This window comes from Phocoena sinus, chromosome 14 (genome assembly GCF_008692025.1).
Source record: "Phocoena sinus isolate mPhoSin1 chromosome 14, mPhoSin1.pri, whole genome shotgun sequence".
In the NCBI taxonomy this organism is placed as follows: Eukaryota; Metazoa; Chordata; class Mammalia; order Artiodactyla; family Phocoenidae; genus Phocoena; species Phocoena sinus.
In genome coordinates this window covers 64,405,273-64,688,241 of record NC_045776.1, presented here as the reverse complement: position 1 = coordinate 64,688,241, position 282,969 = coordinate 64,405,273, and the positions used below count along the sequence as shown (strand labels likewise).

At 50.7% G+C, this 282,969-nt stretch overlaps 3 protein-coding genes and 1 non-coding gene across 15 annotated transcripts in view; 3 read left to right on the top strand and 1 right to left on the bottom strand.

The window, feature by feature from the left end:
• BCR (BCR activator of RhoGEF and GTPase) overlaps positions 1-96,138 on the top strand; it is a 100,663-nt gene extending 4,525 nt beyond the window's left edge. Inside the window, exons 2-25 of one of the 4 annotated variants that reach the window (XM_032602392.1) lie at positions 46,626-46,792; positions 52,297-52,401; positions 52,739-52,924; positions 58,245-58,352; positions 61,224-61,284; positions 62,491-62,543; positions 64,796-64,936; positions 69,011-69,132; positions 70,190-70,358; positions 71,520-71,639; positions 72,230-72,305; positions 73,580-73,684; positions 74,290-74,400; positions 75,780-75,877; positions 77,422-77,553; positions 83,006-83,156; positions 86,111-86,436; positions 88,428-88,487; positions 89,465-89,574; positions 90,879-91,018; positions 91,545-91,679; positions 92,443-92,548; positions 92,992-93,154; positions 93,493-96,138. In XM_032602392.1, coding sequence (XP_032458283.1) covers positions 46,626-46,792; positions 52,297-52,401; positions 52,739-52,924; positions 58,245-58,352; positions 61,224-61,284; positions 62,491-62,543; positions 64,796-64,936; positions 69,011-69,132; positions 70,190-70,358; positions 71,520-71,639; positions 72,230-72,305; positions 73,580-73,684; positions 74,290-74,400; positions 75,780-75,877; positions 77,422-77,553; positions 83,006-83,156; positions 86,111-86,436; positions 88,428-88,487; positions 89,465-89,574; positions 90,879-91,018; positions 91,545-91,679; positions 92,443-92,548; positions 92,992-93,154; positions 93,493-93,582 — 3,035 coding nt within the window. In that variant the 3' untranslated portion in view covers positions 93,583-96,138. The remainder of the gene's footprint in view (positions 1-46,625; positions 46,793-52,296; positions 52,402-52,738; positions 52,925-58,244; positions 58,353-61,223; positions 61,285-62,490; positions 62,544-64,795; positions 64,937-69,010; positions 69,133-70,189; positions 70,359-71,519; positions 71,640-72,229; positions 72,306-73,579; positions 73,685-74,289; positions 74,401-75,779; positions 75,878-77,421; positions 77,554-83,005; positions 83,157-86,110; positions 86,437-88,427; positions 88,488-89,464; positions 89,575-90,878; positions 91,019-91,544; positions 91,680-92,442; positions 92,549-92,991; positions 93,155-93,492) is intronic. The other 3 variants (XM_032602393.1, XM_032602394.1, XM_032602395.1) reach the window with 3 other exon arrangements.
• Positions 96,139-104,978: 8,840 nt separating this feature from the next.
• SPECC1L (sperm antigen with calponin homology and coiled-coil domains 1 like) lies at positions 104,979-228,442 on the top strand. 6 transcript variants are annotated; one of them, XM_032602649.1, is made up of 18 exons: positions 105,005-105,133; positions 108,789-108,900; positions 134,179-134,368; positions 145,353-145,506; positions 149,656-149,691; positions 149,773-151,286; positions 152,882-153,089; positions 163,672-163,745; positions 164,838-165,013; positions 169,670-169,833; positions 171,097-171,188; positions 175,772-175,862; positions 186,044-186,127; positions 188,576-188,732; positions 190,878-190,980; positions 224,347-224,463; positions 225,003-225,062; positions 226,454-228,442. In XM_032602649.1, exons 3-18 carry the CDS (start codon positions 134,216-134,218, stop codon positions 226,541-226,543), a joined length of 3,273 nt encoding a protein of 1,090 aa, XP_032458540.1. In that variant the 5' UTR covers positions 105,005-105,133; positions 108,789-108,900; positions 134,179-134,215; the 3' UTR covers positions 226,544-228,442. The 6 variants fall into 6 exon arrangements, with proteins under 6 accessions (XP_032458536.1, XP_032458539.1, XP_032458541.1 ...); XM_032602648.1 differs by having other exon boundaries at positions 104,986-105,133; positions 108,789-108,877; positions 149,656-151,286; XM_032602650.1 differs by lacking the exon at positions 108,789-108,900 and having other exon boundaries at positions 104,994-105,133.
• TRNAE-UUC lies at positions 170,474-170,545 on the bottom strand. Its single transcript has one exon. It is a non-coding gene; the product is annotated as a tRNA-Glu (tRNA).
• Positions 228,443-233,503: 5,061 nt separating the features above from the next.
• Positions 233,504-251,314, top strand: ADORA2A (adenosine A2a receptor). 4 transcript variants are annotated; one of them, XM_032603349.1, is made up of 4 exons: positions 233,554-233,576; positions 241,360-241,457; positions 242,520-243,089; positions 249,600-251,314. In XM_032603349.1, the coding sequence occupies exons 3-4, from the start codon at positions 242,767-242,769 to the stop codon at positions 250,501-250,503; spliced, it is 1,227 nt and encodes a 408-aa protein (XP_032459240.1). In that variant the 5' UTR covers positions 233,554-233,576; positions 241,360-241,457; positions 242,520-242,766; the 3' UTR covers positions 250,504-251,314. The 4 variants fall into 4 exon arrangements, with proteins under 4 accessions (XP_032459239.1, XP_032459240.1, XP_032459238.1 ...); XM_032603348.1 differs by lacking the exon at positions 241,360-241,457 and having other exon boundaries at positions 233,504-233,576; XM_032603347.1 differs by lacking the exons at positions 233,554-233,576; positions 241,360-241,457 and adding an exon at positions 233,938-234,115.
• Positions 251,315-282,969: the final 31,655 nt, after the last annotated feature.

Genomic DNA, 282,969 nt, shown 5'->3' with positions numbered 1-282,969 from the left:
GTCACTGGGAAGCGTCTTAGCTGTGTCCACCCCTGTCCCTTAAACTCCTTTCGAGGACTTTGGCCACCCTTTCCTGAGAGAGGCCACACAACCAAGGACCTTTCCTCTTTTAGGTCTGAGGCACCCCCAGCCCTGAGTGTCCCTTGTGAGATGGGACCCTAGATCTTGTGTTTCTTCCTGGGCGCTCCTGCAAGTGGCTGCCCTGTTGTTTCACATTTCTGTTAAGCAGCTTAATTTGCTCTTTGGATTCTGGTGACATGTTATCAGAATGATCGCAGCTTTGTTTTTCCCTTGGGTGGCTGAATGGACCGGCCGGCGACGAGCGTGAGTAACTGTGGGGCAGGAAAAGGTCACCCAGGCCTGGCCTGGGCTCCACCGGCATCTTTAGACCAGAGCCTGCCTCCACCTCCAAGTTGAGTGCAGGCTCCTCCCGGGGGACAGAGGCAGAGTCCGAGACCATTTAAATCATCACCAGGGTGGAAACGGAATGTAGATCCAATTTTACAAGGATTCTCCAGCTCGGGAAGGATGACCTTCGTGTTTTGGGAACAGAAGGAAGCATTCTGGACCTTTCACTGAAGAAGGAGCTGGGAGTGTAGATCCGTGTGGGTCCGGGGGTAGGTGACCCCCCATTCCTCCCTGTTGCTTCTGGCTTCAATAGCCGCCTCCCCTCCCTGGCTGGGAATCCCGTGGTCCAGCCTGCCCTGTGGTTTCAGAGGGCTCCACATTCACAGTGAACGGATGGGCATCTTCTCCAGTTGCCAGACAACAGGCCTGAATTTTGACTGAGGCTGCTTTTCAGATCAAGGCTCAGGAGAAGGTGGTGGTGGATTTAATTAACTCTGAACCCCACAGGGGTCTTGACCCCGACTAGAATTATAATCCCTGTGGCTCATGTAGGATTTTTTCCTTATTTTTGAAAAAATGTAATAACTTTAATTAAAATAACTTATTTATGTAACATGTGATAGGTTTTTCTTTATTGTGGTAAAATAAATGTAGCAAAACATGGCATTTTCACCTTTTTTCCGTGTTCAGTGGCGTTCTGTATATTCATGCTGTTGTGTAACCATAACTGTCTCTAGAACTTTCCATCATTCCTACCAGAAACTCTGTATCCATTATGCAATAACTCACCTTTCCTCCACCCCCAGCCCCTGGCAACCACTGCTGTACTTTCGGTCTGTTTTCTGTGAATTTACTTGTTTCCCGTACCTCACGTGAGTGGAATCATGTAATATTTGTCCTTCTGCGTCTGGCCTGTTTCACTCAGTTAGGGTTTTGAAGTTGCCGGGTAGCATTCATCCTTGACGCCCCATCTCTGGTCCTTCATAGGTGTCTTCTCTTCAGGAAAACACCTGTTAGCCATGGCGATGTTTCCTTGGCTTTCACACCCAGGTGTTTGAAGCAGCCCAGTATGTTAGTGATCTGGGGCAAAATGCCACAGACTGGGGGCTTCAACAACAGAAATCTGTTTTCCCTGCAATTCTGGAGGCTGGGAGTCCAAGGTCAAGCTGCTGGCAGGACTGGTTTCCTCGGAGGCCTCTCCTTGGCTTGTAGACGGTCCTCCCCTTCACATGGTGTTCCCTCTGTGCCCGTGGACCCCTGGTGGCTCTGTGTGTGTCTAAAATCTCCTCTTCTTATAAGGACATGATTCAGATTGGATAGAGCCCACCCTGATGACCCCATTGTAACTGAATCACCTCTTGAGAAACTCATCTCCAAATACAGTCACGTTCTGAGGTGCTGGAGGCTAGGACCTCGGCGGGTGAATTTTGGGGGGACACAGTTTGGCCCCCAGGACTCAGTGAGTCCCTGATTGGGCAGCAGAGAGATGGTGTGTGTGTTGTGCTCACCAGCCGGGTTTCAGGAGGAGTTCAGGTGGAGCATCTTGCAGTGCTGGGCAGCCTGGTGGGCCAAGACCACCCGGCCGGGTGTCAGGAGAGCTGCGTCCCAACACTTCACGTGGCCACATCTCTCTCCTCATCTGAAACGTCAGGGGTTGGACCCTGTTGTTGCTAAGATCCTGTCCTTCCATTCTTTATTTTTTCTTTTCTTTTCGTTTCTTTCTTTCTTTCTTTTTTTTTTTTTTTTTTTTTTTTTGGCCTCGCAGCTTGTGGGACCTTAATTCCTGGACCAGGGATTGAACCTGGGGCCACGGTAGTGAAAGTGCTGAGTCCTAACCACTGGACCGCCAAGGAAGTCCCTTTAACGTTTTTTCTTTAAAATTTATTAACACAATTTTTCCACGTCTTTCTTCTTTACTCTGGTTTGTACCTACATTTCCTTTACTAAGGTAACCACTTGTCCCCCGTTCAGGCACTCAGAGGTATTTATTGAGCATCTACTAAGTGCCAGGCACTGTCTCCTGGAAATTCTCTCTTGCCTTTATTCACGGGTTTGTGGAAAGGCTTCTTTCCGTGCGCCTTGCCTTTAAAAAACCAGCGCAGACAAACAAAACCTTCGTAATGTCCTTGCGTCTTCCCTGACTGTGTATCTTTCTTTAGCTGTATGTTTGCAGCTATTTCCTGTGAATCCTGTGTCTGTCCGGCTTCCTTCTTCAGGGTGGTGAGATCCTCTAGACAGAGACCTACCTTGGTGTCTGTGTCTTGGGTGCTGTGGTGTTTGTGGGTCACGGATGGAATGAGACCCCCATCTCTGAGGTTTCTGTTTGGTCCGGCCCCTCCTTGTTCGAGCCCCACTCTGCTTTCCCCCATCTAATAATCGGCATTGATTTTGGGGGGCCTGACGACACAGGTGCCCCAGAAAGGAAGCTTGTTAGCTTTGGAGGTGTCCTGGAGGTTATTTTTCCTTCTTTGCTGAGGTTTGGACTCCTCTCAGTCAATCCCAAGAGCTTCCTGAATCCCTGGCCTGGGGCCTGCTAATCATCTGTCTTGGATTCTGGTGCCCCCTGGCCACTGCCACCTTGCAAAACGGGGACGTGGCGGTGGCAGTGCCCCGGGGAGACGCGCCTGCCAAGATGGGGCGGGCGGGGACTGCGATGCCTGACTTGGGAAGTAAACACGACTTTGGTGGAGGCTGTTTCTCGTGCCCTCGGAACATTCTTGTGAAGTGGCTGGAGTCAGGTTGGGTCTGAGGGGGTGTGAGACACACATACCCGCCCAAGGTCAGGCCGTTGGTGGAGGGGCTGGTGCTGTCCTCTCTCCTAGGCTGGGGGGTGATGCCTGTTGCATGAGAGTGGGCACCGAGTGACCTCCCAGAGGTGGAGGGGACCTGATCAGTTGTTTGGCAAACAAAAAAAACCTCCCGGAAAGTGTTGTAACCCTGTACATCCACCTGGGGCACCTGGCTCAGATTCCTTCAGCAGGTCAGGTGGCAAAGCGCCCAAGAGGACAGACGTGTTGGAAGGATGCTGCCTGTCCATCTGCCTTTTCCCTTCAGCAGTCAGGGCACTGGGGCAGGGTCATGGTGCTGACAGGCTCTGCTGTGGGCAGTCCTGGGAGGTGCGGAGAGGCAGGGGCTGTCTGGGAAAAGGTGACAGAGGTGGCCGGCCGTGTGCACAGAGGGGTCAGCGCATGGCCCAGGGAGCACTAGGAAGGAGCTGTCAGTGGCTGGGAGACCGTGTGGAGACACTGGAGGGAGCAGGAGGGCCCTGCTGCCCCAGCTGCCTGGGGAGCCGGGCCGGCAGAGCCGGGGGCGAGCAGTCCCAGGGCATCCTCCCAGGTGACTCTGTTGGCATAAGAAGGGCTTTGAAGATTTGCTTCCTTTTACAGGCCTGACCTGCTCCCTTTAAAAAATGCTGCCGGGAGGCTTCCCTGGTGGAGCAGTGGTTAAGAATCCACCTGCCAGTGCAGGGGACACGGGTTCGATCCCTGGTCCAGGAAGATCCCACATGCCACGGAGCAGCTAAGCCCGTGTGCCACAACTACTGAGCCTGCGCTCTAGAGCCTGCGTGCCACAACTACTGAAGCCCGCATGCCTAGAGCCCGTGCTCCGCAACAAGAGAAGCCACCACAATGAGAAGCCCGCGCACCGCAACGAAGAGCAGCCCCCACTCGCTGCAACTAGAGAAAGCCCGCGTGCAGCAATAGAGACCCAACACACACACACACACACACACACACAGAATGCTGCCGGGGTTAGTCGGTCTGCCAGGGGAGCAGGAAGAGATCGTCTGCGGGTAACACATGTACACATACCAAGGGTAGCCTTCTGGAACAGATGTCCACATAGTCTGGGGAAAGAATGCAGACCTTGAAGGTAGGAGAGCTGGACATGCCTGAGATCCAGCATGTGGCTTTTGTGCAGGGACTTGGTTCTGTCAGCTGGAGAGGACGCCCCCTCCTTGGGGGCTTGGTGGGCGCCTGAGTGCCCAGGATGGTGGCCCCTGGGATCTGGCCCCCTCTCTGTTCTCACAGAGTCACCCCCTCAGGCATCTAATGTCAGTTGATTGAACACCACTTAGCAAGCGATTTTAAAGGAGAAATGCATAATTCAGTAGGTGCAGGCCTTTTCACCCACTGGGCTCAGCTCCAGGAGGACCTCGGGGTCTGCTGGGCCCTTCATCCCCCTCTGTTCCCTCTCCTAATGTGTCCTCCTGGGCTGAGTGGTCTTAAAGGTACAGTATGTGTGTATTTTTCTGCATCGTGGCCCCAAAGGAGAGCCAGCTGCTTCACCTAGTGGGCTGTTCTGTCGTCCCAGGGCACCTGGGGCCGCGCACGCCCCTGTGGGGTGGAATGGGGTCTCTTGCAGTGTTCCTGGGGGCCTGGGAAGCTAGGAGCTGCAGGGAGAGAGAGACGGCTTGATCTTTCTCATAGGGCCCCCCCACCCCCAAGTTTATAGAGGGAAAGCTTAGAACCACTTGGTCCTCGTTTCTAGTGATTGTGAGGCCGAAAGAGAGAAAGTAAGAACCACAGACTTTCTTCAGTGAGAAACAGAGGAGGAAGACAGGAAACCACGAGAGTGGCTCATGCTCGGTGCACTCAGGCCGCTGTGCGGGCTGCCCAGGGCTCTGCCAAGCAGAGGGTGCTGCCCTGGGTCGTGTGGAGGGGACACAGGACAGCTGGGCCCCACGTGGCATCTGAACCGTGTTCAGTGTCCAGCTCAGCTACATCAAGTATTGGGTTGGCCAGAAAGTTCATTCGGGTTTTCCATACCATCGTAAGGAGAAACCCAAACGAACTTATCGGCCAACCCAATACATTCACATTGTCGTGCCACCGTCACCACCACCGTCTCCAGAACCTTTTCCCAAAACGAGACTCTGTCCCCATCAAGCAGTAACTCGCCCCTCCCCCTCCCTAGCCCCTGGCACCCCCAGTGACCCGCCGTCTGTGGATCTGCTGTGGGGCGTCTCGGAAGTGGACTCACATGGCCCTTGTCCTCTTGCGTCTGGCTTGTCTCACTCAGCGTGATGTCTTCACCGTTCCTCCCTCAGACCTCGGTGGTGGTTGGACAAGCAGGACCACGACCAGGCCAAGCTGACCGAGGCCTCTGCTCAGTGGGGAGGCACATGGTGCTTGCGGAGCGGGCTGCGTCTCGCACAGCACCGTCCCTCACAGGGGTCCCTGAGGAGGAGCAGCAGGGATCCCCATAGCTGAGCTGTCTGAGGCTTTAGGTGAGGAGCTGGGGGAACCTGCAGACTCGTGGTTGGATAGATGGGGCAGTCTTCATCCCTGGCCCTCCCCAATCTCGTGGAGTGGCTATGCTGTGAGTGGGGACGTGCAGGCTGGGCCAGCCACGCCGGTGCCCCCCTCTCCTGTCCTCTCCGAGGCGCGGGGGTCCCCGTGCTGGGCTCAGAGCCGTTGTCCAATTGACTGGAAGGCCCTGCGATGTGACCTGTGAACTCTTAGGTGATGCTCGGCATGGCGGCTCAGCCTCTGGGTGTGTGTGCAAGCCGGCATGTGCAAAAGCAGGATTCGTATCTGCTCAAATCTTAGACCAAAAAATGTAACTCACTTATGAATGTTGACTTCTGAAAGCTTTCCACTTTCTCCCCTAGGAACATGGGTGGAAGTGTCTGCTTTGGGGCCCCGTGGGGTGACGGGGATGGTCTGGATCCGAGACCGCCATGCCTGTGGGCGCCCGCTGGGAGGCCCTGTGGGATAGCATCTTGCTGGGGGCAGTCGGACGGGCCCCCTTGCCTCCCCCTCCCAGGCACCTGGGCAGCCGCTGTCAGAATTCGGCTCTGAAACTCCGTGTGATGATAAACATCAGGCTGGGTGCCCCTCCCGTGGTATTTTGTCAGCACCCAGATGGTGCAAGTCGCTCTAGAGCAGACTTTTCTCTGCGGAGGGGCCAGCAAGACTCCAGAAGGCGGGGTGGGGAAGTATTGGAGACCCGGTCCCCACACTGCTTGTCACCTCCCAGCTTCCCCTGCCCCGTGGGCCCTGTGCTGTTAATCCCTGCTATGTCTGCAGTCTTGGGGTGCAGAAACCCCGGCAGGGTAGCAGGGAAAGTCAGAGGGCTGACACCCGGCTGCTGGCTGCCTGGGAGAGGCCCTTAATTCTAACCGCTCGGCTGGGACACTGATTCCGTAGGTGGCAGGTGGGAAACCATCCCAGTCGGCTCATGCGGTGCGGCAGGCAGGGGCATGGCTGCCAGAGCCTGAGTGCCCTGCTGGGCGCCCCAAGAGTAGGGGCGACGTCTGGGAGGAGAACAGAACGTGTCCGTCTCTCTCTGTCTCTCCCTCCTTCTCTCTCTCTCTCCCTCTCCCCACTTTCTCTCTGGCCCCAAAGCACTGGGCCCCTCAAGTATGTGGGTGGATCAGAGCCGTTCCTAAGGGAGGAGAGTCACTTTATGTTTATTGAATTCCAAGGCAGGCATGATGGGGCATGACAGTAAATAAGACCTTGGACATCAAAGGCCAAGGCGAGGCTTTCTTGGGGGAGCTCCCTCTGTCATCAGGGTCACGCATGCCGGCCCCATAGGGCTCGGGGGCGTGCAGACCAGGCAGGAGAAGCGGGTCAGGACCCTTGTACTGTCCCTTGGCTTTTCACTTTCACAGCTATTTTCAGGGGGCTTTCTAAAGGCTGGGCTGGGCTGTGGTTCACTTGGGAAGGGTTCATTTGACTGGGGCCTCCTATGGGTCAGCGGGACAGCACGTGACATCTAGGGGCCCAGGTCCTTCCTGGTGTCCTTGGACGTGTCCAGGCTGTAGCTTTACTCTGCTCGGTGCCACTGAGCCCAAAGACTCAGCAGGAACTGGGGGGGCATTTGACCTGGTGGAGATTGAAGGCAGTGTCTCTGTCCTGGTTGCCCACATGGACCGCCTCTGCTGTAGTTAGAAAAATCACACACATCCCCACAGCTGGTCACTCCTGGCAAGTCTGATTTGTGAGGTTCTTCTTGTTTTTGTTTATCAGTGTCAGTTTCCCTGGGTCAGCAGTCCAGCATGGCTTAGCTGGGTCTTCTGCTCAGGGTCTCCAAAGTCTGCAAAGTGTCGGCAGGGGCCGCATTCCCATCTGGAGCTCCACATCCCCTCACCAGCCCAGGTTGTTGGCAGAATCAGTTCCTGGTGGTTGTAGGACTGAGGTCCCTGTTTTCTTGCTGCCTGTTGGTGGCTCCCAGCTCCCAGAGGCCTCCACTCTTCATCAACACTTTCTACACGGATATCTGATTTCCTCTTCCGAGCCAACCTGGATTTCTGGGAATCTCCCTGGGTGATCTCCTCTGCAGCCAGGCTTGAGAATTTGTCTACCTCCAGAGTCCATGAGCACTAGCTATGTGTCTTGAACAGTCATCATGTGGAAGAGGGAGTAGATTTCTTTAGGGTCATACCTGGGAGGCTGGTCTGTTACTAATGGTTAGAAGCTTCAGGGAAACACATTTCTGCTCAGTGTTAAGGGAGGTTTTCTTTTCTTCCCGACTTTACATAAAATCATATCTCTGATTATTTTATGTAGCTGAGATCTAGCTGCACTTGGGGTCCTGCTTTTGTCAATTAGCGTGAGCATTTTCTTGTTTTACTCAATATTTTGTAAACGTTATTTTTAAAGTCTACATTATTACTTTGTAATAGAGTTATAGCTTAATTGATCTAATTTTAATGAATTTTGTTGACACAACGTTTATTAAATGTAGCTCGTTATTATAATGTTTCAGCGAGCATTTTTTTTAAATGAAGCTTTATTGAGATATAATTCACGTACCATACAATTTGCCCATTTAGAATGTACAATTTGATGGGTTTTGGTATATTGCATTATTAACTTTTTAAAATTATGTTTTTGTGTGTGTATGTATATATAAGAATAAAACTTACCATTTTAAGCATTTTTTAGTCCATAGATCAGTGATAGTAAGCACATTACATTGTGTTTAGCCATCACCACCATCATCTCCAGAATTCTTTTCATCTTGCAAAACTGAAATCTGCGTCCTTTAAGCAATAACGCCCCCTCCCTCCCCCGGCCCCTGGCACCACCATCCACTTTCTGTCTCTGAATTTGACTGCTACAGGGACCTCACAGAAGTGGACTCAAACAGTATTACTGTAAACGTCTTATTTCATTGAGCATAATGTCTTCGAGGTTCATCCACGTTGTAGCATGTGTCAGAGTTTCCTCCTTTTTTAAGGCTAGATACTTATCCCATTGTTTTGTACTTAAACCACGTTTTGTTTTAAGTACAGTTCAGTGACATTCATTAGTCAGTGAGCATCTCGTCTTTTTACATGTGCTTCCATTTGCATTTCCGCTCCCTCGTTGAGGGTGAGCATCTGTCAGTGGATTTAGTCGGGGTGTGGGTGGTTTTAAGACACTTGATATCTGCCACCAAATTACCTTCCAGAAACGCTGTTCCAGTTTGCCCGTGGTTCTGCAGTGCATCCTCTGCTGTCCTCTGGCCTCTTTCTTGCCAAGCTGGGTCTCACCATAACTCCTGATTCCCGGGTGCTCCCTAAGCACTCTGGATCAAGAGAGGCTCAGAGCTGGGGCCACGCCAGTCCCGTCTCTCATTTGGGAAGATCTCTGAGGCTACCAGCTATGTGACAGTCCTTTGTCAGCTCCGTAGTCCTTGGCAGGGAAGGAACTCACTGTCTCCTTGTTTAGCATAGAAGCTGCTATCTTATTGCTGCTCTGGGCTGCTTGTAATTGAAACCGAAAAGCACTTCAGCCTCCCTTGCATGCATCCAGGCCGTGGATTGAGTCAGCTAGACAGCATTGTCCAGTTAGTTCTGGCCCTTGGAGTTCCTACCTGCCTTAAGGGAAGCTCCAAGGAAGCCAAACACTGTGATGAAAAGGGATTTTACAGAAGGTAGTACGTGGTTGCAGTCAGGCTGCAGAAGCTGGGCCAGGGCAGCAGGACGCTATTGGGCTTGTCAGGTCAAATACCTCCCTGTGCCTGAGGACTTGGAGCCTGTAGGCTGTGTGGTTGTGTAGGCTGTGTGGTTATGTAGGCTGTGTGGCTGTGTAGGTTGTGTGGTTGTGTCGGCTGTGTGGTTGTGTAGGCTGTGTGGCTGTGTAGGCTGTGTGGTTGTGTAGGCTGTGTGGCTGTGTGGTTGTGTAGGCTGTGTGGTTGTGTGGTTGTGTAGGCTGTGTGGCTGTGTAGGCTGTGTGGCTGTGTAGGCTGTGTGGTTGTGTAGGCTGTGGTTGTGTAGGTTGTGTGGTTGTGTAGGCTGTGTGGTTGTGTAGGCTGTGTGGTTGTGTAGGCTGTGATTGTGTAGGCTGTGTGGTTGTGTGGTTGTGTAGGCTGTGTGGTTGTGTGGTTGTGTAGGCTGTGTGGTGGTGTAGGCTGTGTGGTTATGTAGGCTGTGTGGCTGTGTAGGTTGTGTGGTTGTGTCGGCTGTGTGGTTGTGTAGGCTGTGTGGCTGTGTAGGCTGTGTGGTTGTGTAGGCTGTGTGGTTGTGTGGTTGTGTAGGCTGTGTGGTTGTGTAGGCTGTGGTTGTGTAGGCTGTGTGGTTGTGTAGGCTGTGTGGTTGTGTAGGCTGTGTGGTTGTGTAGGTTGTGTGGTTGTGTAGGCTGTGTGGCTGTGTGGCTGTGTAGGCTGTGTGGTTGTGTAGGCTGTGTGGTTGTGTAGGTTGTGTGGTTGTGTAGGCTGTGTGGTTGTGTCGGCTGTGTGGTTGTGTAGGCTGTGATTGTGTAGGCTGTGTGGTTGTGTGATTGCGTAGGCTGTGTGGTTGTGTAGGCTGTGTGGTTGTATAGGCTGTGGTTGTGTAGGTTGTGTGGTTGTGTAGGCTGCGTGGCTGTGTAGGCTGTGTGGTTGTGTAGTTTGTGGTTGTGTAGGCTGTGGTTGTGTAGGCTGTGTGGTTGTGTAGGCTGTGTGGTTGTGTAGGTTGTGTGGTTGTGTAGGCTGTGTGGCTGTGTAGGCTGTGTGGTGTAGGCTGTGTGGTTGTGTAGGTTGTGTGGTTGTGTAGGCTGTGTGGTTGTGTAGGTTGTGTAGGCTGTGGTTGTGTAGGCTGTGTGGTTGTGTAGGTTGTGTGGTTGTGTAGGCTGTGTGGTTGTGTAGGCTGTGTGGCTGTGCAGGCTGTGTGGCTGTGCAGGCTGTGTGGTTGTGCAGGCTGTGGTTGTGTAGGCTGTGTGGTTGTGTAGGCTCTGGTTGTGTAGGCTGTGTGGTTGTGTAGGCTGTGTGGTTGTGTAGGCTGTGTGGTTGTGTAGGCTGTGTGGCTGTGTAGGCTGTGTGGTTGTGTAGGCTGTGTGGTTGTGTGGTTGTGTAGGCTGTGTGGTTGTGTAGGCTGTGGTTGTGTAGGCTGTGTGGTTGTGTAGGCTGTGTAGGTTGTGTGGTTGTGTAGGCTGTGTGGTTGTGTAGGCTGTGTGGTTGTGTAGGCTGTGTGGTTGTGTAGGCTGTGTAAGTTGTGTGGTTGTGTAGGCTGTGTGGTTGTGTGGTTGTGTAGGCTGTGTGGCTGTGTAGGCTGTGTGGTTGTGTAGGCTGTGTGGTTGTGTAGGCTGTGTAGGTTGTGTGGTTGTGTAGGCTGTGGTTGTGTAGGCTGTGTGGTTGTGTGGTTGTGTAGGCTGTGGTTGTGTAGGCTGTGTGGTTGTGTGGTTGTGTAGGCTGTGTGGTTGTGTAGGCTGTGTGGTTCTGTAGGCTGTGTGGTTGTGTAGGCTGTGTGGTTGTGTAGGCTGTAGGCGGGGCAGGTACATACGGGAAGGTCATATATGGAGGGTGGGCAACGTGGTATAATGGCCTTGGGGAGGAAAGGGGAGGGATGGACTCTTTTCCATGCTGGTGAGTTGTCTTACACCGCAGATGATCTGTCTTATATTTAAGTGCTCACTGCAGCTGGGAGCCAGCGCTTCTGGAGTTTTAACCATCATAGCTTGTGAGCTGTAGAGCTGGGGCTCTCACTTGCTCCCTCTTCTCTCTGTTGCCTGTCTTGGCTGTGCCGTCAGCGGCTGTTCTGATTCTGAATAAATCACTTAAACCCTGTGGGCCCCTGACTTCCCCCCACCCCCCACCCCATAAATGAGGAAGCTGCACGGTAGCATCTTCAAGATCTCTTTAGTTTTGTGACTCCAAATAAAATGAAGTCATGTTGCTCTGAGCTGCCAGCAAGTCACTTGGGAAACCTTACTGGCGGGTGTCCCGAAGCAGTCTTCCCGTAAGACCCCAGTTGGGCCTGGCTGCCTGCAGTGATGGGTCCAGGGAGCCCGCGGTGGGCCAGGGGGTGGATTTGGCTCTGCATGTACACTTAATGGGAACCAGGATGCTCCTTTGCTGGTTGATTTATCTCCCTTACTGCCCACTGGCCAGCCCTAGGGCCGGCCCCCAGGGCGGGCACAGATGCTCAGGCTGTGCAGGTGTCACCCGCGTGGCATGCTGAAAGGCATAGCGTGGACAGCTGGGGGGGCCCAGCCTCAACGTGAGAGAGGGTGAGGGCAGCGTGGAGGGCGTCTGCCGGGGCAGAGGTGGTAGTATCCAGGCAGGTGGTTGGCAGCGGGAAGCCTGGAGGTGCCAACTGGTGTCTTGCCAGCCAGAGCACAACCCTGCATGGTCAGGAACGCTTGTGCTGAGGCCAGCCCTGAGACAGCGGGGCTTGCATGCAAGGCTCTACCTGCCACATCTCTGTGCCCTGGAGTTGGGGGACTTTTGGTACCTTGGGGCCATTGTTTTCATGCATCACAGATGGCCAGTCCTCAAGCAGCCTGCTGCCTCCCGGGCCCCACCCGGGATCAGAGTCTGAGGGGAAGCTCTCTGTCTAGTCCCTGTTACTTTCTGAGCATCCTCAGTGTCTGCCAGAGCAAGGACTGTCTTGTGCCCGGGCTGGCCAGCCCCGGGGATGGGTTGGTCAGTCTGGAGGACACGAGCAGGAGAAGGAGACTGCGCTGACCGTCTGCACTGCCGTGGGGCTCAGATGCCTCAGCAGGAGTCCGTGCTTTCCTTCAGGACTTCTTGTTTGGTGAGCTCGACTGGGACTCCCAGGGACCCCCAGAGTGGCTGGCATTCCCTCTCTGGCGGTCTTGCAGGAGAGAGGACCCCTCCTTTTACTGGAACTTTGCACTTGGGTTTGGCTTTACGCTTTGTAATAGAATCCCGTGTGCCTTCTGGGATCTGAGCCCCACTCCACCCTGCAGAGAGCTGGGTGGTACCCGCCATTGGCAGAAGCTTAGACCGGTCAGAAGGTTCCATGGCAGAGCCTGGATTTGAACCAAGCGTGGTTACGTGAGCCTCTGCTCTTCACTGCGATATTGGGGTGGCCAACCTTTCCTTAAAGGGCCAGATAAGAGCTAATTTAGGCTTTGTGGCTGAGAGGCAAAATTGAGACTATTAGGAAGGTACTTATATAACCACTTAAAATGTAATTGCTTAAAAATCGTTATAAGATCCATTCTCAGGTCCTGGGTCACACAAACGGGTAGTGACAGGCTGGGTTTGGCCCGTGGGCCGGAGCTTGCTGACCGCTGTCCTGCAGTGCGCTGTCTCCTGATTCCTGGTGATTGTGAAATGAGATGACGGAGCCGCGGGTGGGTGTCTCTCCTCTGTGCTCGGGAGCCCTTGTGAGGCAGGTTGGGTCAGTCCTCCTGTCCCTGTGAGGCCTCCTTCCTGCAGGAAGTTGCGGGGGTGGGAAGCAGGGGTGGGGAGCGGTCACCAACAGCTCCCTGTCTCTCCCCTGCATCCTGCTGCTTCCGAATGTTTATCCCCCGAAACCAGGCTGCCCGTGGGTTCGTGAGGGTTGAAGCTGGGTGATGGGAATGGTATTCGTGATACTGTGCTCTCGATTTTGTATGTGCTGGAAATTTCCTGTAATAAAAAGTTAAGAAAATAGTCATTTATTGATCAAAGTTACAGAAGAGAACCCTCCACCTTGAGAGAACAGGGTGTTGGAATCCTGAATCTTTCTCAAGCTCCAAATATGTGTGAGTCGAATCTAACTCATCTGCTCCCTAGTAGCAGATGTTCCGGGAAAGCCAAGCTGTACTTGAGCCACTCCATCTATCATCCATCCCTCCATCCATCCATCCCTCCATCCATCATCCATCCCTCCATCCATCATCCGTCCCTCCATCCATCATCCGTCCCTCCATCCACCATCCGTCCCTCCATCCATCATCCATCTCTCCATCCATCCAACCATCTGCCTTAGTCCATTCGGGCTGCTATACCAGAGTACCATAGACTGGGTGGTTTATAAACAACAGAAATGTATTTCTTGGAGGCTGAAAGTCCAAGACGAGGGTGCCAGGAGATTCAGCGTCTGGTGAAGGTCCACTACTTCCCAGTTCATAGATGGCTGTCTTCTCACTGTGTCCTCACATGGCAGAAAAAGTGGTGGATTTCTCTGGGGTCTCTTTTATAAGGACACTAATCCCATTCATGAAGGTTCCACCCTCATGACTGAATCACCTCCAAAGGCACCCTCTCCTAACACCATCACACGGGGGATTAGGTTCTGACATACAGATTTTAGGGGGACGCAAACATTTATTCCATAGCTCCATCCATCATCCATCCATCATCCTTCTACCATCCAAATATCCATCCATCCATTTACTCATCATCCATCCATCTGTCATCCAACCATCCACCTATTTGTTCATCTGAAGTTTGTGTAGCGCCTGCTGGGGTCCAGACTCCATGCTTAGGCCTCGACACGGTCCATGACCCCAGGGAGCTCATAGACATTGATAAATGGGGGCTGCAATGGAGGTCAGTACCAGGTGGGCACCAAGAAGGGGTATCTCTGCTGGGTTAGCTCACAGAGGGCATCACGGAGGGAGCGGCCAATTGTTTGGATCTTGAACGGACCCCACTGAAAAGGAGAGTGTTAGGCCATTGTGGGGGATGGGGAGAGGGGGCATTTCAGACGGAGGCAGCCTGTGCACAGAGGCCTGGAGGAGTGGGACAGCAGGGTTCTGCAAGGCTTGGAACAGCTGGAGCATGGCTTTGGGATGAGGGACTGGCTGGCGATGAGGTGGGGAGATCTGGTGTGCCTCCCACCCTGGGCCAGAGAAACCCCCCAGTGACGCCTGCATGAAAGATGGGGTGAGTATGGGGTGGGAGAGCCACCCTGCAGCCACGGGCCTTGCTCGGTGCCCCGCCCGGGCCACTGTGGGTTCCGGGGCCCCTTCTGGACAGAACTCCTCCTCAGCTGGGCGGCTGCCAGCCTCGCTTGGGCCGAGCAGGTGTGACTTACCTGCACTCACCTTTGCTTTGACTTCTTGGCTCACGGACTCCTGTTGGGGAGCAGCGGTCCAGACAGTGTGGAGTTTTGTGTCTGCCTGCAGAGCAGACGCGCTGGAACCTCAGCGTTGGTGGACCTTTGCGCTTCACTTGGCTCCTCCGGGCCGGGGTGGGGCGGCTGTCTGCACTGCACACCTGCGGCTGGAAGGGCAGAGACAAGCAGCCCTTTCTCCTCCAGGGCCCCCCCCTCCCCGCCTGGCGTGTGTCTGCGTGGCGTGGCGGGTCTGTGGCTGCATGAAGGCCATGGCTGGGGCTGCGATGCCAGGACCTCGCGGTCACTTAGGACAGTGGGAAAGAGTCGTTGGGGTTTGTTTGTTTGTTTAATTGTGGTAGAATACACATAACATAAAATTGACTGTGTTAACCATTTCTAAGCGCACAGCTCAGTGGCATTAAGTATATTCATGCTTAATTCGTGCAACCGTCTCCACCATCCGCCTCCAGAACTTTTCATCTTCCCGAACGGAAGCTCTGTCCCCATTAACACTAATGCCTCCTGCCCCCCAAACTCCCTCCCCCGGCCCCTTTCAGTTTCCATGCATCTGACTCCCCTAGAGACCTCATGTGAGTGGAATCCTACAGTATTTGTCATTTTGTCCTGAGTATAATGTCCTTGAGGCTCATCCATGTTGTTGCATGTGTCAGAATTTCCTTCCTTTTGAAGGCTGAATTTTATATATTCCATTGTATGGATGGAGCACATTTTGTTTATCCATTCATCTGTGGATGGATACTTGGGTTGCCTCCACTTTTTGGCTGTTGTGAAATCATGCTGCCGTGAACATGAGTCTCCAAATTCAGTAGTCTTTTTTTTTTTTTTTTTTTTTTTTTAGCATCAGAATTGTACATTTGTTTGCCTCCCCCTTCAGCTGTTTGGTTTGTTTATTCATTTTTATTGAGATATATTTGGCATTTCACATTGTATTTGTTTTAGCTGTACGGCGTAACGACTTGAACATACGTATATGTTGCAAAATGATCATTGCAGTAAGTTTAGTTAACACCTGTCACCACACATAGTTACAAATTTTTCTTTTCACCTATTTTTCAATCAATTTCCTTTTCTCTTTTGACAGATTTCCAATTACAGAAAATTTTGTCCATGTTAGGAAAATGAAATTTTGAGCTGAGGGTTAAAAAAAAAAAATACATATAAGTTACCTGTTCTTTTTTTAAAATGTCAAAGATTCAAAAGATACTATGATGTCGGTAGAGGTGTATGTGCCTTGAAACGTAATTCACAGACAGTAAAAGTCACTCTTTTAGGTGTACTGTTCTGTGAGTGATGGCAGTGGTATAACCACAACCAAGATACATAAGAGGTCCGTCACCGCAGAAATTGCTATCACCCCCAAAAGCTCCATCACCGCGTCTCTTGTATACACACCTCTCCCACCCCACCTGCAGCCCCTGGCAACCACTGATGTACTTTCTCTCCCTCTGGTTTTGCCATTTCCCGAATGTGGAATAAATGGAATCCTACAGTGCGGAGCCTTTTGGATCCAGCTCCTTTCACTTCGGGAGGGCACTTGGGACTCCTCCAGGTGGTTGTGTATGATACCTTGTTTCCTCTTGTTACTGAGATGGTTTTTCATCAACTGATGTGTGGACTGTTCCTTTTCCTTTCTGTTCTGTTCTGACAGCTTTACTGAGATGTAACTTACATCCCGTCTAGTGCCCCTGCTGCCCGTGTACCGTTCAGTGGCCTTTATAGATCCACAGATTGAGTGATGTAGCCACCATCACTCTCTAGTCCCAGAACCTTGTCATCACCCCCAAAGTAACCCCACACCCATCAGTGGTCTCCCCCCACCCCTCCCCTTAGCCCTGACACTGCTTTCTCTCTGTGTGGATTTTCCTTTTCTGGACATTTCATACAAATGAGCTGTACGATATGTGGCTTTTGGTGGGCACCGCCCTTTTTTATGGTTTCTTTTGGAAGACCTGTCTTCCAGGTCACCCCGCATCCTGGGAGGGCAGATGGAGGATGAGGAGCTGCTCCTCAGAATATGTCCCCAGCTCCTCCCCAAGCACAGGCCTTTCTCTCTGGGTTTGGGGCTGCTCCCCGCAGGGCACCAGGGAACAATCCCCTTCTTCTCCTGGCTCCCCTTCCCCATAACCAGGGTCCCTGCTCTCCTGTCCTTGGCCTCCCGCAAGGGTTTGGATCCCAGAATGCGCAGGTGGATGGGAGGTCTGACCCTTCAGCCTCTGAGAGGGGCCTGCAGCTTCCTGGGTGCCTCTCTCTTCCCCGTGAATCCAGCTGCTGAGTCCCCTTTGTTGTTTTTGCTGCCGGATTGTCCCGACCCCTGGGAGGGGGCTGAGGAGGGAGGAAAGCCGCCGGGCAGTAGCTGGAGGACCGCTGCTGGGTTTGGCAGACACGCCAGCTCTGCAGGAGAAAGACCTGCAGGGTGGGCTGTGATCACAGTTGGATCCCTTTGCTGCCCATTGTCCTTGCCTGGGACTGCTGACACGTGTCCCTGGGAACCGCTGTGGTATTTGGTACCTACAGGGACGCCCATTGTCCAGGGCCCCCGGGCCTCAGCAGGGAGCACGCGGGCTTCTGGAAACTTCTCAGAGCTGTTGCTGCAGGTGCACCAGCCTAGGATAAGCCCCTGGGGGCTGGGCTCTCCCACAGGAGCACAGTTTTTACTCTGGGAATGCAGCGGCTTCTGGCACCGGGCGGCGGCGTAGACATGTGTCCGTGGACCGGGCCCTCCCGTGAGCATCCCCCCACCCCCACCCCACGACCTCCACGGGCTCTGATTCTGACCGACACAGGCGTCTATGACTGTGCTTTGGTTTATCCCCTTGTTTGAAGAGCAAGCTGGATGCACCTGCTCTCGGGCCAAGAGCAGTGGCAGCTGCAAGCTGCACGCCTAGCGCCGAGTCTTAACTCAGACCGAGGGATGAATTATTTGCTCATAAATCAGTGTCTCGTCTGCAGAGGACTCAGAGATGTGAGGGCCGGAGGGCTTTCTCTCCATCGCTGGGAGGGTGGGGGCTACAGAAGGCACGAGAAAGGACAGTGCTCTCTCTGGAGACTTCCAGGCTCCCCCACCCCCGGAGCAGCATCCTGGGGAGGCCCTGCGAGAGCCTCCCACGTGTGGGCTCATCTGCCCGCGGTCCCCTTGCTAGTCTGGGTGGGGCCTGGCTGTAGCAGGGCAGCCATCCCGGAGGAGATGCACTGACCCCTGCAGCCCTCAGGACCCTCACAGCCCTGGGCTCAGTGGGAAGGTCCCAGGCCCAGGTGGGCACTGGCCAGGCCGTAGGTGGCAGGCAGCATTGCTGACCCAGCTCCCAAGCCCTGGGGTCTGGGTGAGGCAGGGGCTGGGCTGAGGGGTGTGGAGAGCCCCTCCCTCAAGGGACACAGAGCTGGGGACATCACTGGTCATTGCATTCACCTGACACTCCGTCGGTGGCCGCTGAGAAGGAAGACCACACCGCCAGTTAGCATCGTGAGAGGCAGGGAGGAGCAAGAGATCCCGCTTTGTCACGTCGAAATCTTCGGGGGACTTCCCTGGCGGTCCAGTGGTTAGGGCTCCACGCTTCCACTACAGGGGGCACGGGTTTGATCCCTGGCCGCGTGGTGTGGCCAAAAATAATATTTATTTTCGGAAAATCCGTAGCTGAGAATCCAAGAAGGATGGTTACGTTTCCTCATCTGTAAACTAGAAGTCAGAGCAGTCATGTGCTCGGGGGCTTGTGTGAAGGTCCAGTGAGATGGTGCACGCGAGAAAAGCACTTAGCCCGGCTGCCGGCGCGCCTCGGTGCTTCATAACACTTGTTATTCTCGTGTTATTGTTGTTATGACAGAGAGCGGGGAGGATGTTGGCTGGTTCATCAGCTGGCTGGATGTGTGGGTTTTTTTTTTTCTTTAAGAGACCGCCGTGGAAGATGAGAAGCTGCCTTTTTCCATCAGAGTTGGAAACGCCCAGAGTCCATTTCCAAGCAGTGATTTTTCAAATGCTTCGGTTTCATTCTAGGAGCACAGCCCTTCTTTTCAAATGACATTTTAGATGACACCTCAGTACATGAAACAGATGAAAAGGGTCCCCGCTAGCTGAGCCCAGCCCCGCTCGGCCTCCCACCCGTCCTGGCCTGGCGGTCTCCACGTGGCTCCGAGGACCCGTGTGTGTGCTGTCCCAGGGGTGGCAGCCGAGGGTCTGGGGGCAGGTTCTTCCTGGAGGTCGGTGTCCTGTGTCTTCTCCAAGGTGGAGTCGGCTGGGCAGGGAGCCTGGCACAACTTCCTTCTTGGAGCAGAGACACAGACTCGGTCCCCGGAATGACCAGCTTGTTTCGTCAGCAGATGCGGGGTGAGGTGAGGGGGCACTCTGGCTCAGAGCCTGGGTGTGAGCCTGTGTTGTCCAAACCTGCATTTGGAGGGGGTTAAAGACAAGACTTCTGTCTGTCACAGAACTTTGCTTTTGTTCTTCTTCATTTAAAATTGTGATAAAAAATTTAAGCGATGGGGCTTCCCTGGTGGCGCAGTGGTTGAGAGTCCGCCTGCCGATGCAGGGGACACGGGTTCGTGCCCCGGTCCGGGAAGATCCCACATGCCGCGGAGTGGCTGGGCCCGTGAGCCGTGGCCGCTGAGCCTGCGCGTCCGGAGCCTGTGCTCCGCAACGGGAGAGGCCACAGCAGTGAGAGGCCCGTGTACCGCAAAGAAAAAAAAAAAAAATTTAAGTGACACCTTAGTGGCATGAAGTACGTTCGCATTGTCGTGCAACCATCACCACTGTCCAACTCCAGAACTTTTCACCTTCCTCCTGAAACTCTGTCCCCATTAAACACTAACTCCTCCCACCCCTGGCACCCCCCTTCTACTTTCTGTCTCTATGGATTTGACTGCTCCATGCACCTCACAGAAGTAGAATCCTACAGTACTTGTCCTTTTGTGTCTGGCTTATTTCACTCAGCATGAGGTCTTCAGCGGTCGTCCACATTGTAGCAGGTGTCAGAATGTCCTTCCTTTTTAAGGCTGAATAATGTTCCTTTGTGTGGAGGGACCACGTTATGCTTATCTATTCATCCATCGGTGGACCCTTGGGTTGTGTCTTCCTTTGGCTGCTGTGAACGTGGCTGTAATGCTTTTACTCTTGATTCCTTGCAACCAGGACCCGCCTGCAGGAGCACCCAGGGCACCACTCAGCTGCTGTTGATGGGGGATGGGAGAGGGCACCGTTTTCCTGAGCACAGCCCCTCTGGGATGTGGCAGGTGGCTGATGGACAGGGCAGGAGTTCTTGGAAAGGGGTGTTTCTGGTGGCGAGTCCCACCGCCGTTTCCAGCCACTTTCTCTGCCAAGGAAACTTGAGCCAGCCGCTCCTGGGATGTGGCAAACCTCCGATCAGGTTCCAGGGAGATGGTAGAGTGGTTTTCTGGGTGATCCGGCTCCCCCAAGCCAGTCAGTGACAAAGCCAGTGTAGTGGTGGGACAGGGACACCTGTCCCTGTTTGGTTTTGACACTTTGCTTCCTGAGTGGAATGGGGTGGGCAGGTGCCTTCCTCCCAGCAGCACCAACAGTGTGGGCTCAGCCCTGAGGTGGTCTGTGGTCCTGCCCTGCAGTCAGCAGTTCAGGAATTGGAGGCGGGGAGCCTGCCTTCAGGTGATGGGGATGTGTAAGGAAGCTATGGGACCAGGGAGTCAAGGAATCAGGCAGTGACTGAGATTCCAGGCATTGGCCCTTTCCTGGAAACCTGGGTCATTTTCTAGAATAACCAGATTCCCTTGAATTTAGCCAGGTTCAGGAAATCTGGCTGAGCTGGCCTAGCTTCAGAATACAGATGCCTGGTTTCTGCAAAGCCAAGTTTATTCGCAGCCCCTTTCTCTGAATTCTCAGTGTCTACATTGTTTAGGAGTCATTAACATGTTTATAAGCAGAGACCCAGGAATCCCACCCTAGATTTTCCTAAGGAAATAGGACTTTTTTTTCCCTTTTCCTTTTGGTATTATTATACGAGCTGATTCATTGTATTCATAACAGTGGAAAGCTGGAAATAAACTAAAACTAGTCCCGCAATAGGAAAGGGGTTACATTAGCTGGGTGGACTATGATGTAATCGGCACATGGTAACAGTGAAGATCATGTAGCCACGTGGTTCAAGCTCCTAAGTAGAAAGAGTGACACACAGAGCTGTACATGTTAGGATTTGTATCTGTCATCTCTTGCTGTGTAACAAACCATCCCCACACTGAGTGGCTTAAAAGAGCATGATTTAATCTCTTGTGACTCTGTGTGTGTATCGGTGGGTGGTCACCTGGTGGGGACAGTGGAATGCTGGGACCTCTCTCTCCCTGTGATCAGCCCTCATTCCAGCCTGAGCGCCTTCACATGGAGCCTGTGTTCCAAAGACAAAGGCAGAAGCTGCAAGGCCTCTTGAGGTCTGGGCTGTGGAACTCAAACCCCATCACCTCTGTCATGTGGGTCAAAGCAGGTCCCAGGGCCAGCCCTGGTCCAGGGCGGTGGAGAGCTAGGACTCGACTCTGCCTCTTGACAGGAGGGGTAGCGGCATCCCATGGCCACAGTGCGTGGACACAGTGGGTGTGATTCCTGGTGCCCTGGTTATGCTGCCTTCTGCCATGTTTATGTAATAGGCTTAAAATAAAATTCTCTGCACGCCAGCCATTGGGTGCCTAGCTTGAGAATGATGGCGTGGGGGGCCCAACTGTTAGGTCCCCTAGACGTGCAGTCTTGGCTGGTGCAGGACACTGGGGCCTGAACTCTGGGAAGAAGATAGTAAGTGGGCGCCTTCCAGCTCCATTGTGCCTTGTCACCTGGACAGAGGGTGGCTGGGCCTTGGGCGGCATGAAGGGACCCAGGCCATTGGAGGTGTTGGTTGACCATCTCCGAGAGGCAGGCGTGGCCCCAGCCAGCACCAGCTGAGCATCCTTATAGGATGAGGGGGCATCGTGGGGCCCCTGTTGTCTGAGGACAGTGCGGGCAGGAGGTGTATTTGTCTATCGTCCCGGCTTCCCTTTTTAGGTCATTGCTGTCCTAAACAAATGGTTCTTTGTACTCTGCTTTCAAGTTTTGTGTGAGTTTGAAAGTGTTTCAAAATAATAAGTTAATCAGATAAATACACGGGAAACCGCACTCCGCCTACACGTGGGACGGTCGCGAGGACTGGAGGGAGGAAGGGCGTTCCCACGCAGCCTGGGCTCCGGGCCGTGGCCGGTCAGTGGGTGGGAGATCCTGCTGGAGGGAGAGCCGCGGCCCAGGTTCCTGTATCTCCGCCTCATGGAGAAAAGTTGGATCTTGCACAACTGTGCCCCGGGAGCAGGGAAGCAGTCTGGACCTGCCCGGAGCTCGTGGGCTTCGCTCCAGGGGAGACTCGGGCTGTTGACTAACCCTCCTCTGATCAGAGAAATTCCCCCCTGCTGCGTGGGACCTGCCCCCTTCTTGGCTTTCCTGTGCTCACTGTTCCCTTCCTCCTGGGCACCCAGGCCCTCAGGACCCCATTGGCCACCCCCTCTGGCCTGATCTGCAGGCCCTGCCGGCGCCCTGGCTCCCCAGGCGGGTCGGGGGCAGGGGGGGTCCTCAGAGCTGGGTGAGCGTTCAGGTCTGCTCCTGCTGCTGCAGGTGGCCAGCCCTGGAGCTTCTGTCTCCTCACCACCCCACCCCGTCCCCCAGGAACCCTGTAAGGATTCCGGGAGGTAATCCAGAACACTGCCTGGTGCCCAGCTGGGAGGAATCGCCCAGAAACTGAGTTCTTCTCCCTGACCCAGTGTTTTTCAACTTTTTCTTGAACAGCTGCAGAATCCTTAGCCAGAATTTGTGAGACCCCCAGGATATAAGGCAGATGAACCTGGTTGGCACTCCCCCCTCCCCTCCATCGTCCCAGCTTGGCTCCCACCTTGGGGGCCGCCATAGGGTCCGGACAGCTGGGAAGGCACTGCCTCAGGCCCTCCTGGTCTCAGGGGTGACTACAAGCAGGGGTCTGGTCCTCTCTGCAGCACAGTGGACCTGGTTGTGAGCCCTGAAACTTGTCTGGGGCAGTGGTGGCTGAGGACCAGCCTGACGGCAATTCAAGCCACAAGGGACTGGACAGGCGTGGTGGACCCTGGTTCTCATAGTGGGGATCCTTTGCTTTCAGCCCAGGACATCCAGGTGGTGGCCCAGGCCCCAGCGCTGGGGGAGGGGAGGGGACGGGAAGGGAGGGGAAGGGAGAAGAGGTGGAGAGGGCTGTTTTATCCACGCTGGAGTGAGCCAGCTCCGAGGGTGAGTGGCCGTCAGCAGCTAGGATGAATCACCTATTTACTTGTTCCATTAAGAGGCCCCTGGCCCGTGGGAGAGATCGCCGCCGGCCCTGCTTGGGAGGGCATGGTGTTTACAGGGCCCAGAGGGTGCAGGGCGAGGAGCTGGCTCTTGGGAAGGGCCTGCAGCATGCCCGCTCCTGCCCTGCCCCTGCCCCGCCGGTAGTGACGGCCATGGATGGACAGAGGGCCAGGCCAGCTCCACAGTGAAAACAGGAAATCTAATCTTTTAAAAATAATCTGGGGGGAGGGGAGAAAGTAGAGGAGCAGAGAGTGTAAACCAGCAGCAGGCGGGGCGGAGGGGAGCATCTTCCAGCGGCCAGGGTTTTCTCAAGGCTGGAGATCCAGCGAGTCAGCAAAAAGTCGAAGATGCTCAGTGGGCGGAGGGCGTCTTCCAGGTCTGTCCCCGACGTTAGATGCTATCTTAGCAGCAAGGCTCCTACCCGGCTGCTCCCCACTGTGCTCCAAACCAGCCCCACACAGAGCCCAGCGGGCAGGCCTGACCCCCACCGTGCCTGTGACCTGTCCTTCCAGCCTGTGTACACACCAGATTGTCTTCCCAGAGAGCCTCAGCCTCTGCGCTTCCCAGGCAGGCAGGCAGGCCTGCAGGACACCTGCACTCCGCTTCCCCAGCCTCGTGGGAGCTGCCCTCAGAGCAGAACTCCCTCCTCCCCACCAGCGCTGAGATCCTACTCCCTTGGATGCCTCCCAAACCCCATCTCTTCGCCTGGAATTCCATGCTCCGCCATGTCTCCACCTGCCCAAATCCATCTGTCCTCTGGGGCCCAGCTCTGATGCTACCTTCTTCACAAGCCTCCTTTGTCCCACCCCACATCCCTCTCTGCCCCTGGACCCCACTCCCTCCTCTGCCCTGTCCTGGCCCCTCGTTCATGCCTCCTCATGCCTGTCCAGGCTCTCCAGTGCTTATTTGTGCACCGCCTTGCCACCTGGAGCGTGGAGGCCTCCTGTTACCACCGTCACTGCCCATTGACGGTGGGGCCTATCCATTGGCGGTGGGGCAGGGTCTGCACAGACCAGGCCTCCTTGGGTTGAGCATCTCACTCTAATGGGCTCACGTCACCTTATTGTCTCCTGGTACCAGCTGCCTTGACAGTGAACCAGAATTGCTTTGGCTGCAATATTTCATTCTTCCCAGGGTACGAGGATTTCATATCCGTAATTTACTCCCTTTCTTAAAAATTGGAGAATCAAGACGTGGATGTAAAATGACCTGCTCACATCCCAGGTGGAGATGGCAGGTTTCTGATGCTCTTCCCTAAGGCTCACCCTCCCCAGGGAGAGCGGAGTTACCTTTGCTTCACAGAGGAGCCCTGGGTGGGCCATTTCCAGCTCCCCCTGCCCGGTCCTCACGCTGCTTCCCACCTTCTCATCTTCACCCCAGTTCCTTCTGGCAGTGATGTACATGGTGGGTCTCCTGCTTCTGTACACACACCTCACCCTAGGGTGGATGGGAGATGTCTTCACAGAAGGGATCCCAGATGATGGGTTCAGAGCAAGGGGCTGGGGGATCCTGTAGGACCTGGTGGGAGGGGAACAGGTAGCCCCCTTTTACCCACGTGCCTGCCAAAGGCAGAGGCCAGATAAGGGCATCCATGTTGCTCAGTGCCTCTTAAGGAAGGTCCCAGCTCCCTCAGGTCTTTAGGGATCTCACTTCCAGGGTGAAGGAAACTATTTCTTAAGACTCAGGACAGATCCCCCACTATTGCCGAATGTAGCTTTTGTTTTCCCGGTTGGGTTCACTGGTTTCTCTGCCTTCGACGGGCAGCTTTGGGGATGGGGGAGTCATCTTTATTATGAAAAGTGACACTTGTCCAGGGTTCCCACACCCGTCCCTCCTGTCGGTCTCCCTCCAGAGCAAGCTCCCGGAGTCCTGCGGTCACAGCCTGCTGTGTTCACTCCCGCATCCCCATTGCCCGGGGCAACGCGGAGCACGTAGTAGGGGCTCAGTTAACATTTGCAGAGGGAAGGGAGACCTGCCTGTCTCGTCTTGGGCCCCCTCCAAGGCACAGTGAGGCACAGACAAGTCTGACACGGGCAGTTTCCAGCCTAAGTGGGAGGTGGAACACAAATATTTGAGAATTAAAATGAGAAGTCAAGTCATAGTTCACAGCAGATGGTGGGGAGGTTCTGTGACCGTCAGTAAGTTGCACAGATGCTAAGTGAAAGTCCAGGGCAGGGGGATTGTTCCAGCATGAGCTGAAGGGTGGAGATCTCGTGGAGCAGGGTAAGGGTGGGTGGGATTTGGCAAAGGGCAAAGGGCGCAGGAAGACGTGCCTGGGTGGAAGGGGGCAGCTACAGGCCCCGAGCAGAACTGAGAGGCCGAAGCCGGGTCATCGGTGCCTGGGGCGCTGGTTTCAAGAGCCTGAGCCTCCCACTTGGGCAGAGGTGGGGTGGGTACCTGGGCGGAACTCCTGCCCTCACCTTAGTCCCTCTGAGTCTCTGGACCGCATCTCCGAATAGAGCAGAGGAAGGGGCATCATCTAGCAGTGGGACGAGGGATCAACCAAGGGAGTCTGAATGTGTGCACGAGGGTGTGGGTGTGCACACGTCTGTGAGCGCATGTGCGTGAGTAAGCGTGTGTGTGCGTACATGTATCTGTGCCCATGCAGCCCATGGGGGAGAGGAGCAGTGGCTCGGGGCTGGGCTCTGGCCCGTCCACACAGGCGTCTCTGAGCCTCATGTCATAGACGAGGACGCCCACTCCCTCACATGTCTCTGAGAGCATGTGCACAGTCCTGCACGTGGCGGTGCGTCCGCAAGGGCTCTGAGACCCGTGGAAGGCAACACACAGCAGTGGCAACAGGTACTGGCCAGGTGCACTGCCTCAAACCAGTGAGCATCCTAGCATCTTCGCAAGAGAGCCATTGGCACTTTGTTTTCAGAGAAAAGCTGAAGGTTTACAAATGGAAGCCATGGGTCCTGAGCCCCAGACCTGGCATGTTGAGTTGCAAAGCGGGGTCCACGCAGGCAGGTCTCCCCGGCCAAGGCTACCTCCTGGAGGCTCATGGGTCCAGCCACACCCTGAGCTGGATCCCCAATTTCAGACACCCTGGGACTGAACCCAGAGTGGGCTGGGACAAGGCAGTGCTAATCTGGTATTTTACACCAGAATTTGAGATGTATCGGATGTGAGCAGATGTCAGAGGCTAAGGAACAGACCCGGAGGTGCAGGGTCTCAAAGTCTCATTTTCCCTCTGGTAAACCTTCTCTGCCCAGGAATCCTGGGAGTGCCAGGACCTCGCGCATCCTGGACTCACACATTTGGAAAAGGGAACATAACGCCATCTGTTCCCAGCCTCCCCCCACCTGACCTCTAATCATCCCTTCGGAAAAGAGAGACAACAGACAAGCCGGGCTCACTGCAGGCCAGAGGACTTGTTTCATCTCTTCACGTTCCCACCAGTGAAGTGGAGATAATGACAGCCCACCCACGCACCCCTGGGGTGACAAGCAGGGCCCTGCCAGAGGGGGACGCGTCGAGAAGCACAAACATTGTAATTATTGGAAGCCTCGGCTGTTCACGTGGTCCAGCCTGCGACGGCTGCTGGCACTGTGTCCCAGAAAACTACACCACGCTCTCCTGCCCGACTGCACCCTCGGTGCTGCCCTCTACGTCCACGCCAGGCTGAGGGCTCCACTCTGGGAAATGGGACGGGGCCCACTCTCATGGGGCTGCTGGGAAGGTTCTTCCCGGGGCTGGGAGTCATGTGTCAGCAGGGCCCGTGGCACCTGTCGGGCCGCCGTGGGTCGGGGTGATCCTGGCACGGTGATCCTGTCCCTCTGGTCCACTCTGAAAGCCACCATCTCAGAGCCACCCACCAGGAAGGTGCGGCCCCCCCCAGTGTCCTGGACGCGAGGTGCTTCCCCACCCCTTGGGGCTCAGGGTCTCAGAAACAGCTGAGGAACCAGCAGGGGAGTCAGCTGGCGAGGATCTCTGCCCAGATGTGAGAGGAGACGGAGGACTAGCCTCAGCTCTTGAAACTGTCATGTGGGAATTACCACCTCCGGTGATAATCCCAGTTGTCATTGCGGTGTGACAGCCTGCTCAAGCCCCATGGCTCAGTCCGCAGTCAGCCAGGCTCCTGTCCTCCTGCCCTGGCCCGTGGGAGGAAATGAGACTGGTCATGCTCCCCCAGTGGGCACAGCTGCCAGACCCCCACTTAGGGCTCCAGCTGGCCACCCGCAGGCCGCCAGGAGAGCCCGTTCCCATGGGGCCTGGGGTATTGGTTCTGAACACCTCCTGGGGAAGATGAGTCCTCCAGAGAGACTCAATCCACAGACAGGGCAGCATGGACCACCACGCAGCAGGAGGCCCTGGGCCCATCGGGTGTAGATCCACTAGGAAGAGGCCCTTCCCTCAAGAATTGTGTGATCCAGGGAGGACAAGGCATCCAGAAGGGCTCCCAGGGCTACCTGACACCAGCTCTGAGCCTGGCGCTTCTCCCAGAAATACCCGTGTGGTAGAACACCAGCTCGGCTCAGCCAGATCACCCCGCCCAGCACGCACACCACAGGCTAGCAATTCCTGCGGGTACTGTTAAAGGCACCGAATCTGAGCTCGGGCTTCCCGAGCAGGCCTGAAGAAAACAAGCCCGACTCCTGGGCCCCAGTCAACTGCCTCAGGTCACTGACCTGATGTCTCTGTCCTTCCAGACTGGGCACCGCCATCACCCTGCACAGGAGAACAGCGGAGACCAGTCAGGTCACACGCCCACGCAGCACATGACACACGGCAGGCACCCAACAGGTGTCAGTCCCCTTTCCGTCACCATGAAGGAGCCCGACCGCTTATTCCCAGGGCTCTGCCCACAAGGACCCTCCCCACATGACATGCTTTCTAAAGCGTTTCTGAGACTCAGAATTAGTCCCAGCCATGCAGGTGTATGTCTCCAGGTCTCGCCTTACTCCAGCATGAGACGCTCTGCTCTTGGCTGGGGGCTGGGGAATGTCACCCAGGGCAGTCAGACGGTGGAGCTGGTCTATCTGGACAGCTGGACTCGAGCCAGCAGCTCCCTCCCACCCCTTCCAGAGAGGCCGCTTGCATTAGCACTGCAGCGGCAGTGCTGACAAGCATCCCCTGGCCTCCTAGCTACTCAGCCACGGTGCATCCTGGGGAGGAGACAGCCATGCCCCGAGCCACGTGGAACCGGATGGCAGAGCCCAAGGAACCTGTGTGGTGGGACCAGCCTTTCTCTGGGGGGCATTAAAACCTGGCAAGCACCTGGGCTGGCCAGTGCCCAGCGAAGTGTCACACGAGAGGCCTCAGAGCGGGGGTGACAAGCCAGCCTCTAGCCACTATGCCCTTCAGCCCTGGGGCGTCAGCCCCCACGGGTGCAGCCCCTTGGCCTTCAGGGGGGAAGGCACTCTGAGATGCCCCCCTGAAAAATCTGACCCCCTCACCCACCAAGGGTCACTCCCCCAGGTTCTTTCTCCCACCCACCGTGCATGAGCCCCTTCGACTTTCTACCTGCTTCACAACCTGCGTCCAGATACTAGAACCCTCCTTACACACTCGTCCGAGTCCTGTCCCTCCTCAGACCACTGACCATCGGGACACAGGGGCTATTTGTGGAGGCGCTGTCCCCCACCCCACTCACTCACCAGCCCAGGACCAGATCAAAAGAAACAAACCACACCCACGCGTAACCACCAGCCCACGGGGGTGCTGGACCCACAAGGCAACAGGCTGATAAGACAACGGGGTACAAGTGCCATCCACCTTCTCCAAGAGCCTGGCTGTGTGCTAGTCTCTGCAGAAGTGCTCGCACAGATCCCCAACCACCACCACCACCCCTCCCCAGTTGATGGCCACCGGAGGACCCGGCTGGGTTTCATGACATCTGAGGGGTGAGGGGCTGGGCTCACTTCTGAATCACAAAAACTGGAAGTGATTTTTTGGGTTAGTGACAAAGGGAGAGCCTCCAGCATCTGCCCGGGGACCCCACGTGTCCAGGGTCCAGGCTGGCACACCTTGCACGGCAGGCGAGGTCACCGTGCTTCCTGGGGACCCAGAGGGGAAGCGCTGATGGGGAGGGGGCGCGCCGCCCACCACTTGCACACGCAGAGCCAGCACCTGACACGCAGCACCCAACGCAGCCTCATGGGTTGGGAAAGGGGAAGAAAAGCAGCGGTGGTGTCTTCTCTGTTTCCAAACAAGAACAGCCTGTCAGCGCCGGGCAGGGAACTGCCAGCGCCAGGAGGGGGCCGGTGGGGGCGGCGTGGAAACACCTGCACGGGCTGCTCCGTGCGCATTTCAAGAATCAAGCATCCAAGCGGGAGCCGGGGTGCACGCGGGCCCTCGGGATGCTCCAGTGCAGACACTCTGCTTGAGGACGTCAGGAGCCTGGGAGACCACGACAGGTGCAGGGGAGCCCCATGGGAGATTTCCCACCAGATCCTGAGAGTCCGGAAGGATTCTTCTCTCTGAGACTCTGGACCAAGTCCAGGCTGAAACCCTCTGAGCGGATCTCTGTCCCTCCACGTTCTCCCCTTCCTTGCAAAGAAGTGTCTGTGTGCCTGAGTGTGTGCGTTCATATGTGTGCACATGTGTGAGGCACGGGCACCCACCAAAGGGAGCCCAACCCAGCTTCTCAGACCGGCAGCTCCCACTGTGGTCACCAAACTGACGCAGGACGGAAGCCCCTTGGTCTGGCCGCCGACGTGGGACCTCGTTAAGGAAGCCTCCCCACGTCCTTACAGCATAGCAGCAATTGTGTCCCCCTCCTTGGCCACCTCCCCTCCAGGCTGAGGGGCCACATGTGCCCACAGGCACATCATGTGGGCTCGCTGACGAGCCACAGGGACACAGCTGATGAGCGACCTCCAACCTGGTCAGGCCCCGTTTGCCCCAATGCACCAACCTTTCCAGGTGGCAGGGTGGCCACCTCCATGCTGGTTGGCTCCGGGCAGAGCTCAACATGCAGAGGAGAGCAGGGCTTGGCTCCAGCCCAGCCCCACTACTGCCCAGCTGGGTGACCTTGGCAATTTACTGTGTCTCTCTGGGCCCCTGGCTTCTCATCAATAAAAAGAGGATTCAGCTGGTCCGCCGGCCTCCCGTCCTGAGGGAGAGGTGCTGGGCAGTGCTCTTGGCAAGGCAGCATCCTGGAAGGGGCCTGCCCAGGGGCCTTTGGGGCCTGGGTGCTCAGCCCAGCTGGGCCAGGACTCAAGATCAGCACAGTGTCCTTGCCTGAGCACTGGGTCTCAAGGCTTCCAAGTGCTGGAGAGCAACATAAAATTTAGGGGCTCACGCCGAGGTCTGAGTTAATAGATGGAGAGCGAGTCCCTGGGAGGGGAGGCTGGAGAAGATGGACAGGGTGGCGTGCAGGGGATGAACGGCCTTCGGACCGGCTGAGGGCGCCCCAGGGAGCAGGCGGGCAAGGCAGGGCCACAGGGGGAACCGGAAAGGGCTGAGGGAGAGGGTGGCAGACCCCAAAGACTTACTCCTCTGGGACTTCCCTCCCCCACCTGCCGTTCTAGCCTGGTGTCCGATCCTCCTTCTAAAAACGGGGCAAAAATGTGGGAATGGGCATGGGTGGGGGCATAGCTCAAGGGCCCACGTGCTGCACGGGCCCGGCCAGATGGGGCAGGTGGCTAGAGTATCCGGGGAAGAACGCATGGCGCGTTCCTACTGGATTCCAGGCCTGCTCTTTACGGCAGGGGGCGGTGGCAGGGAGAGCACAGCCAGCTCAGCCTCCCTGCAAGTGCACTGCCCGGCCCTCTAGGGAAATCGTGTCGGATGCAAAACCCCTCTTTCCCAAGGCACCTACCACGTGCCAGGCTGTTACAGACCTTACTGCAAATCCCGGCATAGCCCTACAGATTCCTCAAATCACTCCCATCTGACGATGGGAAAACAGACACAGAGAGGAACGATCACCACCTGACACCCTCTGCCCCTCCAGATGGTCCCAGACACTGTGCTCCCTGCTCCACCCATGGCCCCCACCACAGAGAAGCAGGAACCCCATACCACGGGGGGCACATGCCACAGAGGACCGCTATGCGTCCGGGACAACTGCAGGGGTGGGTGACAGCTGGCCGTGGGGCTGCTGGGAAGGCAGGGCTGGCTCGTAGGACAACTTCTGGCATCCCCCGGCCCCAGGAATCCCCATGCTGGCGAAGGTCTCCATGCACAGGTGGCCTGAAGCCTTTCTCCCCCTGGAATTGTGGGCAGGAACTTCTAACGTGCAGCTGTGGCCACCCTGTGAGGACCTCTGAGTCAGGCCTCGGAAATGCACAGAGGGTCCTGCGGCAGGGCAGGGACGGGCCCAACCAGGGCATGCGGCCGAGGAAACCAGGGAGGCAGAGAGGGGCTCCCAGCATCACAAGCTGGACACCATCCTGGTTGTTAGGGACACGGGGCTCCCCCGGGGGCCGGCCTGAATCTGCAGTGCAGGTGTCAGCTAGGCCAGCCTCAGGGGTTTCAGGAGGGGCTGCAGGAGAGCTCCCGGGAGCTCAATCCAGGGAGTACCTCCACACACAAAGGAGGAGAGTCAAAGGCAGAAGTGTGAACTCCCAGTTCCAGGGGAGGTGGAGAAAGCGCACCAACCTTCCCACTCGCCCCAGCTAAAATGTCTGGACAAATCACGTGAAATAGCCGTCCAGGGGCTCTGAAAGGCAGATAGGGACAGGAGGATGGGGTAGGAATCTCAGGACTTGAGGGACGTCCTGGCAGTGACTTCTTTGTAGTTGTTGTTTGCTTTTTTTAAAACTTTATTTCTTTTTTTCTTTAATTTTATTTATTTATTTATGGCTGTGTTGGGTCCTCGTTTCTGTGCGAGGGCTTTCTCTAGTTGCGGCAAGTGGGGGCCATTCTTCATCGCGGTGCGTGGGCCTCTCACTATCGCGGCCTCTCTTGTTGCGGAGCACAGGCTCCAGACGCGCAGGCTCAGTAGTTGTGGCTCACGGGCCTAGCTGCTCCGCGGCATGTGGGATCCTCCCAGACCAGGGCTCGAACCCGTGTCCCCTGCATTGGCAGGCAGATTCTCAACCACTGCGCCACCAGGGAAGCCCAAAACTTTATTTCTTTTAGAGCAGTTTTAGGTTCACTGCACTTTGAAAGGAAGGTCCAGAGATTTCCCATATGCCCCCTGCCCCCACTCAGGCACAGCTGCCACCATATCAGCGCCCCCTCCCCCCACCAGAGTGGGACATTTGTTACCATTGATGACCAGAGTCTGGGTTCCTCTCAGTGGAACCTGCTGGGACCCCCACCCCCACGCCCATGCCCATAACCACTCCAGGGCTGACAAGGCCACCCTGGGGCTGGCCTGACAGAGGCTCAGCACAGCAGGCACCAGGACCTCGTGAGATGGTCCTGCCTCCCGGGAGATTTCTTCAGTTCAAGAACCATCCCAGAAAAGAAACCTCCAGTAACTCAGGGCCTTGGACGTTCTCAGGGGCTCTGTGCTGCTGGGATCTGATCAGCCAACGATTTGTGGGGGGTGGATCTGGCGGGGAGAGAGCTGCTGAATCAGAGAGGGGGAAAGGTTTTCTTCCGGGGGCCAGTGAGGCCAATGCCGGTCACCAGGCATATGGTTCATCCTCCCCAGAGCCCTCCCCAGATGGGACTTTCTCACACTCCCCTGACAGCTTTTCCGTGTTTAACCATGCTTGCAGTCAAGATGTTCTTCCTTCTGTCCCCCAGCAGCTCAAACGCCGGCTCTTCCCCTTTCTCTCCGGGAGGCTGGACCACAGGGCAACACGCCCCGGCGGCTCCCTCCTCACCTCTGTGGTCAGGGGAGCTACACGGCGGGGCCTTGCTGAGGCTGAGCACAGTGACAGCGCCTACTGCCACCAGGCACACGGTGCAGAGTGGAGAATGCCAACAGCAAGCGGCACCTTTAGTCCAAGGCTGCAGGCCGTCCAAAGCCACATCTTCACCTGCTTTCTTCAAGGCTCTACTTTATGCTCTTGCAACTACTCAGTGTGTTCGGGCGGCTCAGGGTTTGCGTGGTTTTGGCTTTGAGGGAACTTTTTCAAGCTCAAGGTGAAGCTGTGTTCACAGCAGGCAGCTCCCTGTCACGCACATACACAGCCGCCTCCAGATTACCACCGGCGGCCGATCCTGGGCCTGGTCCCCAAGCCAAGTTTAACATCAGTTCCACCCAGACCTAGATCTCATGACCCAGTTTTTCTGGCCCCTTTCAGGTGGAAATGAGGGGGCTGGCATTTCCATATTCAACCTATTTTAAAAGATAAAACTGCTGAGAAGAGACTCCCTTTACACAGAGCCATTATTCTGGGGCCTCTCCACCTCTGCTTTTTATCCTAAACCAGGGGTCAGCTACCTTGTTTCTGCAAAGAGCCAGCTAGTAAACATTTTCAGCTTTGCAAGCCATGTGGTATCTGTCACAACTACTCAACCTCGTCATCACGGCGCGAACGCAGCTGTATGTCTTGCAGAGACCAATGAGCATGCTGTGTTCCAGTGAAACTTTATTTACGAAAGCGAGCCGTGGGCCGGATTGAGCCATAGTTTGCTGACCCCGGCCCTAGTAACCGGGATAAGTCCCCACCACCTTCCTCTCCTCAGTTTCATAACCTGGCTGTTTCTTGCCATCACCATAGACCTAGAAATTTGTTATGCAGCTTGAGAGACTCTTCCTTCAACTCTGCCGAGAACCCATCAGCACAGGTGACACCCCGTAAGACAAAAAGAATGTATTAGCTCCCTTCACATACAGCAGAGGTAAAACACACACACACACACCACTCACACTCACTTTTATAGAAGAATGACTGGGCCCTGTGGAAAGAATATTTCTAAAGGGAAAACACATCAGTCATGGCAGAAAGTGTGAGCCAGAATCTTGATTCATATAGAACAGAGATTGTGCTGGAAAACAGCACGGGACACTTGTAGGAAATGAATCACTTAATGGAGCCTAAGGAGGAGGTTTGTAGGGTTTCTCGGGAGACGCCCCACCCTGCCCCTCCCAGAGGAGGGGCTCCCACTGCACCAGGGCCTCCAGGTCCCAAGGAAGGAGAGCAGGATGTGGGCCAGGGAGCTTGCCAGGCTGGGTGGACCGTGTGTTTTTGTAGGTTTTATTTGCCTGTTTTCAGAAGGACTGAGGCAGCTCTCAGAAATTAAACTGTGAAATAAGACCATGGGAAGAAAACAAAAATGAAGGTCCAAAGAGTGTTTGAGGTCCCTGGGGTGCATGAACTGTGCCAACTGGCCCCCAAGCTTCCTGATGGCAGAGGCCAGAAAGGTAGATGAGCCTTGGGTAATGGCTGCCCTCAGAGGGGGGAGCTGGAGCTCAGGAAGACTGGGGGCCAGCGGTCACTCACTGTGGACTCCTTAGGCCTACAGTTCTCCCCCACCCCCTTATCTGCTGGAGCCCGTGATGCCAGAGGTTGAAAATGAGGGCCAAGCCCTGGGTCACCCTGGCCTCCTCCAGACCCACAGGGATTTCCCCCAAATCAAAGCCCTGATTAGCCTCCAGCACAGACTGGGCAGGAGGGCGCTCAGCCCACACCCTCCGAGTCCCCGGGTGTGAGAGCCCCAAGCAGGGGCCCCGCAGTCTGGTCTCCGGCCGGCCATCTTTGCTTTGGCAGAGCCCATGCCCCGCACCTGGCCAGCCTGCCATCGGTGGGGTCAGAGAAGCAGGGTGGGGTCCACCGAGTGAGTGGTCCTGGAGCTGCACAGAGAGGAAGCCCCCCAATAATCACCACCTGAGCTGCTCTGGGCTCCGGTGATGCCTTTGGTCCAGGTCCCCCATGGCCGGAGTTCCCTGTATGTACGTGGAAGGGGGCAGCCAAGGCACAACCCCAAACTGCTTCTTTCACTGCTTCACACACGTCTCGGGGGAGCTGACCTCAGTTCCACTCCAGACACACTCGGGCACATCCTCCCCGCAGCAGCTGGGCCAGCTGCCCCAGTGCCGGCTCTGCAGTGAGGTCTCCGAGACTGTTGCCGCACCATGGTGCCAAGAGGACCGGAGAGCACTCGGCTCCAGGCTCCTCCCCACCTCCCCCCCACACTCCAGCTCTGGGCTCATTGGGGGCTGCTCTGCCCAGGTCCGGGAGGGAGTCCCTCCTGCCCTGATGAGCGAAGGGGCTCCGGGCACACACGGCACCACAGCAGACGGCAGGTGGGGAGTGGGCTCCCCTCTCGGCCTCTGCCCTCCCCTGCTCACAGGTGCCTCAGAGTTCGGAACCTCTGACCCTCCCGGAGGCAGAGCTGGAAACTGAGCTCTGTAAGAAACGGTGTCTACCCCGGGCACTGCCAGCAGCCGGCCCCACCTGGACCCTGGTGCTGCAGGCAGGTCACCCTGAATGTCCCCTTGTCCAGTCTACTGAGAGCTCTAAGAACAGTTAATCAAGTCAACAGTACAAATGCCACCTCTGAGGCAGCCCTCCGGACAGGAGAGCCCTGGGGCCAGAGGTGTGTCCCTGGGCAGCAAGAGTGACCACGTGGGGCGGCTGGTGCCGAGGGACCCGCGCCCACGCCACCTTCCTGTTGTGGAGTCAGTGCCTGCATGCGCCACTTCAGCACCAGCTTCCTTTGAACCGCGTGGAAAGGAGAGATAAACGGGCCCTCCGGGCCGGTGGCCGAGATAAGGGTACTCTGGTCACTCCCCCTGAGCCCCTGAGCTGCTCGTGGAGCTGGGTGCCAGGGCCTCTGCCTGTGGGAAAGGCAGGGCCAGGCCTCGCTTGGCGGACAGGGGAGGAAGAGAGGGGGAGCCCAGGGCTCGTGCTGCAGGAGGAGAGGGCCAGAGTGCCCGGTCCTCTCTGTGTGGGGAGGTGGGTGGAACAGGTGCAGAGTCAGGGCCTAGAAACAAAATGCGGAATCTCAAGGCCAGGGCCGCAGCCCCCTGTGCGCTGGGAGGGTGGAGGTGTGCCGAGCCCTGCTTGGTTTGTAGACAGCTGGCCTCCTGCTCACGGGGCGTTCTCTCTGTGTGCCAGTCTGTCTCCAAATTTCCCCTTTTTGCAAGGACACGATTATGTTGTGATTGTGCCCACCCTTAATGACCTCATTTCAACTTGGTAAAGGCCCTGTCTCCAGAGAAGGTCACACTCTGATGTAATGGGGTTAGGACTTAAGCATATGAATCCGGGGGACACAGTGCAACCCGTAACACTGCCGTTCTTTTGTTTGTTTGTTTCTTAAATCTCCAAACCTGGCAGATCATTTGTTGTGTGTGTGTGTGTGTGTGTGTGTGTGTGTGTGTGTGTGTGTGCGCGCGCGTTAAAATATACACGACGTAAAATTTACCACCTTAACCATCTTTTAGTGTATAGCTCAATGGGTTAAGTACATTCACGTTGTTGTACAACCATCACCACCATCCATCTCCAGAACTTTTTCACCTTCCCAAACAGAAATTCTGTCCTTATTAAATAGTCACTCCCCACTCCCCCTTCCCCCAGCCCCCCGGCACCACCATTCTACTTTGTGGCTCTGTGAATTTACCTGACCTGGGCATCTCACAGGTCATGGACTGATGTCCCCCTAAAGTTCGTCTGTTGAAGCCCTAACCCCCAATGGTAGTAGTGAGCTACACCCACTGTGTCCATGAACATGCAACCAGACAGGGCCGGATGAGGACTCAGCCAGAGCCCACCCATCTGCACACCAGGAAGAGAGCTCGCCCTAGAACCAACCCAGCTGGCACACTTCAGCTCCCAGAACTGGGAGAAAATAAGTTTTTGTTGTTTAAGCCACTCAGTCTGTGGGATCTTGTTATGGTAGCCTGAGAAAACCAATGTCTCCAGACCAGTGGACCCTGTAGCATCTGTCCTTTGTGACTGGCTTATTTCACTACATAGTGTCCTCAAGGCTCATCCATGCCCATCAGGCAGAGCAGAACTTCCTGCCTTTTTAAGGCTGAGTGATGTTCCATTTTGTCGCTGGACCGCATTTGGCTCATCCATTCCACTGCCAGTGGACTCGTGGGTTGACCCCACCTTTCAGCCGTTGCGAATGATGCTGCTGTGAACACGGTGTACACGTACCTCCTTTCTGGACCCTCCCCAGGCTTCCTGCAGGAGGGGCAGTGCCGAGGCGGAAGTGGGGAAGGTGGGTCCTCCTGCCGGTGGCTGGGCCCTGGGCTGGGCTCCATGTGGTGTCCACCAGGTAGGGAGCCCTTCCCTCCTGCCATCTTTTCTTTCCTACCCTCCGTGTTTCTTCTTTGGAGTGGGAATGGGCTGGGGGAGGGGGGCATAGCCGTGCAGTGACCGTGACCTGCCTCCTGGCCGGGCACCTGGGCCAGCAAGGAGGGACCACGCTGATGGCTTCCCCTCCACTCTTAGACCACGGTCCTGTGCCTGGCGCTGCCCTCTTGCGGGTGCCATCCTGCTGCCTTCACCGCTGCGCTCCTCCCACCTCCTTCCCTGAGGTCTGTTCCTCCCCTCCGTCCAAGCCCCTCGTTCTGGCCCTGTCTGTTGTGTGTCCATGTCTTGCTGTCTGTTCCCACTGAAGCTGGGCCCTCTACCGGTTCACCTGGAGTGACCGTCACAGAAGCCTCCGGCTGGTCCCTCCTCCAGCGCCACACCCAGACATCCTGCCAGTGTCGCCGGCCCCCGGGCCCCACTCTTGCTGCAGACCTTCGAGGCCCCTGATTCCTCCTAAATGAAGCCCGAGTCCTCGGCCCGCAGCTCACAGCTTCCCCAGGAGGACTGCTGCTGCCTCTCCTCTAGTTCCCGCACGTCACCTTCCCAGCCTCCCGCATGCGGGACCCTGGAGGCCCCGACCCCCTCCAGCGTCTCTGCTGGCTGAAGGCCCAGTCATTCTGTCTCATACGGACCTCACCTCTGTAAAGCCCTTCTGGATCCCTCGGGCCGGCCGTCTCTTTTCTGACTCCGTGGCACCACTTCCAGGCCATGGGCTATATCTTTATATCTGTGTCAGTGTCCTGTGGCTGCCATAACAAATTATCACACTGGCTTAAACAACAAATGTGTGTGCTCTCCGGTTCTGGAGGCAGAAGTAAGTCCAACTTACTTGGTGAAGTAAGCTTCACTTTACTAAGTGAAGCTGGGGCCGGGCCGTGTACAACTCTGGTGGCCCCGCGGACTCCTTGGCTTGTGGCCGCATCATTCCAGCCTCTGCCCCCATCCTCACACGGCCTCCTCTTCTGTCCTTCCTGCCTCGCGTTCTGGGGGAACTAGCGTCTGCCCCCTCACTCCATGGTCACTTCCCCGGGGAGACGGTCTCTGCTGCCCGCCTGAGGGTCCAGCTGCCCCTCATCGGTGGCCTTGCCATGATGCATGTGTCACGTGACTCCTGGGGTTCTGCAGCCCCCGGGGGCAGGGGCTGGGTCTGTGGTGCCAGCATGAGTCAGGGGTGCCCTACGTCTTGGTTGAGTATTGGGTGCTCAGTACATACATTAGTTTGATTGTCTGAGGGCAAACTGCCGCCGTGGTCACAGAGCCAGGCTGTGCAGAGTAACAGTCTCATCATCCTGGCCTGAGGGCTGCAGCTCCCCGCAGCTGGTGCTGCAGCCTCCGCCCGCCCCTCCCAGCACCAGCTGGCTCCGGCCCAGGCCCAGAGCATAAGTGATCTTTCCCTTCCCGAGGATCTGGGAGCAAAAGGCTCAGGTGGGTCCTTGGAGACAGAAGAGAGTCCTTTGATAATGTTCTAGATGCTGACTGGGGAGGGTCCTCGTCTGCCCACACTGGGGGCACTCGGGCTTTAGTGCTGAAAGTCCTGGGCAGAGTTGACCTTCAGGCAATTCAAGCTCCACCCAGCTGGAACCCAAACCCTGGGTGGGAGGGGCCGTGGGAGCTGTCGGCCCATCACCCCAAGAGCTCAGCCTGGGCACCTGGGGCTGCCTGGAGAGGAGCTCAGGCCCCTCCCGACTGCATTTTCCGGCCTGTTGTGGGGACTTAACCAGCCTCAGGGCCTTCTGTGTGGCACACGCTAGTCTGAGTTGTGAGCTCCCCCTGCCCGGGCAGCTGGGACTTGCCACGCTGGCCTGGTGATGTCATTGTTGGGGTGGCAGCATGAAGGCTGAGAGGTCCTGGTTCCTGGGGTGCCCTCTCTGCCCCTCCTTCTCCCACAGAACCACGGGCTCTGACGGCGGGCTCTCGCCAGGATGCAGCGGCTGACTGGATGGGGGATGTCTCGATGGAAAGGATTTTGACCCACGTGGTGTAGTTGCAGGAAGGGACAGCTGCCAGCCTGACGGTGGAGGAGAAAACAGAAGAACCACCCAGATATCTCAGAAAGCGCGGCAGCCTCTCACTGCCCGTGGGTGGCCTGGGGCTACAGTGCCAGGCCGTACTGACCTCTGTCCGGAACGATGCTCCGGGTCTTCAGGAAATGGCTGGATTATGTTCTGAGGTCCCTGTTTAAGAGAGAAAATCAGGTCCGTTTTGTTCTGTTTTATGTTGTTGAGATGAAATTATACAACAGAAAACTAAACATTTTCAAGTGAACCGCTCACTGGTACTTAGTTTATTCATAATGTACAACCACCGCCTCTATCTAGTTCGCAAACGTTTTCTTTTTTTTTTTAATATTTATTTTTTGGCTGCGCCAGGTCTTAGTTGCGGCATGCGGACTCTTAGTTGCGGCATGCGGACTCTTAGTTGCGGCATGCAGGATCTAGTTCCCCAACCAGGGATCAAACCTGGGCCCCCTGCATTGGGAGTGCAGAGTCTTACCCACTGGACCAGCAGGGAAGTCCCCCCAAACATCTTCAGCATCCCGAAAGGAAGCCCCATACTCATTAGGTACCTGCTTTCTGTCTCTATGGATGTGCCTCCTCTGGGCATTTCATATAAATGGGATCAGGCAGTAAGTGGGGTCTTTGGGGGCTGCCTTCTTGGCATAATGTTTGGGAGATTCATCCATGCTGTAGCCTGTGTAAATACTTCCTTCCTTTCTAAGGCTGAATAATATTCCCTTGTATGGATAGACCACTTTGGTGTATCAATGTGCTTATCCATTCATCAGTTTTTTTTGCTTTATTTTATTGCAGTATAGTTGACTTACAGTGTTGTGTTAGCTTCAGGTGTAGAGCAAAATGGTTCAGTTATATACATGTATTCTTTTTAAAATTATTTTCTCATATAGATTATCACAGAATATTGAGCAGAGTTCCCTGTGTTATACAGTCGGTCCTTGTCGGTTATCTGTCTTATATATAGTGGTGTGTGTGTTCACCCTTAGGCTTCTGATTTATCCCTCCCGATCCATTCATCAGTTGAGGGATAGTTGCGTTGTTTTACCTTTTGACTGTTTTGAAATATTGCAAAAGAGAGTGCCCTTTGAACGTTCTGGTACAAGTTTTGGTTTGAATACCTGTTTTCATCTCTTTGAGTTACATACCTCAGGAGGGTAATTGCTGAGTCATACGGTTATCAGTTCAGCTTTTTAAAAATGTCTTCGCTTTGAAACGTGTTTGGAAGGTGACCGAACTGGGCAGGTCACACGGCGGACCTGGGTGTAGTTTTTCTCTCGGAGACTCAGTTTTCCTGTCTGAAAAATGGGCATCTGGAAGTTCCTGCCCCCTAAGGGGATGGGGGCGGGGATTCAAGGAGATGATGTGGGCGGGTGGCCAGCCCTGTGCCTGGCCCAGAGGCTGTGCCGGGCAAAGGTCAGCAGGTATTTGGCAAAAATACCTACTTGCTACATCAAAGATTTGAGGGTTTTTCACTGGGGAGCTTACTTCCCTGTAGCACCACAGACATCCTCTGACTGTACCCAAGTTCTGCTACAAATAAAGGAGCCAGCCTTGGACACGGAGCCCCAGGACCAGTGGCCCGTCCCACAGATGGAATCTGCTCTCAGCACACAGGGCAGCAGGAGGAGGAGGGCTCAAAGCTCAGGATGAGTGTGGGGTCCAGAGTCAGCTGTGTCCCGTGGAGCCTGTGGGCCCTTTGGTGAGACCTGGACCTCCCTCCCCGCCCAGTTTTCTGAGCCTCTCCCAGAGGGGCGATGCCTACCTGGCAGGACCCCCCGCAAGGATGTGAGCTGCTATCTGTGAAAGTACCCAGCACTGTACCACCAGCACCACTGTGCTGCTGCCCTGGGACCAGGAAGGGGTGTGGGACCAGGAGAGGAGGGCAGGAGCCGGGAAGGGGGCTTCTGCAGACACCATGCGATGTGGTGAGGGCTCCAGGGCTGCCTCACGCTGCAGCTGACCGAGACGCAGGAAGGAAGCCAGTATTTGATCTGCTTTTAACTTCGTAAATAAATACAGCCCAGCCCTCTGCTGGCGGTGTCAATGGGGATGGAGACCACCCGCTGCCAGGGTCTTCCTGTCGCCCCACCCGAGTTCCCGGTGCCCCTTTTCCTGTTCTATCTTCTATTTTTTTCTTTGGCCGCGCCACGCCGCTTGTAGGATTTTAGTTCCCAGATGGAACCCGTGCCCCCTGCAGTGGAAGCACGGAGTCTTAAGCGCTGGACCGACAGGGAAGTCGCCTGTTGTGTCCTCTTGACCCCATGTGTATTTATCAGCGAGCCACTCCCTGCTCCCCAGGCCTCTCTCCTTCGTCCCTTGTCTGTTTTGGGCAGGGAGGGCTGAGAGCTGTAACCTTTGCTCCTCCTGAGGGCCTGCTCCAGACTCATGGGGTGGGGAGGGCACGTTGACCTGAGGGGTGGGACGGGGCCCGGGATCTCGCAGCAGCAAGGTAGCCGAGGTGGGAACCGGGGACCCTCCAGGCACCTCCGGTCCGGGAGGGCCCCCCTGCTCGGCTGCCCCCAGGAGGTGAGCAGCCAGCGGTCTGGGTACACGTTTCATGGGAGTCCTGCAGCGGGGGTCCCGCAGGGCCCGGCAGAGGCCTCGGAGGGGGTCTCGCTCCCTGAGGTGCAAAAGCAGAAATGAGGAGGGGCGTGTCGAGGCTCCTGGGGGCCCTGTGAGGGGCTGAGGGACTGAGGCTGGTCCGGGGGCAGGTGGCGCTTTCCGGGCTGGTGTGGCGTGGCTCTGCCAGGGCAGGGAGGACAGCATCGGGGGGCTGCAGGCACGGGTCTGCGATGGGCCAGGTCCTCCTCTGACCTCAGGAGCCCGACTGGCAGGGATCTCATCCATCCTGGCTGGGGAGAATGCAGGTGGACAGGGAAGAGGCCCGGGAAGGGGTGTGTAAACTCAGAGGAGAAGGGTGGCTCGGACCCGGCGTGGCGTGCGGCTCTGCCAAGTTGACGGGTGGGCAGCGTGATGGCAGGGGCTGCCCTTGAGGCTACATTTACAGAGAAAGCCCAGGCTTCCCTATTGTCTTTATTGCTCAACAGTACAGAGGTGGGAGGGTGTCCTGGAGCCTAGGTGGCCATCACCCAGACCTCTCTCAGGGAGCACACCCTCGGAAGTTTCAATTCTATGCTTATTTTGTGCTTATTTTACGTGTGATTGCCAAGGGGCTGCTAGAGATTAAGGGAAGCCGCCCTCATTTGCTCCCCCCGGTACCACCACCTCACCGTTGCCAATGGCGGGAGGGGCTTAGGAATGTGTCATGTGCGCAGCATAAAGTGGACCACTTTAATGATTGTCAGTGTGCCGTTCAGCGGCATTAAGTACATTCACGTTGTTGAGCAGCCATCCCCACCATCGTCTCCAGGACTCCTTTCATCTTCCTGAACCAAACTCTGTCCCCATTAAAAGGTAACTCCAGTCTCTTCTACCCCCAGCCCCCGGTAACCACCATTCCACGTTCTGTGTCTATGAATTTGACTGTAAATGCAGTCATAGAGTAAATTTGTCTTTCTGTGACCGGCCCATTTCACTTAACACGGCATCCTCAGGGTTCATCCACCTTGCGAGCAGATATTGGAATGTCCTTCCTTTCTAAGGTCGAGTGATACTCTCCATCGTATGGATATATGGATAGACCACATTTTGTTTATCCCATCGATGGCTCTCGTGAATAGTGCTGCCGTGAACTTGGGTGTGCAAATATCTGTTCGTGTCCCTGCTTTCAATTCCTTTGAGTACGTACCCAGACGTGGGATTGCTAGATCATATAGGAATTCTATGTTTAATTTTTTCAAGGAGTTTTTTAAACCAGTGTCGTCCTTGAGGTGTAAGAAGGGGATGGGACCTGGGCACCAACTGGGACCCCCCCCCCCCAACCGAACCGACCCTTTTCCTTCTGCTTTTTTTGAGGGGGGGGGCTGCCTTTTTTCCTTGCATTGGAGGATGGATTTTAGATTTGCAGAGTGCTTGGCTGGAGGCTGCTGAGCCAACTTGCCTGGAGAGGAGGTTTCAGATTTCACTGTGCAAACCTTTTTCCACACTAAGCCGGGAGCTGTGACTCAGCCTCGCTGCCCCCTCCCCTCCCTCCCCTCCCTTCCCCCTCCCCCTCCCTCCCCTCCCTCCTCCCTCCCTTCCCCCTCCCTCCCTTTCCCCCTTCCCCTCTGGCTCTGAGTTGGGTTGAGCCTCCTTCATCTCACTGAGCCTCTAGAAGCCATGGGATCCCAGGCCCATGCCCGCTTCTTTCCTGTGTTTGGCTTCAGCCTTGGGTAGAGCTTTGCAGGAAGTGCCTGGCCTCAGCGGCCACCGTGTCACCAAGTGGCCAGGCCCAGAGAGGTTTTCCTGCTGGGTGTTGCTGGCAGAGGAGGGGAGAACAAGGCCTCTCTCTCACTTTGCTCTGGTTCTGGGGAGACAGTGGCTTTCCAAATCCCCAAAGAATGCACCTTGTGCTCAAGAGGAGGGGGACCCCTGTGGTGTGGGGACCTCAGGTATGAAAACCCTCCCACAGGGTGAGAGGAAGGCAGGTCCCTGTGTGCTGGTTAGAAGCGGGAAGAGGCAACTGAGGGCTTTCTTCCCGCCCATCACACTTGCATCGGAGCAGTCTTGGGGGGGTCATTGAAATGAGGGGTGCTGAGTCCAGATGAGCTGGACAGTAGACTGAGCCCTCAGGTGGGATGCAGAAGGGGTGGCCAGCCATCCAGAACTCAGGCTTAAAAGCATCAGTTCCTCAGACGTCGGTTTGGGGAGGTGTGTGCAGAGGGAAGATGGCTGGGTTTTTAGTTGCCAGGGAGCCTCCTCACTACGCCATGGCATCTGGCTGCAAATCTGGCCCCTCAGTCTCACCTGGTGGGGGTGAAGCATCCACGTCGGAGCCTATGGTCCCCCTGGACACGGGCCAGCAGACCCTCACGGGGTGGGGCAATGACTTGGTTTTGCACCAGGTTGTAGCCGGGATATCGTGGAACCAGCACGTGGTTTCACAAACATGAATTCCTGCAGTTCTTGGGGTGAGCCTTGGGGCCCTGAGCCTGACCCTGAAGTTCTTACTGGAGACTCAGTGTCGATTTGACCTTGGTCACGAGCTCAGCGCAGTCACGGGCCTGGGAATCAGGTGGCGTGCTCAGTGTTCTTCCAGGCGATAAAGAATATGTTGACTTTTTAAGATTGTTATTTTTTATTTTATTTTATTTATTTATTTTTTTTGCGGTGCGCGGACCTCTCACTGTTGTGGCCTCTCCCGTTGCGGAGCACAGGCTCTGGACGCGCAGGCTCAGTGGCCATGACTCACGGGCCCAGCCGCTCCGCGGCATGTGGGATCTTCCCAGACCGGGGCACGAACCCGTGTCCCCTGCATCGGCAGGTGGACTCTCAACCACTGCGCCACCAGGGAAGCCCAAGATTGTTATTTTTTAAAAAACAGTTCAAAGGTTCTTAGGATATGTGGACGCTGGTAATTCTGAGCTAATGGAAAAGCTGGGCCCAGAGGAGGAGTTGGGGGCAGAGGATGGGACCTGTTGAAGGAGGTGGGGAGGGCATGGCTGGCCGCCCTAAAGAGTGACAGTGATGTTTTAGAGCTGAGGGGGCCTCTATCCATTGTCGAGTTCACAGGCCCAATTTTAAGTCAGCAAAACTGAGACATGGACGGCTTACGTGAACCGCACCATCTCAGGTGTGCAGCCCCCTGGACAAGACCAGAGCCTCTCGCTTCTGAGACATTCCTACCACGGCTTAGAGCTGCCCACCTGCCCCACCTGGAGGGTGAGTCCCAGGTTGCAGGGCCAGAGCAGAGAGCCCTGTGGCCCGGGGGGACCATTCAGGTTCGAGGGGAATGAGGCCTCGGCAGCTGAAGCCTTCCGCCCGTGCCCAGCTGCTGTCGGAAGCAGCTCCCGTGGTTGGCAAGTTTCGAGTAGGGGTTGCTGTAATTTAGGAAAAGAAGGCCTCGTGTTTATTTTATTTAAACAAGCAAACAAACCTGTGATTCCCAGAAGGAAGTGGGAGCTGGAGTCAGACCTGTCTTGGAGGGTGGGGTATGGAATTAGGGTTCTGCATTAACAGGGTTTTGTGGGTTTTAAGACAGTTGACCCCTCCCCAGCTGTCCTTGGGGATCCTGAGTGAAAGCTAGTGAAGTGCCATTGCAGATACTCAGGAGGAGGAGGTAGAACTTGACCATGGCCTCGGACTGTCCTGCAAGGACAATACAAAACCCAAAGTCCAGGGGGTCTGTGGGTGATAACACAACGATCTTGGTAACTAAAGCCCCTATGATGGTCCGTGGATTAAGGGTCCATGGGATTAAGAGGTACCGGGGTGCCTCTGTGCAGCTCTTGGGGTCCTCCTGCTACACTCACCCCAGAACTAGCCTCTGCTGGGACCCTCCTGTGGACACACACACAGGCAGAACCCAGCCTGGCCTTTGCGGCTGGCACCTGAGTGCAGACACCAGGGACATGGGCGGATCGGCATGGCAACCAGCACAGTGCCAGGCCGGGTGGGGGTAGTGCAGGATCTCTGCCCTGGCTGTCTGCTGGGGTCCGATGGGAATCCTTTACAGCCACCAGGGCCCAGGCCACCCTGGGTATCTGACTCGGTCTGTTTTCAAAGCTCCCCAGGTGACGCTGCCCTGTAGCCAGGGCTAAGGACACCTGTTAGAAGGCATGTGACCAGCTGGGACTGGAGGTGGAGGAATGGGGTGAGGCAGAGGCGTGGGAGGGAGCTGGGACTTTGGCCGTGTGGGCGCCCGCAGCCGGTCTTAGCCTGCAGTGAGCTCCTCCAGGCTGCCCACACGGAAGGAAGTGAGAACAGTCCCGCTTCAGGCTCTGGAAGCCCGAGAGTGGCCCTGTGCTGGGCCCTGTGCCCGCCTGGCCTAGGCAGTGTTTGGTGGTGGCAGTTGTTGTAAACTGGTGACTGACCGCCCCGGAGGCCACCTGCGCTGTAGCCTTGGGCTGCTTGCAGGTGAGTCATGGTGACGTGACTTAACCCAGTTAGGATGACCTCTTGGAAATCCCAGGTGCCCTTTGGAAGGGGTCGAGAAGTGACCCTCATGTGAGATTTGGAACAGGCTGGGCCATTGTAAGTTGATGTCCCAGTGAGGGGCTCCCCTGAATTAGAACGGTTCTGGGAACAGAGCTACCAAAGGGCCAAGGGCTTGGAAGCATGTGTGGGCTTTGTGGTTTGGCCTGGGATGGGGCTGACTGCCGTCAGGTGCCTGTAGGAAGGTGTTAGCTCTATAACTAGGTACCCCCAAATAGGGAGCCTGCTGTAGCATAAGCCACTCTCTGTGCTCTCAGGGACACTCGGCTGGGAGAGGCCTGCATCCTGTTTCCTGGCCCTGCACCTAGGTCAGCAGGATCAGGTCGGACCCCACAAAGGGAAAAGAATGTCCCTGACAGCAAGACACTAGCACTTGGGGTCCACCTTTCAGGGCCCCCTCCCGCTGCCCCACAGCTGTCGAAAGCCCAGCCTTGTGTCGCCTGACCAGGGGGCTGCTGCTTCGTCCCCTCCTCGCGCTGCCGTCTTTGGGTGCCGTCAGTTGTGAAGGTGAGGTCAGCCTACCTGAGGCCTCTGTTCCACGCCTGTAGGTGACTGGTGGGGCGTGGAGCCCCTCTCCTGGCTCTAACGCAGGCTGCTTCTCTGCAACGTAGATGCACCATTCGGGACGCCGCCGGGGTACGGCTGTGCCACGGACCGGGCCGAGGAGCAGCGCCGGCACCAGGACGGGCTGCCCTACATGGATGACTCACCCTCCTCCTCGCCCCACCTCGGCAGCAAGGGCAGGGGCAGCCGGGATGCACCGGAGTCCACCAAAGTGGTGAGTCCTGGGGTGGGAGGGCGGGTGCCAGCAGTAGCAAGTAGGTGATGGGACAGCCAACAGTCGGAAGTCAGTCACTAAAGCCCTTATTCCCCCATCTGGTGCATGGGGACCGCCTGCCGGGAGCATGAGCTGGGGGGTCGTGGGGCTCTGTCGGCGGGGCATGGACGAGGCAGGCAACCGTGCTGAGGCCCAGAACTCGCTGGCTGCCGTCTAAAGCAGCGGAAACTGGGGTGGTGGCCCCAGCAGGGTGCCGAGCAGGGCGGTGTGACATGACTCATCCACTTTCCAGGGTCCCTCTCCTGAGGTCTCATTGTCATTAATGATCCCGCCATCACCTCCACTCTACAGATGGAGAACTGAGGCCCCGAGGTCCATGGCGAGTGCAGGCTGGCACATCCTGCAGGTGCCTCTCTCGTGGGCACAGGGCTGGGGTGGTGGCGGAGCTGGTGTGCCAGCCCAGCCTGGCTCAGTGTCCTCACGCTCCCAGCGGTCCCAGGGCTCAAGCGGGCACTTCTGAAGTGCATTAGGGCCCAGCCGGGCACCCCTTTGACCTGTCGGGGTCTTTCCTTTTGGTCTGAGAGGGTGCTGTCCTTGGGGCACCTCTGTCTTTCTGGTCCCACTGTCCCTGAGGACACATACCTTCCCCCTTCTGCTTAGCTTGTTTCTGGGTAATCTCCACTCTGAGTTTAAAACTGAGAGAGAGGGACTTGCCTGGTGGTCCAGTGGTTGAGACTCTGTGCTTCCACTGCAGGGGGCCCGGGTTTGATCCCCGGTTGGGAAACTAAGATCCTGCATGCCACATAGCGCAGCAAAAAAAAAAAAAGAGAGAGAGTGAGAGGACTCTGCTTTTCCATGTGGCTGGAAGCATATCTTTTCACTGCAGTGGCCTCTCCGCTGGGCTGGCGCCTTAGCTGCAGAACTACTTCTTTCTTTAGCTTTTGTGATTTCTGAAGACCACCGTGCTGGGCAGGCTTCTCGTCCTGAAACGGGAGTGGGAGGGGAGCCCATGTGTAATGCATACCTCCCTCGTGCAGCTTCTTACCAAACAGCCAGTTGCACCATTTTACAGACGAGGGGACTGAGGTTCAGAGAGGCAAAGTGACTTGCTTGAGACCATACAGCTACCAGATCTGAAGCCTTCCCAACCCCTCAGCTGACAGTCTTTCCCTCAACTGCCTTGCCTTTTTTATTTTGCGGTACGCAGGCCTCTCACCGCTGTGGCCTCTCCCATTGCGGAGCACAGGCTCCGGACACGCAGGCCCAGAGGTCACGGCTCATGGGCCCAGCTGCTTCGCGGCATGTGGGATCTTCCCGGAGCGGGGCACGAACCCGTGTCCCCTGCATCGGCAGGCGGACTCTCAACCACTGCGCCACCAGGGGAGCCCAGCCTTGCCTTTTTATGATGCATCCCCTTTCTTCCTGCATTGTGGGTGTCACTTGGTACAGAGAAGCATCCTTACGGCTGAGCCCTGAACTTGGACAGTCTTCCCTGTCCGTCTGTGGTCCCTGAGGGTTGTCTTCCCCCCGCACCACCTTGCTCTACTTCAGGCCCCTTGAGGAGGCTGCTCTGCCCTCCCTGTGCCCCAGGCCCTGTGCGGCTGGATGCCCACCTACCTCTCCCTGGGCTCCTGCCCTCAGACCCCTGCCACACTGACTTGGGGTTCTGCCCCCACATTTTAGCCCCCAGTTGAGGGGCTTATCTGCTGTGGAGCCTGTCCAGATCCAGTTGCTCACCCCCTCCTGCCTCGCAGAGCCCACAGGCATTTCTCACGTTACACACGAGGCTAGAGGCTGCACCTGCTTGCCAGGCCTGGGGGCTGCAGTCCCCAGCAGGCCACCTGGCTCAGAGAGGTGTCAGGAAGCACCTGAGTGAGATGGGGACTTGATCAGAGGAGGGCTGCACTGTTTTGTTCCAGAAGCCCCGTGGTTAGGTGCTTGGAGCCCCAGGGTGGGCACCCTTCACTCCCCTGGAGACAGGCACAGCCCTGACTTTCTGGGTCCCCCATCAGCTCTGCAGTGAGACTTCCTTCTTTCATCTTTGATTATGGGTTTGAAGACGATGCAGCTGTCACTTTCTAGCACCCACAGAAAGCACGGTGGTCTCGAGGTCAAAGCTGCGTCATCCCCATCAGCCAGGGGAGGGGTCCCTGCTCATCCCTCTCCGTCCCTGCCTTCCCGGGTGGGGCTCATCCCCGGCTGCCGAGCTTGGGCCCTTTGAGCGGTGAGCTGTCAGGAGGACCTTCCTGGGGACTCCATGGCGACTTGGGGGCTCGGTGGCCTCCTGGGGTGCAGGTCAGCTCTGTGCATACCCGTCCCCAGGGGTGGGTAAGGGGTCAGCAGAGGCCAGGCCCCCCCCCCCTTGCCTGGGGCACTGTGGAAAGGATGCAGGTGGCCATGTAGGGTAGATCCTGGTGACCGAGGCCGTCCCAGCGCTGAGTGTCAGTGACATTCTCCATCCCTGGTCGTTCTCAGAGGTGCCTGCCAGTCTTGCCTGTGTTTCCCCTGGACCCATGACTATGCAGTGCCAGCCAGCGATAAAGATGAGGGTCTGGGCATCACCCCCGGCTGCTATCCTGTGGGGAGGTGGTGTCCTTTGTTCTGCAGCTGTGCTGACCACCACATCCCAGCCGGGAGCAGCCAGCCCTCACGGCCCAGGTTCTGCGCCCCAATCACCCCAGGCCCCGGGTGGGGGTGGGCCTGGCAGCTGGCTGGCGGGTGGCAGTTCTGTTCCCCTGGGTCCCTCCCTCAGCTTCCCTACCTTGTTTTGCCACACCCAGTTCATTTTTTATTTTTTATTTGTTCTTTTAGCCTCAGGGTTGTGTTGCCTTGCCCTCTCCCCTCCCGGGCAGCAGTGAGAGGAGGCCTCCTTCATTCCTTCTTCCACTCGCCCTTTTCCTCCAGCCTCCTCCTGCGGTCTCGCGTCTGGACTGGGTGCATTCACCAGCCCTCCCCCCGCGCTGGCACGTGCCGAGGTGGGGTTGTAAACATCGCGGGTCCCCGCCCTGGCCTTTGCTCTCTCTTCTGCACTTCCCCTCCACCCTCTCTCCTCCGGGTGGGGTGGGCCAGTGTCCAAGCCGAGACGAGCCGTCCCTGTCTGCTGCCACTGGCCCGTTTGAGGCTCAGGAGAAGGTTGTAGTCTGAGGAGAGGTGCCCTCGCCCCCGCCCAGACGTTCCCTTGAGCTGGCTGCGCCCTCTGGAACGGAGAGCTGGACGGGGCGCTGCCCTGCCTACGTGCCTTTTCCGCCCGGCTCTGCAGGCCGCGCGGCGGTGGGAGCAGCCCCACTGGCCGTGCTCACAGTAGTGGGGTTGTTCCCGGGCGCACGAGCCTTCACCCTGGACCCGCTGGGAGGCACGTGCAGGGTCCGCACAGCGTCCGCTGGGAGCTTGCTTCCCCGAGGCGCCTCCGCTCGCGACGTGGCCTCTGTGATCTGAGGTGAGAGGAGATGATGGGATCCCTTCACCCTGCACATCTGTGCTGATAGTGGTGGCACTGGGGGCCTAGAGCAGCCTGCATGGATGGTCCTAGACCCCAGGACCCGCTTGTCTCACGGACAGGGGTTCCCTGGAGGGGCCCTTGGAGCTTTGTAAAGATGCGGCCAAGCCAGGGCCCAGCCAGTGGTTCTGGATCCTCTCATTGGTTGGTTTATTCTGTGAGTCTTCGTGGAGCACCTGTGTGTTCCGGGCACTGTGCCCCAGAGGCTCCCACCCTTGGAGCCGCTGCCCAGCGTGGTCTGGACGGGGCCTCTGGTGTGGGACGTGGGGGTCCTTTCCCCGGAGTGGCTCTAAGCCAAAACTCTGATGGCTGTCCCCCATGTGTGCACACACAGCTGTCTCCCATTCACCCACAGGCTGGGAAACCAATGACGGAAAGCGCAGGGCTGTTACGTCCCCTTCTCTGGACACAGGGCCCCAGACGTCTGGCGCCTCGCTCAGACTACAGTGAGGCCGGTCAGCACAGGCCGGGCAGAGGGAGGGCAGCCTCAGCCTGGTGGAGCACAGGCCATGGGCACGGCCAACCTGACACCAGATTGCCTTGTTGGTGGTCCAGGAGCAAGTGAGGGGTGTGGCCAGGAAGTCGATGAAAACAGCAGTTTCATTGCCTTTGGAATCGTCATCTGTATGAGTTTCCTGGGCATCTGTAATAAAGTGCCACAGACCATGTGGCTTAAACAACAGAGGTTGATTTATCCCAGTTCTGGAGGCTGGAAGTCAGCAGGGTTGGTTTTTCCCGGGGCCTCTCTCCTTGGCTTAGAGATGCCCGTCTTCTCCCCGTGTCTTCCCACTCTGTGTGTCTGTGTCCTAATCTCCTTCTCTTGTTCTTGTTTATATTGAGGCACTGACATATAACATATCCGTTGTAGGTGTACAACGTAACGATTTGATATATATATATATTGTAGAATGATCGCTAACCGTAAGTCAACATCCATCACCACACGATTACAAACTTTTTTTCTTGTGATGAGAACTCTTAAGATCTATTCTTTCAGCAACTTTCACGTATACGATACAGTCTCATTAACTATAGTCACCGTGCTGTTCATTACATCCCCAGGGCTTATTTATTTTCTAACTGGAAGTTTGTACCTTTTGATCGCCTAGTCTCTTGTTAGAAGGATACCAGTCATTTTGGACTAGGGCCCACCCTGATGACCTCCTTTTAACTTGATTACTTCTCTAAAGGCCCTTTCTCTGAACACAGTCACGTTCTCGGGCACCAGGGACACATCGCCCCCATGATACCATCACAACTAGGGATGGAGTGTGGTCTCCCAGCCATCTTGGACCCTCCCCCCCGCCTCCGAGGGCGCGTGAGCTCTGTGCTGACGCGAAGGCAGCGGAGTACCACCCCACATACAGTAGCGGTGTTTAGTAGTAGGGAAGGGGGGACCTTGCCGTAGCCCACATGTATGCGGGTCCAGAGTCTAGAAAGCAGGCTCAGAAGAGCAGGTTCAAGGGACAAAGGCCCTGAACCCAGAGGATGGGCTTTCCCTTGGGCAGGTGGCCACGGCCCCCAGCCCCACCACTGTGGCTGGGAGGGAGGCGGCGCTGCCCGGGCCTGATCGGTCCAAGGGTCTGGTGGCAGTGGCACAGAGGCCGGCGAGGCAGGTACTGGGAGAGGAGAGGGGAACTGCAGAAGGAGTCGGGGTGGCCGTGTGGGGGGCCCGACGCCCCCTGGGCTCAGCCTCTTCCAGGACAGCCAGTCCTCGGTCACGGGTAGAAGGTGTGGAGAGAGGCCTTGCCCGCCCTGCTCAGCTCCAAACTGCCCGTTTCCTGGTGTCAAGACCAAGGGTGGCCTTTGGCTTAGCTGGATGACCATCCAGAATTTGCAGCGACCACAGTCGAGCTGCCATGCCGGGACCCCCATGCCTTCCTAATTTAATCCCACCTGGAACCTTCTCGGGAAGCTTGTCCTCAGGTTGACAAGCTGGCTTCCTCTCTGAGAGAGGCCGCCTCAAGCACCCTCCCCCAGGTCTGACTTTTGTCCGTTTCTCCTGCAGAGTGAGCTGGACTTGGAAAAGGGCTCAGAGATGAGGAAATGGGTCCTGTCTGGAATCCTGGCTAGCGAGGAGACTTACCTGAGCCACCTGGAGGCGCTGCTGCTGGTGAGGAGGTGCAGGGGCCGAGCGGGCAGGATGGGCCCTGGCGAGCTCTGCTCACGCATCCCAGGTCCCAGCTCAGCCTGGGAGCAGCCCACCCTCCCACGATCCTTGACACACCTGTGGGCAGGCAGGACATGCTACCTCTGTGGAGGTTGGGCCTCCCCAAGGGGCAGTGGATGCCAGTGAAAGACTCGGGTACCAAACCAAGCTGGCTTTAAATTTTTATTGTTAATGGAATTTAAAAAATAAAAGCATGTGTGTCACGTGGCCACAATGTACTTGACGAGTGGCGAGCCCTGACACCTGTGCTGCCCCGCCAGTCACCTGTGCCCTCTTCCAGCCCATGAAACCTTTGAAGGCTGCTGCCACCACCTCTCAGCCGGTGCTGACGAGCCAGCAGATCGAGACCATCTTCTTCAAAGTGCCTGAGCTCTATGAGATCCACAAGGAGTTCTACGACGGGCTCCTCCCCCGCCTGCAGCAGTGGAGCCACCAGCAGCGCGTGGGCGACCTCTTCCAGAAGCTGGTGAGTGACCCGGAGCAGAGACCCGGCAGCCTCCTGGGGGTGACGGGGTGACGGGCGGAGGCCAGGCCTCTCCCTGAGCCTGGTGCCACCTGCGGGCGAGGCTGCTGAGGGCATGATGGGGAGGGAGAGTCCTAGACACATCTTACTGCCTGGGATGCCGAAGGGGGGCTGTGGGGAGGGAGTGCCGCCACAGCACCACTGCTGGACCGCGTGAAAGCGAGGCTTCCCTCCCTCTGCTGGCCCCAGTGACATCTCTGGTCCTTTCCGGGTCTGCTCAGTTTTACTCAAGGTTCCCAGTCTCCAGACTGGTCCCCTCTGGACCACAAAGATGCCGCTGCCCTGGGAACAGGACTCAGACTCTGGGCAGGGGTACTGGGGCAGGCAGAGCCTGGAGGGACAAGCACAGGTGGGGACAGTGGGGGTTTGTTGTACTTTATATCATTTTTGCAGTTCTGTGAATTAAAGGCTCTTGAATTAATCAAGAATTAAAAAAAAAAAAAGTAGTTTGGGGAGGGAAGGCTGTTCAATAAAAGGGTCATACGAGAGGAGCCCTTGGGTCCCCAGGGGGTCCCTAGCTGAGGAAGTGGTGAGAACAGGCCTTGCGTGTGGCCCCAGCTCCCGCCGCAGCCATTTTGGGGACCTGGATGCACGTTTAATGCTAGCGACTGTGACAGCAGCTCCCTGGATCCTTGCAGGAATCAGGATGTGTCCTGTGGACAGGCTGGAGGAAGGCAGGAGGGCTGGTTTGTACCTGGGGACGGCCATGCCGGGCTGTGAACCGAGGGACCGTGAGGCCGTCTGGTCCCCGGGTAGTGGGTTCAGCTCTGATCAGGGGGCTCAAGGGGGCCTGCGGGTGCCCTGTCTCAGCTGAGTAGAGGCAGCCCCACCGGGCAGGTCCCAGCCCCACCCCGTGCGAGTGAGGAGGCCGAGGGGCAGGAGGTCACCTGCCCAGACAGTACCCCTGGTCTGTCTGCCTCCAGGAAGAGTGCTTTGCCCCTGCCTTCAGGGGCATAATACTGGAGAGTGGGTGGTGCTGGATGACAGAACAAGGGTTTCTGCAAGGGCTCAGTGGGCCCAAACTGGCTGGGAGTCCGTTCGGCAGACGTAGCTCTGGATCCCTGGTTACAGGGAGGGAGAGGCGGCCATGGGGGCAGGTCAGGGACCTTCTCTGGCCATTTGCTGACCTCGGGGCCCATGAGGAGCGAAGGATTCGGCTTTTAAAAAGTCAATGGGATTGGGAAAACCTAGTAATCAGATGAAGCGGGTTGGTGGACCCCTTGGCACTGGCCAGGCCACCCCCGGAAGGGACCAGGCTCGGGTGAACACTGAACTGAGACGTGGGTAATGAGGATGATGGAGAAAACTCTCAGATGGAGCTGCCGGATAGATGTTTGTCTTCCAAGGTGTGAGGTTCATGTGTGTGGAGGCCCCCACCTCTGGGTCTAAAGGGGGAGCCAGTCTCTTTAGGTGGAGCCTGGTGGGGCATGTCTCTATATAAGGGGCAGCAAAGAGGCCACCTCCCAGCACCGCGAGCCCCCATCCTGGGATGCCCTTGAAGGCGGGTGCTGGGTAGGCCTGGGTGACCGAGATTCCACCTCTGAGGACCCTTAATCCTGATTAAAGGGTTGCCCGGGCCTCCTGTGCTCTTTCCCTGGAGTGTTCTCCCTCCCGCGGGAAGCCGGTCCTCTGGGGGTGGGGTGGCCAAGGTCACCGGGCCCTCTCTAAGTGCCCAGAGCACGCGGTGAAAGAACGCCAGCCCCCAGCCCTCCTGGGCCGCCCAGACGCCCAGCTGGCCCACCGCCACGCCAGCCCCCAGCCCTCCTGGGCCGCCCAGACACCCAGCTGGCCCACCGCCACGCCAGCCCCCAGCCCTCCAGGGCCGCCCAGACGCCCAGCTGGCCCACCGCCACGCCAGCCCCCAGCCCTCCAGGGCCGCCCAGACGCCCAGCTGGCCCACCGCCACGCCAGCCCCCAGCCCTCCTGGGCCGCCCAGACGCCCAGCTGGCCCACTGCCGGCCTGTCTTGGCTCATGCTGGGCTCCGGCGTTCCGCCCGGGTGTGGCTTTCCTGTTGGCCACCGCCCCGGGCTGCAGACTCTCCCGCCCGGGACCCCTTTCCCGTGGCCAGAGAGCGGAAGGCTGTGTTTTGACGCAAGTGCTCCCCATCGTTGAAGCCCACATCTTTGAAGAATTGTGTTGTGGGCAGAAACTGCAACCACGCTCTTCCCCAAATAACACTCTGAAGTCACTCGGAAACTGAAAAAAAAAAAATTAATAGTCTGATGAACACCAGAATTTGGAAAGTTTCCTCTGGTTTCCCTGGTGTCCTTGAACTACCTTCACGTATCAGACGTTGCAGCGCAAAGACGTGGGGAGAGAGGTGGGGCCGCGGTGGGAAGTGGAGCCCCAGGAGCCACGTGCTGCATATGCACGTGTGTGCCGCCAGGGCCGGGCGCTGGGTCTCCCCAAGGACAGACAGACACCGTCCCCGTCCCTTTCAGATCAGCACAGCGGGGTCAGGCTCCCCAGCTAGGCGAGTCTTAGAACCCGAGGAGCCTGTGATGCCCCAGCCCTGGTACCTCTGCTACCCGGGAATTCATGAGCCACACCTGGTAGCTCTGGGGGTGGGGCATCTGACGGCGCCTTAACTCCCCTTCCTGTGGGGCTGTGGGTTATTGCTACCCATCGGGGCTTTGTTTCTGGCTGAATTTTTATCAGCTCGGGTTGTTTGTTTCTAATCATTTCCAACTTCCTGTATTGTTGCAAGAATAGCACAAAGAACTGGGTGTGCGCCGGATATACCAATTGTAACATTTTGCACTGATTGTAACACTTTGTCACATTTGCTTAATCTTTAATCTTTATCTCTTTCTCTCTCCTTTGTATACACACCCCCCACCCCCCACCCCACCCCCACACACGCACGCATGCTGAATAGTTTGAGAATAAAATGCAGATCCCTCTGCCCTTTTACCCCTAAATACTTCATCGTGTATTTGCTAAGGACGTGCTCTTCCACAACCCACAGGACAGTCCTCCATCGGAGGACGGACGGTTCACAGTTGAGTGATACTATTATTTAATATGCAGTGCTTCTACAGATCTCTCCCAAGTTAGCCATCGTGTTCTTTGTAGCCATTTTCCTTCTGAGTCGGGATGCAGTCCAGGTCACGAGACGTACGTGGTTGTCGGGTCTCCTTAGTTTCTTTCCATCTGTACCAGTTTCTCAACCTCTGCTGGTCTTCCACAACCTTGACATTTTTCTGAAGCCTGCATTCTAGTTTGGGTCTGAGGTTTCTTCGGGAATAGATTCAGCTTCTGCGCTTCTGGCAGGGAAAAAAAACAACAAAACACTGCAGTGATGCTGTGTCCTGTCGGTGCCTCACATCGCGGGGCACGTGATCTCCACTGGTTAATTGGTGCAGCTCGGGTTCTGATTAGTGCATGAATTGCTTGGAACTTCTCAAAAATCGCGTGGAAGATGTGAGCTCCTGGAAGAGGGGGCAGGAGAGGTAATGAAAGGGGTTCTCCTCCCAAAGACCCTGTGTTAGTTTACTAAGGCTGCTACAGTCCAGGTGGCTCAAACAACAGAGATCTATCTCCTCCCATTTCTGGAGGCTGGAGGTCTGAGATCCAGGTGTGAGCAGGGCTGGTTTCTCCCGAGACCTCTCTCCTGGGCGCGTAGAGGCCGTTATCTCTGTGTCCTCACGTGGTCGTCCCTCTGTGTCTGTGTCCTAATCTTTACTTCTCATAAAGCCCCTATAGTCAGATTGGATCAGGGCCCACTTGAATGGCTTCATTTTTGCCCAATCACCTCTTTAGGTCCATCTCCAAATACAGTCACATTCTGAGGTGCTCAGGGTTAGGGCTTCAACATACGCATTTTGAGGGGACACAGTTCAACAGTGATATCCCCTCAGGACTCGGCTGAGACGTTGCCTCTTTAGAGAGACCGCCCTGACCACAGTATCTAAAGCAGCCCCGCTGTTCTCCTCACCTGCTCTGCCTTCAGCCATCTGCCATATTACTTGTTGCTTTACTTATTCATCGTGTGTCTCCTGCTAGCCGGCTGCGCTGTGTCTGAATGATTCGAGGTGACAGTGCCTCAAGCAGGGCCTTTGTTTCTGTGGGAGACGCTCAGTGAGTGAGGGGGAGGGGGAGAAGGCAGGGCTGTGGGTCCGACCGGATGGCAGGGAACCTGGCATCTGGAATGCAGCGACTCGTCCAGGTAATCAGTGGGGCCAAGCAGGGCCCCCTCCAGCTGCTGCTTTTTCTCTCGCGCCCCCAGGCCCACACGCAGCCCCCTCAAGGAGCGAGTTCAGAAGACCAGACAGTGCCAAGGGCATCTGGGATTGCCATCTGAAGAAACATAAAATTCAGTATAAATGCAAATGCATGTAGAAATAAAATTGAGGTTCGATGCAGACCAAACACCAGGATCAGCAAAAGCCTCAGTCCTCCTGCTCCTGGTCGGCTGCAGTGGGAGGCCCGGCCAGCAGGTCACGGCGTCTGCCCTTACACCCCAGGCCGGGGTTTCCCTGCTGCCTCTGGAGGTGACCTGGGGCCCAGCAATGGTGGTGGCTGCACACAGGACACCTCCCCCCAACCATGGAAGGCTTTACTCAGTTGAGTGTCGGAGCAGGAGGCCGAGTGAGGAGACACTCTATTAATGCCTTTGGTTGAGAACAGGACAAACAAACACCTCTCGCCTTGCACCCGGCAGCAGAGGTCTCCCACCTGCCAGGTGTGTAGTGTGACACCTGGGCCCCGTTGCCAGGTCTGGGCTGGGCTCATGTCTGGGCAGCGCGAGCCCCTCTTCTCCAAGGGCAGCTCAACTGAGTGTTTCTTGCGTGTCTGAAGAGATCAGATAGGAGCAGAGCAGTGGCCCCTCAGGCCAGGGATGGGTCCACTGAGGTCTCCCGCTGCCAGGATGCGAGGGGGCTGCTGCATCCCACCTGCTGGAGACGCTCATCCACATTCACTGATCTCCTGGAACTTCAGCTGCTGCTGGTGGCCTCATTTAAATGAGTGGGGTGGGAGGATGAAGAGAACTGCTACCCGCCCGGGGCTGTGAGTCACTTCTCAACGTGTCGCTTTGGAAGAAGGAAGTGTGCTTAGCGCGTGGGGAGGGGAAGCAGGTGGGAGGCGGTGACAGCGTGGAGGAGCTGAGTTTCCTGCAGCCCTGCGTTGTCTGCTGCACCTGGGCTTCCTCCAGAGCTGTGCATAGAAGCCCGTTACCCAGAGGGATGGAGACCGCCTGTCCCGCACCTGCCCCACACCTGCCCTACACCTGTCCCACACTCTCTTCCTTCCTCCCTGCAGGCCAGCCAGCTGGGTGTGTACCGGGCCTTTGTGGACAACTATGGAGTTGCCATGGAAACGGCTGAGAAGTGCTGTCAGGCCAACGCTCAGTTTGCAGAAATCTCTGAGGTACGTGTGACGCTGTTCAGACAGGTGCGCCCCTCCACCTCCTGAGGGTGGGCTGTGGGCTGGTCGTTGGCACACCGTGACCCGGGAGAACAAGACACAGCAAACTAAGGTCTGGTTGTGAACCTCACCTCTGTTTCCAGATGCCTGTGGGTTGTCCTGAGCAGACAGAGCAGCCCGAGGAGCACCCTGCCTCCCCAGCAGCCAGGGCCCAGCTCTGGGGTACCCCGGACAGACTTGCACTGTCTGTGTGTAGTTCGGGGTGTCCATAGTTCTGCCCCATTAACAGAGGTCTCTACACTTGAGTCCTGAGGCCAACTTTGCACCTTGCGGATGGAGAGCAGGTGGGGAGGTGTCATGCTCTGCTCCTCTGGGGTCTGCAGCCGGCCCGGGGGATGGGACTGGTGTGCATTCTGTCGACCCGCGTGGGAGGAAGCTGCAGGCTGGGCACCGCACCGGCCCGGGGGCTCTGAAACCTCAAGCCCTGGAGTGTTAGCACGAGGGGCCTCGGAAGAGCCCCCTGGATGCAGAAGACGGGCGGCCATCAGGGGCTGGTGGCCATGCCAGGTCCTCCCTGCCCCGCTCCATCCTGCTTCTGCCCGTGGCAGTTGAATGATACTTTCTTCTTCCCAGGCCTGTAGTCCTCAGAGCCCTGACCTGCCTTCCCCGCCAAACAAGGATTCTGGGTGGGAAGACCTCCAAGTGAAACCCCAGCTTTAGGAAGAGAAACGGCAACTAGAAATAGTCAGGGGAGGGTCTCTTGCTGGGATACGATCGTACCCCGACTGTCACACCTGGGCTTTGTTCCAGGGGATTTGTGCTGTTTTATAATTTATCACGGGGGCTGGGCCCTGTGGGTCCCAGCACTGGCGTCTCCCATGGTGATAACGTGCCACACCGTTCCCCAGAGCCCGTGGGTGCCCTGCTCCCCACCTGGTGCCTCTGGTAACGGGCTACATGCACCCAGGGCTGCAGGCTGGCTCCACACTTCCCTCTGAAGCTGCCCTCGTTTGCCTGCAGCATTGGGTCTGTTCCTCTCTTTAGTTCATTAAACTAGCAGCCCGCATACTCCTAACAGCTGGAATGCTGGCGCCAAGTCCCAGGCGACTTTGACAAATTAGAGTCATAATCTTTTAAGAGCAGGCTATGGTTAAATGGAGCCAAGTTCACGTCCACCAGGACAGGTGTCTACAGAGGAGGGAGGAAGCGATGGTGGGATACCACCCGGGAGTCACGTGGTCCCACCAACCAGGCACAGGCACAGGCACAGGCAGCAGGATGGGGTTCGGGGCGGCCAAATGCCGGTTCTGTGAAACTTTTACCATCAGGTGGTATCCACTTTGGTTTTCCATCCATGTTTCAAAAAAGACCCAGAGAGAAAAAAAAAAAAAAAAAAAAAAAGACCCAGAGAAATTAGAGCCACACAGACAGTGAAATGAACCAAAAGGACGCAGAAGAAGCAGGCCATTTAGAGGTGTGGGGAGTTGCATTCTGGGGGGTCAGAGCTCGGCCATGGGGACTGGATGTCCATCTCCAAGGACAGGCAGGGTGGAGCAGTGGTCCTTCATGTCTCCCAGGACTGGCCTGAGAAATGGGTGTGCTGCAGTGTCCAGTCAGACTGGAGTTGCCTGAGATGGGTTCTGCAAGCTCGAGCTCCCCAGATATAAAGTAGGTAACAGGAATCATGTGAAAAGGGCTTCCAGAGTCTAGTCAGTTTGGGAAATGTGGGGTTAAACCAAACTTGTAAGTTTTCTCAAGGCAGGCCTCCCAGAGCCCCGAGATGCTCAAGGTGCCCACGTTCATCACACCTTCCAGGGGCCCTTGGCGCGTGGGCTGCTGCCCTGGCTCGTGTGAGCGGCACCTAATTTTTGCAGACTTGAGCTCTCACGCCCCCTCATCCCCCCGCCCACCCTCTGGGAGCTGCCGAGGCAGATGGATGGAGGAGTTATTGAGGGGAGCTAGATTCTCAGGAGAGGCACCAAGGTGCATTGTGAGTTTGGCCTTCGTGAGCTTAAAATACACTATGTTTTCTAGTCCCAAGAGGTTTCCCACAGCCTGAGAGGTTGGGACGGTCATCTCCAGGCCCCTTCCCATTCCTGTGCTGTGTTTTCTGTTCACTCAGAAGTCTCGTACTGGGATTAACCACAGCTTCTTTCCAGAGACTATTTCAGGCACACAGGGACCTTTTATCCACATTTCTCTTGGTACCTTGGACCAAATCAGCAGTGCCTTTGACACGGTTGTGTTGAAAAACGACCCACCCACTAAAAAGCGCTGCTTACTTCCTGGGCAAGGGTGTTTGCAAAGTCAGGGGAGGGGAGGCTGGGGTGGAGGCAGAGTGCATGCCAGCGGCCTGCCCTGGCCTCCCCGAAGCTGAGTGCTCTTCTTTCTGACCCACCAGCCCCTTGCACGTTGTTTAACTGCTCCAAGAAAGCTGCTCCGTGCACCCAGGAGGGGCATTGCCAGTTGCCTTGGTTTGCAGGATCCTCTGCGTCAGAGGTTCTCAACCAGCGCTGATTTTGTCCCCTGGAGACACTTAGCAATGCCGGGGGACGTTTTAGATTGTCACAGCAGGAGGAGAGGGTGCTGCTGCACCCATAGGATGCTATTCAACATCCCAGGGTGCATAGGACAGCCCCTTAGAATAGAGAATTTCTGATCCTAATGTCAGCAGCGTCATCCAGGGCGAGCGTGTGCTCAGTTGGCCCCGTTCTGCAGGCTGTGGCCCGGACACAGCCCTGAGGTTTGCCACATCTGGACTTCTCAGCGGTGAGAGGAGAGTGGGAGTTCTGCTGAAGGTTCCTGACCGTGAACTCGCTGACACATCAGAGCTGCTTCATCTGCCCTGTGGAAAACTTGCTTTTCTCTTTGCAGAACCTGAGAGCCAGAAGCAACAAGGATGCCAAGGACCAAACGACCAAGAACTCTCTGGAAAGTGAGTTCTCCGTGCCGAAGCCCCTGCATGCCCCTGTGGTGGCGGCCGCTGCCAGCAGACAGGAGCAGCCAGGGCGCCCAGCTGGGTCACACTCCGGCCCCTCCGCTGCTCCAGATTTCCAGTAGTGGGGGGTGGGGGGATGGGGAGGGAGCAGCGCTGGCCGTGGTGGGTGCGGAGGGACACGGTCAGGACCTGTTGCCACCAATGGGGGGTGGGGGTGGGGCAGGGAACCAGGAAGAGGTGGGAGTTATCGGAAGCCCACAAAGCAGGCACTGCTGGGCATTTACAGTGTCATCTTGTTGTCCCAACGGCCCTGCAGGAGGCTCTTGTCTTCCCTTGTTTCAGATGATAAAACAGGTTTAGGGTGGAAAGGACCGTGTAGAACGCAGATTCAGAGTGGCTGGGCAGGAGTCAGGGCCAAGTAGTCGGGCTCCCGGGCCTGTGTTTGCCCTCATCCCTCTGGGCAGAGTGAGCTCAGGAGCAACAAGGTACTTCTCGTTTCTGGCTGTTAGGGTCTTGGGAGGAGTTACGCTCACAGAGAACAGCAGACGTGGGCTGGGGCCACAGCTACACCGCCCTCTGAGCCGGTTTCCCCCATTTCTGTAAAATGGGGGTAACAGTGCATGCCCTGCACTAGTCGTGGGGGTTATGGGCGGAGCTGCACCCTACATGTGAGAACACGTGAAGCGCCTGTGCCCGTGATGGGCTGTGCCCACCATGGAAAAGCGGGGATGGCCCTGGCCGCTTGGGGCTCCATGCTGCTGGCGTCCAGGGGTCCAAAAACGCTTATAAAACCAAGAGCCGCATCTCAGCATCAGGCTTGGATACACATGGAGAGTAGCGTGCTGGTCCGCACGCCCCGGCCTGGGATCTGCGCTGGCGCTTCCTCCCCAGAGTGCTGGCCAGCTCCCTGACCCCAGGCCGGAGGGCCGTCAACACGGAGGCCTTCGAATGCTTGCTGCTGACTCAGCCACGTGGGCTCGGGTTCTGATCAGCCCTGGACCTGGCACTGATGTCACAGACTGAAGGCTCACAGCCATGTTCCCGACCTTCCAATGCATCGGGTTCAACCTTGTCACTGAGCGGAGGGGAGGTGGGGTTCCCAGGGAATGTGGAGGCTGAGGCTGCCCCCACCTCCACCCTTGCAGTGAGGGTGGGTGGGCAAGGCGGGCGGTCAGCCTTCTCTCACCCTTCGTCTCTCCGCAGCCCTGCTCTACAAGCCTGTGGACCGGGTCACGAGGAGCACACTGGTCCTGCATGTGAGTCCCTCGGGCCCGGGGCCTCCTCGCCCTGGGGTTCTTGGCTTCTGTCCTGGGGCTGACACTTATATCTGTCAATTTTGCCCACCTGCCCCCTTTTCTGTCACACACCTGTACTGAGGATGCGGAAGTGAGGCACCTCTGCCATCCCTGGGCTCCTGGGGGTGGGAGCGGGGAACGCAGCAGGCTCGTCAGGTGTTCCAGATGCCTCATCAGAGTGGGTACAGGTAGGGAGCATCCCTTCCCCCGTGGACAGAGGCTTGCGGGTGGAGAAGCTTCCCCGGGGGAGAGGGCGGGACACATAGCACAGGTTGGGGCACCAATGGCAGGTGCATCCCGGGGCTGTGGTCAGACCACATTCTCCAGCCGGGAGAACGTGTGCGGAGAGGGTGTGCAGGGAGGCCCACCTGGTGGGGCTGTTGCTGAAGGCAGTGGGGAGTCACTTGCACGTTACTAAGTGGTCGTCTTAATACTGAGAAACAAAAGCAGGGAAAAAGGCCACCAGTCCTGCCAGGTGATCCTATTTGTCTGTGTTTAGAGTAAGTCTTACGTGCACATCTTTTTAAAAAATAAATTTGTTTATTTATTTTGGCTGCGTTGGGTCTTCGTTGTTGCGCGGGCTCGCTCTAGTTGCGGCGAGCAGGGGCTACTCTTCGTTGCAGTGCGCGGGCTTCTCATTGCGGTGGCTTCTCTTGTTGCGGAGCACGGGCTCTAGGCACGTGGGCTTCAGTAGTTGTGGCACGTGGGTTCAGTAGTTGTGGCTTGCGGACTCTAGAGCACAGGCTCAGCAGTTGTGGCACACGGGCTTAGTTGCTCTGCGACATGTGGGATCTTCCCGGACTAGAGCTCGAACCTGGGTCCCCTGCACTGGCAGGCGGATTCTTAAACCACTGCGCCACCAGGGAAGCCCGACATGCACATTTTTAAAAAAATGTACAACCAAGTCACAGAAGTGTTTGAAGTGTCCGTTTCCTGTCTTGCTTCCTCCGCACAAAGGAGCCACCACCACAAGGATCTTTATGCCGACACACGTGGCATCTTTCTAAATCACTCAGACGGTGTTGTGCTGTGCATACCATTCCACATGTGGCTTTTTACCCCTTAATGTTATATTGTGGCAGTTGTCCCACTTTGGCCCAAACAGCTCTGCCTTGTTCATTTTTAAGCTGCATGGTTTTCCATCCAGTGCACGTTTCAGAACTTCTTACCATCCTCTGACTAAGAGTTCCCGGATGGAGGGAGATAAGCTGAGATTTGCGGTTTGGGAGGCTCAGGCCGGTGGCCCATCAGAGTCCTGGAGATCCTTTATTTGGTTCCCTCACCACGATGAGCCCAGGCCTGGCAGGGGGAAGCCAGAGCCACCAGGAGTGGTGGCGGGGGGGACTGGGATCCCCAACACCAGAGCCTCCCCTGAGCTTACTTCATCTCCCCAGGTTCTCTTTGCTGTAGGATTTGGGAGCTAAGAGGGTTTTGTTTCTCTGAACCAGGAAGCCGTAGACTTTGAGCACAAATTATGTGCATTCGCAGTAGAGAAGGATTCTCAGGCTCTGATCTAAAAGAGGAGGAGCCGGGGGCTTCCCTGGTGGCCCAGTGGTTGAGAGTCCGCCTGCCGATGCAGGGGACACGGGTTCGTGCCTTGGTCCGGGAAGATCCCACATGCCGCGGAGTGGCTGGGCCCGTGAGCCATGGCCGCTAAGCCTGCGCGTCCGGAGCCTGTGCTCTGCAACAGGAGAGGCCACAACAGTGAGAGGCCCGCGTACCGCAAAAAAAAAATAAAATAAATAAAAGAGGAGGAGCTGGGAAGGTCAGGGGCTTTCTCCTGACCTCACGTGGACCGGCAGACCAGGATGGGTTCTGCCCCAGGGAACCTGTGACAATGTCCAGGGAGATTTTTGCTTGTCACAGCCACACGTGAGGGGGCGCCACTGCCATCGAATGGGCAGAGGCCAGGGATGGTGCCAGCATCCTCTAGTGCCCGGACAGCCCCCACCAAAACCAGCCCTGCAAGTCACCAGGGCCCGGGTAGAGAAACCTGCCCCAGACCTGTAGCGTGGAGCCCCTCTCTGCAACGTGCAAACAGCATAGGCTTGTGGGGCGCCGTTAGGGGCCTGCTCCCGGCACAGTGCTCGTACGAGTGCCGCCGCGCGGCCCAAGCCATGGTGAGAGGCAGCCCCAGGTCACACCCAGCGCGTCTGCGGCTCTCACAGCAGAGATGCCGGGGCTGCTCTGACTCCATCCTTCGTCCAATGCAGGACTTGCTGAAACACACCCCCTCTGGCCACCCCGACCACCTGCTTCTGCAAGACGCCCTCCGCATCTCGCAGAACTTCCTGTCCAGCATTAACGAGGAGATCACGCCCCGCCGGCAGTCCATGACCGTGAAGAAGGGAGAGGTGAGCATGGCAGCCGAGCAGAGGTGGGCGTGGGGCCCGCTGTATCCGCGCAGCTCAGCCCAACACAGAAACGCCTGGACTTGGGGGCCCTTGACCCTGGCAGGGTGAACCCAGGCCGTTGTGCAGGGCATCGGGGTGTGGTTTCAGGGGTGCGGGCCTCACTTCGGGGGGTATGTCCCGGGCACCGCACACCCTGCCGGATCAGGGTCCCCAGCTAAGGAGAGCGGTGAGAAGGAGGATGGCATTTGTGTGCCTGGGGACCACTCGGTTCCTCTTGAGTGTTCTTTCATTAACATACAGTTAACAGTGGGTTTAAGGACTTCAAAGCGGATGAAGGGGAGGGGCGTGTGGTTTGTGTTTGCGGCCAGAGAAGGCTGGAGAACGAACGTGGTTGACTTCTTCGGCCAGGAGGCCTCTCCTTCCCCTCCTCCCTCCGTCTCTGACAGCCCCTCCCAGTCTCCATCTCTCTGCACATCGTAGATGACAGGGTGTGGAACAGAGGGGCTCAGACGCCACCCCTGCCACCTCCGCTCCTAACCGGGAGGGGCCCAGGCCAGTGCCAGGCAGCTTGCAGCGAGATGGCAGAGGTGTGCCAGTCAGGGGCGGTGTCTAGTGTGAGCATCTTTCGTTGGAAGCGGCACCGCGGCGCGGGGCAGCGGGGCAGACCCGCGGCCTCTGGGGTCTCGTGCAGGGACAGGAGCCGTATGGCCCAGCAACACGTGGGCTGGCAGCAAACCTTACTGTAGCTGCCGCTCGGAGCCACTCCTCTTCCCGTTAGTGTGCCAGGTGCTCGGCGGCGCCGAGGCTGACCCTCCAGGACTCAGGGCTGGCGGGCAGGCTGCTCTCAGCCCTGTGCTTCCACACCTGTGTGGGAAGTGGTACCTGAGCGCTCGGCCTCCCTTGTCTGCAGTTCACACGGTCTCACCAGACTCGGGATTTGCTTCCGCCAAGACTCCTGTCCCTATCGGGTTCGTGCTGCTTGGTCTCCCCTCCTGGGACACCATGCTCTCTCGCAGGCAGTTCCTCTATAAGAGCACCGCCCTCCTGGGAAGCAGCTGTGCGAGTCCTTCTGTGGGTGCTGAACCTGCGCCTGTGTCTCCCGCTGCACTTAGGTTCCCCGGGGAGAAGTGCCTCCTTGCTCTTCGGATCATTGGAAGCAGCTGCCTTCAGGAATTGAGGAAAATCAGATGTCGCCTGGCAGTTGTCAGCCAGGCCCTTGAGCCCGCATCTGTGGACCCATGGTCGGGGTCCCGGGGCGCCTGAGTGGGAAGTGTGTAGGGGCCGGTGCTTCATGGGGGCAGGGCTTCTACCTGCGCCCACCCCATCCCCACCAGCATCTGGTCCTGTTGACCTGTGGTGTCTGCTCCTTGAGGGGAATTGCTTGGGTGCCTCAGCCACGAATGGGGGAGAAAGGCCGGTGACCCTGAAAGGTTGGGAGTCTGAGTCGCACGTGCCTTCATTCAGGGTTCTCCGTTAGGAGCACAGTAAGGGAGATAGATGGCGGCTAGACCAGGATTCAGGCAGATCCACACCCACACCACTGCCTGGGGCGTTCTCGAGAGCTGGCGGCTGGGGTCCACAGATAGAGACAGAATGAGGCCTGACCCCTGGGCCAGGGTCCAGGCTCCGTTCGTGGATTTGCCAGTATCGTGGTTGGGGGCCCTGCTTTCCTGGAGCTGGGAGACCCTTCCTGCCCATCTGCGCATTTTCTGTTTGAGCCACTGCAGGACCCCAGGGTGGGCTGGGGTTCAGAAGTGAGGCCTGGGGCCTCCTTGGGAGGGAGGACATCTGCCACGATGGGGAAGCTCGTGGTGAGAAAATCCTACTGCGCTCAGAGGACAGCCACACCGTCCGCTCCCCGCACTGTGCACCTCGTGTGGCCCTCGGAGACGGGGTGCAGCACAGAGCAAGGCTCAGGCCAGGACGTCATGGGGTGGGGGGCTTCTCCTGGAAAGATGAGGATTTGCACAGGCAGGGGTGCATGGGGAGTCCACCCATCAGAGCCCCCCAGGGCTGCCGTCTGAGCCCGTGTCTACTACCACGGATAGGTGGATGTACGGGGCTGCCACAAGTACCAGGGTGATGCTGGTGGCCTCTGGAGGATGAAGTTGGTGGCTGGGGTGGGACTTTGGATGAACCTGTGAGCGGCAGGACCCGGCGGGGAGGAGGGGAAGGGCCTGCAGGGGGCTCCATCAGGGCTGGGACCCTGGACGATTCTGACCTGCTGACAGAGGGGACGAATCCACCTCTGAGCTGGACGTCGGGGGCCCTCTGCTGGCAGTGGCGAGAAGCTCAGCTCCTTTGTGTGGAGAAAGGACTGCAGTTCCCCCCCCCCCACCCCGCCTCACAGAAGGTCCCTTGGTCCTGCCTCCTGGGCTGGAAGACCATCTACGTGTCCCTGCCGAGGGGGCATTCCTCGAGGACCTCAGTGTCCCAGGACCTGCCCCCCGGCACAGACCCCGCAGTCAGGCTGCCCAGGTCTCCAGTGCTGCATGGCCGTGTCCCCAGGTGCACATGCTTCTGTGCTTCCCATGGGTGCGGACGTGGGGCTTGCCTATGCCCACAGCAGGCGGGGGAGGGCAGTGACGATGGGTCACGGCCTGGGCACCTGGGCAGCCCTCCTGCCCTCCCACTTATGACCTGGTTGGCACTGGCAGCTCCCATGTAAATCATCCAGTCTCCGTGCCAGGGCCTGGCCCGCTGCTGTGAGCCGAGCTGCGCATGGCGGTGATGTGGGAGTGTTGGGGGGCCTGGCCCAGGCTGCATTTGCTTCTCGGGGGCTCCTGCTGAGAGTGTGGGGGGGAGTTCAGGGAGGCACAGTTTCCCTGAGAAGAACCTCAGGCGGCAGGTGGCAGTGGAGCCAGGTGCCCAGACCTGCTGCGGGGGCGGGGGGGGGGGTGTTGGGGGGGCTGTTGGGCGGGGTGACAGGGGTAGGCAGACGCTGTGGGTCTTTGCCCCCTGTGGTGTGTGTGCCTGACCCTCCGGACCCTTCCCAGGCCATCACAGAGAGGGGTGGGAAGTTGCCCTTTCTGGGGGGCCTTCTCTGAGGCCAGGCGGGCAGGGTCCCCATTGAGCACCTGGTCTCTTTCCTCCTGAGCACAGACCCCCAAGTGTCCCCGCTCGCTCCCTGTGCTGCCTGGGGTGGATGGTGGAGCTCCCTGAGGCTCACGCTTCTCATCTTCGAAGTGGGTACGAGGACTCACCCACAGCAGGAGGGTCACATCCAATGACAGGCCACGTGCTGGCACAGCATATCCGGGGCGTGCGTGGGGCAGCCTCTCATCCTGTCTCCGTGTCCTCGGCACAGCACAGCGCCAGCCCGGATGAGGTGGCAGGCACTGTTTGTCCACTGAATTACCGACTTGCCTCCATGTGCCCTGGAAACTTGTGAGCCATGGGACCATCCCTTGTCTTTCAGATGAAGCCCCCAGGGGCAGAGAGGCACAGGGCTTGCTGGGGACTGGTGCCTCTAGTCTCCCTGCTCCTTCGAGGATGCCTCAGGGTCAGGGGTGGGCATCAGAGGTGTAAAACCCCTATGTGGGCCCCAGCCATCAGTGGGCACTGACCTCAGAAGGACTAGAATGTGGGGTCCCAGCCGGGGGACCCCTGCCCAGCCTCCTGATGCCCTCAGATCCAGGCCCAGCCCTTAGCGTGACTGCCCCCTCTCGGAGTTCTCCCGGCCCGTCTCCTCCCCCCTTACCAGGCAGTCCCCTCTAGGCCGAGCCCCAAGCTCTTGTTACCTGAGCCTTGACGGTCCCCGTACGAGAACGTCCCCTCTTCACGTGGCCGGCCTCTTGCCTGGGTCTCCAGGCCTGTCCTGGGGATGTGTGGGCCTCCCTGCTCAGAGGGGCTCTCCCGTCGCCTTGGCTGCAACGTCTCCTCCGGCCTCCAGACCAGTGGCTGTGACTCTGTCTGGGGCTTGGGAACTTCGATGAACAAAGAGCAAGGCGTTTGGCGTGTGTGCTTGCGGGCGGATGAGGTGGAAGGAGCGCTGGGAAGTGGGTGTGAGGGTTGGAGGTCGGGGGCGTGGAGCCCAGGCCGCCCCCGCCCTGACCAGCCCCCCACCCCCTGCAGCACCGGCAGCTGCTGAAGGACAGCTTCATGGTGGAGCTGGTGGAGGGGGCCCGCAAGCTGCGGCACGTCTTCCTCTTCACTGACCTACTCCTGTGCACCAAGCTCAAGAAGCAGAGCGGAGGGTGAGTGGCGGTGCGGCCCCGGCCGAGAGGGGCGGCCCCGGGGTATGGGGTGGTTTCTGCAGGAGGGGAGTCCCCGGGGTATGGGGTGGTTTCTGCAGGAGGAGACCTGGTGTTCTTTCCAGTGAGCCTCGAGAGGTCGTAACCTGTTGCCAGGCTGCTCTCGTTAAGCTACATTCTGTTTCCAACTGGACGTGATGCCAGGCTCAAGGTCAAAGTTCATCATTAGGAATCTGGAGACATTCAGGGTCTGGGGGGGGTGACCAGGCTGTTGACTGTGACTTCAGGTGCAGTTGAGGGGCTGTCATGTCGTGACCCAGACAGGTCAGGGGGCTGCAGGGTCTGGTGCACGTGGGGGATGGACACTGGCTGCCCCTCCTCTGTCCTTGGAGGGCATCACTAGGTGATCCCTACATTTTGTCTTCCCGAGATCATGGTGGCTTCTAAGTGATTCTCAGCATTGGCCTGCAGACCCCACCCAAACCCCCAGGGATCAGACCACACAGGTTGCAGCAGTGGGGGGCCGAGGGGTGGGAGGCAGTGGCTGGAATGGAGGAAAGAAGGTCACGTTGGGAAGAACCAGAACTGGGCTCTTCACCCCATTCTGCCATCGCCACGCTGAGTGGATTTAATCAGAAGAGAGCCTTGGTTTCCCCATCTGTCGAGGGAGGGATTACACCAGGTAGATTTGCAGCCCCTCAAACTCTGCAGCTCTGGACGTGTGTGCAGTCCTCTCCTGACTGTCATTGGCGGCCTAGGTGGTCTCCCGCGTCAGGGAGCCTATGAGCCACCACCGTCAGCACAGAGAAGGGCGGATGAGGGCTTGTCAGACCCGTGGGGCCTGGGTCACACGTGCACGATGACCCTCCCCAGGGGTCACCGAGGCTGGGTCGCCAGTGTCTGCCTGTGGCCTTATCCCAGCCTCTCTCAGGGACCATGAGCAGAGTTTGAAGGTCAGGTAAACTTCGTGGCCATGAGCTTAGGGTTCTCCAGAGTCGAAAGCAGTGACTTAAGCAAAGGAAGGTGGTCAGCCTGTTAACCTGCCCCTCCCCCCACCCAGCAAAACCCAGCAATACGACTGCAAATGGTACATCCCGCTCACGGATCTCAGCTTCCAGACAGTAGACGACTCGGAGGCCACACCCAACATCCCCCTGGTGCTGGATGAGGAGCTGGATGCCATGAAGATCAAGATCTCCCAGATCAAGAGTGACATCCAGAGAGAGAAGGTGGGGCTGGGGGGTGGTGCCAGGCTGGGCTCTGCAGCTCGAGTGGGCAGCATCCCCTCACGCTGGCAGGCGGGCGAGTTCTGCAGGGCATCTGATCCCACTTCTGGTCTCTGGGACCTGCTGGGACCCCTGTGAGCCCTTGCAGTGCCAGGCCTCCCGTCAGGCATGGAGCCATCCAGGATGGGGTAGGGGGCGGTGCCCCTCTGTCCCTCTTATAACTGCCCTGATCCGGAGCGAATCCCAGGCTGGGGGGAAACACGGCCCCTCCACGGGGTCTGGACTGCACCCAGCAGGCCCCTGGTTGTTTCTGGAGAGGAACAGTGTTCTGGAGGAACAGTGAGGATGAACCCCTCGCCTGTAGGGTCAGCCCAGGCCAGAGCTGGTGCCTCACAGTGGCCAAAGACAAGGTGGGTCCCCAGAAGGCTGATGTCCAGGGACACCCTGCTGAGGTGGGTGCAGCAGGACAGGGGTCCTTCTCAGCCCTCACCCTACCCAACCTTCTGTACTGCAAACCCCGCAGGATGGGGAAAGCACAGGAGCCCCAGGACCAGCATGAACTCTGGGTTGTTTATTCGTCCCGACGGACCCGTGGCCCCCATGGCAGAGTGTCCCGAGGCAGAGGGGAGCCAGGGCTGCATCCGCGGGGCTGTCAAGCTCTCTGCCACCACTCACCCATCCGAGCCATACCCTCTGCCTAGTGGCAGGTAGCACAGCCTCCCCCGGGGACAGAGGGCTTCAGGAGGGAGGAACATGACACGCGGCAGGGAGAGTTTTCCTAGCCAGGTCCTGGGGGTGCATGTCACCCTCCATCAGGACCCTCGCAGTCACTCCCGGGGGACCTGATGCTGAAATGTGGCAGATCCGGGAGCAGGGAGGGGCCTTTGGGGTCACGACAGGCCCCTTCACATTGTCTAAGTTTGGAGCAAGTGAAAAAAGGGAGGTTTGTGAGAGGAAGAACTTAATCCCTTAAGAAGGATGGGCTGAGCACGTCCGTCAGTCTATACCGGTCCTGGACGCTGTGGCCAAGACCCTGTCCATGCTGGGCCACCAGACGGTCTCCCATCCTCCACGGACCGAGCATCAGGGGTGGTGGGGCAGGCAGAGTGGGAGCGGGCTGCGCTGGGCCAGGGCTGGAAACGTGACCGTGCCCTCTGCCCACAGAGAGCGAACAAGGGCAGCAAGGCCATCGAGAGGCTGCGGAAGAAGCTCTCGGAGCAGGAGTCGCTCCTCTTGCTCATGTCCCCCAGCATGGCCTTCCGCGTGCACAGCCGCAACGGCAAGGTGAGCGCCCAGCGCGGCACACAGGCCGCTCTCTGGGGCTTTGGGCCGGAGCCCCCGTGGCTGGGAGGTGGTGGGGTCTCCAGGGCGTCTCAATAGGGCAGGGGGCTTGCAGGGCTGTGCAGACCCAGCCCTCGGTGCAGAAATGCTGTCCGGGACCTCTTGGGCCAGAGAGACAGCTCTCCTGAGTGGCTCTGCTGCCTCTGTAGCCGGGGCCTTTCCCTCCACGGGCATCATGCACTTGTCAGGGGGCAGCCGGTGGGCTTTGCGGGAGTCTTGCCTCTGCGTCGTGGGCCCAGCTTGTGGGCATCAGCCCTCCCCTCTGCAGGTCCCACCTGGTGACCCCGGTGGCCCTACACTCTGATCCGTCACGCCCTGACCCAGGCGCAGCAGGAGGGGCGGAGGGTACAGGGAGGGACGCGCAGTGCTGTGAGCACAGCCGCCCCAGCTCCGCCGGCCTGCAGCGCGGAGACGCTCGTGCCTCCTGTGGGCGTGCTGCAGGCTCCACGCGGTGACCAGGACGGAGCCCTGGATCCACTGGGTGCCCGCTCAGCTGGGGTGGAAATAACGGGTGTGCTCTCCCCCACCCCCAGAGTTACACGTTCCTGATCTCATCCGACTATGAGCGGGCCGAGTGGAGGGAGAACATCCGGGAGCAGCAGAAGAAATGTGAGTGGGCTGCGCGCCCAGGCTGTGGGCTCGGGAGCGTCAGGGCTGGATGGTCGCCTCCCATGGTCTCAAACCTTGTTTTCCCCAAGGGACGGTGGAACTCTTACCCAAGTGAAGTGTGCCGTGGAGCCCTAATACGGGAGATAATGGGGGAGGGGCTGCCTGCCCTCTGTGCCCCCCCGCCTGCCCTCTGACCTCCTCCATGAACCCCCTTCCCCTCCTCTGGCCTTCTCTGAATTCCCTGCCTGCCCCCGGGGGCCCGCCTGCACCCCTGCTGCCTTTCCGAGGCTGCCACGCACGTGGCCCACCCGCCTTGCCTCCCCCCAGGCCTGCCACACAACCCAGCAGGTGCGGATGCCACACGGCCCTCGACTGGGCCCACCTGGGCAGCCACGCTGTGCTGGCCCTGCCCCCCTGTGCTTGACCGCTGTCAGGACAGGGCGCCCACTCCCCTCTGGGTGGCCCCTTCTCTGGGCGCTTCCCTCCGTTAGCGGTTCTTTCCTTCTGCTCAGCTCAGAGCTGCCCCGTCCTGCCTGGCAGCCTTCAGGGTGGCACGGCAGACCCTGCCCCAGGTCCTGGGGCTGCAGCTGCCTGGTTCCCTCCTCTGCCCCCAGCCATACGGTTTGGGATTCCCGAGCCATCCTTGCTAAAAGGTTTCTGCGTGTGCCCTGTGTGCCCCCCAAGGTAGGTTGGGGGCTCCACCCACCTCTGCCCTGTCCTGAGCGCCTGTCCCCCCAGGGTTGTCATTCGTGCCTGTGCTGAGACCCCAGTGCCACTGTCTCCGGGGACAGGCGGACACTCCTGGTGACTCTGACGGCCAGTGCCTGGGCCGCTGCCAGAGTTCCTGTCCCAGGTGTCCTGTTGTAACCAGGGGGCCAAACCATTTACAGCATGTGTTGTCTGCTCAGAAATAATCCCCTTTCCCCACCTGGTGGAGAGAAGGGGGAGCAGGGGACAGAGCCCCACAGGAAGGTGCCCCAGACCACCCCCTCGCAACCGGTTGCCTTGAGGCCGTGCCTGCCGTGGGTGGCCCTGTGTTTGTGAGCGTTGCGCAAAGATTCCTGCAGCCCTCTGAGCCCAGCCCGGGCCCCCCGGGGCCATGCCTCACCTGCCCCTTACCGGCTTCTCCGGGGGAGCAGGTGGCCCCTGCGGTCCTCCTAACCAGGGTGTGCTGAGGACCCAATGGGGGTACGTCTGAGAACACCCATGGGGGTCCTGGCGAGTCCGAGAGCTGGGCAGACTCACCAGTTGGTGCGCCTGTGCCCCCATCTCAGGTTTCAAGAGTTTCTCCCTCACGTCCGTGGAGCTGCAGATGCTGACCAACTCGTGCGTCAAACTTCAGACCGTCCACAGCATCCCACTGACCATCAACAAAGAAGGTGGGCTGTGCCCCCCAGGCCGCCATCCCTTTCTGCTGTTAGTGCCATCCTGGGACCAGAGACGTCCATTTCAAGGCTGGGTGTGCTGCTGAGGGCCTGTCGGCCTCTCCGGGATGTGGACGGGACGGGTTAGGGGTGGTCGCTCCCAGGCGGCGGCGGCGGCCACCGGGTGGTTGAGAAGACCGATGACTTGGCCCCAAGTCCCAAGCCGCTCCTCAGACCCTCTGTGCTCTGGGCCCCGCTCCCCATCCCCCCGCCCGCCCCCACCTGTGGTGGTGCTGCATCTTGCGTTCACTGTTACACACACTCGTGCACATGCAGCCACACACAGGGGTATGCTTTGCACACTCAGGCACACACACCCCATCCACGTGGCATGCTCCCCGACCCTCTCCTGTCCCGAGAACCTGTCACGTCTCTTCTCGGTCCCTGGTTTGCCCATGTTGTGAACCCAACTAGATCCTAAGGTCCCCGAGACAGAGGCCACGATGGGTGTGTTTCTGCTTCTGACATTGCCTTGTCCCCTGCTAAGCAAGTGACAGTCACGTGGGGCCCCCACGAGGGTCACCTTGAAGCAGAACCTGTCACCTGCCTGCTTCTCCCAGGAGGACGGACGCTCACCTCTCTGGTCTCTCGCACAGATGATGAATCTCCCGGGCTCTACGGGTTCCTGAATGTCATCGTGCACTCCGCCACTGGCTTTAAGCAGAGTTCTAGTAAGCGGCTGGGTTGGGGAGGAAGGCGGCCGGACACTGAGCCGAAGGGTGCGGGGACCAGAGAAGCAGCTGACCGCCGGGAGGTGCGGTGCTGGCTGACGCCCACTGGGTGTGGAGTTGCTTTCCCTGGGGTGGACCCTGCTGTTGCCAGCGCCTGGCTCAGACCCTGCGAGCTGGGGAGCTGCTCCCTGCAGGCGAGTCATGCAATTGCTATAGACCAAAAAACGCTGCCTAGGTTGCCAAGGAAGCCAGGAGGCTGTGGGCCGGCACCCTGACCCTGGTCAGCAGAGGAGATTCTGCCGCTCTGATGAGCCAGAGGGATACCCTTTTAATACTTCCCGCTGGGGGCACCTCTCCCAGCCACTTGAGCTGTCAGAGTGGTGAGGGCTGGTCGCATTTCAGCCCAGGTACAGCAGACGCTCACCTGTCAGCAGGGCACCACGTTCTCAGGGTCCCTCGGAGGAGGACCCAGGGCAGGCACCGTTCTGCTGACCTTCCCACTGTTGCTACAAAACCAAACAAATTCCTGACGAGCCACAGGATAGAAGATATTTACAAACTGTGTATATATGATCGGGGCCTTGTATCCAGAACATATAGAGAACTCTTATAACGCAATGCTCGAGACAACCCAGTTTTTAAAAATTGAGCAAGAGATTCAGATAGACATAAACAAATTTACAGATTTGTGGTTGAATGGGAGAAATGGGCATAAGAGGTCTTTTAGGGGTGATGGAAATGTGCTATAATTGGATAGTGGTAGTGATTACACCCCTCTGTAAACTTACCAAAAGCATTGAATCGGTCACTTAAAGTGGGTAAACTTTAAGGTATACAATTCATACCTCAGTAAAGAGATTTTTTAATAAAAAAGAATGGAACACAATATCTGTTGAATAAATTGTCTCACTAACTAGAGGTGAATAAGTCTGAATACAAACGCTTTTTCATTTTACCCTGTACTAACTTTATTAGTACACTGATGGACGCCGCGCCCCTGCACCCACTTTTCTCCCAGCACCGAGCTGCTGTCAGTGAGCAGGGGAGCGAATGTTCTGAGAGGTGCCGGTTCTCTGCGCACTGTTGTGAGGTGCTGCTAACCTTGCCGGCCACTGGTTTGGTGTCTTGTTTTGAAAAGAAAACCAAGGACTTCCCTGGCAGTCCAGTGGGTGAGAGTCCGCACTTCCACTGCGGGGGCACAGGTTCGATCCCTGGTCGGGGAACTAAGATCCCACATGCTGTGCGGTGTGGCCAAAAACAACAAGGCAGAGATAAAACCAAGACTGTGTTTTATGATTTAGAAAATAGCACCTGCTTTTATAAAAAACATTGGTAATAAGGGAAAGCATGGTCATCCTCTCTGTGTCGCTCTCCTGCAGGTCTGTACTGCACCCTGGAGGTGGATTCCTTTGGCTACTTTGTAAATAAAGCCAAGACACGTGTCTACAGGGACACGGCTGAGCCCAACTGGAATGAGGTGAGGCCCGACTTCTGGGTGATCGGGAGGAACGTCTTCCAGGAAAAGAGTGTGACCCCAAGGGCTTCCCCGCAGGCAACGGTGCCAGCATTCCCGGAATCTCCTGGAGGACCGGGCATGCCAAGAGATAGAGATTTTATCTCCATGTTCCTGAGAATTCTCCACTCCCATCCCCCCAGTTACAAAGAAACTTTTTTTGCTGACAAAGCATCTGGAAAAAGAACTTAGAAGGGCTTCTTGTTACTAAGGCCTTTGTTAATTGTTCAGTGTTTCCTTGGGAGGTTTCCATGGCATTTTTCCTCAGAAATTGGAATGAGCGTTCGGCTCTGTGACCCTCTCAGTGTCCGGAAGCTGGGGCTCTGCTTGTGTGTGGGGCCTCGCTGGGCTGGAGGGAACCCCAGTCTCTTTTCTCAGCATCACTCCTGTGATTATTAGTTGTGCCTCCTCCATAGGACTGGGGCACAGGGAGCCAACGGACTACCTGGTCCTTACAGCTCTATAGCTCTGGGTGCCCGTACGGAAAGGGCTGGTGTCTGCTGTGACAAGGGGGGATCACAGCCAGGTGGATCCATCGAAGAAGGCTTTGAGGAGAGCGAGAGGGCCGTGACCCAGCAGAGGTGACAAGGGCAGGGCTCTGGATACTATGCAGAGGGTTCTGGTGTGAGGCAGCCCTGGGGGCTTGAGGGACCGAGCATGGGGTCGGGGGAGCTTCAGAGCATCAGGCCACCCGGCGGCCACCCTGGCTGTATGTGTATGGATTATCCAGGGCCGCACAGATTCTGGGCATACACACCCTCCCTACCCCCATTCAGGCTCAGAAATATTTGCTCTCCCCTCCCCGCTGCTTCCCCAGCAAGAACCCATGCCTGCAAAAGCACTGGTGTGAAATGCAGCATTTACTGAAGGTTTCATAGGGGTGATGGAGGAGAAAGTAGACACCTTGGAGTGTTTACGGGAGAATTCTTTCCTCCCAGGTCCCTCTCTCGCCTAGGTCACCTCCCTGGATCGATTTTTTTTTTCCCCCTTTCAAATAGACTTTATTTGTAGAGCAGTTTTAGGTCCACAGCAAAAGTGAGCAGAAAGGACAGAGATTTTCCATGTTCCCCTGTCCCTGTCCCCCCTGCCACTATTGACACAGCAGAGTGGGGCACTTGTAATTGGTGAACCTCCGAGGACACATGCCCCAAAGCCCACAGAGCGTCTGCGTTTGTAACCAGCACCCCAGAGCTTCTGGTGTAGGTGGTGCGGGAACCACGCTGTGAGATGCTGGCTTAAGGAGCTTGGCTTAGGTTTGAGAGGCGCTCAGAGCTTCCACAAGCATCCAGACTGGGCCGCGGTGTGATGCTCACAGGGAAGTGGCTTCCGAGGGTCTGCATCATGGGACGAAAGTGAGGAGAGTCTCGACGCGGGGCTTCCCGGGGCAGCTCGGGAGCTATCTGTGCAGGAGCCGCGGTTCAGAGGCCCCTTCAGCTGGCAGCACTGACCCCCACTCGCCGGGGCCCCCCCAACTAACTCGGGGCTTTCCTTCTCTCTCGGGGCCACAGGAGTTTGAGATCGAGCTGGAAGGCTCACAGACCTTGAGGATACTGTGCTACGAGAAGTGTTACAACAAAAGCAGGATCACCAAGGACGATGGCGAGAGTGCAGACAGGATCGTGGGGAAGGGCCAGGTGCAGGTGAGGCTGCTGCCCTCCGCTCCCTGCAGGGTCCTGTCTGCCCCCACCACCACCATGTAGTCGTCCCCCGGCCCCGGACACACTCACCCCAGCTCCAGATGCTCTGCGTTCTTCCCCACTTGACACTCAGGGACACTGAGATGGGGGTGAGGCAGGCCTGGCTCTGAATCATCCGCCGTGGGAGACCTGGGCTGGCACCTTCGCGGGTCCTTTTCTGCCCCTCTGTCTGTCTGTCTGTCATGCCCCGTCTTGTCCCCAAAGGAATTTCAGATCCACCTGTTTTTCCAGTGGGGCTGCCGTGCCTCCACGGCCTCCGGAAGACCCCAAGGCAGGCCGCTGAGTTGGTACCCTGGGTTGCAATTGGCAGTTAGGAGCTTCCTCTTCTTGGAAAAGCATGAGAGCCTGAGTCTACCTGCCTGACATCCCCTCTCTGGCTTCTAGACTCAGATTCCAGGGGGTGCAGCTGCATCCCTCCTGGGGCACAGGTCCCCCCACTGGAGCTGTCATAGGAGCCCCTGGTGGGCCAGGAGTGTCAGTACAGGACCAGAGAGGGGTCCCAGGTCCAAGCCATTCGGGCCCTCAGTCCTTCCAGTTTACCCAGGCCCTGGAAGCACCCCACCCCGCCCCCAGCACTCTCACCGCTTGGCAGACAGGAGCTGCATCACCTGCCTGGCGCTTCTTGCCGCCTCACCTGCACGCTCCTGCCCCCTGTGGAGAAAGCCCCGGTACCCTCTTTCTTTACGGGACATCTTACTGGACCCAGCTAAGCGGGTTCCTCCCTGCTCTGCCCTGGAGGTGGGCCCTGACTGTTCCCCACTCCCCCTGGTGCCCCGGGACCCCTGGATGAGGCCTCCTGGCAGGGGAGTGGTTGGACATTCCAGGTGCCAGTCAGAGGACAGGAAGCCCCGCCTCCCTTCCCTGGGGCAGGAAGTGAAGATCCTCACAGCAGGAATGACAGGAGAAAGGGTGACTCATCCCTGGGTAGTTTGTCATCTCTGTTGGCAAGTCTGGGAGTCACCACTCCAGCTGGCTGGCTTCCCCACCTTGGAAGCTTATTAGGGAATTAGATGGCTCAGGGTCTCCAGGGACCCCTGTACGTTGAGAGCAGGTCTGAAAGCAAAAACGCCCCTCTGATCACCCTGTTCTGCTCCCCTCACCCACCCACCAGTTGGCGCCACAGCGGCAAGACAAAGACGCAGGGAGAGGAAGCCAGTGACAGCTGGGGCTGGGCTCTCCTAAGGTGGAGATGGCCCAGGGTGTGAGGGCACACCAGTCCGGGACGACACTCTAGTGAGCCCACTGAGGTTGGGGTGTGTGTTGGGGAGCAGGGCTGCAGCCTCGCCTGCACAGGGAAGGCAGGACTCGTGGCCCCTCTTGGGCGGGGATGGTCCACGAAGGCCGGCTCCTGGTCCAGGGTCGCTTGGCGGCTGTCCTGGACCTGAGACCTGCCTGTGGCTTCGATCCTGGGTGAGAAGGGGATGGTCCCTCCTTGCTACCTGTCAACCCAGGGTTCAGTTGGGCCAGTTTTAGGGTCTTGGTTTAGAGCTGGGCTTCTGGGTGGAAAAGCAGAAAGGCAGGCCAGGATTTATCAGTCGTCCCACCTCTGGCGTCCCAACCAGGGACCCGTGGCCAGCCAGGTCCCTCCCTCCACCGGGGCCACCCTGCGTGAGCTTGGCAGACAGGGTGCTGCGTGGGTGGCTCCTGTGGGTGCTGCCTGATACTTACTGCCTTGCGGCTCATGTGCATTGACTCCCCACAGTGATCTTGAGACCCAGCCTTGTGTCTCCACGTAGATCTTGTCCACCCTCCTGGCTTTACGTGGGATCCCATGCTCACTGCTGGGCCGTTTTGTTCTCGATGGATCCTAGGGCAGTCCCCAAACGGTGCTGTTCCGTGAGTGTCCTGAGCTGGATGCCTTTGAGTGCCGCCGCGTTTAGGCACCTGCCTCATGCCAGTCGTCACTCTGGTCCTTAGTTGTCACCTCTGCTGCCCGAGGATGACTGGCTCCCTTTGCTCCCTCCCGCTCCCCTCTGTGTCTGTACCTGCCCCCAGCCCCGGCGTCCCTCACCCACACGCACCTTGCAGAGCCTACTATGAGCTGACAGGCTGGTGCCCAGCTCCTTTTCTTGGCTCCGGTTCCTCCAACCTTTGACGCCAGTCACCTGCACCCTCCACGGCTGGGGTCCCAGGGGTGGTGGACTTTGAACTGTGGCCTCTAAGCACTGCCGCTGGGTAACCGAGGGTCTCAGGAAGGGAAAGAGGAAAGAACTGACACTCATTTTCCTCCTTTACTGAGTCAAGCCGTCTTTGGAAACCCTCTGCCTTGATACATCTTGATGTAAACCGAACATTTCCTTACGCTCACACTTGTGTTCTCCGACAGTCAGGGGGTACCAGGTGAGTGCCTGCCCCATCTGGGGAAGATGTGAGCGGTGAGGTTAGGGGGCTGGTGAGGGGCGTCTCCCCGAGTCCCTACTGCTCCCAATGTCTGATCCCAGCCTGCGCTTCCCCATCCATGGTGCTTTGAGCTCCTCAGACAGTCCCCCTTCCAGTAGGACCCAGACGTGAGATGGGAGGTGGGGAGGGGTGGACTCTGTTAAAAAATACATTCATGGCCTTGTTAAACCAGCAATGCGGACTTCATTCCAGGGGGCTGTCGAAATAGGAGAGAGATGGGGCTCAGCTCTGAAAACAAGGAAAGGTGGGAATTTACCACCCGGGGGACAGGGAGCAGATGGAAAATGACTGAGAACATCAATAATGATGGTAGTAAGATAACACCAGGGCCAAGGGGGGTTCTGGCTAAGCCGACCTAATGGGATTCTTGCTAAAGACAGACCCAGGTGATCAGACATCACCAGGGGACGGTGGGGAATGAGTAGCTTGGTCAGATGTCGAGGTTGCTTAGATATCGAGCGAGGATGGGGGATTCTTGCTAAACTGACCTAGCAGGATTCTTGCTAAAATTGACCTCTTGAGGACATGCCCCAGGGACAAGACCTACAGGCATACCTCAGATATACTGCAGTAAAGCGAGTCATGGGAATTTTCTGGTCTCCCAGTGTGTATAAAGGTTATGTTTACACTGTACTGAAGTCTAAGTGTGCAGTCGCGTTGTGTCTGAAAAAACAACGTAAGTACCCTAATGAAAAAATACTTTATTGCTGAAATATGCCAGGCAGCATCTAACAATGCAGGGTTGCCACAAACCTTCAGTTTGTAAAAACACGGTATCTGCAGAGCACAGAAAAATGAGGGGTGCTTGTAGTTGGAAAGCAGCTCTGAGAAGCCTGTAGATTTGAGTCAAGGAGAGACTGTCAAGTCCCCCACCCCCACTGCACCTCCTGGGACCTGGGGTGAGTCATAGCTGTGTCCGCCCAAACTCGTTTCCTCACCTGTAAATGGGTGGGGGGGCATGGAGCTGTGCGTGGGGGCCTTCAGTGTCAGCTGCTGCTATTACTATTATTATTTGTCGTCACTGTTGTTAGTGGACAAGGCTGGCTTTGGCTCCGCCCCCTCATCTCTGCTTCCCTGGGAGACACGGTGGGAAACCCCACTTTTGAGCCATCATCACCCCGGGGGGGATCCCAGAGGGGCAGGAGGGGCGTTGGTGACTCAGGCTGTAGGCGGCCGGGGGGGACCTTGTTTATGAATCGGGATCCTCAGGAGGAAGAAGGAAGGAAGTCAGGGGAGGGTGGTCATGCCAGCGACACCCTGGGACCCCAGCCAGGCCTCTTTCTCCCTCCCCCTCCCCCACGGATGCCTTTTTTCTGTGGAGGGTCCACCTCGGGGAGGGCGTCCATGACTCCCGGGGCCCAGTCTTCCTGAGTTGGGGCTTTTCCCAGTAAATCCAGGTGCCTTCCGAGCCGGGCCATGTGCGAGGGGTGTGTGGCCCTGCGTGTCCTGCTGCGGGGTTGGGGGAGCGACGCATGCCTACATCCCCCAGGTGCTCCCTGCCCCAGGTACACACCTTAACTCGGAAGGTCAGTGGAGAGCCCTGCCCGTTTGGGGGGGGGGAGGTGCACACCCCAGAGTGTCCGAGGGGCGCCATGGAGAAGTGGGAGCCAGCCAGGGGTCAGCGGGCCCCAAGGGGCCAGGGATGGAAATCGGACACACCTGCCTGGGCCAGAGGTGTCAGTACCATCTGGGGAACTCGGTCCCAGTCCCCCAGGTTAGGGTTCCGGATCCATGTGTTTTTACCCCCCGTTGGTGTCGGTGAGTGGTAGGTTCAGGAACCGCTGGCTGGACTCTCAGGTTTCGGCCCCTGCTCTTCAGGTGACTGTCCTGGGTGAGTTGCCAGGTCCCGCTTCCCTCCCCGAGAGATGGAGCCCCCGCAAGAGGAGGGTGGGGGACTCTCCCTCCAGAACCCAGGGGGGGTGAGCTGGTTAGCTCAGAGCACCAGCCAGGGACCAGGAAGGAAGAGGGACAGGCTGTCCAGTGGGGATGTGGCCCCAGGATCGTTGCGGGCAGGTGTAGAGGGTCCAGTGAGCTCCCTCTTCAAGCCAGATCTGAGGCTCAGCGAGCTGTCCGTCCTCAGACCCCAGGAGCCCGCTGTGCCACCCTAGTGATCGATGGCCTCCGTGCGCCAGGCCCCGGGGAGCCTGAGGACAAGAAGACAGCTGCCCCCAGGCTTCACGGTCCAGAGCTCAGAAAGGAGGATGCTGCAGATGGGCCTCGAGGCGGAGCAGGCCCTGCCTGGGGCAGCCAGTGGCCTCGATGGTGCAGTTATGTCAGAGCGAGAGAGGAGTCAGGACAGACGCCTTCACTGAGGGTCATTGCGTCTGGGGCTTCAAGGGCTGGTTCCCTGGGTGGAGATGAGCACATCCTAAGCTCCAAGAGCAGCCGGATTCATGGGGATGTACGGGGCGCCGTGGTCTGAGGAGTTGCTGGGCCAGGACAGGGGCCCCAGTGCCCCAGCATGTCCTGGGTAGGGAGCGGGGGGCATCACCAGGGTCAGCAAAGCCCAGGGAAAGTGGAGCCTCACGCTATCGTGAATTTCTTCCTTCAGTTTTCCTTCCCTCACTTCCCTGTGCAGTGTCCTGTCTCTTCTGCTCAGAGGGTAACTTTCTGTCACATCCTAGAATTTTTTCTGCTCCCATTTGCATTGCTCTTGTGTGTGTCTTGCTCAACTCACAACTCAGGTTCTGATGGGAGCATCAGAAGTGATTTTTTTTTTTTTAATGTTTTATGTCTCATGTGAGCCTCACGGGTGAGACTGGGGCCTCGGGTGTCTGGTTTGACCCTCACTTTATTTGAGACTACAGCTCTGGGCCGGCTCAGGGTGGGACACGGTTTCCCAGACTTCTCCCTCAGCCGGGAAGCTTGTACCCAGACTGGGTATGGGCCAGGGGGTCCAAATGTGCCCCTTTTGGGGCGTCCTGGCACCCACACTCCAGCCATCACCAAGCTGTGAAGTATACCCACTCAGTCAGTCTCCCCATTCGACCACCAGTTCTGGGCCATTGTGCCCCGGGAGCCCAGGGGAGTGCCTGGCAACATCACCAGATGTGGAGGTGCCACCAAGACTTGTACACACATGTTCTCAGCAGCACAGACCATGACAGCCTCAAACTGGAAAGAACCCAAGCATCTACCAGCTGCTGGTGAGTAGATAAACAAACTGTGGCGTGACCATACTGTGGAATAGTATGCAGCCGTAAAAAGGGGAGGATGTTCTGACACACTACAACGTGGATGAACCTTGAGGACCTTCTGCTCAGTGAAACAAGCCAGTCACAAAAGGACAAATACTGTCTGATTCCACTTGAATGAGGTACCCAGGGTAGTCAAATTCATGGAGGCAGAAAGTAGAATAGAGGCCACTGTGGGGGTGGGGGTGGACAGAGAGTTATTGCTTAATGAGGCGGTTTCTGTTTGGGAAGATGAGCAGGTTCTGGAGATGGACATTGGGGATGGTTGCACAACACTGTGTATGTACACGTTTACATTACGTATTATATGCATGTATGTGTGAGCACAGAGATACCACAGTGAATGAAACAGAGAAGGCCCTGTCCTCGGGCCGCTTGCATTCTAGCAGGAGAGATACACACCAGCCAAAGTGTGGATAAGAGCCCTGGAGACCCGTCAGGCAGGAGGGAGATGGGGAGGGGGCAGCTGATCCTGTCACAAAGTCCCCGAGTCGCACCTGCCATCAGGATCATCTCAGGACCATCCACGTTCCGTCCACATGGCCGTTCACCGTGCCAGGGCCACGTGTGCGCATGGGGATGGAGGTGCAGTGGCGGGGGGGGTCAGAGATGAATGGGGTGAGACGGTTTTGTAAAATGGGTGGTGATTGTTTTTTACAAACATTTGAGGAGGATTTTAGATGTTCAACTGTAAAAGTTGTGAACATGTAAAGCCACAAGAGCACATCCTTGTACGGATTCCCTGGGGTTTGTCCTGAAGAAGCATATCTCTGCCACCGTGGGGAGAGTGGTGCTGGGACCCAGTCCCTCCTTGGCTCTCTTGTGGTCCAGTTTGGGGCCCAGTATCTTTTCTTCGTTAACTGACATACCATGCAGTGCATCCCTTTAAAGTATGTAAGTCAGTGATCTTCAGTAACTTACAGCATTGTACAACCGTCACCAACAATCCTGTTTGAGAATGTTTCCATCCACCCAAAACCCTTGCCCCGTTCCCACCCCCGGGCCCGGGCTGACCCGCTTTTTGTCTATAGATTTGCTCATTCTGCGTGCTTCCTATAAACAGAACCATACTCCATGACGTGGTCTTCCTGACCGGCTTCCTCCACTTAGCAAAATGTTTTTGAGGGTCACCCGCCTCATAGAGCGTTTACTTTATTCCTTTTTTGCCTGGACCACATCTCATCCGTGTATCCGCTCACCACGTTTTGTTTATCCATCTGGTCGCCAGTTGATGGATACTTGGGTTGTCTCCAGCTTGGGCTTGTGATGGTTAATGCTCCATGAATGTGTGCACGGTCTGTGTGTTAACAGATGTTTTCCTCCTTCCTGTGTGGAGACCCATGAGGGGAATTGCCAGGTCAGGCAGCCAAGGTTAACTTTGTGAGGAGCTGCCCTGCTTTTCCAGAAAGGCCACAGCAGCTCACGTCCCCGTGGTGGTGTCCGAGGGCTCCTGTTTCTCCACATCCTCCCTGACCCTTGTTACCATCTGTCTTTTTGATTGGCGCTGTCCTTTGTCTTTTTGGGTGTTGCTGTGGCCTGGTTGGGGTTAGGGAAGGGCAGGAAGGAGTTAAAGATGGAGAGGATAGAGCTCCCGAGAATAGACTGGTGAGAGAAGCAGGAGAGCAGATTCCCCTCCTGGGGGGAGTCTCTGGTCCCCTCTTAGGGACCCCACTCCAGGGAGTGGGTTACAGTGCAGACACGTGGGTCTCAGTCGGGAGGGCTGGGGAGGCCCCGCTGGACCGTCCTGGATGTTGACGGTTTCCCGGCGGAAACTACAGTCTCCAATGAGGCTGGTGAGGAGGGAACAGCATTTCCATTTTGGACAGTTCGGTCCTGCCACCGCCCAAGCTGGGGTGGGTGAGAAGATGCCCCGGGGTTGTCCGTCGGTGACCCGTTTGGCCGTGTCTGCTACAGAGCAGGCAGGGCAGTGCCTGGTCCTCGAGCGCCTGCCCCATCCTCGCCCCCTCCCTGGCTGGTCGCACAGGACCGTCTTCCAGGCAGACCTTGGGGCAACCGTCCACCAGGCTTACCGCCCACATTTGTTTCTCGGAGGCCCCCCTTGCCCAGCCCTAGGAGAGAGAAACGGGGACCTGGACCTTCCTCCTGGGAAGACAGGTGTGAGCAGGCCCTGTGCCCACCCGGGCCCTGTCTCTGAGCAGTTGGCGCATTCCGTGCTGAGATCCCGACAGCGGCCCTGGGTTTTCCCTCGTCTGCCATTTTCCGGCCCTCTCCCCTCCATGGTCCCCACTTGTTTACTTCCCTGTGCTTTCAATAGCCCAGGACAGGGCGCGCCAGCCTTGAGTGTTGTTTGGGGCTGGACGGAACCGAGGCACGGCCTCACCGTTGTGTTATGCTGCTTCCACTCTGCTCAGCACGCTCTGTTTGTTGGAGCCGAGCCAGCCTCGGGACCGTCTTCCCACTGGAGCCGCCCGGGCAGCGCCGTGGCCCAGGTCTGCACTCTGGGGGCTAGTGCGCGCCCCGGCCGCTGGGGCCCGGTGGAGGTGGGGCTGGACGTCGGTGCTGGGGGTGGATGGTGGCACCAAACCCTCTTGTCGCTGGGCCAACTGGCTGTGCTCTGGGGGCTGTGGGATGTTCTCCCACCTGAGTCCAGCCCCGGCAGTGCCTGCCGTGATGGGGTCACTGGCTGCGGGGAGGTGGGAGGGTGTCTGTCCCCTGAGCACGTCTGCCCTGAGGCAGACTGGCCGGGCAGACACGGGTTACTCAGCGCCTCCAAAGTCACCGACAGGAAACCAGCCACTTGAGAAGGAAGCTTGGCTTTTCTGGGCTTTGGAGAAAATAGTGACGCATCGGAATTCCCAAAACCAATAGGCTGCTGGCGGGGGTGTTTTTCCCATACAAACAAAAAGTAGAACTCAGGGGTGATGGGAAACTTTTACCTTGGCAAGACTGCAGGGGCGGGGCGTCCCGAGAAGCCTGGTCAAAAGGCGGAGGAGGCCGGGAGCTCGCCACACTGCTGCCCATCGCGCTCCTGCCCTGCCACGCTCCTGTCCATTGCGCTTCCGTCCATCACACCCCCGCCCTGCTGCCAGCCCCTCGAGCAGCAGGGCTGAGGATGCCAGAGACACCATGTGCAGCCGCCCTGCAGGGCTTCCTGCGGTACCTCCACCCCAGCCGGGCAGGCCGGAGACGGGTGGCCTCTGTCGAAAAGCACCTATGTGCTTGCGGCACCGCCCTGTGGACACACATCCGAAGCCTCGTGTGCAAGAGCAAGGTGGGCCTGCGGGTGGGCCGGGGATTCCTGGGTGGGTGGTGCCAGGCAGGGTCCCTGCCGCCCGGTGTCGGGCTCTGTTCCCCTCCCTGTCCCTCTCCTGGTCGGCTGGGGCTGGGCTGTGTGTGCCAGTCTCTGTCCTGGGAAGAGGAGAGGGGAGAGGGGCTTAGTGATTACCGTTCTTTGGAAGGAAAGGAAAGGTATCTTTCTGCTGCCGTGTTTCCCTGTTTACAACTGCCAGATGTGGTGGGAAACCGTCCCTTTCCTTGGGAGCAGGAAGAACCGTGCCTGCCCCCTTCCTTCCTGGGCGGCCAGGACACGGGAGCTGGGGGTGAGGGACCAGCAGTGCGCGTCCTTCCCTCCCGCCACACCTGGTCTGGTTGAGAGCTGGGAGCTCCACTGGCCCCAGAGCTGTGAGGGCCCTGGTGTCACCCCCCGCACGCACCCTCCCCCAGAGGAGGTGTGACCCCAGCTGGGTGTCGGGAAGTACCACGTGGGAGTGTTCTGTGACTGCTCTCTGCTCACAGACCTGCCCCTCAGGGTAGGGTCCCCACAGCCCAGGAGTGTGGCCCCCGAGATCCTCCTGGAAGAGAAGGAGAACCTGTCACCGCATGGCCCAGGAGGGAGATGCTCTGCCTCCCTCTGTTTGTCTGTGTCAGTCTGTCCATGGCATTTCAGATCCTTGCGAATGGTACCCAGTAGGATCTAGAGGGGAGGTGAGGAAGGCTCACCCCCAGGAGTACCTGTGATGACCTGTGCCAAGCGGGGGCAGGGGGAGGGCCTGGGTGCACACGCCTGAGAGGTAGGGCTTCGGGGCCTCGCTTTCCAGCTGCCTCCCCTGCACACGGCCCAGGTGGCTGTCTCCTCTCGGGTCCCTTGTAGCGGATAAACAGGTGATGGCTGTCCTGAGCACGCTGTGCGCAGTACCGCCACGTGTTGGGGTGGGGTGCACGCGTGTGCAGCACTCATGAAGTGTGGTCCTGCTCTTAAGCAACTTTCTAGTAGCAGAAATGAACCATCACCCAAAGCAAGCGATGAAATCCCGGGGCACCGTGCAAGGAGTGCCAGGTTATGTGGTGTCGGATGGTGGCTCCCTGACCTCGCTTCATACCAGAATCACCTGGGCAGTTTTTGGTTGTGCTGCTGTCAATTCTGCGGAGACTGGGGAGGTATTTCTTTAACAAGAGCTCCCAGGTGCTTATTCGTCCAGCCCAACCCGCTGGTATAGAACATGCGCTCCCCGGAACAGGGGAAATGGAGCCCTTGTGGACAGGGGACACGCAGCCTGACCAGGAAGGTCAGGGCATCTTACACTAAACAGCAGGGTGCCGAGGACCGGCGCTCAGACAGCGCTCTATGCGATAGAAGCGAGAGGGGCTGCAGGGAGCCTTTGTCCAGCCCCCTCGCCAGTGGCATGATTTGGAGCTGGGCTCCGGGTCCTTCTGGGCCTGACTCTGAGCCACGGGCCCGGCCTGGACTGGAGACGCCGCCTGCACGGGCTCCCACAGCCAGAGCTCAGGGCAGTGTCCCCAGCTCTTGGATGACACACCCCCAGGAAGATGCTTTTGAAATCGGGCTTCCCAAAGTGTGTCTAAATTGACTGTTCAGCCTCCTCCGAGCTGCATGAAGCACCTCTGATGCCGGGGGTGGGGGCAGGGAGCAGGACGGCAGGGCTGCCAGCACTGATGTTAGCTCCCATTGGGAAGGGACCGGAGGAGCAGGGTACAGTCCCCGAGCTGTTGCTGACTCATCCCGGGGGCAAGCCTGGGCTACAGGCAGCAAAGGTCTGGGGGCAGGAGGGCTCTGAGGTGCCGGGGGCTTCTAGCAGGTCCTCTCCTCTCTCAGGACCCCTCTTGGTCTCTGGATAGCGGTGCTGGCCAAGGTCTGGCTCCGATTCGACTTAGACATGGAGAAGTAGCAGGCTCGGGCCGCTGCCCGGCCAGGCCTTTGCACAGACCCCAGGGCATCTGATAATCATGGCCCCTTGCTTTCAGCTGGACCCCCAGGCCCTGCAGGACAGAGACTGGCAGCGGACCATCATCGCCATGAATGGGGTATGTACCCAGGGGGCTGTGTTGGCACCCGCTTCCTGCCGAAGGCTGGGGTGGTCCCGGTCTCTTCCAAAACAGTCAGAAGGAGGCTGAGCCTGAGCCGGTGTCTCAGGGGGAATGTGGCTGGAGGAGGCAGAGGCACTGTGGGGCAGAATCGCTGTGTGCAGGCAGGAGTCCGCCTGGTGGCTGGAGTGCAGTCACCCGCCAGGCACTGAGCATCCCTCCTCAAATGGCAATCCAGTGGCATCATGGGGACAGACAGGGCCTTGACCCTGGGGTCTGCCCGTAGAAACTGAGACCCCTGATTAGCCTTCAGTTCCCCAGAAGGATTTTTTTTTTTAACATCTTTATTGGAGTATAATTGCTTTACAATGGTGTGCTAGTTTCTGCTTTATAACAAAGTGAATCGGTTATACATATACATATGTCCCCATATCTCTTCCCTCTTGCGTCTCCCTCCCTCCCACCCTCCCTGTCCCACCCCTCTAGGTGGTCACAAAGCACCGAGCTGATCTCCCTGTGCTATGCGGCTGCTTCCCACTAGCTATCTATTTTACGTTTGGTAGTGTATATATATATGTCCATGCCACTCTGCCCCAGAAGGATTTAGACCTTAAAAAGAAAAAGTACTACCACACACCAAGAAAAGTCTGGGCACGTAGGACAAAATGTTACCATTTGATAGATAATTCATCTTTTTGTTATATTATTCTCTATACTTTTTCTCTAGTGTTATTGTTGTTAGAATTATATAAGAAAGAGAAGCAATGGGGTCGTTGGGGGAGGTTCTGCAGAAGCTGGTCCTTAGATCACCCTGACCATTCCTGGCTCTTGCTGAGTTGGACTAGGGGCCACCCCGCACCTGGACCTTGCCCTGCGCACCCGGGGGCGTGGATAGAATTGCTGAGATCCCGGGGCCCCTGGAAGCACAGGCTGTGAGGACCAGGAGGGTGAGAGGGTCGTGCCCCCTCCACTTGCAGATTGAAGTGAAGCTGTCAGTCAAGTTCACCAGCAGAGAGTTCAGCTTGAAAAGGATGCCTTCCCGAAAACAGACGGGCGTCTTCGGAGTCAAGATCGCCGTGGTCACCAAGTGAGTGGTGAGGGGTTGGGGCTCATGCGTCTCTCGTCCCTAAGGACCAAGGGCACCCCCGCCCCAGGTGTTTCTGGAGGAAAGAGCAGGTGTGGGTCTCCTGCTCCGTCCACAGTCACTGCACGGGGACGCCTCCCAGGCCCTTGGAGCACCGTGCTCGGCTGCCTCCCATGTTTACCATGAAAGGTGTCCCCATGAGCTCAGAGGTGTCCCACCCCCTTCCTGCTGCCCGCGGAGCTGCGCTTGGCAGGGTTTTCTTCCCTCGCTCGGAATTTGTCACGATCGGGCCTCCTGTTCAATGATGGAAACGCTGCCCCTTTGTCACGGGTCAGTTGCCAGGAGAAGCTTGTGTGTGGGTTTGAGGGCAGTTCTCAGGGACACAGGCCGCCTCCTGCCAGAATCCATTCGCTTCCCCGATTTGGAATCTGGCCGGGCCCTGACCTCGCTGGTCGTCAGGCAGGGACCTGCGTCAGACGCTCCCTGGACACCTTTTGTGTCCAAACACTGCTCCCTGCTCCCGGCTGCACCCCAGTCGTCCCCCCCAGCACCTCCGGGTGGCTCAGGGCGAGAGCAGAGAGCACTGTCAGCAGGTGCCCCAGAGAAGCACTGCTTGCGAGAGCGTCTAGGGACAGAGCTTCACCGGGCTCCCGCATATGCAGTCACTAAACTAGACTGAAGCTGACCCTCCAGACAGCAAGTCTCCTGTGTTTGAAGTGCTCTTACCCCGGCGTCCTGCCTGGAGCTACTGGAATTGTCCGTTGTTAGGACGTGGAAGAGAAAAGTGTTAGAATCACAGGAGTCTGAGCACTGGCGTGAGGCAGCCCCATGGAGCTGGTCCTCTGGCCCGGCCGCCTGCTGGGCTTAGGGCTCACCTCTGCCCCAGGCCTGAAGGGGTCAGGATTTTCCTCTCGCACAGCAGGTAGCGGGCAGGGCTGAGACCGGGTCCCCTGACCCGACTCGGAGACCAGACCGTTTTCCAGGACCCTTGCAGTCACCTGTTAACCCAGGGCCTGGGATCTTTTAACTGACTTCCAGTGGCTGACCTCAGTTAGAAAAGCCTCCTGACTGTCCCTCAAAGGTCGTGTATGACTTGTAGGGTGTCCAGCCATCTGGAGCTGTTGGAAAGGCCCCGGTAAGATATAAGCAGTAATAATCGTGAGATCTCAGAACAGAGAGAGAACACACAGAAGGCTCTGGGTGTGCCCAAACCTGGGTGCTGCAGGTGTGCAGAGCGGTGCAGGGATGAGCCCCACTGCAGCCCGAGCCAGGGCTGCCAGGCACTGAGGGCATCCCCTCCCCTGCAGGAGGGAGCGTTCCAAGGTGCCCTACATCGTGCGCCAGTGCGTGGAGGAGATCGAACGCCGGGGCATGGAGGAAGTGGGCATCTACCGCGTGTCCGGAGTGGCCACCGACATCCAGGCACTGAAGGCGGCTTTTGACGTCAGTGAGTGTCGGGCTGGGCAGTGCAGGATGGTGGTGTGGGCACAGTGCCCAAGCCGAGATCCCGGCGTGCCCGTTTATGTTACAACGAGAAGGAAATGGCACTGTGGGAGGAGGTTCTGCACAAGCCAGTTCTTAACCCGTCCTGACCACACGGGCGTGGCTCTTGCGGAGTTGGACCAGGGGCTCCCGTGGGGGCGGCCCCATCTTGCACCAGGGCTCCGCCTGCTTGCCCCCGGCCGGGAGTGGAAAAGAGGTGCCAACCAAAGCCCAGGGGTCAGTGCATCTGGCTGCAGAGAAGCCGGTGGAACTGCCCCAATGGCCAGATAAGGACACGAGACCCCAGAGGGTCCTGGAAGTGGAAGGGGGCAGAGCCAGGACTTCGGCATGGCCTGGAGCCATGGACGTGTGGGCCCACCCACAGTTACAGCTCCCTTTAGGTGGCCAGCATGGGCCCGGCCTGTGGCTCAGAGGGTAGAAGCGACTCGGGGTCCATTGTGGACCTTGTTCTACGTCTGTGCTCTCTCCAGACAACAAGGACGTGTCGGTGATGATGAGCGAGATGGACGTGAACGCCATTGCCGGGACGCTGAAGCTCTACTTCCGAGAGCTGCCTGAGCCCCTCTTTACCGACGAGTTCTACCCCAACTTCGCCGAGGGCATCGGTGAGTGAGGGGGGTCAGGGGCGAGGTGAGGGAACCCGAGTTTCAGCCCAAACCCTGCGTGTGGCGGGCGACCGAGAACCAAGCCGGTCCCAAGAGGCCTCTGCCCATCCTCAGCGGACTGCCCGCTGTCCCGGTCCCTCCAAGTCGCCCGAGAGGCTGCAGCAGCTGGCGCTGCTGTGGACACGCCTGGGTGCGGGGTCCTGGAGGCCACTGTCCTCCTCATCTACCCCAGGTCCTGGCCCCGTCAAGCAGGGCTTCAAGCCCGACCTGACCCCCAGTCCACCTGGAGGGTTGGGGGCGCTGGTGCATGGGGCAGCTGCGGCCTCCGCACCTCCCTCCAGGGCCGTTCAACAGAGGACCTGGCCCCCTGGGTGCACAGGGTGATGTGATGAGGGGGCCTTGGGGCCTCGCGGCCCTCCTGCTTGTCACTCTTCCTGCTTTATTCCAAGCCCAGCTTCCCCTGCCTTGGGCTCTTCCGAACAGGAGGCGGGAACGGCCGAGTGTGCCAGGAGGGCAGCTGTGCCCGGCGCCTCCTGCCGCTGGTCCCTTTGGTGCTGTTGACCCCTTTGAGATTCAGAAAAGGCGTCCAGGGTGGCTAGCTCTCCACCCCAGCTCCCACCACAGCGTCCTCAGTGGGGGCCAGTGCTGTGAGGCGGGACGGTGACGGCCCTGGGCTGTCCTGTGTCCTCCGACACGGGCCCTGGGAGAGGCCTCCAGCCCATGCTTGTGACCCTGAGAAGTAACCGCCCCGTGCCCCCCGCAGCTCTCTCAGACCCCGTGGCAAAGGAGAGCTGCATGCTTAACCTGCTGCTGTCACTCCCGGAGGCCAACCTGCTGACATTCCTCTTCCTTCTGGACCACCTGAAAAGGTAACCCCAGCTCCTATGTGGAGGCTCAGGGCTCCGGGACCCCCAAAGGCAGCAATGGGGGGGGGGTCCTCTGTGCTCCACTGTCTCCCTGGTGTCAGACTCCCCGGCACCCAGGGCCTTCTCTCTACACCTGCCCCGGTCTGTGGTTGTCCCCTCTGGGTACCAGAGCCACTGCCACCCCCATCCCTCTCTGCCACGGCGAGTGGTGTGCTCGGATCACCACCACCACCGCCCCCCACCCATCCCAGAACCGGCCCCTCCACCTGGTGGCCTTGAGCACTCTTCATCCCGGGCCCCTCTGACCCAGAAGAGCCAGGGTGGGGTCTGCTTTCTGCACAGCTGGGGCTGAGCCCTTCCTCCCGGGATGGCCTGGGTCCTTGCCCACGTCCATCCTCAAGATGGTGTCACAGCAGCACCCGCTCTTCTGCCTCGGCCCTCCGCAGGGTGGCAGAAAAGGAGACAGTGAACAAGATGTCCCTGCACAACCTCGCCACGGTGTTCGGCCCCACGCTGCTCCGGCCCTCAGACAAGGAGAGCAAGCTCCCCACCAACCCCAGCCAACCCATCTCCATGACCGACAGCTGGTCCCTGGAGGTCATGTCCCAGGTACGATGGCCCTTGCCACCCGGCCTTACACAGGTGGCCTCTGTCTGCCCCTCCCTGCGTCCTGCCGGTGGTTCCCACCGAGTTGTGCAGGGTGGGTGTCCAAGGTTTAGAGAGGGACTTGTCCGGGGCCACGAGGCAGGGAGGAGTGGGGAGGACCCAGGCCACCGCTTTTTCCTCTGTACCTTTGTGGGGTTTCTCAGGGCCCGCCCCACCTGGCCGTCCTCCAGGGGCAACCAGATCTCTTGCTGTGAGAGGCTTGTGTCACCAGCAGGGCCCTCGGGGCTCTGCTGGAAAGGCCTCTTCTCTGAGCCGCTGTCCCCTCCTGCTCTGCCCGGCAGGTCCAGGTGCTGCTGTATTTCCTGCAACTGGAGGCCATTCCTGCCCCAGACAGCAAGAGACAGAGCATCCTCTTCTCCACCGAAGTCTAAAGGCCCAACTCCACCTCCAAAATGGCGGCAGAACGGCCTGGGAACCTTCTAGGGAAACGGGCTATCCACAGAGCAGGAACCGAACCTTCCAGAGGAGTCATTAGGCCACCCCCCAGGGCCGGGTTGCTGCCAAGAGACAACTACCCAAGGCAAAAGGCCAAGTGGCCTGGGCAGTTCCAGGCCCACCTCCGGTGGGGCCTGGGAACTCTGGGCTGGCCTCAGACTGTGGTTTTCTACGCCGCCACCAGAGGGCGCCCCAAGCCAGCCCTCGTGTCTCCGGTCACGGGCCTGGGCGGGACCAGGCAAAGGGAGTGGTTTTTACGCATTTAACTTATGAGAGTTTAAAGATTTCTACTGGATCACCTGTCGAGATGCACCCTCTCCAGGGAGAAGGGAACAGGAGCAGATTCCCTTGGTATCGTGTCTTGAATAAATACTGCTGCTGCTTCGTGCCCAGGGGCCAGGCCCTGTCCAGCGTGGGCGGGGGCGTTTCGATTTCCCAGACTTAGAAATTCGACTCCTGTTTGTAACAGGTTTGAAAAGCTAAATCTACACTGTGTAGCGCTTGACCCCTTTCACCTCCTTTCTTCTTTCTTTCTAGAAGGTTTTGTGCAGTAATGGGTCTTCTTCCGGTTCTATCCTGTTGCTTTGTTTTTGCTGATCACGTGCCCCTCAGAAGGCAGCTCCCTGCGGAGCTGCATAACGTCCCGGACCGGACACCAGGGGAGGGAGGCCCAGGCTGCGCACTTTATGGCTGGTTGTCTAGGGAGAGTGATCCTGTTCACCATCCCGACTACCCCACCGGGCACACATTCTTCTCATCAGCTCAGAAAGGCCTTGATCTCTGGCCTCCTCCGGCCTGTGGCCCATCTGCCCCCAAATCTCCCTTCCCCTAATCGTGTCCCGCCCCCCCCCGCCCCCCCCCCCCCCAGATCGCTTCATTCCTCGCTCTTTGCTACACACACTCAGCAAACTTTTGTAAAGTTTTCCTCTGGGCGGCGGCAGCTTACCGACAGCTTGTTTTAAACTTTGATCTGAATAGCCTTTTGATACTTGAATATTTTTAAGTTTTATACATAGTTTCTAATTTTTTTCCTAACAGATTCAAATTCCTAATAAGATACTAGAATGTACTCTGTGGACAATCTATGTCCCAGCGGCATCTCGTCTTCCTCTAAGCGCCAGCTCTGTTTCCATCAGGAGCCACTTCTGAAGTCTCCTGAGCATCTGGAATTGGGGTTGGGGGGGGGATTAGGAACAGGCTGGGCCGAGGGTAGGGGCTGCCATCCCGAAGCAGGTGGAAGGACAGAGCCCCCCACGCTCCACACACCTGTGCGGAAGCCAGGATGCGCCTGGTAACCCTCCTGACCGTCTGACTTAGAGGAAAGAGAACTGGGGAAACCACTAAGTATTTTGAAGAAACAAGTCTGTGAAGAATTGCATCACTTTTTTCGAAAAAGGGATGGGGGCGAGGAGAGAAGAAACTTCCATGCTGGACTTGCAGGAAGAGAGGATGTAGCTGAACCGGAGGAGGGAAGCGGTGGCATCACTCAGGAAAAGGCGTTTGCTTGTCACGCGATTAGACCAGTAACAGGTAGCACTGTCCAGGACCCTTCCCATGTCCCTGGCGGGGTGGGAAGGCTCAGCTGGTGTGTCAGCGGGCAGCTCCTGCCCGAGGTCACGGCACACAGGGGCCCATGTGCCCCCCCAACTCTACTCTCTGCTCACGGACCTGCGGACGCAGGGACGGAAAAAGAAGTCACTCGAAGGTCTTAAGTCTGCATACTGTATTTATTTAGTTGTACTTTTTTCTTGTGAGGAGAGCAGACCCACCGTTTTAAAGCAGTGCTGCTCTCCTGGGGGATGAGTGGGGGGAGCAGGGTCCTTTGTGCTTTGCACGTCTCTGGGATCCATGGGTTTCCCGGGCCTCCAGTCCCTGGCCTCTTCTGGCCTGGCTTCCCATCCCCGTCTGGCCCTGCAGGGGGAACACACTTTACTTAGAAAAGCTAGACCTGGCCCCGGTTTCTTTTTCCCTGGAGTCTCATGATTTGCGTCTGTCGCATTGAAACTGGAAAGCAGTCTCTCAGTGTCTGTGCCAATTTTCGTTCCCTCCCCCCATCTCCTTCCTCTATTTGCTTTTTATTTATGTAGGATGCGTGGTGTTTAGTGATGGAATGACCACTCTTTCTTGTTCAGCTGTCAAAGCACTCCTTTGCCGAGCCTCAGTGGTGGTGGTCGCTTTGGGTCACTGGGCGCCCCTGTCGTCCGTCTGACACTCAGGCCTGAGGGTCGGCAAAGCCGGTGGGCAGGTGATTACCTGGAGGCCAGACGTGACCTTCCACAAGGCTCAGCCGCTGGACTTGGCAACGAGAAGTGACGCCTTGCCGTCTGGGCCCTAGGTCTGGGTCTGGAGCCTGAGCAGAGGGCAGCCCAGCCTCGGGCTGCAGGTGGCAGGCAGTCTCTCCGCAGCCACATGTCTGAGTTTGAGCTCGGCCATGTCTGTACCACCACAGGGGAAAGGACAGCTGCCACTTTCATTAAAGTTCCCCGAGATGACTTGTGTCAGTGGTGATGGCTGCAGTAGAAAGAAACACCATGATCGGAGCCTCTGGGAGCATCCCCGGAGCCACTGGGTTGGGGCTGAGGGTGGGCATTGGAGCTGGAAGAAGAAGCAGGTGGTATGGAGAGGTGGGTGTCCAGGAGGCCTCCCTGAGGGTAGTGGGCACTACTGGGGACAGCCCAGGCCCAGGGCGCCCACTTGCCCACAGGCAGTCGCCCCGCTGAGCATGGGGCCGTCTGGTTTGGGACAAACGGCAGAGGGGACACCAGCCGTGCCAAGCCCGGGGGCAGGGAGGGCTCCAGCCCCACAGAGCCTAGCCCTGCACGAGCCCCTCAGCCTCTGTGGTTTCCGGTGGTGCTGCCAGGTGCGGCCTTTCTGTTGCCAGCAGACGGGACGTGGGTCACTCTTAGCCGTCACCAGCCTTGCCCACAGAAAAAGCCACCCAGCTTACAGGGAAGCCACGCCCGGGTGGAGAGGGGTGTGCAAGGTGGGCTCTGCTGATGCAGCTTGGGATGAGCTAGGGCCACACCGGCTCGGACCCCGATTGCCGTGCTCGGTGCCTGTCAGCCATCACCCTGAGGCTCCCCCAGGGTCTTCACGTGCACCATGCCATCTGCCCACCTGACACCTGCTGATGACGAAAGGGCTGCCACTGGCCCTCCTCCAAGTATTTGGCCCCTAAAAGGCTACGTAGCTCTGTCTATCCCTACCCACCTTCCTATTGGAAAATCTGTTCCAAAAAAAGCAAAAGCCCCATTGCGTCTCTCTTAGTAGGAGTTGATTTGGGGGGCAAGCTGACTGTCCCCATGTTCCTGAGAGCAGGGGCTGTGTCCAGCCAAGCCCAGGCCAGTGGCATGGCCCAGGGAGCAAGACCGTTCATTGCTATGGAATTTGAGGTCTTACACCTCAAAGACCCTCAGAGGCCTCTTAATCCAATCCCTTTACTTGGTAGCTGGGTAAACAGGTGCGCAAAGGCCTCCCCACACACCCGGTGTCCCAGAGTTGGTTGAAGAACAGAGGCTGGGATCTTGGTGTCTTGATCCCTATAGGCTGGCTCCCTTTCTGCTGGACTGGACATGGCCAGCTGAGCAGGCCCTGCGCCGGGGCCCAGCGTCACACACATACCCTGGGCAGATAAAGGAGGGCAGGATTTTGTGTAGAAATCTCAGAAGAGCCTGTATACCTGCCCCCCCAAAAAAGGATGCCCCAGTTGCCTTAAACGGAAGCATTTCTATGATGAAGCTAATGATGGGCTGTCACAAACAGCTCCGGAAAAATAAACAGAAAAAGTGAGGGGGCGAAAGACACACCAGCTCTTGAAGAGGCCCAAATGGCCTCCCAGAGCAGCTGCTGTGGGTCAATGGGCAGGATCGGTCCTGAGAGTCACCTCTGGGTGAGAGAGCTGTCAGACCAGGGGAGAGAGCCCTGCGTCACCCCAGCTCTCCCAGGGTGGGAAGCCAGACGGCATGACAGACAGGTAGCCACGTAAACGGTTTCCTGGAGGATGGAGCCCTGCTGCGTCTCTCAGGTGTGTCTGGGTTGGGAAGGAAACCAGCTGCTTGGGGGACTGAGACTGCTCCTCTGCATGTCACCAGATGAGATGCACCAAGTGCCTGGCCGGACCTCATAGGCCACGTGTCCCAAGACAGGCCTTCTCAGGGCCTCTCTGGCCAGTTCTGCCAAGTCACCAAGGGCTCAGTCCATGCACCGGCTCCTTTCCGTTCCCCTCCTGTAGGTGGAACCTGGCAGACCTGACCAGAAACTCTCCCTTGGGGTTTTCAGTCACTTGGTGGAAACGAGCCCAGCAGCTGGGGATGGGGAGGTTCAAATGGGATTCTGGCCGAGAAAGGACCCTGAGGAGCGTGGTCTACGTGGGCTCAGGTCCTGAGCCACTGCCAGCTGAGCAGCCCCGGGAAGAGGGGGCACCAGGATGGTGGCTGCCACAGACGTGGGGCTTCCCCGGGGCTCGAGGGCTTGAATGACCCCTGGGGCTGGGCCTCCCAAGCCCAAGGCCCGGCCCCAGGGCCAGCGTGGGAAATCGGGACTCATGCAGAGGGAAACATGCTGCAGCTGCTTGTTTAAATAAAACCACCAGTTAAAAACTGCCTTGCTGGGTGGCACTGCCCTGGTTCCCTCTGGGGCTCCCCAGCCCCCATAAGCCCAGCCTCCCCACTGCCACTGGGCCAGAAGGAGGGAGAAGCAATGGGGAGAGGGGAATGGCTGCTGTTTCTTCTGTCTTCTGAAAATAACGTTTCCAGTGTCGGGGTGGCGATCAGAAGTTAGTTGGAACAGGCTACGGCATCTGTGACTTTTGTCTGTGTTCTTCATTAGATAAGCACTCCTGATCTGCATCTCCCAAGCAGGGCCCTTTCATCTGGTGATGGCCAGGAAGAGACTCCTGGGACTCCTGGTCAGTGGGCAGCAGCTGCAGGAGCCTGTCCACCCCAGCAGGCTGGCCTCTAGCCTCTGCGTCTCGGCCCACCCAAGCCATCTCATGCTAACCCTGCCTCCAGGTGGTGCCATGCTGGGGTACTAGAGGGTAGTAAATTCCTCCTCCACCAGCTGGCATTGTCCACACCCTCCTTGTGCTTCTTTCTGGCCCCCAGAGTTTTCTAGACTCCACTGCTCCATGGTAGTTATGAACTGAATTGTGTCCCTAAAATTCACACGTTGAAGCCCTAACACCCAGTGTGACCGTGTTCAGAGATTACCTTTTAGGAAGGTAATTAAGGTTAAATGAGGTCATAAGGGTGGAGCCCTGATGTGATATGACTGGTGGCCTTATAAGAAGGGGAAGAGAGGGACTTCCCTGGTGGTCCAGTGGTTAGGACTCTGTGCTTTCACTGCCGAGGCCCCTGCATCGGGGAACTAAGATCCCACAAGCCACGCAGCACGGCTGGCTGGAAAAAAAAAAAAAAGGAAGAGCCACCAGTGATCTCTCTCCACTTCTCACAGAGGGAAGGCCGTATGAGGACACGGAGAGAAGGGGCTCAGCCGCAGTAGAGGCCTCAGGAGGAACCAACCCGGATGGCACATTGACCTTGAGAAAAATTAATGTCTGTTTAAGCCCCTGGTCTGTGATTTATTGTTATGGCGGCCTGAGTCCACTAATACAGTGGCCTTTGGCTATTCTGACCCCTGGATGTGGAACTCGAGTCCTCCCCATGCTGCTCCGGGTTAACAACCCTCTTAAAGGGTCCCAGGGTTGTTGACTGATCACACCGAGGGCAGGGGGCTATCACCCTCCTTGTCCAGGCCACACCAGTGAACGTCATGGATGAGCACATTCTGGGGGACCGAGGCTGCTCCTCTGTGTGTCCCCAGATGAGATGCACCAAGTGCCCGGCTGGACCTCACAGGCCACACGTCCCAAGACAGGCCTTCTCAGGGCCTCTGGCCAGTTCAGCCAGGTCACCAAGGGCTCAGTCTGCACACCGACTCCTTTCCGTCCCCCTCCTCAAGTCAACTGGAATCTCTTCCAGTTCACACTTGGCCCGTGGCTCCTCTGGTGACCCAACCACAGCCACCACCTGGGTGCTGGCCAAAAAAAGAAAGGTGGGGGGCTGTGAGTCCTGAAGGTGATTCTTGATTCTCAAAGAGGAGACATGGGCATATTTGGAGCCTTGGGATGTGTGCAGGATTCTCGGGAGACTAGTTTGCAAGGGGGGGCACCAGCGGCTGAGGGAGAGGGCCCAGGGTCCAGAGGCCAAGGCTTGGGCAACTCATGCAGCTCCCAGAGCCTCACTTGTAATTTTTTTTTTTGGCCACGCCGCGCAGCTTGTGGGATCTAGTTCCCCGACCAGGGATTGAACCCGGCCAGGCCCACAGCAGTGAAAGCGTGAGATTGCCAGGGAACTGCCTCCTCACCTGCAAAATCGGGACTCGCTCACTCTGACACTGGTAAGGGGCACACACAGGCTGAGGAGCGCTATTTAAGCCTCAGGCACATTTGGGTGGAATCCCTTTATCCAGCTCATCTTCCCTCGTCTTCCATGTCCCCACCACGATATGCTGTTGTTTCCTGAGGTCCCCATGGAGTTGAACCAGGAGGCTGCACAAGGGTGACTGCTTTCTGTGGATGGGGACCTAGAGCTGAGAGATGACAGAGCCCTTGCCACATGTCAGGACCTGCCCTTGGGACGCTTACAGTCTCTGGGGCCATAGACATTACCGTTTACTAGCCGTGTGATTGCCATGTGCAGAGAAGCATGGTGTCCAGAGGGGCACATATTGGGGTGGGGGGGGGACCTATTATTTAGTTCCCCAGCATCCCTGACCGGTGTGGGAGAATTGCCATTGTTCACAAAAGAACTGGAAGTACAGAGAATTTGAGGACCATACTCAAGGTCACACAGCTGTCCCGGCCAGAGTTCGGGCTCAAGTCCAGAGACCAGCAGACTTGGTACATGGGTTCCCTTCTTGCTGGCATCAGTTTCTCTGATTGTGAAACAAGAAGGTTTCATGATCTCTGATCTCTGTGGGCTGTGAGGAAGGGGGGACACCTGTCCTGAGTTGGTGTCCTTCCTGTGTCTCTTCTGGATCACCTGCAAGCCAGTTGGGCATCCCAAGGAGTCTCCTGGGGTTCACACCATGGTTGCTGGGTAACTGAGTCCCTCTCAGGGCAAGCAGCTCATCTCTGTCTGCAGACACATCTTTGCTCAGCTGACAGCTGAACGTCTCCTGGGACTCGACGCACCCCTGGCTCCAAGAGAGGCATGTCGAGAATCCCAGGCTGATATCCTGGCACTCGGAGCTGATGATTTGCTAACGGCTGGGGACAGTTGTTTTCTGATTAAAACTTGGCCTGCGGTCCCTGCCTGTTTGGCTCCTCCAGCTGTGGTGCAGACAGAGCAGCTGGGCCCGAGTGGAACAGTCAGTGTCAGGGGTGAGCGTCAGGGTGAGCTGAGGGGGTCACCAGGAAACCAGAGGCACAGAGCTCAAGGGGATTCCAGGCTGCAGCGCTCCACCCATCTCAGTGGTGATGAGACCCCAGCACTGCAGGGCTGGCGGGGCCTGACCTGGGGGGGAAGTGTCAGCCTCTGAGGCTGATCATCACAGTGTCCCAAATCCTGCCACTTGGTGGTCGCGGGCCGTGGAGGCTGGGCCCTGGGAGGGGCTCACACAGTGATAAATGCTCTGGGCACCTCGCCAGCTCGCTTCTTGCTCCTGGCCCGCAGCTGCCCAAACTGCCTGCTCTTTCTGCCCCTCCAGTCCTGACAGGCCGAGGAGGGACCAAGGTGTGGTAAGGCTGATGGGACCACCCAGCGCTGAGGCCCAGCCACACACCGGGGTGAAGTCTGGACAGTTCCGTGCACCCCACGCTCTGATCTGTGTCCTCTCCTCTGGCCCCATCGCCATGCCGGGCCTCCAGCCTCCCCAGGTCTCCTGACTGTCAGGGTCACCCTCCCCATCCTGCATGTGCCATGAGGGCAGTCTTCCTCAAGAAGATCTCACAGCATGTCACTTCCCTGTCCTAAAGCTGCAGTGACCGGCCCCTGTCCACATTATAGAAGCCCAGTTCCGAGGTCTAGTGGGGGAGGCGCTCTCTGCCTCAAATCCTCCTCAAATGCCACCTCCTCCCAGAATCCTGCTGATCCATCCAGGACACCTTAGCAGCATCTCACCTGATTCAGGACCAGGTTACACTGCTGTCCCAGGCAGAGAAGGCTCTCAGAGGCTAGGGACCTGGTCAGAACCATCTTTGTACCCTCTCCCACCCACCCACCCACCCAACCCTGCACAGGTGCGGTTCAGCAGACCTGGTTCCTACTCAGGAAATGTCAGTAGCCTCCTGCTTGGTGGAAAATGGCGCTTTTGCTTTGGAATTTCAATGGCAGAAAATCTAGGTTAGTAGTTTTGGTTCATTAAAAGTACTTCGCTGTGTATAAAGACGTTCATAGGAACTTTATTCCTAATGTTAAAGGGTAATGTTTTAAAAAGGTAAAATCATGACTCTTATACAAATATAAAATAAACATATATCAAAGAGTTTACTTAACTCATTCATTAAATGAGGGAACCAGTAAGGTGTTACTGTCAGTTTGAAGGAGAACTCCAAGGTCAGACACATATATAGAACAGAAATATTGAAATGAACTTGGAGGCAAAACTGGTTCTTCCACTGTGGGGGAGGGTTGTTCTTGGACAAGAATTATTCGCATTGCTGTCAATTTTCTACGATATTGCAAAAGAACTCAAAGACAATATAAGGCCCAAAGGCCCCCCCCCACCACCCCGCAGAATCAGAATCAGATAACCTAGAAGGGTGTGTACCAAGGATGCATATAGCTTCCCATGGGAGACTCCAGGAATCTTTTTTTGCTTAATCCAATTTCCATTCCACAAATAGCTCACAACTGGAGACAACCCAAATGTCCATCAATAGAATGGATAAACCATGGAATGGTAAATTCATACAGTTCAATATTACACAGCAACCAAAATGATATTCATTTTGCATGCCACAGATGCATGCAACAAGATGGATGAATCTCACAGAATTCATGTTGCGTGAACGAGGGTAGACACAAAAAGATACTTGCTGTAGTCTGAATAATGCCCCCTAAAGATATCCAGTCTTTCCCTGGGACCTATAAATGTTACCTTATTTGGAAAGAGGGTCTTTGAAGATGTGATAAATTAAGGATCATGAGATGGGGGGGGTTATTCTGGATTATCCAGGTGGGCCCTAAACACCATCACGAGTGTCCTTATATAAGAATCAAAGGGAGATTTCACACAAACACAGAGAAGTCCATAGACCAAGGCAGAGATCAGAATGATGCAGCCACAAGCAAAGGAACATCAAGAAATGCAGGCAGCTGGCAGAAGGTAGAAGAGGCAAGGGATGGATCCTCCCCCAGGGCCTTCTGAGGAGACTCAGAGATGCTGACACCTAGATGTTGGACTTCCAGCCTCTAGAGCTGTGAGATGATACATTTCTTTTGGTTTAAGCCACCAAGGTTGTGGTAATTTGTTACAGCAGCCCTAGGAAATCAATACAATACAATTCCATTTATTTAAAGTTCAAAATCAGCCCATATTCATCCTGAGTTAGATGTCAGAATGTGGTTACATTTGGGGAGGATGTAGCGTTGGCAGGGGAGAGGAGGGACTTGGCAAACTGCTCAAGTTCTTTTTCTTGACCTTCACTTTTTTGTATTTCATTGAGTTGTATATTTATTTTGTGTACTTTAATATAAAAAAATTCTCTCTTGTCCACCATGCAGTCCTTCAGGGCTGGCGTGAAGATCTAAATGATGTTGAGTCCTGTTTGAACTGTAAAGGCTGAAACAGATGCAACATGAATGCCCTTCACAGTCACCAGGTGTTTACTGGGTGCTGGGCATCATGCTAAGCTCCCTTCATGCATTATCCCACTTAATCCCCCCAACCCGTAACAGCTCCCATTTTGTAGATGAAGAAACTGAAATGCAAAGACAAATGGTTAGTAAGTGATGAAGCCAGGATTCAAACGCAGGCTGTCTGGTGATGAGGACCATGACCTAAGTCCTACACAAATGTTGAATGATTGATTATCTCCAGACTATTAAACCATCATGGCTATTCCGGTTTTAAAAAGAAAGGTACAGATCATTATGTATAGTAGACTACCATTTGTGTAAAAAAAACAAAAAAAGGAAGCTAAAGAACCAATCTCCTTATTTTGGATATTTGTTTATATTCAAAAAGTATTTTTATCAAGAAACTGAATACATTTAGCTGCAGCTGGGAAGAGGAACTACAGCAATGGAGACGGGGTTGAGAAGGTGCTTTCTGAATTTTGAAATATGTAAAGGTATTAGAAATTTATTGAGAAACAAAAAGAAACAATGATTATAACAAAAACCATCAGAGAATTACATGAACAACGTTATGCCAATGATTTGGAAAACATTAACAAAAGACACTTTCCTGCAAAAATATAACTCAGTAAAAATGACACAGGAAGAAAAAGGAATTCTGTCTAGACTTAGGACCAATAAAGAAATGTTGGGGCTTCGCTCGTGGCGCAGTGGTTAAGAATCCACCTGCCAATGCAGGGGACACGGGTTCCAGCTCTGGTCCAGGAAGATCCCACGTGCCACGGAGCAACTAAGCCTGTGCACTACAACTACTGAGCCTGTGCTCTAGAGCCCGCAAGCCACAACTACTGAGCCCGCGTGCCGCAACTACTAAAGCTTGCGCACCTAGAGCCCGTTCTCAACAAGAGAAGCCACCACAATGAGAAGCCCACGCACTGCAATGAAGAGTAGCCCCCACTCGCCACAACTAGAGAAAGCCCGCGCGGGGCAACGAAGACCAAATGCAGACAAAAATTAATTAATTAATTAATTTTTTTTAAAAAGTGCCTTTTTTTAAAACCTGCATCCCATCTCCCCCCAAATCTCCAGGGAGTACCGGGAGGGCAGGGCTTCTGCGTTTTCCCACCACTGTCTAGCTCAAGCCCAGCGCCGTCCTTGGCACGCTATAGATACGTTCCTGAATGTTGGACCTCTTGGCTAAGCCGAGCATGAATCGTGGACCGCTGGGCTAAGTCGAGCCTTTGGGATGATGGAGCGTTAACACATCACTCGGCAGTGCCCAGTACATCCTCCAGGAGCATCCGCCAGCCAGAGCGCGAGCAGGAAGCCTCACGCATGCGCACTGCCTGCCTGAGGCATTCTGTGGCCGGCCGGATGGTACGGGGCCTGCGCGATCCAGAGCCGGGAGGGAGGCGAGCCGAGTGGGCTGTGCCGCAGACGCCTGCGCGGGGGCGGATGTGGGCGGGGCCTGAGCCGCGCCTGCGCAGTCTTCGGCGGCCGTGTGGGACGGACAAGGGGCGGGCTGGGGGCGTGGGCCGCGAGGGAGGCTGGGCGGGCCGGGCGAACGGCGCCGCGGGGTTGGCTGCTGCCCTGAGGCCGGACTCAACGGATTCGGGCCGCGCCACCGGGCGAGCTCGCCGCCCGGCCCCAGCACGGAGCCAGCGAGCAAGCGAGGCGGCGCTGCGCGGTAAGAGCCGGGGCCGGGTGCCCTGAGTGTGCGCGGTGGGAGCGTCCCTCTCCTCAGCGCCGCCCGCGCGGCCAGGCCCCGGCGGCCCCGCAGACCCCGGCGGCCCGCGCCTGCGCCGTCCCCTCCCGGGCCCCCCGCCTGGCGCGCGCCTGCGCCATCCCCTCGCGGGCCCCCGGGCAGCCGAAGCCGCGACCCCGGCCGGCGGGCGTCCCGGCTGCTTGGGGCCTGGCTGGTTCTGCGGCCGCGCCCACCGGTCTCCTCTCCTCGCGCGCCAGGAGAGGCTGGGGCCGCCGCCCCGTAGCCCCTGGCCCCCAGTCCTTTAGTCCCCGGCCTCCATCCCCGGGCCCGAGGATGCGGCGGGCGGCCGACCCGGGCCTCCTGCTGGCTCTGCTTCCGCCGGGCCGCGCCCCCACCCGCGCCCAGCTCCGCCGGCGGGGCAGCCCGGAGCAGGAGGAGTATCCTTTTTTCTCCAGACCTGGTTAATTGCATCAGGTTGGATGTGAATAATCTTGTGTTCTGCCGAGGAAATTCTGCCTTTCCCGCAGTGTGGTCATTGTATGGCTTCAGTGGTTACGTTTAAGACATCAGAGTTCGTTTCTGGGCAGCTCCCCGGAGATGACTGGAAAAGAAACAGTTTCCACTCAGTTTCGGCCCATTTACAAAACCAAGTAACTCCTGTGATCATTCAAGCGCAAAGAATCTTGATTTGTTAATGCCCTTGGTAATTCGCGGGCAAGCACGGGAGGACCCAGGGAAAATTCCCATAAATTCGCCGTCCTGTATTGATCACAGGGGGAAATGTCTGTGTTGTATTAAAAAAAAAAAATCATCTTCAGCCATTGATAATGTTTTGTAAGTTTGCAACAGATGCGAGACTAAAAAATGTTTGCTTTCACCCCGGGGGCTGCATCTTGAGATGCAATCAGAGCCTGGGGCTTGGTAGATACCAGCAGACATCACTATAATATGGGTAGGTTATCAAATAGACACATCGATGCAGAAGGGTAAGGAGAGGTAAGGTATTGACCTAGGTAAGATTTTTTCCTATAAAGAGATAGCTGATCCAGTAATTTTTTTCTCTTGAAACATGTCTCCTTTTCTCCGTTGAACGAGTGTACTCCAAGCATCTTGAGATAGCTGGAGAATGCTTTTTAGTTGCCTGTGCATACTCTACATATGTAGGGATTTTCTTGACATTCATTTTCAGTAAGAAAGTGAGGGGTTCCCTGGTGGCACAGTGGTTAAGAATCTGCCTGCCAATGCAGGGGACATGGGTTCGAGCTCTGGTCCGGGAAGATCCCACGTGCCGCAGAGCAACTAAGCCCGTGTGCCACAACTACTGAGCCTGTGCTCTAGAGCTCGCGAGCCACAACTACTGAAGCCGGTGCACCTAGATCCTGTGCTCTGCAACAAGAGAAGCCACCACAGTGAGAAGCCTGCGCACCACAACTAGGGAAAGCCCACGCACAGCAACAAAGACCCAACACAGCCAAAAATAAATAAATTTTTTTTAAAAAAGAAAAGAAAGTGAATATAGTGCCGTAGAAAAGCTTTATCACTCTGCACCTTGGCAACAGTCCAGATATCTAAGTGTGCAGTTCAGCATCATAGTGAATGGGAAGTGATTATAGCAGTATTGGTTAAGGTGAGGTTTGTATCAAAATTTCTGTTTTAAACTTGAACTTTTGGGGTTGTGTATCTGCAGTGTGTCCTCTTGAGATGGGATTTCTCCGAAGCAGAGGTTCTCTTTATAACTGACTCCATAAAGTACATCTTATATTTTAGATGACTCAGATGATAGTATTGCTTTGGTTCAAAATTATTATTAGGGATGGGTTTTCATAATACATTAAGACTTGCTGTATAACCATATACATATTTAAATCACATGCTAACTTGTCCATAGTCATTACGCAAACTCTCCACCTCAGTAGAGGAACAGTGACAGGGTGTCAGTAGGTGAGTTAAATTTCTTGGCTTTATGGCTTTGGGCAAGTCGGTTTTCCTTTCTGGGCTTCATTTCCCCATCTGTAAAGTGTGGGGTTTGGGGGTGGAGATGGAAAGGAGCTTGAGTTGCCAATTTTAATGTTTAATGGATCTTTGCCTACTTTGTCCTCCTCAGCCAGGGGTAGAACTGGGCCTTCTCACCAGTTCCATGACATTGTGGTCCTTCGTCGAAGACCAGGGGGTGGTGTAAGGCTGGTGAGAACCAATCTCGGAGACTCTTGGTCAGGCCCCTGAAATGAACTGTTGAGTGGGCTTCAGTGTATTAGGAAAAACGAGGACAATATAGGGAGTTTTTCATAAAACTAAATTTATTCAACTAGGACTTCCCTTTCTAAAAAATGTCATTTTCTTGATACTAAAATTCAAGCATCTTCTGTGACATGATGGTGATAGTAAATGGTGCTAAATGAGATTGTAATAAATGGCAACTACAGGTTGGTTTTCTTATCACAATGAGCTATTTTTAGAAATAAAGAGAACGTAGAATCTATTGTTTTGCTGTTGTAGTAAGGGAGTTTAGTGAAAATGTTCCTGGGGCTTTTGCTGCTAAGATTAAAATATAGATTACTTTTTAAGAGTAAATATGAGTTACTTTGTGGTCATTTGTCCCAATCCACAGGCAACTAAGAAGGCTCTGTTGAATTTGCTTGGTATTAAAGACACTTCTGATCATCCTTTCCTACCAGATGTAAAATGTCAGGATATTTTTGTGTGTGTATAAGCCTAGGCAGGGAAATTCCTCCTGGTGGTTGGAATTGTTAGTATTGAATAGACTGGCTGCCGAGGTAAAGAATCCCTGTGGGGATTCTCTGTCAGCTCCGAAACTTTTTAGTATTGTGACCCCAGTCTTTTGCTGTGAAACACCATGACCATCAAGAAATTAGGCTTACAGATTGTATTTCAGATATGCTGAGGGGAGAAGTGGCTGTCCAGCACCCTGTCCAGTTCCAAAGTGAATGTAACAGATGACCATTGTGTCTGTGAAATCTTAAAAATTTTTAAAGATTTAAAAAATCTTACTAGATTTAGAGTTATTGTAAATTTTCTTTTGTACTTACAAAACTACAGTATATAATGTGTATCAAGCATACATTTTAAAAGTGTCTCAAATTAAAATTAATAATGCAATCTTTAATTCTTCAAATACTCATGTTCACATTGGGAGGACTGACTACTCTCACCCACCTGAGTTCTCCATTTTCAAAGGATAACATGGAAAGTCTGTAAAGGACATTTGTCCAGAAGAAGAGAATGCAGATCTGTTAAGTGTTTTCCCTGACCTTTTTGCACATCTTCATTGTAGTTCTTGTCTTTATTTTTTGGTTAAATCCTGAGGTTTGCCCCTGCCTTTCTTTCTAAAATGTTAATCTGTTCACGGTTACTGCCCTGCTCGCTGCACAGTTGAGAATCCTTCAATGGCTCCCACTATCTTTACACTCAGATCTACCGATCCTTAGCCTGGTGTCACTGGGCTCTGGCCGCCACTCTCGTCCTGCCCCCACCTCCTTTTTGGTGCTTCGTTGAGCTCTTGGTCCTTGGAGCTCTCTCCAGTCTCCTCTGCTGGAAAGCTTTTCTCTCACTTCATCCTTCAAAACTCAGCTCAGGTAGGACCTGGCCTGAAAGGCATCCCTTATCCTGTCTCCTGCAGGCTTGTCCAGCACCCTGTCCAGTTAGGATTTGGCTCCCTGGTTTTGTCTGCTCTTCTCCACCAGCTGGGACACCGCAGTGCAGAGTGAGGTGCGTGTCGTTGCATCTGCTGGGTGAGTAGTTTGTCAGGCATGGGTCCTGAGGAAGTGGGTCACTTAGTCCCTGTCCCTGAGGAGCTTTTCACTACAGGTCCACTTGGCCTCGCCATCCCTGAGATACCTCCCAGCCATGCACACCAACTTGCAAAGTCCATTTAATTGTGTCTTAGTGTCTAATTAAAATCTAATTTCTTGACGGAGGAGACTCTGTCTGTGATGTCTATTATATCACCTTTGTTCCGGGCTCTGGAAGGAATGTGCATTTGTTTCATGTTGTTTCCCTTTTTCCCCTTGTATACCTTCCATCTTGGTGGTGGTGGTTTTTACTGTTGTTGTTTTTGGATGGTAAAGTTTTAAGAGATGAAGATATTAAATTTCAAGTTCATCTCTTGTACATATAGCCCAGGGAAAACAGAAATGTTAAAGGGGAAAAATACTTTGTCTCTTGAAAAAAAAAAGCCCCGTATTACACTTCTTTTTAAAAGAACTGAGTTTGTACAAAAGAAAAAAAAAAAAAGAGCCTGATTAAGCTTGGGAAAGAGGCAAAGAAACTGACGGCAGTGTTAGGATTTGTCAAGAAATACTTGTTAAAAATGAAAGTTGTCCCTTTCTTCCTCTCTCACTTTTCATGTTCTTGGGAAAGTCCCAACTCAGCCATTTTCCAGGGGCACCTCGTCCCGTGGGAAGTCCTGAAGCAGTTTGTTGGGGCTGCTGATTTCCAGAATAGTCACAACTGGACACTTTCTTCCGAGAGATGCCCCTGTCCTGCCATGTAGGAGATGCCAGTGTCCTGAGTCCCACTCCCTTCTTTCCCTGGTAGCGTCTCCTGGTCATAGTTTGTTCTGCCCCACCAGGCCCAGGAGTTCTTGAGCAGGAGCTATTGAGTCTTCTTGCACATTTTAAACCTTGGTGGGTTTGGGTCAGTCTCCCCTAGCCTCCCGCCCCAACCCCCCAGCCCTGGCCTGGTGGCTTGCTGGACCTTAGTTCCCTGACCAGGGATTGAACCCAGGCGCCAGCAGTGAAAGCACCGAGTCCTAACCACTGGACCGCCAGGGAAGTCCCTGGTTAGGGTCAGTCTTAAATCTTCTGTCCTGTGTTCTTGTTCTTTTCCCTATCTGGCCTCTGCATTTCTGCAAACTCTGTCACATCATTACACTTACTCAGGTGTGTTTTCTCTGCCCTGTTACAAATTACCTGCTGGATTTTTCAAACCTAGTTCCCTCATTTTTATTCTTTTTTTTGGGGTGGGGGGGGCGAGCCGCAAGGCTTGCAGGATCTTAGTTCCCTGGCCAGGGATTGAACCCTGGGCTCTCTGCAGTGAAAGCGCTGAGTCCTAACCACTGGACCGCCAGGGAAGTCCCGCTCATTTTTATTCCTCAAGCTTACCTCATTGTGTACTTATTCAACTTTGCCCGGCCCCTGCCACTCGAGGCCACCAGCCTTGGATTTTTTAGTCTTTTTTTGTTTATCTCTTACTTCTTGCCTCAACACTTGTCTCCTCTCCCCACCCCACTCTCCCCTCCCCCGAACTCCACCACCAGGAATGTCAACCTTTCATACCACTCTTCATCGTTCATGTATTCATTTGAATACAAGAATCGTGTATGCATATATTCATTCATGTATTCATTTGCAAACATGTATGGTTTTTAAAAATAACAGCTTTGTTGAGGTATAATTCATATACCATAAAGTTCATCCTTTTTGTTTTTTTCCAACTTAAATGAGTCAAATTTATTTATTTATTTAAATTTTTATTGGAGTATAGTTTTTTTTTTTAATTTAATTTATTTTTGGCTGCATCCAGTCTTAGTTGTGGCACGTGGGATCTTTAGTTGCGGCATGCAGGCTTCTCTCTAGTTGTGGTGCATGGGCTTCTCTCTAGTTGTGGTGCGTGGGCTCAGTAGTTGCGGCGTGCGGGCTCAGTTGCCCTGAGGCATGTGGGATCTTAGTTCCTCAACCAGGGATGGAACCTGTGTCCCCTGCATTGGAAGATGGATTCTTAACCACTGGACCACCAGGGAAGTCCCTAGAGTACAATTGATTTACAATGTTGTGTTAGTTTCAGGTGTACAGCAAAGTGAATCAGCTGTATACACACATATATCCACACCTTTTCAGATTCCCCTCCCACATACGCTATTACAGAGTACCGAGTAGAATTTCCTGTGCTATACAGTAGGTCCTTATTAGCTATCAATGTCTTATACATAGTAGTGTGTATATGTCAATCCCAATCTTCCAATTTATCTCTCCCCCGTGACCCCCTGGTAGCCATAAGTTTGTTTTCTACATCTGTAACTCTATTTCTGTTTTGTAGATAAGTTCATTTTGTTCCCTTTTTTTAGATTCCACATATAAGCAATATCATAATATTTGTCTTTCTCTGTCTGACTTACTTCACTCAGTATGACAGTCTCTAGGTCCATCCATGTTGCTGCAAATGGAATGATTTTGTTCTTTTTTATGACTGAGTAATATTCCATTGTATATATGTATCACATCTTCCTTATCCATTCCTGTGTCGATCGACATTTAGGTTGCCATGCTTTTTGAATTGCACACCTCAGTGGTTTTTAGTACATTCACAGAGTTGTGCATTGAGCACCACTCTCTAATTCCAGAGCATTTTCATCACCTCAGGAAGAAACCTTGTACCCAGCAACAGTCACTCCCCATTCTCCATTCCCCCAAGCCCCTGGCGGTCACTAATCTACTTTCTCTGGACTTGTCTGTTCTGGATATAAATGGAATCAGACAATATGTGGCCGTTTGTGTGGTTTCTTTCATTTAGCATAATGTTTCCAAGGGTTATCCATGTTGTAGCATTCATTAGTACTTCATTCCTTTTATGGCTAAATAAGAGTCCATACTTTGTTATCTATTCATTAGTTGATGGACATTTAGTTTATTCCACTTTTCTTTTCTTTCTTTCTTTTTTTTTTTTTTAACTTTTTGGCCACACAACACGTGGGATTTTAGTTCCCTGACCAGGGACTGAACCCGCACCCCCTGCATTGGAAGTGCAGCATCTCAACCACTGGACCACTAGGGAAGCCCCTGGTTTATTCCACTTTTGGATAGTATGAATAATGCTGCTGTGAGCATTCATGTACAAATTTTTGTGTGGACAGATGTTTTCTGTTCTCTTAGGTGTATATGTAGAAGTGGAATCACTGGGTCATATGGTAGCAATGTTAAACTTTTTGAGGAACCACCAACTGTTTTTCAAAGCTGCTCCATTTTACAGTCCCTCCAGCAGTGTGTCAAGTTCTAAGTTCTCCACTTCCTGATCAATGTACGGGTTTTCAGGGCATACTTTTTTTTTTTTTTTTTTTTTTTTTTTTTTTTTTGCGGTACGCGGGCCTCTCACCGCTGTGGCCTCTCCCGCCGCGGAGCACAGGCTCCGGACGCGCAGGCCCAGCGGCCACGGCCCACGGGCCCAGCCGCTCCGCGGCATATGGGATCCTCCCAGACCGGGGCACGAACCCGCGTCCCCTGCATCGGCAGGCGGGCCCGCAACCACTGCGCCACCAGGGAAGCCCCTCAGGGCATACTTTTTAAAACATGGGATATTTTTGGCACTTCTGCTTTTTGTTTTCCTCACTTAATACTTCTGGAAAGTCCATTAAATCAGCTGGTATCATTCTGACTCATTGTGATTAATGGCTTCATAGTAATATTCCGTAATATAAATATACTGTTTATTCATTCAATTCAGCAGATAATAAAAGGCTATTATGGATCAGGCACTGTTCTAGGCTTTGAGGCAACAGCATGAACAAAACAAACAAAACACCCTGCACTCTTAGAGTTTACTTTCTAATAGGAGCAGGGGTGGAAAGTCAGGAAATAAACAAGTAGCATAGCCTAGGGTTTTACCATTGCAGTTTGAGTCTGTGGGGGCTTTCTGAGTAGTGTATATGAAGTACCAAAGGCTAGATTGCCCTAAATGTTGTTACAAGTTACTTTAAGTCAGTATTAGTATTAATAATCTTGCAGGAGAAAGTAGAAACATTTTCATAAAATAAAAAAAAGGAAAAAAAAAAGACCCAATTGGTTATTGTGGATATGAAGTTCTAGGAGATCCACATATGAGTCCTTGGTAGCAAAGTTTACACATTTATAAATTGTATCCAAATCCTCTTATCCTGTTAACAAGTAATAGACATCGTTCCCCGAAAACCAGGTGAGATACGTGTGCTGGAGGTTTCTGATGGATGCGGTTGAGAGTACTTTTGGGGGACATGGCAAAACTTCTGGGCCCAGTCAAGACTCTTGTTTTCTTCCTGAACTTTTCTGTGTTTGTTATATTGCCCTATGAATTATTGAGATTGTCCCTCCAGTAAAGCCTACTTTAAATTATTCATGGTGATGCTTAGGGAAAATAATCTGGGTCCTCTAGAGTGGTTAGGCCTGGAGGGAATTCCCTCCCAATAAGGGCAGATTTATATTGATATGTAGCCTAGTTTGGCCTGCACTAACCCTTCTATGTTGGCCCTAGTGGTAATGCAGTTAAAATAAGCATTTCGGTTCTGATTTTGTTTTTTATATTTGACTTTGAAATGAAGTTAGAAATGCACATTTTAGACACACAGTTATTCACCCTTTGTGTTACCCATCCAGGTCAAAGTCTTGCTCATCCAGACCAGCTCCATCATGATGGAATGCTAGTCATCTATTAATAATCTGAATGTCACTCTAATGAATAAAACATTATTTTGCAGAAAAATTTTTTGGGCAATTCAGTTACTAATGTTCGTTTATGAAAATTCAGAACAAAACACAACCTGCAAGTTTATGTTAAAGTAATATTTCTGAAGGTCTAGTGTAGAATATAAATGCCACCCAGCATACTGTCTAGCAGTACAGGGATCTTAGTCACCTCCTCTCCTGCCTTTGCTTCTCGCTGTCCTCCCCCACCACACATGTGCTTTAGTTGGGTTGGGTTCCAAAACTTTATTTATAAAACTAATTTAATTCATAAGGTTTATGAGGTTTAGGTTATTAGTACTGTGGAATCTAATGAGCATCCGTGGCAGCATGGCTGAAAAAGCATACATTTCATGTGTACCTTTCATTAAATACGGTCCTCTCACCATACAGATTAAGGTAGTCATTTTCCTTAATTTTATAAGTGAGGAAACGAGGTTAAGAATACAGAGTTAACCAGGGGCCAAGCTTGGACTTGAGCCCAGTTTTCTGACTAAAAGCCCTATGTTCTTTTCACTGTAATATGCTGCCTTTCAACTGGAATGCATTTGCCATATGGTTGAAGGAACGACAGTGCCATTTAGCCTGGAGAATAGAAGACGATGTAGGGCATTGTTTCTCTTATAATTGAAATATTTGAAGAGCTTTCACGTGGAAAGAGGACTGGATTTATTTTGTGCTGCTTTGGCAGGTTCCCTAGTAAATGGTAGTTATAGTTGCACTGACATTTGGCTCCACGTATGAAATACTGCCCAAGAATTGAAGGGGCAACTAGTGACAAAGCCTGTGGGGGTGTCATAGGACGATGGCTGGGGGACTGACCTTGATGCCTGCCTGGTCTTACTGAGGTCCTCTTCTTTGCCTCCTCCTTCTACACCCTTTCTTGCCTGAGCGCTTGGCTGGGCCCCCTCTCTTCTCTTCCTAATTTCATGCCTCTTCTCCCTTAAGCCACTCAGGCAAGTTTTAAATATGGGATGGCCCTTGATAGTTAATGATGATTTTGTTTGATTGGTTCGTTTTTCTCACATATGCAGTATACACATTATTTTAAATAAAGTGACAGTGAAGTATGAATTTGGAATTTATAATTTTTTCCAATACTATTTCTTTTTTTTTTCTTTTTTTTTTTTTTGGTATGCGGGCCCCTCATTGTTGTGGCCTCTCCCGTTGCGGAGCACAGGCTCCGGACACACAGGCTCAGCGGCCATGGCTCACGGGCCCAGCCGCTCCGAGGCATGTGGGATCTTCCCGGACCGGGGCACAAACCCGTGTCCCCTGCATCGGCAGGCGGACTCTCAACCACTGCGCCACCAGGGAAGCCCTCCAATACTATTTCTGTAGTGATGTTTTTTTAAGCAGGAAATAAAAATTGAAGAGTATATCCTGTGATGGTAGGCTAAGAAGGGGATTTATTATGCAAGTATGAGAGTCTCTGCTGAAACGCTAACGCAGTGTTTACTTTGTCACCCAAGGTTCATTATCCTCAGGGATAACCACCCAAGGTTCCTATGCTGTTTCATTCCTCGTTGCATGTGATTGCATAGGTGCTGCACCTTGTCTGGCCAGGGAGTCCTTCAGGTGGGGAGAGGGTGGTCAGCAGCAGCAGGGTCTGTATTGACGCCAGAGAGTGCTTCTGTGAAGGATTCTTAGTCTCTGAACATCTTTGCGGGTGAAGCTTCAGAGCATAGTGAGGTCAAGAGGAAAAAGACCTGTTATCTCTCAAACAGCTGATTACTTTTTGCATAGCAGTTACTGGTTTCTTTGTCTTTTGTCTACATACTTTTTTTTAAATTGTCAGGATCCTGGAGCTTAGATATATGTGCCATGCTGCGTCAGAAGCGAGCTTGGGACATTTCAGGTGATGGGGGTGGCTGGTGGCTGCACTGAGAAAGAGATTCCCTCAGGAAACAGGCAAGTGAGGAAGTGAGCCCAGCAAATTCCCCCGTGTAGGTTCCACGTGACGCTCTTTAAAACAGTTGATGTGGCACCACTGTTACCTGGAGCCCTGAGAGCTGAAGCGTTGTGACTGTCCGAGTATCTAGCTAACCGAAGTTAGTGCAGGAGCCGAACATTCAGCTGGTGTCTGATGACGAGCGGTCCTCCTGGCCCTGCTTGAGTGCCTTCGGCGAGGGGAGGACCCAACCAGTTTTAGGGCCGCTCGGTTGGTGTAGGGACATCGCTGATTATTAGTTGCCTCGGAATCTGTCGCTTGATAACTTTCACTCTCTAGTCCTATTCCTGCCTTCTGGACCTTTTGAAGTTTGAAAACGACTATTTTCACTTACCGAGATGAAAGTCTCACTTACTTGAGTTGTTTTCAGAGCTCTCTGGACTGGAGACAGGCTGGTTATTAGATTTTCTCCTCACAGTGTGGCTCTAGAACTGCACACAGTACCTTACCAGGTCCTCTGAGGAGGACAGTCTACCTGGGCCTCCTGTCTTCCTGGATCCAGACAGTGTAAATCAGATGATTTATTTCAGCTCAGGACTGTATTGTTGCCCTTGGAAGAGCCCTGCTGTGCTGTGGGGACACTTTAAGCCCAAACTCCCTCTTCTGCTACAGAAGCAGGTCTTCCAGAGTCTGTCTTTCAGAGCTTTCCTCTTCCCGGGAACTTGTGGACAATAGGATCAGATTCTAACCTTTGACAGCACCTGCACCCTTCCAAGATCTGCTTCTCACACACATGAACAAAAGATAAATATGTGCGGTGATGTATTAATTAACTAGGTGGTGGGAATCCTTTTACAATGTATATGTACATCAGTCGCCGTGATGTACATTTTAAATGTGTTACAGTTTTATTTATCAATTATATCTCGGTAAAGTTGAAAAAAATTTGAGGTGAAAACATCTTGCCTTCAAAAGGTCAGGGTTTCCTATTGAGACTAGTCACAGAGATGCATTCCAGGTTTCTTACTTCTTATTTGTTCCCAGATGGTGTGCAAGGAGGTAGTGATCCCTGGGGTTAGACCACCTTATGTAGCGTGGCAGCTCGAGGGCGTCAGGACACCTGATGAGCTGAGGTTCCAGCTTCATAGGTACCTTCCTTCTTAGGCTGCTTTGGCCTCCGGGGGAGGGCTGCATGCCCCTTTAATGCTAGGGTCTCCACAGTTTTCCACTAACCACAGTTGGTGAGAGTCTAAGTTGTCGGTTTTCTCCTCATCCCCTTCTGCCCCTCATCAGCTTTTTCTTCCTGATTTCTTTTTGAAATTCTGCTGTTTTGAGTTGGTATCTTTTTGACTTTCACTTGTACTGGTAACACGTAAATGATGACATTGTGGTACAGGACAGACACATTATTCCCGTGGCTTCCTTGAGCATTTCTTTCAGTACCCTATATCGCATGCTCTCTTTCCTAGCTGCTAGCCTGCCAGCCCGCTGTGAAAGATTGGAAGTGAATAGGGGGTCGTCAGCCGTCCCTTGTACACACGGGGACAGCATCGCCAAGGCCTCAATCTGTATAGTAACAAGGAATGTTTTGCTTACCTGCTTCCACATAAGCTGCTGGTAATGGTTAGGATTTGGAAAAGGGGAAAACATTCCTGAGATGGGGAATTTAGTCACCTGTAGTTCTATATGAAAGTCAACCCCCCCAAAAAACAAAGGGACTTCCCTGGCACTCCAGTGGTTAAGACTCTATGGCGCGGCCAAAAAAGAAAAAAGAGGAAAGTCAAAGTCAACTGAGAGGAGGGGAAGGCATATCATTATAGTCTCAGTAGAGACAGAGACTGACAGGCTTTTTCTGTAAAGAGCCAGGTACTAAATGTTTTTGACTTTGCAGGCCATATAGTCTCTGTTGCAACTAATCAGCACAGAAGTAGCCATAGAAATACGTGAATGAATGAGTGTACCTGTGTTTCAATAAAATTTTCTTAGTGGATCTGAAAACTTGAATTTTGTATAGTTTTTGATGTCACAAAATACTCTTGATTTTTTTTTTTCTCCCCAACCATTTAAAAATGCAAGAAATAGGGCTTCCCTGGTGGTGTAGTGGTTGAGAGTCTGCCTGCCGATGCAGGGGACACGGGTTCGTGCCCCGGTCCGGGAAGATCCCACATGCCACGGAGCGGCTGGGCCCGTGAGCCATGGCCACAGAGCCTGCGCGTCCGGAGCCTGTGCTTCGCAACGGGAGAGGCCACAACGGTGAGAGGCCCACGTACCGCAAAAAAAAAAAAAAAAAAAAAAAAAAAAATGCAAGAAATATTCTTAGTTTGTGGACTGTACAAAAACAAGTGATGAGCTGGATTTGGCCCATGGACTGTAGTTTGTTGTCTGTCCTCGGTCATAGGGAAACAGGAAGCAGAGAGGACTGATTAGAGGACCTGGGAAGCCAGGCCCAGAGTTTTTTTCTGTTAGTTTCTAATTTAATTAATAAAGAATCTTTTACAAAAATCCACAATACCTTTATCTCATCTTAAAAAAGCGACAATTCGGGGCTTCCCTGGTGGCGCAGTGGTTGAGAGTCCACCTGCCGATGCAGGGGACACGGGTTCGTGCCCTGGTCCGGGAGGATCCCACATGCCATGGAGCGGCTGGGCCTGTGAGCCATGGCCGCTGAGCCTGCGCGTACGGAGCCTGTGCTCCGCAATGGGAGAGGCCACAACAGTAAGAGGCCTGTGTACCACACACACACAAAAAAGCAACAATTCAAAAAGAAGAAAGATGGAAGGATAGAAGGGATTGAAAGCATGCAGAAAGGTTCAGAGAGAGATGTGTGTTAGTCAGGAGGTGCGATGAAAGGCCAGTGGGGAGACTCATACTGGGCCAGGGAGCGAGTGAGGAGAGGGCTAGACACCAGGGACAGAGGAAGGGCAAGTCCAATTAGTGACCCACTGAATGAGGAAAGCAAAGGAGGGCCTTGCTGAGTTAGACCCCACGGGGTGACAGCAGCAGTGGTTAGGCCCCAGAGGGGTTGGCACACACCTGGAGTGGACCGTGGAGTTTTTAGTTGTCTGGAAGATGGAGTGGAGCAGAACAGCCCTGGGAATTGTCCTGGGGGGAGAGACCCCTTCTTTTCTGCTGGTGGTGTGAGGAGTTGGAAAGAAGAAGTAGGAAGTTAGGGTACAGGGAATTCACCTCTGTGATGTAGGGAGGATAGCAGTGTACTCTTTGGTGTGGTTCCTGTAGCAGTCCTGTGTAGGAGCTCTTAGCCTCCACCTAGAGGTGCAAGGACTGAAGTTTGGACGTGAGTAACATGCCCAGAGCCACATAACAAGTAAGTGGTGGAGCTGGCACTTGAACCAGGTTCTGCCAGAATAATCTGGGTTCTTTCCACTAGACTGTGAATTCCTGAGTGCACAGCCGCAGTGTCCCAGGCTGCTAGTTGGAGATCTGCCTTCTGGCACCGTGCTCTGTGTTTAGTGTTATGGCCCAGAACAATGCTGCTCTTCTCTCTCATAAAAATCTGTTTGTGTTTTGAAGTCCTTAGAAGGGATGGTTGTTTGTTGTTTTTTTTTTTTTTCAATTTACTTTTGCCTGTATTGTGTCTCTTTTTCTTTTTCAATTACTTAATTAATTAATTAATGGCTGCATTGCGTCTTCGTTGCTCCGCATGGGCTTTCTCTAGTTGCGGCGAGTGGGGTCTACTCTTCGTTGCGGTGCGTGGGCTTCTCATTGCAGTGGCTTCTCTTGTTGCAGAGTATGGGCTCTAGGGGCATGTGGGCTTCAATAGTTGTGGCAGGCGGGCTCAGTCGTGGCTCATGGGCTCTAGAGCACAGGCTCGGTAGTTGTGGCGCACGGGCTTAGTTGCTCCACGGCATGTGGGATCTTCCCGGGCCAGGGCTCGAACCCATGTCCCCTGCATTGGCAGGCGGGTTCTTAACCACTGAGCCACCAGGGAAGCCCAGATGGTTGTTTTTAAAGCTGAAATAGTTAAATTACTCATTTGCAGTAAATCAGATTAGGTAAGCAGTGTTCTCAGAGACAGGATTTGGTAATTTTGGGGGTAATATTTTAAACCTAAGAAATAGTTTTGAAGGATTAGAATCTGAAGAGTCCCATCTGCTGAGTTTGGGGTGAGCTGCTGTACTGTTTGTATGAGAGTCTATTATTCTTTTTTCTTTTAAGATTTTTAATTAATTAATTAATTAATTATGGCTGCGTTGGGTCTTAGTTGTGGCATGCGGGATCTTCGTTGACGCATGCGGGATCTTTTTGTTGCTGCGCATGAGCTTCTCTCTAGTTGTGGCGTGCGAGTTTTCTCTTCTCTAGCTGTGGTGCGCAGGTTCCAGAGCACGTGGGCTTTGTAGTTTGCATCACGCAGGCTCTCTAGCTGTGGTGCGCAAGTTCTCTAGTTGGGGCCCACGGGCTTAGTTGCCCGGTGGCATGTGGGATCTTAGTTCCCAGACCAGGGATCCAACCCACATCCCCTGCATTGGAAGGTGGACCACTGGACCACCTTCCAGTGAACCACCAGGGAAGTCTTCATTACTCTGTTTTTAAAAAAAAATTATTTATTTATTTTTGGCTGCGTTGAGTCTTTGTTGCTGTGCGTGGGCTTTCTCTAGTTGCAGTGAGCGGGGGCTACTCTTAGTTGTGGTGTGTGGGCTTCTCATTGCGGTGGCTTCTCTTGTTGCAGAGCACGGGCTCTAGGCGCCCGGGCTTCAGGAGTTGTGGCTCGCGGGCTCTGGAGTGCAGGCTCAGGAGTTGTGGCACACGGGCTTAGTTGCTCCGCGGCATGGGGGATCTTCCTGGACCAGGGCTCGAACCCATGTCCCCTGCATTGGCAGGCGGATTCTTAACCAGTGCGCCACCAGGGAAGCCCTATTACTCTTAATATGTTACTAGTAACCTGTTACTGAAGCTCAGAGTTTGCTAAATCAGGTAACATTGTTCTGACATTTTACTTGTTAAAAATTAGAATGAAGCATTAGGAAGAAGCATTTATTTTACACATTCTATTTTCTTGATACCCTGTTGGTTGCATTGTATTGAAATTCTGACACGTAATTAAGTTCGGTGCTTGGACTTTGTAATACATTACTCACGCAGTAAAGACAAACAGCATGATACTAGATTGGCAACAGCAAAGTCAGTGTAATTGAGTTATATGGTGAGTCTCACATTTTCACAGGGATGGGTGCACCATGACATCTGGAACTCAGAAGGAAGTGCTTGCCATGGTTTTCCTCTCTTTTCCTCTTACATCCTCATCCTGCCACTGATAAGTGAGTAGAAGTTCTACCCCCAGTTGCAGGATGTGGTGTGACAGGCTGTGAACTGGGTAATACGTGTCTCGAGAGCGCTTCCAGGATTTCCTTCTAACACGCTTGTCCTTTCAGCAGTGGCTTGGGCTCTTCACATCCTAGCTCCGATTTTGTCTGTTGGGTGTTTGGTTCCTTTCTCTTTGTAGTTCTTAAATGATGCCTTTGGCACTGGCCCTGCCTCGCCTCCTCTATGCGCCTCCTCTGTGTGCCTTGTGGTCCTGGTGAGGCAGAGAAACCTCCACGTGGCTGCCCTGAGGGCGTGTTGATGGTGCTGGAGGGACAGTCTGGGGGCGGGGCTTCGTGTGACCCAGGTCCTCTGAGCTGGACTTTGAGGGACTTGAGCTGCTTGTCCTCCAAGATTGCTTTGAAGGAGGAGGGGGTTTTCAACCAGTGGACACTGGACTTGGGGGAATAACGCGCCCGTGGGAGGGAGCTGCGCGAAGCGGGCAGAGGGCCCAGCACAGCGGTCTGGTTTCATGAAAGAAACGTGCCGCTCTAGACCCCAGCTGCTGGAGGGAGCCCTGGAGAGTGGCTTTGGAGTTCTGGATCGGGCTGTTTTGTGGAGGACTGACTGTCGAGCTCTGTGGTTCGGGCTTAATATTCTTGCTGTTCTCTGTGTAGCTTCTGCCCATCGTTCTCTTCCCGGTTCACCTTGTGTCTCGTCCCCGTGTTCTGCTCCCTCCTCTCCTGGCGCTGCCCTTCCCTCCCTGTTGGCCGGTCTGTGTGCAGGGCCTAGGGTTGCCAGGTAAGATACAGGATGCCCACCTACCATTTAATTTAGGGTAAAGAATGAATATTTTTTAGTCTAAGTATGTCTTAAATGTTGCTGGGATGAAATACAGTGAGATGGGTGCTGTGGTCACAGTGCCTGGAGCAGTCTTGGCATGATGTGGGAGAAGACCGTAAGGGGCTCTTGGGGCGGAATGGCCGAGTGGAAGTGTAGGTGTTGGAAAGAGCGTGGCTGCGTCAGACAAGGGGTGGGGAGAGGGTGGGAGCGGGGCGTTTGGCCTGTGTCAGACAAGGGGTGAGGAGAGGATGGGAGCGGGGCGTTTGGCCTGAGGCAGGTAGGCGGGCGTCTGGAGAGGTTGGGGGGCAGCGGGATTTGGGTCGCCGGGTTGTGATTCTTCCCTGACACAGAAGGAGCTGGAGCAGGGCTGGCAGGGGCGGTGGGCACGGAGACAAGGGGATGCTGTCAGCCAAGACCTGCGTTGGGGGCAGGGACGAGTCTCTACCGTGACTCAGTGTCTCACTGTGCAGGCCGCGCCTGAGATTGAGGAGGACAGCCTAGGGAGCTACCCTGCTGTGGTGCTGTCGTGGGACATCTGGAGTCAGACCTGTTCAGACCTCTACCCTTGGCGTCGGCCAGCTGTGGGAGGCTCAGGTGATCCTTTTCACAGTTGCCCTGAGGTCATCCTTACCTCTCAAGGTGAAGGAGGGTTGAATGAAATGCTGTGTGTGTGGTATCCCCAGCACAGTGCTTGGCATGCAGGGGACCCTCAGGGTTTAGTTCCCTGCTTTCCCTCTTGCCAGTGAGGTTTCAGATGGACTGGAGAACAGTGGATTTTCACCATCCATTTGGGATTGTTGGTCTGCCAGGCAGCTAGCTAGGACACCACAGAAGGAGGTGCAGGTCAGCAGTGAGTCCCTGTGACTCTCCTTACATTTCATTCTGGGAGATCAGAGAGAGCCTTCTTTGAGCTGTCTGTCCTTTCCCAGAAAATGTGGATGGAAATCAAGGGTGTAATAGGCCCCATGTCATACACGTTCCCTGCTCTTTCGGTCAGTTCTGTTGAGTTGGCTTTCTCAGCTCAACACAGTGTGCAGATGAGACTGTATTTATAGTCTGCTGCAGAAAGACAAACATCTCCCTTCCCTCCTCGGTTTAAACCAATCTTTTCATGCCAGAGTTTTTCAGCCTTGACACTATTGATTTTGGGGGCCCTATAGTTCTTTGTTGCGAGGAGTATCCAGTGCATTGTGGGATGTTTAGCAGCATCCCTGGACTCTCACCCAGTTGTGACAACCAAAAATGTCTCCTGACAGTGCCAAATGTCCCCTAGAGGGCAGAATTACCCACTGTTGAGACCACTACCTTATACTCAGTAGATATAAGAAAAAAGTACTCCTTAGTAATTTTTATTGCTTTTCATGTTATCTAATCAGTGAAGTGCTTATTGAAAAAAGATTTCAATTTTTATTAAGCTGAATTCAAATTCTAATCTATTTTAACTTGTTTAGTTTGGAAAGACTTTCTTTGTGCCATTGGCAAAACATTTCTCAAATCTAAAATTTTTAGCTTATTATTAAAGGGTTTATTACATTGTTACATTTGAATGATTAGTAAAATAACAAAAGAAAATGTTTCATTTTGTATTTCAGATCACAGTTTGTTATAAATGTACAAATATATTGAATTGATATTTTTAATTAAAAATGTGGCTGACAGTTAATTTTATGAATACAGTATTGTGCAATTTTGTAACTGCCTGCCAGAAATCTGAGCATAAAGCCATGGTTTGAAGGGCCATGAATAAACATTTTCTTTTTGTAAATATGGCTGAAGAGGGAGAGGAGACTCAAAATTTCTTGCATTCTGGGAGTTTGAACTTTGGGAACCAATTTGTTTTGGACTAAATCTGGAAAAACCATTTGTGTACTATAGCCAGAAATTCTTTTAGGCTGTCCTTTTCCAGCCTTGTCACTTGTCTGGAATGTTAAGTATCAGCAGTAGTTTAACGGCCTTTTAGCGCCTTGTATTAAAAAGATCTCCAGAAATGGATCTAAAGAGGTCCTAGTATAAGATTAGGGTTTTTTCATTGTTGTTGTTATTTTTTTCAAAGCAGTAAGAAGGAGAAGACTTATGGTTCTACGTTTGAAAAATGCAGGGAGCTTCTAGTTGTTTCTAAATATTTCCTTGTGTTAAATCTTGCAGAGTAATAGAAATCATAAATTAGTATGAGTGGGTTTTTCTGTGGGAAATAGAATTGCGCTTTTGGATTTTTGTTGCTGATAATTAACTCTTTTTTTCTAGTATCCTGTCTATCAGTAGTTGTGGTTTAGTGAAAAGAGTTCAGACTTTGGGCAAACTCCTTACTTCTGTAGCCTCAGTTTCTTCCTCCTTTCCAGGCACGTAGGGTGGTTTCGAATCAAATGTGCTGGTGCTGGGCAGCACCGCCCTCCCCCAGGCTGCTTGCTCTGGCATTTACACAACAGCAACATCAGCAAAGTGTCTCACCCTCCTCATCACGCTCTGACTCTGTGCCCTTCACAAAGCCAAATTTTTGAAATGTTCTTTCTTCATCTCCTACTCAACTTTTTATCCCATTCCAGTGAGGTCTGACTTTGCCCCGTCCTTCCACTTGGAGCTGTGTCGGCCCTGCTTGCCATCTCTTCCTTCTGGCCGACTTCAGTGTCCACTTGGGCACCTTCTCCTGTAGATTCGCCCCCAGGCTTCCTTCACCCAGCGTTGCCAGGCAGAGAGGAGGTAGCTGTGAGGGGAAGGGGTGGAAGTTGGAGAGGAACTGCTTTTTCCTTTTCCTTCCTCTGTGGCCACAAGGGCGTTTGGAGGGCAGTGCACACTTGGGGCTGGAGGTGGAAGTGGAGGAGAGGTCCCTCTGAAGGCCGCCTTTCCTCAGTGCCGGAGTTTGCATCATTGGCTTCTGGGAGCAGGTAGAACCACCATATTAAATGTGCACGTTAGTTGATATTCACACCCTAATTTTAGGCATGAAGTAAAATCTGTCTTAAAAATGAGAAGACATCATGTTATAATAAAAAATAAACATTTAAAAGACACAGATAATAGAGAACAAAGCACTGATTAGCAGTGGGGAGAGGGATGGGGGAGGGGCAATATAGGGGTAGCGGGGTAAGAGGTACAAACTGTTAGGTATAAAGTAAGCTGCAAGGGTATATTGTGCAGCATGGGAAGTATAGCCAATTTTTTTTTTTTTTTTTTTTTTTTTTTTTTTTTTTGCGGTACGCGGGCCTCTCACTGCTGTGGCCTCTCCCGTTGCGGAGCACAGGCTCCAGATGCGTAGGCTCAGTGGCCATGGCTCACGGGCCCAGCCGCTCCGCGGCATGTGGGATCTTCCCGGACCAGGGCACAAACCCGTGTCCCCTGCATCGGCAGACGGACTCTCAACCGCTGCACCACCAGGGAAGCCCTAGCCAATATTTTATAAGTATAAATGGAGTATAACCTTTAAAAATTGTGAATCACTATTGTACGTCTGTAACTTAAATAATGTTGTACAGCAACTATACTTCATTTAAAAATGGACATTAAAAAATAAGCTTTTAAAAATTTCCAGTAAGCTCCTTAGTCAGTAAGCATGGAAGTATTTTGAGCAGTAGTGGACTTTTGTATTTAGATTCAGGCTAAGCACAGAATCACATGCCCGAAGGCATCTCCCTGGCCCCTCTCCTTCATGTCTCTCTCTTGCACCTTGAATACACGCCCACTTGCACATGTGCAGTGTTTTGACCTGGCAAAGCTCAGGCTTTTGTCTGAGTAAGCCTTGCCTTTTTCAGTGGAGTCCACTCCGAGTCTATCTTTAAAATGTACACCTTTAAACGCACTTTCTGGTAGTGTGTTGCAATTCACAATAAGAAAGTTTAAAAAAAATGTATATGTTGAGGAATTCAGTATAAGAAGTCTATTGCATTATGATTTATTTAATTAAAACATTTCTCATTGAATTTCTTTTCAACGTTTGGTTTTGTAGAAGTCGTGATTTTATCAATTCGTTATTGGTTTTGATCCATTTAGTAGCAACTTTTACTTACAGACTCTTATTTATTTATTTATTTAAATTTATTTAATTAATTTATTTATTTTTGGCTGTGTTGGGTCTTTTTGCTGGGCACAGGCTTTCTCTAGTTGCAGCGGGCGGAGGCTACTCTTCGTTGAGATGCACAGCCTTCTCATTGTGGTGGCTTCTCTTGTTGTGGAGCACGGGCTCTAGGCATGCGGGCTTCAGTAGTTGTGGCACACGGTTCAGTAGTTGTGGCGCATGGGCTTAGTTGCTCCGAAGCATGTGGGATCTTCCCGGACCAGGGCTCAAACCCATGTCCCCTGCATTGGGAGGTGGATTCTTAACCACTGTGCCACCAGGGAAGCCCCACACTTCAATTTAGTTTGCTAAATTTTAATTTTCCCTTGACAGTGTGATTCCTTCTCAGTGTTTTAGTCTCTTCTTAATTTAAAGTTTTAATATGATCCCTACATTTTGAATATGGAGTTTATGAAATAAGAGATAAAGGTATTTAGGTTGCTTGGATTGAAACCTTATTTTGAATTTTAGTGGGATATTATCAATATATAACATAAAAACATCATAGCTAATAAGCAATTTCCTTTTTTAAAAAAGTTTTCATTCCTGGTTCTTGAGGTATAAATTGTGAAATAGAATATTTGAATTTTTTTTTTTGAATATTTGAATTTTTGAGTGATCCTAATCCATCCTTCTCGCCTATAAACAAGGCTCACGGAGTTAGCATGACTTGCTCAGGGTCATGAAGGCATGCCAGGCCTGAGACCACAATCCAGGTCTCCTGATTAGCGTTCCAGGGAACTCCCTACCATATATTTTCAGTGTTTCCTTATACGTAATTTTCAGTGGGAAAGAACCAGAAGCAAGTGTTGTTTGTTGACATCTGTGTGCCACAGTGTATAATTTAATGACGTAGTGAGTAAAAATAGTCTTTAGTCATTCTTTATGAAGGGTTTGTCTGACAGAGTGTCTTTTGAGTTGCTGCTTTTATTTTAATAAGGCATTAGTCATACTTGGGGCATGCAGTGTGTTGTTATAGACTAAGATAGCTCACATTTATGCCATCATTACTGTGGACCACCCTGCTAAGCACTTTAGGTTCATTATTTCATTAATCCTCCCAAAATCCTTATAAGGAAGGTAGTATTATTACCAGCCCATTTTACATATGAGGAAACTGAGATTTCAGAGAGGTTAAGTAACTTGCCGAGGGATACAGATTTGAACAGACATGGTGGGTGGGGCAGTCTCCAGATACTGTAAATAAGCACAGTGGATTTAAAAGTTATCAATTAAATAACAATTCCTTTTTTTTTTTTTTTCCCTGGCTGCTCCACCCAGCATGTGGGATCTCAGTTCCCTGATGATCAGGGATCAACCTGTGCCCTCTGCAGTGGAAGCCCAGAGTCTTAACCACTGGACCGCCAGGGAAGTCCCCACAATTCCATTTAAATAGTTTTAAATAGCAATACATTTAGTGTAACAGAGGGGACAAATGATTCTACTTGGAGGTGAATAGGAGGTGCATAGAGGAGTTCAAAGGAAGAAGTGGTGACCCATCAGAATTCTTGTGTGTCTACAGGTGGGAGGATTAGGGACCACCCTGTAGTTAACACCAAGGGCTCCTGTCCCGCACTTTGCCAGGGCTGAAGGTGCTTCTTGGTGAGGGATGGCCTCAGAGCTCCTTCGTGGTTTCCAGGACAATCTGTGTTCTCCTTCGCTCAGGGAGGAGGCTTCTTGTTGCAATATAATGACAGTTAAGATGAATTCTTAAGGTCCTTTTGGCATTATTTCTGAAACTTGATTCGTGTGTTTTTCATGGGTGGATGGTTGGGGAGGGTGGAGTTTCTGAATCACTGAAAGAAATTGCCATCCCTGATCTTGGATTGTTGCACCATTTTTCTGACCTTTGATCCCTGGTGAAAAAACTTCTGGAATGAGTGTGTTGGGATTTTTGTTCTCTTTCTTGGTCTACACATGTTATTTTGTACAATAACTATAAATTAGGTTTTATCAACTCCTCTTTATAGGAGAGGAAACATTTGCAAACATATGAAGTGATGAAGTGATTTGCCTGCAGTCACAGCTTGTGTGGCAAAGCTGGAGTGTGAACCCAGCTCTCCTGACTTGAAGTTCAGTGCTGTGCTGCTGTTCTGAGGCCCGGGGTCGAGTGGGGGTGTGGCGACACATCGCAGAGCCTGTTCACCGCTCTGTTCTCTACCTGTAACATCACCATCAGCTGCGTGAAGTGTATTAGGATTTTGGAGTCAGGAGGTACCTTTGAGATTCCTTAGAATTCAGCCTTTTATTGTAGGTGAGGATCCTGGTTGGACAAGTGACTTAAGATTGAGGACAGTGCTTTTTAGAGAAGAACTAATGGGTTTCAAATTGAAGTCAAAATTTAAAAATAGGGCTTCCCTGGTGGTGCAGTGGTTGAGAGTCCGCCTGCCGATGCAGGGGACACGGGTTCGTGCCCCGGTCCGGGAAGATCCCACATGCCGCGGAGCGGCTGGGCCGTGAGCCATGGCTGCTGAGCCTGTGCATCCGGAGCCTGTGCTCCGCAACGGGGGAGGCCACAACAGTGAGAGAGGCCCGCGTACCGCAAAAAAAAAAAAAAAAAAAAAAAAAAATTTAAAAATATCTCAAAGGCTGGACCTTAAGCTGAATTTGACCAAATGATAATTTTAACAGATACAGGTGTAAACTTTTTCAGAATATAAATTGCACAGCTATGAAATGGAGAAAAGTGGAGTGTTTACTGTTCAGTTTCTTTAACGTTTCTGTGTGTTTGAAAATTTTCATAATAAAATGTTATCAGAAAAAAAGAGAAAAACAGCTTAGCAGCAGTTTGTGTGAAAGAGGCTTTGTAGTGTTAGGTAACCATGAACTCTGGAGGAGCCTCTGGTAGCTCCTGGCCAAACAGGGTTTTTTCTTAGATTAAGTTGAGAAGTTCAGTGTCTAGATGGAGAAGGTAATAGTTGGCTGGGTGCTGTGCTTGCAGACCAGGTCCTCCTCCTGTCTGTGCCAATGGCACAGGTGTGCGAAGTCTGGAGTAGGGGCTGGAGACTCTCAGACCGACGTGGGGGAAGGGCAGACTTATCAAAGCGCTGTGCTGGTCCTCAGATCCTGGGAGAGCTGTGGGCTGAGGGTACTTTTGAGTATGGCGCTCAGATTCAGGTCAGAGGAAAGGGGTTGCAGGGAAGGAGATGCCCTTCTGGCCCCTCTCCCCGAGCCCCCGTATGGTGTCCTTCAGTCCATCCTCTGCAGCACCAGGTTTCTCTTTAGGAAGGACACATCCAGTCAGGGCGGCACTGCCTTCAGTCCTCAGTGCTGTGTGTCAGACCGAACGAAGCCCTTCCCCGCTGGTCGTCACTGTGACGTTTCTCTGTTTGAGCAGGCCCAGGTCTTCAGGGGGCCCGTGCTTTCGTAAACCTCTGACCTGTACCTCCCTCCCTGTTCTGCAAGGGCAGAACCAGGGACGATGTCCCCCTGCTCTCACCATACCTTGTACATGTATGTCCCTCATGTTTGCAGTAGGTTCATCAAGGATGGAGACCTGTTCACTTATGCACCTCATTCTTCCCCTAGACTGTGAGCCCCTGGAAGGTAGGTATTTTTGTCTTAATCAGCTTAGGATGTCCATCTATTTATTTATCCTTGTTTCACTAGATTCCCAGAGAATTGGCGTTTGGCTTGTCTTGGCACAAAATAAGTGTTCAGTGACTGTTAAGTAATGACTTGCTTCCTAACTTAGTAGTCAGTATGCTCCATTTTTTGTCAGTGGTGCTCCATGTGGGGTTTCCTATAAGGGGCCTCCAAGATATTTTCCATTTTTAAGAGTCTGTAGTTTGATTTTTAGATAGTGTTTTACCTGCCATGTGTGGAAGGTAAGAGATGGCCCTTTGTTTTCCTTATGTGACCTCCTTATACATGTAAAGGAAACTCAAGCTTCCTGTGTGGCTGCGGCTATGTAATTAGCTTTAGGCAGGGCTCCTGGAGCTGTAAATCCTGTACTGGGACATCCTGGTAAGAGGTCCAGCCACCCAGACTGCAGCCTTCACACTGAATGCAAGCTTATTTGTGTAAATGAGAGCAGTTGTGCCTCTGCCCTTGCCTAACAATTATTTTAAATAAAAAAGTAGCAGCCCTCTATAAATGAATATGATTATAGCTAAGGTTTTTACTTTTACAGCTGTAACATAATACATACTGATTTAGACCTGGTAATAAGTTTTCTAAAATCTATCCAAAAGGTAGATTTTATATTAAATAACATGGTAATTAGCACCTTCAAAATGAAAGATATTGGTCAAGAGTACCAGCACTGACCGGTAGGACAAGCAGGTAAGTCTAGAAGGGGCAGATTGAGCAGTATAATTTTAGTGTTGTTACATTTTGTTCATCTCTTGTGAAATCTTCATTGAGATAAAAATTGCCAGTTTCTGAGGAAGTGCTTGTGTATGGTTGCATTGGAGGCCATATGGATTGGCGGGCAGGGTGAGGGGTTTGGATTGAGACTACTGTCACTAAAGAATGGTTGACCCAGGGAGAGTTACATCATCAGCGCCCACCTGTGGGAATTCAGGGACCTGTGCTGGGTGTGGCGCAGCTGGGGCATGATGCCTGTCCGTGGGAGGGGCTTGCGGCCTTCAGTGTCTTTCCCTATTTGGGGAGCAGTGCATATATTTCGATGTTTTTATTTTAAGAAATATTTAATATCTTAAGAAATATTTTTTGAGAAATACATGTGACACACTCCTTGGATTATTGTTATTTGAGATTATTCTTAGCATATGTAGAGAGACAGCATCCATCCTGTTTTTGTGAGGAGAGCTACTTTTTATTCCCCCCCACACCTTGATTTCACTGGACTAGAGGTTGTGGTGGGTGCCTATGTGACACCCTCGTGCAGGCCGGGGAGGCGTAGTGGTAACTTCCATCGCACTCCTTTTCGCAGTCAGGCCCTGGAAGTGCTGCATGCTGTGTTGTCCTCTCCCTCCACTCTGCATCTCTCCCAGGCCTGGGGCTCCAGGGAGGGTCTGGGCCAACTCCTGGGCCTGCTCCTTAACCTGGTGTGGGGGACCAAGGTCTCTGGTGAATTACCACCTGTTTTGGAGGATCCTTGTCCTTAATAGGGGTCATTTTAGAAAATTGTGGAAGCTTTTTTTGACTGTCTCAATGGTTGGTGGAGACTGTTGATATTTAATAGGTAGGGGCCCTGGAATTCTAGACTCAATGAAGTGACAGTTCTGCAGAATGAAAACTTATCCTGAGATCTGCAAAACTTTGGAATATCTTGCTGAATAATTTATGTGGACAGAAAAAAAACCTGTTTATGACTGAGCCTAGAATCTTATTCCATCTTACACAAAGAAAGCAGTTTTTAAACATACTTTTTGGTATATATGGAATTTTCCAGGGTTGTACTTACTGTAGACACTGAGGGGAAATTGTTTTGTTCTCAGCTATGAAGTATATTAGGGTTCTCCAGAGAGATGGAACCAATAGGATGGAACCAACCTTATTATAAGGAGTTGGCTCACATGCATATGGGGGCTGAGGAGTCCCAAGATCTGCAGTTGGTAGGCTGGGGCCCCCGGAGAGCCGCTAGCGTAAGTTCCAGTCTGAGAGTTGGAGTCCAAAGCCAGGAAAAGACTGACATCCCAACTCAAGAAGTCAGTCAGGAAGAGTTGCCTCAGACTCCAGCCTTTTTGTTCTATTCAGGTCTTCGATTAGTTGGATGAGGCCTGCCCACATTAGGGAGAACACCTGCTTCACCCAGCGTACGAATTTAATCATTAATCTCCATCAGAAACACCCTCACACCCAGAATACTGTTTGACAAAATGTGTGGGTGCCCTGCAGCTCAGTCAGGTTGACATAAGATGAGCCGTCACATCAAGCGTGGTTCCCGCTTTTAGAAAATCACATTCTGGAGAGCGTGCATGGAGATGGCATGTATCTGAGTTGCCAGGACCTCGTGCCCAAGTCAACACTGTTTGTAACTGTCAGATTCACAGTGATTCAGCTTAGAGCTGTGCATTTCTGACTGTTTTATCCCTAGTATAGTCTGGCTTGAACAGTTACGTGTCAAATTTTGTATTTATTATTTTTTTATAAATTTATTTATTTATTTATGGCTGCGTTGGGTCTTCGTTGCTGCGTGCGGGCTTTCTCTAGTTGTGGCGAGTGGGGGCTACTCTTACTTGCGTTGCATGGGCTCCTCATTGCAGTGGCTTCTCTTGTTGCGGAGCATGGGCTCTAGGCGTGTGGGCTTTGGTAGTTGTGGCACGAGGGCTCAGTAGTTGTGGCTTGCAGGCTCTAGAGCGTAGGCTCAGTAGTTGTGGCACATGGGCTTAGTTGCTCCGCGGCCTGTGGGATCTTCCTGGACCAGGGCTTGAGTGTCCCCTGCATTGGCAGACGGATTCTTAACCACTGAGCCACCAGGGAAGCCCAGCAGGCGGATTCTTAACCACTGTGCCACCAGGCAAGTCCTAGTAACTCTGTGTTTAACCACTTGAGGAACTGCCAGACTATCTTCCAATGTGGCTGCACCATTTTGCATTTGTGCCAGCAGTGCTTGACTCTTCCAATCATTTCACATCCTCTCTAACATTTGTTACCATCTAGCTTTTTGATTATAGCCACCCTAGTGGGAGGGAAGTGGTAGTTCATTAGGTTTTAACTCTGGGACAGAGACAGCAGCAGGAAAGGGACAGTCTGTTACGTTGTCCAGTATGGTGTCTACCATGTAACTTTAAATTTAAAAAGATTAAAATTTAAATTTTAGTTCCTCAGTCACACTAGCCACATTTCAAGTGCTCGGCAGCCACAAGTAGCTGGTGGCTACTGTATTTCGGATAGCACACATGGATACCAAACATTTTCATAGTTGCAGTAAGTTCTGTTGGATTGTGCTGGTCTAGAAAAAGTTAATTTTAACAGCAGCTGGAGGAGTAGGCAGAGAATGGGAGAGGGTCTGAGTAGTGTAGGAAGGAGTGCAGGCGTGGAATTTGGAGCAGAGAAGAAAGAAACTTTGGGAAGCCATTTACAAGATATGAGACTTAGAAAAAAGGTAAATACAAAGGGAAAGTGAGACGTTGAAGGAAAGGTCCTTAGGAACTTGATTTTTCTACAAAATCAACTTAGTGATGGGTCCAATCTAATTCCTTAATTTTACAGGTAGAAAAGCACAAAGTTGCCGGTTGGCAGGGATTAGCATAACTGTGGTGCACGTGTTGTGGGAAGCCGCTCATGTCTGTCTTGGTCATTTTCAGTGTCCTCTGGGAACCTATAAGGAGCAGCTTGGTAGAGCTAAACTAGAGGGAGTGCCAACTCTGGGCTGAGTGCTCCAATGGGACAGGGAAGTAGAAAGCAGAAGGCTTCAGGGCAAGCAGACGGGTGATTTGATTGTCACCAAGTACAGCATTTTCTGGAAGGAAGAACCAGGAAGTTGGGAGAAGGCTGGAGAGGAGACTGAGGTGTCGCTGTGTTTTGCTTGGTGTCAAAAACAGTGTTCTTTTTGCTCCAAGGCCTTATCACGGTGAGGGTGGAGCGGAGCCCCCTTTGCCCTGTCTCACTGTTCTGCCACCAAACCAGTTGGTACAGTTTGTGTTACGTCAGGCAAGATAAATCTGGAGCGTTCGAATACAGTCTAGGTGAAGTGTTCATTGAAGCTATTGGAACGAGCCTTTTCTTTTCCAAAAGGCTATTCTGTAAGTTTCTCTTTATTTTTATTAGTGTGTAGAAATCTTCCTAAAATAGACCAACTTCTTTTTTGTGCTCAGTGTAGTTTCTCAGCGTCATGGTACATAAACTTCCTTACGTTCACAGTAGGCTTTCATTTTTGTTAGTCGTATTATTTACTTTACCCAGACCAGGCCAATGTGTCTTTCCAAACATGATACTACGGTAGAGGCTGCTTTTCTAGCTCAGCTAATAGAGGTATGTTGAAGGGTTTTTCTGCCTGTAGTTCTGTGTGTGGCCAGTGTTATTCCAGGTCCTCTAAGCTTGAAATTGAGTCTGTTCCACTTAGGCGAAAGGTTTGCTGTCATGGTTTTAAGGTTGTAAAAAAAGAGTGCCCTTACTTTCTGAACCAAATATTGAGGCTTATGTTCTTATAAGGCATTTTGATGCTTCCTCTTGATAAAAGAGATATACTGGGAAATATATTTAGATCCTGAATGTTGGAGTTTCTGGGCTGTTTTGCTGGTTTATGTGGAAATATCACAACAAATATTTGAAGGTAGGACTGTGCTGGATAATTTGGAAAGCGTGATCACCTTAGAGACCTGCAAAGTGGCTCATTCTCAAGCGCCAGGATGATTATTGCTTCACTAAACGTACTGTGTGTTACTGTTTTTACTGAGAGAACTAGAAAGTAGAAAATAATTTCAAGTTAGTAGTGTTCAAGAAGGAAGCCTTGAAAACAGGGTGCATTCTGATTAATAAGTCTAAGAATTTTTCATCCTTTATTTTCTGTAGCGACATCTAGCTTTCAAACATTTTTATTTAGTTCATGGTAAGATCCTTCAAAAACAAATTTTTAGAGAGCTTTCTTACAGTTTTGTTCTCAGTATAATGCCATTTATCTCCACAGATTTGCTTGTAAATGCATCACGAAGAGGCAGCCCAGAATGAAGAAAACAAGCAGGAGTGTTGGCTCAGTGCCTAAGGTGTCTGGGATAAGCAAAGCGCAAACAGCAGACAAAACGAAACCCGAAAACAGCTCTTCAGCCTCTGCAGGAGGCAAACTCATAAAACCTGGAACAGCAGCTTCGTTGTCAAAGGTATTTACGTGGTTGTGTTTAAATATGTGATGAATTGTAGGAGGAGTGAGTCTTCATATGATGTTTGATTTATCACATAAATGTTATTTAGGATTCACCCTCTTCAAAGAGAGTTCACGTTGTGGTGGACTTAATTGGTGTTTGGTCGGTCTTTACGAACGAAACCAAGTAGCAGGCTTACTTGTGAGCAAATCGCTGTGCCGGTGTGGGAGAGCCTGCCTTCAAGGAGCTCGTGGAGGAAAGGATGGAGGCAAGTCACTGGCACGAACAACTAAAATACAAGTGAAAAAGTCAGATGCCCTGGGAGAGCAGCAGAGTAGCGTAAACAGTTTCAAGTAGGAAAACATCGTTTCTGCCCAAGAAGGCTTAATGAAAAGAGCATGTGCGTGAGGTCTTAAAGGACGGCCAGTATGACATTCCTGAAACCCCTGAATAGGGGTTTTTATTCCCACCCATCCCCCTACACTGTTACCGTAAACTGTTACTTGTTTTTTGACAACTGATCCAGTATTAATCCCAGGCAAAATTGGGTGATATTAATTTAGTCAGAGCATAACTAGTTTTCTTGTTACACTCCTTTCTTTAGAGGCTAGTTTAGTTTTTGTTAGTAAAGGGTAGTGGTACGTTAGATCCCGGGCTTCGGGAGCAGACAGGCCCAGGCTGGGCATGTGTATACTAGGGCTGCGGTCAGGATGGAAGTGAGGGTGTAGGAAAGAGGACGTTGCAGGGCCTGGCTCACAGCAAGGGCTTTGTAAGGGACTGGCAGTAGAGTTTTTCCTGGTTAGCTCTGGAAACTTCCTGCTGCTCAGGATTGATTGACAGTAGCAGGCTTCCCATGGGTGTTCTCAGTGTCTGTGTTGAGATGACTCTGGGCCTTTTTTCTGCTGGTCAAGTCTTAGATTCACTGGACAGAGATGCACATGGTCTTCTTCCGGTCTTTCTCAGTCCAGAATTCACTTATTTGTTCTTTGCTTGCTTGTTTTGAGGTTTGGTGTTTTGGGGTAGAAACGTTGACTCTATGGAGAATACCTGGAGAGAGTTTTTGCTCGTCTGATAGGGAGGAACCAAGAAGTACCTGAAACGCGATCTGTTCAGAAGCCTTTTGTCCAGGAAAGGCTTTACAGATGTGACAATTATTTTAAGAAGCACCTCACAGGAACAGCTGATGAGGGACTTCCTTATATGTGTTGAAAGATCTAGCAGGAAATGCTGGTTTTTCTATTCCAGGGTTGTCGAAACTGAATGCAGACTTACTCTGTGGGCTTGGAGATGCCACCAGATTTTCTCCTTGCTACATCCCTGATGAGCAGCTGGGTGTCATCCTGCAGCCCGGAGGGTGATACCAGGAGTAGACCTTTACCCTGCTTCCGTTAGTCTGAATCAGCACGCTGAGCAATTTCCTTGGTGGCAGTGCTGCCTCTCTCTCGTGTAAGAAAGCTGGTATTTTCTGCCCCAGCTGTTCACTCAGTTGCTCGCCTGTTTTCAGAGTGGAGTGCCTGTGTGCCTGGGCGACCCGTGACTTATGGGCCTGGAGGAGCAGGCTGAAGCGTTGGCACGGGGTGTGCACTACTGCCTGCCTTGTTGCCTCCTCCTCGCTGGCAGGCAGTGTCTCTGAGGTTCACACCGGAGCGTGTCCTGAGCAGCATGTCTGGTCTTCCAAAGCATGTATCCTGAGTCGATGGCAGCCTAGTCTTGAGCAGTGAGTACTTCTTCATTGTAAGGCAGAACCGTATCTCTGCTCTGTGCCAGCTGTCCATGGCTTTGGCTTTGGTGAGTTGGCTGATTTAAGTATTTCTCTGTGTGTGTGTGTGTGTGTGTGTGTGTGTGTGTGTGTGTGTGTGTGTGGAGTGGGGAGGGTCATAGAAGAGGTGAAACTATTTGGGAACACTTTACCTCAACTGGAGCAAGTGCTTTACTTAAAAAAGGAGGGGGAAAAAGTCATTGAATAGAAATTAGAGTAAGAGGGAAAGAAGAAAATAGTGAAAATGATAGAAAAATTGGAAAAAGCGAAAGGACCTAGGGAACCCACAAACTTGTGTTATTTTATTTTTATAAGCTTCCATATTTCACTGTGCTTCTCTAGCATATGGTCACTTCCCACAACTTGAATTCTGTAACTGATAGAGCCTTGATGATTACCAGAAGAATGAAGCATTTGGCTTTTAATCATTGAGACACCGTGTCCACACATCCACTCTCGTGGACACCCACACGGTGTCTGTCACCGCGCAAGATTCACGTAACACCAACACTTTTCTTACACTTGGCAGGGTACAGGGAAATGTATTTCTCTTCTTGGCTGCAACCAAGGATTGAACCCAGTCCTGGCATTGAAAGCGCCGAGTCCTAACCACTGGACCTCCAGGGAATCCCCAAGGATATGTGTTTCTTTACCTCTCTTTTCAAATGTTTATAGCTAGATCTAGTGAGATGTAGGGGAGGACCTTTTTGAGTCTGAATGGAGCTTCTGTAAACATGAAAAGAAGCACTATGGCTGTTCACAGCATGTTTGGAGGAAGTTGGTCCCATTTCTGTGAGTAGCTGTAACATCTGGCTTGGGCCTTTGTGTGGGTCATTCTTCTTTGTCACAGCCAGCAGAGAGGGTTATTTCCAGGTAGAGGTGGTCTCCTACATGCCTGCACTTTTCGGCTGTCCAAACTTAATCCTTTAGAAGTAGTACACTTTTTCATTGTCCTGGGGATACTTTTTTCTAAAACTTGATAGATGAGAGTTAATAAGTTAGGGTTTATCTAAATAATTGATGATTCTCAATGATGATTTGTGATCATACCTTTTCAGTGTAAAAGTTAGTTCACAGGGGCTTCCCTGGTGGCGCAGTGGTTGAGAGTCCGCCTGCCGATGCAGGGGACATGGGTTCGTGCCCTGGTCCGGGAAGATCCCACATGCCGCGGAGCGGCTAGGCCCGTGAGCCATGGCCGCTGAGCCTGCGCGTCCGGAGCCTGTGCGCCACAACAGTGAGAGGCCCACATACCGCAAATTAAAAAAAAAGTTCACAGTTTGACTGAGTAATCCATCTCTGAAACCTGGAAGGTAGAAATTTTAAACTAATCTTAAAATACGAGGTGGAGATGCAGACTGTGAAACTTGGACCTTACCTGGAAAAGCATGTATTCTTTGGTTGTATTATTTTGTTATTTGTATCTGTATGTTTTTACCAAATGATTGTGTTTTGCACCTGTTATTAAAAAGTAGGCGAAAAATCTATTCCTTCATCAATTTCATTTTTTTTGACTGTTGCTGATGGGGGATGTTTACAGGTGGGAATACACATGTATTTATAGAACTGTGTAACAAAAATTAAAACAGAAAAAATATCAGAGCCTGCCAAGTACCTTCGTGTAAAAGGCAAGTTGGAAAGTGCAGAGTTGTTTCTTGTTTTGTTTTTACTTTTCTGATAAAGTAGAACATACACCCAGAGAAGTTCACAAAGCATCTGTGTTGGGCTTAGTGAGGGGTGAATGTACCCTGGGCCATCAGCCAGGTCAGGAAGCAGAGCCTGCCTGCACCTCAGTGGCCACCCCCCGACCCCTCTGTGCCTCCTTCATCACTGCCCTTTCCTTCCTCTCTGGAAGTAACTACCACTCTAACTTCTAGCCCCCAAGATTCATTTTGCCTGTTTTGGATCTTTATATAGATGTAATTGAACATGAAGTTCTTTTCATGTGTGTCTGGTTTCCTTAACTCTGTTTAGGTCATGATATTCATCTCTGTTGTTGCCTATAGCAGCAGCTCCTCCCTTTTTTTTTTTTTCTTAGTTGAAGTATAATTGATTTACAATATTGTGTTAGTTTCAGGTGTACAACAAAGTGATTCAGCTATATTATATATATTTTTAGATTATTTTCCATTATAGGTCTCAAAAAATATTGATTATATTTCCCTGTGCTGTAGTAAACCCTTGTTGCTTATCTTATTTTATGTATAGTAGTGTGTATCTGTTAATCCTGTACTCCTAATTTATCCACCCCCCGCCACCTTCCCCTTTGGTAACCATAAGTTTGTTTTCTATGTCTGTGAGTCTGTCTGTTTTGTATATACATTCATGTGTAAGCAGCTCCTCCTTGCTGATTACTAACTGTGGAATGTCCACAAGCCATACACCTCTTCTGCCCTTGATGGACATCTATCTGGAGTTTCCTTTGGGGCTATTAGTCATAGTACTGTTATGAACATCCTACACACATCTTTTATACGCAAGTGCACCCATTTCTGTTGACTCCATAACCAGGAGTAAAATTGCTGGGTTGTAAGGTGCATGGCATTCACCTTTCATAGGTAGATGGTCAGTCACTTCCCAAAGGGGTTAACTCTGGGATGCCCCACATCCTCACCTGCACTTACATTACTCTTTTCATTGTAACCATTCATAGAGGTGTTATAAAGTGGGTTTAATTTACATTTGCGTTGTTATCAATGAGATTAAGCACCTTTTCATGTCTTATTTTTAAGTGTTTAGTGGACATTTAGATATTCTCTTATGTGAAGTGCCTTTTCAAATCACTTGCCCATATTTTTACTGTGGTGTCTTTTTTCCCTCAACTTGTGTGTGTGTGTGTGTGTGTGTGTGTGTGTGTGTGTGTGTGTGGTAAAACACACATAACATTTATCATCTTAACCATTGTTAAGTGTACCGTTTTGTGGCATTAAGTACATCCACATTGCTGAGTAACTGTCACCACCGTCCATCTTCAAAACTTTTTCATTTTCCCAGACTGAGACTCTGTCTCCATTGAACACTAACTCCTCATCTCCTCCTCCCAGTTCCTGGCAACCACCATTCCACTCTCTGTCTCTGTGAGTCTGACTACTCTGAGTACTTCATATGAGTAGGATTACACAGTATTTGTCTTTTTGTGACTGGCCTATTTACCGTAGCAAAATGTCTTCAGAGTCATCTATGTTGTAGCATATTGCAGAATTTCCTTCCTTTTTAAGGCTGAATAATACTCCACTGTATGTATAGATCACACTTTGTTTATCCATGCTTCCATCAGGGGATACTTGGGTTGCTTCTACCTTTTGGCTATTGTGAATAATAGCTGTGAACATGGGTGTACAAATATCTCTTAGAGACCCTGCTTTCAATTCTTTTGGGTATATACCCAGAAGTGGAATTGTGGGGTTGTATGGTAGTTTGATTTTTAATTTTTGAAGAACGACCATACTGTTTTCCACAGCAGCTGCACCATTTTATATTCCCACCAACAGTGCACAAGGGTTCCCCTTTTGCTAATCCTTGCAAGCACTTGTTTTTTCTGTTTTTTGGTAGTAGCCGTCCTAGTGGCTGAGGTGGTGCAGTGTTTCTTTGTACTGATTTATCATTCTTTACCTATTCTAGACGTGAACCCTTTGTCACTTATATGCGTTGTACGTATATTCTCCTACTCTGTACCTTCTCTTTCTACTTCTTTTTGTTTTAATTAATTAATTATTTGGCTGCGTTGGGTCTTCGTTGCTGTGCACAGGCTTTCTCTAGTTGCGGTGAGCGGGAGCTACTCTTCGTTGTGGTGCGTGGGCTTCCCTTTGTGGTGGCTTCTCTTGTTGTAGAGCTCGGGCTGTAGGCGCGTGGGCTTCAGTAGTTGTGGCACACGGGCTCAGTAGTTGTGGCTCACAGACTCTTAGAGCACAGGCTCAGTAGTTGTGGAACATGGGCTTAGTTGCTCCACGGCATGTGGGATCGTCCTGGATCAGGGCTCAAACCTGTGTCCCCTGCATTGGCAGGCGGATTCTTAACCACTGAGCCACCAGGGAAGCCCCCAGAAGTACATAATTTTTTTCTTGATCTGTTTAAGTGTAAATTGTAGAGCTAATCCTCCTTTATTGCTGAGTATTTCAGTGTGTATTTCCTTAAAAAACAAGACCATTCTCTTATAACCATAGTACAATAACATCTGGAAATGAACATTGATAAAATGCTAGTATCTGATCTGTAGACTTTAGTTAAATTTCACCAATTGTGCTAATGTCCACTTTAGCAAAAAAGGAAGAAAAATTTTTTTCTGGTCCAGGATTCAGTCCGGGGTTGTGAATTGCATATAGCTGTTCTTCATTCTCCTTAAATTTGGAATAGTTCCTCAGTCTTTGTCTTTTAGGACCTTGACGTTTACTAAAGCGTGCAGTTCCGTTTGTTTGGCTGACTGTCCTCCACATTTGGGTTTGTCAGTGTTTCCGTAGGCTGGGGCTGCAGGGTCCTGCAGGAGTCCCACAGAAGCTGGGCGTCCTAGGTGCAGCATTTCCAGAGGCACGTGGGGTGTGGTGTCAGTGTTCCTGGTGATGATAACTTGGTGAAGGTGGTGTCTGCTAGGTTCCTCCACTATCAGGTTACTATGTCGCCTTTTGTAAAAATAAGTATCTTGTCGAAAATACTTTGACACTGTAGATATTCTTCTCTCATCAAACTTTCACGTTAGTTTTAGCAATTTTTAGTAATTCTTTCCAGAATCAATTATTACTATGATTATTACTATGATTTTTGCCAAGTGGTAATTTTATAATTCCATCATTCTTTCTACATTTATTAGTCAGCATTCTACTATAAGGAAGAGTTTTTACTTTTCTCCCATTTGCGTATTCATTTATATTAGTGTGGATTCATGGATTCTTCTTAAGTGGGCTGTAAACTGTTAGCATCATTTATTTTGATGCTCAGATTGTCCCCAGTTTGGCCGGTGGGAGTCCCTTCAAGCAGGGTCTTGTGTCCTTCTGACATGTTCCTCGTATTCTCTGAACAATTTCTTTTCTTTTTTTCTTTTAATTTATTTTTGGCCGCGTTGGGTCTTCGTTGCTGCACGCAGGCTTTCTCTAGTTGCAGCGAGCAGGGGCTTCTCCATTGCGGTGCGCGGGCTTCTCACTGTGGTGGCTTCTCTTGTTGCAGAGCATGGGCTCCAGGTATGCGGGCTCAGTAGTTGCAGCAAGCAGACTCTAGAGTGCAGGCTCAGTAGCTGTGGCGCCTGGGCTTAGTTCTGCGGCATGTGGGATCTTCCCGGGCCAGGGCTCGAACCCGTGTCCCCTGCATTAGCAGGCGGATTCTTAACCACTGCGCCACCTGGGAAGCCCCTCTCTGAGCAATTTCTTAATTTCTGGCACAGTAAATTTCCTGTTTTTCCAGCCCCAGCCCTAGAATCAGCCTTGTCTTCAAGGAGGCCTTGATCTTTTCAGTGAGGGGTAGAATTTAAACCATCTGGAAGCTAGGTGTGCTCCTGGCTTTTGCACATATTGTTTATAAGCCCTTTCATCAGACAGAGGTAGGAGCGCGCACAGGTGTACATGCATATCAGTATCAATTTCTGTATCTACTTCTCTCCATACACATTAAAACCTCAGAGTTCACACTGATACTTCCAATTCCAGTTACAACACAAGGTTGCTAGTAGCCTTTGCACTTTCCATAATTGTAATCCCTTCCTCTGACAGTGGCATTGGTTATCTATAATAGATTTGTTTATTTTCTCAATCCTAGAATATACAGAAAATACAGATTTACTCACTGTTACCACTGCAAAAAACAATTCTACCAGCTGGAATTCAGAATTTATACTTCTTTGCATTTAGCTTGAGAGTTTGAGGGTTTATGGTCAAAATAGTGTGTTCAAAAGATACTTGATTGCCCCCATTCCAACCCCATGTGGTTGTATGATTCATTTGAAATGGAGTTGTGTCCACTTCTTCCCATTGTGTTCCACTTTAGGGTCCCCCCACCCTGTTTGTTTAATTATTCATTGTGAACACGTAAAGCACTCCCGTGGTTCCACGCGTCACAACTGTATGAGATATGGTCAGAGAAGTGCCCCCCATACTCCTTACTCTGTCTCTACCCACTGCTTAGAGGTAAGCAGTCTAATTTAGTTTTTCTATGTTTCTTTTTGCATAAATGAGCAGATGTTTATTTTCTATTTCTGCTTTCTTACACAAAAGTTGACATAATTAGATATACTTTTGCACTTGGCTTTCTTCCACTTAACGTATTCTAGAAACCTCTTTACACCACTTTTTAGCAGTCTTTCTCATTCTGTTTAACATTTCATTGTGTGGATATATATAGTTTATTCAGCTACTAACCTATGTACAGGCGTTTAAGGTGTTTCCAGTATTTTGCAACTAAAAACAATGCTGCAATGAGTAACTTTATGCGTATGTATTTTTGTCTTATTGGAAGTGTGTCTTCAGGTCTAAATTCCTAGAAGTGGGATTGCTTGGGCAGGAGGTAAAGGCGTATGTAGCTTTGTTAGATGTCACCAGACTCCTTCCGTAAGGCTCTGTCAATCAAGCTGCATTCTCGCCAGCAACTTATGAGAGTGCCTGTTTCCTCACATCCTTCCCAAAGGAGTGTGTCTTACTTTTTCCTTTTGTGCCAGTCTGAGGTGAGAAGTGGTATCTCAATGTTGTTTACTTTGTATTTCTAATATGAGTTAGTCTGACTAATCACCTTCTTTCGTACATTTGTGTGAGTTGATTGTATGTGATTGTTCATTTTGCTCACTATTCTTTGTGTTTTTTGGTCTCTTTCCCCTTAATTTTTAAGAGTTCTTTGTGTATTAGGGATATTAGCCCTTTATCTGTGAGATATTGTAAGTATACTTACCCAGTTTCTCATGTGTGGATTTTATTTTTAAACTTTGCTTATTTTTTTTGGCCATGCAAAAATTTAAATTTTTTCTTAAGATTTTTATGTAGTCAAATTTTTCAATTTTTTGTTTTATCATTCAGGATTTTGAATGATAGAAAGCCTTGGAATTTATTTTTGATATGGTGTGAAATAGGGCTCATTCATCTTTTTTCCTTTGTGAATATACAGTTGACCTAGCACCATTTATTGAAAACTCCATTTTTTCTGTACTGCTTCTTTGGTCATAAATCAAGTGCCTATATATACAGTTTGGTTAATTAACGTGACAATATTGTATTATTCTAGTTATTGTGATAATTGCGTAGATTTTGATTTGGTGCTCTGATGTATGTTTAACTTTGCTATTACCCAAAGGCAAATTGTAAACAGAGAACTGTGACAATTCAGCCACTTTTTACAGGAGTATGTAGGGTGGTCTTCAGATGTAATTATTATGGAAGGAAAGAATATTTAACTTATGGAGGAAGGAAAATTAGTTCAAAGATAATTTTAACTTTTATTAACAATATAAAAAATAATTTGAAAATGTAAGAATATGCTAAGTTTATTTACTGCTTAGTAGACGAGGTACAAATTGACAGGAAGGGGGTGTAACTTGATTTACAATTTTTTTTTTGCATCATACTTGATAACCAGTTTCATTAAGAGATACTAGTCTTAAAGAATATGAACAGGGCTTCCCTGGTGGCACAGTGGTTGAGAGTCCGCCTGCCGATGCAGGGGACGCGGGTTCGTGCCCTGGTCTAGGAAGATCCCACATGCTGCGGAGCGGCTGGGCCCGTGAGCCATGGCCGCTGAGCCTGCGCGTCCAGAGCCTGTGCTCCGCAACAGGAGAGGCCACAACAGTGAGAGGCCTGCGTACCGCGCAAAAAAAAAAAAAAGAATATGAACAATCCTTAATGATTAATGCAATATCCCCCTTCCTTATTATGTGATCTAGATTTTTCATAATATGACAACCCTAAATTACCAAAGCTTAATTCTGACAATTCATTTAAAACATTAATCTTCTTTCTGCCTCTTTTTTAGTAAGACAGATTGACCTACCTAATGGTACTACTCCATATACAGTCACTGACATTTAGAACTGGGAGAGGCTTCAGATTTAGAGATGAGTTGTTTTTGAACCATTTTAATTTGTAGAAATGAATTCATTGTGATTATCCGAGGGTGATTATCTCAATGGGAAAAAACATAAGTTGGCTGGTTAACTTGTGGCTTCACCTTAGTGGGCAAAACTTTTGGTTATTTTATTTAAAAGCAAGGCTTTTTTTTCCCCCCCCGCAGACCTTTAACTCCTCTTTGTTCTCTCTCATTTCTAGGAGAAGTAAAATCAGATTTCTTCACTGTTTTTCTTAAGTAACAATTTTATACCCAATCCAGTTCTCCAGAGTGCTTGTTTTCTTTTTAAAAAGCTCACATTTTTAAAATCATCTTCATAAAACATAAATAAATATTACAAATGGTCTTTCTCGAGTAGTATGATCATTTAACCCTCACTCTAACCATAAAATTTCTAATTTTTTATTTGTATATTACTTAGGCTTTAAAAAACAACAACCCTCCTTTCAATTTTGGCTTAAATTAGACTACAAAAAAAATAGAGGTAAGAAAAATAAATTTCAGAATAACTTCTTTTAGACATTGGCTCCATCGTTGCATCACTTCAGAGCAGTGAAGATTCCTCCTGACCCTCAGTACTGCTTCTCTCTAGAAACTGCAAGGTGGCGTTTCCTGTGGCCTTACAGACCTTTCCTGAGATAGCACATGTGAGGTTACTATCCTAGAGTCACATCCTAGATGAGCGGTAGCAAGGAGGATGTCTGCACTTTCTCCCACCCCTCACTGAATCTGGCACGTGGGGGCACACAGTGGGCTTCCATAACATCTCTGAGTACATTATGATTTTCATATTTTAAAAAGAAGTGTGTGTGTGTGACTTCCCTGGAGGTCCAGTGGTTCAGACTCCGTGCTTCCAATGCAGGGGGCGCAGGTTTGATCACTGGGTGGGGAACTAAGATTCTGCGTGCTGTGCATGGTGTGGCCAAAATAAATAACTAAATAAAATAAAATTTAAAATGGCTTTATAAAAGAAAAAAAATGTATATACTAGGGTGAAGATTTAATAAAATTAATTTAAAAAAGAAGTGATCATTTATGAAGCAGTGAAGAAGTTCTGTTTCTGTAGCACAGAGTGATGTGCTGCTTGGTAACTGTCAGAAAGTCCTTGTAGAATTCTTGAACTCAGCGTAAAAGTCAAGGGCTTTGTTTAGTGTCAAAATGTTATTTAATCTTGCTTCATCTAATCAATTTGTTTTTATCTTCTGTTGCTTCTAGACCAAGAGCAGTGATGACCTGTTAGCTGGGATGGCTGGAGGGGTGACTGTGACTAATGGTGTCAAAGGGAAGAAAAGCACCTGCCCTTCCGCAGCACCGTCAGCATCCGCCCCTGCCATGAGCACCATGGAGAACAGACCCAAGAGTAGCACAGGTAGGCGCGCGCTCGGTGTGAGGGTTACACTGCCTTTGTGTTTGAGTAGGTGAGTGCACTGGTATTTAGGGAATTCCATCTAATCGTAGAAAATTTCAAACATGCACAAAAGTATCTGGTATTTCATCTCTGTGTACTCATCACCCTTATCACCTGATGGCCACTCTTAGCTCCTTGACACCCACCTTCCCGTATTTTGAAGCAAATTCCAGATGTCATCCACAAATATTTAATTATCTTTGAAAGACAAGGATTCTTTTAAAAATATATTCATAATACCATTATCAGTCCTTAAAATAATTAATAACCATTTCTCAAATCATAAATTATTCAGTAAATATTTAAATTTCTAACTGTCTTATAAATATTACATACATATATTTACTTATTTGTTTGGATCAGGATTTACCAGGATTCACTTAAGGTCCATATATAGTAATTGGTGAAGTGTCTCTTAAATCTTCATTTTAAATCTATGAGTTCATCCCACTTTTTTCTTGCAGTTTAATTTTTGTGGAAACTGGTTGTTTGATCTGTAGAGTTTCCCATGATCTTGATGTCCCCCCACCCTTGGGTCGTGCTGTGTGGCTTGCGGGATCTTAGTTCCCCGACCAGGGATTGAACCCAGGCCCTGGCAGTGAAATCACCGAGACCTAACCACTGGACCACTATGAAACTGCCTCCTGTGATCTGGATTTTTTTTTTTTAATTATTTATTTATTTTTGGCTGGGTTGGGTCTTTGCTGCTGCACGTGGGCTTTCTCTAATTGCAGCGAGCGTGGGCCATTCTTCATTGCAGAGCACGGGCTCTCGGCGTGCGGGCTTCAGTAGTTGTGGCACACGGGCTTAGTTGCTCTGCAGCATGTGGGATCTTCCTGGATCAGGGATCGAACCAGTGTCCCCTGCATTGGTAGGCAGATTCTTAACCACTGTGCCATCAGGGAAGTCCCGTGATCTGGATTTTGATGTCACGTTCCTATGATGTCCTTGATTTTATTCTTTTATTCTCTCTGTTTACTATAAATGTCATTGAATTTAGAGCCTTGATGGGACAGACTCAGGTTCCTTCCTCTTACCCCCGCCAATTCCTTCCTAGGTAATAGTTGTCTGTCCGTCAGGAGGCCCATTGTTTCTGGCCGTGTCCCGTTCCATGTTGTTAGCAGCCTCTGATGGTTGATGGCTAGATCCATTCATTCCAGTCCTACCATTCTTTCTTCCTTCATTAGCAGCAGTTTGTTTCTAGATCTCATTCTGTAGTCCAAGGAGTAATGTTATCATACTTTACTTCTTACACTTACAGAAAAAAACTTTGAAACTTCCTATAAACTTAAGGTCATATGTTTGTAATAAAGTGTGTGAAAGCAAATTGGTAGAAATTATAGCAGACCTTCTTTTTCTATCATTATTTAGGCTCTTGTCCCCTCTGGTGTGTATTGGATTTTTTCCTAGCCCAGGTTTGCCTACTGTCATCTCTCCTGCTGTGACCCTCTGTGGATTCTTCCGCCCACTCCAGGTCACGCCCCACTGTTAATTGTAATAGCAGTGCAATATGATCACCAGGAGGAAACATGGAAGTCCTTACTTTGCTTTAGAGGCGTTATTCCATTTTGTGCTCACTACAGCCCTGTGAAGTAGAGGCTATCATTAGTCTCATTTTAGAGATGGCAAGCTACACTTAGAAAGCTCAAGTATCTTGCTCAGGGCCATGCATTCATTTGCTCAGTGAATGCTTACGGGGTGCCCATTTTGTACCAGGCCTCAAAGCTGGTGATGGAGCAGAGACTGGACCTTAAGTCTTTCGCCCTCAAGCCTGGGGTCGTCACCACATTTAACACTCTAGCTTGTGTGGTAAGAAGGAAATTCAGTACTCTAATCCCACCAGTATCTCCTCCTGGTTCTAGCCTTTAGAATTCCCTGGGTGCACACCCGTGGTTCCCTGCTGACCAATGCCTCCTGCCCTCACAAGGCTGGAAATTATCACCTCCCCGGATCAGTTGCCCCATCTTTTCCCTCTTTTGGCCTCCATTTGCAGTTGTTCCTCCTAATCCTGTTACTTCTGCCTTTGAAATCTATTACAGATTTATTATCCCTTCTCTGCTCTTATGGAGATCTAGCTCTTGCTCCCCGAATGCAGGCCTTCCTTTAGTTTTACTGCTCTTCCTTCTTCCTGTTTTACCTCGCATCCTCTAGCTTAATTTCCATCAAAGTAGTCTTTCTCTGTGTTTCTTCCCCGCTCAAGAAAATTTATTGAACGTTTGTTGCTGCAACTCACCAAGTTCTCCCTGGCATTCAGGGCCCTATGGAAACCTTCCCCTGCTGCTTCCATCGACTGTAGGACCTTACTTTTCCTTCCTGTGTACGATGCTGCTTCCACTACCTCGTCCTCATCTGTCGTGTGGCCACCAGCATTCCCTACCCTGCTCTACACTTGATCCCTGGCAGAATTAGTGGTTCTCTTCCCACATCATCCTCCCTAGTGTAGACTTTTTTTTTTTTTTTTTTTGCGGTACACGGGCCTCTCACTGCTGTGGCTCTCCCGCTGCGGAGCACAGGCTCCGGATGCGCAGGCCCAGCGGCCACGGCTCACGGGCCCAGCCGCTCCACGGCACGCGGGATCCTCCCGGACCGGGGCACGAACCCGCGTCCCCTGCATCGGCAGGCGGACTCTCAACCACTGCGCCACCAGGGAAGCCCTCGTGTAGACCTGTTACTCCCCGTTACCTGGTTAGCCTGGTGCCTGCCACATAAAGAACCAGTTGGTGCTTTAAAAATATTCATTGGTCAGGTCTAGGACTTATTTTTCAAAGTAAAAAATAGTCTAATGATTTCCTTAAGTGTTTGTGGGTATTTAAACATACTCCTGTTCTTTTTATATTAAATACATGATCGTGTCAATTGTTTGCACAGGTTTAAAATTTTGGCAGTTAAGTAATGGTGTGCCTTGTGCAGCATATTTGACGAACGTGCTGTTATAACTTGGCAGTGATGCATCATCGTTTTCGAGCACTTAGGGAGGCAGAGTGGCATACTGCTTAGACTGCCTGCCTGTGTGTAAATCTTGGCTCATCCATGTATTACCTGTGGGATGTCAGCAGATTATTTAACATCTCTTTTTGGGTTTCTTTGTCTGTAAAACAGGATGATGATAATGAAGCTTGTGTAAATGTGTATGAAGTGTTAATATGTGTGTGTAGTAAGTATAAGTGCATGTTGTCCATTCTAATAATTCTTGTTATTGGTACTATTTTGTGGCATTTTATGGTGTGAAAAATTTTTTTGCATTTACTTTGATCATAGTTTTTGTGGTTATTGTAGGTAGCTTAGGTTTTTTGTTTGTCCACAGGCTGCCTCTCACTTCTGGTCATCTGTAATCTTCCTTCACTGTCTGTTTCTGCAGTTAGTTTGCTACCTGACTGGCTATCCCTAGAGTCACCTTCATCTGGCTTGCCCTAGATACTATGTCCCTGGCCACCTGTTGAAAGCCATGGTTTGGGATTCAAGTTCATGTGTATAGCTTTTTTTTAATGTGAAAGCTTTATTGAGATATAATTCACATTCCATAAAACTCACCCCTTTGCGGTATTCAACTCAGTAATAACTTCATTTAATTGATAATTAAAAGATGATTGATTTTCCAGTTTGGAGGAAACAACTTTACAGTAACCAGACTCTCAGGCAGAATTAGTGTAGGTCAGAATCACTGTGTGATTATGATTATAGATCCTTAGATTATATCTCATTCAACCGGGGGCATAACTATGTGCCTTACTTTTATTTATTTATTTATTTTCGGCTGCGTTGGGTCTTTGTTGCTGTGCGTATGCTTTCTCTAGTTACGGCGAGCAGGGGCTACTCTTTGTTTCAGTGCATGGGCTTCTCATTGTGGTGGCTTCTCTTGTTGCAGAGTATGGGCTCTAGGTGCATGGGCTTCAGTAGTTGTGGCTCATGGGCTCTAGAGCGCAGGCTCAGTAGTTGTGGTGCACAGGCTTAGTTGCTCTGCGGCATGTGGGATCTTCCCGGACCAGGGATCGAACCTGTGTCCCCTTCATTGGCAGGCTTATTCTTAACCACTGCGTCACCAGGGAAGTCCCACTATGTGCCTTTCTATTGCTAAGTTTTTGCCTTATATTCTTTGTCTTAAACATGTAGGCACGAGTTCTTCAACCAAGCGGAGCACTTTCACAGGTAATAAAGAATCCAGTTCTACTAGAGAAAGATTACGTGAACGTACCCGACTAAACCAGAGCAAAAAACTACCTTCTGCAGGTCAGGGGGCTAATGACATGGCGTTGGCTAAACGTTCCCGCAGTCGCACGGCTACGGAATGCGACATTCGTATGAGCAAGTCCAAATCGGACAATCAGATCAGTGACAAAGCTGCTCTGGAAGCCAAAGTGAAGGATCTTCTCACATTGGCAAAAACCAAAGACGTGGAGATTTTACATTTGAGAAACGAACTCCGAGACATGCGTGCTCAACTGGGCATTAACGAGGACCCTCCTGAGGGGGATGAGAAGTCCGAGAAGGAAGCCATCATTGTTCACCAGCCCACTGACGTCGAGTCCACTTTATTGCAGTTACAGGAACAGAATACTGCCATCCGTGAGGAGCTCAACCAGCTGAAAAATGAAAACAGAATGCTAAAGGACAGGTTGAACGCACTGGGCTTCTCCCTGGAGCAGAGGCTAGACCATTCTGAAAAACTGTTTGGCTATCAGTCCCTGAGCCCAGAGATCACCCCTGGTAACCAGAGCGATGGAGGGGGGACTCTGACTTCCTCGGTGGAGGGCTCTGCCCCTGGGTCAGTGGAGGATCTCCTGAGCCAGGATGAAAACACCCTCATGGACCATCAGCACAGTAACTCTATGGACAACCTGGACAGCGAGTGCAGCGAGGTGTACCAGCCCCTCACATCCAGCGATGACGCCCTGGACGCACCATCGTCCTCGGAGTCAGAAGGCATTCCGAGCATAGAGCGCTCTCGGAAGGGGAGCAGCGGGAACGCCAGCGAAGTGTCCGTCGCTTGTTTGACGGAACGCATACACCAGATGGAGGAGAACCAACACAGTACGAGTGAGGAACTTCAGGCGACTCTGCAAGAGCTCGCTGATCTACAGCAGATCACCCAGGAGCTGAACAGCGAAAACGAAAGGCTCGGAGAGGAGAAGGTGATTCTCATGGAGTCGTTATGTCAGCAAAGCGATAAGTTGGAACACTTCAGCCGACAGATCGAATATTTCCGCTCCCTTCTAGATGAGCATCACATTTCCTATGTCATAGACGAAGATGTAAAAAGTGGACGCTACATGGAACTGGAGCAACGCTACATGGATCTAGCTGAGAACACCCGTTTTGAACGGGAGCAGCTTCTTGGTGTCCAGCAGCATTTAAGCAATACTTTGAAGATGGCTGAGCAAGACAACAAGGAAGCTCAGGAGATGATCGGGGCACTCAAGGAGCGCAACCACCACATGGAGCGAATCGTTGAGTCTGAGCAGAAGGGCAAGGCAGCCTTGGCAGCCACGCTGGAGGAGTTCAAAGCCACAGTGGCCAGTGACCAGATCGAGATGAATCGCCTGAAGGCCCAGCTGGAGAACGAGAAGCAGAAAGTGGCGGAGCTGTATTCCATCCATAACTCCGGAGACAAGTCTGACATTCAGGATCTCCTGGAGAGTGTCAGGCTGGACAAAGAAAAAGCAGAGACTCTGGCCAGTAGCCTGCAGGAAGATCTGGCTCACACCCGGAATGATGCCAATCGATTGCAGGACACCATCGCAAAGGTACTGTTTAAGTATATAGAATGTTCTGGACCAGTGTTATGCGGCTGCAGTACATGGCATGCTTACTGAGAGCCAGCAGCCCTGGTGGTGTGTCATTAGCTTTTGTTAATCAGATGTTTTTTTAAGCTTCAGAATGGTTTTCTTGTATTGGGATGGAGTGAAAAGTATTCTTATAATAACGTCACTTCCACTCACTTGTACTTTGTTACCGTTTTCCTGCCTGTGAGAGGATGGGGCTGGAGTTACAACTAACTGAAGTTGTAACAGAAGTTGTCCCTAGTTCTGGGTATGCCCAGGGGAGTGTGTCATGCAGTTTTACGTCCTCCTCTGTAGTGTAGTTTGGCATAAGAAAAACAGAGAGCCAGTATTCCAGTCTGTGGGACCAGCAATGTCTGCCTCTTCTTGTCCTTTTGTGGTTGTAGTTTTTCAAGTAGAGTTCTGTTGTGATTTAAAATTACTTTCGGAGTGAGAAGGCTCCTATTTCTTAGAGGCCCATGGTTTGTTGCTGGTGGGGACCTTAGTGATCATTGGTCCAGCCCCCTTTTTTTTACACGCAGTGTGATAGTGAGGACTCAGTCAGAACTGCAGCCCAGGGTTGCTGGCAGTCGCCAGCCTCACGCGGTTGCTGATGTAGTGTTTATTATTATTTTTTTAAATAAATGTATTTATTTTTTTGGCTGCATTGGGTCTTTGTTGCTGTGCGCAGGCTTTCTCTTGCTGCGGCGAGCAGGGGCTCTCTTTGTTGCAGTGCGAAGGCTTCTTGTTGCGGTGGCTTCTCTTGTTGCGGAGCACAGGCTCTAAGCGTGCAGGCTTCAGTAGTTGTGGCACGTGAGCTCAGTACTTGTAGCCTGCGGGCTCTAGAGCGCAGGCTCAGTTGCTCTGCCACATGTGGGATCTTCCCAGACCAGGGATCAAACCCGTGTCCCCTGCATTGGCAGGTGGATTCTTAACCACTGCGCCACCGGGGAAGTCCCTGATGTAGTGTTTATTTGCATGACTTATCTAATTATCCTAGCTTACATTTTATTTCCTGTTTCAGTGCAAAAAATTTTTAAAGTAGGAAACAGTATATCTTTGCTCAAAATTTGAATAATATAAACCTTAATTTTTTAAGTGACAACTTTCATAGATACAGTTTAGGAGATGTGGTATTTGTCGGAGCGTGTATATTGGGGGCCACTATGAACTAACACTGACTATATTAGAGAACTTTTTTGTCTCCATTTTTAATTTGATTTTGAAGCTGTCACAAATCAGACATCATTTTTATGGGAAAGCATGTTAATCATTAATCAGATGCATGCCTTCAGTCCAAACTTTGGAGAAGGGAAAATTTCCTCATAAATAATGTAGTGAAGTTCAGTGAGATGCCAGTGTACTTTCAGTCAGTGATGTGGCAGCAGATCAGGCTTAAGCATACTGTGTGAAGTCCATGTTACTGGAGAGTGCCTTCCACCCAGTTATTACACGGGTCGTTCTTGCTCACGCAGAGCAGCTCACGCTCAGCTCCCTGCTGAGACAAGGTGTGCCTCTGTCCTAGGACTTATCTTAGAACAGCTCTTACTTTTCTGATCGGCACTATCAATTTTGCACAGGTAGAAGATGAATACAGAGCCTTCCAAGAAGAAGCTAAGAAGCAAATAGAAGATCTGAATATGACATTAGAAAAATTAAGAGCAGAGCTGGAAGAAAAAGAGACAGAAAGGAGTGACATGAAAGAAACGATCTTTGAACTTGAAGACGAAGTAGAACAGCACCGGGCGGTGAAGCTTCATGACAACCTCATCATCTCCGACTTAGAGAGTAAGTGAGGTCCCACCCGTCTTAACGTGTGGGAAGAGTTTGCGTTCTAAGTAGCAAAGTGATGGGGTGGGGGTGGGGGCGTGGCTCTGCCTGGGGGGCAGGGGTTCAAAGGCAGGAGCACAGTGGCCGGCAGATATGCGTGTGGGCAAGAGCTTCCCATGGCCATTGGCAGTCTTCCGGCTGCTATTTGGCTCCTAAAGGACTGTTGAGTGGAAGCATCTCTTTAAAACTGCTTAATTATGGAAAATCATTTAAGTGAGAAGCTAATGGGGTTGTTAACTTTCTAGATCTTAGGAAAAGCCATTTGTTGTCGATGTCTAGTGGTTGCAAGTATACTGAGACCAAAAAATATTTATCCTTTATAATCTTATGCCTGAGGCACAGGTTTTTGTTTATTTGTTTAGTATTCCTCCCTTTCACGGAGATTTTGTGATCAGGTACACTTGAAACTCAGATTCTGAGTTGCTTTGTTTGCTTTTTAAAAGATTCTAAAAAACTGTTTTTGTAAGTATTTCAGACTTTAAAAAAAGTTGCAAAAATAGTACAAAGCATTTCTGTGTGGAAAATTTGATGAGGAACAGAAATTTGCATGATCTTAAAATGTCTTCCCACAGACTGTTTATTATGTTACAAGTGAGGAAAAAGAAACAACCAGAAATTACACAGTGGAGCAATTGGGTAACACTGTGACCCGGTGATTGGGTGATCATGTAAGTGACAGAGGCACATGGATATCGCTAGGCTGTATTCTGGCTGAGGCATAGCTTCAGTTAATCATAAAGAAACATTAAACAGACAAAAAATGAGGAATGTTGTACTAAAAGCGCAGGATCGAATGGTGCTGTGTCCTCAAAAATGCCAGTGTCATAAAAGACAAAGGCTGAGGGAAAATTCCAGGCTGTAGGAGGCTGAGGAGGACAACCCATGCACTCCCTGTGCCTGCACTGGCTCCAGGGCTGTCGGGAGCTGCTGTAAAGGTGTGGTGATGGAACTGGAATGTGTGTGAGATTAGGTAAACGTATTGTGTCGGTACAAATTTATGAAGTTGATAACCCAGCTGTGTCTGTGTATTCTTGGGAACCACACACTGAATATTCAGGGGTGAAGGACTGTGATGTATATCCTTAAGGGTTCAGGAAAAAGGGACAATTAGAGGCAGACGGACAGGGATAGGAGGTAGCAAATGATAAAACCAATGGTAAACTATTAACAGTAGGCGAATCTGAGAAGGAGGTAAATGGGTGTTTGGTTCTTTGTGTTACTTCTTGCACCTTTTCGTAAGTTTGAAATTATTTCCAAATAATGCATTTGAGAAATTCTTATGTGTTCTTCCTCTAGATTCCTCAAATGTTAACAGATTTTAAGTTGTCATACACTTTAATGATGGCCTGGTGGGGACAGGGAGAATGGAGGTAACCTTTTTGGATGCCTTGGTTAAAGCTCTTAAAATTTCTGGTTCATGATGCTGCTCCTTTGAGCACTGACGGTTTACTATTTATTCCCTGACAGCGGATTGACAGGCAGATACAGCGTGTCAATACAGTAGCCAGAGCCCCTGGGCTGTGGATGGCAGAGGTGGGGTGGAGGGGAGGTTTGAACTATTGATATTTCCAGGTAAGAGACGGTCATTTGCAGGAGCCCTAAATGTGTCTGGTGGCAGTTCTGAGCGCTGGCTAGTTGACCCAGCATCTGTAGGTTGACCTCAGGGTCATTTGGAATATTCCAGGGTATCTGGATACTGAAGTAGTGGATTGTGGGATTGTATTTCTTACATAGTGATGAACTTTTTCATCTAAAGTTTAAAAAAACTTTTAGTTTAACATTTATATCTAGCCTGTATTTCATTGTCACTGAACTGAGAAAGTTATCTAATTTTACTTCCTAAATATAAGAGGTTCTAAAGTTTTTCAGATTAACTTGGGGGTTCAGCGTGTTTTCCATTTTGTACTGATAAGAATAGCCTTTTCCCTTGCAAACCCTTTGATTTGAATGTGGAAAGAGTGACACCTTGTGGTAATTGGGGTAATAGCTAGAAAACTGTTAGGTGATAAGGATTCCTGGGACAAAATTTTCCTTATCATTGCCAAAATAAAAGTTACATTGACATTGTATGAATTTTAACCATAAAATGGCTGAAAAGGGCTTCCCTGGTGGCGCAGTGGTTTAGAGTCTGCCTGCCGATGCAGGGGACGCGGGTTCGTGCCCTGGTCCGGGAAGATCCCACATGCCGCGGAGCAGCTGGGCCCGTGAGCCATGGCCGCTGAGCCTGCACGTCCGGAGCCTGTGCTCCGCAGCGGGAGAGACCACAACAGTGAGAGGCCCGCGTACCGAAAAAAAAAAAAAAAAAAAAGGCTGAAAAGCCTTAATAAATTTTTTTTTAGCCATGTAGTTTCTCTCCCCAGTTTTTTGAAATGAAAAGTTGAAATGTATAGAAATACTGTGAGAGTAGTGTGGTAGTTAGCACCTCCTGCCTGGATGTGACAGTGGGTAGCATTTTGCAGTGTTTGCCTTCTGTATGTGTGTGTTTAACTGAACCAGTTGGCAGTAAGCTGTGGACTTCATGATACTTAACTTCTAAATATTTCAGCATGCACCTTCTAAACATCCTCCTCGAAACCACAATGCCTTGATCACATCTAGTAAAATTAGTCGTAATTTCTTAGCATCATCTAATACCCCATGTGAAGATTTTCCCAGCTGTCCCCAAAATGTCCTTTATAGTTTTTTATAGGGACTGGGATCCAAACAAGTTTCATGCATTATAATTTGTTGTTACATCTCCGTAGTCTGATAGGAGTTAATTTTCTTCCTAGAGAATTCTAGCATTTGGGATTGATGCAAAGTTAGCACTTGGTATAAGGGACTCGGTGACAGGGAATGCTATTAATTGGGAAATTGAGATATTCTTCTGTGGATGAAACCATCACCATAGTCAATTTTAGAACTTTTTTATCACCCCCAAAAGAAATCCTGCACCCATTGGCAGTCACTCCTCATTTACCCCAAAGCGATTCTGACTTTGGTATTAATGGACAGGATTTTAAAACAGCTACTGTAACTGTACTCAGGGCGTAGAGGAAAACATGCTCATCATGACAAACAAATAGCAGATCTCCACAGAGAAATAAAAACTGTAAAAAAAAGAACCTAGTAGGTATTCTGGAACTAGAAAATTAAACAGCTAATATAACAAGTTACAGAGTCATTTAAACAACAAATTAGAGATACAGAAGAGCCAGTGAACTTGAAAACCAATCAGTAGACATTATCCAGAGAGAAGAAAGATTGGAAAAAAATTAGTAGAGTATCAGTGATATCTGTGGGACAGTATCACAGGTGTATCATGTAGTTGGGAGTCCAGGCGGCCTCCCGGAGAACATCAGTGCTGTACTGCGTAGACCTGGCCTGTGGTACTTCTCAACAGCATCTGAGCTGGAAAGATTTGATATAAAAAGTCACTCAGTAACTACTGTTAAGACTTCCAGTTCAAGATGATGACCTGAGATCATACATACTTCCTTTCCCTTCCAAAGTCCAAGGGACATGGCAGGAGAGATATAAAAATTACAATGAGCTTGAGCAAAGATAGAAAACAGGGGAAGGGTCCTATCAGTAGGTCAGCAATTTGGGGTAATTTCTGTAATACTTTATATAAAGCTGATGGAATTGGCTGTGGAGAAATCAATCAGAATAGAACATTCTGCCGTTTAGGAGAACACTAAAGCTCTGAGTAATAATGTTCCCAGCAGAGCCCTGGGGATGGGGGCACTGAAACCTCCACATCAGGGATCGTCACGCCCCAGGGCCAGCAGCGGTCTCAGGCCACAGTGTAAGGGATTGCTACACTGTACCGCCCCCTCCTCTGTCGGGGCTGTCTCTGGTGTTTGCCCCCAGGCTGCTGCTGCGCTCACCTCTAAGTAAGGTGGGAGTATGGTGCCAGGGACTCCCAGCACGACCTTCACACTGTGCCAGAAGTAACTGCAGCCTGCCCTGTTGTCTTAAAGAGAAGACCACCTAGAGGGAAAGGCAACTTGGCCTGGCAGTGAAACTGATACACACACACATACACCTGTTGCCTCAGCAGAAGCCGCCATTCCGTCTTGTACATCCAGAGGGCCCCACCCACCCTGCAGGCTCGTGTCATCAGCAGAGCCTTTAGCCGTTTGTTTTGTTGAGAAGCATGCAGGAGTCGCTGATCTAATCATTCTTTACAAGTAAGAAAGACCAGCCAGGACTTATTAGACACTTAACACCTTAGAAGAGCTTAAGGGAGAAGCAGCATAAAGAAGCAGCTCAACTGAATCCCCAGAAATAAAGGTAATAACTTGCCCAGCAAACCAAAGCTGACTGGTATTACGAGTAGTGACACCAGCGAGACCTCAGGTCTGGCTCAGTTGCGACCTTATCAACCACTTAGTGTCTGCATAGTAATGCTCTGTGCATGCTTGCAGTTAAGTCCTGCCCTTTTCCTGCCCTCTGTAGTTCCCAAGATTGGGGCTAGGGCCTGACATCCTGATACATGGAACATTAGCGACAGTGGTGAACAAGGGTGGCTTGAGATTAGAGAAGGAGCAGAAGGAAATAGAGGAAAGCTGTGTAATTCTGTGATGAGAAAAGCCTGGAAGGTAGAATACTTGGAAGGCTTAATGGAAAAAAGTCTCATATTTGACTATGTATAATTGAAATTTTCAGTTCAGCAAAGTGCCAGAAATAAATGACATTGAGAGAAATATTTATAATGCATGTCAAATATGTAAAGAGATTCTGTACATCAATAAGACTAGAATAACCCATTAGCTAAATCAAGTGTATGAATGGATAAGTCAGAAAAAGACACAAAAAGATGCTTGACTTTTAAAAAAGCAAAGAAACTCAAAACAAGATGCAGGTGTGAAAAATTGAAAAGATTGCTAAGGTGTAAGAGAGGAGAAAGGGTCCTCTCATATACTGCAGCTTTTTTGGAGTATTGATTATAATTTTTCAAGTACAACAGTAATTTAGCAATCCACTTCCAGAAACCTGCTCTTCAGAAACATTCTTACAAGTTTGCAAATGTATACATAGATGTGGATGCTTGCTGCAGAGTTGCTGGTTACCACAGAAACTTGGAAGCTACCTGTATTTTCAGAAGTCGAGATCTAGTTAATAACCCATGTGCCTAGCACATCCCTACTGTGGCTGCTCTTTCATCAGCCAAAATAAACAAGGCACGGAGAAATGTGTGCACAAAATAAGGCAAATCGCATAGAGGATGAGCTGAGTATATTACTTCTGTAATTAAAACCATAAAAGTTTTAAATACAACATTACACTGAAATTGTAGCCAGGCATAATGGTGTTCCCTAAGAAATACGGATTTCAGTGTATTCTGTACCATAAATGCTCTAACGTGGTGACTTCTCAAAAAATATTCTGTATTCTTGAGCTAGAACCTTCTAATGGATTGACTTGGATCCTGTTGATAGTTTCAAATGGTCCTTCACTTCTTCTACTTCTAGAAATGGGTCTTCAAGTAACATCTGAAAAACTGTAAAGACACTTACAGTGTTTATAACAAAAATTGGAACCCTTCTGGCTGTTCATTAATAGGAGGTTGCTGAGACAAATCATGATATATCCAGTTGATAGCCATTGATGGCCAGCCAATTGATGGCCATCTATCATGGCCATCAAAATGGTGCTGTAGGTCTGTATTTATTGATAAAGGTGTCCAGTATCTACTGCTTAATGGAAGGGCTTGTGAAGCAGTATAAATAGTATAATTTCATTTTTCTTTAAAAATAATACACACATATATGGAATCTGGAAAGGTATATGCCAAATGTAAATGCTAGGTAATCTTATTTTTGTCACCATTTTCTGTTTTCCAGACTTGTTACTGTGAGCGTGCATTACTTTTAGAATCAAGGGGTAAAAGTTATATTTACTTTTTTGGAGGGGGATAAAAATGAGTAAAATAAAAATTAAAAAACAGAGACAGAGACTTCCCTGACGGTCCAGTGGTTAAGACTCTGCTTCCACTGCAGGGGGCACGGGTTTGATCCCTGGTCGGGGAACTAAGATCCCGCATGCCACGTGGTGCGGCCAAAAAATTTTTAAAAAAGAAAAAAGACAAATAAAAATAGTAAATGGTTTATTTGAAACTCATGTGTGTCCTCTTCCTGCATCAGGAGTTCTGGTTTGGGAGTAAAGCTGTGGTCTGGTAGTTGGATACACCACCTGCCCTGTTCCCCTGCCCCTGAGGTGTGGAGCTTTAACTGATAGGTTCCTCTGGTCCTTTCCCTTCCTCTAAAAATTGCACCTGATGGCAGTTGGAGGTTCTTGACCAGATGCAGGAGTCTGACTTGAGTACTCGGGTATCTGTACCCTAAGGGTTTTCTGGGACTCAGAGGGCAGGAAAGGTTGGTGGAACTTTCATTACTTTACACCCCAAGGGTTGTAGGTAGATCCTGTGCCGTGGTAGCTGCCCAGTGACACCCTCAAGAGTGATTGACCTGTAACTGGAACCAGCATGGAGGCCTGGTTGATGGTTCTGGTTTTGTTGGTGATGATAGGTCTTGGTGGTGAAAAAGATTATGAACCCCATTATTAAATGGGCAGGGCAGTGTCCAGAATTGTTCAGAGCAAAGTTGGACTAATAACAATGAGAATAGAAATTTACCTGATTTCTAGAATAAAGATAACATTGTAAAATTGAGTTATAATTTTAAAAATGAGGTTATAGTAGTTCTTCTGTTCTTTGATAGAATTTAATGTTACATTTGAGTTGAAGACAATAGATGGCAGTGTCTCTCACACTTAAAGCTTTGAGGAAGGAAACTGCGTTTAGAGGCCCCAGAGTTGCAGGCTAAGCTGCCCTGTGTGACTGGTCACTGGGAGAGGCGGCCGTTTGCTAAGCCTCTTCACAGCGAGAACTGGAGCATAGACGTCTTTGTTTCCAGGGAGGAAAAGCTTGTTGTCACTTTTAATGCTTTTGTAAAGTTTAAATCAAATTCCCTGGAGACACTTGAAGTGCACTTTATTCGGTCTGAATATGTCCACTGGCTGCCAGCTTCCCTTCTGTTTAAAAGAAGACATGCCAACAATAAATACGTAGTGCTGAGGGTAAAAGAATGTCCTTTAAGAGTAGTGATCATGTGAATTCTGTGGCCATGAATGTAGAGGTTGGTGAGAAAAGGATAAGAAAAAAATAAATGAATGAAATTTGAGATTTTATGATCAGTCTAAGATGGCCATGTGGCTTAAAGTGTCACCTGGGAATCAAGGCACCAGATGTTAAAGTGGGCTGCAGCAAGATTTGCTGTCATCTGTCTCATGTAAGTTACCTAGATAGATCCTTTGTGACCAAAAGAAAAGACAAAGGATTTGCAGCAGAGGAGAAATTACACATTTTTTTGTTTGCTTGTTTTAATTATAAAATATTTTTTGTACATAAATATAGTGTAAATGAAAGGTGTAACCCCTAGTGTTTTCCACACTAGAAATATTTTAGCTTCTGTCCTTATTCCTTGTCTATGTCTGGTAATATCACCAAGACCCTGATTTCATCTACATGTAGGTCATACGGAGCCAAGTTCCCTGCTGGTTCCAGAGTCATCCTTTCCTCTGGAGGTTCGGGTCAGGGTATTGGACTCACTCACTCACCTGCTTGTCCACTTTGCCCTCAGCCAAATTGGGTGGCCCGTTTGCCCATTAAGTTTCCAGGTTAAATGAGGTCTGAAGCAGCTTGTATAGAGACAGACTTTTTTTTTTTTTGCGGTACATGGGCCTCTCCCTGTTGTGGCCTCTCCCGTTGCGGAGCACAGGCTCCGGACGCGCAGGCTCAGCGGCCATGGCTCACCGGCCCAGCTGCTCCGAGGCATGTGGGATCTTCCTGGACCGGGGCACGAACCCGTGTCCCCTGCATCGGCAGGCGGACTCTCAACCACTGCGCCACCAGGGAAGCCCGAGACAGACTTTTAAAGTTTAATCCTTTGCATATGAAAACATCCTATTTTCTGTCTCTAAAAGGGTAGGAACTGTACCTTTTTTCCTTTCCCTTATATCTCATGCACCGTGTAAATAAGTCTGATACAGAGTAGGTACTTATGAGCAGTTTGTTGAATTACTGAGTAAAAGTAATTAATTAACTTTTTATTTCATAGGCTCTAACTTTTTGGAATAATTTTGGGCTGATGAATGGGAGGAAATTGACTACTAGCTACCAAAAATGGCCATTTTTTTCCACCCATGTTTTATCTCATTTTTTAATTAAAAATTTTTTTTAATCTTTTTAAAATTTATGTATTATTATTTTTTTTGGCTGCACTGGGTCTTGGTCGTTGCGTGCGGGCTTTCTCTAGCTGCAGTGAGTGGGGGCTGCTCTTCATCGTAGTGTGCGGGCTTCTCATTGCGGTGGCTTCTCTTGTTGCAGAGCACGGGCTCTAGGCGCATGGGCTTCAGTAGCTGCAGCACGCGGGCTCAGTAGTTGTGGCTCGTGGGCTCTAGAGCACAGGCTCAGTAGTTGTGGCACAGGGGCTTAGTTGCTCCGCGGCATGTGGGATCTTCCTGGACCAGGGCTCAAACCCGTGTCCCCTGCATTGGCAGGCGAATTCTTAACCACTGTGCCACCAGGGAAGTCCTCGTTTATTTATTTTTTAATTTTACTTATTATTTATTTTATTTTTGGCTGCTTTTGGGTCTTCTTTGCTGCACGCGAGCTCTCAAGTTGCAGCGAGCAGAGGCTACTCTTCATTGCAGTGCTCAGGCTTCTCATCGTGGTGGCTTCTCTTGTTGCGGAGCACGGGCTCTAGGCTCGCGGGCTCCCGTAGTTGCAGCACTCGGGCTCAGTAGCTGTGAGTCATGGGCTCTAGAGCGCAGGCTCAGTAATTGTGGCACACGGGCTTAGTTGCTCCGCGCATGTGGGATCTTCCTGGACCAGGGATCGAACCTGTGTCCCCAGCATTGGCAGGCGGATTCTTAACCACTGCACCACCAAGGAAGCCCCTCATTTATTTTTTTATTCAGCTTTAGAAAACATCATTATTATGTATTTATAGTAATCATTACACATATAATTGTTATAAATATTCTAGACTTTATATTGTTACTGAAGTGAATTCATGCCTTTTAAAAATGTCAGAACACAAATGTATCAACATTGAATTAAGGTTTCAGAGGTTTCAGCAGAGCAGATTCCTCGTGGAATTCGGAGAAGGAAGACGTGGACCAGTCTCAGAAAAAGCATCAGCCTGCTCATACTTCAGGGTCTTGATTGGAAGCTAACAGCCTAAGAGGTGTTTTGGGTACATGTTGTTGCACACAGGTGTTGGCTGTGTCTGGGTTCCCTCTGCTACGTGTAAGGAGTAGGGGGAATGTTTACTCAGAAACACCCGTGTCCATGGTTTGACATCCCTGACAATAAACAGTTAAGTTCTGGCAATGGAATATTGAAACACTTGATGCTAGGTAGTGACCTTAGGATTGCTTTCTCTTCTGCTTCCATTAGCTTGTGTACTTATACACTTGCTCTACTCTACAGGCCTACCTGTGCTGGGGCTGCAACCTCGGCATGTGGCTCCTGGCTCTGAGGTGTGCTCAGCCTCTGTGTGAAGAAACGCACCCCTGTTGGCAGTGGCAGCAACAAGGCTGTGTAAGGCAGAGTCGGAACACAGAAAGGACAGGGCTCTGCTGCAGGGGGGCGTCGGTGAAGTCAGAGTGTTTGTCACCAGGTGTAAGTGCCTGCTCTGGTGCTTAACCAGAGAGACAGTGATGGGCTCCTGAGCTGTCAGAGTGACCAGCCGTGGGGAGGCGCTGGGCAGCAGCACCAGCATGGTGCCCTCCCCAGGCATTTCCCCTGACGCAGGAGTTTTTGAGCAGAACCTCCAAATAGAAGGGGACTTCCTTGTACATTTCTGGATCCCAGGGGACTGGCCTTGGCTGTGTCTTCATCTTTGCAGCCCCACTCTGTCTAGATCGGCCTTGGCATAGTAGTGGTGCCCATCAGATGTTCACAGTGCATGACATTGTTGGAAGGAAATTCATATTATGCTAGAAATAATTTGAGAAATGGATTTACTTAATCCTTTATTTTGTGAAAGACTTTGCATAGAATTAAATAGCACCTCCCCCAAGTTACAAAATAATTAAGTTTGTGAACATCTTACTAATTCACCACTTTTCTGGAATTTATTCCAGCATGTAAAGTAAGTGATGCTTGCAAAAATACTTTAGATTAATAACCCTTTTGATTAAAATCTCCCATTTTAATTGCAGTCAGTGTTGTTTTGATTGGTTATGAGCCAACAATGTGTGTGTGTTTCTAACAATTGATTTTACTTAACTTTTTGTTTCAGAATTAAGAGGCTGAGGAAGGAAGTCATCCAGAAATTGTGATTTAAATTTGATATTTTCCTTACAAAGTAATACTGGTTTATACTTGGATTGGACATTCCTTTTTCCTTTTAAAGTTTTGTATTAAAAATAAAAAGTCTTTGAGCAGGATGACTTTCTGAATGTCATATTTAAGTACCTCCTCCCTTTATGTTATTCCTTTCGAACACAGTTGTAAGAATAAATATTTAAACTTTTGTGGTCTTTTCAGATACAGTTAAAAAACTCCAGGACCAAAAACATGACATGGAAAGAGAAATCAAGACACTCCACAGGCGACTTCGGGTAGGATAAATCTTCACATACTACCTCATTAGAAAGCACAGTTTTCTGAAAGTTGAGCACTTTGGTGTCGTTGACCCCACTCCTTCATCTGAAGCTTCAGATACTGTTACAATACTGAGCCCACTGGGCTTTGGGCAGAAAGCTACTGCTGTCACTTCAGAGTGGGACGGATGCTAGATTCTGGTTGCAAGATTGTACTAGTAATTGATGAGTGGTAACTTTAGAAAGAGGGATTTAGGAAGCGAGTGTTATATTTTGGAAAGAAAGTTTATTAGCTCTGGATTATGAAGCGTCCCAAACTAAACTGCTTTTCTTGTGAGTTTTCTGTCTTCTGTGGATTTGGTCAGCCTGCCGACGGCAGCAATGCTCTGCCCTGATGCAGAGGGTCAGGGAAGCTGGACTCGTAGTTTGGGTTGTGCCTCAGTTGCTCAGGCTGCCTTGGGGTGGTGGGCACTGGGCCCAGTCAGCAGCTGTAGCTCTGGGAGAGGGGCTGCCCTGGGGAGCACGCCCGGCCACAGAGGCTGCGGGAAGCAGCAGGCTGTACAGGTCCTCAGCTCCTCTCTTTGTGTGATTTTTTTGTCTGCCTAGATTAAATTCAGTGTTTTTCTTCTGGCTTCCTCTTCCTTTTCCTTTACTTTTGATTTTTTTTTTCCTGTTAGTTTTTGGTGTCAGGATATTTATAGTTTTTCCCTGTAAAATCTTTCAGTGTGGTTCACACACCATTTATCTACCTTCTAGAGCTTTTCAGACGTACATTTTGGATGCTGTGTTTATTTTCGTAAGACTAACTTTGATACCTGCCATGAGGAAGGGAGGCTTGACATTATCATTGTTAATACTGAGCACCCTGAGTGCCTGATGCCTCAGTAGGTAGATCAGCTGGAAACTCTCTTCCTCACTAAGAACACATTCACCAAAAATAATTACGTTTTCTGTTAGAAATAGATAATAGCAGTTCTCTGGGATTTAAAAGAAATTAGTCATCGTTTGAGATAGTGCATTACAGCAATCTAATCATAAACACATTTTATTGCTTTAAAATAAGTCTTTACTGCTCTCTTTTGGAAATAAAAGTTTAGTTTTTTAATGTAGGAAGAATCAGCAGAATGGCGGCAGTTTCAGGCTGATCTCCAGACCGCGGTGGTCATCGCAAATGACATTAAATCTGAAGCCCAAGAGGAGATTGGTGATCTGAAGCGCCGATTACATGAGGCCCAAGAAAAAAATGAGAAACTCACAAAAGAATTGGAGGAAATAAAGTCACGCAAGTATGTTTTGAGAAACCAGCTCTGTACTTATGTTTCAATAGGGAGCACTTGAGTCACGGTTCTGTGATGTGGTTTTATGGAAAGAACGTAGGCTTGACACTGGTGTGATTGAGTTTGGGTCCAGTGGAAGTTAGTCACCTTTTCTGGCCTCACTCTGTGACCCCTGTAAAGTAGTGTGGTCTCTGTGGCCTTTCAGAGCTGTTGTCAGTGTCCGTAGTCAACAACTCTGGAGGGGTTGGAGTGGCTGCTGGCATGTGGTCCATTGTGGTTCCCGCCAGTCCTCTGTCCCCTGTCCCAGCCCGTTGCTCTTCTTTGGGTTGTACTCCTCACGGAGGGCGTGGACCCTGGAGGCAGACAGACTCGGCCCCGTGCAGCTCTGCCTCTGCTGGGTGTGAGGGCTCGCTCAGGCCCTCAGTTTGCTTGTCTCTGCAGTGGACACAGTCCTGCTTGTGTCACAGAGTTGTTGTAGGGCTGAAGTGAGACACCCCTGGATGGCGCTCAGGGCCACGGCCAGTGTCCATTAGCAGGTATTTTAGAGACCCGGGTGAAGGATACAGGCTGATTTCTCTCCACTGCTTGCTTGAGGAGTTGTCTTATGCTTAATACACACAGGTATTTTCCCATTTAACATAGAGCTCTTTGGAAACCCGTAAAAAGTCTTAGATGATGTGCTCTGAGTTCCTAGTGAGATTCTATCTGTGAGCGGGGGAGAGTGGTTTTTGAGATTTTTATTAAGTATCAGTAGAGTTTGAGGTTATTGTGAAGAATTTGATTATTCATTACTTTGAACAATTCTTAAGCAGCCCTAGGTAAAAAATTTAGAAAAATATTTAACAGGCCAACTTGGAAAAGCTGTCTTATTTTATTGTTGCCTAGGTCTAGTGGATGCCCAGTGGGAAGTATTGTTAAACCATTTTTCTTTGGCTTCTTTAATAAGCAGAACACGGAGGAATGAGTTGGAAGATTATTAATTCTCCACTAGTACATTACCCTTCCTCCTTTGTACCACTGAATGAATAGAAATGCTCCATTCGAAAGGTAGCCCAAGTGACTGAAATTCTACTCTGAGAGACTTGTTCCACTGGCTCCCGAGAGCCTGTCAGTGTTTGAGACACATGCTTAAAGGATGTGCCCCCGAGAGAAGTAGCATTGTGTAGAGCAGCAGTTCTCAGAGTGAGGTCTACAGACCCAGGGGTCCCCAGGGCCCTTTCAGGGGCTCTTCGAGGTCAAACTGTTTTCATAATAATGCTGACGTGCTGTTTGCCCTCTTCACTATGTTGACTTTTTGCACAGATGGTGGACAGCAGTTGTTGATGGATCAAGGCCTTGCCACCAAATTGTACTTGTGGTCATTATGCTCTTCCCCACCAGCCACTCTCATTTTCAAAATGCAGGTTTCCCTTACAGATATCCTTGGTGAAGCAGTAAATTAGTAATATCACTCTGTCTTGGTCCTTGAGTATATTCTTTTTTTTTTTTAATATTTCTTTTTGATGTGGACCATTTGTTTTTTGAAAGTCTTTATCAAATTTGTTACAGTATTGCTTGTTTTATGTTTTGGTTTTTTGACCGTGAGGCATATGGGATCTTAGCTCCCTGACCAGGGATTGAACCCGCACTCCCTGCATTGGAAGGCGAAATCTTAACCACTGGACTGCCAGGGAAGTCCCCTATTGTATTCTTTTTTTTTTTTTTTTTTTTTTTTGGCTGTGTTGGGTCTTTGTTGCTGCGCGCGGGCTTTCCTCTGGTTGCGGCGAGCAGGGGCTACTCTTCGTTGTGGTGCGTGGGCTTCTCATTGCGGTGGCTTCTCTCGTTGCAGAGCACGGGCTGTAGGCGTGCGGGCTTCAATAGTTGTGGCACGCGGGCTCTAGAGCGCAGGCTCAGTAGTTGTGGCGCACGGACTTCGTTGCTCCGCGGCATGTGGGATCTTCCCGGACCAGGGCTCGAACCCGTGTCCCCTGCATTGGCAGGCGAATTCTTAACCACTGCGCCACCAGGGAAGCCCCCCCCATTGTATTCTTTTTAAGGTCCTGTGAGATGGGTGGGAAGTCGCGTAAGGAGCTGCTGCTGCATCTGCAGCTGTGTGCCCAGGTGTGCAGCAGTCTGGAAGAGAGCACTGCGTGTCACTGGAGTTTGTGCTGTTTTCATTTTTCATGGAGTGAAGATTTTTACTTGAGAATGACTGACACAAGCTATTGGTATTCAGACTTTAGTGTTTGGTGGATATTTCTTGAAAATGATTAAGGGAGCCTGTCACTTCAAGGAAAGCAACTAACAGTGTTTGGTACCAATGATAAAACATGGGCTTTTAAGTGAATGTTAGGATTTTGGAAAACTTGTATCTGCCATTGCAAGCTCAGCAGCTTCCCATAAAGAGTTTCCTGATGAGATCCCTAGTGATATTAACAAGAGACTTGTAAAGAATAAATTGTTTGTTTGTTTGTTTGTTTGTTTTGTGGTACGCGGGCCTCCCACTGTTGTGGCCTCTCCCGTTGCGGAGCACAGGCTCCGGACGCGCAGGCTCAGCGGTCATGGCTCACGGGCCCAGCCGCTCCGCGGCATGTGGGATCTTCCCGGACCAGGGCACGAACCCGTGTCCCCTGCATCGGCAGGCAGACTCTCAACCACTGCGCCACCAGGGAAGCCCTAAAGAGTAAATTGTTTAATGACAGGCACCGACACTTGGAAAATCCATGTAACTCTGTGAACCAGTATTTTCCGTATGACCAGGGCATGATGTCAGCCAATCCTGGGTGGGTAAAGAATCCATATGCGTTAAAAGTGGCGAGATGGACAGAGTAGGAAAATTTCATTCATTCATATGGTTTCAGGTTCCACATTTTAACTAACTTATAAGTTACTACCACTTATTGTGTTTTAGTGTTTATCAAAGAAGAATAGCCATAGTTATCTGTTTTAATATCATTAAAATATTCTTCCCTGGACTTCCTTGGTGGCGCGGTGGTTAGGAGTCCACCTGCCGATGCAGGAGACACGGGTTTGATCCTTGGTCCGGGAGGATCCCACATGCCGCAGAGCAACTAAGCCCGTGCGCCACAACTACTGAGCCTGTGCTCTAGAGCCTGTGAGCCACAACTAATGAAGCCCGCGTGCCTAGAGCCCGGGCTCCGCAACAAGAGAAGCCACTGCAATGAGAAGCATGCGCACCGCAACGAAGAGTAGCCCCTGCTCGCCGCAACTAGAGAAAGCCCACACGCAGCAACGAAGACCCAGTGCAGCCCAAAAAATAAATAAATAAAATAAATTTATTAAAAGAAAAAAATATATATATTATTCCCTTTTCCAACTACATATCTGTGTGAGGCCTGCTTTTTTTCATGTCACAATAGATTGAATACAAAAGAAATGAGAATCTGACAGTCTTCTATTAAGCCAAACATTAGAGATGTACAGAAATGTTAAAACACTGCTATTTTGGGGACTTCCCTGCTGGTCCAGTGGCTAAGATTCTGCGCTCCCAATGCAGGGGCCCAGGTTCAATCCCTGGTCAGGGAACTGGATCCCACATGCCACAACTAAGACCTGGTGCAGCCAAATAAGTAAATAAATTTTTTTTTAAAAAATTAAAAAAAATAAAAACATTGCTATTCTTCTTATTAATTTTTTTGATTTGGAAAACAGTTGTTTTTCATAAAAATATGTTAATTATGTTAATAAGCCCTGAGTTTATTTTTAGATGAGTTAAATATTTAAAATATTTAATATGGTAAATGTCAATCTCTGTAACCCACATAAACAAAAGCTCTTTGGGGTCCTCAATAGTTTTTAAGAGTGGAAGAGGGCTCTAAGACCAAAAAGTTGGATAATGGCTCTTGTACATTCTTTATTAAAACTTCCAAGCATGAGGCATATTGGCAAAAAAACTCTGTCATAAGAGCCAAATGGCCACCAAAGACAAATTTTCCTACAGACTGGCTTAATTTTTGTACAGTATGAACTGGCTTGTAGTTATATAACACATGCAAACTCTGCAGCTGAAATCTCTTTCCAGATGTAAACTTCAGTGTTTGCTCAGTGAATGAGAGCTTTCCAGAAATGAAGTGGAATTGATTTTTTTAGTTGACTCACACTGAACATGTAGGAGATTCATGTTACCAATACGGGTCCAGGCTTTCCCCCCTCCCCCTTTGTAGGAATTCTATTTGGTGGCTATACCATTTTTAAAAAAGAATTTAAGAGTATGGGCTTTGATTTCATTTCTTTGTATTTCCACGCCTATGCATGGCATGTTAGATAGAGTAGGTATCAATTGTCTGCATGTGCTGTGAATTCCCAGACTCACTGTCCTGGGAAGGGCCTTCTCCACAGCACAGAACCTTACAGTCCCTAGTTCTGAGCCCACCTCCCATTTTACTGCTAATTGATTACTGATGTTCTCACCTTACACTTAAACAAATGAAAATGGAAACTAATGGTTACTTAACCTAGTTAGGATAACCTGATATAAAAATTTTAGTATCATTTCCTGGAATTCACCAAGCAAATACGAATATTAGACCAGGTAATTTACTCAGCTCAACTGATACTATTTTCTTGTTTTTAACTGATACTTTTTAATACTTCTCAGTTGGGAAGGGGAAATGTGTATTTTCTAGTATGTATACAGAAATGCCCTGATTTCAGTACTGTTTTCAGGCAAGAGGAGGAGCGTGGCCGGGTGTATAACTACATGAATGCTGTTGAAAGAGACTTGGCAGCCCTGAGGCAGGGGATGGGGCTGAGTAGAAGGTCCTCGACTTCCTCCGAGCCGACCCCTACGGTGAAAACCCTCATCAAGTCGTTCGACAGTGCGTCTCAAGGTAACATCCATCGTGCCCTAGCGGGCGGTCGTGTTCACGTACCACATGTTCTCTGTTCTAGTTGATGTTCTTTACCATCTCACTCTGAGTCTCATCACATTTCATATGATGTTAGTGAGTTAGTCTTCCTGCAAGGTGGATTTTAACAGGAGATTTGGGATCTGTTCAGCCTCAGAGATCTCGGAGTCAGACTTGGGCCTTACCCCATGCATGTGTGTCTTCTCCGTGCCTGAGAACTTCCAGATGTGGGACTTCAGCCCTCTCCCTTGCTCTGAATTCCTCAGGCCCAGTGTATTCAGATGCTACTTAACACTGACACCCAGGTGTCTCCCAGACATCTTCTCACGTCCGAAACCAGATCTTGTCCCTTAACTTCCATCTTTCCCCATGTGAATGGCAGCACCATTCCACCCAGTCACGTAAGCCAGAAATCTCGGAATCTTCCTTCTTCCTTCAATCCTCCTTCCTCACCTTGACATTGACCCATTAGCGAGGCCTCTTGGTCTGGCCTCCCGCACCCACACCTGCTCTGCTCTCCATCACTAGGGGCACACCATCCACTGCTCATTCAGTGGCCTCCTCTTTATTTTTTAATTTAATTTTTTTTTCTGGCTGCGCCGTGCGGCTTGTGGAATCTTAGTTCCCTAACCAGGGATCGAACCCGGGCCCCAGCAGCGAAGGTGCTGAGTCCTAACCACTGGACCACCAGGGAATTCCCAGGATCCTACTTTTGAACAGTTCAGTCTAGAGAGGGAGACTGACATGTGAGCAGACAATTACACACATTTAATTGCACTAGATGAAATACGTGTGAAAATCCGTGTGGAGGGAAGTGACGAGCTCCTTAGGAGGAGGTGAGGGAAGATGAGCAGAGCCCGGCGTTCCTTCATTTAATATGCCGCGAACTGCACACCAGGCTTCTCATCTGATGCAGTTGCAGAAACACTCATCCTGGAGCTCTTGTACTTTGATTTCCTTGGTTTATGGAGCACTTAACCGCATAATTAAATAACAAAAGTGAAATGACTGGCATAGTCAGGGTTGGAAATAAACACAAGTAGTCTCAGGAACAGACAGTCCGCCTGACGGCAGGACGGCTGCACGGAGCAGCCGTGAGTGTTGAGGAGGTGAGGTGTCTCCCGTTCCCAGGGGAGCCGCGAGCGCTGGTTCATGGGGTAAACCCTTAAGGAGAGAGCAGTTATGAAAGCTTGCACTGCACCTTGTTGTGTTCATTATTTACTTGTGTGTGCGTTGTTTTTCTAGTCCCCAGCCCTGCTACAGCTGCAATTCCTCGAACGCCTCTGAGTCCAAGTCCCATGAAAACACCCCCTGCGGCAGCCGTCTCCCCCATGCAGGTAAGTGCCTGTGACCATGGAGGCTCTGGGGGTCTCAGCTTCTGAAAGCTTGTCCTTTTCAAAGTCACCTACACTATGGCATGGGGGGCAAATGGCTGCCTCTTGAGGGATACAGTTGTGATTGTTTTCCTAGGTTGCTGTGAAATTCCCTAAGATAAATTATGTTAATGTCAAGTATGTTATTCTTCTGAAATCCTCTAATAATAGTGATAGCTAACAACTACTGAACACTTATTATATGTTCTACACTGTTCCCAATGCTTTATAATGTTAACTCATTTAATCCTCATGACACCTCTATTGGCTATTAGGTATTATTCTTATCCCTAGTTTTCATATCTGGAAACTGAGGCCCAGAATGGCTAAGCAGCTTGCTGAGGGTCGTACAATGAAGCGTTCGAGCTGGAATTTGAGCCTGGGTGGCATGACTTCAGACACGATGTTTTTAACCCCTACACTAAGATAACTTTCTAAGTAGAATATACAGTCAACCCTCGAACAAGGGGGGGTTAGGGGCGCTGACCCTCTGCATAGGTAGAAATCCACTTATAATGTATGGTCAGCCCTCCGTGTGTGCGCTTCCACATCTGCGGATTCCCAGCTGCATGAACAAGTGTCTCAGGTGCCCTTCTTGCCACTGTGGGAGTGCAGACCAGAAGCAGGGCAGGTGGCATGACTGTCGAGCTCAGGAGGCCCTCTCACTATGCCCTTGCTGTGAGCCACTTTGGGGACAGTAGCTGAAGTAGAGTTTCTCCACGTAGGTGAGAGTAGCCTAAAACCCAGTCCCCTGTGATCTAGGGTAGCCTTGGCTGCACCTCTTCCCTAAAAGATTGGGTTTGAGAACATTTTGTCTGAGCAGAGACTTTTGTAGGTGTTAACTACTGGCTGTGTATTTTGTGAGTGAACTTTTTAACCTTTTCCTTTGTAAAGTTTAGGGTAGAAGTGCTCTCCCTCTGCATTTGTAATGTTGCAAGTTGTGGCTTTGCATTTACGTTTACGTAGAAGATGTTATACTCTTAATTTGAAAGGAAGGCAAAGAGAATTCCATATTCTGTCTATAATGAGCTTTTTATATACTCGATTAATCAAACTTTCTAAAAACATGAAGAGGGACTTCCCTGCTGGCGCAGTGGTTAGAATCCGCCTGCCAATGCAGGGGACACAGCTTCGATGCCTGGTCTGGGAAGATCCTACATGCCGTGGAGCACCTAAGTGCGTGAGCCACAACTACTGAGCCCATGTGCCACAAGTACTGAAGCCCACTTACCTAAAGCCCATACTCCTCAACAAGAGAAGCCACCACAGTGAGAAGCCCACGCACTGCAACGAAGAGTAGCCCCTGCTCGACGCAGCTAGAGAAAGCCCACACACAGCAATGAAGACCCAACGCAGCCTAATTAATTAATTAATTAATTAATTTTAAAAAAATAGGGACTTCCCTGGTGGTGCAGTGGATAAGGCTCCACGCTCCCAGTGCAGGGGGCCCGGGTTCAATCCCTGGTCAGGGAACTAGATACCACATGCATGTTGCAGCTAAGGAGCCTGCCTGCCGCAACTAAGACCCGGCACAACCAAATAAATAAATAAATAAATATTTAATAAAAGAAAGAAAAACAGAATCAAAAATAACATTAAAAAAAAAGTTGAAGATATAAATGAAAGCAGATGAAGGTGCAAGATATAAGGTGAAGTTTCTCTAAATAGTGTTTGTCAGTTGAAATTTAATGTTCATGGCGTCACTCTGTAAACTTTTGTAAAGATAAGAAGTAAAAAATGTCACCTCTCTAACTTGGAAAAAAAACTAGTAATTATAAGCCACATTCAGTAGCTTTTTAGTACTTGATTAGCTAGCACAGTGCTTCTCAAACCTAATTGTGCACAAAAGTCATGTGGAATTTTTAAACACGTAGATTCCCAGGCTTCATCCCAGTGAACAAGAATCCCTGGGGAATGGGGCCTAAGATTAGGATTGTTAGTTTTTCAAAACTCCCTGAGTGGGAATTCCACTTCTGGCTGTGAGGGAGTCAAGGGCTGGATTATTCTGCCACCACAGACAGCTATAAGGCTGGACAGAATGTAGGAAGCAGTTACATTCATACGTGGTAGGACAGGTGGTACAGGACTGAAATCTTTGGAGAAAAGTTAAGAAAGCTGAGCCTTACTGTGGCCCACGCTTTTCCAGATGGTGAGCAGGGAGGATGAACCCACATGGAGCAGGGAAGGGAATGCCAGCTGGATCCGAGGAGACACAGATCAATGTACAGGGAGAACAAGGGCTGGGATTTGGGGGCAGGGTGCCTGGGAGGAGAGAGCCACGCAGAAAAGGTCTAGAGCTCTGCATAGGCCTCCCTTTGAGTCCTCGCTGAGTGCCAGTCTGCACATGTGTAGACATGAGTTGAACCCCGCAAGGCTGAGCAAGAACGATTTTGCAGGAAAGATCAGTTACCAGGAATCTGGCAGACAGATGCTTCCCATAGTTTACACAGAGCAGGGATCATTTGAGTTCCTACTGGCCACCGTGGAAAAACCTCTTTGAATACTTGGAGCATTCATTAGAGACCTCAGTGACCACTCTGTGAAGTGGAACTAAATAGCCCTAGAGTAAACACTATTCTAGATCTGCCCTAAGTGACCTTAAAAACAACCTCAGAAGGTCCAAGGAGATCCATTAGTAACAGGATAGGCAGTCTCTGAACTGCTTACCAGTGATCCATGCCTCCTGCTGCTGTGCTCTTGTGTCATCTGCTCCTTCTGAGGGTTGGCTGGGCTTCGTGACTTGCTTCTCATGAACAGAATGTGGCAAGAGTGATGAGCTGTCCCTTACAAGATAAGGTGGTGAGAAAACTCACTTCTGTCTGAGGACTCCTCTTGCTATCTCCTAGATTCAGTCACTCCAGTGAACAATTGGAAATTGAAATACTTAGCGATACATTGAATAAAATATTGTGCAAGACCTTGTAGTGAAAACTATAAAATAATGCTGAGAGAAGTTAAAGGCGTAATAAATGGGAAGATACATCATGTTCATGCGTTGGAAGACTCAGTCTTGTTAGGATCTTGCAATTCTCCCTCACATCGAGCTGTAGATTCAACTCATCCAACTTAGAATCCCAGCACGCTGTTTTGTAGAAACTGATAGTATAATTTAAAATTTATGTGGAAATTTAAAAGACCCTGAATGTCCAAAGCATCTGGGTGGGGGGGGAGGAACAAATCTGGAGGACTTCCACTACTTGATGTTAGCACTTAGAGTAATCAAGACAGTGTGGTTCTGACATAAGTTTAGATCAGTAGAATAGATAGAGAATCCAGAAATAGGTCAGCTGATTTTCAACAAAGGTGCCAGGGTAATTCAGTGGGAGAGGGATAATCTTTTCAACAGGATTCCAGAACAACTAGATATCCATATGGAAAAAAAAAGAAAAAAAAATACCTTTACCTCATGGCATTCATAAAAAATTGAAATTGACTATAGACTTAAATGTAAAAGCTAAAACTACAGAACTTCTACATGAAAACATTAGAGAAAGTCTTCGTGACCTTCGACAAGGCAAAAATTTACTTAGGACACACACAAAAATGAACTATAAAAGAAAATTAATAGCTTGGGCATCAAAATTTAAAACTTCTCTGAAAGATATTAAGAACATGACAGACAAGACTGGGGAGAATATATTTGCAATTTATTTATCTGTCAAAATCTTGTATTCAGAGAAGACTTGTTTGTCATCTTGGTTCAAGACAACCCAATAAATAACGGACATAAGAGTTGAAAAGTCCCTTCCCAAGAGAAGATACACAAATGGCCAGTAAACACATGAGAAGTTGCTCAACATCGTAGTCATCAGGGAAATGCAAGTTAAATCCATTATGATATCTCAGTACGCACCTTCGGGATGGCTAAAATGAAGACTGCCAGTATCAAGTGTTGGTGAGGGTGTGGGGAGGCTGGCCCTCTCACACATTGCTGCTGGGACTATGGAATGAGTAGTCAGAATTCAGCTGGATAAAAAAGGGCTGGGAGAGCTGAGGAAAGAAGCATGAGAACAAGTCCAGAGCTGGTGAACAGCGTGTCCTTGTGGGCGGGAGTGAGTAGTTGGTGGTGTTGGGGCATCACACAGAGGTGGCGGGAGGTGGCTCAGGAGAGCCGAGAGGGTTCAAGTATTTGGTAGGTACGTGTATGTATGAGACCGGAGGGGAGGAGGCCGGTGACCAAGCTGGTGCTGAGTTAAGGTGCCAGGTTGTGCCCGGCAGCAGTGTTGGAAACTTAGTGAGGAGGTGACAGAGTGAGATCCATTTGGTACTGGGGCATGAATGGCCAATCCAAGTACTAAAGGAGCACATCCGGATTTTGCTGATTGGCGAGTGAGGGGCATGTGGGATCTTTCTGTGTTCATTTTAAAATAGTATACTGATCACTTTATATGCCTCTGGGAGTGTGTGTGTTTTTTTCAGTCTTACCGTAATAGTGTGGAAGGAATTATGCAAATTCGTAACTAAATATTTACTCTCTGCAACATTTACTCTGTGAAACCCAGCTCTGATTTAACCTAATATGGACACTGTTTGTCTTATGATTTCAGAGACATTCCATAAGTGGACCAATCTCTACATCTAAACCCCTGACAGCCCTGTCAGATAAGAGACCAAACTACGGGGAAATTCCTGTTCAAGGTACATCTCATGTGCAGTATTTCACTTTTGTTGTTAATTTTTTTATTCATCTGACTTTTGGGGCTAACTAACTTGTTTTTCTTTTATTCTTGACATTATTTCTACCAGTCTGATAGACATCTTTATCACAGGTTTACTAATAACACATCTTAATTACAGATGAGGAGACTGTTAATAGATGCATCTTGGAAGATGACTTCATAGTGTCACGAGGGTGACAGGGAGTCCACACTGTTGCCAGGCCCTGTTTTTACAGTTGTTCGTGGGGCGTGTATAGTTATCCCATTTTATAGATGTGAAAAATGAGGCTTCAAACAGTTAAATAACTCATAAACACAGGTTGACATTTAAGTTAAAGAACAGTAGACCCGGACAGCCTGGCTCCAGAGCCCATTTCTTTGGTCTTTGTGCTCTGCGTCACTTGTGAAAGAAAAGCCTCTGATAGCTGGGGTTCAGCGAGTGCCATTTCCACGCGGCTCTTTATGGCGGCCCCAGCACCCGAGCCCAAGGCCTCTGCCTTTTGAGGTCAGGGGTCCTTCTCCCCCACTGCCTCCCTACGTGTGGTGCTGAAGTAAGTGCTTTGGAAAAACGGTTTTGGGCATTGGACCAGGTGCTGGGAAAGGCACACTTGGTTGGGGTGGGTGTGGAGACGCCCGGCAGGTGTGACACCTTCCGGAACCCAGGCCCCTCCTGGCTGGGCAGGCTGGGCCCCTCCTGCGCTCCTGGTGTGGGAGTCAGGCTCTGGGGCTGAAACTGTGCAGTTTGGATGGGTGTGCGGGGGAGAGAAGCAGAGGACTGGCTCTGTGGGCTCCGGGGGGCTGCCAGGTATGGGGTTCAGTGGGCAGTTTGCGTACAGGGGGGACGGTGGAGCCCAGGACAGTGCTGTTGCCACTGCCCCTGCAGACGTGCCTTCCATCCCGGCTTCAGCTTCTGGTTCCTGTGTTAGCTGTGGCCTGAGCTCTTTTCTCCCCTCGGAAGGTCCTCCTGCTAAGGGAACAAGTGTGGATGGTTTAAAGTCTCCCTTTACATCTGTGCCGAGTTCCCACCCTGGCCCCCAGATGGATCCAGGGATTGTGTGTGTGGTCACGGGTCCTGCTGCTGACCTCTTGGATGCTGTTTCCTTGTGTAAGTCGGGGTCATCGTGAACATCTAGCTCAGGGCCTTGGCTCCCTCTCCCAAGGCTCTCTTACCCCTGTGGTCAGCTTTGTACCCTCTCCTGTCCACCCGAGCTGCTGTGGTCCACGGTGTCAGTGGCTATGGGCAGCATCTGGCTGTGTTGAGCCCGCCCACCCCTGGATGTTCTTTCTGGTGTCCTTCACGCCTACTCTGCATCTCCTCCTCCGTCTCCTGTGCTCAGTCCTCCTGCCTGGCCTGTGAGGGGTGCTGTGCCCAGGGCCTCTCTCTCCTGTCTGTACTCACTCTGTTACTACGTCCGAAGGGGGCTTCTCCCCTTTCAAGGCTACCTTCCCCGCTCATCTTGATTGGCCCACAGCAGCACAAGGTTTACTGGGGAAACCTTTGCAGCATCAGTGGTGTTTCTCAAACTTACCTGTTGATAAGATTTACCTGAGTCACTTGGTAAAATGTGGAATCCGGGGCCTCGTCTCAGATCTGCTGACATGGACTCTCCAGGAAGGGAGCTTGGAAACTTCATTTTCACAAGCACCCCAAGTGATTCTTAGGAAGGGACAAGTTTGGGAAACTGGGCAGAGATTACCATTTAGTTTTGCTCTTAGCCTGGCTTTATAGGTGGAAGGTGGGTGTGGAAGGTCTGCCAGCCAAGGTTATTGAAGACGCAGACAAAATGTGTTAGGTGTCTCTGAGGCTCTGCCGAATTAAACCTCTTTTTGGCTCTCTTCTTTTTATTATTGGTAATGGTCATATGATAACACCATTGGGCACATTGTGTGTGCAGTCTGCCTGCAAGTGCCAGCCACATTCTCCACTTCTGTCTGTTCTGGTGCCTTAACTGGGCTTAGTTGAAACTGCAAATACAAGAGAGAGGGAAATACACTTGGGTGAATTTGTATCTGAGAATTTGTTGATAGTGTAACCTTTTATCTTAAACAGTCACTAGGGAAAGAAACCACTTACAAAACTGAGAACAACCAAATGATTCTAGTTCATAAAAAACCACCGTGGTTCTCCATGCCAGTTAAGAGAGTAGTTCTGAGCTCTGCTGGAGGTGCTTTTCTCCCCTGATTGTCTCTTCTGTCCTGGCCGAAGTCACACAACACAGCCTGTGATTTTCAGGTTGAAAATTTCAATGGCTTCATTCCTGAAAACTTGAAAAGTGCTGCCTCTTGTTCTACTATACTTAAATTGGATAATTTGTTGGTTTTTCCAGTTAAGTATTTTATAAAAGGTGTGGGTTTTTTTCTGTCTTTCATCATGCTTGTATGTCAGTTGCAGGAAAATGTTTTAGACCAGAGATCTTATTATAAATGGACTAATCAAATGCTCTTTTGTTGGTATTGTTGGCAGTTGAATTCTGTGGTCTGGGTCATGACAGGTGAATATTTGTAGATAAGATATGAGTTGGTGTTTGTAGCCTAAGCAGGTACGTGGATACAGGCAGTTGGGAGGGTCTTCACTGTCCCCACTGTCCCCTTGCACAGTGATCTTAGAAGGCCCAGTGCAAGCAGAGACCTCGGCTGGGCGATGCAGATGGTTAGGGAGCCTGGGGTTGCCCAGCGTCAGTGGGACCTGAGTGTGGTGTTGGTGTCATCAGCTCAGATGTACAAGGATCCGAGAGAGCTGATTAGTCCAAGGATAGCCATGTTCTGTAAAGAGATTCTTGCTGTGATCATCTGTCTAAATTGTGTTGAGGATAGAGATGTAAACCTTTTTAAAAATGCATTATTTTGAAAAAATTTATTTATGGTGAAGGTACATGTAATGAATGTGATACAAAGTTAGGAGGTTTTACTAGAAAGCCAAATCTTTGTTTTAAATTAAAATAAAAAGAACCTTTTATTTAAAAGTTTCACAGCAATTTGCATTCTCCAAAGGGTAGGTCTAAGTCAGATTCTGGCCCAGCCCTAGATCCAGCCCTAGCTGGGAAATTTCAAGGAGAAATTCAGATAGAAATGCTACCCTCCTGTATTTACAGCCTAATGGGTATCTGTTCACTTCCAAAGGTCTTTCCTTCCCTGTAGTTCTTAGTATTTGTCTTGATAAACCAAACCATCTAGGCTCCCATATTTTCTCCATATTATTATGTAAAATTTCAAGCATACAGAAAAGTGGAAAGAAGTCACGTATCCACATCTCACTACCTCGATTCTATGGCACTTTGCTATGTTCGCTTTATCACATATTTATCCATCCTTCTATCTTTCCTTCAGTTCATCTTTTTTAAATGTGTTTCAAGGTAAGTTGCAGTCAGTACCTTGTTGCAATAAGCATGCATTGCACTATTTGTTTAAGGTGTTCTGTCTGTCTCTCAACTCTTTGTTTTGAGATAAGTTTAGACTTGCAGAAGAGTTACAGAAGTATTGGACTTCTCTTAAATCCTTCACGCACGGACTTCCCTGGTGGTCCAGTGGTTAAGACTCCACACTTCCATTGCAGGGGGCACAGGTTCAATCCCTGGTCAGGGAACTAAGATCCCACAAGCCACAAGGCCAAAAAAGAAAAAAAAAATCCTTCACCCAGCTTCCCTTATGTGGACAAACTACATAACCATAGAACAATTATCAAAAGTAGGAAAGCAAGGGCTTCCCTGGTGGCGCAGTGGTTGAGAGTCCGCCTGCCGATGCAGGGGACATGGGTTCATGCCCCGGTCCGGGAAGATCCCACATGCCACGGAGCGGCTAGGCCCGTGAGCCATGGCCGCTGAGCCTGCGTGTCTGGAGCCTGTGCTCCACAACGGGAGAGGCCACAACAGTGAGACGCCCGTGTACAGCCAAAAAAAAAAGTAGGAAAGCAATATCGTGGAAATGTTATTAACTGAAGTGCAGTCTCTGAATCTCACCGACTGTTCCACTGCTGTCCCTTTTCTGTTCCAGGATCAAACGCAGGACCCCAGTTTGCACCGAGTTGTCTTACCTCCTTGAGTCTCCACCGTTCTGCAGCAGCTTTTCCCTCTCCCTGTCTTTTAGAACCTTGACACTTTAAAGAGTACTGGTCAGTTATTTTTTAGAATGTCTCTCAAGATGGGCTTGTCTGATGTTTTCTCCTGCTTAGGCTGAGGTTACGTACTGCTGGGAAGGGCAGCACAAGGTGATGTGCCTGTCTACGTGCATCACGTCAGGGGCACGTGATGTTGATGTGTCCTGTTACTGGTGACGTGACCTGGATCACTTGGTTGAAGCGGTTGTCTGCTAGTGAATAATAAATATCCTATTCCTGCTTAAACTTCCTCTCACTGATTTTAGCATCTGTTTGTGCATTTTGCCTGCAGCAGTTAGTACTGTGCTCTAGCGGTGATTTTCTGTTTCCTCATTCTTCCTGTAAGGAATCATTTGTGTTATATTATTATACTTATTGTTATATTTATAGCCCTTATTTGTATTAGTATGGACTCGTGGATATTTATTTTATTCTTTGGGTTAGTCTATTACTATTATTTATTTTGCTGCTCATGTTATTCCAACGTTGATCATTGGGAGCTCTTTTCATCCCCCACCCCACCAAAGTGCCAAAGCACTTTCTTACTTTGGGGCACCACAGATGATCCAGGCTTGTTTTTTCCCCTGCACTAGCTGTGGAATCAGTAGTATTTAGAAAACGAGATCTGGGTGCGAGGCGTACCCATTACTACTGAGGTTTCACCTCCTCCAGCTCCTCTCTGGACAGAGCCAGGAAGACTGTATGTATGTGCACCAACCCATACGTACACACGTGATGATTATTTCTCTATCAAAAATCATGAGTTTATACATGTACAGTAGTTTCAAAATTGCTAAACCGTACCCTGTGAGAAGCAAATGTAGCAGAGTGCAGTGTTTGTGTACAGTCCTTTTTGTGTTTAGCCTGAGAGTCTCCACTCGAAACAACATTCTTCTCACAGTTACTTAGGTCAGCTCCTTTTTTCACCTCTCTCTCGTTGTGATTAGGTCATGCTTTTGTAATACAGTTAGATTAGTTTTATCACAGTTTGCATTTCATTCCCCCCCACCCACAATTCCGGTTGATTTTTTTTTTAAGTATATGCATAAAATTCATTCTCTGTTTGCTGCATTGTAGGGTGTTTGGCAGCATCCCTGGCCTCTACCCACTAGCTGGTAAGGTCCTAGTAGCACCCCACTCCCCTAGTTGTGACAACCAAAAATGCCTCGAGACCTTGGTATGTTGGCAAAACTGCCCCAGTTGAGAACCAGAGATGTGGTTCTCACAGTTTTATTTGTCTAATTTCAGCAGAGAGGTGGAAACTATAAGTGAAAATCAAATAGGAAATTGTAACTGTTGCATGTTGGCTTTAACATAATTAATCATAGTTATTTTAAATGACCTGTCAGATAGTTGCAGCATCTGTGCCATGTCCAAGTCTGGTTTATTGATTACTTGCTGTCTTGATGCAGTGAGCTGGATGTATTGTTTTTTCTTGCTTTTTGTATATTTTATAATTGTTGAAAGCTGGGAATCTTGTGTAGGACAGCAGTTTTATGCCTTGACATGGGCACCTCTTTCCTTCTAGGTGTTTAATGTCAGAGTTTGAGTTAATCTGCTCAGGAGCTGGGCTGGGTTTGAGTTTTGTTGTTGCTGTGATGTCCTCAGTGCACAGCAGGCTTCCAGTTGCTCTGGTGATACTTTGTGTTTAGAGTGGGGCGAGTGCTCCAGAGGATTTTTCTGTGTCTGCCCTAATTTCAGCTTTAGGCTGTCTTTTGCATTGCATCTCAGGAAGGGCATGTCTCATACTGTCTCAGCAGTTTCAGCTGAGATTTCGTATTCATTTGTTGAGAACATATTTTCCTTTATAATGTTGAACATATTTGCAGTAGCTGCTTTAAATGCTTTTCTGCTAATTCCAACATATAAGTCATCTTTGGGTGGGTTTCCATTTCTTTTTTGAGTATGAGTCACTTTTTCTTTTTCTTTGTATGTCTAGTAATTTTGGATTGTATTCTGGGCAGTGTGAATTACACATTGTAGAGATTCTGAATTCTGTCTTGTTCCTCTGCAGAAAATTGGTTTTGTTAGCAAACAGTTAACTTGGTTCACCTCAAACTCTAACCTCTTTCCTTCAGTTGAAATAACTGTTCAGCTGTTTTTCCTTAATTCAACTCCTTGGAATCTGAGTGCTTGTGGATTTCAGAGGTCAGTGGGATACGAGCAGAGTTTATATACAAAATTTGTGATTCTTTCCTTTCTGGTATTTCCCCAACCCCCTTGCTTTCCAGCAGCTTTGGTTGTCCTGAGATATCTCCTCTGCTTCTTCGAGGCAATGATAAGACCCTGGGTTTTCTACCAAATTTCAGCTGCCCTGTATGGCCTCAGGTGGGGCCTACACTCACACCTATAGTCATAAAACTAGGAAACTCACCCAGTGCCAGTTCCTTCTAAATGCAGATTTCTTTCATTTTCTGCCTGCTTTTAGTTTCTCTTCAGTGCTTTTAAGTAGTTGATGTTTGTATGTTTTCAAGATATAACCGTTATTTTCAGCAGGAACATTAGTGTGTTTGGAACTACTCCTCAATGAGCAGGAGTTGGGTATTTAGGCTCCTATTTTTATTTTTTTTAAGAGTCGTTTTTTTTTTTTTAATTTTGTATTTTATTGTATTTTTTTTGGCCACACCACGCAGCTTGCAGGATCTTAGTTCCCCGACCGGGGATCGAACCCGTGCACCTTGTGGTGGAAGCTCAGAGTCCTAACCACTGGACCGCCAGGGAAATCCTTAGGCTCCTATTTTTATTTTTATTTATTTATTTATTTATAAAAGATTTTTTGATGTGGACCATTTTTAAAGTCTTTATTTGTTACAATATTGCTTCCGTTTTATGCTTTGGTTTTTTGGCCCCGAGACATGTGGAATCTTAGCTCCCCAACCAGGGATCAAACCTGCACTCCACATCTTTCCCTGGATATCTTATCGGGTCCTCAAATTGCATGTGTCCTCATCTCTTTCCCTCCCAGAGTCCTCTTCTTCTCTCTTATCTCTGTATGTGGAACCTCCTTTCTATCTCCACCATTTCCAGGTGGTCAGCAAGTCTGTTGATTCTGCCTCATTGAAGAGCCCTTGAATCTGTGTACTTCTCCCATCTCCCCTGGTACCACCTGGGTCCAGGCTCTCTGCTCTCTGCTCTGGGTATAACTCATCACCCTGCATGCACTGTTGCCCTCCCACCCCCTGCAGCTGGAAGGATGTCCACCCGAGACACCATCACTGGCTCCATGTTGCCAGTGGGTGAAGGCCACACTCTTCAGCCTGGCCTGCTTTGGCCTTCCAGCCTCGCCAGCCCTCACAGCACTGGTGTCCTAGATTTCCTTTGGTGTCTGCTGAACACTGTGCTGGGAACACGCTCTCCCTTGCCTGTATAAAAGCTATTAATTATCCTTCTAGTCTTAACTGAGATGTCGTTTCCCGAGGAGGCCTTTCCGGACCTCCTCTCAAGAGCAGGTCACGTCCCCTGCTGTGTTCCCAGAGCCCCTTTTACTGCTTCTTTCCTGCATCCCTCACGCGCAGCGATTTTTTAAATGTCTGGCTTCCGCTGTAGACTCTGAGTTCCAGGAGGGCAAGTTGCTGCCTTCTTTCCTCCTTTCTCTGACCTTTGCATCATGCCCAGTGCCTGGCAAGTCATGGACACCCACGTGGTTTTTGTTTAATGAGTGGATTAAAGACAAGAATAGCTCCATATGGCAATAGAGTAGACCTGATTACTGTAACGTCAGCTCTCTTCTGCCTGCCACGTCTGATTGTGACACACTAATCTTATTTCCCAAAGAGGGATTCTCCGGCAGTTTGACGTGAAGCTGTAATCTAGCCGCTGCTGCAGCAGCGGAGGGGCCTGTGCTCGTTCCGTGGCTGGTGTCGCAAGCAGCAGTGAGAACACCACCCGGAGCGGCAGGCAGCGCTGTGCCCATTGGAAGGTGCCTCCGAACAGTGCCTTTTTGTACCTTCTCAGAAGGGCAGCGTTGGCCTGTGCCAGGGACTGTCTACTGAGTTGAGACGGATTTGGATCCTTAGACATGCAGTGAGAGCAGGCCGCACTGGGTAGGCGGCAGGTCTGTGCACCGTGCCTCAGTCGCGCACCTTCCATGTGCCCAGTGGCAGAGACGGAGATGGGGCGCCTCCCGCTTGCTCTCGGCTGGCACCCTCCTTGTTCTGACCCGTGTGTCTGTAATCTGTCCTCATTTTCCTCATGTGCTGTGTTCTTTGGGAGATGAAGGCTTCAGGGACATGACCAGTCTCGTAACTGTGAAGTGGACATTTGGACTAAATTTAAAATGTTGACTCCTATTTCCTACTCTCGCCATGTTCCACGAACTTTGCTTTGTCTGTCAGTCTGTGCATAATGTGCTCTTCCCGTGAAGATGAGTGCAAGCACCACAGAGTTCAGAACTTTGACCGTTGCTTGCTGGTGGGCTCTGCGCCGAGGCTTTGTTGGTTCAGGATAAGAAAGTCGTAGTGGCTATGGGCTGTGTGAGTCCTGTCTTCTGGAGCCTCCCTTCAGAGTGCTGTGAGGTCACAACCACATAGTCCTCACACGCGTAGAAAACACATTTGGCATGAAAGATGTGCTCTCCTTGAAAGATGCTGTGGTAGGCCATTACTTTTGACATCACGATATTCTGAGAGGGAGTAGTTTTTAAATTTGTTAATTCTTAAAACGAAGTGCTGATGGGGCTGTTTGACTGGTGTCTGGTTGATCCCACCTTTCCCCGTCCAGTGTGTTTGTTCTCAGACAGGACTAACTGTCTTCACTTAGCCCAGCCCCATCACATGTCCCTGACACACTGGACCAGGCGGGACACATCCAGCCTTCCTTGCTTGTTGTCCTGGCCTGGTGACAGCCTCGCTGGGCTTGTCACCGAGGTCAGAGGCGGGCCAGCCTGTGTCTGGGGCACGCATTTTGGGGAGCAGGTGCTGAGGAAGGGGTGTCAGACTGGGCCCAAAGGCTGGTGAATTTGGCCGGGCTGAGGGGGCAAGGGAACCACTGTGCCAGGGCTCGGGGAACTTCAGAGACTCCAGCTCAGCCTGTGTTCAGCGAGAACAGGCAGAGCTGTGCCCTTGACGGGGAGGCAGGATCTGGTTGTGTCCCTCCTGAGGGTCCTCGCTGCCCTCAGACTGAAGTCCACATGCCAGGCAGTGAGGCTCTTGTCAGTTAGCCACATCCCCGCTTTAGAGCTATCCCCCTGCTGCCCTCTCTGTTCCCTCCCCCCCCGCCCCGTGGTTCAGCCATGCTGGGATTTATTGTCCTCTAACTTGAATGTCCTTCTACTTCTGCTCTGAATGTCATCTGGCTGAATACTGTTCCCCAGCCCTGTTCTCCATTAGTGAAGCCAGCCATCTGACAGACTAATTCATGTCATTATGCTGCTGAAGGCTTCCCGATGCCTGAAGTCGAAGCAAATGGCTTCTACCTCTGTGGCTTGATAGATCTTTTTATTTATTTATTTGGTTGGTTGAACCGGGTCTTAGTTGCAGCTTGCCGGCTCCTTAGTTGTGAACTCTTAGTTGCGGCATGCAAGTGGGATCTAGTTCCCGGGCCAAGGATCGAACCTGGGCCCCTTGCATTGGGAGTGCAGAGTCTTAACCACTGTGCCACCAGGGAAATCCCTCTTTGTGGCTTGATAGTGCTTTATCATTCTCTTATTCCAGTTTCCATCCTGACTTGTCTCTGGTTGTAGACACGTATGGCTCCTCCACTAACTGTAGGCACACAGGGCAAGGCTTTGATTTAGTTTGTACTTTTAGACCTAGATGCAGTGGGGGATCTTGGAATTTTGGTTGAATTGCATCAGAGGTAAGTAGCAGTCGGTGGTTTAGAAGTGTTCATCTGTGTTGCATGTCTCATCCCTAGAAATAAAAGTTGAATGAGATGTTTTCCCTTGGTCCTTGTCTATGGGAGTTGTTTTGTATAGGGGACTCTGTGGGGAGCCGTTGAGGTGCCCTGGATGGGAAGGAGGGACAGACGAGCCTCAGGGGCAGAGGGAGCAAAACTCACCTTCCTGCTGCCTTTGCCTCTTGAAATTCAGGGTCAGGTCTCTTTACTGTGACGCTTTCCACCCTGTGCAGAGCATCTACTAAGAACATCTTCAACCAGCCGACCTGCTTCTCTGCCGAGAGTACCTGCCATGGAAAGTGCCAAGACCATCTCAGGTAATACTTTTTATCTGAAATTTCTTTTAAAAAGATTCTTCCAGAAGTTTTAGTGATGGTACCGAGTACTTTCTCTTTAGGTTTATTTAACCTTAGTTGCCTCTTTAGTTGATTGTTTTTCACTCTGAATTTCCCCTATTGTATCTTACACATTTCATAGAAATCACATTTCGTGGCCCTGATTTCAAAAATAAAAAATGAGAGCTAGATAGTTCCATTCACTTAACAAGTGTTCATTAAGTGCCTAGAGTGGGTTAGAAGATACACTGAAAATATAGGTTCATACAAAGTTGGGTAGCTGTGAAAGGTTAAAATATTTATCACAAGATGTGTCATGACTGTTTTTGAAGGGTTATTTCAGAGCACACCAAAAATTCTCCAGAAGCCCGATTTTTCCAGTGTTACAGCCATTTTACAATGATGAATTTGATGGGCTTACTTTTTCGGTCTCCTAGAGCTAACTCTTCAGTTTATCAGTGTTCATATTATTTTCCCCTTGTGGCCTTTTTTTAACCCTTAATAGCTCAACTAGAAATTGGACCAGGAAAGGAGAGATTCTTATAACCCTGCCTCCTATGGTGTGTGCCCCGCTTGTATGTGGGTTTAAGTTAGTACAGTTTTTGTACATCGTAGCTGGGTCTTTAAATCAGTGGGAAGTCCAGCCAAAATCACCACCCCCAAAGCCCAGATCCAGAGCCTTTTCCTGTAACAGAGTTCTTCTGATTCTTTCTCAGTCTGTTTCCTCTGTTTGATATAAAATTATCAAAGGTGTTCTCATCCAATTTCCTAGCATACCACTTAAAAGAAACTGCCGATTTAAGGCATACAGAGATCTGACATTGAAAGGAAAAGGCAGAATAATTATAAAATTATGTCAAATATGCAAGTGGATCACTCTGATAAGATCTTGTAATAGGAGAAAGCATGTCTCCTCTCGATCTTTAAACACACCTCTTAGCTTTTGCCGAGTTATAGTCTGCTGTGGCTATCCTAAAATCATCAGGAGAAGTTTAGTCAATGAAAGGGTGCAGTTCCAGTCATCCGGGGGAAATTACTGGTGTTTGGCATGATTGCATTACAGCCAGCCTGGGATGATGCAGTAATGGCTCCCTCGCTTCCAGCATCATCTGACGTGAGAGACTCTGAGGTCAGGAGCCTTGTCTCGCATCTCACGTCATCGTGGCCAGAAAGCCGCTTCTGTTGTGGCTCCGTTTTCAACGGCTGCAATGGCTGCTTCCACCTCCCAGTTCTCAGGACTTTCGTAATTCCAACAAGGCGTATTGCCTTACGCTTTCAAAATAGGACTTTCCTGATTGTTCTTATCCTCGGTAGTTGACTTGACACGACACCTTTTGCTTTTCTGTTTTGTTGATTCATGTTTTTTAAAACGTGGCTTGGGACTTCCCTGGTGGCGCAGTGGTTAAGAATCTGCCTGCTAATGCAGGGGACATGGGTTCGATCCCTGTTCCGGGAAGATCCCACATGCCGTGGAGCAACTAAGCCCATGCGCCTCAACTACTGAAGCCCGCACGCCTAGAGCCCTTGCTCTGCAACAAGAGAAGCCATTGCAATGAGAAGCCCATGCACCACAACAAAGAGTAGTCCCCGCTCACCACAACTAGAGAGAGCCCACGCGCAGCAATGAAGACCCAAGGCAGCCAAAAAAAAAAAAAAATCTTGACCCAGAATTAAGTGTGGCCCTGTAACAAAGCATCTTTCCTTTCTGTCTCTTCAGCAGTGTTTTTGGCCACGTTCAGAAGGGTTGTGTTGATTTTGGTTGAAAGTGAATGTTGCTTTAGTTAGCCTTTGGCTTTGGTCACGTTAGTAGTTGAACGCAGGTTTGCGGGGGACTCACTGTGGGCCAGGTGGGTGCTTTGAGTGTTAAGGGTGGATGAGACACACTCCTTGCCTTCAGGGAATGTGGGCTTCTGTGCATATTTCAACAACTGTACCTTTTTCACAGTTTTTTTTGTTTTGTTTGTTTTAATTTATTTTTATTTTTGGCTGTGTTGGATCTTCGTTTCTGTGCGAGGGCTTTCTCTAGTTGTGGCAAGCGGGGCCCACTCTTCATTGCGGTGCGCGGGCCTCTCACCATTGCGGCCCCTCTTGTTGCGGAGCACAGGCTCCAGATGCGTAGGCTCAGTAGTGGCTCACGGGCCTAGTTGCTCCGTGGCATGTGGGATCTTCCCAGACCAGGGCTCGAACGCGTGTCCCCTGCATTGGCAGGCAGATTCTCAACCACTGCGCCACCAGAGAAGCCCCCTACAGTTTTTTAAAATGGAAAAAAAAAAAATCCTTTCAAGTTATCAGTAAGTTAAAGAGAATGTTAGTTTTTCCTCCTGTGTGATAATTTCTGCTCTTTTGGGGACCTGCTGAAGAAGATGTCTCAAGAACTCAGCTTAAAATGTTTTTGCTATAAATTGCATAATGGCTGTTTCTTACACTCAGTGTCCAGACGAAGCAGTGAAGAGATGAAGCGAGATGTCTCTGCACCTGAGGGCACGTCTCCTGCCTCGCTCATGGCCATTGGTGCCACATCGCCACAGCTGTCCCTGTCCTCCTCCCCCACGGCCTCCGTGACCCCCACCACTCGAAGCCGGATAAGGTAGAGGACAGTAGTTAGTATTGGTGCATTTCATGCCTGCCGTTCCTGGCCTTTTGAAATTAAATGATCAGGTTATAAAGTAACAGCATTCGAGCACTGATGTATTTTCATTCTTTATGTGTTATTTAGTGTTTTCTGATCTAGTCTTCTATGCCTAGAATTGGGAAAGATGATATGAAAGTGAAAAAGTAAAGCAAAGTAAAAGAGAGAATTATTTTCCCCAAGCAGCTGGTGTTTTTGTTTTTTGTGGGGTTTTTTGGTTTTGGTTTTTTCAAGTAGAGAACAGCTGAGTACAAAAGTAAGTTTAGTGAAAACGGGGTGTGGATGGAGTGTTGGGGAGGCTGGAAGAGGGGAACTCGAGCGAGGCCTTGAGGGTGGGGGACCGGGAGGAAGGTGAGCGCTACTGGCAGGGCCAGTGACTCCAGTGAGTGCGCAGGAGGGCTGAACACGAACTGGAGGAGGGATGGAAGTGGGTTTCAGAACTTTACCGTATACTGACTTACAAGTTTGAGTAAAAGTGGGATATTTGGTGTCTCAAACTCAAATTATATGCTCACTTATACAACCCAGCCTCTCGGGGACCGACCTCTTAGAAGAGTGGTCCCGTACTCAGTGCGGGTCAGGCAGGCCAGGTGCAGTGGGGAGTGCAGCTCAGGCTGCCCTGGCCAAGCCCGGGGGAGCACTGTCTGCGCTGGGGGGCAGGGCCCGCACTCTTCCTGGTGCCCCACTTAGAAGTTGTGAGCCTCCACAAGGTGTCTCCTGGCCTTAGCTTCCTTGTCGTACAGTGAAGGTGTTCCAGGAGAGCAGCCTCTGCTCTAGGAGGCTCTCTGCTGCAGCTTCTCATTGTGCCCATAGACTTTACTCGTCTTTGATGGTTTTTAAGCTGTTTCTATAACAAAATGGCCTGTGTGAACTAGAGGAAACCTTTCACAAGTGATTGTAGTAGTTACTTTTATTTTGAGCATAATAGAGGTTTTTTTTTTTCTTTTGGCTTGCCCTTTTGTTTTCATTCACATATCACCTTTATCTTCATTCTCATTTCCTGTGATCAGTGGTGTTATAACAAACTTCTTTGAACCCTTTAAATCAGGGCAGCAATCGGTGGGCAGGTACATGAACATAAAAGTATATTTCTTCAAGACAGCAGTCTAACTGCAAGTTGAAATATTTTCATATTTTACTTTTGGTTCTAAATAAAAATTGGTGCTATTTCAGTGCACCTCTCACTTGGAAAAGCTTCAGTTCTACATGTGTGCTCTTTGATTTCCTACCGTACTTTGTAGGGTGAATCTGGACAGAATAATAGTAAGCCACCTGTAACATCATAACCTCTAGGGCAGTTACTGGACTGTTGAGTGTATGGGTCGTAGGGCTAGAATCTCTACTTGTGCAGAGTCATCACTAAAAATAGACCAGGCTTTTAAGAGTGTGCTGCTTGTCAAGAAACAGGTTGTCTTACAGAGTGCTCCTTGGTATTCTGTTCTGCTTCTAGAATAGTTTCTGGAAGGAAGGATTGGGTACTGGAGGAGTGGGTTGTATGCCTCCCCTGCTCCATCGCCAGGGTGATCACAAAATCTTTTTTGATTCAGTGTCTCGTCTGGGGCAGGATATTTATTCTGCCTCCAAGGCAGTCGACAGTGCCCTAAAGTACCCTCCATATAATTTTAAGAAATGAGTAAGGTATAGCCATTGATTTTTTTTTTCCCCCCAAGCTTCTGTAGTTGGTCTGTCCTGTAGTAAACTCTGAAGTTCCTTGAGAGGCAGGGTCTCTGTGTTGCTCACTGCACCCTGCCCCGCACATGCACATGGCCTGGCACAGTGGTGCTGTGCCAAGAGAGGGTCCTTCCTTTGTTCCCTAAGTGAAAATGAGGAACCCAAGATGCAGTGGTGCTGAATCTTTGCCAGTTTCCGTGTGGATAATGAGTAGAGCCCCCTACAGATGGCAGAGCCCCCTGATGGTGGTGGGTCTGTGGGACCCATAAAAATTGACAGGAAAAATCCAACGGGTGAAGGTACATCTTGCCATTGGTTGCCTCTGAGTGTGCGTTTGTTCTGTTCAAATGTTCTGTTGTGTTGGATTTCTGGTTTAGAAGGGTGCTCAAATAAGAAATATTTCAACTTGGGTTCCTTATTTTCACTTATCAGGGAAGAAAGGAAGGACCCTCTTTCGGCGTTGGCAAGAGAATATGGAGGATCCAAGAGGAACGCCTTGCTGAAGTGGTGTCAGAAGAAAACCGAAGGCTATCAGGTAGCCCCATGGTTCTTTTGTCCCAGGGGAGCAGCTGCCACGCCAGGTGCTGACGGCGCAGCTCACCTGAGCAGTGACGAGTCCTGCACTGGGTTCCAAGTCTACCCTGAACGTGGCAGAGTATCCCTTGGATGAAATAAGTTTCTTACCTTTCCAGAGTAGCTAACCTTTACAGTACTCTTGTTCAGCTGTTGTAGCACTTTATCATTTAAGTCCCAGTTAATTGCTTTTGTTAAGGCCTCATCTGGACTAAGAGTGAAAATATATTTATTTTACTTTAAATTAAGATTTTACTTATCATTGATATGTTTAAAGTTTTCTCTTAGCTTTTTCCCCTTCCCACTGGGCTGTCTTTGTGCCCTGTCATTTCACATCTGGACTGTTTTATAGCCTCTCCTTTCTTGCCCTGTCAGTCTCTCTCTCTTTTTTTTAATTAACCTTTTTTTAAAAACTGAAGTGTAGTTAATTTATGATGTGTTAGTTTCAGGTATATAACAAAGTGATTCATTTATACATATATATATTTCTATTCTTTTTCAGATTCTTTTCTATTATAGGTCACTACGAGACATTGAATATGGTTCCCCTTGCTATGTAGCAGGACCTTGTTGTTTATCTATTTTATATATAGTAGTTAGTAACTGCTAATCCCAAACTCCTAATTTATCCCCCCCACCCCAACACACACACACAGACAGTATCCTCTCTGGTAACAGTAAGTTTGTTTTTCTGTCTGTGAGTCTGTTTCTGTTTTGTAAATAAGTTCATTTGTATCATTTTTTTAGATTCCACACATAAGTGATATCATATGATACTTGTCTCTGACGTACTTCACTTAATATGATAATCTCTATGTCCATGTTGCTGCAAAGGGCATTATTTCATTCTTTTTTATGGCTGAGTAGTATTCTATCATATATATGTACCGCATCGTTATCCATTCATCTGTTGATGGACATTTAGGTTGCTTCCATGACATTATGCTAAATGAAATGGGCCATACACAGAAGTACAAATATTTTAGGATTCCACTTATATGAACTCTGTAGAATAGTCACATTCATCAAGACTGAAAGTAGAATGGTGGTTGCCAGGGGCTGGGGGCAGGGGGTGATGGGGATTTATTGTTTAAAGGGTACAGAGTTACAGTTTGCAAGATGAAGAAAGTTCTGGAAATGGATTCTGGTGATGGTTACACAACCATGTGAATGTACTTAATGCCACTGAACTGTACACTTATAAAATAATTGCTTAGGCCAAAAAAAAAAAGTAAATGATTGGGATATAGCTAGATAGAAAAACCTAGCAAGGACATAGAAGATTTGAACCATGAACTATATACTAATTAGACCTGTGAGAGATCTGTTGAACACTCTATCCAACAACAGCAAAGTATGTATTCTTCTCAGGTGCACGTAGAACATTCAGGATAGGCTGTATGTTGAGTAATAAAACAAATCTTCATCAATTTTAAAAGATTGAAATTGCACAAAGTATCTTTTCTGATCACAATGGAATGAAATTAGAAATTAATAACTGAAGGAAAATTCACAACATAACACAGTTTGCAAGAGGTGCTGAAAAACAGCTCTCAGGGAAATTTATAGCTGTGAACACCTATCTTTATAAAGAAGAAGAATATCAGGACTTCCCTCACGGGCCAGTGGTTAAGACCCTGCTCTTCCAATGCAGGGGGTGTGGGTTTGATCCCTGGTTGGGGTACTAAGATCCCACACGCTGTGCGGTGTGGCCAAAAGATTAAAAAAAGAAGAAGAAGAAGAAGAAGAAGAATCTCAAATCAATGATCTAACCGTCAACCTGAAGAAAGTAGAAAAAGAAGAGCAGACTAAGCCTAAAGCAGTCAGAGGAAGGAAGTAATAAAGGTCAGAGCAGAAATAAAGGAGATAGAAGAATCAGTAGAGAACATCAGTGACACCAGAAGTTTGTTCTTTGAAAAGATCAGCAAATCTACAGATCTTTACCTAGATTGACAAAGGAAAAAAAAAAGAGACTAAAATTACTAGAATCAGGAATAAAGGAGAGGACATTACTAATGACCTTATAGAAATGAAAGGGATTAAAAGGGAATACTGTGAACAGTATACCAACAAATTGTTTAACGTAGATGAATTTGACAAATACCTCAAAGTACACAAACTATAAAAATTAACTCAAGGACCTGCCTGGTGGCACAGTGGTTAAGAATCCGCGTGCCAATGCAGGGGACACGGGTTCGAGCCCTGGTCTGGAAGATCCCACGTGCCGTGGAGCAACTAAGCCCGTGCACCACAACTACTGAGCCCATGCGCCACAACTACTGAGCCCATGCGCCACAACTACTGAGCCCACGCGCTGCAACTACTGAAGCCCGCGTGCCTAGAGCCCGTGCTCTGCAACAAGAGAAGCCACTGAAATGAGAAACCGGCGCACCACAACGAAGGTAGCCCCCACTTGCCGCAACTAGAGAAAGCACGTGCGCCGCAACGAAGACCCAATACAGCCAAAAATATTAATTAATTAATTTTAAAAAATTAACTCAAGAAGAAAGAAAATCTGGGACTTCCCTGGTGGTCCAGTGGTTAAAGACTTCACCTTCCAGCACAGGGGGTACGGTTTCGATCCCTGATCAGGGAGCTAAGATCCCATATGCCTCGCCACCAAAAAAGCAAAACATAAAACAGAAGCAATATTGTAACCAAAAAATTCACTAAAGACTTTAAAAATGGTCCACATCAAAAAATATATATATATTTAAAAAAAAGAAAGAAAGAAAATCTGAGTAGACGTATAGCAACTAAAGAAACAGAATTAGTGATCAAAAAACTTTCAACAAAGAAAAGCCCAGGGCCTGATGGCTTCACTGGTAAATTATACCAAACGTTTAAAAGAAGAATTAACAGCAGTCTTTCTCAAACTCTTCCAAAAATAGAATAGAGAACATTTCCTAATTCATTCTGTGAGTCCAGTATTACCCTGATAACAAAGCCAGAAAAAGACATCACAAGAAAACTACAGACCAATATTTCTTATGCAAAAATCCTCAATAAAATATACGGACAAACAGAATCCAGCAGCAAATAAAAGGAATTGTGCACCATGACCAAGTTGGATTTATCCCAGGAATGCAAAGTTGGTTCAACATATGAAAATTAAAGTAATATACCATGTTGTGGAATAAAGGGGAAAAACCACAAAATCATCTCAGTGGATGCAGAAAAAGTGACAAAATTCAAAACCCATTCATGATTAAAAAAAAACACAACAAACTAGGAATAGAAGGGAACTTTCTCAACCTGATAAAGGGTATCTGTGAAAACCCACAGCTACCATCGTACTTAATGGTAAAAGACTAGGTGCTTGCCCCATAAGATCAGGAACAGGAAAGGATGCCCACTCTCACCATTTCTATTGACATTTTATTGGAAGTTCTCGCTAGGGCAGCTGGGCAAGAGAAAGAAAAAAAGGCATTGAGAAGGAAGAAGTAAAACTGTCTGTTTGCAGGTGACATGATTGCTATCTAGAAAACCTTCAAGAATTCACATAAAAACCTTTGGAGCTGCTAAACAGACCAGCGGAGTTACAGGATACAAGGTCAATATAAAAATCAGTTGAATTTCTCTATACTAGCAATGAAACTCTGAAAATGAAATTAAGACAACATTTCCATTTATAATAGCATCATAAAGAATAATATATCCGGGGGAATTCCCTGGTGGTCCAGTGGTTAAGACTCTCACTTACACTGCAGGGGCCATGGGTTTGATCCCTGGTCCCTGGTGGGGGAACTAAGATCCTGTGTTCTGTGAGGTGCGGCCAAAAATAATAATAATAACATATCTGGAAAAAAGCATGGCTCGAAAGGATACATGCACCCCAGTGTTCATTGCAGCGCTGTTTACAGTTGCTGAGACATGGAGGCAACCTAGGTGTCCATCAACAAATGAGTGGGTAAAGAAGATGTGGTACGTATGTACAATTGCATGTTACTCAGCCATTAAAAAGAGTGAAATAATGCTGTTTGCAGCAACATGGATGGACCTGGAGGTTATCATACTTAGTGAAGTAAGTCAGAGAAAGACAAATATATGGTGTCGCTTATATGTGGAATCTTAAAAAATGATACAAATTAACTTACTACAAAACAGAAACACTCACAGACTTAGAAAACAAACCTACGTTACCAGGGGGGAAGGGTGGGAGGGAGAGATAGACTGGGAGTTTGGGATTGACACGTAAACACTGCTATATTTAAAATAGATAACCAGCAAGGACCTACTGTATAGCACAGGGAACCCTGCTCAATATTCTGTAATAACCTAAATGGGGAAACAATTTGAAAAAGAATAGGTACATGTATATGTATAACTGAATCACTTTACACCTGGAACTAACACAACATTGTTAATCAACTATACTCCAATATAAAATAAAAATTAAAAAAAAGAATAAAAGACTTAGAAATAAATTTAACCAAGGGGGTACAAGGCTTGTACACTGGAAACTACAAACATTATGAAAGAAATTAAAATCTAAGTAAATGGAAAGATCCTTTGTTCATGGATTAGAAGTTTTTGATACATGCTACAACGTGGATGAATCTTAAAAATATTATGCTAAGTGAAAGATGCCAGACATAAAACTCCATCCTAAAAGACTTCAGTCCTCCATACCTGAAAGTGAGGGTAAAACTGATGCTCTCAGCTTCGCCAAGTGGCAAGAACATCAATGCTGTGGCTCCTAATTTGATCGAGGGCTGAAATCTCGAGCATAAATCAGTATTGTCCAACCCTTTACATCTTTTTCTTTAACATCATTTTTTATCGGGCTGTACTTCACATAAGGCGCAGTTCACCCGTTTAAAAATGTACATTTTAGTGTCTTCACAGAGTTGTGGAGCCATCACCACAATTAGTTTTAGAGAATTTTCATCAATCTGAAAAGAAACCTTGTACCTGTTAGCAGTCCCTCCCCATTTGCTGTAGGCAGCCACGGATCTACTTCCTGTCTCCATAGACGTGCCTGTTCTGGGCATTTCATGGCACTGGAATTACACAGCGTGTGGTCCTTTGTGGCTGCCTCTTTCATTGAGCATAATGTTTTCACGGTTCACCCATGTTGTAGCATGTTCTCCACGTGTCACTCCTTTTACGACTGAACAGTATTCCACCCTGTGGACCACCTGTCGTCATCCCATCATCTGCTGACGCCGTCTGGTCGTCGTGGCCGGTACATATGAAGGCTTTGCATGGACATAAGTAATTTTCTCACCCTCCTGGCTGTCTTTTACTTGGCTGCCAAAGTGGTTTGAAATTGTGATCTGGTTATTTCTCTTTAAGATGCTTCTCCTTTGCCGTTTGATTAAAGCCTTGAATCCTTGGTGTGGAGAACAAGACCCCTTACAGTTGATCCGGCCCCTGTGTAGTCTTATCGGCTTCTCCACAATCACACCTTGGCCACTGGTGCCCCCCATCCTGTCACTTCACCATTCCATCTGGGGAGTGTCTGCTCCTTCAGCTTCGAAGTCAGCATCTGTGCAATGTTGCCTTTGCCCTGTTCCACCCCCACAAGGGTTCATCCCTAATGTGCACCCCCTCCTCCCAGAGCCCCGGGAGCCTAGTTCTTCCTTGACTTGAACCCAGTCCAGGGCAGAGTGCTTTCTGTATATCAGGGCATGTTTTTTTTTTGGTTGGGGGGGTGTCTTTGTATCTGTAATTCATTTTCCCTGTGATACAGAACCCCACATGGTATATCCCAAGGATACTGAAGTTGTCAGTTTGTGTGTGTGTCTTCCTTTCTAGACTGTGAGCTCCTTAGAAGGGCCTGTCTTTGCCGCCCAGCATCCAGCAGAAGGCCCTGTACATGGCAGAGCTGAATGACTGTCTGAACCTATATGTTGAATGTCATGGGTTACCTTGGAGGTTCATTTTTAGAGCAGTGGTTCACAGGCTTGTATGCAAAAACCTGTGAAGATTGTGGGAAAAGTGCAGATTCCTGAGAACCAACCCTCAAGATTTGTAATTTGAGAGGTGCGTTGGGAGACTCTGGAATCTGCATTTTTACAGGCATTGCACTTGATCCATAGACCATGCTGTGAGAATCACACATACAGTCGTGATTAAGACCTTGGACTTGAGTGTCAGGTAAGGTTTGAATGTCAGTTCTGCCTCTTACTGTGTGACCTTTTACAAATTACTTAGCCTCTCTGGGCCTCAGTTTCCTCCTCTGTAAAATGGAAGCTTAAGCGAGACAGTTGTGCACAGTTCTAGCATATGCTATGCGTTTAATAGATTTTAAAAGTATTATTTTTCTACGTTATTGCATGTCATCTTGTAACATAAGCTTTAAATTTTCCTAGACCATTACCCTTAAATTGAGTAATTTTAGATAATTAGAAAGTACCTCCCCCTTGATTACGGAATTTTGCCATGTAGCAAGTTGATTAAAAATTAAGTAACCAAGTTGATTGAGGTAATTCAAGCATTAAATCAATGATTTAACTAATGTCTCTTGGTTCCCTCCACTTAAATTCTCTGATTCTGTGATTTTAAGGTACATTGTATTAAGTTAAAAAACACACACACAAATCAATTCCTTAAGATCCTCAATTAATAATTTTAATTTGTTTTTTTGTTTACTGGGTTCTTAAAATGCAAGAGGAAATATAATGCAAAACAGAAAGGTTAGCCATACATAAAGAAAAACCTTTTTATACATTGGGCAGTCTGTGCTACAAACCCGTTTCCCCCCTTCCTTACTTCCTGTGGACACTTTTGTAATGATGTCTATGTATGGCTTTTTTGTTTGTCTGGCTTTTGTTTCCTGTGAGACTGGTATCTGTTTTGCTGTTTAAAAGTAGATAGAATGCTGGTTCTTTTATTTCAAGGTCTGTGAGTTAAAATTGGACATAATTTTATATGCATAATCTTTTTAAGCTGAAAGATATATCTGATAGAGCTCTTAATTTGTCAAGAGCCACGTAAGAAGTGCCAGAGCCCTTTCCTTATCTAGCTGTACGTATGGATGAGCGTACCCCCTCCTTGAAGCCAGCAGTGTGGGACCAGTCTTTGGTCTCTGACTTCCCACAGTCAGCAGGAGAGGGCAGGCTGTGACACTGGACTGGCTCACTAGAGCAGGAGCTGTTACGTGACACTTAGCACATTCTGCACTCTCAGGCCCCAAGTGCATCGTTAGTGCTGGGACTGCACGTGCTTTATGTTGCAGGAACTGTCTAATCAACAGAGATAGATTCCCTAATACTCATATCATCTTCTGCTAACTCTCTTAAGAGTCACCCTAAAATAATTGTACTAATCACTGTAATCTCATTAACCATCCATTACAGAACAAGCCCTTGTGAGTTGGCCTTTTATCTACAAATACATTTTTCTCTTTGAAATTGCGCCCTGCCACCAATTATTCACCGAAGTTTTAGAATACTAGAATATTACCTTTGAAGGGGACTTGACGATCTAAGTTAACTGTCAGGTTTACAGATGTGGGCCTGAACCCCTACCAGGATCAATGACTCCCTCAAGGCTGAGCCATGAGTCTGTGGCATCACAGACAGCCTTCAGAACTATTGCTTTAAGGATTGAGCCTTTCTTCTTTTTTAATCAGTGCCTCAGCTTGTATACAATTGTGGGGTTTTTTTATTTTTAAATTTTTTTTTAATTTGTCTATTTTTGGCTGCATTGGGTCTTCGTTGCTGCACGCGGGCATTCTCTAGTTGTGGCGAGCGGGGCCTACTCTTCGTTGCGGTGTGTGGGCTTCTCATTGTTGTGGCTTCTTTTGTTGCGGAGCACGGGCTCTAAGTGCACGGGCTTCAGTAGTTGTGGCACGCGGGCTCAGTAGTTGTGGCTCACGGGCTCTAGAGCACAGGCTCAGTAGTTGTGGCGTGTGGGCTTAGTTGCTCCGCAGCATGTGGGATCTTCCCAGACCAGGGCTCGAATCCATGTCCCCTGCATTGGCAGGCGGATTCTTAACCACTGAGCCACCAGGGAAGCCCTACAATTGTGTTTTTAAATTAATTTAAATATATAGGTACCTCTAATAGTTCTTTAGTGCTTATGGAGAGAAGTGATGCTCCGCTGCCCTATACCATCGCCTCTGTAAATTCTGCTTCCCAGAGGCAGCTACTACTCCAGTTCTTTGACTGTTTCTTTAGGGATTAACAATGTAATGGTATGAGACTAACCAGGTAATAAGGAAAATAACTCGTACTTTCAGTATACTTTTCTTTGGTTCTAAATTTTATATTTAACAGCTTCTGTTGTGCTGTTGTTTTCTTGTTCTGGGAAAGCCTAATTGAATACAATCAAGGAGCCTCTAAAGGTTAATTTAAGAGAGCTTTACTTTGAAATCTCATTGTTTTCTGATAAAATACCAGGCCTAGAGATGGATTGTTAATCCAAAGGATAATGAAATCACTTAATCTAGTACAAAATAGTTTTAATAAATGGGCAAAAGCTTTTAGTACTGCCTGAGGTAATGTAATCTCAAATAAACATTAAGAATGCACAGTTTTATTGAAGGATTTGCTCATTAGTGCTTGGGCCAAAGAAGGAAAGATTGTACATTTCTTAGTGGACGTTAATGGAATCAGAAGAATTGATGGACTTGAACGGTTTAAATTGATGTTTTTATGTGCTATGCTTTACTTGCTTTTTAGCAATATTTCGTAATATAGAAATTAACTTATCAAATACATACTAAGCTCTGTGCCAGGTAGTGTGCTGGGCATTGAAGCAGAAGTCAGGAAATAGGAAGGTATTTCCTGTTTCTGGAAGCTTGTGGACTAGTCAGTGAAATATGCATTAGTAATTAAAACTCAATATGGACTTCTGTGTATGGTTATGATAGGTTATCAGATCAAACTCTGCTGAGAACTATTTTGTTTAAAATGCAAATATATGTATATATGTGTGTGTGTATATATATATATATACATATATATATATATGTCTGTGAAGGTACTGGGGACTAATGAAGGCAGCTGGGACAAATTTGGCAGGAGCCAAGATTGCAGGGAGAAAGACATCACACTGAGTTGAGCTTCTGTTTGCACTGCCTTTTTCAACCCTTGGAGCATTTGCCAGCTCCTGGCATGGGTCAGAGACCAAATGGAAAGCAGTGGTCCAGAGCTTGTTTCAGAGTCACTGAGGAGGGAAACTAAAATCTGAATTTGGAGCTACTAAGGCAACAGAGATTTGAGGGTCCTAAAGCCCAGGGAGAAGACAGTCTCAGAGTAGTGAACTCAACATTTGACCTAGCTCTTGTCCTCAAGGTGTTTGTCGCATGCTAAGATGCGTGGAGGTGGACCTGGAGAACTTCAGCAGAAATCTGCTGCTGAGAGGATAGATACTTCAGCACAGCTTTTGTTCTCCTGGTACCAGGAAGATAAAAACCAAGAGTTCAAGACCAGCCAAGGAGGAGTGACCCTGGCAAACATCCTGGGAGTTCAGTAGAGCCCTCAAAAGAACAGTGCCTTACAGATAAAGGTTGACTGGAAAAGGCCAGCTTGAAATTCAGCATCAGAACTTTCACCTGCTACATCGAGGTCTTCAGCTGCCGGAAGAAACTTAAAACCTTTCTGCAGGGAGATGGCACCATCCAGCCCCTTACATTCTGATACCCAGTGTCTCGCAGTCCATCAGAAATACGTCGTGCCAGTAAACATGATCAAATGACTGAAGATCAAGGGAAATAATAAGTAATATAGGGAAAAGCTTCAGGTGATCCAGATACTTAGATTAGGCCTTTAAAATAACTGATTAATGTGTGTTCAAGAAAATAGATGAAGAAAAAGAAAATTTTACCAGAGAAATGGAATCTATAAAATAGAATCAGACGGAAATTTTAGAATTAAAAAAATACAATAGCTGAAATTAGGAATTCCAATACATGCATTTAACAGCACAGTAGACACAATACAAATTTGTGAATTATAGGGTTGATCAGTTAAAAATATCCACAGTGAAACTGAGAGATGAAAGGTTGAAAAATACGTAAGAAGGTGTCATAGATGTGGGACACAGTAGAAGATTTAACACGTGTGTAGTTGGAGTCCTAGGAGGAGAGGGAAGGACAGGAGTGTCCTACTAAAACTGCCAAAAATGAAAGTCAATGAGAAAAATCATAAAATAGAAAATGTATTAGCTTCAGAAGAGTACTGATAAGACTGGCAACTTCTCCATAGATGGACAAAAACATAATTTATCACCAACAGGCCCACTCTGAAAGAAAAAAGGAAATTCTTTCAGCAAAAAGAAAATAATCCCATAGGGAAACAAAATTATAGGAAGGAATAAAGAGCAATGGGAGAAATAAGTATATGGGTAAATATAAATGAATATTGACTCTGCAGTATAATAAAAATGTCTTGTTTAACGATGTATTTAGGTTTAAAATATAAAACAAAAATGGCTCAAGAGGTTGGTAGAAAAGTAAATGTCATTAACATGTTGTAAAGTCCTTGTATTGTCCAGAAAGTTATAAAATTCTGAATTTATGGTCGATATTAGTGAGTTAAGGGTCACATACCATAAGTCTCTAGGGCTGCACTGTCTGATACAGTGGCCATTGGCTGCATGTGATTATCAAGCACTTCAAATGTGGCCAGTCCAAACCGAGATGTGCTGTGATCATAAAATACACATCAGATTTTGAAGGTTTAGTATGGGGAAAAAAGGATGTAAAACAACCCATTTAAAAATATTGATACATATTGAAATGATCTTATTTTAATATATTAGATTGATTAAAATATATTAATATTATGTCTTTTTACTGTTTCAGTGTGACTGCTAGAAATTATATATTGGTAACAACTAAAACAATAATAAAAATGGAAAATTAAGAGGCTAATAGAGGGGGAAATGGAGTAATAATAAATAATTAATCCAAAAGAAGGCAGGAAAGGAGAGAAAAGGAACAAAGCATAAGGGTACAGAAGTAAATTTAAACCCAAGTATATTACAATTGCATTATACATACATGGACTGAGTATTACAGTTAAAAGACCAAGATTTTCAGACTATAAAAAACAAACCCAGTGCTGTTTTGCCTATAAGAATCATCCTTTAACTGGAAAGACTGAAGAAGATAAAAGAATGGGAAAGATACTATGCAAGCACTAATCAAAAGTTGGGAGATCTATACTAACATCAGACAAAGTACTTGTCACAGAAAGAAATATTACTAGGGATTTTCCTGGTGGTGCAGTGGTTAAGAATCCACCTGCCAATGCAGCAGACATGGGTTTGAGCCCTGGTCCAGGAAGGTCCCACATGCCGCGGAGCAACTAAGCCTGTGCACCACAACTACTGAGCCTGCACTCTAGAGCCCGCCAGCCACAACTACTGAGCCCGCATGCTACAACTACTGAAGCCTGTGCACCTAGAGCCCATGCTCCGCAACAAGAGAAGCCACCGCAATGAGAAGCCACGCACCGCAACGAAGAGAGTAGCCCCCGCTCGCTGCAACTAGAGAAAGCCCGTGTGCAGCAACGAAGACCCAAGGCAGCCAAAAGTAAATAAATTAAATTTTTTTTTTAATCTTTTTTTTTTTTTTTTTTTGTGGCACGCGGGCCTCTCACCATTGCGGCCTCTCCCACTGCGGAGCACAGGCTCCGGACACGCAGGCTTAGCGGCCATGGCTCACGGGCCCATCTGCTCTGCAGCATGTGGGATCTTCACAGACCGGGGCACAAACCCGCGTCCCCTGCATTGGCAGGCGGACTGTCAACCACTGCGCCACCAGGGAAGCCCTAATTAATTTTTTTTTGAAAAGGAAGTATTACTAAAGATAAAGATGGCACTTCATTATGATAAAAGGATCAAAACAAAAATAGCAACAACTGCAGTAGTCAAGGCAGTCTTGGGAAACAGAGTGGGAAGACTTACATTGCCCAGTAAGAAGATTTCACGGGCACTTATATCCTAAACTCATATGCACCTGATAACATAGCCCCAAAGAACATAAAGCAAAACTGACAAAACTGAAAGGAGAAAAAGACAGTCTCTCAGTCATATTTGGAGGTTTTAACACACCTCTCTCAGTAACTAGTAGAAGAAACAAACAGAAATTTAGTAAAGCTATAGAAGATTGGAGTAACACAGTTAACCAATTTGTCCTGACTGACAGCTATAAAATGCTATGCCAGACAACTGCAGATTGCCCATTCCTTCCAGTTGGCCACAGAATGTTGATCAAAATGGGCCATATCCTGAGCCTTATGTAGCCAGTCTCAAAATATTTCAAAGAATTAAAATCCTTCAGAGTAAGTTCTCAAAATGAAAGGATAGATATGATCAGTAGATGCAGAAAAAGCATTTGATAAAATTCAGCTGTTTCACTGTTTAATTTTTTTTAAAGGAACAAATTTCTAACAAATTAGGAATAGAAGCTGCTTTCCTTAGTCTGATAAAAAGTATCTAGAAAAAAATAGTAGACAAGACATCAATCTTAATTGTGACATCAAGAGCTTTCTGCCAGAGATGAGGAAAGCAAGAAGACTGCTCTCACTTCTCTTCAATGTTGTATTGAAAGTCCTAGCTAGGGCAGTAAGGCAGAAAAAGAAAAAGTGTAGTGATTGGAAAGAAAGATATAAAACTGTTTATTTACAGACACAATTATGATATAGAAAATCTAACAAAGATGCAGATATAAACATAAGAAACAAAAATTTTTTAAAGATTTCATTCATAAAATATCATTGTAAGAAGTTAAAGAAGACCTAAGTAAATGGCATGATGTGCTAATAAGTTCATTGATTGGAAGAGCAGATAATCTGTAAAGTAAATGTAATTCCAATCAGAATATCAGCAGGGTTTTCTTTATTTTTTTAATGGAAATTGACCAGCTGATTAACATTTATATGGAAACCCACTTTGATAGATAGCCTGGGCAGTCTTGGAAAACAAAGCTGGAGGACTTGTACTACCCAATAGGAAGACTTCACAAGCACTTCATAAAAAAGGATATCCAGGGGCTTCCCTGGTGGCGCAGTGGTTGAGAGTCCGCCTGCCGATGCAGGGGACACGGGTTCGTGCCCCGGTCTGGGAGGATCCCACATGCCGCGGAGCAGCTGGGCCTGTGAGCCATGGCCGCTGAGCCTGCGCGTCCGGAGCCTCTGCTCCGCAATGGGAGAGGCCACAACAGTGAGAGGCCTGCGTACCGCAAAAAAAAAAAAAAAAAAAAAAAGGATATCCAATGGCTGGTAATAAACAGCTGAAAAAATGCCCAGCGTCATTAATCATCAGGGAAATACAAATTAAAACCACAATGAGGTGATGCTACAGCAGATTAGACACAGAATGCCTAATTCAAAAAGCTGATAATGCCTAGTGTTGGGAAAGAAGCAGAATAAAAACACTTAGACATTGCTGATGGGGTTGGAATACGTTCTAGCCATTTTGGAGAACTATTTGGAAGTATCTGCTGACGTTGAATCTTCATATATCATATGAGCAAGCAGTTTCACTCTCAGGTATATCTCAACCAAAGTGTGTACGTGCATTCATCAAAAGATATGTATCAGGTTGTTAACAATCTTGGGTTGCTTGAAACCCCAGAAGTTGGCAAGATTAGTCTAATATGTGTCACAATAATGGTTAACCTTTAGGAGGTCACAGGAGGCTTTCTGGGCTATAAGCACTAGGTAACTAGTACTTATGAAAAATGGAAAAAATATGAATTCCATCATATTTTCTACATAGACAATTTTGCCATCTGCGACTAAAGACAGTTTTAATTCTTCCTTTATAATCTAGATGCCTTTTATTCCTTTTTCTTTCCTTATTGTACTGGCTAGAAACTACAGTACAATATTGAATAGAAGCAGATATCCCTGTCTTGTTACTGGTCTTAGGGCAGGGGTCAGTAGAGTTTTACGTAAAGGCCTAACGGTAAATATTTTAGACTCTGTGGGTCATAGGTCTCTGTTGCAACTATTCAACTCTGCCATTGTACCTTGAAATTAGCCATAAGTCAACACATAAATAAATAGACGTGCCTATATTTTAGTCAAAATAGGCAAGAGGGTCATAGTTTGTTGATACCTATCTTAGGGGAAAGGCATTCAGGCTTTTACCATTAAGTGTACCATTAGCTCCAGGTTTTGTTGATGGCCTTAATCAGGTTGAGAAAGCTCCCTTCTATTCCTCGGTTGCTGAGAGGTTTTTTTGTTTGTTTTTTAGTCAGGATTAGATGCCAGATTTTGTCAAATGCCATTTCTGCATCAGTTGAGATGATCATGTGTTTTTTTTCCTTCATTCTGTCCATATGGTATATTTCATTCATTGATTTTCATGTGTTGAACTATCCTTGAATTCCAAAAATAAATCCCACTTGGTCATGGCGTGTGATCCTTTTATATGCTACTGAATTTGGTTTGCTAGTATTTTGTTGAGGATTTTTACATCATTGTTCATAAGGGATATTTCTCTGTAGTTTTGTTTTCTTACAGTGTCTCTGTCTGGCTTTGGTATCAGAGTAGTGTTGGCCCCATAGAATGAGTTAGGAAGTGTTTCCTCCTCTTCAATTTTTGGAAAAGTTTTGAGGAGGATTGGTGTTATTTCTTCTTTAAATGTTTGGTAGAATTCACCCGTGAAGCCATCCATTCCAGGGCTTTTTTTGTTGGGGGGTTTTTGATTACTGATTCAATCTTCTTACTAGTTAAAGGTCTGTTCATATTTCCTATTCCTTCATAATTCAGTCTTAATAGGTTTTGTGTTTCTAGGAGTTTGTCTGTTTCATCTGGGTTATCCAATTTACTGGTGAACAGTTATTCATAGTACTCTCTTATAATCCTTTTTATTTTTGTAGAATCAGTAGTAAGGCACCTACTTTCTCATCTTAGTAACTTGAGTTTTCTCTCCTTTTCTTAGTCTTTCTAGCTAAAGGTTTATCAATTTTGTTCATCTTTTCAAAGAACCAACTTTTGGATTTACTGATTTTTCTGTTTTCTACTCTTTATTTTGTTTATCTCTGTTCTAATCTTTATTATTTCCTTCCTTCTGTTAGCTTTTGGATTTAATTTGTTCTTTTTCTAGTTCCTTAAGATGTAAAGTTAGTTAGTTTGTTGATTTGAGTTCTTTCTTATTTCTGAACATTTAAGAGTTTATAGCTATAAATTTCCCCCCAACACTGCTTTTGCTGTGTCCCATAAGTTTTAGTTTTAGTATGTTGTGTTTTAATTTTCATTTGTCTTTTTTTTTTTATCTAATCTGGGGGCCAGAGTTTCCTTTTTTCTTTTTTTAACTGAGTCTTTTAATTAATTTATTTATTTAGTTGCACTGGGTCTTAGTTGTGGCGGGCAGGCTCCTTAGTTGCAGCTCACAGGCTCCTTAGTTGTGGCATGCGATCTCTTAGTTGTGCATGCATGTGGGGTCTAGTTCCCTGACCAGGGATCGAACCCAGGCCCCCTGCATTGGGAGCGTGGAGTCTTATCCACTGCACCACCAGGGAAGTCCCTCAATTGTCTTTAATTATTTTCTGATTTTCCTTGTGACTTCTTTGATCTTCCAGTTGTTTAAGGTGATTTATTTTTTAAAAAGTAGTAAACCAACCCTGTATTCCTGAGATAGACTCCACTTGGTTATGATGTATTATCCGTTTTCTGTCTTGTTAATTTGTTAAAAATTTGTTTAGAATTTTTGCATCTATGTTTATGAGGATATTGGTCTGCAGTTTCTTTATGTCTTTAGCAGGATTTGGTATCAGGGTAATGTTGACCTCACGGAATGAGTTGGTAAGAAGTCTCTCTTCTTTATTTTTCTGGAAAAGTTTATGTACAATTGGTATTATTTCCTACTGAAATATTTGGTAGAATTCCCCAGTGAAGCCACCTGGGTCTGGGGTTTTCTTCGTGGGAAAGTTTTTAATGACAAATCCAATTTCTTTAGTAACTCTAGGGTTATTCAGGTTATCTGTTTCTTCTTGAGTGAGCTTTGGTTGTTTGAGTCTTTCAAGGAATCTGTCCATTTCATCTGAGTTGTTGAATTTATTGCCATAAAGTTGATCATAATATTCGCTTATTATCTTTTAGATATTTGTAGAATCTGAAGTGTTGTCTCTGCTCTGACCCCTGATATTGCAGTTTGTATATTCTCTCTTGTTTCCTGATTAATTTAGCTAAAGGTTTATCAAATTTACCTTCTTGGGCTTCCCTGGTGGCGCAGTGGTTGGGAGTCCGCCTGCCAATGCAGGGGACATGGGTTCATGCCCCGGTCTGGGAGGATCCCGCATGCCGTGGGGCGGCTGGGCCCATGAGCCGTGGCCGCTGGGCCTGCGCGTCCAGGCCCTGTGCTCCGCAGTGGGAGGGGCCACAGCAGTGAGAGGCCCGCGTACTGCAAAAAAAAAAAAAAAGGACAAAAATTTACCTCCTCAGTGAACTATTTTTTAATTTTATTTAGGTATTTATTTTTGGCTGCATTGGGTCTTCGTTGCTGCACACAGGCTTTCTCTAGTTGTGGCGAGCAGGGGCTACTCTTTGTTGCGGTGCGTGGGCTTCTCATTCTGGCGGCTTCTCTTGTTGCAGAGCACGTGCTCTAGGCACGCAGGCTCAGTAGTTGTGGCACATGGGCTCAGTAGTTGTGGCTCGCAGACTCTAGAGCACAGGCTCAGTAGCTGTGGTGCACAGGCTTAGTTGCTCCGCAGCATGTGGGGTCTTTCCAGACTAGGGCTTGAACCCACGTCCCCCGCTCTGGCAGGCGGATTCTTAACCACTGCACCACCAGAGAAGTCCCTAATTTTATTTATTTTCTGTATTGTTTTTCTGTTTCATTGATCTGTACTCTGGTCTTTTTATTTTCTTTCTTCTGCTTACCTTGGGTTTTATTTGCTCTTCTTTAGTTTCTTAAGGTAGAAGTTGTCGTCTTGATTTGAAGGTTTTTTCTGCTATAGATGCTTATTGCTAGAAATTTCCACCAAAGTACTTACTACTTTAGTGGTATCCCACAAACTTTGATATATGGTATATTCTTTTTCATTCAGTTCAAAATACTTAGTAATTTAATTTCCCTTTTGATTTCTTCTTTGACCCATGGGTTATATAGAAGTATGTTATTTAGTTTCCAAACACTTAAGGATTTTCCAGAGATCTTTCTATTATTGATTTCTGACTTCAATCCATTATGGTCAGAGAACGTACTCCCTGTAACTTGAATCTCTTTTAAATTTTTCGAGACTCATTTTGTGGCCCAGAACATGGTATATAGTTTTTAAAAATACTCTTCTGCTGTTGTTGGAAAAAATGCTCAGTTAGAGCCTGTTGGTTGAGAGTGTTGTCAACATGTTATGTACCTTCAGCTACTTTGTGTCCTTGCTCTGTCAGCTGTTGAGTGAGGGGTATTGGAATGTCTTGACTTGAAGTTGTGGATTTTCTGTCTCCTTGCAGTGCTAATAGTATCTGCTTTGTGTATTTTGAAACTGTTATTAGGTACATAAATGTTAAGGATGAGAAATTGACCTCTGTCATTATGAAATGACCTTCTTTATCCCCGATAATATTCTTTGCTCTGAAGTCTCCTTTGTCTGATACACCCACTCTGGCTTTATTTTGTTTACAAAATATTATTATTTTGATTATTTTGATTACAGTTTAGCATGGTGTATATTTTTCTAGTGTGTTTCTGATAGGTAGCATATAGCTGAGTATTACCATATGGCTATTTTTTAAGTTATTTTCCTAACGATTACTCTAGGGATTACAATGTACATCTTACCAGACTTTACTTAAGGTTTTTCTGACTTAATTTGGTAAAATATAGCTCCAGTGTAGCCCCATTTCCTCGCTCTTCCTTTGTGCTGTGATTGTCAATATATGTTAGATTTGTGTTATAAACCCAATAGTACAGTGTTATAATTATTCCTTTATACAATGCTATTTTTTAAAAAACCTAAAAGAAGAACAGTAATGAGGGCAGCTTCTGGTGAGAGAGCCACGGACTTTCTGTTCTTACCGGAAGTTTTAGTCCCTTTTCATGAATAATGCTTCTTAATTTATTTCCTTTGATTGATTTCCAGAGTCCTGAAATGATTATTTTTGACCAGTTTGTCCAGTTTCATGTTCTTTTTAGGAGAGGATTTGTCGGCCTCTGCTCCATCACAGCTGGAAGTCTCCTAGCGTGCTTCCTTTTGGGATTCTTCTTTATTTCCTGACCCTTTTTCAGTAAGCAGCAACAAATTCTCCCAGAATTGTGTGTTCCTGTGGGTTGAAGAGAGTAGAGTGAGAAAGAATGGCCAGATAAAAATAGCTTGGTCCTTCCCAGCTCCTTTGAAATAGTAGACAGTCTGTAGAAAGTAAGAGAAAGGAAGTTCCCTCCTTGGGCCGTGTGCCGTGTCCACGGGGAGCGTGCTGGTGTCTGCCTATACGGCCCGGGCGCTGGTGCTGCACCCTCCCCAGGCCACTGCTTGGAAGCTGTAAAGGCAGCTTTCACCCCGGGGAGAGATTGGCCCCAGAGACCCAGGTTCCTTTTGATGCTTCTTGGTCACTGCATGCTGGGAGGGGCCGGGGAAGAGAGCAGCTCCTCTACATACAACCCCTCCTCCCCTGGTCTGTCTGAGGGTGCGGGTGGAACGTTACTGCTGTGGATACTCCCCTCCCTTTTTAAGGAGGTCTTCAGTCTCTCTCAGGAAGACGCTACAAGTGCCACTTTCCCCATCCTCCCTTCTCTCTCTCCCCTTCCACCTTCCTAGCATCCTCTCTTTGTGATTGGAGTTAGTGCTCAGGTGGGGGAGGGCAGAACGGGAAGGTTAGGAAAGCTAGGGGCTCTGCCAGTGGATAGGGTACAGTTGAACGAATGCGTTCAGGATCCCTGAAGCTCAGAGCAAAGCTTAGAGTTGGTTTGATTTCCTCTGCTGTATCTGGAGTCTCAGGCCACAGGGACGGCTTCCCAGAGTTAAAAATAAAAAAGGTGCAGGCAGTAGATAAGGGTTTTGATCTGAATCAGATCTAGGTTGGAAGTCTAAATTTTTTTGTTTTACATTGTCACTTTGCATGGAAACTAAATTCCCATACAGAAAGATCTTATTGTTTGTAAATATCACTGTGTTCCAGGGGTTTAAAATACTTGAACAAAGGGAAAAAGAATGGCCAGATTTGTGGTCCCACCCGTTCTTTATGTGGACTTGCATACACTCACAGGTTCTTTCCAGTGAAGCGATTAAAGCTGCTAGTCTAATTGTCCTCTGACCTGATGACACGCCGTCTCCGTCCAGAAAGCTTGCAGCAGCTGAGCAAGGTCCCTTGCCCACCAGGCGCCCCTGGGAGCAGAGCGCGCGCGGCTTGGGCTGTGCTCCGCACGGCAGTCACAGTGGAGTGAGGGGACTGCTTCCTGTTTTTAGGGATTCCTCTTAGTGCCAAACATAGCAGCTGGGAAACAAAGTTTTCCCAGAATCACGATGTACTTCTTGTGTTCTGTTTAAACATGATTTGACAGCAGCTGTTAACCTCTATTTCCAGAAATGTCAGGGCTGTAATTTTTAAATTAATTGCTTAGTAACACTGAGATAAATTAGTTTGATCGTTGTTTTAGTGTGAGGTAGGTAACACTGCTCAGTCAGGTTTCCCCCTGTGACACCAGTTAGGTTTTCCTACGCAGGTGAGAGGGTGTGCAAATCGCACACGGCGCTGGTTCTTAAACACTGATTCTCGTCTTTCTGATTGGGAGCGTCTTTCAGAGCCACATTCGGGGTCCATACATTCAGGAAGATGTTCAGTAGAGCTGACCTTCCAGCTGCCGGGTGGAGCCGTGGTCAGTACACAGAAGCAGCAGCCTCTCAGATATGCCTGCTGTGACCTCACCAACAGGATGGGCTTGTGCAAGTGCAGAGGTGGGAGGGGTCCACGGAGTTTCCACAGTTTCCGCGGAGTCACAGACTCCGTGACTCGGGGTCCTGCTCCTCTGCCCTTCCTTCTTCCCGTGTAACTCCCATGAGGACACAGAGAAGCCTGCTGTGTGTGGTCGACGGTTTGGTCACCAGCGCTCTTAGTTAGCTTTAAGATACTTGTCTCAGGAGTGCATTTGCTTAGATAAAGTTTGAAGTGCTTCATCGGAATCAGCATCCAAAATTCCATCCTCAGAAGCTGGAGAAAGTCAGACATGAGACGGCCCCTAGAAATCGTGAAGATGGGGCTTCCATTCCATAGGGAGGAAGCTGCAAGCCAGCGGGGTGCTTGCAGCCTGAGCTCTCGCTGCAGGGTCTCCTGACACCCAGCCCCAGACTCTTCCTACCAAGCTGTCCTGCTTCCCCAGCAGTGCCCCAGACTCCAGTAAGTTTCCAGTAAGTAGGTCTTTTTATTTTATAAGTAATGCTAAGAAATAGAAGATAAATCAGGAAAGTAACATTTTCAAGAGCTGCTTAATTATTTTGCTAAAAGCAGAATCATTAAATTGTCTGGGTCACATAATCTTTATGTATCATCTCTGGTAGCATGCATAGTCCTTACTCCCTTACATCGTGAGAAGCCTTTTTTTTCTTCTTGTGCTTCATTGACTTTGGATGGGGTGCCAGCAAAACGATGTGAAGTCCACAGAGGAGTTGAGATTTGATGGGGTAATTTCATTACGTACATGATTCTCTGGGTTTTCACAAGTGAGTTTAGCCTGAGGTCATTTGGGAAATTTAGGGTACCTCTTCATTTGTAGAAGCAGATTATTTGTGAAGATGCTCCACTGCTGCCTCATGGTACACATATAACTATGGAAAGGGTAATTAACCATTAGATTCTGTAGGGAAGAGGAAAGAGAACCTGGTTTCCTTTCCAGTTGGGCTCTTCAGACCCAGGAGAAGGTAGGCTGGTCTGTAATCTCCTGCTATGTAACAGGCACCACGCCAAGAGTGGGTGACTTACAGTAAGCATGGCGTTGACTTGGCTCATACAGGTACGGTGGATAGGGCACACAGTAGGCGCAGTTCACCTCTGCTCCATCGCAGGCTCCCACCCTCACGCCTCTGGTGGTTGAGACTTTCACGGGGGCTGTGACCGGAAACCTCCATGCAGCCTCTCCCTGTGGCCAGGGCTTCCTCACAGCGTGCTGGCCGCGATCCAAGGGCAAATGTCCCAAGAGAGGGACAGGTAACGGCCCCTCGCCTTTCATGACCTGGGGGCAGAGGCCTGCCTGGCTCCAGGGGAGGGAAGTAGACCCCACCTCCTGATGGGCAGTGAGGCTCTGAAGAGGTTGCAGGGGAGAAATACCATCGGCTGTTTCTCAAGAGTCCAGGCTGCCACAGAGATGGCTTTGTCTTATTTAAGGAAGTAGAGACGCTAATAATGTGACATGAACCTGGCAGAACCTGGTAATGATTTTTAAAAACACTGGCTCACAGGTGAGAGGCAGGCTGGGTGGAGCAGTGACAGTCGGTGAAGAGGTGAAGGATTCCTGCTGTGCAAGCAGAGGTGCCCTGGGGTTCACTGGAGCCCACCCTGGGTGTCCAGCAGACAGCACCTCTCGTAAGTCACTGGCCTGGGGCAGGTTCTGCCATGGTTTAACCCTGCACTGCATTCAGTTATAAAACTCCAAAACAGGGCTTCCCTGGTGGCGCAGTCATTGAGAGTCCGCCTGCCGATGCAGGGGACACGGGTTCGTGCCCCGGTCCGGGAAGATCCCACATGCCACGGAGCGGCTGGGCCCGTGAGCCACGGCCGCTGAGCCTGCGCGTCCGGAGCCTGTGCTCCGCAACGGGAGAGGCCACAACAGTGAGAGGCCCGCGTACCGCAAAAACAAAAACAAAAACTCCAAAACACCAGGAATAAGAGGAAAAGATTAAAAACTGAGAGAGCCTGTGTAGTACCTAAATCTGAATGTGTTTGTGGCTTTGGGATGCCCTTTTTTTTTAAACAAATGTATTGAGGTAGAATTGACATATGTTATTACTACATATATTTTTTCTTCCAGTTTTATTGAGGTAGAATTGACATACAGCACTGTATAGATTTAAGTTGTAGAGCATAATGATTTTTTTTTTTCGCCCTGCGGTACGCGGGCCTCTCACTGTTGTGGCCTCTCCCGTTGCGGAGCACAGGTTCCGGACGTGCAGGCTCAGCGGCCATGGCTCACGGGCCCAGCCGCTCCGCGGCATGTGGGATCTTCCTGGACCGGGGATCGAATGCATGTCCCCTGCATCGGCAGGCGGACTCAACCACTACGCCACCAGGGAAGCCTGAGCATAATGATTTGACTTACATACATCATGAAACGATGACCACAATAAATTCAGTGAACATCCATCATCTTGTATAGATATAAAAAAGAAAAATATTTTTGTGTTGAGAACTCTTAGGACTCACTCTCTCAACTTTCATGTTTAACATACGGCAATGTTAATTCTATTTATCATGTTTATGTTCCGTCCCTAGTATTTATTTATCTTGAAACTGGAAGTTTGTACCCTCCAATTCCCCCTCCCCCACCCTTACCTCTGGTGACCACAAATCTGATCTGCTTTTTTGTGTGTTTGTTTGTTTGTTCATTTTTGAAGTATAGTAGGCCCACAGCACTGTGATGCATAACACAGGGGTCTGGTGTTTCTGTACAGTACAAAATGGACACTACTGCTGCACATATTTACATTTTACAACTTGATGGAACACACCTGTGAAACCGTCCCCATGTGAGATGAGCATCTCCACCTCCTCGGAAGCCTCTTCAGGCGCCTTTGCATGCCGGTCGTCCTGCCCCACCCCCGCCACTGTCCCTAGGCAACCACTCATCTGCTGTCCCTGCAGGGTTTGCATTTTTTCTAATTTTGAAATGGAATCATAGTGTGTGCAATTAGGGGAGGGGTCTGGCTTCTCTCACTGAGCATAATTATTTTGAGATTCATTTATATTGTTGTATATATCAATAATTCATTTCCTTTTATTCCTGAAGAGTAGTCCGTTTTATGAATATGTCGTAATTTGTTATCCATTTGGCTGTTGGTGGACATCTGTCTGGTTCCAGTTGTTGCTTGTTGTGAGGAAAGCTCCCGTGAACATTTGGTGCAGGCGTTTGTAGAGGCATCTGAAAGTGGTTGGCTGGGTCATGCGGTCAGTATAGGTTTAACTCTTTAAGAAGCTGCCAGATTGTCCTCCCAAGTGGCTGCACCCCCTCCGCTCCCCCACGTGCACAAGGGCCCTCATTCCTTCCTGTCCTGGCCAGGACTGGGCACGGTTGGCCTCTGTCCTCTCGTAGGTGTATGGTTTTGGTTTTGGTTTTGCAGGTGCCTCTGAACTAATGGTGTTGGGTGTCTTTCCATGTGCTTGTTTGTGATACATTCATGTACCTTCTTGGTGAAGTGTCCATCACAAGGTCATTGAATACAAGGAGGGATGTAATGCCATCTAGAGCATGACCTTTGCCCTCAAGGAACTTCCAACATTATTTTTGAAACATACTATTTCCAGGCCTTTTAAAATTACGCCTTTTCCTAGGCATAAGGCCGCCTTTTGTATGACTCAGATTTGTGACCACAAGCGTGCACTACTGTGCCACGAAGGCTCCAGGTAGCGACCTTCAGACTTCTACTGACACCGTATCCCTCCTCATGGCCCTCAACTCTCGCTCTCTGACTGCGTCCTAACATGTTTTATACCAAGAAACCAACTTGTATGCAAAAGAAAACCAGAAAAGTAAGGAGCCGGGAGTTCAGGAGCCCAGCGCTACGCACAGGGCCCCAGCAGGACGGACAAGGGGGAGTCACGCTCCACCACAGGGTCCAGAGAGAAGCGTTTTTCCACTTCCCTCTGCTTGTTGCCCTCAAGGGCAGGTAAGTAAACCATCGAGCTGGGGCTTTGGAGAGAAGTACAAGAGGGTGGCGCCACAGCTGTCTGTGTTCCCTATTTTAGATGTTTTGCCATTTTCCCTCTGCCAGAACGGTACCTGGTAGGTGTAGAAACAAATCCACTGACAGATTTGAAAGCAGCAGTTCCTGCTGGAGGCAGTGAAGTGAGTTCTTGAGGTGAGCGTGCTGTGTTGAGCGGCTCTGTCCCGGGATCATTTCCTCCCCTCACGGCCCCTTCACGTGCGGGCTGCCTGGCCCCTGGGCGTCCTGGTGTCCTGGGTCAGACAGACGCGTTCCCTGCGATTTCAGAAACGGGAAGACTTGTGCGTGGTCCTCCCAGGCTAGGCTCTCCTTCTGTCTCAGCGCCTCCGAAGGTGTTCTGAGGGCTGGGAGGGTGGCGGTGCGTCCCCATGAGCACCCTCCCTGCCGGGGTCCCAGCAGGGCTGTGTCCACACCTTTGCTCTGAAGGATTAATGCTGTGCCGCAGTCTCTGTGTGGTGGTTTCCTTTTCTGCATGAATTATATTTTTCAAGTGTAAGGTGTTTGAACGAGTCTAGGTGCACTCTGTGTCTGTCCTTTATGCTTTATAAAGTGTTGTCTTATTTTCAGCAGCCCTCATGTTTAGAAGCTGAAACTTTTTTTTAAAGCCCATTGCTACACTGAAGCTTTCAGATCCTCAGGCCTTTTTTCCTGGATTTTCTGTCCCTCCCTTCAGACTGCTCTTAAGCCAGCTCTGGAGCAGCCTCTGCGGAGGGCCTTGCGAGCAGCCCAGGGTTCTGCTCGGTGCTTGGTGGAGAACAGCCGCTCGCGGAGCTGCAGCCTGAGCGGAAAACCGTTGCTTGGTGCTGTTCGGGCCGTAGGCGCTGTGGTCCCACGACAGAGACGGGCCGCTCACGGAGCCGTCAGTTTTCATGTCCGGCCCAAATCGGGGTCCCCAGGGGCTGGGTGTTGACTAGAGGAGAGGGACTCGGACCCAGCGGGGCCTCCCTGGCCTGCGCCCGTCTGTGTCACGGAAGGCGGTCAGCACTGCCTCAGGAGGCCGGATGAGGGGCCGAGCGAGACCTGCGAGCTCTAGCCGGCACTTTATTAAATCCTCGTAATTGGGTCTTTTCCCCATTTTGTGTATGAGAAAGTTGAGACTCCTCCAAGTTAAACTGTGTGCCCACAGCCCTGTAGCTTGTAAGGAGTGGCCCCAGGTCCCTGGGACCCTAAACCCACGATGCCTCCTACTCTGCAGAGAGGGAGCCTTCAGCTCGGTAGAAGGCATCAACTGAGACATAAGCCGGGGGAGAGTGAGCCTTGAGAGCTGCCCCAGGAGCTCCAGCTAGACTGAGGGCCCTTCCTCGGAGAAGGCATTTGAACAGCGGCTCCCACGAGTCGGAGCTGCTCATGCTGGGCAGCCCTCGAGGCTGCAGCGCCCAGAGTGCACTGCATCCGTGTTTCAGAGCCTGAGTACAAGATTGGTGCCCTCTGTCTCAAGAATACCCTGAAAGAGGCCATCCTGGGAAGTTCAGGAGTGCTCCTTCTCCTCCTCAAACACTTCCCTGGGCCGCTGGGGCTGGGACCAGCCGCCCTTCTCCCTCTATGCCCACGCCCCCAGGAGCACACACAGGAGAGGTACAGCTGGGAGTACTGTGTCTCCTTCGGTTGAAATTGCATTTTAGTGAGTAATAACCCTGTCAGAGCTAGACGCAGTCTAGAAAAGAGTTAGTTCCTACGCTGCTAAGAAAACTGCTCAGACTTGCCCAGTGCTCGTGACTTAACTGACCTCACCAGGGACTCTTGCCGACCATCCCTGCCTGGTGGCCATTTCCTGAATTTTCAGACAGCAGACCTCATGGGTCCTGTGTGCTCCAACACAAAAAGTTTCCTTTGGGAGGGGTTTATGGGAAATATGGGGACATCTATCCGGTCCCTTAGGGTGACATGAAGTGTCCCCTCAAAATAGGTTCATTTGACTAAAAAGAGTTATTACAGCACATTAAGCCTGTGGTGCATGGTTCTGCGTTGGACTCTGTGGAGCTTCAGCATAGTTAGAGCTGCTTCCTGGATGTGTGCTCGCACCCTGAGCACATCAGGCAGCGTCACTGCAGGTCAGTGCGGCCCCTTCCCTCCCAGGACACTGGACAGCCATCCCCAGGATGGGCGGTGGGTCAGGTCCCTTTTGAGTTGGCAGAGTGCTTGGTGTATCCTGGTGGTAAAGGAAGCAGACTGATACCCTGCTTCTACCTTTAACTGTTTGTTTTTAAGAAATTTAAAAATTTTAGAGCAGGGCCAGGGCCATAGTAAATTCCCATAAAACGCACTCGTGAGTCATTGCGTGTGAGCCGTAACTTCTTCAGTAAACACTTGTGGGTAAGTTAGTTGCTTTTGAGGCCTACCTGGTGTACAGACTTACTGAGCATAAGCTACTTCTGAACATCAGACAATTTTTTAAATTGTAGTAAAATACACATAAAACGTACCATCTTAGCCATTTTTACGTCTACAGTTGAGTGGCATTAAGTACATTCGCATTGTTGCATGTCCGTCAGCACCTTCTAGTTCCAGAACTTCTCATCTGGAACTGTTTCCCGGCCCCAGCCCCTGACAGCCACGCATCTGCTTTCTGTCTCTGGATTTCACTATTTTGGGTGTTTCATATAAATGGAGTCATGTAATTTGTGGGCTTTGTGTCTCACTTTCACTCAGCGTAATGTTTCCAGATTCATCCACTTTGTACCATGTATCGTTCCTTTCCGTGGCTCAAAAACACCCCATCGTGGGGATGCTCCCCATTTTGTTTATCCATTTTCCGGTTGGTAGACGTTTGTGTTGCTTTCACCTTTGGACTTCTGTGCTGCTGTGGACACTCGTGTGGGGGATCTGTGTCCACGCCATCTTCAGGTCTTCTTGGTTTGTCCCCAAGGAGCGGCCTCACTGGGGCGCATAGTGATTCTACGTGTAAGTGACCAGGAATCGTCACATTGCTCCACAGCAGCTGCGCCGTCTTACGTTCCCAGCAGCAAGTACAGGGCCTCTGGTTTCTCCACATCCTCACCAGCATCTGTCGTTTCCCGTTTTCCAAGTACTGTGCATCCTGGCGGCCTGAGGTGGTGGCTCAGCCGAGTTCTGATCTGCAATTCCCTGGTGACCAACAGCGTTGAGCGTCTTCTCTCGTGCTGCTGGCCATTGTCCGTCGACTTTGGAGAAATGTCTGTTCAGATCCTCTGCCCATTTTCATATTTGGGCCTTTGGGTTGTTTGTCTGTCATTGAGTTGTAGGTTTGTTTGGTTTTCATGGAAATTTTCAAATACACACTAAAGCTCTGAGAATAGTAAAAGGACACTCAGTACACCGCCCAGGCCCAGGTGGTCAGCGCACAGTCCTTGCTCTCCCACCCCTGCCTGGTGATTCCGAAGCAGGTCCCAGCCATTTAATGTCACCACATATTTGGACAGAGGTCAGACTTCCCAATTGAATCATGGTCAGTTTTACCGTTGATTTGCTTGACTTAAGATCCAAATAAGGTTCACACATTGCATTTGGATAATATGGCTCTTTTAAGTCTGTTTTAATCTTAAAACTCCCATCCCTCTTTTTGTTGCCTTTCAGTTTGTCTTTGGAAGGAATTGGACTGTGTCCTGTGGAGCGTCTGCATTTTAGGTTTGGTGTTGACAGCCCTGCAGTGCTGTCCCTGATATAAACTGGTAGTAGATTCGAGGCTGGATCTGATTCCAGCTCAGATTTCCGGCAGAAGCCCCTCAGGTGGAGTTGTGTCCGTCTGACCAGGTAGAGGGGAGGGAGGCCAGCTCGCTACCGCTGCTGATCGCGGTCGCCCAACAGTGCTGGTCTCGCTCTGTCTGTCCCAGGAATTCCTCTTTTCAGACAGGCTCCTCCATCGGCTGTTCGGTTGCCTTCTGTCGAGTCTGGTCAGGAAGGTTCCATCCAGTGCTTGATCCTGGCCTGGTTCCCCAGCGCACAGGGTCCTGAGTGAGGTCCAGCTGGCCCGGCCAGGCCTCATGCTGGGATGTCCCGTCCATGTTTCCAGCTGCCTTTGGTCTTCGGGTCGGTGGTCCTGCCTCCTGGCTGCACGCTCAGGGCATCTGGGGAACTTTACGGAGAATGGTGCCCAGACCGGCCGGATCAGCCTCTCCGGCGGATGGCTGAGAGGTGTCACCTTGAAAAGGTTTTGCCCGTGATTCTGAGGCCTTTATTGGAACCCCTTCCCCCACAGGGCACAAGATGCAGGCCTGTCTCCGGGGTCGCTGGCCCCCTGGGCTGCCTGCCCTGGCATCTTTCCTTCCTTCCTCCCACTTTACACACGTCCCGACATGGACATTGTGACGAGCGGGCCTCAGACTCCCCAGACCCCTGCCACCTCCCCCCTCCTCTCCTCTCCCCTCCCCTGACCTGGAGCAGAGCCTGGCTCAACTTCAAACAGGAGACAGCATGGAGGCCCCAGGCAGCACCTCAGATGTGCAGCCAGCGCGGGCACCCCAGCACCAGCAGGCTGCTGCGTGTTCCTCCCGGGGCCTCTGGGGCCTCCCGCTAACAGTAGCTCCCGGAGCGCTAAAACCCGCCTCCTGGTGGCTTTTCCCTCTCTTCTAGGCACTGCATCCCCCACCCTTCTCACCCAGATTCCCTAACACCCTCCAAACCCTGTCCCTCGGCCCAGGGCTGAGGCCTCGAGGCCCCGTGGACAGGGGTTTGTCTATGGCTCTGTCCTGCCTCCCGAAGGCAGGCGGTGTACTCAGTCATGGTCATGGTCACGGTCACGGTCACGGGGGGATCCCACGACGGCGGCTGAGACGGCGGAGGAAGTGGTGCCGTGAGTGTTGCAGAGATTAATCATGGGTTTTGGCCCTTTGCCTTGTGCCCCCGAAAATGGCATTTCCTTAAATAGATCAGAACCTTAACAACTATGTGGTATTTGGAGTGCATTTTATGGCCCTTAATTAAACTTCAGACACATTAAAACATTTTAAGATGTTTTATGACCTATTCTTAATCTTTTTTTGTGGCGATTTGTGTAACTTCTTGGCTCTCAGACTCCAGCCCTCAACCCTCGATGCACAGAGGTGGGACTCACCTGCCGCCACAGGTGGGGGCAGGCCGCATCTAAGGGCGCAGGAGCAGGGAGGGCACATGTCCCAGCTCGGGGAGCTGCCCGCCAAGGGCAGCGGGGGCCAGGGGAGTCTGAGCTCTGGTGAGATGAAGAGGGCAGCTGAGGGCCCTGCACACAGGCCACAGCCATCTGCCTACAGATCACCGTCGGCCCTTCCTGGATGGAAGGAAAATGGGGTGAAGCACCTCATTTGAGTCTGTGCTCAAAGCTTTTTTTTAATATAAATTTATTTATTTATTTATTTTTTTGGCTGCGTTGGGTCTTTGTTGCTGTGCGCGGGCTTTCTCTAGTTGCAACGAGAGGGGGCTACTCTTTGTTGCGGTGAGCAGGCTTCTCATGTGGTGGCTTCTCTTTATTGCGGAGCACAGATCCTAGGCACGTGGGCTCAGTAGTTGTGGCTCGTGGGCTCTAGAGCACAGGCTCAGTAGTTGTAGTGCACAGGCTTAGTTGCTCCGTGGCATGTGGGATCTTTATGGACCAGGGCTCGAACCCATGTCCCCTACGTTGGGAGGTGGATTCTTAACCACTGCGCCACCAGGGGAGTCCCTCAAGGCTTTTTTGAACTCCCGTAACCCTCTTGTTTTTGTCCAAACTTAGACTTATCTTGTGCAGTAGGAGAGCCCTGAAGACACCTGAAAGCTAAATGCGAAATCTGAATTCATTAATTAGCAACTTGTATTATAATTACTGTGTCTCTATTTTAAAAGAAAACTGTTTCATTCTTAGAGAGCTTGGCATTGCCTGTGAATAGTGCAAAGAAAGTCCTCCTGTTAGTGTGCGTGTTCCCCTCAAAAAGCACCAGTTTTGGCTCTATGAGTATTATTTTTTGTAAAGGGGTCAGCTGGCCACCTGCAGAGCTGCGGTGTCAGGGCCCGTAGGGCAGAAGGTCCTTGACCCTGCAGCTGCTTCAGAGAGAAACGCACTGGAAGACGGGTCTCATAGTCAAGGACCTTCTTCTTCACTGGAAGTACCACTTTCTGAAAACAGAAATTCCATTTCTAGACAACTTTGTGAAGGAAATACGTGAAGAAGTCTGTCTGTGAGAGCTACGAGGCTGTGCAGATGATGTGCCCTGTGCTGTGGTTTGTGGTACTCCTCCTCTGGCGACCTGCTCACTGGGACCAGTGGCACCCTGAGTGCTGCCTTGTTCAGCGGGCTTTCTGGCAGCACTGATGCTGTTGACCCCTCCCAGTTCTGACGCTTCTTCCTTTGGCTTCTGGTTTGTCCCGCCTGTCGGGCCTTCCCCTGTGTCCCGTTGAAGGCGGTTCTCCTCTGCCTGGCCCTTATACTGAGGGGCTTGGTCTGAGGCCTCCCTCCTGCGCACTGTCCGCTCCGGCCACCCCCGACGCCCCCCCTACACTGCGTCCCCAGCTGCAGACCCTCGTGTCAGCACCAGGCACCTCCCTGGGTGCCACAGACGTAATTGTCGGGAGTACCTCCCCCCAGTGAGCCGTGCGTCACTGGAGGACCCTGCTATCCAGCAGCCAGTCAGTCCCCAAGTCCAGTTTGCTTTTCTCCGGAGCCTCTGTAGCCCTCACTTCCCCTCCCTACTCGCCACCCTGTTGTCCCCTGCTCCCAGCTCAGCCCCAGACGACTCATACCCAGGTCCCTGCCTGCAGGCCTGAGGGTGTCTCGCTGGGGGTCAGCACTCTGGCTCCCTCCAAGGCCAAGGTCTCCTGCACCACCCTGGAGGGCTGCGGCTCTGGTGTCCTCACCAGCCTGCAGAGACGGTCCATGCATGTCCCTGTGGCGTTTGAGTTGCTTTGCGATGAGCGGTCATAGCGTCGCCATCCCTCCGGCCTTGGGTGTTGAATGATTTTATGAGAGCTTGTTATCTGCGCTCTTCTTCAGGAAACCCGGTGGGGTGGGGCCCGGGTCCCCTGCCCACTGCTCACCTCGGGGGCCTGGAGCTCCCTGTGGTCCCTGGTTGGGCACAGCCGGTAGTGGGAGGGGGTGGCTCCCGTGGGAACGGCCGTTCCTCTGGCAATTTCATACAGTGTTTGTACCTTTCCGCGCATTTCTTTCTTTCTATGGATCCTGTCCTTTTATTAATACGCTGTGACAGCCGTGGGGCCCAGAGCACAGACAGGAGGCTGGGAACGTCCCACCTTCCCTGTGCTTTTCAGCTTTGGAGACAGCCTTGCTGTCTCCATGCTTTTCTGTGTTCTGTCTGTGTTATTTCATAGTATCAATAGTTTGATTTTTCAGCCCCGAACATGAAAAACACTGAAGTAGATGGTGAGATGGGAGCAGAGGGTGCAGGCCTCCCCACCTCCCCGCCCACCCCTGTGTCAGGGCCTGTCTGCTTCCCCAGCGTCTTTGGATGGGCCAGGGCCACACTGGCTGGGCCCCCTCCATCTCGCAGGGAGCAGGGCAGTGGTCTGGGTTTCGGTTGTTTTGATTTGGAAATTGGTCGTCGCTGCCCTGGGGCCCCAGGCCCGCTGTCTCCTCGGGGTGCCTCATTCACGAGGTGCTGCTCTGACTGCGGGGTCCAGGCTGGGGGTCTGGTCTGTTTGGAGGAAGCTGGATGGCCGGGTTCCCACAGCTGGGAGCTGGGGCACAGCTGCTTTCTCTGGTGCTGGGGCCTTTGCCTCAGGCCGGTGAGGCCAGGCACGTAGGCTCCGCCACATCAGGCCTAGCGGCAGGAAGTAGAGATTTGTTTTCCTCCGGGCGTGCATGTGACCCACGGGCAGGGGTCGGCGCCTCTGGCTGCTGTAAGCTACACTCAGCCCCGTGCAGAGCTGGGACACGTTGTGAAGAAGCTCATTCCCTGCTGCCCATGCGAGGGCGACCAGTGTCCTGGCTCTTTTGTCAGGGCGTTTGGCCCTGACGACTGGGAGGAATAATCCCACAGGAATCATCTGTGACCTGAGCCTCATGGAAAAACGCTTCTGGGGTTTATGAGAATTAAAGTGAGACACGGCCCGGAGGATGCTGGGGACCAGGGTTCCCAGCCCTGTCCTCCCACCCACCAGCCCCACACCTTGGACAGGTGACTTCCTTCCCTGGTCCTAGTCCCAGGTGGTGCTGAAGCGCCCCTGCTGGCTGCTTCCTGAGATCCCGATGACATCAAAGGGACAGGTTGGCCATGGCCATAACTGTGGTTGTTGCCGGAGCAGAGGCCTGTGAGGGCAGCCAGCCTGTCGGGGCAGTGTCTTCACGGTCACAAGTGTGGGGACCAGTGAGGCAGGGGCTGCCCAGGCCTCATCTTAGGGGGGCGGTGATGTCACTGAGTGGCTGGCACTGCCCCTAGATGGCCGCGTCAGATGGCCCGTGGCCACCACACCTTACCGCCGCCTTTCCCTGGGGCTCTCAGCAGATTTGCGCCCCTTTGCACCTTAACCTGATCACTTTCCCCACCACAGTTTATGGACAAGTCCTCCAGGCCGGATTGGTGGCCACTGAGGGAGTGACCTCTGGGATCACTGCCCCCAGAGCTGCTGCCCTTCAGAGGGTCATGGTTGAGCAGTCCCCAGAGGGCAGCGTCCTGGGTGCCTGCAGTCAGGGCTAGACGCTTCCTTTTGGTGACAGAGTTTGTGTCCACACTACCTGCTGCTTTTATCAGGAGAACCCCACCCTCCCCACCCGCCCTTTGCCCCTGGGCCCTATTTGGTGTCAGGACCTAACGGTTCAGGCCGGCAGGCTTCGTAGAACACTCCCTACGGAGGTGAATAGCGTTGCTGTTCTCTGGCCGCTGCTCCCGGGGAGTGAGGACTGCCGCCTCGAGCACGGTCACCCAGGAAGCGGACCCGTGCATTTGAAGGCTGCATGAAACAGTAGTAAGACATGAAGCAGGAGGTGCTGGGGGTTGGGGTGCTCTCTTTTTCAGTTTGTGGCATTTTCATAAAGCGTGTGAATTTCCAAATTTCATTGTGGAGTTTCAGCTTCAAAAGGGTTCTTGCAAATAAAGGTAAAGGCTACTTTCTAGCTGAATTGCTTTTATCATATAATAAAATACTCTGAATGACGTGTTTCTTCTGTAGTTGTGAAAATTTAATTTGAATAGGGACTAGGTGCCCCTTCAAAGAGTCGAGGTGGTTCTCGGAGATGCACTGTGGGAGCCCCACGCACCCCCCCACCCCCCACCCCCCCGTCATTGGCGCCGAGTGCAGGCTGGTGGCTGGTCCTCAGAGTGCAGGGGTTGTGATGTCCTGTAAATTATGGGGAGGAGGCTGGACCACAGCTCTTCCTAACACAGCGCTGCTGCTTCCCGGTGCCCCAGAGGCGGAGCCCCCGGCCCCCAGGGCTGTGTCCTCTCGGGCCAGGGTTTGGGTGGCTCAAATTTCTGCTGCTGTGGTTGCAGCGATCTGGTGTGCAGGGTGGGGGCTGGTCACGGACACCCGCTGGGCCTGGGCTCGGCCCCCAGCCCCCCATCCTGCCGTGCTTCCTGCAGAGGCTCAGCCTGCTGGGCCTGGGGGCCTCCGCCTCCCTCGGCCATCTCCTGAGAAGCCCGCAGTGTGTGTTGCTCACATGTTTTCTTTCTTTTCCTGCAGAATATCGACATCACCAACTTTAGCAGCAGCTGGAACGACGGGCTGGCCTTCTGTGCTCTCCTGCACACGTACCTGCCCGCCCACATTCCCTACCAGGAGCTCAACAGTCAGGATAAGGTGAGGCCATGGAGGGCAGGCGGTGAGGAGGGGAGAGAGCCCTCCATGGCGGTGCGGGGGGCAAGCTGCTGGCTCCTCGCACACCCCGGTGACCTCTCTGGGAACGACATTGAGGGTCAGGGCTTCTTGAGGAGAGTGGTCTGGGCAGCGCCACCCATGCCAGGCCACCTTCCCCACGTCCAGCCACGACCGGCTCACGGTGCAGCCCTGCCCAGACGGGCACTGGGAGAGGACCCAGGCCCAAGCCCTCTGGTGTGCACTCCCACTGGCCCCTCCTGCCCTTCAGATGACCTTTGAAAACCCCCACGGGGAGGAAACAATTTCACAGGTGTTGCTTATTAGCTTTGGGGGTGCTGGGCAGCTCAGAGCTGATGTGTGAAAAGTGACCCTCCTGTGCGGAGAGGAAAGAACAAGTGTGTGGGTGTCACTCTGCAGCTTGTCACCAGAGGGGCGGGGCGGCGGGCATGGGTGTGGACCAGGCTGGTCAGGCTGCCCTCCCCGGCCCCGCTCATGCACCTGTCACATGGTTTCTTTTCCAGCGGAGGAATTTCACCCTGGCCTTCCAGGCTGCTGAGAGTGTCGGCATCAAGTCCACACTGGTGAGCCCCCGTCCCCTGAGGAGAGACCCCTGGGAGGCCTGGTGACCAGGAGGTTTCTGGGTGGGGACTGGGGCCCCGGCGGGCCCTGCACCAGCCGCAAGGACATCCTGCGGGTGGGGTGCAGATGGTCCCCTGCCCGGCGCTCTTTATGCCTCCCGTCAAGTGTCCCAAGGAAGCGCCCTGAGTGGGGGGTGGTCACGTTTCACTGTCAAAAGCACATTCCAGCAGATCTGCCTTGGGTGTCAAAGTAGAGGCAGGGGAGGGCAGGGCAAGGCCCCAGAGCGCTTCTCAAGGGCGCGGAAGGGAGGCGGAGGAGCCCTGGGGTCAGGGCTGTGCTCTGGGCTACAGTAGCTCAGGACAGACATGTTTCCGTGGGGGCTCCTGCCTCGTCACCAAGTCTGACTTCCAGGGAGAAAATACCTCGTCCAAATGCAAAGCCAGAGACTTCCACACCCAGAGATGCTGATGAAATTAACGTGACAGGGGTGTTGCACAGCTCGGGGGTCCACAGAGTGAAGGACCCCACAGGGCCACCTCCCACCCCGAGGGTACCCATCACCCTGCCTTGTGACAGCTGATAGCTTTGAAGACATATTTGCACTCATCTTTACCCTGCAGGAGTGTTTGTGTAGAGTTCCATAAATATGTCTTCTGAGTTCACAGAAATACGTGTTTCTGAGTGGCTTCTATTCAATCATAGAGAGAGAAATTACAGTTGAAATACTTCTCATTACCTGGATGTCTTACACCATGTGTAAATGCTGATATATAAGCAGGCAGTTCCCCAGCCTAAAAACTTTCCATTGAGATTCTTACACTGAACATACATGTGTTCTTTCTCCCCATCCCATTGACTCTGGTCCTCATTTGTGTCTTGCACCCATGGGACCCCTGGGAGCAGTGCCCTGCAAGGACAGCGGGTCTTTCTTGGGGGCCTCCCGGGCACGTCTCAGAGCCCAGGGTCCCCCGCCCACTTCCCAGCAGCATCAGCTGATGTCTCCCCAACCACGGGGGCCACACAGGACACAGAGAACTGTGGCTTCCAGGGCTTCAGGGGGTCACCCACCGTGGGGCAGGCAGTGCCTGGTGGGAAGGACACTCAGAGGTGATGCCGGAGGGGTTAGCGAGGAGAGGCAGGTGGGGAGGAGGGCCCAACTCCCCCTCCCCCAGAGGAGACCAGCCCCTTCCAGCCTTGAGGGGCAGCCCTGGGCAGGGCGGGAGGCTTGGACATTGCCTACGCCCAGGGAGAGGAGTTTCCTGGGTACTTGGCTGCTGACCTGTGCAGTGAGACTCAGACAAAAGTCCCATGAGGGAGGCCCCCACCCCCAGAGCCCTTGGTGCTGTGGCTGGGAGGCAACCCGGGCTCTGACTAGCCTCTTCTCCTCTGTCAGGACATAAACGAGATGGTCGGGACCGAGCGGCCGGACTGGCAGAACGTGATGCTCTACGTGACGGCCATCTACAAGTACTTTGAGACCTGAGCACCTGAGGCCCCACGGTCACCCCGAACGCAGCTCCCTACACTCTGCCCCTGGCCGCCCCGCAGCGTGTGAGCCCCGCCCCCGGCGGGCAGGGGACTCGGCCTGTGTGGCCCGCACTCGGGCCAGGCTCTTCCACCTGGCCTCCGTGGCCAGGGCCCCGCGCACACGCTGACTTGCTGGAGAGATTGGGGGACCATTAGCACTGGGGTGGGAGGAAAGGCTCACTCACGGTCCAACCTAGGGAAGGGGATTCGTGCGCGGGCAGCTCCCTAGGTTGTGAAAGCTTCCTGCAGCACCTCAACTGCTCGCCCCTGAGAACCGGGGCGGGGTGGGGGGAATGGGTACCTTATAGGCCCCTGTTCCCCTCCTGTGTGACAGGGCATCCTCGCCGGCGATACGGACCGTGCCCCCCGCCCTCAGGCTCTGCCAATCTCCAGCTCCAGGGGCTCGGAAACCCAGCACCAACCTCAGGGTTCCAGACAAAGGAATCTCCTAAGGAGTTCTCTTTTTTTCTTATGAGCAATACTGGGGGGAAATGGCTTTTGTTTTCTTAGTACCAAAGTTAAATTGTTTTCGTAAGTGTAGCGATAAAACACAAAATCTGGACATAAGGTGATGAAAGCCAGAACCAACGTCGCAAGAAACAGGAGGAAAAGCTGAACAAGTCAGGGGGCCCAGATGGTGCGATTTCAGTCCCTGAGTCGCTCGGAAGTGACCCTCCTGGCTGGGGTGGAAGAAAGTGCCTTAGCTCTGCAGGCGAGGCTGCCGCCGCCATCCAGATGACAACCCTCAGCAGCCCTTCTTGCGAACGGGGAGCCGCTGTTGGTTCAAACAGTTTCGAGACCTGCACTTCCAGAACACAAATAAGCAGGACGAAGAGCAGCCATTGCCCCACAGGATGCAAGGCGGGGGCTTGGGGAGGCCGCCCAGCCAGCCTGGGGGCTGCGGCTCCATGCGTGAGCAGGAGGTTCAAGACCAGGGGTCGGACGAGTCACCAGCCCAGGGCAGAGGGCGGCTGTGAGACGGGCTGTACATGCAGCCCGCTGGCCCAGGTCACCGGCTGCCGCCCCCGGGGAGGCTCCTGGTGAAACGCCTGTTTTCAGCTGCAGAGCACACAGGAGACCCCTCCTCCCTGACAGGCTCTGGCCTCGCTCGCATCTGCTGCCCTGCTGGGCACCTGTGCTGTCAGCTGAGTGACTGTCAGGGGAGGGTTGTTGCTTTTCAGTGTCTCTCCACTTGGTTTTTCTCTCATCTGCTCTTATGGTGGCCTGTGTGCCTGATCCGCGGCCACATTTTTGCCTATTTATTATGTGAGGCGGCTGTTTTGGCCAGTGGAGACTTTCCTGGGTCTGCAGTTCACACCGCTGTCCCTGGCGGCTCCTGCTGCAGGGCCTGTGGTGGGGGGGGGGGTCGCCGGTGTCCTCTGGAGGAGTGTGGCCACTGCTGATGGGCTGGTGTTGCCCGGCCTCAGCCCCCGGGGTTGGTGACGGGGCAGAGGGGGCTGCAGGGAGGGCTTCCTGGGTGCCCAGCCGCCTCTCTGACAACAGGCTGTGTGTCCAAGCCGCTCACGATTTCCACATGGATCCACGGCTGAGAAGGTTCCAGAAGCAAGACATTTCGCTTTTCCTGGCAGGATCCCTGTACTGTTGGCTTTAAGGGGTGACCCTGGGCGGTCCTGTGTTCCTAGAAGCGGTGCTGTGAGGTGCTTTGGGCCCAGTGGCAGTTGCTGCGAAGTCTCCAGGAAGACATCCTGCCTCCTCCCTTTAAGCACAAGCTTTACTGCAAAAGGACCAGTGTTGGTTTTCTCTCGACAACAAGCTTCTGCTGACTGATGATACTGTTTTAAGTTTTTGTTCTATTAAATGTTCTTGAATGTATTAAAATTGTCGTGACACATCAGGCTTGGGCTTTTCTGGGTCGCTGTGAACAGGACCCTCGCCACCTCCGGGGACTGGCTGTGGCAGGGAGGGCACCTGAGCCCACAGGCCAGGAGACGTCGCCAGGGGGCCTGAGTGGGGTGGGGCAGGGGAGGCTTTGGCCATCTGCCTGCATCTGGGGTGGGATGGCCCAGGTGAGCCATGCGGCCTGGGCGGCCTTGTGACTGCGGAGGTTCTGTAATGGGCATCAGGCCCCAGAAGCACCGCCTGAGCTGCCCCCACACCCCCCACCTGTGGCCCAGACATGTGCTGCTCTGGGTTGGGGAGGGTGCCTTGAGGTTTTCTGGGTTTTTTTAGAAATGTGTCTTCTTGGAGATAATTTTGAGAATGTATAAAATTATAGAGAAAAAAAATCAATAATTATACCACTCACAGGCACCCAACCAATCAAGCCTTTCTTCCTGGGCATCTTGTGTGGAATGACAGTGACTCCACAGAGCACAGCCGGGAACAGCACTGCACCTCGTCACGTTGCACATGACACAGGTCACGTGCAGAGGCCGTGGCGTCCCCTCCTGTTCACACTGGCAGACCTGGGCGCCCCTCCCAGGCCTGCGACCCCCTCCCCAGGGTTAGGGTTTCATATGGTAACTGATTCGCTCCCCAGGAGGCCCAGAGCCACCAGCTGAGTGGAGGTGTGTGTGTCCGAGAGCAGCGGTGGCCCGGCTTCTCCCCACTCAGCAGCTGTGTGGCCAGGGCTACGTGGCCGGGGCCGAAGACGCTGAGCTCCCTCCCTTGGCTGCTGCAGGGAGGTCGTCCAGCCAAGGCCACAGGCTCTGAGACACGGGCCTGTGGGCCCTGCATGTGGCGGCAGGAGTGGGGGACCCCACCCGGGACCCTGGGCAGTGGGGGAAGCTCTGCTGTCTTAGCTGCTGCCCCACAGGGTGGGGTCCCTCCCCAGAACACTCCTGCCTGCTGTGCCAGCTGCCCCAGTAGCAGACCGACTCCTCATCTCCAGAGCCTCTCCGGCGCGGCTGGGCAGACTGCGGAGCGTCCTCTTGGGCTTGGGGAGGCCTGGCTTCCCTCCCACGGCACAGCACTCCTGCGGCCCAGGGTTGGCCAGGTTTTGTCTAAGGTGGTCCCTTAGGGGGGGACAGGGACAGACATCAGGGCTCTGGTGCCTGCAGGCCCCGTGCTGTGTCGGGGTGAGGGGCGGGTTCTCGTCAGGCCCCAGGTTGCTGGGAAAGTGCTGGCCAGAGTGCCAGCCCCAGCAGGCCAGGACTTCGCTGGGCTGCCCTGGTCATTGGTGCAGGAGGCAGCATGGGTGCACAGAGGACAGGGCTCCACGCTCCCTGGGCTCAACCCGCTCCCTTGGCGGGGAGCACTTGGGAGAGCAGGCTGGGTGTGCGGGAAGGGCCAGGAGCTGGGGGACTTGTGGAGAAGGGCAGAGGGTGACTGGACATGGCCTGCAGTCTGTGCCACCCCAGCTGTGCCAGGCCCAGGGCAAGGGCAGGCCCTAGGAGCCCTTGGATGGTGATGTCTGCATTATTGGGGCGGTGGGGGGGGTGGGCATCCAGGGTTCCAAGGAGGGAGACACCACAAGGTCTGGAACCTTAGGTGGCAGAACCAGAAGGGCTGGGTAGGAGTACGGGGTGGACCATTACCAGCACCCATCAGGCAGGAAGCAGGGACACCCAGGTCTGCCACCAACACCTGTGAGGGGCTGGGGCTCTTCCCACCTCTGCAATATGGTCACCCCTGGAAGGGTCCCCCTTGGACCGTGCTCCCAGGCTCTCTGTGAAGTGGGGCGGGAGGTACGTGGGGAGGTCTGAGGCGGGGGTCCTGGGAGAGTGGCGAGGGCTGGCTTTCATGTTCTGGCAGCTGCTGCTGTGTGGGTGCCTGGGGCCCTGGCTTAGGGCCATTCTTAGGTTTGTGAGTGACAAGTCTCGCATGCCAGGGGCTGTCCCTGCCACCATTGTCCAGGACAAGGCCCCACTCCCATCTGGGCCTCAGTTTCCATATCCACAGGGATGCACCCAGATCAGCTCAGAGGCACAGGGTTCCCAGCAGGGTTGCCGTGTGACACCAGAAGTCATCGTGGGCTGAAGCATCCTCCCAGGACTGGGCTGGAGGATGGGGTGGTCCTTCAGCTGCCTGGCTACGGGCGGCTGGAGAGCTTCCTCATGTGATTCTGCTTTTTGGGGGCCTTAGTCTGAGTATAAAGTGGAGTCCCGTGAGGTCCCCCCACTTCCTCAATCCCAGAACCCCAGGAAGTGTGTGGTGCCTGCTCCTTTAGAGGAGAAGTTGGTGAGTACCGCAGAAGTTGGTGAGTGTCCCGGGGACACTGGCCCCGGCACCCATTGGGTGCTTCATCCTGGGTCTGGCCGCCTTTCTCTGGCCCAGCTGGCCCCAGAGCAAACAATCGGGCCAGAGGCCACCCAGGTGCATCCTGGATAGGAACAAAGAGCCCGCGGGAGTAGGTTGGGGGTGGGAGTCTGAGAACGGAATTCTGGAGCGGGAGAGCCCAGCTGGCCCCCTGCCTCGCCTGCCGAGCCGGGCCTTGAGGGAAGGAAGGGTGGGTGCCCACAGCCTTCACAGCTTGTCTTGAGGCTGGGCAGGGAAACCAAGGGCCTGGAGGTAGTAGATGGGGCCGGCCAGGGCATCCCTGAGCCCATCACCCTCGGTGCTGCCTCAGGCCTGCAGGGCTCCCGGAGCCTGGCACCTGAGGAGGACTCTCCAGGCCAAGGGCAAGGGGCTCGCTGGCTTGTGGGGTGGGGCAGCAGACGGTCCCCCAGGAGGGCCTGGAGGAGCACATCCGCTCCATGGGGGAGGCAGAGTTCGTGAACAGCCCTCCCATGTGCCTGCTTCCTGTCATGTGCTCTCTGGGCAATGGCTTCACTGGGGACCTGAACAAAGGCACCTGGCAAATGACACAAGACCATTGGAGCAACCCCCACCCCCACCCCCTCCCATCTCTAACAGGGGCTGCTGTAGAGCAAGGCTGGGGACCATGCTGCTTCAAGGCCATGTGGGTTCCAGGGCCTAGGGAGCTGGCTCCAGGGCTGGAGCCAAGCCAGGCCCTGCTGACCACCCTAGGCCTGGGGCACCCACACCGAGGAGGGGCTTCCCACTGGGCCCCACGAGTGAACTCTAAGGGCTTTGGCACCCTGGCCCTGAGGGCCAGCTACGGAAATGAAGCCTTCAGCCCCTGGGCACTGGATGTAGCCAGTGTGGGGGCAGGCCACACCTGGGGAGGTCTCGGCAGGACGGCCATTGGGCCCCAGAATGGAAATGGTAGGGGAGAGCTTCATGGGGACCCATGCTGGGGACTAGGGGACAAGAGTGACCCCAGTATTGGCTGAGTGTTGGTCTCTGCCCTATGAACCCCATAGTCCTCTCTGGGCCCCAGGTGGCTCTCAAGCTCTTCCCTGCATGTCTGTTGAGTGAGGACTTGAGTGAATACGGGCCCAACAGATGTTGGCAGGAGGGTTTTGTCCCAGCTGTAGGAGTTTGTCCCATGTAATGGCCCAGAAGCAAGGGAGGGAAGCCAAGGGTCCCCCAGTGAGACAGCACCTCCCCAGGTTCCTCATGGTCTGACTGGCACAGCTAAGGAGGAGGCAGGGCAGGAAGGCCATAGTCCCATTTTACAGGTGAGGCAACCAAGGCAACCCCAGCCAAGGTCTTGATTCCCCTCAGTGGAGGTGAGTGTGGGGGAGGATGGCAGAGCCAGCTGGGGCTGGACCACAGCCTGGACTGGGGGGTGGGGGCAAGGCAGCTGATGAGGTTGGAAATCAGGACGGGGAGGTTCCCAATTTGAACATTCTCACGTGCCTCTTACCATGAGGTCTCAGGTTTCTCTCTCATGTTGGAGTCCCAGCCCCTCCCAGCATGCCCTATTCTGCCTCCCTGTGCCTGGAGACAGGGGCCCACTGGACATCAGGGGAAACGGGGAGCAGGGGATCCAAGCTGGCTGAATGGGGCCGGCAACAAGCTGGGGAGGCTGCCAGGCAGTGGAGGCTGGTACCTTGGGCTCTGCTCCTGGGATGGAGGAGCTGGCCAAGTGCCTGTGCAGGCTCCCACTTCCCACCTGCCCTTCCCTCCGGCCTCTGCTCCCACTGGCCTCCACCCTGGGGGCCAGCAACACCCCCTCTCTGCCCCACCCCACCCCACCGTGACCCTGCTGGTCCCAGGAGGTTTGAGAATGCAAGGTTCCTGCAAACCCTTGGCCACCAACACCCTGGCCTCTGAGCAGCTGGTCCTGCTGTGCACAGGACTGGGGTTACTCCACTCCTGTGCAGATTCAAGGGTCTGAAGGTGGACTGGGGCTGGATGGATGTGAGGTCGTTTCCAATTTGGAATCACCACAACATGGATCTGTGGGGTGGGAGAAAGATGAAATCCCAGCGCAAGGGTCTGAGATTCCAGGTTAGTCAGGGATGCAGGTGACTCCTCTCTTTGCTCAGGGCAGTTGGGGAGGGGGAAGGACCTGACCAGGCACCAGAGCTGAGGAGTTCTTGGAGGGATCACTGGAATTGGGGCTGACTTCTTAGAGGCATCTTTGAGCTGAGGTACCAGCCCTCCACCCCCAGCAGCGCAGGACCAGACTTAGGGAGGGAGAGCAAGGCTGTGGACCGGACTGGCAGGCGTGTCCCTGAGGTCCCTGGTATGAGGCCGAATTTTCTCCTTGAGAAAGTGGGGATCCATGGAAAGATTTGAGGAGAAGCAGGCACAGGACGCTTCCCGGGATGACACAGGGGTACCGACCCGCTCAGCTCCGATGATGAGGGACAGCAGGGCTCCGGGAGGACCCAAGCGGCAGGGGCAGCCTGGGGCTTCTTGGAGGAGGGGAGGGAGTGTGGCTCTGGGACCCAGGGGTGAGAGAATTATCGAAGGGGAGGGGGTGTGGTCCGGAGGGAAGTGGCCTGAACGGACGCGAGAGCTGGGAGGGCACGCCGGGGCGGGAGGCGGGCATCAGCCGGACTTGTGGGCTGGCTGCCCTGGCGGGGCGACCTGGCCTCGGTTTCCCCACGCGGCGGGGCGGAGCGAGAACCGCGCGGGTCTGGAAGACGCCCTGCAGGGGGCGCCCGCGGGCGGCGCGGCCGGAGCTGGAGACCCAGCGGCCGCCGAGACGGCGGGAGCCGGCGCGCTAGCAGCAGGTCAGTGGGGTCCCGCGTCCGGGGTCCCCAGGGTCCCGGGCGGGCGGCCGGGCAGCGTGGGGCCGTCGGAGGCTGCTGGACTGGGAGGGCGGGAGGCGCGGGTCCCCTCCTCAGGTGCCCCGCCGCTCCGTCTCTTCCCGCCGACCTGAGAGCGAGTTCGTGGGCCGGGGTCCGAGCCCTGCCCGCGGCGGCGGCGGGAACAGCGGGTGCAGGGGCGGCTCGAGCGCGGCTGTCGCCCTAAGCCCGGTCGGGGGACGGTGCGCAGACCCTCTGGGCCACCCTGAAATGGACCGGAAGGTGCGCAGGGTAAGCGGGGCGGGGAAGGGGCGAGAGAGCGCGGCCCCAGCGGCAGGGGCGGGAACCTCGCCGGTGCGTTCTGGGCCACGGGCCGCCCGGGTACTCTATGAGCCCTCGGGGCGCGCCCTGGCCTGGCTGGGCTCGAGGCACAGAGGCCGGCCTGAGCAGGGCAGGCCGGACCCCGCAGACGAGAACTTCCACAGGTGGAGCTGCCGAACGTCCAGGTGTTCCCGGGAGGCTGGGTGAGCAGACGGCGTCCGAGCGCCTGGGGCGCAGCGAGAAGGGGAGAGTCGAACGCCGGCCGAGCGCGGGCGCGTCCAGTGGGCATTGGTGGCGGGAACCGGACTTAGGGGTCCCAGGAGAGGCCGGGGTTGGGGGCGCGCCTCGGACTGTCCTGGCCGTCCGCCGGGCTGCCCTGAGCCGACGTAGGAATTGCGGGAATGGTGGCGGCGCTCGAGGGACTTGGCGCGGGATGCCCAGGGGATCAAGGAGGGGCCGGGGCCAGCGGAGCAGAGATGTCTGCGTTGCGGGCGCGGCCACCGCGCTTTAGACTTCAATTTCCCCGACTGTACAATGGGAGGAAGGCGGAGGCCGAGGGCTCCGCAGGGGAGAAAAGAGAAGAGAGAAGTCCCCACCCCCTTTTCTCTGGACTGGAGCTGACCCCTGGGGGAGGACTAGGGCGGCCCCTTGTGCCGGTTCTCCCTCCCCATCTCAGGCGGCACCTAGGCCCGCTTCCACCCACAGGCCTGTGCTCCTTTCCCACCTGGAGCTCAGGCTGCCCTCTCCTTGGCCTCTGCTATCCAGCTTGCATAGACTCCCAGCCTCTGCACCCTCAGAAGACAATCCATGTCACCTCTATGCCGCTAGGGCTGCGCCTGCGTGTCCTGGCCCTGGGGCCCATGATGGAGAGTTCTTGGGAGCACAGTGGGCTAGGGAGGCTGTGTGGCATCAGGGGCTGCCTCCTTAGTCCTGCGGGGTCTGGTGCTAGATGCCTTGGATGGGCTGGAAAGGCTCTGCCCTATGGGCCAGGCCCCCTCCCAGGTTCTGGTCCATGGCGGGAGCTCCTCGCTGAGGCTTGTCCACACCTCCTTGCTCTACCCTTGCCCTTTAGTGTTTCCCTGGCTCTCCCAGGTCCTGGTGTCTCTTGGGCCACTGCCCCTCCCTCCCTATCCCCTCATTGCAGACCAGATTCTGGGCTAAGCTGGCTTCTCTGTTCACCGCCTCAGGGAGGCTGAGGGCAGCCCAGACATGGCTGGCAGGAGACAGGCTTTGGGCCAGGTGGGTTTTGGTGGACGTGTGTGTTGCCTTCCTCACACTGGCCTGGGAAGTGCAGGTCTCTGACCACACACTGGTCCTGCCCCCAGGGATCCACAGCCTAAGAGGGCAATGGCTGGCTTCAGAGGCAACCCAACGGACCAGAGACTTCCATGCCCAAACCTGGGTTCTAGTCTTGATTCACTTGCTGAGCAGCCCTGGTCACTGCCCCAGCAAACCTGCCTTCTCATCTGTAAAATAAGCATGATGGTGCAAGCAATGCTTACCGAGGGTTGTGGTGGAGAGTAAATGAGAGACAGGCATTGGTTGTGGGGGACAGATTGGGATCTGTGCTTGAGCTTGGGAACCTGGGAGGGAGGCTGTTAGCCTTATGGGGTTGCGGGGGGGGGACACCACAAGAGATCGCTGTTGGCCGAGGGACATGTGGACTGGAGTTGGATTGGGAGCAAGCACCTGGCATCACACCCTGCAAAATGTAGGGCCTCTAGGTCTGCTGTGTAGGACCACAGCGCCTGGTGGCCCTTAGCAGTGACCTGAAATCCCTCAGCAACTCCTGCTCCCATTTAACCTGCCTGACTCCTGAGCCACCTGACTCTGAGTGAGCAGGAACTGCCACCCCAAGTGTCTTGTGGGGGTCAGTCCTGTCTGCTGAAAGATGTGTATACATGAGAGCCAGGGCGAGCACAGCCTGAGGGAAGGCAAGGGCTTGAAGGATGGGCTGAGAAGAAGTTTTGGTGTGTGTGTCAGGGGACCCTGAGGAGATCACTGGTGTCAGGTGCTAAGTTGACAAAAGGATGAGCTCCGGCCCCTAGGGAAGGATCTGGGCCTGGGAAATGTTGGCGGCCACAGAAGGGAGGGTTTGCCCCATGGTCTGGAGGCTGAAGGGAGCAGTGGGAGTGCGGTGCTAAGGGTGGGCCCCTGGAAGTCTGTGCTGGGCCCAGATGGGGGAAGGGAAGTGAGGAATGGCAGGAGTTCAGAGCTGGGATGCAGGGAGCCCTCCCAAGAGACTGCTCACCTCCTGGACAGGGCTGGGAGCTCTGGGTGGTGGGAAGGAGCAGTTTAGTGGCCGAGGTCCCCCAGCCCTTGCCCACAGAATCATGCAAGGGGCCCCTAGAGTGTGGAAGCCATGGGATCCTGACTCCTGATGGGGACTGGAGAAGCTCAGCTGCCCTCACTCTAGCTGGGGGAGCAGAATGGTGGATGGGGGAGATGGGGGAGGGAAGGCAGGAGGCTTCAGCTTTCCAGGACCCCCGCAGGCCTTCTCTGGCATGCCTCTGGGCCTTGCACAGACTGTTGCCTTTGCCTGGAATCTCCTTTCCTCTCTTCCCTGACCCTTCAAATCCAGCATGAATGCCCCCTCCTCTGAGAGCCCTTCTAGACTCCTCTGGCCCACAACCCCTTCCATAGGACAAGCTTGTTTCAGAAGTTGCTGGGCAGGGTCTTTCTGCGGTTCCCACCTCTGTTGCTGCTCGCGTCAGCCCAGCTGTCACCTGGAAGAAAGGCTGCCTTGGTGCGCCATGGAGAGGCAGTCAGTGCCACTCTGGTGCCTCCCTGCTGTCAGGGTAGTGGTTTCTGCCCAGAGGCCCCCAGGGCTGGTATGTGTCTGCCCATCTGTCACAGAGCATTCACCTCTGGCCCCTCAGTGGCCTCTGCAAATCTTAAGCCGGGTACCAGAGGCCACTGAGTGACCAGGGAGCAGTGGCAGGGCTGTGCTGGAGTTGGTCTGGCTGACCCTCTTGCTCTCTCCTTTCAGCCTCCAGGGCTGCATCATCACATCTTCATCCCAGGGACCCCAGAAGTGGGTCTGCCTGCCTCCCATCCTCAGCATACCCACCCTCTGAGAGCTCCTGAGGCTGTGCGCCTGGCACTGCCCCTTCAGCAGGCCAGCCTTCTGTCAGGGTCCCACCCCAGGCCCACTAGGGTCTATGTTCTCAGGGCCATTTAGAAAGCCCCCCCCCCCCATCTTGACCTCTTCAGGCATGGTAGTGCCTGTCGTCACGCCAGTAGAAGATTCACTTGAGAGGTGTGGGTGCTGAGCCATGTGGGTGAGGAGGTTGTCTCACTGTGGCCTGCTGTGGCAGAGGGGCCACAGTGCAGAGGGGAAGACTCTTGCTCAGGGTCTCAGGGAGTGTGGGATGGAGCAGGAGTGGGACCCCATCTGGGTTCCTTGCAACACAGGGTGGGCACGTAGCACTTCGCATGTGGAGTGGCCCCTTGGAGCGGGGAGTCAGGTGAGGCAGCCCATGGGGGTGAGTGGCCATGTCAGGCTGGGAAGAGGCAGGGCCTGTGGCCTCTCTGGCATCTGGCCTGGACACAAGGGGGTGGAAGGGGGATTCTGGGCCCCCAGCAGGGAGAAAGGCCCTGCAGCTCCAGGCGTTGCTGATGTGGAGGCTGCTCTGGGGGCTGGGCTCAGTGCAGGGAGCAGGCTCTCAGCCCCAGGCCTGCCCACATCCTGCCCCCAGGCTCTGAAAGCAGCAGCTGCACACCCCAGGGGCCGGGGGAAGGGACACCACTGGTGCCTGCCAGGGTACCTGGGGCCCAGCCCTCACAAGGTTCCTGAAGTTGGAGCTGCTAGCAACCCTGCAGGGAGGGAGAGAGGGAGGGAAGAGGTGCCATGACACAGAGGATGCTCACCTCCAGGCAACACTGGAGGTGGCCCTGCTCTCATTGATGGGTTTGGAGAGGGGCCTGGCCGGTCCCAGGGTCCTGGGGTTTGGGAGTCTTGTGCCCAGGCCTGGGCCACTCTAAAGGCCACTGGAGGGCTTGTGGTTGGGGCAGAGCTGAGCTGCCTGTGCAGCTATTTCTCCTTTGCTTGTTGACCTCCCCACTCTCCCACTGAGGTGCTGCTGCTCAGTCTACCTTCCATTTCTTTCAACTACCTGCTCTGAGGTTTGGGTGAGAATTCCACAGTGCGGTCTTCAGATCCCCAACTGTCTCCTCAAACTGTATGCACGTGACAACACATCAATTGTGTTCTCCTCAATCCTGTTTTTCATTTCCAGGATTTTTATATTATTTCTCGTTCATATTTGCCTGTTCTTGTTTTGGTTCTGCCAATGATTCTCATTCTTGTTTATGGATACTACTCCTTTATCTCTTTGAAGGTCCTAAATGTCTTTGAAAATTATTAGATTACTATATTATCTTCATCTCTGGAATGAATTAATCTCTGTATTTTGGCTGCTGTTGCTTATCTTTCTTACCCTTAATTTTCCTCCTGTGCTTTGAAATTGTGGTTTGCAGGCTCATCTTAGTGGGAACTGAGGTCTTGGAAGTGGGGAGTGACCTGCACACCTAGGTAGTAGCCAGCTCAGGACAGTCTCCTGGGACAACTCTGCCTTACGGCCCCCCCACTGTGGGCTCAGGCTCAGCAGCAGGTGGCACAAAGCTCCCTGTGCTGTAGCAGCTGGGATGCTGCCTAGCACAGAGTAGGTACTTGGAAACATCTGCTGTGAGAAAGTAGTGGAGGAGTCTCAGGCTGGGATTCTGGAGCCCAGGAACAGGCCCAGTGTGGCTGCAACAGGCCCAAGGCGCTAGGCTGGCCTTGGTACATTGCCCTTAGCTGCACTCAGGAGCTGGTGTGCAGGGTCCTGCCTGGAAGTTGGCGGGCACTTCTATCCACCGGGCTCTTGGGGGTACAGCCACCATGTGGGCATGTGTACAGAAAGCCTTGTTAGTCTGATGTACAAGGAGCCAGGAAATGTGCAGGTTTGATTAAATGGAGTTTTAATTAAAGTGGCCAGACTGGTGAGGGTAAGGAGAAAGGCGGGAAGCAGCAGCAGTTTTGAGTCTAACTGCCGGGGAATCCTGTGGGGTTGTCCTTTTGAGGCTTATCATGCACCTTCCCCAGCATGTAACTCTGATCTGTATGGGATGGCTTCTGCCCTCTGCCCTGTCCCCAATAAGAGACAATCACAAGGAAATATTACATCATTAATATTTCATTTCCCCTCTTGGCTAGCAACAGATGACTCAAGGATTAATTAGAGCCACCAGAGAAGAACAGGAAATTGCCAGATCCTGGCCCCGCCCCCAGCCCCCTCCCCCTGGGCCTCCAACCTTCCTGTCACTCTTGCTCTAGGAGGCCTCTGAAGGGAGGAAAGCAGAGAGGGGCCAGGAGGCCCTAGGAAATCTTGCTGCTGCTGTTTTTCATGGGCATTCCCCCAGCTCTGTTCCACCCTTTTATGCTCATGGTAAAGCTGGGAGGGCATTAGCCTCTTTGAGCCTTAGCTTCCTCATCTGTAGAGTGAAGTTCATGGGGCCAGCCAGTGAGAACACAGATGACCCACAGGCCTCTGCACCCTCATTTCCTGAGCTCCCAAGCAGGCCGTACAACTATTGTAGAGGGTCTGGAGTGGAGTCCAGGCAGGTGGGCCCTGGGAGAGCACAGGGCTTGGTGGCTCAGTGGTGGCTGGAGCCTGGTTTTCCCCAGCTGTGTACGTTGATTCCCAGTTCCTGTCAGTGACTCATTAGTACCTTAAAACAGGCCATCATGGGAGCATTTTACTACAAAACTCTGGCAAAGGCCCCAAGTTAGGGCACCCCCAACCCTGGGCTGACTTGCGGTCTGACAGCTGGGAAGCTCCAACCTCCTCCCAGCTACCTCCGTGCCCTGCTGACCCCACGGTGCCCTGGGCTCCACTGATGTGCTCTGCTTGGGGCTGGGAGATTCTAGTCTGGCAAATAACCAGGTTGCCTGTGTGGCCAGGCAAGCTTCAACCCGGGATGTGCTGGCAGCTGCTGGAGGGCCTGCAGGAAAGCTGTAGAAGGCTGATGGGGAGCCCAGTGTGCAGGGAGGCAGCCTTCCAGACCCAGCTGGCAGGGGTGTGTCTGGCTCCTTGCAGGGCTGACCTGGGCTGGAGGGTCTGTTGTATCCAGTGAGACTGGGAAGGTACCCAAGGCTTGCTGGACAGTAGGAAGGTGCCTTCAGCTTAGTCAGGAAGGGTGCTGGTACCAGGTGCTGTGAGGCCTGAGAGCCCACAGTACAGAAGGTGATGGGGAAGCCCCAAGGATTTAGGGGTCCCGAGTCTGCCAGGAGAACCTCACCAAACAGAGGGCTTGGGTTAGGGTCCCCAAACACCCTTCTATGCTGGGCATCCCAGCCCACATGGAGTCAGCCCAACATCCAGGGCAGATGCTAATGATGTGACCCCATCAGTAGGGCTCCAGGCAGTGGGGCCAGACAGCCCATGTTCAGCTCCACAAAAATGTGGTACTTGTCTGGGTCAGGTGGATCACTGGTGGCCCCACCTTATCTGACCCTGGGAAGAACCCTCTGAATCTGGATGATGGCCTAGGGCCAAGTCAGGTTTCTAGCCTGGGCTGGTTGGACTGGCAGAGGCTATGTCTCTGTCAATGCAGATTCCCCAGGAGAGGCTGAGGCCAGGGTAAGAAGGATGGCAGGGGGTTGTCAGGAGGCCAGGAAGGTGGATGGATGGCTCACTGGTGGTAAGAGGCAGGGTCCCTGGGGCTTGCTGGGCCTGACTGGACAGTGGCCCGCTGCTGGTGGTGCTGAACCTGGGAGGCCCCCAGATGGGAGGCAGCTCTGGGGGCTGTCACTTCACTCCTGCAGAACGAGGACGAGACACTGGACACATAGCCTCTGCAGTCAGAGTGCCCCTGGTGAATGCTACTCTGGGCTGCAGGCCGGGAGCACCAAGGGACACTGTGTGGCCAGAGTTGGCACCAGGAGACTTGGTCTGCCCTACCTCCGCCAGTGACATGCTTTGTAAGTAGCTGGCTGGCAAATGCCCTGTGCACAGCAGGGGCTCGGTGAGACTTGTCCATGGCCCCTTGGAGGCAGGCTCCTGCCAGGCCTGGGAGAAGCCGTGGGCTGCAGGAACCCCTTGGGTTCTCAGGAGCTCGGCCTCCTCTTCTCTCTCCGGCTTCCTGGGGCTGGGCACTCCCCTCCAAGCCTCCCAGTGGGCATGGGGGACGCCTCTCTGTTGTACCTCTCCGTGCCCACCCAGCTCCTGCCACCTGAGGTAGATTGGAGTTAGAAGGAAACTTGGGGTCATCTATTACAGCTCTAAATCACCTCCTGGACAGGGTTGGGGGAGCCTGGCCCTTGGAATACAGGCAGGGACAATAAGCAAACTTCTCCCAAGGTTGCCAGTCCTCTTGATCCCTCGTATCCTGGAAGAGAGAGGGGGAATGCAACCCCGAGCCCACATGTGAGCCTGAAAGGCAGCTTCAGGCTTTTTGTTCCCAGGCAGGCGGCAGCCACTCTCCATGTGCACCTGGACCATGAAAGCCCAGGACTGCAGGAGGGGGTGGATTTGGCATGGAGGACACTGCTGGGCAGCACAAGTGAGTGTGACAAGGGGGAGGTAGAGGTGATGGGGAGAGGCCCCTGGACTGGCAGGGGCGATGGAGACTGTTTCACAAGCTCAAGGGGGATCCCTGGGGGTTTGGGCTAGAGAGACTAAGACTTCTGCTTCTACTGGGTGTCACTAATTCTTTACATTTCTATGATATTTTGACTGGGGGAGCCCTTTCAAATGTGTTCACTCCCTTCTCATAGAATCATGGGTGAGAGCTGAAATGGCCCCCAGAGGCTACTGGGGTCCAACCTCCCCACTGTATCAGTGGGGAAACTGAGGCCCAGAAAAGAGGAACATTGTTGCCCGCAGTCCCCAGGCAAGCCTGGCTGAGCGCACCAGCCAGGCAGAGAAGCAGGCTGGGGAGCAGGTGTGGGAGGAGGGAGTGAGGGGGGAGGCGAGGCAGCCGCCCCTCCTAGATGTGCAGTCAGCTGGCGGGGGCTGCTGAGGGGCGGGCTCCCTTTGTGCCTGCTCCAACACCCTGTGCAGCACCACCAGTGAGGGCAAGAAGGCTTACCTGCCAGCAGTGGGAGACAGGACCAGAAGGCCACCAGATCCTCCCAGATCAGAGCTCTGGGGTCTCTGGGCCTGTTCCTTATTCGGGCAGCATAGGTAGGTGCTGGTAGTCCCCGGGGAGCGCTCTCAGGGGGATGGAGCAGACTGAAGCTGGCTGAGAGAGAAGGTGGGTGGCCCTGGGAGATCCAGGGGTTAAGGAGGCCTTTCCAGGAGGGAGGGTCGTAGGGTAGTGGTGAGCTCAGGGATCCAGGAAACTGGCAGAGCTGCCACAGAAGGCTTGAGAAGCTGAGCCTGGGGGCCAACACAAGTGACTCAACTCTGAAAGTTCTCGGCTCCCTTGGAAGAAAAACAGACTGGGGTTGATCCCTGGCCCTCTGTTTCAGGTGGGAGAGGCAGGGCACGGTAGGTCGTCCTCAGGCTGATGCCCGGCCTGTGGGGAGGGTGTTGGGGAGCCGGGGCTGAGGGCTGCCCCTGGGAATCTTCAGCTGTGCCCCTGCCAGTGGTCCACCTCCTCACGCGGCTTCTCCCTTGGCAGGTACCACAGGAACTCTGAAGCTAAGCTGAGCCAAGATGCCGCCAGAGCCCCTGGAGAGGGCCTGGTTTCTGAAGACTTGGAGTTGGCTGTGAAAAGCCCTTGGGGGGCCCCCCCCAACGGCAGGGACGCTCCTGGCTCCTGTGAAGGGGCTCAGGGCCTGGGCAGGCCAGCTGTGCTGCAGCTATGGACCGTGAGCTGGCCTGGCCTGCGTCCTTGCTGACCCTGCCCATCTGCAGCTGTGCCCAACATGGGCTCCTCGGTGTACATCACGGTGGAGCTGGCCATTGCCGTGCTGGCCATCCTGGGCAATGTGCTGGTGTGCTGGGCTGTGTGGCTGAACAGCAATCTGCAGAACGTCACCAACTACTTTGTGGTATCCCTGGCGGCAGCCGACATCGCTGTGGGGGTCCTTGCCATCCCTTTTGCCATAACCATCAGCACGGGGTTCTGTGCCGCCTGCCACAGCTGCCTCTTCTTCGCCTGCTTCGTGCTAGTCCTCACGCAGAGTTCCATCTTCAGCCTCCTGGCCATCGCCATTGACCGCTACATCGCCATCCGCATCCCACTCCGGTGAGCCACGTTCTCTTCCCTGGTACACCTCATGCTGGGGGCCACATCTGTGAAAAAGCTCCCTGTGTCAGGGTCTGGTCTGTGCCAGGATCAGGGTGAACCAGGGGTCAGGGTGAACTTGGGGTCAGGACTTGGTCTGGGTTGTGTTGAGCTGAGGACAGGGCCATGGGGCTCAGTCTGGGGCTGCCCAGAGCTTGGCACATGGCCAGCACTTGTGCCACACCAGCTGATCCCTGTGGGCACAGGGCAGGCTGGTCCTTCCCAGGCTCCCCTGGGCTACATGGGTGAGGCTGCCATGTTTTGGCTGTTGGCAGATGTGTGCAGCCCAGGCCTGGGTGGGTGCATCTGGGTCGTTCTTCACACAGCATGACAGTGGGGCAGGGTGGGCACCACGGAAACGACAGGACCTGAGAGCTAGAAGCCCGCCCACCTACCCGCCTGCCTTCCTCCAGCTCCTCCAGGCCGCCCTGCAGCTTGCACATTGGGAAAATGACCCAGAGGGGAAGTGACTTGGTCAAATGCCTTCGTGAGTCACTTGGACCTCTATGCAAATTCTGTGCTGCTCAGTCACCAAGTGTTCATGGGGGACGGGAGCTGGCTGGTGGATGGGGGTTTTTATGGTGAAACTTTTGTGAAATGACTTCAGCCATGTATTGTGTAAACAAAGACTTTCCCTGAGGCTGAGTTCACTTAAAGACAGTCTCCACCTACCACCACCAACCCATGGACAGGGCTAGGAAGTGTGTCCCTCCCCACCTGGGGGCCGGCCTAGGGGCCTTCTGCCCCACCTCCTCGCCCCTCCACCCTGGAGCTGGGTTCCACAGCCTAGATGGCTGCAGGCCCTGAGGGAGGTCTCAGAGGATGGTGTGCCCCCATCCAGTGGCGAATTCTCTGAACCAGAGTAGTCCCACCAGCCCCATGCTGGGCTGAGGGTTCCCCAGCCAGGACAGGGAACAGGCTCAATGAGCAAATGGAAATATAGAGTGTCAAACCCAGGGGCACCCTTAGAGGTCATTTCCTCTCATCTTATGGATGGAAAAATGAGGCTTGGAGAAGGGAGTCAGCCCCCAGGGCTACGCAATGAGTTGATAGCACAGTCAGGACTGGGCATGGGAAGAAACATGACTGCCACCTTCGGTGACTTCAGTCTTTTGGGAGCTGGTCATAGGGTGGCCCCTGTCTCCCAGAACCTGGGCCACCTGGGCTGTAAGGGAAAAGCAGACAGACACCCTCATCATGCTGCTTAAATGAAGGAAGGAGCCTGGGCCCCGTGTGGCCCTCCCAGAATACTTTGTCTCGGGACAGCCTAGGACCCTTGTCAAAAGAAAAGGGGACTCTGGCTGGTCCTAATAGAGGACCAGCCTAAACGGGCAGAGCCAGAGTCCAGGCTCGACCAGGACACAGAGGCCTTAGGGCTCCCAGGCTGATTGATTGGTGTCCACTTCAGGGCCAGGCCAGTGTGGGCTGGGCTGGGCCGGCCCTGGCGGAATGTTCAGTGGGGAGCAGAGGTGTCGTTCTCAATTTCTTCCCTGATTCAAGGAGCAGTGGATTTGAGGGAGAGATCAGAGCTGCTGGTCTCAATCTAAAGGGCCTTCCTTGGCTTCTTTTTCTTGTCTGTTTTTCAAGAGTCAAAAGTCCCATCCTCCCTGATGCAAGAGGATGGGACATGCTGTGTGACTGTGGAAAGTCAGCTGCCTCTCTCTGGGCCCATTTTTCATCTATAAAAGGGGCCAGGTCTCTATCCCTCTGAGCTCACAAAGGTGTTCTGAGGGCCCAGTGAGTGGACTGGAGTGATGGGTCCCTGAGAAAGGATGGCAGGGTGGGGTGGATGGAGATTCAGGTCTTTCTGAAGCTGCTGGAGGTTCAGAGCCATGGACCTGCCCCCCTCCCCCAACCCCATCTGCCTGCCCAACTCCCACAGTCTTCCAGAGCAGGACCTAGTTCCACCCAGACCTTGGCCATTTGAGCTCCACTTGATAGGGCTTAGAAGGGTCAGCCTGGCTGTCTTGGGTCAGGGAGCCAATGGGATGACGGTGGTGATGATGCTCAACCCCCCTTGGGGCAGAGAGCTCCACGTTTGCCAGAGGATGTTGGCTCAGCGTCTCCTTTGATCTTCTCGGCCGGCATTGTGGCCGGGCGGATGTTATGACCCTCCTGTTACTCGTGGGGAGGCCAGAGCCAGAGAAGGAAAAGTGTCTCCGGACGCGGGGACTCCAGGGCCCTTCACCCTGCTCCAGGTCCCCTTGGGTCCCTCCACTTTCCTCTTCCTCAAGGGTACTGGGCTGGCGAGGGCTGGGAGAACGAGGTGTGTAAAGTTGTCCGTGTGGGGCTCCTGAGAGCAAGCTGGGCATGAGTGGGGACTAGATGGAGGCAGATGGTAACCCGGGGCAGCTCTGGGACTGCTGCCTGGCTCAGGGTGCCCATTCCTGCCCCCCTTCCTCTGTCCCCTTCCAGCTGGAATCCAGTCTCTCCTGTGTGCTGTTTCCTGATCCACTCAGTAAGTCCATTTGGCTAACCTGAAGTCCAGCCTCTGACCGATGCTCTGGATGCCTAGCTCCAGGCCTGCACCGTTCACCATTAATTTCTTTTTCTTTTTTTTTAAAAGAATTCAGTTTCAGAAAAATCTTATGTGCTCCTTCCCAAGTGCACGGACCCTACTGGGCTAGGGCAGGGCCTGGACAGAGGCAGGGATGGGAGCTCTCCATGTCCCCAGAGGACAGAATTCCCAGGGTGACAAAGGCTTTCTTTTCCCAGGGGAATTCCACACCCCTTGTCTCCCATCTCTCACTTTAGCCCCTTCTGACTGCTCTCTCCCTTCGGGAAACAGGCCTTCTTATGGGGCAGCAGAGTCCTGTGTGGTGAACTGCCCCAGGGAACAAAACCTGAGTACCCTGGCTTCTAAGGGGGCAGGATTGGGAGAGAGGACTCCCTGCAGGAGATGACGCCATGGGTTGCTGGGGATGCGTTGGAATGGGCATTGGCGTGTGTGGGGGAAGGGGTAACAGAAGGGGGCCAAGCCTGGACAAAGGCCACAGGGAAGGAATAAGCATGTGGGCTCTGGGCCAGGGAGAGGTGACTGACAAAGAGGAGAACAAGCCTACAGGGAGGCTGTGAGGCTGGCTCAGGCCTTCCCATGCTTGGGAGGGAGTTTGGGTTTTAGCTGTAGGTCAGTGGCTCCTTTGGACAACTTAGGAAAGCTCCGCCTTCTCCTGACTGAAGGGCAAATGCACGGGAAGCCCTGACCTGAATTGTGGGGGGTACTATTGGCTCATAGGGTAAGCCCCCAATGTAAGTAATGGGGAGCCCCCAGGAAGGGGCAGCCTGTGAGCTGGAGGACACAGGGATGCAGAAACACCTCTAAACGCGGGGGCTGTGGTTCTGGCACCGGCTTCCTATGACACTTCTGGGCTCCCCAGAACAGCAGAGCATGACCCTGGATGGCCTTGGCACCCCCTCCACCAGGCAGGCAGTCTATGTCTGAGGCCCAGGAGGGCAAGATGTGACTGCCTTAGTCACAGACACAGCTCAGGGGATGGGAGATGCTGCTGGGCCAGGCTGTGGCTTGGCCATGGTTCCATCTGGGCCCTAATGTTGATCCAGTCCCCTGGGAGCCTGGGTCCAGGGCTCTCAGCCTAAGAGGCTTTCTTTCGAATAACAAAATTAATCTGTTTGGTATCTTTTTAAAATAAATAATACCTGCATGTATTACAACATCAAAAAAGAACAAAAGCATAAATGGTAAAGAATTGTCCCCCTTGCCCCACCTCAGCTCCCTTCCTGGAAGGCAGTGTTGGGAATCCTTCCAGACATCCTTTGCATACAGAGACAAGTGCTATCAATGTGTTTCTGTGTCTGTCCCCAGGACAGGAGGAGCTTTCTTTTCAGAATGCAGTGGCAGACTTCCTCTCCTAGGTTTCCTCATCTAAATGTAGACAAGTGGACAAAACAGGAATTTTCAAACCGTGTCCCCAGAAGCCTTCAGGCTGGGCCCTGGCTTCCCCCCCAGTTCATTCATTCAGTGAATATTATTAAGCCTCCTCTCTTCCTCGGCAGCTCCAATTCTGTGATTGCCTGGGAATGCAGGTGAGAAGGGTTGCTGCTGGAGAACAATTTGAAAATCCCCAAAGCAGGTGGCCTCCAGGATCTTCTACACCATCCCTATTACTGCTTGCTTCTGCCTGACTGCCTCAAATGACAGGAGCTTCACCACTGCCTGAGGCAGTCCATTTCTCCTGTGAATAGCTCATTTACCCTGAGCCACAATCCATCTCCCTATAATTTTCACCCAACAATTCTACAATCTGCCCTCATGGGACAGTGCTCACAAGCCCCAGATTCTTAGTCCCATTTTACAGATAGGGAAACTGAGGCTCAGAGAGGCAGTGACAACATGGCTAAACAAGAATGCACCATCGCTAGAACCCAGAGGGAATATGCTTTTCTTCAGAAAAATATCAACATTAAAATAGCCTCCTGGGACTTCCCTGGTGCCCAGCGGTTAAGACTCCGAGCTCACAATGCAGGGGGCCCAGGTTCGATCCCTGGTCAGGGAACGAGATCCCACATGCCACAACTAAGAGCCCGCGTGCCACGATGAAGATGCCACATGCCGCAACTAAGACCCAGTGCAGCCAAATACATAAATAAATATTTAAAAAATTAAAATAGCCTCTTATTCAATCAGATCATATAAATTACTATTTGTAGAGTACTAAAAACAGTGCCTGGCACAGAGCAAGTGCTAGATAAGTAATAAATGGAAAAAAAAAAAAACTGTGACCTCACGTTTGAAGCTCCAGAACAGGAGATAGGGCAGTATAGGCTCTCTGTGGCTTGACAGAAATGGGCAAGTCCATGACCCTCTTCCTGCTGCAGGCACCCAAGCCCCCAGTGAATGGGGCGGCAGAGCTCCGGAGAACGGTCCTACTAGGTTACTGTTTGGGTTCAGAAATGAGGAAGTTACCTTGGCCCGAGTTGCCTCTGGATTCCTGGAATGTCCAGGCAAGTCCATTCCTCTCCTTGGGCCTCAGTTTCTCTACCTATAAAACGAGAGGGTTGGAATAGACTAGAGGTCAGAGGCCACTGTGTTTTTTTTTTCCCTTAATTTGAATCAGTTGACAAAATTTAAACCATGGGAGGTTTTACCCAGAAAAATCAGCTCCCAGACCCTCCTGAGATCTGGCAGCACTGGGCAAGTTTGCATGGTGGGGGTGGGGGAGGGGGTGGCTGAGTGGTATCAGCTGCCTCCTGCACATAGGGTAAATACCCACCAGCCTGCCTGCCTCACACATTTGTAACCTCTAGGCCCCTGTGTTTGCTACCCCATGGACTAGTTTCTATGGATACTTCCAGCTCCAGAATTAAGCATGTTTTTCCTTGACACCTACTATGTCCTGTCTCAGTGATGGTAATGCAGTGATGGATATAGGGACCCAAGGGGCCCCCAGCCTTGGGAGCCCAGATTGGGTAGGGATTAGTTGAGCTTGGGTAGTAAACTTCTCTGAGATCTATCTAACCTGAACTTAGAAAGGATGGGTAGGGTTTACTAGGTACAGAGGAAGGCAGTCTGGTGTTGCCAGAATCAAAACCGTTAAATGCAAAGTCATCCCTCAGAGATAACTGAGGTCATCTTCCTCAGTCAGGGAGAAGACTTTTTGATTGCCCTTTCTTTTAATAAAATCGATACCACCCTTTTTTGTTGGCCTGAGGTCAGCTTCTGAGCCAGCAGATCAGGCCACTCCCCGAGTCTGGAACTGAGTCTGGTGCTCTAGAGTGCTGAGTGATTTGCGCAGACTACCTCTCCTCTCTGGACCTTTGAATCTCATGCAACTCTTACCTCTTGAATGTTAAGGCTTATATAAATGTTAAGACATACTGATCTCATCTCTCTCCAGAGGGCTGTGGGTGAATTTGGAAGGGAGAGGGGGTATCTCATTTGGCCCGGGACCTCCACCCCTCCTTTTCCCACCTGTACCACCTCTCCTTAGGGGCTTCTGGAGACCCTAAGTCAAGTGGGGAAGGAAGAGCATAAGCACAAGAGATGTGAACCACCTACAGGTTTGATCTGGCTGGTTTGGTTCCCAGCCAGCGAGTACCCTCCTGACCCGTTCCCACTCTAAATAAAGGGACACCCACTGTAGCATCGACTGAGATCAACATGGAGGTTATAACTTCTCCCCTCCTCACCCCCCCCAGAATCACTTATTAATTCCTTCAAACCAAACTAATTAAGTCCCAGGACTACTCGTAATACTATTCAAAAATCATCTGGACGTCCGTGCAGTGGTCTCCCTTTCCAGGGTGCCTGCTCTCCTGTTACCTCCTGTGAGAAAAGGCCAGGCTTGGCCCTCCTCTGAACAGAAGAGGATACTGAGGCTAGGAGGCAGGAAGTGACTGGTCCAAGACCTCACAGCCAGTGGATGAGGTACAGGTTGCTGCTCTGGGTTTCTGACTCTTGGCCCTTCCCAGCCCTGGTTTCCCAGGCCTCTGACGCTGGTCTCCTCTCCCCAGGTACAATGGCTTGGTGACAGGCACGAGGGCCAAGGGCATCATTGCAGTCTGCTGGGTGCTATCGTTTGCCATCGGCCTGACTCCCATGCTAGGCTGGAACAACTGCAGTCAGCAGGAGGGCAGAAACCACTCGCAGGGCTGCAGGGTGGGCCAGGTGGCCTGTCTCTTTGAGGACGTGGTCCCCATGAACTACATGGTGTACTACAACTTCTTTGCTTGTGTCCTGGTGCCCCTGCTGCTCATGCTGGGTGTCTACTTGCGGATCTTCCTGGCAGCCCGGCGACAGTTGAAGCAGATGGAGAGCCAGCCTCTGCCGGGGGAGCGAGCCCGGTCCACGCTGCAGAAGGAGGTCCACGCTGCCAAGTCGCTGGCCATCATTGTGGGGCTCTTCGCCCTCTGCTGGCTGCCCCTGCACATCATCAACTGCTTCACCTTCTTCTGTCCCAAGTGCAGCCACGCCCCACCCTGGCTCATGTACCTGACCATCATCCTCTCCCACACCAATTCCGTGGTGAATCCCTTCATCTATGCCTACCGCATCCGCGAGTTCCGCCAGACCTTCCGCAAGATCATTCGCAGCCACATCCTGAGGCAGCGGGAGCCCTTCAAAGCAGGTGGCACCAGTGCCCGGGCCCTGGCAGCTCACAGTAGCGACGCGGAGCAGATCAGCCTCCGCCTCAATGGCCACCCTCCCGGGGTGTGGGCCAACGGCAGTGCCCCCCAGCCTGAGCGGCGACCCAATGGCTACACCCTGGGGCTGTTGAGTGGAGGGAGTGCCCGTGAGTCCCACGGGGACATGGGCCTCCCAGACGTGGAGCTCCTCAGACAGGAGCTCAAGGGAGAGCACCCAGAGTCCCTGGGCCTCGAGGGTCCCCAAGCCCAGGATGGAGCAGGAGTGTCCTGATGAACCACTGAGTCTGCCCCTTCCTAAGGGAAGGAAATCTTTCTCTTCCTGGTTGGTGGAACCAGTCACGTTGAGAGAAGAGTGCATGTGCCGGAGACCCTTCTCATGGCCGGTTTCCACTTTGGACTGAGGAGGGAGCCCCGGCTGGAGCAGCATGAGGCCCAGAAGGAAGGGTTTGGAGTCCGAGGAAGTGGACGTTTCATGCTGGGAGGCCCTGCATCAGGCCAGAGCCCCAGCACGAGAGCATCTTGGCTGGCCAGGGCTGGTCCCCAACTCCAGAAGCACCTAGAAGTGCCACCTTGTCTCCGCAGAGCAGCTGTGGCAGAGCAGGTTGGCTGGCCTGAGGCTGGGGAGTGGTTCCAAAAGGCCCCCCTGCCACACACACACCACCCTCCCCAGACTTTCCAAGGATTCAGGAGCTATTGTGCTCAGAGGTGGCGTTTGACTATTTTTTCCAGGAGAAAATGTAAGTGTGAGGAAACCCTTTTAATCTTCCCTCCCTGGTTGCTGGCTCTGTTTCAGCCCTGCTGCTAACCTGGCACCAGGAGTTGGCCCAGGGAGACCCAGGCAGCCCTCTCCCGCTGCCATGAGCTGCCATGCACATCTCCTTCGAGGACAGCGAGTTGTAATGGAGCCGTGCCAGAGCGTGGGCGCAGGGGAGGATGTCGGGGCTGGCCAGGAGGGGTTAGCCTGGGGAGCTCAGAGCTGCCCAGGTAGAGGCCCTATCTAACTGCCTTTCCTTCTGAAGGGAATGTTTTTTTTTTCTGAGATACAATAAAAATGAGCCACGTTGTGTTTTAAGCTTGTCCAATTAGAATGGTGTCTGAGTTCCTTTCCCTACTCCACAACCAGGCCTGGCACACACATATGGGTATGTGTTGCAGGTGTGAGAGAGTGTGCACATATGTGCAGACAGCCTGCCTGCCTGGGGCTGTGATGGGGCTCCCAGGCTCCCATCTTCCTAGGGAAGAGGCTGCCTGGATGCACCAAAATGCAAATGCCCATGTGCAGCCCCAAACCTGCATTCCTGTGAGAAGAGGATGTGAAAGGAGGGGGCCCTTTCTCTAGCTGCTCTCCCTCCAGAAGCCACAGACCCATCCAGCCCTAGGCATTCCCTCAGTGTGGGGACCAGGCTCCTCCCTCCCTCATTACCTTCCTAATGTCCTTTGTAGGTCTCCTTCTATGTTACCTTCTCAGAGCTGTTTCCTTCACTCCCCACTGCCCTGCTCCACCCCTCAGCTGAGAGGGGATCTAAAAATGATGAGGGGGTGGGGTGGGGGGCTAAACTGCCTTCCCCTGGAGTCATCCCTCCTCCTACTCAAACAAAGAAACGTACAAGGAACGGGTGTTTCCTGCTCTAACGCTGTCTCTGGGGCCCCCTGCCTAAGGAGGGGGTGCCACCCTTCTGTGCTGGAGAAGTCTGAGGCCCAGGGGAAGTGAGCAGCGTGCCCCAGCCGCAGGGCCAGTCTTGGTCTGAAGTCTCGTAGGCACACTCAGGGCGAAGACGGGCAGGAATGTTAGAACTTCACAGGTAATCCTCACGCAGCCCTGGGAGCCCCATTTTATAGATGACTAAACAACAGAGAGACTAAACCACCTCTCCTGAACAGAGAGGTTAAGTACTTGCCCCAGTCACACAGCTAGTAAATGGCAGAAGTGAACTTAAAACCCAAGGTTTATCTGACCAAAAAATCCATGATTTTTTTTCCCATTAACTTAACGATGAACTATTTCAACCAAACCGAAAAATATGAAATAATACCATGTTCCCACTACTCTGCTCAAGAAACGAAACATGACAACCAACCCCTCCCCATATTATCACCCTGCTTCGTGCACCTGGAAACAACCACTTTCCTGGGTTTCATTTTGTTCCACTGCACATCTTAATACTTCTACTAGACAGATGTATATGTAAGTATCCCTAAACCAACACAGGTTTATTTTAGCAATATTTCACTGTCGTTATCTATCAGAGGTCCTCTGAACTGGCTGCACAGAAGAGACCTAGGACGCTCTAAAGAGCGCCGACGCCTGAGCCCTTACCCCAGAGATGCTGGGTCGACCCAGGCAGCAGCAATTCCCCAGGGGTTCTCATGGACAGTCAGGGTCAGAACCACTGACACAACCGCACAGCCCACCCCATCCACGCCAGCTCCCTCCACTCTCCTACACACTTTGGCCTGGGCTTGCTGCAGGCTGAGGGCAGAACAGTGGCCTGTTTTGTGCCTGAGGTGGCCAAGAGCACAGATGCTGTCAGTCCTCATGACCAATTGGTGGGAAGAGGCCACTAAGAGAACCACAAAGGTAGGTAAAGAAGAAATATCGTCTCTCCATCCTTTTTGAGGCCTCTTGGGAACAGAGCTTTGGGTGCTGGGCTACATGGTGCAGGCTTTGGGTTGGGGAATAACAGGGACAGGGTCTTAGGAAACACTTTGGATACAACTGAGCCCTAGACCCTCGCAGGACCAGCCCATAGGCCAGCTCTGGAGCCCAGGCCCACGTGATCATGCTTCCTCGGGTCCCCAGGGGGCCCAGTGTCCCATCACCACACACACCCTGTACAAGCTCCCACTGTGAGCCAGGCTCATGGGTAAGCGCACATACACAGACACGAACAGATGCATGTGTCATTCCCTGACTATGAGAGAATACACGTGTATGCACGCAAACATACAGAGCCCACCTCAACAGCAGCAGCAGCAGTGAGACATAAGGCCTGGCCCAGCCCTGGGGCTGCAGACGCGTGTCTGCCCTGGGCCAAGCTGCCGGGGGCAATACCAGGGCTGCTCTAAGCCCTAAAGCTCTGTCCTAGGGCCCCTCTGCTCTCTCCTTGCTCTTCCCAAAGGGCTGGGGATGGACGGCATGCCTCATGCAAGCCTGTTCCAAGCACAAGAGTTCCATCACAGAACCTCTCCGTGTGGTGGTCCCAGCCTCGCTCCATGGCAGTTGCGGCCAGGGTCCCCAGGGAAGCCTGTGAGCAGAGGCCTGGCTCAGGCCGCGTCCTGGCTCATCACTCGCCCCATAAGAGACAGGACACCTACCTTTGCAAGCCTCCCCATTTGTGTTAAGGTCCTTTCCTCTGGGAGGACTTACATAAAACACTTTGGGCTCCTGGTGGGTGGGGTGGGCCAGCCTCAGTTTTGCACATACTGACCAGGGGACAAGCTCTGGAGACAAATCGAGGCAGCTCAGGGATGAAGGGCAGCCTGGGAAGTAAGAGGAAATGAGAGGCTGCCCCCTGGATCTACTGGGCTGGGTCTTGATAACCCAGAGCTGGAAGTGGGCCTTCTTTGCAACTGTGGTAGAGAAACAGGAACCCAGGGGCTCGCAGAAGCCAACTGCTTAGGGAGTAGGAATGGTTCTGTGCAGCCTGCCCTGATGCCCAGGGCCTAAATAAAGGCACGTCAGGATGGCACTCTGTGCCTAGGACGCACCCCTATCCTGTCATGTCACACAGGCTCCCAGCCAGTCCTGTGGGCTGCTGCCATGGTGAACACTCTTCCCCTAAGCTCCCAAAGCGCTTCCTGAGCATGCTGGGACACCCCTCTGCTGATGGGAGGTTACATTAGGGGGGAAGGAACTTGGGGAGACCTGAGATCTGCTGTGAGGCAAGTCACTCCCTCAGGGAATGAAAAAGCGCTCTGAAAAGTGGAGAGCACTCTATCAGAATGCTCTCCTCCCCTCCTCTGTCCTAAGGCACCCCTCACTGCACTGTAACTCATCATTAGCAGTAACTGTCACTGTTGGGATAGCCCCTGTCAGGCTGCAGAGCCAGGAGTGGGGCGGGAGAATGTCAGGTGACTCACAGCCTTAAAGGAGAAGGCTGGACACACAAAACACAGAGCCTGGGTGCAGAGTCACCTTCCTAGGTGCTCTGGCTCCACCCTTTCTTTTGCCAGAGGAGAAAGGGCAACTTAGCAGAGCTTGCCCACAAGCCCCCCTGCCCTGCCACTAGTCAGGCTTAGGGAGGGGCTGGGCTCAGGGAGAGGCCAGGCCAGGGTGTCAGCACAAGGCTAGGCAGGTGACAGGTGTAATGACCCAGTGTCCTCTGAGCGAAGAATATTTTCCCACCAGTAGGAAAGGCTTGGTGCAGAACCATCCACACTTCTCTGCCTTGCCCAGGGAAGCGTGTGTGTATGTGTGGCGGGGGGGTGGGGGGAGAAAGAGGGATTGATTTTGCAGAATCAGCCTCTGGACTGGCACCTAAGGAGCAGACTAGAACTGGAGTCCCACCTCCTGACTTTTTGTTCCTCTCAACCACTTAACGAGAACCTGCTGGTGATGCTGGGCCTGGGTCAGCAGGGAGGGGGGTGCACAGGGTGTCCAGGTGCCACCAATAGGGGCAGCAGGAGGTGAGGCCACCAGCATGACACAGGCTCTGGTAGTGCAGTGGAGGAGCAGGTCTCACCCAACTGGGGAATCAGGCAGGTTGAAGTGAGTTAGTCTTCCGAAGGCCAACGGTCAAGTCCAGGGCTGTGTTTTCCAGGTGTTAGGAGATGTGAAGGAGAAGGAGCTGAGTAGACGTGCACCTGATTTACATCTGCCCACACAGGATTATGCCACCCATTTGCAGGCAATTTTCAAGTTAAAATGTTGTCAGAGGGTTGTCACAGTTTTGATCTTTCTTTTCTGTTCTTTCTCAATCCACCCACATTTTCTAGTTGGTATAGAGAGGAGAGTGAGGGGGATAAAACCTGGTTTAGATTCAGATTTTTGGAAATGTTAGATGGGACTTTAAAAATTATGTAGTTTTCTCTTGGGAAAATTTAGGCCCAGAACCCAACATACATCACAACTGTTGTCTGCTGCAGAATCTTTAGGGGGACTAGAGAGACCAGGCCAGGCCTTCTGCTACCTCTGGGGTTTCAGCTTGACTCTCTTTCCTGCCTCATTCAGAGATGCAAAAAAATCCCTCTGCTTGCTCCTAAAACCACCACCCTGCTTCGCCGAGCTCTGAATGGGGGTCAGTACCAGGTTCAAACGGCCTTGCCACTGACTTCTTCTCGGACTGTGGGCTAGCCCCTCTTTGAACTGCCATGCCTGCTTTTAGATAAAGCAGATAATAAATGTGAAAGCACTTTGGAAGGTATATGAGATAAAGAAACATGGCAAGTGTGAATTTAAACCAGGCACCTTGGAAGCCTCTGGTGTCTGTGGGGCCGGGAGCTGGGTGTGGACACTGGCTGACAACTGAGGCAAGGGACACAGACTATGGATCACTTGCTGTCTGCAGCCCAATCCTGTCCCATACATTTAACACCTCAAGTCCAGGGGAGTTAAGGCTTACCAAAGATGCAACAGAGAAGATATTATAAATGTCTGAGCTGACAGAATCAGGATTCAAAATGACCTCAGGGGCACCAGACAGAGAAAACTGAGCAAAGATCAGTGTAAAGTCCTGCACTGAGTTTGAAAAAGCAAATGTGCAGGGAGAAGTGGGAAGAGAGAACCCAGCTACCATCAGTTCATGTCACGACAATGAACACTTCAGTTGCTAAGGTCAGCAGAGGCCAACTTTGTGCAAAATGCCAGAGAAAGAAATGGCTGCAGCCGCAAGCTGCATTGCATTGCCGTTAACAGGAGCCCCAGGCGGGAAGAGCTCACGGGGTCCAGGTCCTGGCTCAAGGCAGGAGGCTGGTGTTCAGTTCCCAACACCACAGCTGATCATCAACAAACTGAAGTACCCTATGAAGACGTGCCCACCCAGAGAAGGTAGTCTCTCAGTGACACCTGGCAGGATTAACAAGTAACCAAAGAAAGGCACTCAAGACCGGGGGAGGAGGCGGGGTGTGTCTGCAAACCGGAAACTGAGAACGGTTGGAGGAAAGAAGGCTGGAGATGACTGAGGGAGAGCCATGACACCAGGTGAGCAGACCAGAAGAGGGAAGCAGCTTGTCATGTGCTGTCCCAAAGGGCACAACTAGGCTTAGTAGGACAACCTACAGGAGTTCTGGGGCTCACAGCAACTCTGGTGGAACAACTATAGTTCATGTTTGAGGCTACCGGGCTGCAGCAAATGGAGACCCCTCCAAGGGCACTCAGGCCTCACTGGCCTGCAAGGGGCATGGGCATCGTTGTGAGCCTTTGAGGAGCCTCCCCCGAACCATGAGGGCATAAGGCCAGATAAGGATGGCTCTTCTTTCTTGCCCAGAATTGTCTCAGGATCCTGGAAGCCCGAAGCAGGAATGGGGGATAAGATAGGTGATAAGGAAGAGGGAATGACAAAGTATAAACAAAATAAAACCATCACCTGACTCAAGTTTATAGGTATAGGTGAGGGGTGATGACCAGGTGTGAACTGAAAGGAATCAAAGGGCCCAGTGCCCTATATCGACGGAATATACCCAAGACCTAAAATTCTTCCCACCAGAACCACCTGCAGTGACAGCAGGTGGTGACAGCTGAAGTGCACTGCTGTCTGGTGGGGGCAACATGTAATTTATCGGGTTAGCATGTGGACATCTGGTGGAGAAGCTTGAGGAGCTGGGACATGGGGTAGATAAGGTTTCATGCAGCACAGGGTTAAGCAAACTTTGCCAGTTTATGAAGTACTCTACCCAATGAGTGCCCGAGGGTGAAGTATGGGAGGGTCCTCACCCACCTCCTCCCTACCCCCATACTTCCCACTGCCACTCCTAACTGCCCTAATCCTTTCCTTATCTCCCCAAGTCCAATCTATTGTATCCTGCTAATTCCTCTTTCCAGATGTCTTCTGAATCTGTTCAATCTATCCTACTCCCAGGAACCCCCCAAAAGTCATGGTGTTAGCTGAGGCCTCACCATCTCTCACCCACCTGGATAAGCTCCAAACCAACCTCTCTGCATTTCTCTTTTTACCGTAATCGATTCAGCCCCTGCAGTCAGATTAGCCTTCCCACAGCACCTCCAATCATGCCCCTCCTTGCTCAGAAGCTCATCAAGCCTCCCTCTAGAATGGCAGTCAGGCCACAGCTCTGCCCTCCAGCCTTGCCTCCACCCACGCCCCCAGCTTCCCCAGCTGAGCCAAACTGAACAGCTCCCACCCTCCTCCCTCCTAACCCATTCCCTGCCTCTCCCTTTCAGGGAGGCCTCTGCTAGGAATGCTGACTCTCTGAATCTCTCCTATTTTCAACACATCCCATGCTTCACAACCAGCTGAAGAGCCACCTCCTCCAGGAGGCCCTCCTGAACCCTCTGCTGGAAGCCTCTTCTCCCTCTTCCCAGTTCCTTTAGCACTTACTGCCTGTCCTCTGCACTGGAAGTTTGTCACCTACTTCTGGTAACATCTCTTCTGCTAAGGTATGACTTAGCTCCTGGATAATGTGCTGGTTTCACCAGTGTGTGTTCTGTCTCCCTACCTAGACCATAAGTTCTAATCCTAACCACAGACTTCCAGAGAGTGGAGTGGGAATGGCATCTCCTCCAACCCAGGGCTAAGCATAGTGAGCACTTGATAAGGCGTGGTGACCAGACATGGTGGGAAAGAGCATGGCCATGAAGTTGAGAGACCTGGCTCTTAGCCCTTTGCAGTCCTAACGGGTCACATGACTTTAAGTATGGTGGCAAGCTTCTTTCCCTGCAAAATGATGCAGAGGGACAATGCAAAACGTCCCTTCCAGCTCTGGTGCTCCCCAAGTCTGTGTGACTGCGGACTGACCCAGCCCTAGGCCTGGCTAGGGAAGGAGCAAGGGGAGCTATGAAACAGCCCCTGGAGGGAGCAAGGGAGAGGGAGATGCGGAGCTAATAGCTCTGGAGGAAGGAAGGACATGCTGGGCTAATGGGATAATTGGATAATCCTCAGAGCAAGGGGCTGCCAGGCTGGGGCCAGCTGTTAGAAGCAGACACAAACAGCACAAGCAAAACAAGGGTGCTGGTGCAGGAAGCAGCTCGCTGAGAGATATGGGGGAGGGGTTGTGGTGGTTAGGGGTCGGGGAGGGGGATGGAAGGGAAACTGAAGCCCCCATTCTGTGGGGGACATTAAGGACAGGCCCTTAGGGACCCTGTGCTCTGAATCTGTAACAAAGATTCCATTTAGGGGCCTTGGACCCATTTCCACTTTAGGAGACATTCTTAGAGACCCTGGACTTACTCTGGCCTTGAGGGTATCCCTCCACCAAGATCACCCTTAGGGATCATGAAGCCCTCATCCCTGCCCACTGAGGTTTATCTGCAGATGGGCCATTTGTTTGACATGCGTGTGAAAATACTGCTGGACTCTTATAAAATAATAATTTTGGATGCAGGTCTCAGGGTTCCCTTCTTTCAGGCTAAAAAGTGGATCTGTCCGGGGGTTGGGCACAGAACAAAAGAAACTTGGGAGGGGGCTCTGGTCTAGAGTCAGATGCCTGGCTTCTAGTCCCAGCTCTACTGGGTCACATAATTCATGATATGATTTCTCTGGTCCTCAGCCCATCCATAAATGGCGGCAATAAGCAATACTCTCTCTGCAAGGCTGTTGTGAAGATAAAGTAAGATCATGAATGGGGAAGTAACTGGAAATCTGTAAGTGGTCTGCCAAGTACTTTAGTCCTAACTCTGTTTCTAACAAACTCTGTTTGATTTTGGAAAGACTATTTCCTTTCTCTGGGTTCCAGTTTTTCCTACTATAAAGAAATAAGATCAAATGGGACACCCTTTAAATTCCCTTCTAATCCTAATGATCCTAATCCTTATAAAAATAGTTGGCTTACACTTATATACAGTAGGTAAAGCATGAGAAAGGAAAATCTGAGGCCAATATTATTCATGAATTTAGGTATAAAATACTCAATATTAGCAAACCATATACAGCAATGTATAAAAATAATATAAATCATGACCCATTAGAGTTTATCCCAGGAATGCAACGGTGGCTTAACATTAGATAATCAATCAATATTATTCATATTAATAAACATATCTCAATAGACACAGAAAATGATTATGATTAAAAAAATTCAACATCCATTCATATTAAAAACTCTTAGCAAACTAGAAATATAAAGGTATTTTCTTAACCCAATAAACAGTATTTTTCAAAAACCCACAGCAGACATCATACTCAGTGATGAAATGTTAGAAGCCTTCTCTTTCTAGTAAAGACCAAACCCACTATGCTATTCAACATTGTACTAAAGGTCTGAGAGATCACAGTAAGACACGAAAAAGATACAAGACTGGGAAAGGAAATAAAGTGATATTATTTGCATTAATTGTCTGTATTGAAAAATTCAAAACAATTTCTTTAGAGATTATTGTACTAATGAGAGTTCATCAAGGCTGCTGGGTATATGGTCAATATAAAAAATCAATAGCATTCCTATATATCAGCAAAAACTATTATAAAAAGTAATTTACAAATACATTATTTACAATAGCAACAAAAACTAGAGGGTACCTAAGAATAAATCTAACAAATATGCACAAAAGAGAAGACTCAAACTGATGAAGAGACGTGCCATGTTCATGGATGGGAAGAGTTATTATAAAACTGGAAATTATCCCCAAATTAATTTGATATCAAGTACAATTCCTTAAAAATCCCAAAAGGGTTTTCATGAAATTTGACAATCTGGATCCAAAAAAAATCATGTGGAAAAAAAAAGGCAGGGTCAAGAAGAGCTAAAATATTTTTATTCCTTTTGAAGAAGGTGAAAATTTGCCTTAACATATCTAAAGTTCAAGTCATTACAATAGGCAAACAGGCAAATAGACAAAGTGAATGGGATATAAAGGTTAGAAGCAAATTTATCTTGTATGGGCATGTGTTATATGGTAGAGGTCACATTACAAATCACAGAAAAAGGACAGAGTGTTCCTTAAATGGTTCTGAGACAACAGAGTTTCTTCATGGAAAAATAAAATTGAAAACAAAATAAAGGTGGTAAAACAAAAAAACTAACTCTACTAAAAGCAAACATAAGAAAATATCTTTATGATCTCTGAAGAAAGATGAATTTTTTAAAACACAAAGCAAAAGCTTTAAGAGAAAATGCTGCTAAATCGACTTATTAAAATTTTTAAACTTTTTTTTCACACAAAAAAACATTCAAAAAGTACAAAGAAAAGCCACAAACTAGGATAAAGTAACTATAGTGCATATAATCAATAATCAATAAAGGATTAGCGTCCATAATATATAACTCCTGTGAAAATAAACAACCTATTAGAGGGCTTCCCTGGTGGTGCAGTGGTTAAGAATCCACCTGTCAATGCAGGGGACACAGGTTCGAGCCCTGGTCCGGGAAGATCCCACATGCCGCGGAGCAACTAAGCCCATGTGCCACAACTACTGAGACTGCACTCTAGAGCCCGCGAGCCACAACTACTGAGCCCGTGTGCCACAACTACTGAAGCCCGCGCACCTAGAGCATGTGCTCTGCAACAAAAGAAGCCACCGCAATGAGAAGCCCGTGCACCACAACGGAGAGTAGCCCCCCCACTCGCCGCAACTAGAGAAAGCCACGCACAGCAACAAAGAACAAAAGCAGCCAAAAGTAAACAAATAAAATAAATTTATAATAAATAAATAACCTATTAGATAAATGGGTGAAGTTATAACCAATTTATATGAAGAAGTCTAAATGATCAATAAACATGTGAAAATAAGTTCAATCTCCTTATACATTATTGGTGGAAATGTAAATTGGTCCAACCTCTATGGAAAACAATATGGGAAAACAATATGGAGGTTCCTCAAAAAAGTAAAAATAGATTTACCATATGACCCACAATCCCACTCCGGGGTATATACCCAAAGGAAATGAAAACAGGATTTCAACGAGATATCTGCACTCCCATGTTATCACATCTTTATTCACAATAGCCAAGATATGGAAACAACTCAAATGCCCATCAATGGATGAATGGATAAAAAAGATGTGGTACATATACACAATGGAAAAGGAGAATATCCTGCCATTTGCAATACAGGTGGACCTTGAGTTAAGTGAGATAAGTCACACAGAGAAAGACAAGCACTGTATGATATCACTTGCACGTGGAATCTAAAAAAGTTTGACCTGTAAAAAAACAGTAAAACGGTGGTACCAGGGGATGGGTGTGTGTGTGTGTGTGTGTGCGTGTATGTGTGTGTGTTTATGTGTGTGTGTGGGGGGGTAAGACTGATGGTGTTTAAGGGTACAAACTTGTAATGAGTAGTAAATAAGCCATAGAGTTCTAATGCACAATATGATGAATATAGACAATAATTTGCCTTAACAAATATAATTATGTAATGTGATAAATATTGTTGCATTGGCAATCATATTACAATATATAAATGTATCAAAGTAACACTGTATACCCTAAACTTACACAACGTTACATCAACTTTATTCGATTTTTTGAAAAGTTTTAAAAATTAAAAAAAAATTCAATCTCACTAGTAATTAGGGAAAGGCAAATTAAAATATATTTTCTGGCCATTCACGGTCAGCCAATTGGCAACAATCTGAAAGTGTCAATGGGGCCCATTCATGTGATTAGAGGGTTGGGGCTTTAAGGGACCTTCAGGGAGGGGAGAGGACTAGAGATTGAATTCAACATCATGGCCAGTGATTCAATCAATCATGCCTATGTAATAAAACCCCAATAAAAGCAAAACTCTGGACAACAAAGTTCGGGTGAGCTTCCCTGGTTAACATACTCAGTGCATATTGTCATACACTGATGTGCCAGGAGAGTGGTGTGTCCTCACTCCACAGGGAGACAACACAGAAGCTTTGAATTTAGGACCCCCCCAGACCTCGCCCTATACATCTCTTCTTTTGGCTGGTCCTGATTTGTATTCATTTTGCTATTATAAAACTGTAAGTTAAAAAAAAAAGGGCTGGTGGGGATGTGAAAAGACAGAAATATGTAATACCTAGTACAGCTGGAGATGTGAATATCCTATCATTTTCCACTTCTAGGCCTCAATCTTCAATAAAGACACACACATATATATAAAACCATGCATACGGACATTCATTACAATGCAATACTAAAAAGCTGAAGCAACTCTCAGAGGTGAAATGGACACATAAACTGTGGTTTGCTCCTACAGGGAACTGTCATACAAAAGACAAAATGAATGAACTCGACATATCAACACTTATTCTGTACTCTAAGTTAAATTTATCTAGCAATTTCCAAACTAAGCCTTGAATTTCTGCCTTATGTGCCAGTGCTCATGGCTATTGTCCTTCCCCTCGCTTTTAGCCCAGCAAATCCCTGAGTCCTTTAATCCTGACACTACAGATGGGAAAACCAAGATCAACAGAGGCTGAGTCGTGCTAACTTCACATGTCAGATGAGCAGCAGAACCAGAAGCAGAACCAGAACTCTAGCCCTCTGACTCCTCATCTCAAGTAAGGCTGCAGAGAATCTCAGAGAATGGTAAATGCAGAATCTATCCCACCTCCCAGCCTGGGGCACTCCATCCTTTCAACATTCCTGGATAGCCCTGGTCTCAGCTGCTACAACTTCTAGCTAATGAAGTGTTTAGATATAGCTTCACCTTTCAATCACCGTGTGACTCAGTTAAGTCAATCTCTCTGTGACTCAGTTTTCTCATGTTAGATGCCAATAATCTCTGCCTGGCTGTCACATGACCTCATTAACAGCATCAAGTTAAATAAAGGATAAGAAGCAATAAATGTGTGAAATAAATGAGAAATTATTAACTTTTTATTATTCTCAGGATGCATAAATGCCTGCCCTCTTGCTACAGAGATCATGGGATTTCCAATTTGTAAAGAGATTTGATGTAGAGCATTTTGCCATGAAGCATGGTAGTGGAGTGGGGGGTGCTGGCCTTATACCAGAAGCAGGACTCTGGAAGCTCTACTCCTTTTCCCCACCTCACCTGGCTTGTCACCTCTGTGCCACTCGGCTCTCTGGCACAGGAAACTAGCAGGCAGTCCGGGGTTCCTGGAGGCAGGGCCAGCCAGCCCTGACAAAATACTGAAGTTAGCCAAGTTGGTCTTCAAAATCTCTTCTCTGTGCCCTTTCTCCTGGTCTAGGCTTCACTACATCTTTCCTGGGTTACTGAGGGAGGGCTTCTGGTTCCACCTCCTCCCCTTCTACCCACCACTGTTAGGTTTCTCACTATTTAGTAAGACGTATAAGGACCCTGAGGTTGGAAACTATGCCTGGCCCCATCTTGGCAGAGTCCGTATTCAGCAAATGCTGAATTGAGCCAAGGTACTGCCTGTGTATCCCTCCCTTACCAGGTGCATTGTGCTGAGCTGGGCCTCTCGCTCACAAGGAAGATGTCTGATGGGTCCCTTCCCACAGGCTTTTGGGAACCACTGCCTTTGCCCTCCCCTCCCAGGCTCTGTGCTTTTTCCAACAGGCCTGTGGGGAGAACTGGTAAACCTGGGAGATGGTCACATAGTGCAGTGGAGGGAGTGTATGGGCCGGGGACTTGGCTCCCTGCCCTGACTCCTCTGCTGCTGCCCATAGGTTTCACACCACCATGTTCCCTGGCAAGGGCAGTGGCCTGGGGTTCCCCACGGACAGGGTTGGCACTGAGAAATGCTTCGAAGTTGAGGTTATGCTACTTCTCTTCTCATTTTTAAAATGTAGAAATATTTCCCATTCTCCTCCCTTCACAGTACTGTTAAGAACTAAATGTGAATTAATTAATAATTAAAAATTAAATGTGAAAACAAGTAAGAAGAGAAGTGAGACAGGCAAGGCATCTCCAGAGCCAGGCTGGTCTGCCAGGCCCTCCCGACTGCGATCCTCGGGCCACTGCCAGCTTAGACTTCGGTCTGGCTGCCCGTGGCCACTTCTGGTGGCCCTCCTCTCACCCAGACCAGAGACATAGGGATTAAACACAGGAACCCTGCCCTCCTGAGTGACCTTTTATCTACACAGGATTGTTTTCTCTGAGAAATAGACCAAAAGGAAGGAAGGCCAGCAAGACATTTGTTCTTTTCTTAGCCTCTCAATGGCTGACATTTCAGGAAACCAAAATTCTGAACGGGACCAGAGGGGATTTCAATTCACTCTGCCTGTCTGCAGGCAGGGTCAGTCTTACATTGGGATTCTATTACACAGGGTACACTTCCAGAGGTTCAGGGGAGGCCTCTGTCCAAAAATCTCTTCCAAACTTATTTGCTCATGCTTGGAAATCCATCATTAGAGCTTTACTTCTTTGGCACAAGCCAAATGTGAGTTTTTGTCTTCTGTACAATCACACAAATCATACACATAAAATTGTGAATGAAATAAATTGGTCCTTCCCTGACAATAGGCTCGGATGGAGATTAGAAGGCTAGAAGATTGCCAGCACAGCCCCTGGGGCTGTAAGAGGGAAGATGGGAAGCGTGCAGAAGAGAAAGGATGTAGAGGGGGTGGAGCTGCTGAAGGCTTTTGACCTAGACAGTCAGGTGCAGCCTCCAGAGCACACAGAAAAACTACATGTAAAAAACGCCAGGCAAAAAAATAGATCACACTCTATGACTCCATTTATATCTAGCAAATGCAAAGTAACCTACAGTGACAGAAAGCATATCAGTGGTTGCCTGGGCAGGTTGGGGGGAGGCAGGAGGGAGGAATGACAAAGGGAATGGGGAAATCTGGGAAGTGATCAGTATCTTGATTATGATGATGGTTTCAGAAGTATATATATATGGATCAAAATTTATCAAATCACACACTTCATGTATGTGCGGTTTATTTATTATATGTCAATTATACCTCAATCACACTTTTTGGAAAAGAGTAAAAAAAAAAGCTACGTGAGTACAGTGTGCCTGCCAAATCACCCATCTCACACGTCTCTGGTAAGTTCTGACAGAAACAAGTGTTTTCCAAGAAGACACCTCATCTCTCTGAGAATTGGGTATTCTCTCTGTAAGTTGATAGGGATGAACTAGACAATCCCAAGGTTCTATCCAGATATCACATTCTAGGCTGTGAGGGTCAAATATATTAACTAATAGGAAACCATTATAAAAGCTTAAAGGATTTGATTCAAATAGAAGGCAGGAATTAATAGCCAATGTATATAGAGATACTGAGTAAAAACAGTGGATTAAACACGTGTCTAATTTCAATATATCTAAAACTCCACTAAAAAGGATTCCTTTTTAGGGCAAAGTCTCCAGTGGGAGCTCTTAGAAAGGAAAAATACGACATCAGAAATAAAAATGTAATAAAAGCATTAGAAGACAGATTGAGGAAATTTCCCAGAGAGTAGAATAAAAAGACAAAGTTAGAAACTAGGAAAGAACAGATAAGAAATTAATCCCAATAGCTGAATCACAGAAGTTTTAGAAATACAATGAGGGATATAAAATAATTCAAGAAAACACTCCAGAATCAAAGGACATGAGCTTTCATGTCCTTTGAAAGGGCCACCAAGTGGACAGCACAATAGGTATGTCCTCGTGACATTTCTTAATGCTGGGGACTAAGAAGTCCTACCAGGCCACATGCAAAGAAAGAATGGCCTCAACAGCAGTCCTGAAAGCTAGAAGACAGTGGAGCCACACTACCAAGTGACTCTTATCTAGGGCCCTACACTTAATCAACATGTAAGGTTTCAAAAAATTTCCCTTTCATGCACTCTCAGAAGTTCTAGAAAATATAAGTCATCAAAAAGAGGGAAGGAAGCAAAAAAATGAGAACACATGGGATCCAGAAACAGGTGATCCAAGACAGGAAAGAGGCAAGGGAATTCGGAATTCCCTGGATGACAGTATGGGGGAGGGGTTCCCGAGATGGCAGCAGTACCCCCAGAGCAGGTGAGAAGAAAGTCTCCAAGAGACTGTCTGGATCTGGATAGAGAGAGATCTGGATAACTGGCAGGGTTTAGGGTTAATTAGTGCTAAGATCTTAGAAACCTAAATGCATGAAAAAACAAGAAGAACAAAACAAAAAGATATGTTGGGAGGGAAAACCAATCATAGTTGACTACATTGCTTACCTGTGAATGGGATTTACATTGTCATAATGACAAGTGCACTAATTACTGATCTACCCAAAATTACACTATAACTATATTGGGAACTATATTGGGCATAGGAAGTATAACATGTGTAGAGGGGGTGAGTGGAGAAAAGGGAGCTGAATCCTCATCTCCCATGGTGGGAAGTCAACAGATAATGCCTGAACTGAAAAATCAGGAAGTAGCAATACAAACATGTTATTTATAGATAGGTAAAAGAATGAGCTAAACAAGTTGAAAATGGTCCCTCTAGAGAAGGAAAAGTGGCGGTAGGGTGGTGGAGGGAAGCTGAGGACCACTCTTTGTCTTAATAAACCTTGTAGCACTGCAGAAGTTGACTTTTAAAATTATGTGCCTGTAGGGAATCCCCTGGAGGTCCAGTGGTTAGGACTCCACGCTTCCACTGCAGGGGGCTCAGGTTTGATCCCTGGTTGGGGAACTAAGATCCCACACTGCCTCGCAGCGCAGCCAAAAAATAAAATAATAAAAATAAAAAAACATAAATTACATGCCTGTATAACTTTGATAAAATATAATAACTTAAAAAATGAGTGTGGTGAAATTCACACTTATTGAGGGCCTGCATTGCAAACAGGTGTTCCACATGTAGGCACCATGGTTTTATTAAAAACACATGGAAGAGGGTGCGTCCATTTGGAAAGTAACACGGGGGTTAATCCCACAGTGCTTACTGCCTCCTCAGTAAGTTACTTGGCCTAAATCTCAGGGTGTCTCCTTGAGAAACCAGATGCAAGGAGTGGTGAAGGCTTTTTTAAGCAAATGTCTAGAGAATACAGAGTGAGCAGAGCCTAGATCTACAGCCAGCTGCTTCAGGTCCTAATTTGGAGAAGAGCAGGGGGTAGAAATGTGGTGAGTGGGGCAGAAAAACGTGCCATCCTCTAGTAGCTAACAGACTGGCCCCAGCAGCATGAAAAGAACAAGCCCTGTTTATGAGTGGTCTCATACCCTGAGCATCAGGCTTTGTTTGTTACACTCTTGTGTCTTAAATTTCAGTGGAAACTGGAGAGTTTCTCCTTTATGATGTTGAAATGGTGACCCCATGAGTCCTGTTGTCAGCTACCACCATCAGCAGCAGCATAGGGCCAGATCTCAGGCAAAAACACCCATCAGAGAGGCCACAGTCTCATTAGCAAGCTGAGAAGGGAGAACTCACAATACGAGTGGAAGAAAAATACCCAAACTAGGAATGAAAAGACCCAGCTTCCCAGATTTCCTCTCTGCCACTTGTTGCTTTGTGCCCTTTCTTTGCTTTATAAGTCACTCATACACATGGCTCAACTTTTCTTTTCTGTAAAAGTACTTGACTAGATGCTTTCAAGGGGCAATACTGGCATGTAAGAAAGTACACACCCTGAGGCAGGGTCCGTGTCTGTCTTGTTCTGGTGGATTGTATACTGCATTCTGTAAACCTGCTGTGGTCCCCAGGTCTACACATTCGCATGGTGGGGCAGGGGGAAGGGGGAGAGGGAAGAACTTGTTGCAGAAGTTTTTTTCTTTCTTTATTTTTTATTCTTTTGGGTTTTCTCTTTTGTTGCTGTTGTTTTCTGTTGGCAGGACACACCCAAAGATCCAAGTTTATTTTAAAAAGAAATAGAAAAAAGTATGTAGCACAATGCCTGACACATAGCAGATATTCGATAACTATAGAATGATGAAATGGAAGGTAAAGACAATCAGTTTATTAGTCTTAAAACTGGAAAATGACCCCAGTCAATGAAATTCATCACAGATGAAGAAACAAAAGCCTAGTGAGAAGGGAACACATGTGTTTGTGGTCACCCCAGCTAAGCAGGAATGGAGCTGAGTCTCAAGACCCAACCCTGTGGGAGCTCAATAGAGGGTAGATCAGGACAGAATAGACAGGGAAGGGAAAGAGCCACATATTGGAATATTCAGAGGAAAACATCAGTGTAGCAAAATACTATTCTGAACTAACTAGTAAAGTTGGGCAGTGAAGCAAGATAGAGTAAAAAGAGCACACAGTATCTGGTTCAAGTCCCACCTCTGCTACTCACCTGTGTGATTTAGGGCTAACTACCTTATCTGAGTCTAAAAAGTATGGATAATAATAGCATCTGCTTTAGAGAATTCTTGTTAGAGTGAAAGTAAGTTAGATATGGTATATGAAGAAAATATTTTACAAGCTATAAAGTATCATAGATTGTTAACCTGTTTGGCTAGGATCCCTCCTGAGTATCTCACACTAACAAATCAACATGGATTATTAATGACAGTTTTCTTCAGCCAGCTAACTGTCGCTTTGAAAATCAAATGTAAGGACTTTGAAGGGGGTTAAGTTCTGATGGAGGGGGCAGTAGGAAGAAGTGGTCAGTTAGACTCTAGGTGGCGGTGCTGCAGGGGCTGGTCCTGAGTGGTCAAGAGCAGATTACACCAAGGCAGGGCATAGGGAGAGCTGGCCCATGATCTGGAAACTGGTCTCTAGACTTCGTGACTGGGGGGACCTGTGAACCTGCCTGGTGGGTTTCCTCTTCTGTAGAGGAGAGATAATACCACCTCTACTAACTTGGAGACTCCTGCAACATCATGTGAGATGGTGGCTGTGAAGAATCTTTAAGAATCATTGATCACCATCTCTGCAAATGGGAGATTATCATTCCTTTAGAAGAACATGGATGACAGGATATAAGGCACATGTATAATAAACCTTGCCCACTGTTATGGACTGAATTGTGTCCCCCCAGGTTCATATGAGGAAGCCCTAACCCCCAATGAGATTGTATTTGGAGATAGGGCCTTTAAAGAGGTTATTAAGGTTAAATGAGGTCATAAGGGTGGGGTACTAATCCAACAGGACTGTTGTCCTTGTAAGGTGAGGAAAAGACACCAGGGATGTACGCACACAGAGAAACGGCCATGTGAGGACACAGCGGGAGGACAACCACCTGTAAGGCACAGAGAGAGGCCTCAGGAGAAACCAAACTTGCCGACACTTTGATCTTGGACTTCCAGCCTCCAGAACTATGAGAAATGAGTTTCTATTGCTTAAGCCCCTCAGGCTGTGGCATTTTATTATGGCAGCCTGAGCAAACTAACACTCCACCTAAGTTTTGCTGCCTTTACTCCTTCCCCCAGAACAGATTTTCCCTTCACACTGAAGGGTAATACACAAAAGTGGTTCCCAGAGGCATTCCAGCAAGCCAGCAAAGGGAGGAGGCAGCATGGCAAGTGGTCAGGACCAGGTGTTAGGAGCTTGCCCAGTCTACTTGTGGGTTATGTCCCTGAACTGCTGAGTGAGTGAAACCATCTTTGTCTGCTCTTAGATACCAAGTTTGTCTTCTTCTGCCTATGGACCAAGATTCTGAGACTCAACAGAATAAGCTGTTTAAAGAGCTTTTAGTCCAAGGGAAGGATGTAGCACACGATTAAAGCTCAACTTTCCTCTTTGCTGTGTGCTATGCAATTTGAATAGTGGTACCTTAGAAATAAGGGACAACGTTTGAATCTTGATTGGGAGCTCCACAAGTAATTATGTTGAATCCTGTCAGAATGAAAATGAGAAATCTGGCACTCTGTATTCTCCTTACACACTGACTTCATAGGTTTATTCATTCAACAAATGTTATTGATCACCTACTACATGCCAACTTCTACTGTAAATCTCAGAGATATACTAAGAATAAAATAGGGGCTTCCCTGGGGCGCAGTGGTTGAGAGTCCGCCTGCTGATGCAGGGGACACAGGTTCGTGCCCCGGTCCGGGAGGATCCTACATGCTGCGGAGCGGCTGGGCCTGTGAGCCATGGCCGCTGAGCCTGCGCGTCCGGAGCCTGTGCTCCGCAATGGGAGAGGCCACACAGTGAGAGGCCCGCGTACCACAAAAAAAAAAAAAAAAAAAAAAAAAAGAATAAAATAGACATAGTCCCTGTACTTACAGAGCTTACAGTTGAGTGGGAGAATAGAGACAAGAGCCAGAGGATAGAAATAAAACTCTGTGGCCTGGCATTTGAAAACCCAGTTTAATTTGGGCCCAGACAACCTCTCCAGGTACCACCTACACTCCTACTGAAATGCCTTGCTCCAACCAAATCACCCCAGTCAAACCTTTCTAACCTCTGTGCTTTCACGCTTATTCCCTACCTGGAATGCTTTCTATACCTTATTTAAATCCTATCCATCCAGCAAGGAGTGGTAGGCAGCCTCTAAGATGGCTCCCAATGACCTCTGCCTCTTGGTATTCACACCCTTGTATGTGGGCTGAACCTAGTGACTTGCTTCCACTGAGTGAGCAAAAGTGATGGGATATCACTTCTGAGATTAGGTTACAAAAGGGCTGCGGTGTCTATCTTGGTCACTCTTGCTCCCTCTTAAATCTCTCACCCTGGGGGAAGCCAGCACCAAGGCTTGAAGAAGCGTGTGGAGAGGCTGTGTCACAAGGGACTGAGGCCTGCCAATGACCAATTAAGTGAGCTTGAAACTGGGTTCCCCTCTATGTCCTGTTGAGACTTTAGGCTGGGAGCTGGACCACAACCTCACAAAAGACCTTGAGCCAAAGTCACCCTGCTAAGCTGGACCCAATCCTTAACCCACAGAAACTGTGAGATAATATATGTTTTTGCTCTAAGCCACTAAGTTTTGAGGTAATTTGTTACACAGCAACAGACAACTAACACACAAAACCTGGTTCAAACTACCCGCCAAGGTTTCTTTCACCTAGCCTAGTCCAAAGCAACTTCTACCTCCTGCGAACTTGTAGAGCTGCTGTCATTGGTCATTTTATACTTTTGCAACATTACTTACCTTCTATCCTCTGTGTCTCTGGTCCATTCCAAGTAACCCAAGATCACTAGCTGCTTAAATTTCTTGTGTGTCCCTGTTCAGAGCAAGTATTTGGCAAAGTAGAGAAAGAGGTTTTGAGAGGCTAGAATTTTGTGCAGAAATGGGCTTTTAGTTCATATTTGGTGGCTGATGGATAAATGATTTGGAGGTGGGAAACGTGGAAGTTAGAAAAGGGACTATAGCTTGGGAAGAGCTAATTTCTGGACTTCACCCATGTGAGGCATCAGTGGCTAATACTAACAGTCAGTCCTCCTTGTAAATTCTTTCTGGCAATTTCCTTCTTATTGTGTGAGGAGCTTAGCCTTATGTTGGCAGTTGTGAGAGGCAACAGAGAGGGTGGCTCTGGGGCACTGGGGTCACTTCAGAGGAGGGAAGCTAATTGTTTTCTCAGGTCCCCTCTCTCACGTTTATTCTTTTCAGGGCCTCTGTAGCAGGACGGTGCTGAAGCCCATTTCCTACACGTAGCACATTTATTTAAAACACATACCACATATACACAAAAAACCAAATGCAAAGGAAAAAGGGGGAAAAGGCTGCTGAAGACCAGAGTCACTAAAAGTTCAGGCTAAGAATAGACAAGGAACTCTGAGAGCTGCTCAGCTATGTGACCTCCTACAGGGGCTTGGCAATAAGCCCGATCCAGCTTTGTTTTTTCTACGCCTTTACAAAGAAAGAGCACTAGCTTAGGAGTCAGGAGAACTGAGTTCTAGGCCTGGCTCTGCCGGTGCCTTCTTCTGTGACCTTGGGTGAGTTCTTCCCCTCTCTGGGCCTCAGTTTCCCATTTGGAAACAAAAGGGTTGGACTAGACTCCAATACTGACAGAATGCAAAGGAAAATATTAGGTCAGCCAAAAAGTTCATTTGGGTTTTCGCATCAGATGTTACAGAAAAACTCAAACGAACTTTTTAGCCGACCCAATAGAAAGGATGCTAACCCACTTGGGACGCAGGAGACCTGACTTCTTGTCCCAGTCTTGTCACTAAGAAGCCCAATCTCTTTGGGCCTCTGCTTCTTCATCTATAAAACAAGGTGATATATTCATCCATCCATTCCTTCAACAAATACTTTTTGAGCACCTACTACGTTACCAGGCTTGGTCCTAGAGATATGATGGTGAATCTAGACAGACGTGGTCCATGTTCTCATGGAATTTCAAGTCTATTGGTGGCAGTGGAAAAGAGGAAAAGATGAACTGTAATCAGTCATGTAAATGAGGGTGTCATTAATGCCAAGGTAAGTACGATAAAGGAAGGATCATACTTGGTTTTGGTGACTGAGGGACACTTGCAACCTCCATCAATTCCAATGCTCTGTGATCCAACAGGCGTCTCTGCTGGGCGGCAAAGAGAAACCCTTTGATGAACTCACATCTCATACCATAGCTTTTTTTTTTTTTCCAGAACAGCACAGCTCAGTTAACCCAATCAACCATCACTCATCTACTGGGTACATATGACAGGGAATCAACCACCAATTCCTAGCTTCCTGGAGCTTACACTAGTGGGCAGAATAAAATCATAAACTGACACAGCTACAAAATGTCTCACACCATTCTGACTGCTAATTATATGCTTTAAATAATAATGTTTATAAGAATTAAGAATCAAGTGGAAAAAAAAAAAAAAAAGAATCAAGTGGGGATTTGGATGTGCTAGGGCAATCAGAGACATTTTCTTAGAAGTAGAAATTGAGGTAGGCCCTGAAGGTTTGCTGCATAATTTTAGATAAACAGAAACACTATTATCAGGGTGCAATGGCCCCATTCCCTACTACTAGACAGAAAAGGTATATGGGACATACAAGAGAGATCTCAAGTGGGAGATTCCTTAATTCCCTTTGGGGCAGGAGGGATTCAAGTCCCACTTTTTGTCAAGGAGCAAGAGACCTCTTCTGTGACCTATTCTGAATACTGTCCCTTGGATTGGGAGGACTGCTACAGATGAGCTGCCTGACTTGGGGTGGCCACCTCACCTCTGTGAGTCTGTTATCTCATTTGTAAAATGAAGGGGTTGGATGATATCCAACATCCCTTATGGTACCCAGAAAGATGGCTAGAATTTGATTCTTTGTAAGTATTTTTATTTTTTTATAATAAAACTGGTAGTTGCTGCCATGGAGTAGGAGCTGTGGGATCTTAGACAAGTTACTAAGATTTCTAAACATGATTTACTTCTTTTTTCACATTAGTTTTTAGAATTAAAAGGTGATACATGCACATTTTTTTTTAAATAAATTTATTTATTTTATTTATTTATTTTTGGCTATGTTGGGTCTTTGTTGCTGCACACAGGCTTTCTCTAGTTGTAGTGAGCAGGAGCTACTCTTTGTTGTGGTACGCAGTCTTATTGTCGTGGCTTCTCTTGTTGTGGAGCACGGGCTCTAGGCACACAAGCTTCAGTAGTTGTGGCACAAGGGCTCAATAGTTGGGGCTTGCGGGCTCTAGAGTGCAGGCTCAGTAGTTGTGGTGCACGGGCTTAGTTGCTCTGCAGCATGTGGGATCTTCCCGGACCAGGGCTCGAACCCATGTCCCCTGCATTGGCAGGCAGATTTTTAATCACTGCGCAACCAGGGAAGCCCCTGCACATGATTTTAAACAATCAAATATTACATTCTTTTTTCTCAAGATTGCTTTGGCAATTTGGGGTCTTTGTAGTTCCATATAAATTTTAGGATCATTTGTTCTGGTTTTATGAAAAATGTCATGAATATTCTGATAGGGACTGCATTAAATCTATAGCTTTAATGAGTATAGACATTTAAACTATAATAATTCTTCCAATCCAAGAACATGGGATATCTTTCCATTTCTTTGAATCATTTTCAAATTCCTTCGTATCATTTTCAAATTCCTTCATCAATGTTTTATAGTTTTCTGAGTATAGATCTTTCATCTCCTTGGTTAAGTTTATTCCTAGGTATTTTATTCTTTTGATGTAATTTTAAACAGAATTATTTTCTTGCTTTCTCTTTCTGATAGTTCATTATTAATGTATAGAAAAGCAACAGATTTCTGTATATCAACCTTGTATCCTGCAACTTTATTGAATTCATTTATATTAGTTCTAATAGTTTTCTGGTGGAGACTAAGATTTTCTATATATAGTATCATGTCATCTGCAAATAGTGATAGTTTTACTTCTTCCCTTCCAATTTGGATGCCCTTTATTTCTTTTTCTTGTCTGATTACTCTGGCTAGGACATCCAGGACAATGTTAAGTAGAAGTGGCAAGAGTGGGCATCCTTGTCTTATTCCTGATTTTAGAGGAAACACTTTCAGCTTTTCACTGTTGAGTATGATGTTAGCTGTAGGTTTGTCATAAATGGCCTTTATGTTCCCTCTATACCAACTCTGATGAGAGTTTTTATCATGAATGGATGTTGAATTTTATCAAATGGTTTTTCTGCATCTACTGAGATGATCAGGTGATTTTTATCTTTCCTTTTGTTAATGTGCTGTATCACACTAATTGATTTGCATATGTTGAAACCATCCCTAGGTCCCTGGGATAAATGCCACCTGATTATGGTGTGTGATCCTTTCTGTATTTTACTGAATTCAGTTTGCTGATATTTTGTTGAGGATTTTTGCATCTATGTTCATCAGAGATTTTGGCCTATAATTTTCCTTTTTTGTGTTGTCTTTTACGGGTTTTGGTATCAGAATAATGGTGACCTTGTAGAATGAATTTGGCAGTATTCCATCCTCTCCAATTTTTCGGAATAATTTGAGAAGGATAGGTATTAACTCTTCTTTATATGTTTGGTAGAATTCCCCTGTAATGCTGTACAGTCCTGCACTTTTGTTTGCTGGGAGTTTTTTTTTTTATTACAAATTCAATTTTACTACTAATGAGAGAAAAAAGAACAAAGCTGGATGTAACACTCCCTGACTTCAGACTATACTACAAAGCTACAGTAATCAAAACAGCATGGTAATGGCACAAAAACATACACATGGATCAAGAGAACAGAATAGAGAGCCCAGAAATAAACCCACACAATTATGGTCAATTAATCTACAGCAGAGGAGGCAAAAATATATAATAGGGAAAAAGACAGTCTCTTCAATAAGCGGTGCTGGGAAAACTGGACAGCTACATGTAAAAGAATGAGGTTAGAACATTTCCTCACATCATATACAAAAATAAACTCAAAATGGATTAAAAACCTAAATATAAGATCTGAAACCATAAAAGTCCTAAAAGGGAACATAGGCAGACATAACTTTGACATAAATCATGGCAATATTTCTTTGGACCTGTCTCCTAAGGCAAAAGAAATAAAATTGAAAATAAATGACACCTAATTAAACTTAAGAGCTTTTGCACAGCAAAGGAAACCACTGACAAAATGAAAAGACAACTTACTAAATGGGAGAGAATATTTGCAAATTATATGACCAACTGGGGTTATTATCCAAAACACATAAACACTTCATACAATTCAATATCAAAAAAACAAACAACTTGATTAAGAAATGGGCAGAAGGGGCTTCCCCGGTGGGGAAGAATCTGCCTGCCAATGCAGGGGACACGGGTTCGAGCCCTGCTCCAGGAAGATCCCACATGCTGCAGAACAACTAAGCCCATGCACCACAACTACCACAACTACTGAGCCTGCGTTCCAGAGCCCAGGAGCCACAACTCCTAAAGCCCGGGCGCCTAGAGCCCGTGCTCTGCAACAAGAGAAGCCACTGCAACAGAAGCTCGTGCACCGCAACAAAGAGTAGCCCCCACTCACCGCAACTAGAGAAATCCCGCGCACAGCAACAAAGACCCAACACAGCCAAAAATAAATAAATAAAACAAATAAATTTTTAAAAAAAGAAAAAAAGAAATGGGCAGAAGACCTGAAAAGACATTGTTCCAAAAAGGACATATAGAGGTCAACAGGCACATGAAAAGATGCTCAGCATCGCTAATCATCAGAGAAATGCAAATCAAAGCCATAATGAAATATCACCTCATACCTGTCAGAATAGCTATCACCAAAAAGACCACAAATAACAAATGTTGGCAAGGACATAGAGAAAAGCGAGCCCTTATACACTTTTTTTGGGAATGTAGCTTGGTGTAGCCACTATGAAAAATAGTATGGAGGTTCCTCAAAAAGCTAAAAATAGAAGTACCATATGATCCAGCAATTCCACTCCTGGGTATATATATATATATATATATATATATATATATATATATATATGAAGAGAATGAAAACACTCATTGAAAAGATACATGCACCCCAATGTTCAGAGCAGCATTATTTACAACAGCCAAGATATGGAAACAACGTAAGTGTCCATCAACAGATGAATGGATAAAGAAGATATGCATGTGTGTGTGTGTGTGTGTGTGTGTGTGTATAAAATGGAATATTATTCAGCCATAAAAAGAATGAAACTCTGCCATTTGCAACAATGTATACGAACCTAGAGAGCATTATGCTTGGTGAAATAACGCAGACAGAAAAAGATAAATACTCCTTTTTATCACTTATATGTGAAGTCTGAAAAATAAAGAAGTGTATATAACAGGGACTTCCCTAGGTGGCGCAGTGGTTAAGAATCCACCTGGCAACACAAGGGACACAGGTTCAATCCCTGGTCCAGGAAGATCCCACATGCCGCAGAGCAACTAAGCCCGTGTGCCACAACTACTGAGCCTGTGCTCTAGAGCCTGCGAGCCACAAGTACTGAGCCTGCGCACCACAACTACTGAAGCCCGTGCACCCTAGAGCCTGCATGCCACAACTATTGAGCCCACGTGCCACAACTACTGAAGTCCACACACTCTAGGGCCTGCGAGCCACAACTACTGAGACCGCATGCTGCAACCACTGAAGCCCACGCACCTAGAGCCTGTGCTCTGCAACAAGTGAAGCCAAAGCCACCGCAATGAGAAGCCCACGCACCACAACAAAGAATAGCCCCCGCCTGCTGCAACTAGAGAAAGCCTGCACGCAGCAACAGAGACCCAACGCAGCAAAAAAAAAAAAAAAAGACTATGCTATAAAGGTTACAGAGTTCCTATTTGAGGACTAAAAAAGCTGTGGAAATAGACAGTGGTGACGATTGCACAGTACTGTGAATGTAGTTAATACCACTGAATTGTATACCTTAAAATGGTTAAAATGGCAAATTTTGTTATATATATTTACCACAATTTTAAAAATTAATAATGTAATATTACAAAACTCACTGAATTATACACTTTAAATGGGTGAATTGTATTTCAATAAAACTGCTATAAAAAAAAAAAAAGAGTATACTACAAGAGTGAGAGACTGGAGAAAATACTCCAGTCCAAGCCAGAATCTGGTCCCCTCCCCAGAGGCAACTATTTCTTGTTTCTCCTTCTAGAAACAGTCCAGACATAAACAAGTATATTTTGAAATCTATCATATCTTTTTCTTTTAACGCAAATGGGTGAAGTGATGTTCTGCTCTGGATTCTGCTTAATTTCACTTACTAACATATTTCAGGTTATTGCATATCAGCACACGCAAATCTACTTCATTCTTTTCTGCTTCTGCACAGAATTCCACTATAGGGAGCTATCACAATTTACTTAATGAGTTCCCTCATTGACGAACGGTTTGATTGTTTCTAGCCTTTTTCTATGGCAAACAGTATTGCAGGAAACATCCTTGCACTTATGGCTTTAAACACAGGCATGAATATATCATCAACAGAATAAATTCCTAGTTCTGGTATTATAGGTTCAAAAGGTTAATGCACGTTAAATATTAGCATTTCTAAATCGATTTCTCTAACGTCTACCAATATATACTCCTATCAAGAATTCATTCATTCATTTTTTTCATTCAACCAATATTGGAATGCCTGTTGTGTGCCAGGCACTATTCTAGGCCCTGGGAACACAGCAAATAGATGACAACAACAACGACGACAAGACAAAATCCATTCCCTAATGGAGCTTACAGTCTTGTAGGGGGAGAGGGCAAACAAAAAAGTAAAATATGTAATATTTCAGGTGGTAATAAATGCTATGGCTAAAATAAAGCAGAGAAAGGAGTGTTGGTCAGGGGTGGGGACTGGCAATTGAAATAGGATGGCAGGGTATGAGAATTCCAAGCCTCAGTTTCCTTATCTGTAAAATGGGACAATAACAGTACCTATCTCATAGGACTATTGAAAGAATTCAATGAGGTTATATCTGGTAGATAATAGTGAGCATTTCATAAATTGAGCTAATATTATTATAAACAACCTTACAGGTGAGGAAACTGTGCCCTAGGGAGGAACAATATGCCTAAGGTCCCAAGGAAAATTAGTGTCTGGGTAAGAATCAGAACCCAGGTCTCCTGACCTTCCCTGCAGTATTACTTCCAAATATACCCAGAGACCTAAAGCACTAAGAAGCCATCCGCCCGGGGCTGCTAACGGCACCATGATTTTAGGTTGAAGAGTTCTCTGAGAACGTGATTTTCAACATCAGCAAGAGGGGAGGGAAGATGTGGGAGTACACAAGGTCCTTCTTCAAGGAGAAGCAGTACAATTTCACTCGGGCCTAAGGCTGAGCCTGCTGGGGTTTACTCACAAGACGTTCAGATCCAGGATGGTGCTCTCAGCCAAAGGCAACAAGCTTTCTGGCTGCTGCTGGCCCATCTGCTCTGATGAGACTCTCCCAAACCCTAATCTCCCATTGGTTTCATTCCAAGGAATCTCCTAGAGGAAAGATAAGCAGCAGCTAAATCACAGCTGTAGAAATAATAAGAACCGGACAGGCTGTTGTATCTGTTTGGCTGGGTGAGATTTTTCAAGCAGGCCAAGTGTGTGGTGGTGGTCTCCTAACTCTCTGTGCCCTTTTCTCAACCAGTGGCACCTCTGCTCCCCCTACAGCCAGGCACCCACAGCTTCCCTGGGCCTTCTGCCTACACAGTGCCCTACCCCTGCCTGGGTTCTAACCTCCTTCAGCCCTGTCCTTTCTTCATGGAGGGTCTTATCCCCTCCACTCATCCTAACCTCTCCTTTAAAAGAAGACGCCTGCTTGTTTAACACAGTCAGTATGGAGCAGGATTTAGAGAAGTCAGCATTCTGGGCTTGACCTCTGTTGATGAGTGCTTATATGAACCTGGGCAAATCAATTACCTTTTCTGGGCCTCAATTTCTTTACCTAAAAAATGTTGTAAATTATATGGCATTTCAAGCATCATGGAGTAGATTATTCTGCAAAGGGCAGGGACCCCAATGATCTACCTAAAGACAAAGAAGTATACAGAGAAGTAGTGAGGCCAAAGGCAGAAATTTTCAGGTTGGAGGTGCCAGAACCACTAAAATGCTATCAAGAAGTATGTTATGATAAACAATGTCATAACAATGTTGATGAATGGCACCCAGTGTCAAGTTTGAGGTTAGCCATAAAGGGAGTTCACACTTCAACAAGAGACCTAGGTTTCGAATTCTATTCTTATACTGAGTAGACCTCAATGCAAGGGAAAATCCAGGCTAGATTTGGACCTACCCTGTCTGCTCTTGAAAAGAGAACCATAAGAAATAAAAGGAGCTTTGGCCCAGATCACCAGCTGTTACTTGAATATCACGATGAACATCATGCTAGGGCTAACTAAAGTTTCCTCTGCACGGGTAAAAGCACGAAGCTTGAGAAACATTCAATTCATAAAAGGAACACTGAACTCAAATTTGGGAAAGTGATCTGAGAAGATTTCAAAAGATGTCAGAACTATAAGCAGATGTGTAGATGCTTCCACTTTGGTGGAACTATGGCCAGTTACATAGAGAGGAAGCTTCTGTTGGGGTAATTTGAGAAAACGTGAAAATCTTTGTGACTATCACTAACGTATGTTATATTATGAGGTAGCATCCATAATCTTAACTTTACCCACAGAGAGAGGCAGGGAATAGCATGGATGATGGAGACATGAGATTTTGAATTCCAAAATAACCTGACAGTTACTACATCACTGTTCCTGCCTAGGAAAATAATCTGGACCCCAAACTTTTCTTCTTTGATGCCCCACAGTTGGGTTGATAACAGACTCTCACAGGCTTGAGTCTTTCAGCATTGTTGATAAAGCAGAAGCAATGGCAGACATGAGTACTTTGGATGGTGAGTCTACCAGACCTGCTTAGATCCTCTCCCTGCTGGGATACCAACAGACTCAGACCTCCAGGGTTGGCGGTGCGCCCTAGAAGAGAAACACTGAAGGAGGGGTGGCACTGCTTTCACGGAGCCTTCAGTGACTTTCCACTGAGCTGTGGGAAAATTTGACAGTTGACTACAGCTGAATCATAACCCAGAGGTCCTGACTACTCAAATCCTTGAAGATTCCTTTCATTCCTTTCCCAAAGGGGAACCTGGCAAACTCCAACTGGTTAATTCCATTTACCTTCTGTTCCTTGCAAGATGTAGGTGCAGAGTAGTGTGCTCTCAGCGGCGGCAAAAAGGGTATCAGAATAACAGCATCTACAATCTACAATTACAATACTGTACATTAAACTCTGACTCCAGAGTCTGTGTTCCTAACCACTATGTCATACTGTATCCAACACCAGTACAGATATTCCAAACTCAAAAGCACTTTAGATATCACAGAACAACTCCCAAATTCTGCAGCTGAGAAAACAGACCTAGTGAGAAGGATGGGAATTGCCTAGTGACAGAGCCAGGATTCAAGGCTGGTCTCTCTACTCCAGGGTTCAATGCTCTCTCTGCTGTACAGAAGGCCTCGGGTTCTCTGATTCACCTTAAGGATGTGGAGTTCTTTGCTATCTTATTCCTTATTTTTTAGGGATTGGAACTATATGTAAGCATAAAAATACTTTCACAGACTTTTTCTATAAAATATTGATCCCTCAATTCTTCCTACCCTTTTTTAGGGACTTTTTTTTTTTCTTTAACTTGGCTCCTTTTTGCCTTCTTTTTTTTAAATCCCAAGAAAGTGAAAGCAGTTTCAGACAGGATTTTTTTTTTTTTTTTTTGCAGTAAGTGGGCCTCTCACCGCTGCGGCCCCTCCCGTTGTGGAGCACTGGCTCCAGACGCACAGGCCCAGCGGCCACGGCTCACGGGCCCAGCCGCCCCACGGCACATGGGATCCTCCCAGACCAGGACATGAACCCGTGCCCCCCTCATCGGCAGGCGCCACCAGGGAAGCCCAGACAGGATTTTTTTTAAATCTTTGAAATCTTTTAACCAAGTTTCCCTTCTTTTACCAAAGCATTTTAAACACTGCTATTCAGCTATGATTTCTAATTGTCAATCATCCAGTAAGTGCTTTTGATCTCCTCACTATCCTTCCCTGCCCCTCCCTCTTAAGAGATGACCACTAAGGCTCGTTATGTCCCCTCAGCTCCCGTGTGTCCATCTTCAGTTCCCACTCTGCACAGGTTCTTCCTCACATCCTGCCTCCTGTCATGGAGAGGGTGTCCACACTGCACCCCAGGCAGTCTCAACACGATGACCGTGGCCCCATTCCTTCCCACTCCCTTCTTTATCCGGACCAACAGATTATAGAGGTGGGTAAGAGCCTAGAAAGAGCAACATGTGGTAGAAAGAGTTTGGTCTTTGTAGTCAAACAAATCTTCATCTCTCTGGTCAAGTTTGTTGACTGAGCTGACCCCATATGTCAAGTGGATAGGAGACCCCACTTCAAGGTGATTATGAGAATGGAACGAGAGAATATGTAAAGGGGTTAACAGACCACCTAGCACACAACTGACACTGCCTTCTTTCTCTCCTCCGGTTCCTTCCCTTTTCACAAAAAAAATGTTCAAAGACCTTCGTTTTTCAAAAAGCCCTAACTCATCCTCAAACAATGAACTGTTCTTTCTCCTTCCTGTCATTCCAACCATATTCACAGTTTATCCTCACTGTCGGCCCTTCCTTCCCCCTATTCAATTCATTTTGGCCACTATATACTGAACCCTACTAGGGACCAGCTCAGCCCATTTCAATACTTTCCCAAACTCTGAATTCAATACACACTTGTGAATTGACGCCACTGCAGTATTAACTGCTGCCCAGCACTCTGACCTCGGGTGACCTGCTCATTTCTGCATCTCCTCCAAGTCCTCTGAACTTTCTCTCACACCATTTTCTACCTCTCATCTTTCTGCATCCTGTCTCTGGGTGATCTCTTCCCATGGATTCAACAATCACTATTTGCTTAGATTTCCAACTCCTGCTCTCTCTAGTTCAAATTCCAATCCTTAGGCCCCAGACCTGAGTTCCGAACTGTTCACAGGGATCTCTCTTTGGAGGTTTCATGAGCACCTTTATCTCCAAATTTGCTTTTTCACTTACGGCTCCTGTTTCCTAAATGGCTTCACCACTAAGCCAATGCTCAAGAAAGAAGCCTGACTCACCTTGAACGTCCCTATCTTCCATACGCCATACTCTGTGTTTGAGTGGTCACAAATCTCTTTGATTTTTATTTCCACAGTATCTCCTGAATTCACCCTCTCCACTTCCAGTGCCTTACTTAGATCAGGGCTTTGTCATGTCTCAGCTTATACTGCAGTTACTTCCAGTTACTCACCCTGCTCACCCTCTGCACAGATCCGTGATTTATCTAATTAATAGATCTGAGCATATTAATCATCTTCTCTAAAACCTTCCATAGCCGTGACCAGGTGAAATCCTGAATATTTATATCTCTAGCTCCCCATTAGAATGAAGGCACCTCTTATTAATTACTGTATCCCACTGCCTAGTAGAGTACATTAAATATGCATCAAGAAAGCTTATTATATGAATATAAACCCAGAATCAT

Excerpts from the sequence above, each read along its gene's own strand:
- SPECC1L (XM_032602645.1), top strand. The coding sequence starts at position 134,216 with ATGAAGAAAACAAGCAGGAGTGTTGGCTCAGTGCCTAAGGTGTCTGGG. Across the intron at positions 134,369-145,352 it reads CAGCAGCTTCGTTGTCAAAG|ACCAAGAGCAGTGATGACCT; the intron begins GTATTTACGTGG and ends TGTTGCTTCTAG. Across the intron at positions 175,863-186,043 it reads CGGGGAAATTCCTGTTCAAG|AGCATCTACTAAGAACATCT; the intron begins GTACATCTCATG and ends CACCCTGTGCAG.
- ADORA2A (XM_032603348.1), top strand. The coding sequence starts at position 242,767 with ATGGGCTCCTCGGTGTACATCACGGTGGAGCTGGCCATTGCCGTGCTG. Across the intron at positions 243,090-249,599 it reads GCCATCCGCATCCCACTCCG|GTACAATGGCTTGGTGACAG; the intron begins GTGAGCCACGTT and ends TCCTCTCCCCAG.